General features: G+C 39.3%; 3 protein-coding genes and 1 pseudogene across 7 annotated transcripts; 2 read left to right on the top strand and 2 right to left on the bottom strand.

The window, feature by feature from the left end:
• The first annotated feature begins 21,296 nt into the window (after positions 1 to 21,296).
• Positions 21,297 to 166,437, top strand: SYNJ2 (synaptojanin 2). The gene is given in 28 exon segments (XM_020986684.2): positions 21,297 to 21,810; positions 55,137 to 55,223; positions 71,326 to 71,596; positions 81,372 to 81,597; positions 94,956 to 95,039; positions 110,741 to 110,802; positions 114,512 to 114,608; positions 117,888 to 118,060; positions 118,988 to 119,069; positions 121,101 to 121,250; positions 121,352 to 121,517; positions 128,949 to 129,140; positions 132,572 to 132,653; positions 133,975 to 134,015; positions 134,018 to 134,114; positions 136,124 to 136,316; positions 139,879 to 140,037; positions 142,921 to 143,077; positions 145,919 to 146,036; positions 149,139 to 149,357; positions 150,804 to 150,882; positions 155,606 to 155,774; positions 156,222 to 156,395; positions 158,417 to 158,551; positions 160,184 to 160,296; positions 161,599 to 161,707; positions 163,667 to 163,842; positions 165,528 to 166,437. Coding segments are annotated over 28 exon segments (4,494 nt in total). The 5' UTR covers positions 21,297 to 21,683; the 3' UTR covers positions 166,284 to 166,437.
• On the bottom strand, positions 40,771 to 54,615 carry LOC110208634 (heterogeneous nuclear ribonucleoprotein A1-like 2; annotated as a pseudogene).
• A 4,727-nt stretch (positions 166,438 to 171,164) lies between the features above and the next one.
• SERAC1 (serine active site containing 1) lies at positions 171,165 to 244,232 on the bottom strand. Of its 5 annotated transcripts, XR_002324564.2 has the most exons (18): positions 244,079 to 244,231; positions 238,477 to 238,568; positions 237,453 to 237,489; positions 236,339 to 236,475; positions 228,502 to 228,591; positions 223,937 to 224,068; positions 222,395 to 222,516; positions 215,300 to 215,428; positions 207,376 to 207,489; positions 206,921 to 207,083; positions 198,231 to 198,381; positions 195,194 to 195,332; positions 189,520 to 189,614; positions 187,224 to 187,321; positions 181,306 to 181,488; positions 174,966 to 175,109; positions 173,328 to 173,615; positions 171,165 to 171,550 (listed from the first exon to the last, which is right to left on the bottom strand). XR_002324564.2 is itself a non-coding variant. In XM_020986685.2 (17 exons), the coding sequence occupies exons 2-17, from the start codon at positions 238,565 to 238,567 to the stop codon at positions 173,479 to 173,481; spliced, it is 1,962 nt and encodes a 653-aa protein (XP_020842344.1). In that variant the 5' UTR covers position 238,568; positions 244,079 to 244,231; the 3' UTR covers positions 171,165 to 173,478. The 5 variants fall into 5 exon arrangements, 4 of the variants coding, with proteins under 4 accessions (XP_020842344.1, XP_020842346.1, XP_020842345.1 ...); XM_020986685.2 differs by having other exon boundaries at positions 171,165 to 173,615; XM_020986687.2 differs by having other exon boundaries at positions 171,165 to 173,615; positions 238,477 to 238,532; positions 244,079 to 244,230.
• Positions 244,233 to 244,237: 5 nt separating this feature from the next.
• Positions 244,238 to 252,092, top strand: GTF2H5 (general transcription factor IIH subunit 5). Its single transcript, XM_020986689.2, has 3 exons — positions 244,238 to 244,363; positions 245,297 to 245,392; positions 251,680 to 252,092. Exons 2-3 carry the CDS (start codon positions 245,358 to 245,360, stop codon positions 251,858 to 251,860), a joined length of 216 nt encoding a protein of 71 aa, XP_020842348.1. The 5' UTR covers positions 244,238 to 244,363; positions 245,297 to 245,357; the 3' UTR covers positions 251,861 to 252,092.
• The last annotated feature ends 4,214 nt before the right edge of the window (positions 252,093 to 256,306 follow it).

Genomic DNA, 256,306 nt, shown 5'->3' with positions numbered 1-256,306 from the left:
ACCTCGCCCCCACACAGCGCAGTGGAACAGAACCTGTGGTTTTTCTGGTTATTACTTTGGCAGGTAACTCAACTTTTTCTAATTTGGGCTAGATATGTGTTCCCATGACATACATTTGCATTCAGTGCAGAATACTATAAATTTTATGCAAATTAGCATTTTTTGGTAATTGAGTGTCTGTCACAATAGTCTGTAAAATGAGAGCCATGGCTTGCCTCTAAGAGATGTGGTGGTGTTGTTGTTATTGTTGTTGTTGTTGTTCTTGTGTAGCCAACTCTTTGTGACCCCTTTTGGAGGTTTTCTTGGCAAAGATACTAGAATGGTTTGCCATTTCCTTCTCCAGCTTATTTTACAGGTGAGGAAACTGAGGCAAACAGGATTAAGTGACTCTCCCAGGGTCACACAACTAGTAAGTGTCTGGGGCCAGATTTAAACTCAGGGAGTTACCATGCCAGTGCATATCAGTCCATAAACATTTATTAAGCACCTGCTATGTTCGAGGCACTCTGCTAAGCACTGGGAATACAAAAGGAGGCAAGAAACAGTCTCTGCCCTCTAGGAGTTCACAATCTAGTTGGAGAGACAGCAAGCAAACATTTAAATAAGCACAGACAAGCTATATACAGGGAGGAGAATAGGAAGTAATTGAAAGAGGGAAGGCACTAGAATTAAAAGGGGTTGGAAAAAGCTTCATGTAGAAGATGGGATTTTAGTTGGGACTTGAACGAAACCAAGAAAGCCAGCAGACAGAGATGAGGAGGGAGACCATTCCAGGTGGGGGGGACAGCCAGAGAGGGAAGGTCTTCTTCTAGGACCAGCAAGAAGGCTGATCCAGCATCACTGGAACAAAGAGAACTTGGTGGAGAGAAAGCTATAAGAAAACTGGAAAGGTGAGGATGGGAGGAGCTAGGTTATAAAGAGCCTTAAATGCCGAACGGCATTTTGTATTTGATCCTGGTGGTGATGGGGAGGCAATGGGATTGATTGGGAGGGGAGAGGGAATGGTGAGACCCACACTTCAGGAAAATCACTCTGACGGCTAAATGGAAGACAAACTGGAGTGGGAGAGACTTGAGGCAGGCAGACCTACCAGCAGGCTATTGTAATTGCCCAATCATGAAATGATGAGAGAAGGGAGCAATATTAGAGATTATAAAGGTAGAATCAACAGACATATTGGATATGATGGAGGAGAGATGGTGAGGAACTGAGGATGAAATCTAGGCTGCTACCCTAAAGGACTGAAAGGATGGTGTTGCCCTCTACTGTTATAGGAAATTGGGAGAGGGTTTGAGGGGGGAAAGATATGGCCCTGCCCTCCTGTTTTTTGTTGTGGCAGAATGAATTGCACTTGGTTGGGTTGTGCTCTGCAAATCGGATCTTCCCCTCAAATCCACCTCCTTTTCAAAATTCCCAGTTACTGTCAAGGACACCACCATTCTTCCAATCACCCAACTTCATAATCTCTGAATCTTACTCAGTTCCTCATTCTCTCTAATCTCACTTATTCAATCTACTGTCAGATCTTGACATTTGACAAGAAACATTTGTTTCTGTATTTCTCTTATCTTTTCCTTCTGCTCACACAACTGCCCCCCATGCCCCAACTAGTTCAGGCCCTCATCACTTCTTGCCTGGACCATGGAAATAAATGGCCTAATTGCTCTCCCTGATTCAATTCTCTCCTCTCCGTAGTCTATTCTCCACATAGAAGCCAAAGTGATTTTCCTAAAGCACAAGGCTAAACGTATCAGAATGCTGAGTAAACTCTAGTGACTCCCTGTGGGCTCTAGAATCAAATATTATTGCATCTTTGTCATCCTTTTAAAATGCCTTTTTAATGATACTGGTTAGCATTTATATAGCAATTTAAGGTTTGTAAAGCACTTTACAAATATTATCCCATTTTATTCTCATAACAATCCTAGGGGGTAAGTGCTATTATATCCATTTTATAGATGAGGAAACCAAGTAGCTTGCCCATCTGGTAAGTGTCCAAGGCAGAATTTGAACTCGGGTCTTCCCGACTCTGAGACCAGCACTCTATCCACCACAACGTCTAGCTGCCTTACTTTTATGTCAGTTTTATAACGTACATAAACATTAGCATATTACATAAATTATTAATAATTAAATATACATGATGGGGAGGCATGCTTAAAAATGTTTACTTGATAAGGATGTGTAATTAAATAAGTTGGGGAAGCCAGTGGTCTGTACTCTTTGGTAATTAAAATTTTCCTGTAAGAAAGGTGCTAGAATCTCTTTATTTATTTGTTTGTTTGTTTTTAATATAAATTTATTTATTTTTAGTTTTCAGTATTCACTTCCACAAGTTTTTGAGTTCCAAATTTCTCACCCCTCCCCCCACCCCAAGATGGCATGCATTCTGAATACCCCTTCCCCTGGTCTGCCTTCTCTTCTATCTCTCCCCCCTCCCTTCTCTTATCCCCTTCCCCTTCTGTACCCCATTTCCTGTATTTCTTATTTCCCAGTTGCATGTGAAAACATTTTTTTTAAACATGTGTTTTTAAAACTTTGAGTTCCAAATTTCTCCCTTCCTCCCTCCCCACCCACCCTCATTGAAAAGGCAAGCAACTCAATATAGGTTATACATGTGTAGTTATGCGAAACACTTCCATAGTAGACAATGTTGTGAAAAACTAACTCTATTTCCCTTAATCCTATCCTGCCCTCCCATTTATTCTATTCTCTCTTTTCACCCTGTCCCTCCTCTTTCCCAATCTGCCCTCCTCTCTATCACCCCCCTGGCTCTCTTGTCCCCTTCTCCCCCTATTTTCCTGTAGGGTAAGACAGATTTCCATACACAATTGAGTGTGTGTGTTCTAGAATCTCTTTCTTTTCTGGATACTGACTCTGATTTTTTTGCTCATGTAGGTGATTTCTCTTGTCACTGAGATGCTCAGATCAATTTGGAGGTATGTTTGGTAACTATGTTTTTAATGGGCTTTATGGAGAAAATCATCATGACCACGCAGTACATAATATGACATCACAGGCATTGTGTCAGCTTAGGTCCCGGGATCAAGGAATCTCAGAGGCCAACTAATCCAACCCTCTCATTTTACAGATGAGGAAACTGAGGCCAAGGAAGTGAAGTCACTTGCCACCAAAATCACACATCTATTAAGTAGCAGAGCTAGGATTTGAACCCAGATCTTTCTGACTCCATGGCCAGTGCTCTATTCACTACACCTGTCTTCCTTATTCTTCTTGTAATGTGTAAAACGTTCACTGAGAAGCACTCCAAGAAGAGGAAGTGATAAAAATGGCTTCTCCAATCAGTGGGCTGTATCTGTTTTACACAGAGTAGTAGAGAGAGCATTTGACTTGGAGTCAGGAAATTGTTGTTGTTATTGTTCAATCATGTCTGACTCTTCATGACCCCATTGGGGGTTTTCTTGGCAAAGATACTGCAGTGGTTTGCCGTTCCCTTCTCTAGCTTATTTTATGGATGAGGAAATTGGAGTCAGGAAGACCTGAATTCACATCTTGCCTCAGACATTTACTAGCTGGGTGACCTTGGGCAAGTCATTTAACCAGTTGGCCTCAGTTTCCTCATCTGTAAAATGGAAGGATTGGACTAGATCCTCTTTAAGGCCTTTTCTACCTCTAAATTCTAACTTTAAGTCTTTGATCCTATAATCCACATGTTTATTTCACAAGGGATCATTATGACCCCAGGCCCCATTTTAGTTCTCAACAATTGCCAGACTGATATCATTCATTCATCTTAGTGTACACGGCAGCTTAATTGACCACATAACTCCAAAGGGAATCTCATGCTTCCTCTGGATCCCAGAACAGCTATGAGCAGATGATAGCAGCTCACGAAACAAGATCTTCTCCCTTCAGCCAAAGGAGGGGGGAAATGAAAGAGAGCCAAGCCCCAAGTCAAAGGAATATGGATGATGGAAAGTCCCTACCCAGAAGGGAGTGTAGCTCATTCCAAAAACGGCCTTGCTATTTTACTTGGAGCTGGGTTTTTGATTTTTGCATGAAAGTCTATGGAAAATATGGCAGTCGAGAGAGAAAAAAATGTGTCCTTACTTCTGGTTGAGAGATCTTGGCTAGTTGAATCTTGAGATAGTATAAGCTTCTTGTGGTAATTTTATGGGCAAACCAGTCTGGACAGTGATGGGGGAGAAAAGAATTCAGTTATCTGGTCAATATTACTGTCCAAATAAATATATTTGGCTAAGGGTAATCTGCTTGCACATAGTTTGAGAATGAAGACAATCAACTTTTAAAACAGCTGGTGTTACTGAAAATACTTTGCTAGCAGCAGAATGTTTTAAAGCTAGGCACAGTGTGGGGCTGCTGAAGCATCTCATATTTAATTTACAACTTCAACTTCAAAAGAGGTGTGATTTCATGAGCATGGTACTCCTGCTACCAGGCCAGATTCCAACTCTTCCACCTCAGGAGATGGTTTCATGAATTGCTGTGGCCAAAAAAATTTTTTTAATTAATTGAAAATTTTAAGAGAAAATATGTGTTATATACATATACATGTCTATGTCTATATGTATAAAATACATATATATGAATACACACATGGGGAGGCAGTCTTCTGGTGAATAAGACTTTCTGAACTTAGAATGAATTTACAAATATGGCTAAAAGTGCAAACATGTGGAGAAATTATTGATTTTTTAAAAAATGTACAAATTGTCTCTTCCTTAAGCATAGACTAAATTTTTTAAAAGTATTCTTTTGGCAAAATTTTAAAAGCTAATATTCAGAAAAGGCAATGATTTTATAAGGTATTCAGATGTAAAATTGTGAACTGATTTGGGACATCAGCTAAGTTCTATTTATGTCAAGTGAAAGACTATAGAATCTCAGAATTGGAAACAGACCTGAGAGTCCATCTTTTCCAAACTGCCTCTTGGGATGATTTTGAGCATTAAATGAGATAATATTTAGCACATAGTAGGCGCTTAATAAATGCTTGTTTCCTTCCTTTTCTTTTACTCTGTAAACTCTCTATCAATTGGTTATCCTGCCACTACCTGTAGAGACCTCCAACAATAAGGAACCTGCAGCTTCTTGAGGCAGTCTATTCTACTCTTAGACAATCAGAATTTTTAGGATTTTTCCTTCTGTTAAGCTCAAATCTGTCTTTCTGCAACTTCTGTCCATTATTTCCACGTCTGTCCTCTAGGGCCACATAAAACAAGTCTTGCACTTCAAATATTTAAAAACAGCTACCTTGTCCCTCTTAAGTCTTTTCTAGGATAAATGACTCAGTTCCTATAACTGATTATTGCTGGCATGGTTTCTTGGGGCCTCATCACCCTGGTAGCCATGTTCTGGGCTCATTCCAAATTGTCAATGTATTTTCAAAAATACAGTTCAAAAGATGACACAATACTGGTCTTGCTTGGGGAAGGTGGCATGGTACACTAGAAAGAACACTGACATAGGAATCAGAGGATCTAGGTTCAAGTCCTACCTGGAATGCTTACCTGTATGATCATGGACGAGTCACTAGATCTAGACCTCATCTGTAAAAGGAGAGGGTTGGGCTATATGGCCTTTGAAATCACTTTCAGCATCAGATCTATAACTCTAAATAAAATGGAACTATAACCTTTCTTACTGTGGACACTATGCTCATTAATACAGTCTGTATTTTGTAGTTGCAGAGTCATACTGTTGACTCATAGTGAGTTTCCAGGCCACTAAATCCCTGGGTCTGTTTCATCTGACTAGTTGTCTAATCAAACTTCTAATATATTGTACTATTATCATTGAGCTTTTGAACCCAAACATAGGGCTTTATATATGCTCCTATTAAGTTTAACTTTTATTTGATTCAGTGTATCTTTTACATGTCTATTATGTTATTCAACATGTTACCTATTTCTGTCTCTGTCTGTCTCTGTCTCTCTCTCTCTGTCTCTTTGTCTCTCCTGCCCCCCCAAAAAAAAGTATGCTTCAATATACATGTAGAGTTCATCAGTTCTCTCTCCAGAGGTAGATAGCATTTTTCATCATGGAATTGTCTTAGATCATTGTATTGATCAGAATACCTAAGTTTTTCACAGTCGATCATTGTATAGTATTGCTGTTTCTGTGTACAATGTTCTTCTGATTCTGTTCACTTCACTTTGCATCTGTTCATATAAATCTTCCAAGGTTTTTTGAAATTATTCTGCTCATCATTTCTTATCAGCCTATTTCTCCCAACCAGACATCAACCAAAAAATTGACAGGCATGCCTTATGCAAGTGTTCCTTCATCCAGGTAATTGATAAAAATGTTAAAGCAAACAGACCAAAGACAGAGACCTGAGATACTCCACTAGAGAACCCCTCGAGGTTGACATCAATCCATCAGTCACCATTCTTTGGCTTCTACTCTTCAGCTAATTCTGAACCCACCTTCATATTTTCCCATCTTGTGAGAAAATATGTTGTGAAATACTGTCAAATACCTTGATGAAATCCAAGGAAAAGAAAGATTTTAATTTTTGGAAATGAACAGAAGTACATTTCATGTGTATGGGATATGTTGGACCCTGTGCAAATGCTTGGAGGTGGGAGAGGGCAGAGGACAATCAGGAACACAAAGAAATCCAATTTGGCTGGAGAGTGGAGTAGTTGAAGATGAGTCATATGAAATAAAGCTGGAAAAGGAGATTGGAAGCAAATTGTAGAGGGCCTTCAAGGCCTAGCTAAGGAGTTTGTATTTTATTTTAGAGGCAGTAAGAAATCACTGAAAGTTTTTGAGAAGGAAAAGTAAAATGATGAGAGTTGTACTTCAGCTCCTAGTTCAAGGATATAATCATTCCCTATTGAATAGTTTGAGAAACTTAATGACCATTGATGTGTTATTAAAGAGCATGACCTACATGTGATTTTCTTTCTTTCTTCAAGTATCATTTTGTTTTGGTTGTGGTTGCCTTAGTTTTTTCTTTTTTTTAATTAAAAGATTACTTAATTGTCTTAGTTTTTAAAGAGGCAGTTAGAGCACCGGCCCTGAAGTCAGGAGGACCTGAGTTCAAATCCAGCCTCAGACCAAACACTTGACACTTACTAGCTGCGTGACCCTAGGCAAGTCACTTAAACCCCAATTGCCTGAAAAAAAAAATTAAATTAAAAAAAAAAGAAGCAGCTAGGTGGTACAGTGGCTACAGTGCTGGACCTGGAGTCAGAAAGATTCATCTTCCTGAGTTCAAAACTGGCCTCAGACACTTACTAGCTGTATGACCCTGGGCAAGTCACTTAACCCTATCTGCCTCAGTTTCCTCATCTGTCAAATGAACTGGAGAAAGAAATGGCAAACCACTCCAGTATCTTTGCCAAGACAATCCCAAATGGAGTCACAAAGAGTTGAACATGACTGAAAATGACTGAACAACAACAAAAGTTCTTAAAAATTAATTCAAATTTAAGATGTTTTGTCAAATTTTCCCTGATTTTGTTGTTGCTATTTTATGTAGTTTTCAGCATGCCTATTCCTTTTCTGACTACTTTTTCATGCTGCATAATCTTATACTTCTAATATTCTTTTCTTATGTTCATATTCAGTATTTCTTACGATATGACATTCCATCATCTTAATGAGTCATACTTAGTTGTATCATTACCAACCATTGAACATGTGGATTAATTACAATTTTTTTATTTTTTTCTATTATAAACACATCTGCTATGAATGCTTTTATACAGGTCTTTTTTAATGGTGCCCTTAGAATATAGTGTGAGTAGAGGGACCATTGGTTTAAGAGTTTGGGAACTCTCATTGCACACTGCAGTGTAGCTTAGTGGTCATGGCTTCAAGTCAGGAGGAGGTGGGTTCAAGTCTTGTCTCTAGTTCATACTAAGTAGCTGTGGGTAAGTCATGTAACCTCTCAGTGTTGTATCTAACTCTCTAAGATTAAAAGATACATATTAGATACATAAAAGATGCATACATACATACATATTAGATACATAAAAGATACATACATACATACATATTAGATACATATTCAAAATCAAAGCCAAATAACTTGACTTTGATTCCTGGGAAAATTTTTAAATGGATCATTAAAGAGATGATCTATTAAGAGAACCAATGATTACAAAGAGTTGGTGGGGTTTCAAGAATGATCATGCCAGCCTTCACCTCACTTCCTTTTGACAGGATTACTAAACTAATAGATGAGAAGAAATGCTACGGATATAATTTACCTAGACTTTTAGTGATTCCTTTTGATAAAGTATCTAACACTAGTCTTGCGGAGAGTAGAGAGAGATATAGATTAGATGACAATACAATCAGATATCTAGATTCAGAGTTGAATGGATGGCTGGATTCAATGAATAGTTGTTAATAGTTCAATGTCTTCTCCAGAGGCCTCGGGATGGAAAATGCTGTCCACATCCAAAGAAAGAACTATGGAAGTCGAATCGCTACCACTTATTTTTACCTTCTGTTGAGTTTTGTTTCATCTTTCTGATGGTTCCTCCTATTGGTTTTAATTTTTACTTACAGCTTCACTAATGTGAAAATATGTTTAATGGGTATGTAAATATAAAGCCTATATCAGATTGTTGCCGTCTTGGGGAGGGTGGGGGGGAGGAAGGGGGAGAAACATTTTCAACTCAAAAGCATATGGAAGTGATTGTTGATAAATCAAAATAAATTAATAAAATTTTTTTAAAAATAGTTCAATGTCTACACTGCAGAAAGTCTCCAGGGGAATAGCCTAGGGATCTGTGCTTGAACCTGTGCTGTATAACATATTTATTAATGACGTGGATAAAGACACAGATAGGATAATTAATTTGCAAATGACACACAGCTGGAAGACAGCTAACAGAGTGGATGGATGACAGATGGTCTTGATAGGCAAGAGTATTGGGCTAAAACTAATAAGTAGAGATACACTATAGATGAATGTGAAATCTTGCTTTTGGATACAAGAAAATCCACTTCACATTTATAAGATGAGGCAAATATGGCTAGATGGCAATTGTTTTGAAAAAAAGATTGTAGGCTTAGTGGACTACAAGCTCTGTATGATGTAGCAGGCCAAAAAATAGGTGATGTGATCTTGAACTTCATTAAGAGAGGCATGCTTTTGAGAACCAGAGAGTCCCACTGTTCTTCATCGTTATGAAACCTCATCTGTAGCATCATGCTTAGTTCTGGGTACCACAGCTGTAAGAAGGTTATTGATGAACTGGAAAGAGTCTAGAAGATGACAATCAGGATGCTGAAGAGCCTTCAGTCCATACCATAACAATTCAAGGAACTGGTCAGGTTTAGTTTGAGTGAATGAAGACTTGGAGAAGGATAGCTGACTTCAAGTATTTGAAGAGCCATCATGAAGAAAAGGAATTAGACATTTTATTTGGCCCCAGGGGACAAAACCAGGAAAATGGGTGGAAGTTACAAAGAGGCCAGTTTGGGCTTGATATCAGGGGGAAAAAATCCTGAAGAGAGTTTTTCAAACAGCCTACTTTGGAAGGTGATGGGTTAGCCTTCTTTGGAGTTCTTCAAGCACAGGCTAGACAATCACTTCTCAGGGATGTTATGGCAGAGATTCCTTTTGTGTATGGTTGGACAAGGGGGTGCTGAGATTTTTCTGATTTTTAAATCCCATGATTCTGATCTGCACCTGTGTAGTGAATTATCTCCCTACCAGGAGTTCACTACACCAAAGAAATCACAGATCTAGAACAAAACAAAATTATATGTTCCGATATGGCTTTAGGAAAATTGTTTTTGGCAACTATAGGAAAGATGGACTGGAGATGGGAGAATCTAAAGGCAAAGAGACTGGTCAGAAAGTCAAGGGAAGGGGCAGCTAGGTGGTTCAGCAGATGGAACACTGGCCTGGAGTCAGGAGGACCTAAGTTCAAATCCAGCCTCAGACACTTACTAGCTGTGTGATCCTGGGCAAGTTATTTAATCCTGATTGCCTCAAAAAAAAAAAAAAAGGTTAACCTAAGAAGTGAAGAGGGCTTGAACTAGGGTCCATAGCATGTGAGGGAAGAAGTGGGGACATTTGCATGAGATATTATGGAAGTAGAAACAATGAGACTTGACAGTTGGTTGAATGAGAGAAAATGAAAGTGGGTGTAGGAAAAATCAAAGATGATTCTAAGGTTTTAGGTCTGAGTGCCTGGTGGTACCATCAATAGAAATAGAGGAGTTGGGGGATAGTGAAGGCTTAGACGAAAGATGATGAGTTTTGGACATGTTAAGATAACCTTCTAAATGGAGGTGTCTAGCAAGCAACTGGAAATCTGAGACTAAAGTTCAGGGTGAAAGTGGAAGCGCATAGATTTGGGAGTCAGCTGTATCTCTCTGTAGGACCTCACATCTCCAACAGGAAGCATTGCCAAAAAAAAAAAAGGAATATTAGTTTCCCTTGACTTGTTCTTGATGAACCTATGCTGCCTAATAATGATCAACACTTCTCTATGTCTTCTGGAAATCTGAAGTAAGAAGGCATGCTATGACTTGAAAAATACCTCTTTTTTTGTGAAAATTGAATATTTACCCACTTGTAGTCATAGGGGTATTGAAAGAGATCCCACAGGTCATCTTGTCTAGTTTAATACCCCCTCCCTTTTTTTTTTTTACAGATGAGGAAACTGAGTTCTGTGAAAATGAAGTGACCTATCCAAGCTCATATAGATAGTGACATAGCTTGGACATTGTAGCTGGTAGTACACCATAGGAAATAATAGGCAGATACATTGAGCTTGACAGGCACAAATATGTCTATAGCCAATGCTACCCTAAAGGAATTGGATTGCTTTTAGGTACCCTGCAGAAGAGGGCTTTAGGAGACTACTCCTCCATCCTCTTCTCCATCAGCTCTACAATGAGGAGAAAAGAGATCCAAATAAATTGAGCACGTGAGAGATTTGGAAACAGATTTCTACCCTGCTGCTACTTCAGCTTTTCTTCATTTTTCTTTTAAAGATCACCAAAAGTGACTCAGAAATCACATCCCCAAGGTATTTCAGGACACTGAGATGTAGTTTTTTAGACCTGGTCTTTTTTCAGTTTTAATTTTTCTCAATCTATCTGCTGCATTTGACATGACCTATATTTATTAATATTTTCCCCTTCTTCTCCCTTCCCAGAGAACCATCTCTTAACAAAGAATAAAAAGGTGAGGGGAGTTAATCAATACATAAAAAAAATCTGACATAATATGTGAATGTTCCACACCCATAGTCCCCCTCCTCTGCAAATAAGGTGGGGACTTCTACTATCTTCTCCTGTCTCTTCTTTGGAGCCAAGTTTGGCCATTATAATCTGGTAGCATTCAGATCTAATAATTTTGTTGTTGTTCTTTTCATTTACATTTGTAAGGGCGGGGTTGACTGAATCAATCAATCAAATCACCCCACCCCAGGTAAAGTGTCAAGATGCTACACCCTGATGCCATGGTTCAATTCATCATAGGTTTTAGATTAAGTGCAAAAAATAAGTACTTGATGAATATAGATATCATTGAAAGCCATTGAAAGAATTGGAATTACTGTGCATTGGAAATGTGTCCAGCTTGGTTGAGGAAACTTGGTCATGCTCTATGAGTTACCCTAAAAAAGAGCAGACCAGTTCAGAACCCAGAGATTTGAGCATCTAGAAGCTTAGTGGTGGAAGGCTCTAGCCAGACTCCTGAAAATAAATAGTTTGGAGAAGAGAGAAGATTACCTTGGTCTTTGACTATGACCTTGGTCCTGGTATTCTCCCACCTTCCTTGACTAGAGGAGAAACTTATGAACTTTAGACGTTTGGAGAATTTGGACTTTCTATTGCCATCCTAGCAGCATCCCTGGGAGATCAGGGGCTGGTGGCAGTATCTGCAGTAGAAGCCAAAAATAGACTAAATAGACTGAGAAAAGGCAGAATTAAGGCTCTACATAGAGCCCAGCAGAGAGGCCAGACCATACCTAAAGGGATCTAGAGGATTCCAGCAAAAAGACTTCCAGAAGTTGTGAGTTACCCCTTTGTCACTTCTTCTCTAAGTGTGAGCTCACTTTCCCTTTTTTCTATATGAACTCATGGCAGTGTATCATAGACTTGGAGGGGGATGACCAAGGGAATGTTTTTGTTTTTGTTTTTTTGCTTTTTGCTAGGCAATTGGGGTTAAGTGACTTGCCCAGGGTCACACAGCTAGGACGTGTTGTATGTCTGAGACTGGATTTGAACCTCAGGTCCTCCTGACTTCAAGGCTGGAGCTCTATCCACTGTACCACCTAGCTGCCCCAAAGGGAATGTTTTGTACCAACTATATCACCATACTAAATACCCATTTATAGAAGTGAATTAAGTCTGACTGACTGATTAATAGTTTATAATCATAGGAGGAATCACATGTATAGGAGCTTGTAGATGACAGTATTAGAAAAGATACCTTCTACCCTCTTTGGGTTATCCTTATAATACTGGAGATAAAATAGCAATTTCAGAGCCTGTGTTACACATTTTTCTTTGGAGATTTTTTTTTTGGCTAGGCAATGGGGTTAAGTGACTTCAGGGTCACCCAACTACTAAGTGGCAAGTGTCTGAGGGCAGATTTGAACTCGGGTGCTCCTGACTCCAAGACCAGTGCCACCTAGCTGCCCCTGTGCTACACATTTTTGTACTCGCTGTGGGTATCATTTCCTAGGTCTGCTAACTTCACTTTGTATCATGTAATATGTCTTCCCAGCAACCTTTGTATTCTTTGTATTTTTTTTAGTATAGGACAGTAATATTACTAACTGTGTGAACCTGGGCAAGTCACTGTTTACCTCAGTTTCCTCATCTGTAAAATAAGCCAGAGATGGAAATGGCTACTCCGGTATCTGTGCCAAGAAAATCCCGATTTGGGGTCATGAAGAATCAGTCACAAAGAGTCAGACGTGACTGAAACAACTGTACAACAACAAAATATTCCATTACATTCGTATTCTAAATGTAAACATTCTCCAATACTTTGATGTCTACTTTGTTTTCAGTTCAGATACCTTTTTAAAGTGAACCTTCATGTTAGGCTCCATACAGATAGGTCATCAGTTTGGTGGGTTTCAGTCTCTCCTAGCTGGTCTTCATTCGATAACCTCCATTTAAAAAAAAATTATTTTAATTAATTTATTTTGAATTATCAACAATCACTTCCATAAGCTTTTGAGTCTTAAATTTTTCTCTCCCTCCTTTCCCCTCTCCCTTCCTAAGATGGTGTGCAATCTGATATAGGCCATACATATACATTCCTATTAAACATATTTTCTAATTAGTGATGTTGTATGTAAGAATTAGAAATAATAAGAGGAACTGCCAGAAAGAGGAAACAAAACACAACAGAAGAAAAAAGTAGCAAATAGTATGCTTTGATCTGCATTCAAACTCCATAGTTCTTTCTTTGCACGTGGATAGCATTTTCCACCATGAGGCTTTTGGAGGTGTCTCAGATCCTTGTATTGCTGGGAAGGGTTAAGTGTATCAATGTTAGTCACTGCACTGGTTCTGTTCACTTCACTCAGCAAGAAACCATACAAGTCTTTCCAGGGATAACCTCTATTTTTTAAAACTGTGTGTTTTATTTTACCTCATGGAAATTCTCTCATGCATAAGGTGAGAGGTTGACCTATTATTTTTAAGGTGCAAAACACGAAGAAAGGTGGATACAAATCAGCAAATAAGGAAAACCAGCTTTAGCTAATAATTTATTACCACCACCGAAGAGGAAAAAAAGGTCTATATGGAAAAGAATAACAGGCTATGTAATCCAGTGCGAGGATCTCAAACTTATGGGACTTCCTCTAATACTGAGTTATTTGCAGCTCCTCAAGTTACATGATGCAGTCATGGGGTAGCTGAAGCAGTCTCCAACAGGCTTGGTAAATTTTCAGTATGACTATTTTGTTATCGTTCAGTCTTTTTCAGTCATGTCCAACTCTTGGTGACCTCTTTTGGGGGTTTTCTTGGCAAAAATACTGGAGTAGCCGGCTTACTGTTTCCTTCTCCAGCTCATTTTACAGATGAAGAAACTGAGGCAAATAGGGTTAAGTGACTTGCCCAGGATCACACAGCTAGTAAGTGTCTGAAGCCAGATTTGAACTGAGGAAGATAAGTCTTCCTGACTCCCCATCTGGCACTCTATCCACTGTATCACTTAGCTGGGTGAGCATTTAAACCTCAGAAATCAGCAAATGTTACAAATCAGAGCTTAATTTATTGTTTTGCTGATTGTCTAGACTTAAGAAAGTGGTGGAGAAAACGCTACATGAAAAAAAAAGTGTGATGGGTTCATTTTCCCACAAAAAGACAGTTGTTAAACATTTACCATTTACCATAAACCATTTACCCCTGACGCAGTCTTGTGTCTCTTTGCTCAACAAGTGGTCAAAGAAAAACAAGTAGTTGTTAGTAATACAAATAGATGAGTGCCATAAACTTAAAACAAATAGGAGCTTTAATTTAGAAACCATTGGTTTAATGGAAAATATACTGAGCTAGCCCTGGTTCTGCTCCTAACTAGCTGGATAATCTTGAACAATAATTCGTATTTCTATATACAGTGAGTGATCTTGTCAGTACTCTTGTGAAGAAGGTAGTGAAAATGTCAGTATATCCGTATTATAGAAGAGAAAATTGAAAATCAGAGATTTTGTAACTAACTGACTTGCCTAATGTCACACAACTATTAAGTGTTTATCCAGGATTCAAGCCCAGTCTTTTACCTCCAAGTTCAGTGCTTTTTCCATCGGACTTTTTTGTCTCTCCAATAATATTGGCTGGCATTTACATGAGATTTTATAACTTTAAAAGGGCTTTCACATCTATTGGTGCATTTGTCTTTACAAATAGTTCATGAGGTATGGGTATACAGATATCACCAACCCTATTTTACAGAAGAGGAAACTGATGCCAAAAAGTAAAAACGGTTTGCACACAGTGGCAGAATCAGAATTGGAGCCCATGCTATCTGACTCTAAATCCATTGTTCTTCCAATATACCACAATCTTTCTGTGCTTTTGCATGTGGCTCTGCCACTTACTATTTGTGTTTTGTTTTAAACTTAGTTAACTAAGTTTCTAAGGAAATTGGCAAGCCAGAGAGGACTGAAAGAGACAATAATATTGGGCAGAGCTGCTGACTATTTACAGAAATGACCCAAAGTTGCTGAGTTGGTTTTGCTGTATAGCAAATTATTATGTAGCAATTTCACTTTCATTTTAATTTTCAGACGCTAATTATAGGGTGAGGCAAAATTGAGAAAGAAGGTTCCCCTCCACTTCCCATTGTGGTCACATAGGAAACTTGCTCACTCTTTTTCCTCCAGTTGCCATGTAATACTGTCTCTTCATGTGTAATTTTAATCATACACATAAAAAGAAATCCTTAAAGAGAATATGGCCTAGGCATGGCTAACTTTTGTTTTGCAGGTTATTGCTAGCGTTTATTTGATGAATATTTCCAGCAGTAAATGTGGCCACTGAAACCCAGTTAACAAGAGTTAAGTTTATCTGGATTTTAAAAAAATAGATAAAGAAAAACCAAGGACAATAACATACACACTCAATTGGGTATGGAAATCTATCTAACCCTACAGGAAAGTAGGGGGGAAGGGGATAAAAGGGTGAGTAATAGAAGGGAGGGCAGATTGGGGGAAGGAGTAATTAGAAGCAAATACTTTTGAGGAGGAACAGAGTCAAAGGAGAGAATACAATAAATGGGAGTGTGGGGGGGAAAGGTTGGAGGGAAATATAGTCAGTCTTTCACAACATTATGGAGGTGTTTTGCATGACTACACAGGTATAACCTATATCATATTGCTTGCCCTCTCAATGAGGGTGGGGAGGGAGGGAGGAAGGGAGAGAATTTGAAACTCAAAGTTTTAAAAACAAATGTTAAAAATTGTTTTTACATGAAACTGGGAAATAAGATACACAGGCAATAGGGTATAGAAATCTATCTTACCCTACAGGAAAATAGAAAGGGAAGGGGTTGGGGGGGGCGGTGATAGAAGGGAGGGCAGATTGAGTGAATGGGTAATCAGAATGCATGCCATCCTGGGGTGGGGGGATGAGGAGAAAAATCTGGAACTCAAAATCTTGTGAAAGTGAATGTTGAAAACTAAAAATAAATAAATAAGTTGAAAAAGAAAAACCAAAGAATCAACTTAAGTAACTCCTATATAGGCTGGATTGCTCTCTAGAACCATAGCAATATTAATAGTAATATTAACAGTACCTAAACCAAACCAGGTTATTATTATGTTAATATTAGAATTATTAGAGTAATCAAGCTAAAAGGTTTATGATCTTCCATCTGCCCCACTCTTTTCCCTACAGCTTTTTTTGGTCTTGGTTTTGAACCTTTGCATATGACATTTTCCCCACCAAAATGCATTTGTTCCTATCTTCCTCATTTTCTTCTCTTTTTTCTTTCCCCCCCCTCCTTCTCCCTCCCTCTCCCCCCATTATCAGGCCACCTCCTTTAAATTCAACTTTTAAACACAGTTTTTAAATTGCTTCCTTCTAGGATAAAATTTGCATAAAGCTTTACATGTGTCATCAACAATCCTGTGAAGTAGGGGCTATTATTATTCCCATTTTACAGATGAAGAAACCGAGGCAGAGAGGCCAGGCAACTTGCCTAAGGGTCACAGCTAGTAAGTAAGTGGCTGAGACAAGATTAAAATGCAGGTCTTTTTGATTCTAAATCCTCTGTTTCTAAAAGACTAAAGACACTCCCAAGGACTCTGCTAGAAATAAAGAAGATCCTTGCAATCATATTCCACATCTGTTCTCCCTAAAGACCACATTAGACTGTTATACTGAATGGGTGAATACGTGCAGGGGTCGCTCTAAGTCTGAAGTGGTATTTTGGTACCTATTTTTCACAAGATGAGCACTCCCTCATCCTCCACATCCAATCAGTTGCTTAGTCTTGTTACTTCCACTTCCACACCATCTCTAATCTCTTCTTACACAACTACCCCTGCATTCATCACCCTCCCAGCTGGACCATTGTAATAGCCTCCTAATTGGTTCTCACGACTCCATTCTCTCTCCCCTCTTCTAACCAGCCTCCATATTCCTAAAGTCCAGGTCTAATCATGTGACTTCCTAGCTCAGGAAGCTCCCATTGCTTCTCTTGTCTTAGGAATAAATACAGTCGTGCAGTGCAAAGAGCACCAGCCCTGGAGGACCTGAGTTCAAATCTGGCCTCAGACACATAACTCTCGGTGACCTTGGGCAAGTCACTTAAGCCTGGTGCCTAAACAAAAATAAATAAATACGTACAATCTCCTCCTCTGTCATTGAAATGTCTTCACGGTTTCTCTCCAGCCTCTTTCCAGACTTACTTCATTTTACACTCTCTCCTAGCCTCTACCTTCCCTCCAAACTGTTCTGCTTATTGTTCCCCATCTACAAACATTCTACCTCTTGTCCTGGGTCTTTGCATAGGTTCAGCCTCAGGCTTTTCCTCCTCATCTTTGCCCCTTAGAATCATTTCAGGGGTCAGCTCTAGTCTCAAGGCCATCGCCTACAGAATGGCCTTTTATGATCCCTCCAGCTATTAATGCTCCCACCCAAATTACTTTCTTCCACCCTACAGTGGACTTAGTGATGACTTCCCAAAGAAAGAAAGAACCTTAAGGCCTTGCTGTTCTGGAATTATAAGTTGTCCTGGGCACCTGTGTTCTCTCCGTGTGCCTCACTATCATTGCATGCTAACTATTTACTCTTCTCCCTGTTCCCAACCACCTGTGTGTATTTGTGGGCATGCACCTCAGTGTTTTGGGGGGAAATGCTTTGTAACTACTATTCTTGTTATGCCATTTACATACATGCCTTTTATTTATTTATTTATTTGAGGCAATGGGGTTAAGTGACTTGTCCAGGGTCACACAGCTAGTAAGTGTCTGAGGCCATATTTGAACTCTAGTCCTCTTGACTCAAGGGCTAGTGCTCTACCTACTTTTCTGCCTAGCTGTCCCTTATAAATGCCTTTCTAAAAGCTAACAGTCTTCTAGCTGACTGTTATGGGTAAGATCTGTCTGAGATGAAGAGCTAAAGTGTTAGAAGGGATAGCCACCCGTAGGGTTACCATCTAGAATTTGGGTTAGCACTGTTTCTCTGAGGCTGCAACTTATTAGTGCAAGTTGGAGGAGTGAGCTCAGAAGGGATGCTACATTTGCATTTACTTATCTTTATATCTACTTATTTCTCTTTTCCGGAAGAATGTAAGCTCACTGTGGGAAGGGACAATTTTTTTTAAATGAAATTGAACATATTTTGTGCGGGATACTGATATATTGACCATGTACTTGGTAAGGGACAGGACTGAATTTCTTCTTTATTATTTTTATTATTATTATTAATGTAACAAGGTCTGGCCAATGAGCCTAGTCCCTACAAGCATGTGCAGTGCTGTTGATGCAAATACAACAAGATTTGGGAGCCTGCTTCTAAGAGTCATGATGATGGTAATGGAGAGACTTTGGAGCATTCATAGACATTCTGTGACTGGGTCTGGTCTACTAACTGTGTGTTATTGATCAGCAGCCTCTCTGATTGGCTTCAGCTGCAGAGCTGGAACAGAAGGGGGAGGCATTCAAAAAGGCCCTCTTTCTCTCTAGGCTCACTTCTTCCTTACCCAATGACATCTGGTAAGAGACAATGCTGATGGGGCAGCTAGGTGGCACAGTGGATAGAACACCGGGCCTGGAGTCAGGAGGACCTGAGTTCAAATCCTGCCTCAGACCAGACATTTGACACTTACTAGTGGTGTGACCCTGGGCAAGTCACTTAACCTCAATTGCCTCACCAAAAACAAACAAACACAAAAAGAGACAATGCTGAAAGGACAGAGGCTTCAGGCCTTCTCCTTTCTCAAGCCAACATGTGGCTCTAGGAAAGATAGATAAAGCATTTTTTAAGTGCTTACTATGTACCAGGCACTGTGCTAAGAACAGGAAATGCAAATACTAGCAAAAAATAATAATAAGAGAATCCCTGCCTTCATGGAGCTTACATCCTGATGGGGGAAGACAGCACATAAAAGGATAGTTGAAAAGGGGGGTGGGTAGAAGAGGAGAGGATCCAGAAGAAAGCCAAAGAATCATGAGCTGAACTAGGTTTGGAGTAAACACATCTGATATGGGTGCTTCTCAAATATAGGTTCAGGAAGGAACTCACCACCAGAGGAAAAGACTGTAGAGATGGAGATGTTGCCAGCATGAAGATAGCCACTAGAGGTCCAGAAACAGTGTGGAGAGTGATGGCCTTGTGAAGGGAATTCCGATTTTTATAATAATCAATATGATATATGTAATGAATATACTAATAAATTAGATTTTTTAGAATTGCCTCTCTTGTGGGAGAACTCACAAGGCAGCTTAAAATGATAAATCAAACTTTGACAAGGCTCACAATCTCTGGCATCCTTGTGCCTGCGTACTTGAAGTGAAGCGAATCAAAGATTGTAGATCCTGTTCCCATTACAGAACTCTAGTCCTGTGACCCACCAAGTAATGACCCCCAAGGGCTTGAGCAATATTGCTCCTACAAGACTCCAGAATTGTTGCATTGTCTTCCATTTGTGGGTTTGTTGTTGGAAACCGCTGAAACCTAGGAAAACCACTGTTTGTAATCCACCTTTCTACTTGTGATTTGTGTGTATAATCTCTGTTTTCATTTCAGCAAAGTGGAATTCTTTTTTTTTTAAGGCAATTGGGGTTAAGTGACTTGCCCAGGGTCACATAGCTAGTAAGTGTGAAGTGTTTGGTCTGAGGCTGGATTTGAACTCAGGTCCTCCTGACTTCAGGGCCGGTGCTCTATCCACTGTGCCACCTAGCTGCCCTGGCAAAGTGGAATTCTGATCAGTATAATTCCCGGTTTGCAAATCTGTTCCTCATAATGAAACTAATTAATTAAACAGCTTCCTGATTACAGGCTCTTTGTCTCTGGCCTGCCCTTTCTTCATTCTCAGGTTAGAGACTGGCTCAGTAAAACCTTGTTAACAGCCTAAATCAGGTTTTGGAGTAATCAAAACAGGAGTTTGAGAGTAAGTGGAAACAGGGTTGGATTTGTCACCTGCATTAGTTTGTCCTTTCATTTTTGGTGAAGGAAGTTGGAGACTACGGCCTTATCAATATCAAAAGGTCAGGAGACCCTCTGGAGTGCAGGAATCTGGGGCTCTAGGAGTCTTTGATGAGTCCGTTTGGGGTTTTATAACCAGCCTATTGATGACCTGAAGATGAGAAGAACTCATCCAGAATCACTGCCATATTTGGACCTGAATTTGGTGGGACCAATACTATGTAGAACTGGTGTGAAACTTAAGTCTACCCTCTCCAGAGACTGAGACATTATCGGGTAGGATATGCCTCCAAGGTGTTGGAAGGAAATGTTTGTACTTCTGTTCTTGCTATATCTTCCATGTAAATATCCTTTTGTAAAAGCTAATTGATATTAATTGGTTAAATAGGACTGGAGCTCTAGTCAGAGGTGATAGAGGCACTTAGCACAGAGCCCGGTACAGAAATGTTTAATAAAGATGCTGATTGGCTGACTGGGGGGGGACCCATTGAGAATGGGGGCTGAGCAGATAGCAGTAGAGAAGATACCTCCAAACCCTCAGGGGTACCCCTAGAACCTTGAGGGAGAGATGCAGCCTGCCTTGCTCTGGGAGAGTGGGGCCCAGAGCACAGTTACTATAGGAATAATACTCAACGATTGTAGAGTGTTTTTCAGTGTGCTTTATCTGACTTTATCCTCAACAATCCCATGAGGTAGAGAAGGCAGAGATTATTACCCCCATTTACACAGGAGGAAACTGAGGCTTATCAAGGTTTAATGAGGTGAGGCAAAACAAGTTGTCCTGACGTCTAATCCCCAGTTCTTTCCACTATGTAACCTCTACCTTCTATGGACTTTCCTTCAGTGTTCTCTGTCTGTCTCTCTGTCCGTCTCTCTGTCTCTTTTTGTAATTGTAGAACTGCTGGATTTCATCCCCTCAGAGCTATGTGGAATGTGTGGAATGCCCCTCCTTATCTACCACAACCTGGAGGAGACCCTGGCACTGACTGGGCTTCTGAGGATCTTTGACCAAAGTAGGTTCCACCATCTGCGAACTCTCGGAGAAGCTCGTTTTGACTTTTTTACTCTGCCAGCTAGCCCCCAAGGCTAGCTGGGGAGGAAAGCGCTGCTCCCTAGACCTCTGGGGGGAGCACTAAGCCTTTTGAACCCGAGGAAAGGAAGAAAGAACAGAGAGTGCTAGGGAGGCTGCCCACAGCTCTCACCTGCCCCGGGGCAAGAGGGCGGCGAGGGGAAAGGAGAGAGGGAGCAGAAGGAGGAGCCAGCAGTGGGCAGGGCTGGGGGTAGAGAGACAAAGTGAAACTCCTGAAAGTCGCTCAAAGCGTGGAGGGCCTGGCCCAGGGAGGGGAATTTGGCGGTCTTCCCCTACAGCTCCCTGCCTTCTGAGTCCCGGGCCAGCTGGGCTGCAGCCAGCGGCTTCCTCCTAGGGGGAGTAAGCGGGGGCAGATCCCGAGACTGGACAGCGCGGGGGCTCCGATCCTGGCGCTCGGGCCGGCTGGCTGGAAGCACCCGGTGAGGCTGGAGGAGTTTGGGAGGTTGGGGCGCTTCACTCCTGCCTCCTACCCGGTGTCTCGCGGCCCCCTCCTCGCCTATGAGTAGAGCTCCCCATGGCTCTGAGCAAAGGACTGCGGCTGCTGCGGAGGCTGGAGCCCCCGGGGGAGAGCAGCACCCTGCTGGAGGCCCGCAGCCGCCCCGACTGTCTACTCTTCGAGGCCGGCACGGTGGCCACGCTCAGTAAGTGCTCTTCTTCCTTCCCTGGACTCTCGGGCTGTGGAGCGCCGGGCGGCTCACGGGACCTTCCCTATCCGGGATGCCTCATGTCCTGGGAGACCCGGGGGTACGCACAGTCAGCACCTCTGGTGGAGGGAGGAGCTGGGGGAATGAGAGGCACAGCAGCGGAGCCCCGAAAGCTCTTTCCGCGGCTGAAAGCGCCCGCTTCGGGGCTGCGTCCTGGGTCTGGTTGGCCAGTGTCTAGGGTCCGGGGCAGTGTGGCCCTCCTCCCCTTTTCCCTCCCGCGGCTTTCTCTGAGATGACTGTGCTCAGTGCCAAGCGTAGCCTAATGTGGAATTGACACTCTAGGAATAGACTTCTCTTTAAAAATCTCAGAATGGAGAGGCTTTGAACGGCTTATGGTGGGTGAGTGGGAGGGGGTTTGGGATGCTAATGTGGGTTGAAGTGCCCTTCCAAGTCGGCTTTAGAGTCCCTCAGGTTAGACCTCCCTAAAGTGACTATACTCCATGCATCTGGGTTTGGTTTGCCTGCCGGGCTAGAGGGAGCCCCTAAGGATTACAGGATAGGAAGGCGGGAGTAGGAGGTGTGGGGGGGGGCACCGAGAGCGCCCCAGAAAGCAGTTCTTAGCCGGGCGCGAGCTTTTTGTGTCTTACTTTGGTGCCGGAAACCAAGAAATATTAATTATGATCTGAAAGATTTGGCCTCTATAGAGTTTGAACAGCTATGCCAACTGCATGTGTGTGTCTATCTTTCTTCCCTACACCTGTTTTTGGAATAAATGATTACAGTAGGTTGTGAGCTGCTTGAGTAATAGGTACATTGGTACATGAGTAATAGGTACCTTATGGAAGCCTTGCTACTCCAGGTCAACAAAATCCATGGTGAAGAAAACTCAACACACCTGAGTACAGAATTTGACTGGACTAGCACGAGATCCTTGCCAGTGCAATCGGGTACACTTCTGGGTTCCTGATGGCCTCGAACTTCACCTTGATCCCCAAATACTGAGATAAGTGTAATGTCATTCAGGTAACACCACCAGGTTGCATGTGCCACTAGCATCTGTGTGAAGGATTCAGGCAGTACTTCCAAGTGTTCTAAATCAGTCAGGATTGTGGAAGTTTTTGAAAACTTTTATTTTTTTTCCCAAGTGTAGACAAAAATCAGAGATTGGACTTTAAAAGTCTGCTGAATTTGTGAACCTGTGTGTATATGACTGGCTAAATAGTGAGTGCAGAGAGGGTGTCATTTTTCCTATATTCTCTTGGAATTTATGTGGCATGCTAATTTCATTTGCATGCATTGGTAGCTGGTTGTGTAAACATTCTTAGTTTATAAACACTTTTCATACGTTTTTGAACTATTTGTCCAACTAAATTGTAAACTTTGTAAAGGTACCATTTCTTTAGTTACTCTTCCTCCCCAAAAATGTCATTAAAAATGCAGTACTGTCTTTTTTTTGTTTTGAGGTTTTTGCCCAAGTTTTTATTTCCTTTATTTTCTGAATTTAACATATGCAGTTGGTTCTCCTCTATGAAAAATACAAGCTCCTTGAGGGCAGGGACTGTTTTCTGTTAATCTTCCTGTTGCCTACGACAGTGCTTTTCTCACAGTAGGTGCTTAATAAATATTTGTCAAATTGGGAAATAAATGTGAAGATCTCAAGTCAGGTCCTCCATATCTCAGTTCTATTCTGATACCTCCATGTTCCTCTATGGAAGCCCAAATTTGGCTATTAAGATTGAGAGGTAAACATTATCTTAAACATTAAACTTAAGATTTCATTACCTCAAACGTGAAGAGCTCAGGGATGAATTGAAGCAGTAGAAGGCATATTTTTCATTAGGAAATTAATTTTGCAATTATGCCTTCCAAAGTGTTTTTGTATTGGTAAGGCAGATACCAAAATATTTCTTATGATAAAGGAATTGTCATACCAGTCTAACCATATCATATGCTTTTCTTTTCTTTCTTTGTCTTCCAAATTTGCCACTTAACTTAGCATTGTTTGGCCTTGTTTTTCTCTGGAAATCTTGGGCTGAAAACTTAAGGTGAATTTTAATCTTTTTTCTCCCCTAAACTAAATTGAGTTAAGCTGTTTTAAGAAACTCAGTAGTAATTGGTAATACTGGCTCCAAAAAGGTCATTTCTTCATACTTCCCTGCTAAGGGTAGGAACATTCTTTTCCTAGGGAAATTGTCTGTTTAATCCTTTAAAAAAAATAAAGTACAGATTGATTAGACACAACAACGTTTGAAAAAATGATTTCTTCTCACTTAAAGTGTCTATTCATATAGCTTATGGGTTGAGAGTTTTCTTTGAGTTTTCCTCTCTGAGCAAAGCTAGAATGGCCCCATTTTTATTTTTTAATTTTCTTAAATGACTGAAACTCTTTTTCTCTCTCTCACCTCCCCATAGGGGGAGAAATAAAGAACAAAACCCTTGAGTATATGCATACTCAAGCAAAATTAAGTCTCACAGAATGCCCTCATTTTAAAAAAAAACAACCAAACATTGAAGTAGAAGATTGTGCTGGAAGAATCTACTTGCCACCGCCTTTGGGTACATTTCAGGTTTCAGAGCAATGTCTTTTTCAGATTCAACTGGCAGAGCTTTGGGGCATCTCTGTTTTGTTTTTCTGTGCTTGTTGTCCCTGGTGGTTTGTAGCTGGTTAGTTCAGTTTTAGTACAGAACTAATGAAGCCACTGGCATTGATTAGACTCCCCCAAGTGAGCTCATTTCTCTCTTCTGTGGCCACAGTGTACTCCTAATCCTGACTAGCTATCTGGCAAATACAGACTGTTGGTTATATGGGAGATCAGGTGAGAGTTGAATGAATCATATTAAATCCATCTAATGTCATTTAAGGACTGGTTTCAATCACTGCCCCCCCCCCACAGCAAATTAGTAAGTAGCATCATCTTTGGCTTTATGAGGGACCAGGCAGCACAATGAAAAGACAGTATTGTTTAGTGCAGAGAGCTGTGAATTTGGAATCAAAAGATCTGAGTTTGAATATTTGCTTTTGTCACTTACCATGGGATGATGAACAAGTCATTGCACTTTTTTGCCTGTTTTCTTATCTGTATGAGGGGGGTTGGACTAAATAATTTTTCTTCCTGCTTTAACATTATAAGATTCTATCATCTCAAGGGCATTTTCCAAAGGTTTTTCTGCCAGAGGTCAGACATGATCAGGGGCTTGACCTGACTTGTGGTTTTAAGAAGATATTCTGATAAGATGGTCAGTCCCTCCTGTTAGTACTTGAGAAATCTGTAAAGAGATATTTGCCATGGGTCACTTAGCCAACTAGCAGAGCTTGATTGTTAAATGGAAGGTTCTAAATTCCTTCTTCTAAAAGATAGGGCCAAAAGTGAAGCGTAGAAAGAAGCAGCAGATGCCCCAAATATAGAAGTGGCAGATAGAATGTAGAGAGAGGCAGCGGTGCATTTAAAATCAGAGACCTGCTTCTAAGGTCTAGCTCTGTCATAGTACTTGTGTGAACTTGGGGTAAGTCACAGTTTCTCTGGGACTCGGTTTCTTCATCTGTAAATGAAGAGATTGGATTAGATGACCTTCAAGATATATTCCAGCACTAATTCTGGGAACCTATGCTAAATGTGAAGATCTGGGTTTAAATCCTGACTCTGATAATTATAGTTGTGTGATCATGGACAATCACTTAACATCTGTGAGCATCTGTTTTCTGTACAACTGAAATTAATAGTAACTGTGGGACCCACTGCAGAGGGGTAGACAAAAGTCTTACAGCCATTTGCTTAAAATGGCAGTAAGACTTTTGGCTCTCTCCTCCTTCTCTTCCCTCTCTCCCCCTCCCCCTCTTTTTCTGTGTGTGTATGTATATATGCACACACATATACATACACATACACATATACATAAATAGTTGTTGGCTACACAAATAGCTGTTGAATTCAGGAGTTCTTTAAGACATTTTTTTCTTAGTAAATTGGCAATATAAGTGAGTTGAAAAACCACATTTGGTGACTCACTTTCCCCTAAAAGGTGATCTATGAATAACATGTAGATTCTTTTGGTTCTATGTGGTAGAGTTGGGGCAGGGAATACCCACACACTTTTTTTTTTAATCACAGTGTGAACTAGAGGAGAAAAGAGGAGAAAGGTCCATCTATTTCTCTGCAGCCCATTGAATTGGTTAGGTTAGGGTAGTGCCTAACTGGCCTTGGGCAGCAAAGCTCAGGGGGGCAGACTGCAGGACTGATTTGTTTAGGACTGTCACCTCCAGAAGAGCTAGCTCAGGCTTTATCATCCTGGTAGCAACTTTCCCTGAAACTCATTCCCTCCCTCCTCTTTTCTCCAACTCTGTGTGGGAGTATTTGTGCCTCCTGGATTTGGTATTAAATCTGTCCAGGGGGACTGGCCTTGGGCTGTTTAGTTAGGTTAATGAGAGAATGTCCCCAAATCACTTTTGAGCTTCTGGGAAGAAAGGTTCTGTGTAAACATTCAGGGTGCCTTTTTTAAAAAAAAAATTGTTCTGCTCTGTTTGGACTGAGGCCACAAAGGCGGGCTTCATTTGAATTAACAAAATGGTTATAAAGTGGGGAGGGTAAAGGCTTTGTCTGGTGTGTGACTATTGCCACCTTCCCAGAGTTTATGACCTAGCATTATTTGGTCAGGTCGGTGCCTTGAAGTTTGTCCTGCTCAGAGTTCCCTGGAGCTTCCCAGTGTATCATTCTGGTCGAGTTCCTGTTACAAAGATTGGAAAATAAGGTGAACAGGGCAGGACAGACCTATTTCAGTCCCAGGAGAAACTGGATTGTAGCTAAGGGAAATCTGCCTCTTTTCTTTGAGCATTTGCTTTACAACCTCTGTGACTTACTCTTTCCCTAGTATCAAAATCACCCCCTGCACCCCCTCAAGGCAATCAGCTCCTTGGGCTCCCTATTTCCCCAGATTGAAATATAAAATCTCGTGATGGTTAAAGCCCTTGGTAACCTGGTTCCTTCCTATCTTTCCAATCTTCTTACATCTTATAACCCTCCCTCCCCTCTCCAGTGACACTGGCCTCCTTGTTTGTTCTCTGCTCCATCTCCCAGCTGTGTACATTTATTTTCACTGGCCTTTTCTCTTTGCCTCTAACTCTTTCCATCCTCATTTCTATCTCTTGGGTTCCTGGGCTTCATTCAATCTTAGTTAAAGTCCCGCCTTCTACAAAAAGTCTTGCCTAGACCTCCTTAAACTAGCAGCCAGGTGCTGGGCTTATAGTCAGGAAGACCCATCTTCCTGGGTTCAACTCTGGCCTCAGACACTTACTAGCTGTGCGACCGGAGGCAAGTCACTTCACTCGGCCTCAGTTTCCTCATTTGTAAAATGAGCTAGAGGAAGGAAAGGGCCAACCACTTCAGTATCTTTGCCAAGAAAACTCCAAATGGGGTCACAAAGAGTTGGACTTGACTGAACGCACATACACACACATTTTGTATACAGTTGTTTGCCTGTTGTCTCCCCTATTAGACTGTGAGCTCCTTGAGGGCAACGATGGTTTTTCTGCCTTTCCTTACATCACCAGCCCTTAGCACAGTGCCTGGTACACAGAAGGTGCTTAATAAATGCTTGTTGAGTTGACCAATATACCAAAATGGGTAAACAGTTTTTCCAGTTCTCTTTTGTGTAAAACTCACCTGTAAGAGAATGATGACAAGCCTCCTCAATAGGCCCTTATTTTAGCTCAAGGTTATTCAGAAATAATTTCCTTGGATTGGTTTGTTTGGCATTAAGTAAGATTTGGTCTTCATTGGTCACGCGTGTGAGTTCAGAGTTTGCTCAACAAATTGAAGCGTGTCCCAAAGCAGAAACAATGGTGTAAATTTGTGCTAAGCGCCTAGATGTGTTATCCTTTCCAAAACAAAGCACTTAAAAATTTTTTAAATTTATTTTTAGTTTTCAACATTCACTTCTATAAGATTTTGAGTTTTAAATTTTCTCTCCCTTCTTTCTCCTCCCTCCTCTCCAAAAGGGCATGTAACATGATATAGGCTCTACTTACACATTCATATTAAGTACATTTTCACATTAGTCATGACTTAAAGCAGAATTAGAACTAATGGGAAGAAGCATGAGAAAGAAGAAACAAAACCACAAAAGAAAAGGAGAGCAAATAGCATGCTTCCATCTGCATTCAGACTCCATAGTTCTTTCTCTGGATGTGGATCTATCATGAGTCTTTTGGAATTGTCTTAGATCTTTCCTTGCTGAGAAGAGCTAAGTCTATCAAAGTCAGCAAAGCAGCCACTTTTGAAGGAATTGATCATGGCAGGGAAGACTTTATATAGGCTTCCTATAGCCTTTTGAAGAACATTTCTTAGACTGGGGTGGGGAACCTGAAGCCTTGATGCCACATGGGGTTTCCTAGATCCTTAAGTTTGGCCTTTTGGCTGAATCCAAATTTTACAAAACATCTGCAGATTCCCACCCCTGGCTTAGAGGTTCTGCTTTCCTGGGTTTTCTCTGAGTTTGCGCTCTACCTCCAAAATAACTCCCTAACGTCCCTGAGGTCTTAGCTGCCATTTTTGGCTGTCTTGATTCCCCCCTGAAGAGGGCTGCTGTTGGAATAGTTGTATCCTTTCCACCTAGCACAGGAAGGGAAAGAGTTTACTGTACTCCTCCACACCCTGCTAATTCCACCCAGTCTTGGACCTGGAAACCATCAGCCCCAAGCCTTTAGCATGGTGTCTCTAAGGTTTTCTTGGCAAGGTCCTAGGAGTGCAGCCACTAATGTGCACGAGAGGAATTAGCCTTGTTTTCTCAATCTCCGTTTGTTACCTGGGCCAAGAAATAATAAGGCTGTGCTGGTGATGGTATCTGCAACTAATGAAGATGAACAGCAAAAATAAACCTCCAAAGAGATCTCCTCAGCATTCTTAGTGTAGCTGTGGGTGAGCTGAGGAGAAAGGGTGGAGCAAAGAAGGGTCAGAGTAAAGGTCAGCAAAACAGTGCTCACCATCTTTCCTGAGTCAGCTGGGTAGACAAGCCATAGGTTGGGAAGCTTGAGGAGAGAGCAGCCCACCTTCATCTGCCTGTATCGATGCCTAACTTTTGTCAAACCTGCTGTATGAAGTTTCAGAACAGAGAAGCACCAGGATTCATTTTCATGTTTTAAAAGGCACAACTGGGGGCAGCTAGGTGGTATGGGGGATAGTTCAACAGCCCTGCAGTCAGGAGGTCCTGAGTTCAAATCTGGCCTCAGACACATAACACTTAACTAGCTGTGTGACTCTGGGCAAGTCACTTAACCCCATTGCCTAGGCAAAAAAAAAAAGGCACAGCAGCAACAGCTCATATTTGCACAGAACTTGATAAACTATTGTCTAATATGTTCTCCTCCCAGCAACCCCTCTGAGGTGGGGCCTGTAGGCGATCACTGCAGAATTCCTTTAAATAGCGTCATGGCCTTAAAATATGGTTGGGTTTAGATGCAACTTTTCAAAACTGGCTTTTCTGTCTAAAGGGAGGCACACCTGCATGCTCAACACAATAAACGAAACCACTATGCCCGCTGGATTCTGTAATTTTCACTTCTGCCCTTGCCTCTAGGTTCACCTAGGTTATTTTTTTTACTAGCTTATTCACATGGGTGTTCCACTGTTTACAAAGAGGTTTCTGTACAACAACCTTGTGAATATGAATCTGATTTTACAGACAAGGAAAGTAAGACTCAGAGGAGTTAATTCCCTTGCTAATAAGTGGCAGAATTGGAATTTTAAGCCAGGCCTAGTATTTGTTGCATGATGTATGTTTCTTGAAGTAATTTTTTTTGGGGGGGTGCAATTGGGGTTAAGTGACTTGCCTAGGGTCACACAACTAGTAAGTGTCAAGTGTTTGGTCTGAGGCTGGATTTGTACTCGGGTCCTCCTGACTTCAGGGCCAGTGCTCTATCCACTGGGCCACCTAGAAGTCATTTGTTTTTGCTAGAAGGTTATTAATAGGTAGTATGAGTAAAAGCTCACCTATGCAACACATAACAAATAAGGAATTTCAGAGAACAGGAATAGAAGATGTCACCCAGGATAGGAAGAGAACCTAGGCAAGCAGCAAGGGCGAAGGATGACTGTTGAATACTCCATTAGTATCTTCTTGATGTCAAGAAAAAACTGAGGATGGCTTCTAGCACATTGGGTTGGACCTCTGTGATGAACTTAGGGTAAGACATGGACAAAAGTCACAGAGAATATGGGCAGGTGTAAGTGGGTTACAATCTATATCATTGGACAGAATATCCAAATCAATGGAAAGAGTATTAATAAAAGTAATTCAAGTGTATATGGATTTTAGTCAGTCTGCTATCTCTCCAGAAGATATAAGTTAGGTTGAGTGAGCAAAGACTAACTTTGCTCATAGTAAGCACTTAATAAATGCTTTCTGGAAATATACCATTTGAAAGAAACAGCTTTGTTTTTCCAGCAAAGATGGGAATACTTCAATCTTTCAAGATACATAACCAGATAATCTGACACCAAGCTGCCCAAGGAATTGCTTTTGAATGTGTGGGCCACCAGTAGCCTGCTTCTGAAAAATGTTGACCTGGAAATGTTGACCCCCACCATTTGCCTTTTGAAAATCTGCTGGATTATACTCTTCCAAAGAAAGAAGAAATGTATTCTGAGGAGAAGCAGGAGGTGAAATATGACCCACCACCCCCTCAGATCTTGATGAAGATAGCCCAGGATTCTAAAGCCAAGAGACATGAAAATAAGCTCCCTTCCTCCCCTACAACATACACCACTGACCCTGCTTCCAGTCCAGGCTCCTCGGCCATCCTTGAGGGGAAGTAATAACTGTGGAGAAGAGGCTTGCTTTCCTCACTGTCACCACCATCACCAACTGATGACCAGCTTGCCACGACTGACAAACAGGTAAGCCCAAGAACCCCAGGAAGGACTGTACCCCCTCCCAACTCTTCTGCTTCCATCCCAGACCCCATAGCCATCCTCCCAGGAAGCGACCCCTGTGGAAATGTGACCTGGCAACTGCTGAACAGCTCCCACTTCAGCAACCACAGCCACTCAAGACTCAGAAAATTTCTCAACGCTACGTTCTTGGCACTGTCAAATGGTTCAACATTGGAAATGGATACATTTTTATCAGTGGAAATGTAATTGAAGATGAATGACAACCTGCTTTGTACCCTGATGTATCTTAAGAACCATGGGACCTTTCTCTCTGATTTGCTGCTGAAACCTATGTTATTATCTCCCCCATTGGAATGTATGACCTCCCTGAGAGTAGGGACTGTCTCCTCTATTTCTATCCATAGTGCTTTGTTCATAGAAAGCACTTAATAAATGCTTTTTCATTTATTCATTTTCCATTCAAGAAGAATTCAGAGAATTCAACCATTTGTTCATAAGAAAGTGACTTTTTATGCTGACTTTTCACTCACCAATTACATGTGTGTTGTCTGGACACTCAAAGGAAACGTTAACAAGTATGTCTTCCCTTGCCATGAGAAAGCATCCAAATCATTAAAAACCACAGGGGTGCCACAAACAATTTTTCCAGAAGGCTGAAAACTCAGTGGGACAAACTAGCGGTCAAATTACTTGGATAGAGATAAGCAATAAGGAGCACAGAACGATCAGTCCTAGTATTTAATGGATTTACACTCTTCTAGTGAATAGTGAGAGAGCTGAATGAATCCAGCTGAAAGAAGATGACTTTCAATTTATTTAGTGTTTCAATGACTTTCAATTTATATCGTGTTTTAGGGTTCTCGAGGTGCTTCTTTAACAACCCTGTGGGGCTTGGTAGTACAGGTATTATCATTATTATTTCACAGATGCTTCTCATCTTTAAAGCAGATGGAAAGGCAATGTGATGTAGTGGTTAGGGAGTGTTACTGGACCAGAACCTGTGAGTGGCCGGAGCTGACCAAAGCAGGCTAGAGACAGGACAGTCAGGAATCAAACAAGTTTAATTTAAAAGTGAGAAAGATGGCTTGCAAGGAAGGACACATGTGCAGGAGCCCCACCCCTAGTGGGGGGACCCAAGGCAGTGTGAGGAGATCTCAGTACTTATACCAGTAGCTATGCAGTAAGCTGTAGCCCTGACAATGAGGGGTAACAGCAATATTGAGACAAGTTTGATTCGTAGCAGGACTTCATGACCAGAAGATGGGTACTGCAGGTGCTTGTCTAAGCTCAGAAACCACCTGGTACAGGTATGAAACAATTCTGGGATTTTGCCGGGTCTGAGATCATCCAGAGGGTGAGTGCAAAAGATTGTTGTTATGTCAAGCTCAGGGCACAGCTTTCTTGCTGGGCCTTAGCTCTGGAAAACAGGGTGTCTCCTAATATCTCGACAAGAGCCAAGCAATGACCAAGTGAGGCTTGGACTGGGACCCATTATTGGCCAATCAAAGAAAGCTATCATCTCCCTGTGACTTTTTTAATGAAGCCTGTGATTGTATTACCTCTCTTAAAATCATAGGAGAATGACAAATTTAGAGTTGCTAGGGACCGTTGTCCAAACTCCTCATTTTAAAGATGAGAAAGCAGGCCAGAAGAGGTTGTGACTTTATATCAATCCTTGTCTTTTGCTAGAGTTCCCTTTATTATAAAATATTAGCTGTCATTTTAAGGATTTTGACTATATGTACCTAACAGTACTTCATAAAGTAAATAGCAATGATTTTTGTTTTGGCCAGAAACCCTGAGGGTCTTCCCCTCCCAGATTGATTTTATTTATTTTTTTGATTAGGTGAAAGAGGCCACTCTTTGCCTCATTTTTATAGCCTTAATCACTGAATGGGTGTTGCCTCAGACAAACTGAGACCTGTTAAAGACCTTAGCTGAAAAAAAGCCAAGGCCTTCCATTGCATCCAGGGCCATCTCCAGTGATCTTGATCTACATCTTGCCACCGGACCCAGATGGCTCTGGAGGAGAGAGTGAGGCTGGTGACTTTGCATTGTCCTGCCTCACTTAAATCCAGTTCACTTGCAAGTCATGACATCTCCTTCCTCTTTGAGAACAAAAGATGAACAATAATAACAAGAGCCAACTTCAGAATCAGGTTCAAGCCCTGCTATAAGACCTCGATCAAGTCATTTAAATTCAATGCTCCTCACACCTAAGGCTGTAAGTTGCAAAATTGTGTAGAGTTTGCATTGGGGAAGGCCTCTGTTCCTCAGGAGTTCTCCAGGCCAATGAAATCCTAGGTCCAGCTGAAAAGGAAAAAAAATCTGTAAGTGAGGAAAGTGACTCGCTCACAGTGAAAGATAGTAAGTTTAGAACGAGGATAAAGATACCACACGTGAACGTACGGAATGGCTTTTCTTGTTTAGTTGGGGAATAGAATGGAAGTGAACATCTCTACCAGATCAAAGCTTTCTAAAGTCTATCTGCCCTTCTTTGGGTAGGTTCCATAGTCGTCTTTCTGCTGAATGCAGCATCTAATTATGTCCTCTCTACTAGAGGTAGATGCTTAGACCTCTGTTGATAATGATATAAAGAGAAGATAGAATGTGTATACCTTTGGGGTTGATCTAGAAAAGACCTTATTGTGAGTTAACAGAATGCTGACCTGGATGAACTAAACTGAGTTTAACTTGTGTTAATCTTTTTGATATGGCATAGGTAATTGTCCCTCCATATAGAAGAGATAAAAAACTAGACTTCTTATCAATAGAGCTCTGATTTGGTGTCTTGCTAAGTGATGGCAATCACAAAGGGAAGTGTTTGCTGTCAGAGTCTCTCTGCTGGGTAATTTACAGTAGACAGGTACATATCTAGGTCTCTCGTTCTAGCCAAAAGATTCTTTTGGTCCTTTGTGCCTGTAGTAGTTCTGTAGGTTTTAGAGCTAGCCTGTGGCTAACTAACCTCAGCCTCAGGAGAGCCGCAGCCTTTATTGCTGCTCTGGGAGATAAGCTAGAAAGGAGATCCCGGGAGGCTCTTACCTTCATGGTAGTTGGGTTCAAAGAGAGAGCTTTCTGGTTTTTTTTTTCTTTTTTTAAATTTAATAATATTTTATTTTTTCCAATTACATGTAAAGACAATTTTCAACATTCATTTTTTGAAAGATTTTGAGAGAGAGGATTCTGGGAAGATGGCAGAGTAGGTCGGAAAATTCCAAGCTCTCTAGGTTTCCCCTACAAACAAGACAAAATAGCACCTCGCAGAGAACATAGAGTGGTAAAAATAAACAAGAGTTGGGGCAATACAGTGGTTCTCCTGGGACAATCACAGAAGATCAAAGAAAAATCCCAGGAACAAGATTCGGTCCCTGTGAAGAGTAAACACCTTCAGGTTAGTTCCCTTGAAACAACAACTGGCTGGGTTGGGAGGTAGCCTTGGCCGTAGCCACAGGAACTTTCACTTCCTGGACAAGACAGTGTTGGGAGTCCAGTGTCTGAGCCCAGGAAGATTAAGGGAACTTCTGCTGATAAGGGACGCCAGGGCCAGGTGTGATGCTGAGACAACGGCACACACCCAGTGATTGAAGAAGCAGCGGGGTGGGGAGTTGGCTGGCTGTGGGCACTTACAGGAGGGCAGAGTCCTTGGTTTCAGTTCCAGGCCAGAAGGGAAAACTGAAGGAGGATCTGAGGCCAGAGGCACCACCCCCATACCCCAGGACTAGAAGTGATTGCAAAAAATAAGCTGCTGCAAATAAAAAAAAAAGAGAGAGAGAAGGCAAAGGAGAAAGAATCCAACCATAGAAAGTTACTATGGGAATAGAAAAGACTGGGGTTCATCTTCAGAGGAGGGTATCGAAGCAAAAGAAAGCCTCTCCTACCCCAAAAAGTGACGTCAAATGGTCGCCTGCCCAAAAAGAATTCATAGGGCTTAAAAAAGACTTTAAAAATAAAATGAGAGAAATTGAGGAAAAATTTTTAAAAAAAAGCAATCCAAGAAAAACAAGTAGATTATGAAAAGAAAGTCAATCAATTAGAAAAGGAGATCCAGAATCTTAAGGAAGAAAATGACTCCTTGAAAATTAGAATTGGGCAAGGGGAACCAGCAAAGTTATAAGACCAAGAAATAATAAAATATAAAAAAATGAAAAATAGAAGAGAAACATCTTATAAGAAAAACAAATTATCTGAAGAACAGATCATAAAGAGAAAACATAAGAATAACTGTACTACCTGAAAGTTATAATCAAAAAGAGAATCTTGATGCAATGACACAAGAAATAAATTAAAGAAAATTATCCTACAGTGTTAGAACATAGGAAAAATAGAAATAGAAAAAATTCACCGATCACCACCTGAAAGATTTTACAAGGAAAACCTATAAGAATAATATCATAGTCAAATTCTGAAACCCCCAGCTCTAGGATAAAATATTATAAGCAACAAGAAAAAAAGCAATTTAAATATGGCAGTGCCACAATTAGAATCACACAGGACCTAGCAGCAATGACACTAAAAGGCCCCAGGTCTTGGAACACTATATCAAAGGGCAAAAGAACTAGCGTTGTGTCTGAAAATATCATATCCAGTAAAGTTAAGCATAAACTTGAATGAAAAGAAATGGATATTTAATGAATTGTCAGACTTTCAGGATTTTGTTAAAAAAAAACACAAAAATAGAAGATTTGACATATAAGATCCAAGAGAAATATAAAGTACATATCAAAGACTAATTACAAGGGCTTTCAATAAGGACAGACTGTTTACCCTTTAAGTGAGTAATGTAAAATGTATATCTAAGATTGTTATTAGTAATTGGGTAGTTCATAAGAAAGATTGGGGTAGACCTGAACATGATATGATTTTTAAAAGTAAAACTATTTAGGAACAGGTAAAAAGAGTAATTATACACATGAGGTACAAGAGAAAGAACTGACAGAAGAATTAGATGGGGGAGGAGGGCTGGTAGTTCTGGAACCTATTTTTACTGGGAATGGGTTTAAGAGGGAACAATACGTTTATATCTAACATGGTATAAAAGTCTTCTAAATTCAGAAAAATTAAAGGCTAAAGGGATAGGGAGGAGGGAGAAGATAAGGAAGGAATTTTTTTAGTGGGAAGGGTGAGGGAATAGGATAAGAGTGGGATAATAGAAGTGTATTTAGAGGAATGGGAGGATAAGGGAGAGATTCTTGAAGGTGGGGTAGGTTAAGAAAATATATTTAATCATAAGAGAAAAATAGGGAAACTATACTATATGTCAATCATATTAATCAATATTGTTTTAGACTAAAATAATTAGACAGTATAAGGTTGGAATATTGCTATGATGTAGGAAATGATGAGTTAGTAGACTTGAAAAAAATATGGAAAGACTCAGATTTATGAAGGAAGAAGTCAAAGAGAAAGAGACAGAGGACAACTAAGTATGGTACGGTCTTACATAAATGTATATGAATCTAATGTCCGTATATGAGTATGATTATAGATATCTAAGTATATGTGTGTAAGTGTATATGCGCATGTATATTTTTATTTAGATGTATGTTTGTGTGTGTATATACATATATGTGTACGTGTGTATATATGTATGTATATGTGTGTATATACACACACACAAATACATCCACGCTTAATTGCACCTTCTTGGGGGAAAAGAGGGAAAAGAGGGCAGAAATACAAAGTAAAAAGTGTACAGCTGTGAACAAAAGAAAACTTACAAGGAAGCAAAGAAAAGATGGACAGCTCTGAACACAATACATAGTATTTATTATATAGGCTTTCTTGAAACAAATTTGTTGCTGTGTATTTTGAATCCTTTCTTACATTCTGCTGTGTACTGGCAATGCTATTTTTTCTTTTCTCATTTTGTATTTAAGTTTATAATATGTTTCTTTTCTTATTGTGTATTTAAGTTTTTGTATTTAAGCTTAAAATAAATTAATTAAAAAAAGGAAAAGATTTTGAGTTCCAAATTTTTCTTCCTCCTTCCTTCCCATCTCTTCTTCTCAAGATGGCAAGCAATCTGATATAGGTTATACATATGTAATCATGTAAAACATATTTCCACATTAGTCTTCTTGTAAAATAAGAAACAGAACAAAGGAAAAAAAGTGAAAATGGTATGCATTCAAACTCCATTAGTTCTGTCTCTGAATGTGGATAGTATCTTCCATCATGAGTCTTTTGGAATTGTCTTGGATCATTGTATAGAGCTTTCTTTCCATTCTGTTGCTGCCCATCCCAGGCTCTAAGAGTGTGAGGGGTTGATCTCAGTTAAAATCCTGTCTCCTGCATGAAGCATTTCTCCATCCTTCTTAGTGTTACTTCCTTCCCTCTGAGTTATTTCCAATTTATCCTGCATACTTCTCATCTGTCTCCTCCATTAGATTGTTAGCTCCCTCAGGAAAGGGCCTTTATCAGGACTCCTAGCACTGTGTATGGCATATAGTAGGCACTTAATAAATGCTTCTTGACTTGATCTCCATCTCCTCTGAGCTCCTATAACAACTGAACTGTCATAGCCACAATTACTAGCTAGTTATATGCTGTTTCTTATTGTTCAGCCAATGTTTTAGGTACATCAGTCTTATTTCCTCAACAAGTGCTGATATATAATGTTCTGCTTACTGTAGGCACTTAAAAATGGTTATTAATTTAGTAGTAGAGAAATTATAAGGTCCCTAAAAGAGTTTGGCTTATTTTTTTCCCTGTCCATCTGAAGTACCAGGCACAGCATTAGGCACATAGTAGGTGTTCCAAAAGTGCTTTCAAAATGTTTTATTTATTTTATTTTTAATTTATGGAATAAAAACCAGCATTTCCATAAAGTAGTATAATTTTAAAAAAAAAGATGATTGCACATGAAACTGTAAATCTATTGTGTACAACTTGTTATTCTTTTAAAATATATGATACAATTATCATGTAAATTTCTTTTTTTTTCTCCTTTTTTACTCCCCCCTCCAGAGATGGCTACCATTAGACACAAATATACACATATATATTCTGTACATACTTCTATTTATCAGTTCTTTATCTTGATGCAGATAGCGTCTTCCTTCATGTGTCCTTTATAGTTAATTGGGGGTATTTATAATAGTCAAAATGATTTTGTTGCTCAAAATTGTTCCTAAAACAATATTGCTGTTACTGTATCCAACGTTGTCTTGGTTCTGCTCATTTTGCTCTTCATTATTTCATGCATGTCTATCCATGTTTGCCTAAGATCACCAAGCTCACAATTTTTTCTTTTTTGTAGTATTTTATTTTTTTCTAATTATACGTAAAGACAATTTTTAGCATTCATTTTTTTTTAATATTTTGAATTCCAAATTTTTCTCCCTCCCCAACTGCTTTTGAATCACCCTGAGAATAGTGCAAGAGTTCTCTGAGGACATTCAGGATAGGAGCTCCACCAGATGATTTCATTTCATTTAGTTTTCATATAAGGGATTTAATTTTTAGTGAGTTGGGTTCTATTAAGGATTTTTCCACAATTGAAGAATGTCCATGCCCAGAGCAACACTGAGTACTTGCCATATAAATAATAAAAGGTCAGTCTATTAATGATGATCCTTACAAAAACATTAGTTATTAGAAATGAGTATTGTGCATGTTGTATTTCCCTAACTTCCTTTTTCCTTTCATGTGTTTGAATGTCTGTTTATCCAGAGACAAGGACTGCTTGATTAGGGGTTTTCAAATTGCTTGATTCTTGGTGCTGCCTTTATATTCCAGTTGCCCATCCCTGGATTTATTTATTTATTTATTTAGGCTAGGGAATTGGGTTAAGTGACTTGCCCATAGCTAGTAAGTATCAAGTGTCTGAGGCCAGATTTGGACTCGGGTCCTCCTGACTCCAGGGCCGGTGCTCTATACACTGCCCCACCTAACTTTCCCTCATCACTGGATTTCTTTCCCTTTTCGATAGAAGCCTGACAGTACCATACTTTCCTGCCATTAAGACATTTCTCCTTCCCTTGACTGCTTATGTCCTGGACTTTAGAAGCAGTAAAAAGTTGAGGGTAAGTTGTGGAAGCTGCTTCTCAGGGCCTGAGATGCCTTTCCCATGCCAGACACTATTACTGCAGGATGGGCTATCTCAGGCAGAGCTTCACTGGGGATGGGATGCAGCAGCGACTGGCTGCTACCATTGGTCCAGCAACAAAACCCTCTCCCTGCCCTTAGTGGTCTTTAAAAAAAAAATTGGCCATGAAGTCACTTGTCCAAAGTCGTATGGCCCGTATGTGTCAGAGGTGAAATTTGAATCCAAGTCATCCTGCATCCAAGACCAGCTCTCTACCCACAACACAATGCTGCCTCTTATTTCCATTTCTCCATACTTTGGGTAAAATAATGTGGCAAAGAAAAAAAAATAATTTGCCCTCGAGTCTCCTGGAGGTGAATCTAGAAACCTGATTTTGAAAAATTATTGTACATTGTGGATTTCTAAAATATGATGGGTTGCCTTCCTCATGCCACCACTTTAATACCAGTTGCTTAGTAAATGCAATAGCAGGTTAAGCTAAAAATTAGAAACTGAGAAGAAGGTATTTATTAAAATGTCATGAGCCATGCCAATTCAAGAAATGCCTCAGCGTTTTTTAAAGCTGCTCCAAGTACCTGTTAATACCCTTTTAAGTTCTTAAACTCTTGGACTCAAATTACCTTTCGTTGCACTGATGCCCTCCCTACCCACCCAGCCCCGAGTTTTTAAAAAAGTTATTTGGGATGCTATTGGTGCAGATGCTACTCGTGTGGTGTTGTTGCTTCCTTTTCCTGTGATTTAACTAGACCTAGACTGTGAAGGCTGCCATAATATATAATCCCTAATGAGGTCAGTTAAATATTTATTACTGGGAAAATGTGTATTTTTCCTTAAAGAAAAGAGGTGCCTCTCATTATTATCTACAGTATCCCTATTGAGGTGAAAAACTACGTCAAGTTGAACAGCTAGAATCCCTTCTATGGTATAAAAGATCAGAATAGTATCAGATAAGCAGCAGTCACTGCTCCTGGGTCTGGCAGAGGAGTTTATTTGAGCCAGCTCGGCTTTCAGTTCCATTTACTAAATTGGGGTCTATTCAAGTAATAAGACTTATCTTATCTTAACCTTTTTATTTAAAGGGTAAAGGTAAGGACCCCTGATAAGTACAGATCAAGAGTCACTACCCCCTCCCCTGGTGTGGCTGCCTGTAGTGTACCTGTGGTGGCTGGGGGCTTTCTTTCAGCCATAGGAGAGAGAGTAGCCAAAGGGTCAGCAGCACCCATTAGATAGCATTTGCCTTGGTAACATGGGAACATTTTCAGCAGAGCTCTTTGGAGGGTAACCATTGTGTGCCTTCAAAGTAGGTGAAGATGCAAACAACCAGGAGTCTCCTATTTCAAAGAGACACCTGCTTGTACCCATATTTATGCAGAGTGACTAACCATTTATTATGACTGAAGAAGGCTTATTTCGCTGCAATGTGCTACTTTTATAGTTTATATAGAGAGGAATAACTGACTAAAACCTTTGTGGGCTGGTAACTTGTTTTAATGTAATGCAGGGTGAAATGCACATGCAGTTTATCCTTAAGATTTATTGGAAGCACATATGATCAATTGTATAAATTTATAAAAATACAGAGGGAGGAGAGATAGAGACAGAGAGATCCCCTATCCCACCTCACCGAAGACTGGATCTCTTTGGCTAGGTTCAAATTTTACTATAGAGTAAAGGGGTCTGCTTAGTTTTGGTGGGTCAATTCAGCAGACATTTCTGCTTTTAAAAAAAAGATATTTAGTCTCATGATGAGATTATTGCATTTAGCCATCAAAAACGTAAGTGCAAAAAAAAACCCCTTTGTTGGAATGTTTTGCACTTTCCACAGAACAGAAACTAAAATAACCTGTTTTACAATTAGTCATAAATACCATCTTGAAGTTTCCCCCCCATACATAAAAAGTCTTGCCTAAAACTTGTGTTCTCATAGTAGCAACTAGACCCTCCTGCTACTGTACTTGGCTAAGTTCACAAATCTGTTGTAACCTGTAGCTTCCTTTTCCACCAAACTTTCTTTCCTAACAGTAATTAAAATCTTTGGCCTCTGTCGTAACTACTGCTAACACTGGAATCACCATAACCACTTCCGTTATGTGGTTTGGCCAAATTGGTCCCTATAAGGGCCAGAGCTCTTGCTTCCAAATTTTTCTCCAATTATGGGACCAAAGTTTGAAGACTGATTGTAAGTTTCCAAAGGCATCGTGGCTTCTACCATTTTCCAGGCTGCTTCCATCATTGCTCAGTCCACTGTAGCCATCTCCACTTCTTCCATGTCCTCTACCATTACACCTGCCATCAAAACCACTATTACCACATCATGACCTAAGTTATTTTTTCCAAAGCTTCCTCTATGGCCATTACCAAAGCTCCCAAAGCTATTTCAGCCTCTTTGACCAGATGAACCATCGGCCATTTCTTGCTAACACAAGGCTTTCCTCACTTCACAGTTGTGGCCATTTGCAGTGTGGTATTTTTGAATGACAACCTTAGAGTCATGGTCATCAAAAGTCATAAAAACTAAACTCTTCTTCTTGTTCTTGTCTCCATGATTTCAGTTGCTTTAACCTTTCCATCCTGTTCAAAGTAGTCTTTGAAGTGATATTCCTCAATGTCTTCCTTAACACCACCCACAAAGGTCTTTCTCACAGTTAAATGTGCATCTGTTCTTTGGGAATCGTCTCAGGAAACAGCATTCTTTGAGTTCAACAACTCTGCCATCAACTTTGTGAGGCCTTGTGTTCCTGGCTGCGTTTCCTCTTCTGCTGCAGTATAGTTAACAAAACCTAAGCTTGAGCAATGCTTGCTGTTTGGATCCCTCATTACCACACAGCCATCGCTCGAAGTTGATCCTTAGACCCGATCTGTTGACTTGGAATTCAAGCCTCCTTGCCCTCATTGGACTTGTGGCATATACATTTCAGTGATCCTTTTTGGATGGCATGAAGGACAAAGAGGCAAACATTTCTCCTCTGAAGTGCTGAGGGAAGAAGATTAAGAAAGGCTAGGGCATGGCAGGAGATATAAGGGATTAGTAGACTGGAGAATGGTTTGGGGAAGGGAAAACATATGCCTTTACTCTACTTGGGCCATGAAACTTTTTGTGTTTGCTCTCTAATTAGCACAAGTACCCTTTGGAGAATCAGGTAAGATTCCTTGATGTATCTTTTTCTTTCCTTTTTTCTCTTTCCCCAATCTTCAAAGCCTTTTGGCTTCTGAGAGACTAGGGGAGGAAATAAAGCCAATTATTTTCATCTAGAAACAAAATACTTCTGTAAAAAGGCTTAGTCTGAATTGACAAGGATAGAAGGAAATAATCAATGGGAAGTAGCTCTATAATAGTGGATAGAGCATTATTAGAGCCAAGCTCTGCCAGTTATTAGCTCTGTGACTTTGGCCCAGTGAGCTCTGGTTTTATTGTCTGTAAAATGGGTATAGATACTGGCATCCCTGCCTAACCATTATTGTGGAGATCAAATGAGGTAATATAATGTATTTAAAGTATAAAAGACAGTATAAACATCAGCTGCAGTCATCCTTTCTCACCTCTCTTCTGCGTATGTGTTGAGGGTACCACTAATCATTTCAGTCACCTAGATCTGCAATTTTGGAGTCACCCTTGACTCCTCATATCTTCACATATCAAATCAGTTCTGTTTTCACAACATCTCTCATATTTGTCCTTTTCTCTGCCTTCACACATTCACTGTCAGCCATCACTTCTTGCCTGGACTATTGCGATAGCCTCCTCTCTCTAATCCAATCTAGCCTCCCAATAGCTGCCAAAGTGAGTGTTCTTCCTAAAGCATACGTGTGACCGTTTCACTTTGTCACTTCCCATGCAACAGAGTCCAATGACTCCCTATTGCTTATAGCATCAAATACAAACTTTTCCATTTGGTATTTAAATCCTATCCTAACCTAGCTTCACTCTGCAGGTCCAAGTTTCTTATATCTTCATATACTGTACAGTACAGCCAGACTGGCCCTGGCTCTTTATTCACACAATATATTCAATTTCCTATCTCTTTGCTTTAGCACAAGCTAGCTCCCCATGTCTGGAATGCACTCTTTCTTCATCTCCAGCTCTTAAAATCTCTAATTTTCTTCAAAGCCTATATAAGCAGCCTTTTCTGATACATTCCTCCTGTTGCTGCTTTCAACTTGATTATTTATTGTTATTATCTTGTAATTTTTATCATTTATTGTGTATATACTGTGTATTTTGCCTATACCATGTTTGTTATTTATTTCATATACACTAAAATAGGTACATATTATCTTCCTTGATGTTTAAGAATAAACTATTTTATGTTTTTCTTTATATCCCCAGTACCTGGCACACTTAATAGTTAAAACTTAGTTAAAACTAAGAGTGAACTCAGGACATGGCCTTTAAAATAATCATTATTTAGTGAGCTGAGGTTAATGTTCATATTGTCTTTAAAGTAGCCTTAATTTCCACTGCGTTATGGTGATGCAAGCATTTAGTTGAATTGTCAAAGGAGGACTTCGGTTAGAGCTCTTTTTCCCTGTTGATTTCCATGAGTGTCAGTAGGCATGGCAAATGCCATAATCAGCCGTGGTCTTATTGTGGTAGAGGCTGATGAGTCAAGACTCTTTGGCCTGACAGATTTTTTTGGTTAGCATTAAATCTTATTTTTTTCATACAGGAAACAAAACCTTCCACCCTGTGGTAGAAGTATGTGCAAGCTCTGTCCACTTCACACACCCTTCCTATCTTGAAATTCTACTTAACCCTGACTAGTTTTTAGTTAATGTATATTTCAAAGGCCCAACTGAAAATTAGCACACCTTAGAAGGGAGCCGGCCAGGTGGAATGAACCCAGGCTTTTGAAGCCAGTTTACCAAAGTGAGCATTCCGATCCCCATCTTCTTTCCTTTGCTGACCCCTCAATAAAGAGGAGCTACAACACCAATTTTTCAATAAAAGTCTGAAGATTTGAAAAAATAACCTCCCCCACACTCTAACACAGGTAATTAGGCTCCCAGAAGCTCCAGTGTTTCCCTGTTGTCTCTAGAAAAAAAGTACAAATAATGTTGTTTGGCATTTAAAGCCAGCATAATCTACTTCTAGTCTACTTTTTCCCAGACTCATTCCACATTATTCCACTCTGTGTAGTCCGGTCACCCTAGCTTATTTGCTGTTCCCCACTGGCAAAATTCTATTACTTGCTGTTCCCTATTTATGGGATTCTTTCCTCATCTCCATATCCTTGCATAGATAGCTCCTTGGGTCTGGAATGCACTCCCCCTCACATCAGTCTCTCAGAATCCGTAGCTCCCTTTAAGGCCTTCTACATTAATCTTTTCTTGATGTTCCAGTTACAAATGTCTCCCTCCCAGAAATTACTTTGTATTTAATTGGTATACATTTTGTATTTACTTTTCTGTCTATGTATCATTTCCCTTCAATAGAATATAAACTCCTTGAGGTCAGTGACTTCTAAATTCTTATCTTTAAATCCCAGGAGCCTAGCATTTTGTGCCTAGCCCACAGTGGGCTTTTAATAAGTATTTGTTGTTGTTTATCCTTTATTTTCAAAGAGGACCATGACATCTGGGAGGTGATGCCAAGATATGCAAGTGAATTTAATTTGAATGAGGGAAGGCTGTGCAAAATCACCAGCCTCACTTTCTCCTCCAAGCCATCTGGGTCCAGCGGCAAGCTATATATAGATCAGGACAACTGGTGATGGCCCAGGATACAGTGGGAGACCTTGGCCTTTTCAAGCTAAGGTCTTTTCCAGGTCTCAGTTTGACCGAGGCAGCAGCCATTCAGTGATTAAGGCCAAGTAAGAAATGAGGCAGAGAATGGCCTCTTTACCTAGTTAAAAAAAAAAATCCCAGAAGCCTAGCATTGTGCCCGGCACATAGTAGGTACTTACTTAATAAGTGCTTACTGAGCACCCTTCTCCTTCCTTTTTTAAAGGCATTTTGACATAGATGCAGTAAAATTGATGATCTGTGTAAAACTGCTGATTGAGCAGTGGGCAGTTTACAAGCATGCATCACCAGGTAGTGTGACCAGGAGGACTCGGTCATAGTAAGGGTACGTGTGGTACCCAGAGGTTGCAGCAAGGCAGTTAGTTGCTGGGAGTTGAGGTTAGCAATGTGGCTTAAGCAGCACAAAGCTGGAACAGGCAGCAGGTCAGGAAACTAGGACAGACAGAATGGAAAAGTAATCTAGGGCACCAGCAGTCAGACTGAATTGAACCTGATACTGCCACACACCTATGGGCTCAGCCAGAAGCTTCTTATGTACAGGACTTACATGGCTAGAGCAGAACCTAGTCCCAGGGAACACGTTGCCTGAACAAGAAAGCGTGTAGGAGATGAGGTTGGATATCTCTGTTTCAGAAACTGACATAGAAACAGTGGGAATTATGTTGCATTTGAACAAGCCTCTTTTGTCTATGTGCTAATAGGTGATCAAAAGTGGATATGTTTTCCCCTGGTTTTTCGACAGCACCAGATGCATGGTAATAGAACACACAATACTTTACAGTTTATGAAAGGCATTGTGCACTAAGAACCCCATGAAGTATTAAGATTTATTGTTCCCACTTTACAGACGATAAAAGTAAGGCTCACTGAAGCTAAAGGACTTGTTTTTTAATCTAGTAATTGGCAGAACTGAAGCTTGAATCTCAACCTTCTGACCTTAAATCTAGCATTCTTTTTTTTTTTTGGTGAGGAAATTGGGGTTAAGTGACTTGCCCAGGGTCACAAAGCTAGTAAGTGTCTAGTGTCTGAGGCAGGATTTGAACATAAATCCAGCATTCTTTGTGACACTTTGCTATCTTCCTGCAAACAGACCATCACACTAATTACACTAGTTTGCTGAGAGATTTAGAGGTAGATGCTAAGAGAGATACAACAAATTTAGTACACAATTATTTACTATTCTTTTATCTCTTCAGTCATTCCACAAGTATTTGTTAAATATCTTTGTGTGCCAAGGGGCAGCTAGGTAGAGTGTCCAGCCTGAAGCCAGGAAGACTTATCTTCCTGAGTTTGATGCTAGCCTCAGATACTTACTAGCTGTGTGACCCTGGACAAGTCACTTAACCCCATTTGCTTCAGTTCTGTAAAATGAGCTTGAGAAGAAAATGGCAAACCACTCCAGTATCTTTGCCAAGAAACCCAAATGGGGTCACGAAGAGTTGGACACCACTGAACAACCATGATGTGCCAGGCACTATGCTAGATGCTAGGGAGAAAAAGTACAAATAGTGAAACCATCCCACTTGGAAAGAGTTTGCATTCAAATAGGGGAAATCATGAGTATATGCATGCATGGCACATATATAAGTTAATAAATACAAATATATACAAACTATTTACAAAATACAAGGTAGTTTGGGAGGAAGGGCAGTGGAAGATAAGAGATCAGGAAGGGCATCATGCAAAAGTTGATGCTTGAGCTGCATCTTAAAGGAAGACAGGGCAGAGGTAAGGAAAGAGTGAATTCCAAGCAAGTGAGATGGTCAACGAAAAGGTACAGAGATGAGAAATGGAGTATCAGTGTGTGAGGAATAGAGAGGGAGGCCAGTTTTTGCCTGGATCGAAGAGGGTGGGAGGAACAGTAATGTCCAATGGGGCTGAGAGGATAGATTGGTCAGGTTGTACAGGGCTTTCAAAGCTAAACACAAGAGTTTGTATTTTATGCTAGAGGTAAGTAGGAGGCCAGTGGAATTGGTTGACTTAGGGGAGTCACATGGTCAGATTTGAATTTAAGTAAAATGACTTTGACAGCAGTATGCAGGTGGACTGTTTAGTGTTTTTATTCCATTAGGGGTCCTATGTCTCTTTGAACTCTCGTAGAGCATGGACTCCATTTTCTGTAATTTTATCTGTGTGTCCTTTCACACAGTTGCAGAAGCAATTAGATGTTTGATTTCTGAAGCTGAAGCTAATCTGGGGTGAGCCAGAGAAAATACTCTGTAGCCTATTTCCTCGTTGAAATGTGGGGCATTAATAGCTTTTTGGCAGGTTGCTTCAGCAGTTGTGTCAGTAAAACATTCTTTCCATTTGCTCGGAGTCAACCATTTAGCTGTTTTGTGATTGATGCATCTGAGGGGCCGTGTGGTATGATGGAAGGAGCACTGGGTTGGGCGTTTAGCAAATCTAGATTCAGGTTCCTACTGGTTTTGTGACCTTGGTCACAAACTTGACCATTCAGTGCCTCATTTACTTCCTCAATAAAATGAGAAGGTTGTACTGCATGTTCTTCAAAATCCTCTTTAGTTCTGACATTCTGTTTTTTTGTTTTGTTTTTGCTAGGCAGTGGGGTTAAGTGACTTGTCCAGGGTCACACAGCTAGCTGGTGTCAAGTGTCTGAGGTCACATTTGAACTCAGGTCCTTCTGACTCCAGGGCCAATGCTCTATCCACTGCATCACCTGGCTGCCCCAAGTTCTGACATTCTGCAACTACAAGACAGCTAGGGGTGCTATGGACTGAAGCCAGGAAGATCTGAGTTCAAATTCAGCCTCAGACACTTACTAGTTGTGTGACCCTAAGCAAGTCACTTACTCTATTTGCCTCAGTTTCCTTTACTGTAAAATGAGCGTAATAATATTTATTTAAAAAAATGCTTAATAGTGCCTGACACAAAGTAGACACTACATAAATGTTTATTCCCTTCCCTTTCCTATGAATGTTATATGGGCAAATCTAGTGTTTTGAATTGAATAAGTAGTTAATTGAATAAGTGGTTTTTCCCCAGTTTTCTGGTTCCTCAGTTGAAGATAGAACACAACACAGGCTTTCTTTCAACACACTATTAAAACACATTAAACTCTTTAGCAATGAAAAAAAAAATTTGGAGGATAATTCCTATGCCTGTTTACTTCCCAAAAAGGTATGTTGGCACAGTCTTAAGATACAGGTCCAACGGATTTCTTTTAAAAATCTATAAGGCAATTTGATCTGACTTATTATTATTATTTTTTAATTTTTGGCCTACTTGTTCTGTTGCTGCCTCATGTTGATTTTTAATGTATTGCTGCTAGAGCTTTGAATTTCTTTGCCATCATCTTTTGCCACTAGCAGCAAGCCTGTTTATTTCAAGAGTCCCCTTCTTGGGGGCAGCTAGGTGGCCCAGTGGATAGAGCACTAGCCCTGAATTCAGGAGTACCTGAGTTCAAATACAGCCTCAGACACATAACACTAGCTGTGTGACCCTGGGCAAGTCACTTAACCCCGTTGCCTAGCAAAAAAAAAAAAATATATATATATATATATATACACACACACATATCTTAGGGGCAGCTAGGTGGCGCAGTGGATAGAGCACCGGCCCTGAAGTCAGGAGGACCTGAGTTCAAATGTGGCCTCAGAACAAACACTTGACACTTACTAGCTGTGTGACCCTGGGGAAGTCACCTAACCCTGTTTGCCTCAGTTTCTTCACCTGTCAAATGATTTGGAGAAGGAAGTGGCAAACCACTCCAGTAGCTTTGCCAAGAAAACCCCAAATAGGGGTAGGGCATGGCTGAAATGACTGAATAACAACACTACTTAGCCCAGGACTGTCATGTGTCCTATAGCCTTCCTAGGGGTCTAAAGTACATCTGTGTACAGCCAGATGTGCTGAATTCTACTCAGGTCAGAGGTTTGAGGACTGGAAGAAAGGGATGTAAGGGATGTAAAGCTGACCCCTCCCTTTTTCTGTCATCCAGCCATCATTTTTTAAGCACTTATTATCACCCAGGTACTGTGTTTAGCACTGGGAATACAAAGAAAGGCAAAAACAAGGTCCCGGAGACAGTTTCGTGGAATTCATATTTTATGGGGGGAGGCAATATGCAAAAAAAAATTGTACATCCGTGATATATCCAGTGCAAATAGAAGGCAATTGGGGTTAAGTGACTTGCGCAGGGTGACATAGCTAGTAAGTGTCAAGTGTTTGGTCTGAGGACAGATTTGAACTCAGTCCTCTGGACTTCAGGGCTGGTACTCTATCCACTGTGACACTTAGCTGCCCCTAGGCTGACTCTTGAGGGAAGGAAGCCAAGAGCTAGAATTGAGGAGGGAGAGAATTCTAGGCATGGAAAGATTGGGAATTGGGAGGGAGTATTATGTGTAAAGTACAGCAAGAAGGCCAAGCTGATGAATTGTAGAGCATGCGGAGGGAAGGAAAGCATGAGAAGAGTGCAAAGGTAAGAAAGGGGCCAGGTTGTGAAGGCCTTTAAATGCCAAAGAGAATTTTATATTTGACCCTGGAAATAGGGAGCCACTGGGATTTATTGTGTAGTGGGGTGACATCACAGACAGACCTGTATTTTAGGAAGGTCGCTTTGACAGCTGAATGGAATGGGGAGAGAGCTGTGGCTGGGAGACCAACCAGAAGGCATTGCAATGATCTAGGCATGAGGTGATGAGGACTTGTAGCTGGGGGTAGTGTGAGTGGAGAAAAGGGGATTTATACGGGAGACGTTGTAAAGGTGGGAACATCAAAACTCAGCAACAGATTGGATATGGTAGAGGGGGACAACAGCTAATTAATGATACAACCAGGGCTTCATGGCCAATACTTTCTTCATTATATTGCTTAAATCATACACCAAAAACAAAGATCTTCTTTTTGGGAATATGAGCCTAACTTTTTTTTCCTTTTAAATAGTTTTTTTTTCTAATTGCATGTAAAGACAATTTTTAACATTCATTTTTTTAAATAAAATTGAGCTCCAAAATAAAGTACTATTAAAAAAAATAATCATGGGATGATGCAGTGGATAGAGCATTGGCCCTGGAATCAGGACAACCTGAGTTTAAATCTGGCCTCAGACACATAAAGCTCACTAGCTGTGGGACGCTGGGCAAGTCACTTAACCCCAATTGCCTCACACACATACACACACAGACACACACACACACACAAAAGATTTTTAAAAATAATTAAAAAAGGGAAAAAAGAAATAAAATTTTGAGTTCAAATTTTCTCCCTTTCTGCCTTCCTTCCCTCCTCCCTAAGATGGTAAACAATTTGACGTAGATTATATATGTGCAATCAGATGAAAAACAGATCAAAAGGAAGAAACTATGAAAAAAATAAAGGAAGTGAAAATAGTATGCTTCAATCTACATTCAGACTCCATCAGTTCTTTCTATGAGCCTAACTTGTGCAGAGAGGTGTCGTTCTAAGGTGGTTGCCATTTATTGGCTCCGATTGTACGAAGAGTGTAAATTTCCTTTTGCTCTTGGTACTCCACCAGTTTCTGGGCTGTGCTCATTACTGCTGCTGCCTTGCATCATTTATCCGGCATAGTGGTTTTTGCCTTGCTATTTCCCACAGGGTAATTTTTGTGGTTGGTGGTTTTTGCACAGCTAGGAGTATGGGAAGGCACACCTTTACATAAGGCTTCACGGGAGCTGTTTGTTGGTTTTGGGTTAATTGCCCAGGCCTCTTTTCCACAAAGAAGTTTTGTTTTGTATTTTGCTTAGCAACCTTTGCTAAGAGTTGCCTTTTTGAAGAGCTGTGTTTGCTCCCAACTAATAGAGGTTCATTGAGTATCCCTCCACCTGCTACTCTGATTTACTCAAAGGTAGCACTTGTGGAGGCTGTTATCTTAATCTTTTGGAGCCTTCTGTCCTCCAGGGACAGTGAAATGCAAGAAGATAGTTTAATGTTCTGGGTGAGAACTTGCTTGCAAATCATTTCCCACAGTCTCTTCTCTTTTGTTTTTTTTGCAGACTCCTCCTATTTTATTATGTGTTGCTACCTTTGGGCCGAGCATAGCTAGCATTTGTCTGCTTTAGAAAGGAGAAGCCATCAGAGCATCTCATTGCAGAAAACCTTATTAAAGGCAAAATCACATTTGTTTTGTCTTTGTATTGATCTGGGCTGGGTGCCTGCTGAATAGGAGACTTGGTCCAACTCTGCTTTACACATATTAGGATATTATTAGCGTTTAGAAATTAGGGCATAGTGGAAAGGGTCAGAAGAGAACTTGGTTCAAATCTGGCTTTCAGCACTTGCTAGCTGGGTCATTCTTGGAAAAGCATTTAGTCTCTGATCATGGAGATACAGTAATAATACCTGTAGTACCTACATTGAATTGTTGCAGAGATGAAATGAGGTAATACAATTCATTTTTAATAAGTATTCACTAAGTGCCTGTGATGTGCAAGGCCGAAGATTCAAAGACAAAATAAAACATTTTCTGCCCTTAAAAAGCTTATACTTTACTGGGGGGGAAATGTGTCATGTACATAGATAAACAAATGCAGAAGAGATACAAAGTATTTCAGAAGGGGAAAGAGAGTACCATTGGGAGAAGGGGGAAATCAGGAATGGACTCCTGTAGGAGGTGGCACCCAAGTTGAATTTTAAAGGGAAGGGAGTATTCCAGAGGCTACAGTGAAGAGGGAAAACGCTGAGGCATGTGGAGTGTGGGGGACAGTCTAAGCAAAGTCTCAGAGGTAGGAAGTGGAATGGGATCTTTGGGAAAAAGCATGTAGGTCAGTTTGGCTTTGCCATAGAGTTGGTGAGGGGGAGGAATGTGAAATAATCCTAGAAAGATCTGTTGGGAGCTAGATCTGAAGGGCTTTAAATGCCAAGCTGAGGACTTCATATTGTATCTTAGAAGAGGGAGTTTCTTTTTTTCTTGTTTTAATTTTTTTAAAATTAATAAACATTTATTTTCTCCCTCTATTGGAAAAAAAAAGAAAATTAAAATCCTAAGAAACATTAATAGTGAAGCAAAACAGATCACTACATCTCCAGTAGAGTTAACCTACTGTCACTTGGTCCCCATGGACTAGGGGGCCTGACCAAAGCCCCCCAGTTAGTCACTTTCCCCTTGTCTGAGGGGTCTTCCAGGAATGGGCCACCATTACCAGCTTGTGTAATGCAGATGAACCTTGGCTAAGCCTTTAATTATGTAAACTTTCTTATGCTTCAGCTATCTTCTCTAAGGAATTGTAGTATGACTCAGTTGATGAATAGGGAAAGAGAAAATCAAAAATGTAAAAGAGAATGGGTTTAGTTCTGCCAGAGAATGGGGAAAACCAATAACATTTTATTTCATGTCCTATCAGTTCCCTGAAACTCCTAGCAGTAAAATAATCCTCAGCAAAATTGCAAAGACTTAGTACTAGTTTAAAGGAAGACCAGGAAAGGCTTAGCAACCATGTTGCTTGTGAATTGAGGTATTGAGAGATATTTTTTTTTCAGCTTAAAATATGTGGAGGTAATAGCAAGCAAATAAATGAACAGTCTGTACCTGGAGTCTCTTCTCTGATTCCTAAAGTGAGTTTCCATAGCTATCCTGTCTGTGGGTCCATTTGACCCAGTGCTCCCCAAGCAAACGTTGTCAGCTTTACTAGACAAGAAGATGAATATGTGGAATTTCCCTCTCCTCTAAAGGTATTTTGCCTAATGAATATGTGGAATTTCCCTTTCTTCCATAAAGATATTTAGCCTAGAGTTCCCTAACTTCAGAAATTGACTTGACTCTTATCAGGCTTCTGGGAGGTGGAAAGGGAGTAGCTAGTGTGATATCTTAGAAAAATTTCCAAACAGGCATTTTTTGACTTGAGCGTCTTCCCACTTCCTTTCTTTGTCTAGAGATATCTGGATGGTACAGTGGATAGCGCACTGGACCTGGAGTTAGGAAGACCTGGGTTCAAATATCTAGCTGTGTGACCATGGGTGAATCACTTAGCCTCTGTTTACCTCAGTTTCCTCATTTGCAAAATGAGGAACGAACCACCTACTAACCTGGGTAGTTGTGAGGAGAAAATGATTTAATATTTCCAAACATTAATTTACCATATAAATGCTCACAATTATTATTTTCTATTTCCTTCTGACATCTGCTTAAGCTCCCTATGATAAGCCCTCTGGGCCTCCAAGTCAGTCTATCTTCTCCTTTGTCTCTTTTCCAATTCCCATAGCTTAGAGTTGGGTTCAAAGTTAATTCATTAAACTAATTTATATAACTATGTGAATGAAAGAGCTTCTTCATCTTTCAAGGCCTTAACTCAAGATAAATTAATAGTGAAGAATGGCCTGTCTTAGGGACCCCAACTCCCAGTGGCTGGAGGAGGATGTACCATCAGCCAAAAGAGACGGAGTTCCAAGGAGTGGGAGCTAGCCATGGTTCCCTAGGTCCTCCTAGATTTTTTAGATAACTAATGGCACAAGATTGGTTGTGCCATTGGGGTGGGAAGGACTTTGAGGGAATGAAAATGCCTTCAACTCTCCAATCAAAAACTGTCTCCTTTGCAATTCTATTTTTGGCTTTTATCTGCCTCTGTCTTACGGTGTTCTCTTCCCATGCCTTTGCTGAGGTAACATAGGATGTAAGGTGCTCTAACTTGGGGTTATGAGCCTGATTTCTTGCTAGTCAAATCAATAAATTATGCATTAAGCACCTACTGTATGCCAGGTACTGGGGCTACAAAGACAATAACTAAAAAAACCTACTCTCTAGGAGCTTAGATTGTATTGGGGAAGGGTGAGAGAACTACCCCTAATGTACATAAGAAAGTAAATACAAAGTGGATACAAGGTAATTTTAAGGTTGGGGAGGACACTAGCAGCTGAGAAGATTAGGAAAGTTCTCATGTACCAACTGGTCCCTGAGCTGAGTTTTGAAAGAATCTAGGAATTCTAAGAACAGGGAGTACATTCCAGGCATAAGGGACAGTGACAAACAGTGCTAACGCATGAAGATGGAAGATGAAAAGTCATGGGTGATGAATTGCAAGAAAGACAGTTTCACTGGACCATGGAATAAAAGTAGGGGAATAGAGATACATGTTATAAGACTGGGAAGGTAAGTTGAAGCAGGGTGCTGAAGGGCTTTATATGCCATGCAAAGGAGTTTGTATTTGAGCCTACAGGTGATTAATAGTGAGTTATTTAAGTTTATTGAGATTCAGAGGGACTTGTCAGATTGTGCTTTGTTTCTGATCTCAAGATTAGGAATATCACTGTGGCAGCTTTGGGGAAGGTGGATTGGAGACGGAAGAGGGTTGATATAGGAAGCCAGTTAGGAAACCATTGCAGTAATCTAGGTGAGAAGCATGGAGTGTGTGTGTGTGTGTGTGTGTGTGTGTGTGTGTGTGTGTGTGTGAGATTTAGTGGAATAGGGTTTGTTTTTTTGGGAGGGGCAATTGGGGTTAAGTGACTTGCCCAGGGTCACACACAGCTAGGAAGTGTCAAGTGTTTGGTCTGAGACTGGATTTGAACTGAGATCCTCCTGACTTCAGGGACAGTGCTTTATCCACTGCGCCACCTAGCTGCCCGTGTGTGTGTGTGTGTGTGTGTGTGTGTGTGTGTGTGTGTGTGTGTGTGTGATTTAAAGAAGACCTGTGGGAGAGATGTTGGAGATACCCTACGATCAAAAAGACTTGACATTTGAATATGGTGTTGGGGTGGGGGAAGGGCATAGTGAGGGAGAGAATAAAAGTTAGTGATTCTATTGGTTGCCATTCTGGATGACCTCTCACTAAGGCTGTGCATTTCAAAAAGCTTTTTTTTTTCTCCTTTACTCTTTATCTGTCCTTTGGTTCTTAGCTTTTAGTGGAAAGTCTGAGTTCTCTCTTTGGCATTTAGTATTTTTTGAGGTTATCTTCCTTGTACGTAACAGAACTTGATGTGATGTTTTCCATTTGCCCCACTGACAGCAAAGTTGGCCTTTCTGTTCTTTTGTTGTTTCTTGTTTCTGTTTTTAAGCCAGGTAATCTCTTTGGGTTTTGGGGGCAGCAATTGTTAATGGTCCCGACAGGGGCCTGCTCACAGAGAGTCAGTGGGTATAGGATTTGAGTAACTGAGCCTAGGATTACCGTCTGCCCCAGAATTGGCAGAGCGTGGGGGAGGCAGGAGGGAGAAGTATGCCATTCTTCTTCTTATCTGCAGACTACCTATTTTCTCCCCTGATACATTGTAGGTGAATTAAAACTGAATTGAAGGATTAAATCACCAGCCCTTATTTCTTTCTGAAGGAGGGCCCAAAATGGTTAATAATGAATCAATCCCCTTCTTTATGAACATATGGCATGTGCTTGTGTTACAGTGTGAGCCCACAGTATGAGGCCCAGGAGGAGTCTGCTCCCGCGGTCTGAAGAAAAGAGTCAGGGTGGAGCAGGCAGTATTGGGATTTACCTCTCCCTTTCCTTAGAAGCAGGTCTGGGTTTCTAAACATCCAGCCGCTCAGGAGAATTTCCTGTCACTTTGCCGCACTCTAATTTACCATCATAAAAAACCCTCCACCCGTTTTGTGCTATTGTCTGGTTTCTCTTTTTTTCCTTTTCCTTTTTTCCCCCTTTCAGAGTGGGAGGGAAGCCAGATGGAACACACTGCAGTCTGAATGAACCCTGAGCGACAGACTAACGTGGATGCTTATTCTGTTTCTTCCTCAGCTCCAGAAGAAAAGGAGGTAATTAAAGGACAGTATGGGAAACTCATAGATGCTTACGGCTGCCTGGGCGAGCTCAGGTTAATATCTGGTAAGTGCCCATTCAGGTTAAAAATGACGGGAATCAGGATGTGCATTGCCATACTCCGCAAATAGCTGGGCAAACAGCACCTATTGCGTTAGGTCTGAAAGACTCATGGGGTCCAGCTGTTTTATTTCGCAGCTGTAGTTGAACCTCTTTGGCATTTCTTTAGAAAACTAAACTCGAATCTTAGTGCAGATGAAGGGGGTAGGGGGAGAATGGTTGAATCTGGATCATCGTTATTTATTCTGTAGACCATAGGCAGCTAATAGCTTTAGGCTGGTGTAAGATGAGACTGGCGTGGTGGAGAACAGAACTTCCTTCCATCCTCCACCCAAATAAAAGCCTGATCTGTGCAGCCCTGTCGATTTGGGGGCTTTATGAGTGGCATCTGTGGGATTAGAAGATGCCACCAAGGGGATGCAGATGGAGGACAGGGTTGATGGGCAGGACTGCTAACTTGGAGGGCAGAGGAGCTGAGATGGAGGTGGTGTAGGGATTATATATATGGTAGGAGGTGAAGAGCAGAAATACAGATTTACAAAACGAAGGTAGAGAAACACTGGTTTAGATCCGGGGATGGGGGGATGGGAATTGAGGTTTATAATTTTATCTGATCCAAGAGGGTATAAAAATGTTGAGAAATGGCACCAGAGAGGCTGGAAATCCTGGGTTCAAACCCTACCTTTGACATCTGTGTGGCTAGGAGAAAGGTACTTAACATTTTTGAACCTCAGTTTCTTCATCTATAAAATGGGGATAATACTATTGAGACCTATGTTATAGGGCTGATTTGAAGCTCAAATGTAATAATATATGTAAATAGTTATACAAACGTCATTATTGTTGTTCTTGTTATAAACTAGTGTTTCAAGCATACCGCCTTTTGGGAATAAACTGGTCATAGGGTGTGTAGTTCAACATGTCAGTAACTTCTAGTATAGACCAAGCAGTTTGTACCTGCACCATAGATTACTGACTCTTCAGGGTCCGTTGTACCACAGGTTCACTCCCTGCTTACTGGATCAGCTCAAGAAATAGGTCTTATCTTATTTATCTGGAATCCGCCCACCATCTTTTTTTTTTTTTTAGGCAGTCAGGGTTAAGTGACTTGCTAGAGGTTACACAGCTAGTAAGTATCTGAGGATTTGAACTCAGGTCCTTCTGATTCCAGGGCTGATGCTCTATCCACTGTGTCACCTATCCGCCCCCACCATTATCTTTTCCTGGTCTGTTGGCAAAGAACAGGGAGCTATAGATTCCTTTCACGTGACCAAGATCAGTGTCTAGGCTATTAATTTATCTCAATTCCATTTCAAGAATTATGATTAAATAAAAATGGGAAATGTTGTGAACTGTTCCCCCCTAGATTTAAGGATTTCCCCATTTCTCCCTCCCTCCATATCCCAGAAGTTTCAGGACACACAGGTCAGGTAGTAGATGTTTTAAAATGAATGGCTTTTAAAAAAACACGTGCAAAGAAAACCAAAACCCAACTCAGCTACTTTTCTTTGTCATGTGTTTTTCACTACATTTCTGGAGGTTTTGCTGATATGGGATAACTACTCTTCAACAGTAACCCATACCTCAGAGGCTATTCCAAGTTTTCTCTTTTTTCAAGCCTCCAGTTCCAGCCCATTCCGTTTTCCCTTAGTAGATGACCTTGTCTCCTACTTTAGAAGGGAGTTGAGGTCAGCAGACATCAGCTCCCTCAATCCTCCACTCTTGGACCTCAAAACCTCTTTGTTCTTACATCTCTCCTCCTCCACTGTACTGTCTCACGAGATTAGGTGGTGATCCTTCTTGCCAAGAATGCTAATCTCTTTTAGAACCTTGTTCTATTGGTCATTCTCTTATTTTTGATTTTTCCCTTCTCATTTGGCTCCTTCCCTGCTACCTACAAATACATTCAGTTCTCCCTTATCCTTAAAAAAAAAACCCAAAACAAAAAAACAAACTATGTCTCTACCTTGCTATTCCCCAGAAGCTTTTATCATACATCTCTCTGTCTCTGTCTCTGTCTCTCTCTCTCTGTCTCTCTGTCTCTCTCTCTCTCTCTCTCTCTCTCTCTCATGCACACACCAGTAAACTCCCCAAAGGAGCAGTCTACATTCACTGTGGATACTTACTCTAAATCTCCTTGAAATTTATATTCCAATCATACTTTATTGAAACATCTCTCTGAGATCATAAATGACCTCTAAATTGACTTTTCTCACTTTTCATCCTCAGCCTATTGAATCTGACACCGTTGACCTTTCTGGTTTTCTTTATATTCTTTTCCTTTGGCTACCATGACATTGTTGTTCCCTGGTTCACTTTCTATCTGACTGACATCTCCTCTTGTCTGATTAATTGTTATCTTCTCTTTCCCTGATGAGAAATATGGATAGCTTGGTGGCACAGTGGATAGAATGCCAGTCCTGGAGTCAGGAAGACTTCAGTTCAAATCCAGCCTCAGACACTTAATAGCTGTGTGACCTTGGGCAAGTCACTTAACTCTGCTTTCAGTTCCTCATCTGTAAAATGAGCTAGAGAAGGAAATGGCAAACTAGTCCAGTATTTCTGCCAAGAAAACCCCAAAAGGGGGTCACAAAGAGTTGGACACAACTGAAAAATGACTGAACAACAGCTTTCCCTGAATGCACTGGTCCACCTCTTCTCTCTCTCTCTCTCCATTGACTCATTTGGTGAACTCCCTTCCCATGGCTTTGGTTATCTTCTCTGCACAGAAGACCCCCAGAAGTAGTATTAGTGTTGCATCCCCACCTGCCTTCTAGGCATTGCTACCTGGTTGTTCCACTGTCATTTTAGACTCAACGTTTCTCAAACTGAGCTCCTCCTTTATTTCTCTCAACTTTCCCATTTTTACCATCATACCAGTTACTCAAGCTCAAAATCTCCATCTTCTTTGACTCTTCCCTTCCCCTCATTCCTCATATCCAATTAATTGCCAAATCCTGGTTTTTATCTTTGATATCCTCTGACTTAACCTATCCTACTCTTCTTTTCTACCACGACTCCCACCATCTGAACTGTGATCTCTTTTCTTTCTTTTTTTTTTTTTAGGCAGTGGGGTTAAGTGACTTGCCCAGAGTCACACAGCTAGTAAGTGTTATGTGTCTGAGGCCGCATTTGAACTCAGGTCCTCCTGAATCTAGGGCCGGTGCTCTATCCGCTGTGCCACCTAGCTGCCCTTTGTGATCTCTTTTCACCTGAAATATGATAACAGGTTCTCAACCAGTGTTCCTGCCCCATGTTCCCCTCTTCTGATCCACCTTTTACACTGCTGCTTACTTAATATTCTTCTCTGATCGTACGAAACTTTTCAATGCCAGACAAATAAAAGACGAACTTCTTATTCTGTCCCCTGGCTCAGCATTCCATCTTCAATGCTATGCCTTTGCTTAGGCTATCTCCCTAATCTGGAATACATTCCTTCCTCCCTTGGACCTGTTAGGATCTCTAACTTCCTTTAAAATTCAGCTCATGTGCTACTTCCTTTGGGAAGCCATCTCAGATCCCCCTAGTTGTTAGTGCTTTCTCCCTCCTGAAATAATCACATATATATTTATGCATTGAATCCACCACTAGAATGTCCCTGAGGTCAGGGACTATGTTCTGTTTTTGTCTTTTTTACCTCCTGCCCTTCCTGGGGCAGCTAGGTGGCATAGTGGATAGAGTACTAGCCCTGGAGTCAGGAGGACCTGGGTTCAGATTTGGCTTCAGACACCAGCTGTGTGACTGGATAAGTCACTTAACCCTGTTTGCCTCAGTTTCTTCCTCATGAACTGGAGAAGGAAATGGCAATACCCCTGCTAAGAACGAAGAATTAGACACGATTAATTGACTAAACAACAACCTAGTGTAGGTATACATAGTAGGTGCTTTATAAATACTTTTTGGATTGGATTCAAGGCCCTCTTCAGTCTGGCTCCAGTTAACCTTTGCATCCTTATTTTGCCTCACTCCCCTTTTAGTACTTTATATTTTATATTTTAGCACTTTATACTGTATTTTAGCACTCCCCTTTTAGCACTTTATATTTTATATTTTAGCACTTTATATTATATTTTAGCACTCTCCTTTTAGCACTTTATATTTTATATTTTAGCACTTTATATTATATTTTAGCACTCTCCTTTTAGCACTTTATATTTTAAGTCAAGCTAGCTAAATAATTCCTGCTCTCCTCTTGCCCTGCCTTTCCTCTATGTAGGGCATCTCTCAGGCATGGAATGTATCCTCACCTCAGGCTCTTGAAATCCTTCTTTTCTTTCTGCTCCTAGTTCTGATATCTCCATACTAGAATATACAAATGGGCAAACACAAGGTAATTTGAGGAAAGAGATAGTAGGAAACAACCCAGAGAATCAGGAAAAGCTAGAAGGTGAATTGAGTTTTAAAGAAAGCTAGTGTTTTTAACAGGAGGGAGGTAAGATGGATGTGGATTGCATGCATGGGACAGCCTGTGCAGAGGGGTAGAGAAGCATCATATGTGGTAGATCGTAGGTCAGTATGGAGGGAATGTAAAATGATGAAGAGCAGTATGAAATAAACATGGGAAGGAAGTTCTTTAAGTGCCAAGCGGAGGACTCTTTATGTTATCCCGGAGGCAGTCTGGAATCACAGAAGGTTTGGCAGCTTTAGGGAGAATGGATTGGAAGGGGAAGCATCCAGAAGCCGGGCACCTAAGGCTGCTGCACAAGCGTAAGGGCCTGAGCTGGGAGACTGGCTGTCGGTGGAAGGAAGGCTGTGAATGTGAGACATGCTGGTAGGATCACTAAAACTTGGCAGCCAACTGTGTATGGGGAGTGAAGGACAGTGAGGAGTTAAGGAGGCAGGGCAGCTAGGTGGTAAAGTGAATAGAGCACCTGCTGTGGAGTCAGTAGGACCCGAGTTCAAATCTGGCCTCAGACTCTTGACACTAGCTGTGTGACCTTGGGCAAGTCACTTAACCTTGATTACCTCAACCCCCCTCCCCCCCAAAAAAAAAGGTTAAGGGTGACTCTTGGTGTCTATTGGTGTCCTCAACAGAGATAAGGAAATTTGGAGGAGAATAGGGTGATGGGTTCTAATTTGGACATTTTAAGTTTGAGATGTAAAATGTGCTACTGGAGTTCAGGAGAGAGGTGAGGGCTGGAAATACAGATTTAGGAGTCATCTGCATAGTTGTATCCCATCACCTGAAGACTTCTGTCTCTTCCTTTTCCAGTTTCTTGTAGCATTTGGCCTATACCCTTTCTCATTCACACTTATCACATCCTCTTTTCTAGCAAAATTAGTTGTGCACATACGCCACCCCCCCTTCATTGGTTACTAAGCTCCTTCACAGCAGGCTGTGTGTAGCTTTGTCTCCCAGGTCTGACTGCAGCATGCCCCCTGCATTAAAGCTCCTTCCTACTGTTCTGGTCTTCTTACATTTGTTTGTTTGTTTATTTTTGTTTGTTGTTTTTTTTAGGCAGTTGGGGTTAAGTGACTTGCCCAGGGTCACACAGCTAGTAAGTGTCAAGTGTTTGGTCTGAGGCTGAATTTGAACTCAGGTCCTCCTGACTTCAGGGTCGGTGCTCTATCCACTGAGCCACCTAGCTTCCCCCATATTTAACTTTTCTAAGATTCCATTGATCTACTTAACTTCTTTCAGATTTGTTTTGTGGTTAGATTTATCTAGTTCAGAATGGGGGAGGTTGAGGTCCCCCACTAGTATAGTTTTGCTGTCTATTTCTTACTGTATCTCCCTTAACTTCTTCCTTAGGAATTTGGCTGCTATACCACTTGGTGCATATATTTTTAGCAATGATATTACTTCATTATCCAGCCTCAGACCAGACACTTAACACTTGCTAGCTGTGTGACCCTGGACAAGTCACTTAACCCCATTTGCCTTGCCAGGTCCTCCTGACTTCAGGGGCACTGCTCTATCCACGGCACCACTTAGCTGCCCCTTCTTACATTTGTAACACTGGCCTTCTCACTGTTCCTTGCACAGGACATTCGTCTCCAGGCTCTGTGCTTTTCACTCCTTGTTCCCATTACTGGGAAGCTTTCCCTCCTCAGCTCTGCCTCCTGCCTACCTTCAAGGTTTAGCTCAAGTCCTGCCCTATACAGGAGGCCTCTCCCAATCCCTGTGCTAGTGCATCCCCTCCAAGATTACCTTGAGTGTGTATGTGTGTACGTACGTATTTATATAATCATAACAGTAACACTAACTGGCATTTATGTAGTACCTACTATGTGTCAGGCACTGTGCTCAATGCTTTAGAATATTGACATACACCCAGTATATGTGTGTATGTGTATGTATATATGTATGCATATGTATACACAAATATATAATATGTATATGTATACATTGTAGCTGGGAGGCAATCTTTTTTTTGCTTTTTTTTTTTGGTGAGGCAGCTGGGGTTAAGTGACTTGCTCAGCTTCACACAGCTAGCAAGTGTCATGTGTCTGAGACTGGATTTGAACTCAGGTCCTCCTGACCCCAAGGCCAGAGCTCTATTCGCTGCGCTACCTAGCTGCCCCATGGGAGACAATCTTCCACATATACGTGTGTATACCTGTGTGTGTGCACACACACACTTTACAAATGGGAGGTAATCTATATACATAATATACATACATATAGTCATATACATGTATATGCACACACACTGTAAATAGATATATTTATATATGGACTTGGGATGCAGGGGGTGTTCTTCCTCTTCCTTGCACACATATGTATATATACATATATGGTTGTGTGTGTGTGTGTGTGTGTGTGTGTGTGTGTGTGTTTTGTACATAGTTATTTGCATATTGTCTCCCACATTGATATGTGAACTCCGGGAAGGCAGGGACTGTATTTTGGCCTTTCTTTGTGGCTTAGGACAGTGCCTGGCACATAAATGCTTACATGCTCATTGACTGGCTGTTTTTCTTGAATTGACATTTATTATGAATTTGTTGAATTTAAATGACTGCCAATTGTTTCTGTGTAAGGGAGTGTCTTTCCTATTCATTTTTTTAAGACCTAAATTTTTCAGACTAACAGAAATGGAGAAGGGGTTTTCTCCTGGAGGGGCTGCCATTCTTGTCCCCTTCACTCAAGAATAAAATTGCACTTTGGTCCTGAAGTAAGCAGTTATTGAGAAGAGAAACTGAAAGATAAGACAAGAGGTCTGGAAGAGGAAATCTTTGCATTGCGCATCAGAGGCCCCACTTCTTTGGTGATGAGTTACTCTGATAGGGTTTCCAGGATGAAGGGATTGTTGTTAGCTCAAGAATAATGGTTAGAGAGGCTTGGAAGGCCACGATCTAAAGGTGTGCTAGGCTGAGTATCTCGACTTGAAGGCGGCCTGGAGCACATGTTCCTTTACCTGGCTGATCACTCAAAGCTTCAAAGAAACCAACCAGGCTGGGCTTTGTGAGCTGTGAACTATGACCTACATGTAAAGGGCAAACATTGGAAATGAGAGTGAGACTAGGCCTGTAACACCCAAAGAAATAAGAGAAAAAAGGTCCAAAAGACACAAAAATATTTATAGCAGCTCTTATTTTGTAGTGACAAAGAGCTGAAACTAAAGGGGTGCCTACCCATCAATTAGGAAAAGATTGGACAAATTATGTTATATGAATGTAATATAATAATTATGCTGTAAGAAATGAGGAAAAGATGGTTTCAGAGAAACTTGAGAATAATTGTGAACTGAGGCTGAGATAAGTGATTATAGAACCCAAAGAATGATTTGTGCCGTGACATTAATATGGCAAAAATGAACAAGTTAGGAGGAGGTGGGGACTCTGATCAGTACAATGACCTACTGGGATTTAAGGGGGCCAGTGATGAAGAATTCTGGCTGTATAGGAATTCTCCTGATAGAGAGCTGATAGAATGATTTGCAGAAATGAAACATAACATTTTTGGACATTTTGGACAATATTGGAATTTGTATTGTTTTACTCTGTTTATTTGTTACAGAATTTTGGGGGTTTTTTCTCTTTTTTTGTCCAGTGGCAGGGGGAATGTAAGGGAAAAAATGAATGCTTTGAAATTAAAACCAAGTGGCTAAAGCTTTACCACTCGTTTGCACAAGTCATTTCACCTTACTGCGTGTTTTCCCATTTATAAAATGGGAACAATATTTATCTTACTGATCTGAAAGTTTGCTCTCGGGTGAAAACACTGAAAAATACAAACAGCCGTCCAAATGCCAGGTGGTATTATTGATAGAATAGATCTATATAACTACTCTGTTAGCAAATCACAGATCTCCATTGTGTGTGCTCATGGCAGGGTAGAGCAGTGGATGGTTTGGATCTTTATGACCCACCTTGAGTGTGGATGGTCAAAACAAGGGTGTTTCCCAGAATGCTTGAAGGTTACAAGGGAAGGGGATGGGCCAGAGACCAACTGGTTAGCAGGGAAATCTTCCTGAAAATATGTTAGCTGGAGGAGAGTGGTGGGAAGGCAAAAAAAAGCCATCTCAGGAGAACTCCAAGTAAGGTAGAGGAGCTCAGGTGATACATGGGTAATTTAAAGTTCAAAGATTTTAGGGCAGACCCTAGTGGGAAAGTCACCTTAAAATGAAAATCCTTGTCTCTGATATATTCACTTTTAGAATTAAGTAGAAGTAAGGCTATCTACAGTATCTTGAAATGAATGACCTCTATAAATGTTGGGTGTTAAGAGGGTGATTACATAATGATTCTGCAAAAGGAAAGGAAGAAAGCTGTGTTGTTGGGGTTTTTTAGGGAACTAGTTCAATGCATAGAGTGCCAGACCTGAAGTTAGGAAGACCAGAGTTCAAGTCAGGCCTCAGACATGTGCTAGCTTTGTGACCCCAGGCAAGTCACTTAACTTGCCTCAGTTTCCTCATCTCTAAAATGAGCTGAGAAGGAAATGGTAAACCTCTCCAGTGTCTCTGCCAAGAAAACCCCAAATGGGGTCACAAGAAGAAAACAACTGAAGAACAGCAGTTAGAGTACCCTGTGAGAATCTTTTGTTTAAATCTTGTAGCTGAACTGTCAGCCAAGGGAATGATGTGGTCCTTGGACACACTGAAGGGATTTGGAAAAAAGCCTGAATGGTCATCACCACCAATATAAAGGCTGTGTGACCACTGGCAGAAGGTAGGAGGGTATAGCTATGCAAAACACTTACAGCATTGTGCTTGAATAAACAAAGCCTGCATTGTGCCTGCTGGTATGACCAACCCCTATCCCAGTAGTGGAAATGACAAATGGTCTTTGAGAGGTCAGTTTAGCTCCCAGAGGGACCATTCCTCTATGTTTAATAATAAATTTTACTTATGTCTTTTGTTGTCACTTTACCTACATATGTAGTCATTCCCTACAAAGAAAAGAATAGAGGGGGAAAAAACAGTTAAGCAAAGCTAACTTACACTTTGAAAACATCTGACTTTGTATGCCATGCTCTGCATCCAAGTCCCCCCATCTCTGTAAAGAGGATAGGGAGGTGCCTTGTCATTTCTCTTCTTTGAGGCCAAGTTTGATCATTAATTTCATAGAATTTGGTTCTAGTTGTTTTCTTATCATTCTTTCCACAAACATTGCTATGATCATTGTGTGTATTGGTTTTTTAGTTCTACTTCTCTTTGTTTCTCTGTATTAATCACATTCATCATTTCTTATGGGAGAGTAACGTTCCACTCTATTCATGTACCACAGTTTGTTTAGCATTCCCCTACCTTTGCAGACAGACCATTTTCTAAGGAGCTCTGGGGAAATATGGTAGAGGCAATTAGGTGAAGCAGTGGATAGAGTCGTGGGTCCGGAGTTAGGAATTCAATTTTGGCTTCAGATACTTTCCCGCTAAGCAATCCTGGACAAGGCAACCTCTGTTTGCCTTAGTTTCTCTTGGGAATATTATTAGGACTGCTTTTCCTGGGTTGTGGTGGAGACTAAATGAGGCCCTTAATAAATGCTTTTACCCTTTTATCCCTCCCTGCTTTTGACTGAAGACCTTAAATAAAAGAATCTAGGGAGCAAGTTTACATCCCTTTGAACAAAGAGAATTTTGCCTGTGGATGTGAGGTTATCATTCACATATAGGACCTGAGGGGATGGAGGTGGCCGATTGGAAATGGCCAATAGCTATGTAAATAGATCTTTTTAGGCTCTACTTGTCTAGATGTGGTCCTCCTCACTCTATCTGGATGCTTAGATTTTGACCTCTACTTGCAGGCCTCACCTGACAAGTTTGGGAACTGGGGCCTTCCCTAAGCAGAAAGTCAATTAAAACTGAGACAAAGGGTTGACTCTTGTTTCAAAGTCTGTTTTTCTTCTCCCTTTGCCCTGCCCTTTCAGTTTGCATAGATATCCTAGTTACTATTTTCCAAGATTTTGGCACCTCCTCCGCTTTGGCTGTGCCCTCTATTTGGGTCATTCTGGTTCTTGTCTGGCTTTCCTGGCTTCTGACCCATTACCATCTCTGATCCTTTCAGGGGCTAATGGTTAGAAGCCTGGACTTGTTACTACTTCACCACTGACCTGAGGGTACCAGGTTTTTTTTTTGTTTTTGTTTTTGTTTTTTTAACCAACTCTGGGTTATTCACATTATTTTTCAAACCTCTGGCTCTGCAGCATCCTTCAGGTTCTGGATGCTTCTCCAGTCTGGCCAGCTGCCAGGAAATGTGTTTAAAATACACAAGTGGGAACTTGGGGGCGGGGCTGAGGTTTCTCCCGCACTAAAGCTATTTAGGGAGCAGCTCTAGTCATTCAGTTTATGACTCGAATAGATTTTAACTTGTAAACACCCACCTTTGGTGGTTACATTTGAAAGCAGCAATATGGAAAAAGAGAAGTGTGTAGCTGGTCGAATCGAAATACCTGATTTAGGATCTTGACTTTGCTGCTTATTAAACTTGATGGCTTTGGGTACATTACTTCTCTCTAAGCCTCAGTCTCCCCACCTGCCAAAGGAGGAGGTTGAACAGATGATCACTAAAGTTTCTTCCAGCTCTAAGAATAATGACCCTAATGCATAATGAGCTCCTCTCTGGGGCTATTGTTGGGGAACTCAATCCAGGTTTCTCAAGAGTCCTAGAAGATTTGGAATAGACCTTGGCAGTTACTAGCTGAATGCTCTTATTTTCCAGATGAGGAAACCAGGCCCTAGTGACTTGGTTAAGGCCACGCACAGTTAGTTTTCTTTCCCCTGTTGCCTTTCTCTTAGGAAGGAGAACTGTTCTTAGTAACTAATCTTGTCTCCAGCATTCTAGGACAGCTAGGATTGTCTTCCTGCTGCTTGATTATCTAGAACAATCCCCCCCTTTTTTTTCTAAAAACTCTCCTCTTTACCTATGCTAAGATAGCCTCCTGAATCAATCAAAATAAACAGGAATTTTTCGACACTATTAAAACATTTGCTTCCTAATAGTCATTCAGATTTTAATTTGGAAACCAGCTTCCAAGGAAACCCCTACCTGTTTTCTAGAATGAAGTCTGTTCCACTTTTTCTGTAATAGTCCTAAGCTCTTAATTTAGGGCTCATTGAAAATTCATATTTCCATCAGCCTCCTGGCCTGAGTTTTCCTTCACTCCCTAACTGCTGCCGCCCCATACCCCCACCATTGTTTGTAGGATTGAAGAAAGTTACGCATCTCTGAGATTCTTTGTTTGGAGGAGGGATTTCTGAATCCTGAAGAAGTGGATGGGACTCTTAACAGAAAATAAAATGAAGGCCCTAGCCAAACCAGGTGATCCTGCCCTTTTCCTCATCTTATCCCCTGCTGTGCTGCAGTCTCCCTAGCTGTCCCCCCATACCTGGAATGCTCTCCCTCTACTTGGTCTACCGAACTGCCTGGCTTTCTTTAAGTCTCAACTAAAAAATCTCACTTTTTATAGGAAGCCTTTCCTAATCCCTTTTAATCTGAGTTCCTTCTTTATTAATTATTTCTTATTTCACCTCTGTATGGCTTGCTTTGTATATATTTGTTTGCATTTTATGTTTCCCCATTAGATTGTCTTTTGCCTCTTTGCAACCGTGGCACTTAGTACAGTGCCTGGTACTTAGTAGGTGCTCAATAAATGTTTACTGATCAGTTGATAATTTTGAAATTCGTTTCTGCTTGTGCTGCGTGGGAATTCTGAGATATTCTGTCTGCTTCATGTAGATGTGGAAGAAGGGGTTTGGATTGAGTTAGGAGTTCAGGAAAGAATAATCAGTCAAAGATGTAGAGGAACAACGGGGCAAAAATCTAAATTCTGGTCTAGTCTCCCAGGGTTTTCTCAACTCTTGGCCCTTAGAATATAATCCGCAGAAGAACTGCCAGGTGATTGCTTGGGCCATTTAGAGGCCATCAGAAACAACTCTCATGTTAACCTCTCTGATGCTCAGGGAAGTTAATGAATTGCCCAAGGTCACAGGTAGGCATTTGAACCTGGGTTCTTTGACTCTAGAACGTCCTTCAGTCTTTTAATGTCTTATAGATATGATAGGAGCAACAGCGAGATGAAATGAAAATAATTTAAGTTTTGGAATCAATAAACATTAAGTGCCTACCGTGTGCCAGGCACTGTGCCAAGCGCACTCTAGCTTTATTATGACTCAACAAGAGTTACATTATCCTGCCACAATTACTTGTTGTTAGCCTGATCTTGTGACTTTTCCACTATTTGTTCTATTTGTTAGGTATGTTATATTAGTTCTATGGCTTGGACAAGTCCCTTATACTCCCAGCCGCTCCACCTCTGCCTTTGTAAAGTATGAAGCAAATGTAAATGCAAGCTATTGTTATAACTTATTTCTGGCATACATTTAAATGTTGACCTCTTTTGTCCTGGAATCCTATCCTACCCCTCCAACTTTATTTCCCATTATTTTCCAGCATGCATCTTCTGCTTTAGCCAAGTCAGTCTTATTATCTTAGTTTACGAAATATGCTGTTCTTATTTTCTGTTCTATACTTTGGCTTATAATGTTACCCCCTCTGGAAGATCCTTCTTCCCTGCTTATCCTGGTTCAACTTGGGCATTACCCTCTCCATGGAGCCGTTTTAAATGACGTTAGCCCACAGAGCGATCGGTTCCTTTTCTGACCCCTTCTTGTCCATATTGCTCCCTTTGACTTTTAATCATACTGCCTTATATCGATAATTAACTTTTATGTAGATAAAAATTCTCTCTTTTTTTTTAACATGGCCAATGCAAGAATTTGTTTTGCTTAATTATGAATATTACAAAGATTTTTTGTTTTTTGAGTTTTTTTTAATGGTGGGAGTAGGAAGGTAGAGAAAATAGATGTTTGTTAATTGAAAAAAATTCACTTAAATATCAAAATATATCTATGTATCAATATATATCAAAAGATACATTGTCTCATTGATTACATGCAGTCTAAGCTGTTGGAGGGTAGACATTGTCTTGTTTCTCTGGTATCTCCTGCCAGTATTTATAGTGTACATGGTAGGCACTGTTCATAAATCTATTGAATGAATAAAAGCTGGATATTACCTCGCCAGTATCTCACAAAAAGTAGCATATTTTTTTCCTAGTAATTCCATTGCATGGTTGTGTATGGGACAATTGGTCCATAGATTCTTTTGTCCTGACAAAGGATTCTATTGATTCTAAAAAACAAAAACAAAACAACCACAGGAGAACTGATTGAACTATTCTGGAAAGTAATTTGGAATTATGCCCAAAAGACTATAAAATTGCATACTCTTTGATACAATGATAACCTCTAGTAGGTCTGTATCCCAAAGAGATTTTTTTTTAAAATAAAGGGGAAAGGACCTATTTGTACAAAATATTTATAGAAGCTCTTTTTGTAATTGCAAAGAATTGGAAATTGAGGGCATGCCCATCAATTCTGGAATGGCTGAATGTGTTATGTGATTGTAATGGAATATTACTGTGCTATAAGAAATGGTGAGCAAGCTAATTTCAGAAAAACCTGGAAAGACTTAGATGAACTGATGCAAAGTAAAGCGAGTGGAACCAGAACATTGTACAGATAGTGACAGTATTGTATGATGATCACCTGTGAGAATGAGGTGTATTCTCAGCAATACAATGATCCGAGACAAGTACCCATGATGAAGAATGCTGTCTACCTCCAGAGAAAGAACTGATGGCATCTGAATGTAGATTGAAGCATACTGTTTTTCACTTTCTGTATTTTTGGGGGGTTTTCTCCCCTGTGGACCTGTGTCTTCTTTCATACCATGACTAATATGGTTAAAAAAAAAAACAAAAACAAAACCAACCACATGAGATGAGTATGCTATAATAAGTGGACTAATAATCATAGGGTATTTCTTACCAGGGATGGTCTTTTGAATATAGATTGGGTTGAAGATAAACCCTTAAGGATAGACCAGACATATATCAACTTTTTGGGGGTAGATGAAGGATAAATGGGATCATATATTTGAGTTGTTAGGGGACCTTCAAGGTCATCTGGTCCAACTCCCTTGTTTTACAATGAGGACACTAAGATCCAGTGAGGCTGTGATTTGCCCAAGATCACAAAGGGATTAAGTGGCAGAATCAGGATGTAAAACCCATGTCCTCTAGTTTCAATTCCAGACTGCTTGGGTTAAGGCCCATTTGTCTTCCCTTTCTTATTTATATGTCCAATCATCATGCAAGAGTTGAAAGTCATTTATGAAAGATGTTTTCCTTCATGGTCTCAGAGTCTCAACTCAGAATCCTGGGAGAATCTCTCTACTGGGCAACCACGCTGTGCCTGTGCACATATGTTAAATGCAAATAAAATGTAACTTTGTTATACAAACATGCAAAAAGAGCGCAAAAAAGAGAACCAAGGCAATTCTGTAAATTGCTTAATATGACAGAGAGTCTGTTCAGTCATTAAAAGAGTATATCCTAGATGCCTCTGGCACTAGCTGAGGACTTCTCAGAATACAGTTCTTCCAAGGCCATTGGGGTCCCCAAGGTTTTCAAAGGTACCCTCCCAGCCTGGGTGCTAGTCTATAGCCACACAGTTGAGCTATCTCCACTTTCTTCTCTGGCTTCAGGATCTCTCAGAATCCTTTCTGTTTTTTTTTTCTTATCTCTGAAGACTTCTTCCATTGGGGGAACCTCTCTTCTAGCTCGGCTTTCTCTTTTTTTCCTTTCAATTATGGAGGGTGCTTCTGTTCTCTGGGTTCTCTTTTCTTATATGCTGTCTCTGCATTTGGATTTCACCTGGCTACTTGCCCTATTATGACCTCTGCTATGTTAGCAGCAGTCTGTTGTTCCATTCAGTGTTTATCTATTTAAAATATTTTATTGATACTTTTTGCTTTATAGTTAATTCCCAATTAATTCCCACCCCTCAAAAAAAACCCCTTTCTTCCTTATAAACAAAAAATTAATTACAAACAAGTGACATTGGAAGCATGTCTGTGAGCATATGCAACATTTATCATCTGTAATCTCTCCCCTTTCCCTTCCCATCCATGAGAGGAAGGAGATGTGTTTCATCGCCTATCCTAGGAACAGATATTAGTCATTGAATTTAATTTGATTTTAGCTGTCTTTTGGTGTTTTCATTTCCAATTTGTAACTGTTGTATATATTATCTGTATAATATTATTTTGCTTTCATCTCTCTTAGTTCAAACAACCATCTTACATGTGTCTCTGAGTTTCTCATATTTGCCATTCTTATGGTGAAGCAAGATTCTGTTACATTCCTATGCCATATTTTTTCAGCTGTTTCCCAGTCAATGGACATCCAGGGTTTTGTTTTGTTTTAGTATTTTTAAATGTTTTATCAATGTTTCTCTCTTTTTTTTTTACTTCTTTATCACAAAAATATCTTCATCACCAGCTACTAAATAGACGTCCTCCCATGTAACAAATAAGGCACACCCACTTTTCAACACACATTTATTAAGAACCCACTCTACTGGGGATGCAAAGATAAAATGAAACTATCCGTTCTCTCAAGTTTATGCTCTACTGGGGGCATATAACATGCTCTATCTACTCCTAAAGGGATGGGGAGCAGGGCGAGGTGAAAATGGTATCACAGTAGCCATGGTAACAGTGTGACCATATTTTTATGGCTATTATGTCCGTGTTTATCAGGTCTCCTCTGCTTCCATGGGAGCAGTCACAGATAATCCTTCCTTTTCTGATTAACTTTCTAGGTGGCAAACAACTGAGCTTCCTGGTCTTGGTGACAGGCTGTACATCCGTGGGAAGAATTCTTGATGCTGAGATCTATAAAATCACTGCAATAGATTTCTGTCCACTCCAGGAAGATGTCAAGGAAGAAGACCGTCTCACTGCACTGAAAAAAATTCTTAACTCTGGGATGTTCTATTTCTCCTGGCCAAACGCTGGCTCCAACTTTGACCTGACTGTCCGAGCCCAAAAGCAGGGTGATGACAATTATGAGTTGGGAAATTCCTTCTTCTGGTTAGTACCTTGTATTATACTTCAGCTTTAGTCTTTTGCAAATAGCAATGGTGGTCATTATTTTGGAAGCCAAATCTTAGTTTTTTGCTTTGGAAATACCTATTTTATGGAATATTCATGGAGGAATGTTACACAGGTCTGTATTCCTCCCACTACTCGGCAAACTCAGTACATCCAAAAAAAGATTTATTTAAATGATGATGATGATGCACAAAATGCTGTTTTAGGCTCTGAGATACAAAGATAAATCAAATGTGCCCCCTGTCCTCAAGGGACACGCCTTTCATCCATTAGCTCAATTAATTGGCAATTGATAATTTTCATTTTTATTTACATTTGGCTTTTCTGAAAGAAATTGACTTTGGATACATAGCCTTTTGAAAAATGCCCTGTGCCAGCAGCACAGTAGGTTTTGTTTTGTTTTGTTTTTTTAAATTTGATTAGGCAATGGGGTTAAGTGACTTGCCCAGGGTAACACAGTAAGTAAATGTTATGTGTGTGAGGCCAGATTTGAACTCCGGTCTTCCTGAATCCAGGGCCGATGCTCTATCCACTGCACCACCTAGCTGCCCCAAGCAATAGGTTTTAACTGATGATGGTACCTTTTCCTCTGGTTCTTTAGTAAAGTGGTCACATACTTTAAGTAAAGATGATGAAAGATCAGCCTAGAATTCCTCTTATTGGGAAATGCTCCCATTTACCTCATGCCCCAAGTCTCCCTTGAGATTCCAGTTCTTCTCAGACATTTCCTTGGTAGTTGGCTTTGTCCATTGGGCCCCATTAAAACTGCTCTGTGGTGGATGTGCTGAAACAGGCTCTTTGGGGGCAGGGACTCATTTTGGTCTTTCTGTCCCCAGCTTTTAGCACAGTGCCTGGCCCACAGTAAGCACTCAAGACATGACTGTTGATTGACTCTTTGACATCTATAAGGTGCTTTAATGTCTGTAAAGTGCGTTAAATAAATTATATATTCCTGTGGAGGACTAGCTTTCTGTTTAGACTCTCAGAGAGACATTACTTGTCTTGGGACACCCATTCTTGCTTTTGTGGATTATTTCATCTTATAGGAGTATTTCAAACATCAAGATATAGTCCATGTAATGTAGGATGATGCAGTTCAGTAATAGTACTTGTTTCTTGTTTTCCTAGGGTTCACATAAAAAATACAGGAAAAGGAATTAGAGTTGCTATCCTTAGTAAGTGAACAACTTTGTATTGGGCCTCTATATATCCCTGCTCTTTGTTAGGCATGGTGTAGTGAAGCTTTGTGTGATAATCCAGTATATCCATAGCTATTTTCTAATAATGATCAGGGAATGTTTCTTTGGTTTGGAAAGCATTTGTGGAGATGGTACACCTTTGAACAACCAGCTCTCAAGTCCCAGGAGGCAGCCCTTAGGGTATGTTGGGAAGACAGAGCATTAGATCTTGGGCCTGAGGGCTAAAGGCAGTGGCCTCTAAATTGTTGCCATTTCAAGCAGATGGGGCCAAGGGATTGTGAGAGATAGAACAATTTTCCTTCATAGCCCCTTTGGGAATAAGAAGGGCTATGAAATGTCCTCGGAACTTTTACAATTCAATGTCACTTTTTTTGTTTGTTTTTGTCAGTTACTGGATTGCATAACTCCCATGTGCCAGCATTGTGGTTGGTAGAAAAGAATTTGTTACTGTCGTTCAGTCGTGACCCTCTGGACCATACTGTTCATGGGATTTTCTTGGCAAAGATACTGGAGTGCTTTGCTATTTCCTTCTCCAGTGGATGGAGGCAAACAAAGGTTAAGTGACTTGCCCAGGGTTACACAGGTAATAAGAGTTTGAGGCTGAATTTAAACTCGGATCTTCCTGATTCTAGGCCCAGCACTCTATCCACCAAGTCATCCAGCTGCCTAGAAAAGTATACAGACATATGAATAACAATACGAAATAATATGATTTCTCATCAAAATGAGATATTAATTACTGCATAGGAGATCAGAGAATGGGACTCCACGGGTTAGGATTCACTTATCAGATATCTACTGGGAAGCTTGCTTGTTTTGTTTTTTTTTAAACCAGACCTATGATTTAATTGGGATAGTGAACTCCTGGTGAGAAAACCCTCCCTACAGATGTAGATCAACACCTGTCCAGCAGCTTATCGTCATTCACAATAGCAATAAGCAGGTAGTGATCCATTTACTACATGCACACAGAAAAATGTCTAGGGTAGTGGTTCTCAAATTTTTTGGTCTCAGGACTCCTTTATTCTCTTTCTGATTAATCATCTAGGTTGTCTTGGGCTGGAAATTTTTTCTCTCTGTCTTTTTGTGGGTTCTGCTGCTTTAGAATTTGTTGCCATTTTTATAGGTATTTGGAGGGGTTTGGGGGAGAGCTTAAGCAAGTCACCACTTTTACTCTGCCATCTTGGCTCCCTCCTTTATTCTCTTAAAAATCATTGAGGATCCCAAAGAGCTTTTATTGATGTTATATCTCTGGATATTTACTGTCTTGAAAATTAAAATGTCTTAGTGTATTATGAAAATACTTTTGACTTCACAGACTTCCCTGAAAGGTTTTTGAAGATCCATAGGAGTCCCAGGCCCACACTTTGAGAGTCACTGAGGGAGGGCAAGAAGTGAAGTGATTGAGAGCCACTGGGCTAGGGGACTGAGAAATGGTGCCTAGGGATGCACAACAGGTACATGGGAGAGACAGAATTTGAACCCAGGTCTTCTTGACTTTAAGGCTAGCTCTCCATTAGACCACCCTACTTCTTTGTGCTTTATACTATAGAAGGAAAGTAAGATGGAGGGTTGCCACTGCCAAAACTACCAGTATATTGGTTGGTAGAGGTGCCACAGAAGTGGAAACCATTGCTGAGCCTCTCCAGTGAAATGACCTTGTCCTTCATTCCGTGCCCAGCCATTGAATCACTGGTAGGCAGATGTCCATCCTCAGAGGATCACCACCAGGCAAAGTGAACAAGGGAAAACAATTCCCTTGGTTAATATAATCTTTTTAGTCTGGATACCATGTGTGTTTAGTCATTTTCAGTCATGTCTGACTCTTTGTGACTCCTATTTGGGGTTTTCTTGGCAAAGATGCTGGAGTGGTTTGCCATTTCCTTCTCTAGTTCATTTGACAGAAGAACAAATTGAGGTAAACAGGGGTGGTTTGCCTAGGGTCTCACAGCTAAGCTAGAAAGTGTCTGGAGACAGATTTGAGCTCTTCTGACTCTAGACCTGGTGCTTTATCCACTGTAACACCTAGCTGCCCCTGGGTACCATAGTACCTAAAAATTATCACCTGATATGACACAGATAGATGGAGCAGTGGAGAGCGCTCTGGACCTGGAGTCAGTAAGAACTTAGTTCAAATCTGGCCTCAGATTCATTAACTATATGACCCTGGGTGAGTCACTTCACTTGTCTACCTCAGTTTCTTCATCTGTAAAGTGGGGTTAAAAATAGCACCTATTATTATGAAGGTAAAATATGATGATATTTGTAAGGCGCTTTGCAAACCTTGAAGAGTTATGTAAGTACTAGCTATTGTTGTTAATTTTAATTATATTAATTACTTTTACAGTCAAGTCCTAGAGGGAAATTCAAAACTTTGTTTCCCTAAATAAATCTGCATTTCTTCTCCCTAAAGAAAATGGCCTGTGTTCCTACAGAGTGCCAGCAGATGTGACTAAGAAATTATACTATGAGGATCCTGCATTTGGCAAAAGGTTACTCTTTTTCCTGCCCCATTTGCAAATGAGACGTTGTGAAATAAGACCAAGTAATAACAGCTGTCATCAGTCACTGCTGGCCTGATGGTACTCAGAGTTTTCTGGAGGCCTTGCTCTCTTACCGGTAATTGTCTTTGCCAAGAAATGGTGAATCAGGGCAGATAATTAAGGTACACACCCAGCACATTGTTGCTTACTCACTGTTGGTAGTAACCTGCACTTCTGTGCTCTTGCTAAAAAAAAAAATCCTTTAGTTGATCGACCAGATTATAAGAATTTAGTGTAGACATCTTTAGAACTGGCTACAAAGTTAACCAACCCAAGCCTGTTACATGCATTATCTCTCTCTCTCTTTTTTTTTTTTTTTTGCATTTTTTGGTGAGGCAGTCGGGGTTAAGTGACTTGCCCAGGGTCACACAGCTAGTAAGTGTCAAGTGTCTGAGGTCGGATTTGAACTCAGTTCCTCCTGACTCCAAGGCCAGAGCTCTCTCCACTGAGCCACCTAGCTGCCCCTTGTGCATTATCTCAGTATACTGTTTGACACAAATTCCATTGCTACTTGTGAGATAAAGTGTCCTGGGAGGCAGCCTTTTGTAGTGCAAAGATCCTGTTTTTTTGAACCAGATTTCTAAAATTTTCTCTCTGCAGTTTTTCTGGTTGTGTGACACTTCTCCCTCTCTGGACCCCAGTTTCCACATTGGTAAAAGGAAAAGGTTGGACTGGGTAATAACTAAGCTGCCAGCTTTAAATCTTATAGGTAGAGTATTAGTCTATACATAATCCTATTAGTCAACGAGCACCTGGATGGCTCAGTGGATATAGTGCTGGGCCTGGAGTCCGGAAGACCTGAGTTCAAATCCAGCCCTCAGACACTTGCTATCTGCGTGACCCTAAGAAAGTCATATCACTCTGTTTGCCTCAGTTTCCTCATCTGTAAAGTGAGCTGGAGAAGTAAATGGCAAACCCTCTAGTGTCTTTGCCAAGAAAACCCCAAATGGGGTCAGGAAGAGTCATATGTGACTGAAACATGACTCAACACCAACAGTCTTGTTGGATCAGTTTGTGAAAAGAAATGAAGTGTAAGAAAACTAGAAAGTTAGGAAGGGGCCAGATTGTGAAGGTCTTTAAATGTCAAACAACATTGGTACTGGGTTTGCTCTTGGAGGTAAATAAAGAGCCATTGAAGCCTTTGAAATAATTCGTTAACATTGTCATACCTATACTTCAGGAAGATTATTTTGGCAGCTGACTGTAGGTGGGATTGGACTAGGGAAAGACTTGAGGCCGGGAGAGCAACTATAAGGCTGTGGAAATAATCAAGGCAAAAAGTGATGAGGGCCTGAACTAGCATGGTGACCAAGTAGAGAGAAAGAGACAGATAGGAGAGATGTGAAGGTAGAAACCATAAGACTGGCAGCAGATTAGATCCACGGGTGAGCAATTTTTGAAATTTGAGGATATGATTTTTGAATTTTGATTTTTGAGATTTGAGGGTGACACTGAGGTTGCCTTCTAGGGTGACTTTGAAGATGGTTCTCTGCTTAATGGTAATAGGGAAGTTGGGAAGAGGGGATGATTTTGGAGGGAAAGATAATTAGTTTTGTTTTGGAAATGTTGAATTTGAGATGTCTACGTGACATTTAGTTTGAAGTATCCAAAAGGCAGTAGTTGATACAATATTGGAGTTCCCTACTCTAATGAAATCACAGGTTTACTCAAAAAAAAAATTTACTGAAGGATGGAAGAATGTTGCCAGAATTCTAGCTGAACCCCTGACCATTAGGAGGAGACTGAGTTTAGAGGAAAAAGGAAATATTTCTACACTGCTCTCCAAAACAAATATTCTTTGGGAGGAGCCATCTGGGCTGTCAAGATCTCCTGGTTTTGTAAGGTATCCCTAGAGTGTGGGTGGAATGCCATCACAAAGTAGTTTCTTTGCCCATCCTGTTAGGAAACACTTACCTAATTTTAGGACTAGGGGTTGAGTACTTTTTCTCACCAGTAGGAGAGAGAGAGTGTTGTTCTTGAGGAAAGCCAAGGATCAATGATGTCATTCGTTGCTGTTTTAAAACAAGTAGGCCATTGTGATCTGGGTCATTCTCTGTGCAGCAATTTCCCAGGGAGAGCCTTACTCCTCGTGAATGAGTTAGGTTTTAGGAGAGTGACAGCTCAGTCCTTTTGGCTCCTACCTGGTAGGCTGAGGAAGTGATTGAATAATTGTTACCTAGAGGCAGAGTGTGTCAATCCCCACTTCCCCCCTTAAGGCAGCAGTTTCTTTGAGGTCAGGATGAGTAACACTCACTATTCCCTGGGGAGTAGTATATTTACTAGGAATTTTGATTTGTCCAATTCAGTCAAGCAAATGAGCATTTATTAAGACATAGATGAAATAGATCCTGATCTTAGGGAGCTTAGGGCATCTAGGTTGGGCAGTAGATAGAATGCTGGGCCTATTGTCAAGAAGACCCATCGTTCCAAGTTCAAATCTGGCCTCAGACACTTACTATCGGTGTGACCCTGGACAAGTCACTTTACCCTGTTTACCTCAGTTTCCTCATCTGTAAAATGAGCTGGAGAAGGAAATGGCAAACTACTCCAGTATCTTTGCCAAGAAAACCCCAAATGGAGTCACGAAGAGTCAGACACAACTGATAATGACTGAACATTAGGGAGCATACATTTTATAGATGGGAAACAGCACATACACACACACAAGCATATGTAAAATAAATATGGGTAATTGATTGCATGGGGGGAGGGGAAGATACTGCAGCTAGGGAGATCAGAGGGTGTAGCATTTAAGCTTAGCTTGGAAAGGAACTGAGAAGTAAGGAACAAATGCATTCCAGGCATGTGTGACATCTATCTAAGGGTAATGGGAGATTGTGTGTGAAAAACAGCAAGGTCAGCTTGGCTGGACCATGGAGAGCATGAAGGGGAGCCATCCTTTGAAAGACTTGAAAGTTTGGTTGGAGCCAAAGGGCTCTAAATTAGCCAGGACCATTTGTATTGGATCCTAGGAGGTCACAGGGAGCTCCAAGAATCTGTTGAGGAGAAGACTGACGTGATCAGACTTGTGTTGCAGGAATATCACTTTGGCTACTACTTGGAGATTAGATTGGGTGGGGAGGGGAGAGTGGAGGCAGGAGGACTAATTAATTAGGAGGCTATTGCATAGTCCAGGTTAAAGCTAATGAAAGGCCCAAATAGGATAGTGGCTATGTGAGTAAAGAGAAGGGGTCAAAAATAAGAGATAACATGGAGGCAGAATCAGCAATAATTAGCAATTGGTTGGATCTGCTGGGTGAGTCAAGAATGATTTCAAGGTTGTAAACCTGGGTGACTGGAGGATAGTGGCATTCCTTGAGAGAAATGAAAGATTTTGTTTTCTGGGGAAAGATGAATTCTGTTTTAGACATTTTTAGTGTGAGATGCCTCCAGGTCATCTAGTTTGAAGTCTGGTAGATAGCTGATGTTTTGATAATGGAGCTTAGGAGAGAAACATATAAAGATGGGAAAGGTATCTGCATAGAAATGATCATTGAGCTGGTGGGAGCTTATGAGGTCACTAAGAAGAGCGGAGGACTCAGGATGGAGCCTTGGAGGACACCAACAGACAGGGGAATGAATGATCATGCAGCTAAGGAGACTGAAGAGTCAGAGAAGTAGGAGGAGAACCAAGAGAGACCATTAAAAACCCAAAGAGGAAAAAGTAATCAGGAGGAGTGAGTCGTCAGCAGTGTCAGATGTTTCAGAAAGGTCAAGAAAGAATGAGAATTGAGAAGAGACTATTGGATTTGACCATTGGGATCATTGCCAGAAGCCAGATTTTGAGGGGCTGAGAAGTCATTGAGAGGGGAAGAAGTGAAAGCAGTGAGTGTAGACAGCTTTTTCTTGGCTATAAAAGGGAAGATAGTTATAGGATGGTTTGGTTTTTGGTTTTGATTTTGATTTTGGCCTTTGGTTGCTTTTTTTTTTTTTTAAGGATGAGAGAGACCTGGGCATCAGATAGTGAGTCAGTAGATAGGGAGAGACTAAAGATTAGAATGAGAGAGGGAGAGAGTGTTGGGGCAATCCCTGGATGAAAAGGAAGAGATTAAGTAAAGAAGTTGGCCTTGGGAAGGAGGAATAAAGGAGGAGGAAATAGGAAATCATATAGATTAGGGAAGAAAAGGGAGCTCGTGGCAAATGGCCTTGATTTTTCTTAGTAAGAAATGAGCTGGGAGCAGCTAGGTGGTGCAGTGGATAGAGCATTGGCCCTGGAGTCAGGAGGACCTGAGTTCAAATCCCACCTCAGACCAGACACTTGACTCTTAACTAGCTGTGTGACCCTGGGCAAGTCACTTGCCCCAATTGCCTAAAAAAAAAAAAGAAAAGAAAGAAATGAGGCAAAGTCTTCTACTGAATAGGTACAAGAGGCTTATGGAAGAACAAGAAGTTATGGAACAGCAGCTATGGGGAAGAAAATGTGACAGTGAATCGATTAAGAATAAAAGATTTGCTTGCTTCAGTAAGGGCTCAGTTGAGATTAGATAATATAAATTTATACTGGATCCTGTTAGTCTTGATTTCATGAGTTCTTGAGGAAAGAGATAGTAGGAGTAATGCAAGGTTGTTGTTGTTTTTAGTGTTTTTTTTTCAGTTGTGTCCCCATTTGGGGTTTTCTTGGCAAAGATACTGGGAAGTGGTTTGCCGTTTCCTTCTCCAGCCCATTTGACAGATGAGGAAACTGAGACAAACAAGGTAAAGTGACTTAGCCAGGGTCATAAAGTTAGCAAGTATCTGAGGCTAGCTTTGAACTCAGAAAGATGAATCTTCTTGACTTCAGACCTGTACTCTATCTACTGAGCCACCTAGCTGCCCCAGGGCTAGGGTTTGGCAAGACAGGAGCCTTGCCGAGAAGGCAAAGGTTCAAGAGGAGAGTCTGGGTCATGTTTGGGAAACAAAGAAAGTAAATTCCGTGAGTGACAGGTAGACTGTCTAGGTGAGTACTTGCAAAATAAGCAAAATCATACCAAAAAATCACAAATACTCTTACACAGTTTTGTTTTTTAAAAGGACATATTACATTTAATGAAATAATAACAAAAAAGGCCCTATTTCCTTGTGTTCACTTTCAATCTCCTTTCTGCTTGGTTGTGTATATATTTTGTTGTTTTTTAAAAGTATATCTTTTGGTTTTTTTCTTTGGTATGCATCCCACATATAAGTATGTATTCTTTTGTATTCTTCATATTTATCATTTTTATGGCATATTCAGTTACATTGATCTACCATAATTTATTTAGCTACTCTAATCCCTAATTTCCCCAGTGGGGAATTTTCAGTTTCCATTTTTATTTTGATGGTATATAAGAAGCCTTTATCAACATTTTCATATTGAGCAATCCATTTTTATTTTTTAATAACATCCTTAGGGTTGTAGCCCTAATAATGGTACTCCAGGGTTTTAAGATAGGATAACACTTTTAACTCATAATCGTATGTTGCCAGATTGCTTGGGACTTTTTTCTCTCGTCTTTCTTAAAACTTGATTTGCCTGCCTTTTGATTGTGGTACCCTTTTGCACCTTTTTTTCCTTGTGACCTGTTATATTATTGCCTGTCTCTCCAAAATAAAATAAATAGTTAATATTAATGACTAGAAATTATATAAAGTTTTAAGGTTTCCTTCAAGGGTTCTTATAGCAATTCTATGAGGTACGTCCTATTATTATCCCCATTTTTTAGATGAAGAAACAAAGGACTCATCATGCTACGTGATAAGGAATGGGTTGACTGGTTGAGGAAGGAGAGTGGTATAAACTTATCATTTCCCAGTAGAATGGAAAATTTGAGGTCCAGGATTGTTTTGCTTTTGTTATTGTGATCCTCCATACTCAGCCCAGCCTGACCCTGGGGAGATGCTTAAAAGATGCTTATTGGAATGAATCGATTTGAATCTCATTGTAGGTTAATGTTGGGCCCTTGACTAGCATTCTTCTTGGTCTGGATGCTAATCTGCTTTCTTCTTCCTGTGTCTTTGTTGTCCGATTAATCCACCCTTGGTAAAATTTTGCAGGAACCAGCTCTTGCATGTTCCCTTGAAGCACTTCCAAGTGAACTGCTCTGACTGGCTGCTGAAGGTGATCTGTGGAGTGGTGGCCATCCGCACCGTCTATGCCTCACATAAACAGGCCAAAGCTTGCCTCATCTCCCGGATCAGCTGTGAACGAGCTGGTGCCCGGTTTCACATCAGGGGGGTGAATGATGATGGACATGTGTCCAACTTTGTCGAGACAGAGCAGGTAAGTGACTGAACCTGACTTGAGGTGCTCAATGATTCAGTGCATCTTGAGTAAGAATGGGCGTGACTCACCCAAAGGCTTTCCCCGTATCTTGTTACCTGCATGAAGAGTATCTTTTTTATTATTTTTTTTATTAATTTATTTTGATTTGTCAACCATCACTTCCATAAGCTTTTGAGTTTTAAATTTTTCTCCCCTTCCCCTCCTCCCTCCCCAAGACAGTGTGCAATCTGATATAGGCTCTATATATACATTCCTATTAAACATATTTTCACATTAGTCATGTTGCAAGGAAGAATTAGAACCTATAGGAGGAACCACCAGAAAGAGGAAATAAAACAAAACAGAAGAAAAAATAGCAAATAGTATGCTTCAAGAAAAAAAAATAGCAAATAGTATGCTTCGATATGCATTCAAACTCCATAGTTCTTTCTCTGGATGTGAATAGCATTTTCCATCATGAGACTTTTGGAGATGTCTTGCATTGCTGAGAAGGACTAAAATTTCAAAGTTAGTCATCGAACAATGTGGCCATTACTGTGTACAGCATTCTCTTGGTTCTGCTCACCTAAGGAGTTCTATATCTTAATGCTCCCCCCACTCTGCTTTATCCTTCTGTAGCTGACATTCCTTGTGAAGGTCTGATGCCTGTTTTGTGTATTGCTTTTTGCTTAGCTTTCTGGTTCTGCTCTCAAGGTGGAGAATGCATCCCTTAGGTGCCAAATATTGTTCCCTCTTTTTTTTCTTTTCAAATGTACTTCATATAGAACTTCCACTTTTGATTCTTAGCAAAGAGTAGTTATGACTCCTGATGGAAGGAGACAAATGATCCAATTTGGCTTGGTGTTGTTTGAGCAACAATGGGTAGATCAATACACTGCAGGGGGGAAAATTCTCTCATTTTTATTCTAGATTGATTTTATTTTTTTAGCTCCATCTTAGAAGCAAATTATGGCAGTTGGGAGTTGTGGAATCTGGGAGTAAGGGAGCAGTTGGTTTCAGTGCCCATGGAATGGAACCATCTGTTTAATCTTCCATTGATCTTTCTTTTTTTAATTCTGTTCTCATTCCCAGGGATGCTGTTTACAACTCCTGCCTTTAGCTTGAAGTCTGCAGGGTAAATCTTTAGAAGAGAATATAAGGCAGTGGTAAATTTAATACAGAGGAAAGCACTGATGAAATTCACAGGTGGAATATTGCCATGGGTGACAATATCCAAATACCCTATATTTATTTTGTGCCTGTAGGTGTTTTTGTCAGCTTCTCCCTCTTATATCTGTGATTGAGCTGCTTCTCTTGAGGACTTTGGACAGTGTGAGAACAGGGTCTGTAAAAGGGAAAATGATTTGATTAGTATACAAGAAGCCTTGACTTCCTGTCAAGCCCTGACTGTTGGTCTATAGGGCTTTTCTGACCAAGGGATCCTGAACAGATTTTTGTGGGCAGTGAACCCCAGCAGGGAAGTAGCAGGCTTCTTGGAAAATGATATGATCTCAAGAGGAGATATGTGCTCTCAATTTTAAAATTTACTTCAGAAGCAAAAGAGAGGCAATGTGGCACTGTGGATAGACAGCTGCTCTTGGAGCCAGGAAGATCTGGATTTATCTTACCTTATTAAATTTGACTTTTATTATATTTGATCTTTGGTTCTAAACAGCAGGATTTAGTTCCTTTCAGGTTGACATCTATCCCTTAATTCTTTCGGTCCAATTGTTCTACCGATTCTGAATGTATCTTATTGGTTGTCTCATTCCCCCATATCTCTCCATCATTTCTACAGGGATACGATGAGGGATTTTGTCAAATACATCGCTGAAACCCAGATTTGCTGTGCTTTAGCCCATCTTACCTGGAGAAGTCACACAACTGTATTTACTGGGATCTATTGCCAATTTATGTTAAGCAGTCTTCCCCGGGCCCTTCTGCTATATGACAATCCTTTTCTTTTTCTCTGACTGATTTCTCACTACACTTCCCACAGATGCTGTTCCAAATCTCTCCCTTTTTTTCTCAAACTTCCTACACCACCACTAGCCTCCCTCTCAGCAGAAGACCTTAGCTCCTACTTTACTAAGAAAATATAGACCATCTGTCATAAGCTCTCATCCCCTATGCTGTACCTCACAACTCCTCTAGATCACCCCCTATTCTCTCTTCCTTTGCTCCAATCTTTTAGCAATAGTTGGCTATACTTGGCTGGGACCTCATGTCATTTGGGAACCTGCCCCCTTTTTCTCCCTGCTTTCCTCTGTTATCTGATTCTATCCCTGCTGCCCATGAATGAGCCCATTTTTCCCCCATCCTTCCTTTCCTTGTCAGACTCCTAGGCAATGTCATTTCCGTGTGTTTGCTCCCCAGCTTTTAACCTGCTTGCAGTCCGGCTTCTGATCCCCCCACTGCACTGAAACAGCTGTCTCCATGGTTACCAGTGGTCTGTTAATCGCTCAATCCTATGGCCTTTCAGTCCTCAACCTTTTCGACTTTTCTGCACTTTTGGATGCTACTGGCCACTCCTCCCAGGCAAGCTGTTCTCCCTCAGCTTTTGTGAGGTAGCTCCTTCCTTGTTATCTTTCTGTCTGTCTGACTGCCTACTCCTTCCATTTTTCAGCCTCTGACCATGGGTCCCTCAAGGCTTTGTCCTGGGCCCTCTTCTCTTTTTTCTCTATTTTTAATTTATTTCATCAACTCCTGTTTGGGTATCTGTACAGAGAGAGGTATGTATTTTGAACCAGACTTGGGATTTCATTGGTATAGAGATCTTCTGATAAGAAAACTCCCGATGCAGGTCCGCACCTAAGCTGCAGTCTGGTCTTAGTGAATTGCCCAAGGCAAGGCACTGGGAGGTTTTGTAATGAATAATTTTTTTTTTAAATAACTAACATTTATATGGGGCAGCTAAGTGGTACAGTAGATGGAATGCTAGACCTGAAGTCAGGAAGACTCATCTTCCTGAGTTCAAATCTGACCTCAGACACTTTCTAGTTGTGGGACTGTGGGCAAGTCACTTAACTCTGTTTGCCTTGGTTTCCTCATCCTTCAAATGAGCTGGAGAAGGAAATGGCAAACCACTCCAGTATCTTTGCCAAGAAAACCCCAAATTGGGGGAGGTCACAGAGAGTCAGACAACAACATTTATGTAGTGCCTAAAGTATATAGTAGTTTACAAACATTTTCTCATTTGATCCTCACAACAACCCTGGGAGGTAGGTACTGTCATTATCCCCATTTTACTGATGAGGAAGCTGAGATCCAGAAATGACTTGCCCAGGATCATACAGCCAATAAGTGTCTGAGGTGGAACTCAAGCTAGGCCTTCCTGCCTCTGAGGCTGGCTTCTCCATCCATGGTGCCATGCTGCTTCTTGAATATCTATTTATCTAATTCTATTATCTCTCCTGAGATTCAGGCTGAACTGCCTACTAGACATTTTGAACTGGTCATCATACTGGTTAAAGTCCAAAATACATTATCATCCCTGCATAACTCATCCTTCCTCTAAACTTCCCTATTTCTGTTGAGGATACTATCCTTTATGAGTCAGGTTTGGAACCCTGTTAAGTCATTCTTGACTCTTTCCTGTTCCTTCCCCCATATTTAAGATGTTGCAAGGTTTTGTCAATTCTCCCTCCAAAATTTGTCAGTTCTCCCTCTCCATCTGTCTCTTCCTTCACACACTCTATAATTCAGCCAAATAGTTCTACTTTTATTTCCCCAAAGTTCACATTCTGTCCTCTAGTCCTTCATTCAGGTTACCCCCAAGTTTGAAATGCACTTTGTGACTCTTAGAATACTTAGCTTCCTTCAACATTCAGCTCATTTCCCTAGGTGTTAGTGCTTTGTGCCATTTCAAATTATGTATGTTTATCCATGTAAGTGCTTTATCCCCCCTCCACCCCACTCCACCCCCTCATAAATAGAATGTTAGTTCTTTGAGAGTGAGGACTGGTTTCATTTTGCATTTTTACATCCACTGCCTGACACATAATTGGCACTCAATATGTGCTTATTGAATCAAATTAAATTCTCCTGATCTATCTACCAGTCCAAACCTGTCAAAAAAGGAAGTGAAGTTAGTGTGGTATGATCTGTTTTGGATGCAGTTATGCTGGCTAATACTACTGGTGCTTCCCATTCCAGATGCTTACAAACTATTAATAGTATCTTTTAGGATTTTTGCCAGGAATTGAAGCCATGCTTACAGGACTATAATCTGAAGACTCCATCATTTTCCCTTTTAGAAAAAAAATTAGGATTTGTGACAAGCAAACTATGTTTGCCCATTCTCAGTCCTGTAGCATCTGTCCCATTCTTCATACTTTTTCAGTATCTTGGAACAGAGGTGTCAAATGCATATAGCTCACAACACTCAGGAGTAAGGTCCAAACTAGATTAAAATGTAATTGGGAAATATTTAACAAAATTAATGCAATACAATATAATAAAATATAGATAATGTTAATAAGTGGTTTTCTAAGTCAATATGTAACCCACAGGGAAACTTATGTGCAGTTCAGTAGCTCTTATTTCAATTTGAGTTTGACTCCCCTGTCTTGGAATGTCAGTTGGTCCAGGCCAAATGACATGAACTCACTGGGGACCAGCTAGGTGTGATTTCAATATCTCTCTTCTCTTGCGTCTCAATTTTTTTGACCACTTTTGTCTTATGACTAACTTCCCAGTCTAAAGATCATTCTTTTTGGTAGAGAAAAGAGAAATGAAATGAGAGTTGAATAGTTCTACCTTCTTTGGGTTACTTTTGTATCTACCCTGAGAAGCATTTGTAGCCCTTTTTCCATCTTCAGTTTACTCTCTACATAGTGCTTTAAAAAAGGGGGGGGCAGCTAGATGGCACAATGAATAGAACACCAGCCCTGTATTCAGGAAGACCTGAGTTCAAATCCAGCCTCAGACACATAACACTTACTACCTGTGTGACCCTGGGCAAGTCACTTAACCCGATTGCCCTAACACTCCCCCCACAAAAAAAAAACAAAAGTCCTTTAAAAAAATCCCTTTTGTTGCCGTTAGTATACTTTGGCTGAATGCTAAGCTAGACAGCATTCCTGACACCATTGTCATGGGATACTTGTATTCATCCTCTTTTATCTGCCTTCCTTCCATCTTTTGCATGTGGCTTTTAAAAATCACACTTGATTGGTGAGTTGACATTTCTCTCTTTTCTCTCTCTCTGGAATTATTTCTGTTTGTATCATCTGAAGTTTGTTCTTGAGAATATGTTATCTCACTCGTGCCAGTATCCTTTGTCAAATATTAGGTTCCAGGATCCTATATATTCTCTAAGATCTTATGAGCTCTTGGAAATCTGCTCTCCCTAACATTAGGGTTACATGAGACTTGTGTTTTCAAACAGTTGAGGGGAAAAAAAAACTCTCTTCCCTTTCCTCTTGCTTTCCAAACCAGTGAGATGAGATGATCTTTTCCAATGTCTGGTCAAGTCTTTACCTTTGGACATCTTTATTCCTGGGGACTCTTGATAAATAATTGTGTGGGTACCCATTCTAAATATTTACCAGAGGAACCTCCAATTTTCTTGGGTCACGTCATATTAAAGAAATTTTTTTTGTTGTTTCCTTGGAATGTAAATAGGTACATGGGTCATCATTTTCTAAAATATAGAGGGAGAAGGCAAGATGAAGAGAGAAGATTCTCCTAGGAATAGCCAAAAATTCCTGTTGCTGATTTTGGAGAGTACTTGTTCAGCATATTAGGAGTAACAGTTCTTGCTTACATTGCACTTCATGTTTATCAATACTTTCTACATATTACTTATTTACATGAGTAAATTTAGCCCTCCCATCAATCCCTAGGGGTAAGTAGTATGAGCATTTTTATCCAGTCAATGTCATTATAATATTACACCCTAAATGTCCAGCCCAAGTGCCATAATATGTTGTGCCTTACACAGGAAGCATGATATAGTACAAAAAGCACAGGATTTAGAGCCAGAGGACCTGGGTTCAAATTTCAGCTCTGCCTTGTGACCTTGGGCAAGTCACTTCATCTTTATAGGCTCCCTTTTTCTGAACTCCAAATCTCTTCTATTAGTAAGGGCTTACTAAGGGCTTGTTGATTGACTGATTAAAAAAAAAAGAATGAAATTGAGGCCACACATATCAATACTTACGTTAAGGCTATGTAGTTAGTGAGTGGTAGAATTGGGACTCAAGCCCCGAGGTCTTCTGACCTCCCAGTTCAAGGTACTCTCCTTGATAGCACGTCATATCACCTGTGTATTTCAGGTATTCATTTGGCCTTTTATGTTGAGAGAGAGAGAGAGATTGATTGAGAAGAGAAGAGAAAGACCTTTGCAAAAGTTAGAGCATGTACCCATTGGAGCTGTACCCATCAGACTATTGAGTTTCTCCCATCCTACTAAGAGGCTCTTTTGATAATTAATTGGGAGCTTCATTTGGCCCATTAGCAGCTGCTTGAGCAGCAAGGTGGGAGTTTTGTTTCCATTCCTTGTCTGGGCTGCACCTAGTGAGAAGAATGGGAGATGAGGCCAGATTTATATAGTTGGCATAGGACAAAACCTGTATTGTTATATTGGCTACATTTTTTTCTTTAGAACCATTCTTTCCAAATGGATATTTGGAGAGTTCTCCAACAAGTGATTGGCGTTCTCTACCTTCTATGTTATGAATAGGAGTCCTCCTGGGCATGGAGGCAAATACATGGGTCTGGTTTTGCCTTGAGTAGAATAACAAACTGCATTCTGATTCCTAGCATCCCTCCTTTTTTTTCAGAAATTGCTTGAAAATACACATACACAACTGAGGTTGGCTTTTCCAGGTAATTAATCACTACCACCTCAATGATTCTTGACATTTTTAAGTGGGAGAAATGTCAGGCTTTGAAGCTCGCTCTGATTGTGGGGGCAGCCAGCCAAGCCAGCAGGTTGAAAGCAGCTGCTCGATTGGGAGGACCGATGCTGAGCCTGTGGTGGGAGGGAGGATTGCAGTCTGAGCTTCCTCTGCAGTAGCTAGTGCTTCCCAGTCACCCAAGCTGGAAATCTGGAGTCATCTCTGTTTCCCCCACCTCCATTCCTGGATTGTGATTGTAAAGTTGATTTTTTAAACCCAACTGTGAGACTTTCTAGATGGTTGGCTTGTCTGATAAGGATTCCTTTATGGGAATCTTCTGAAATACTTTTGGGTCATAATCTTCTAGATGCTGCCCAAACTGTCATGAGCCACAGTGAGTTCACGTGAAGAGTCTGGCATCAGATGACCCTCACCTGAAACTGCTCCAATCTCACCATTAGGACTAATGGGTGGCAATTCATTCCCATTCAAGAGTCATTTATAACAGTTACAGGGATGTATATTTCACTCACCATAGTCATTTTCCATTCTTTCCTCTTTAACCCTCTGCATTTAAGCAGTTATCAAGTCTTGTCAATTCTTCCTCCTTCATCTGTCCTCTTCTCCCCACTTGAAAAGCCACCACCCTAGTCCAAGCCCTTACTACCTCTTACTTGTGTTATTACTGTAATAACTTACCCAACTTGTCTCTGCTTCCAGTCTCTCCTTTCCAAACCATTCCTGCAATAACTTCCTAACTTTTCTCTCTGCTTCCAGTCTCTCCTTTCCACTCCTTTCTTCACAGAGCTGTCAAAATAATATTCCTAGAGCATAGGTCACTCCCTTGTTCAAACATCTCTAGTGGCTCCCTCTTTTCTCTAGGATAAAATAAAAACTCCTAAACCATGGTTCATGAAGCCTTTTACAGCCTAACTCCAGCCTTCCCTTCCAGATTTGCATCATTCTTTATTTCCCTTTACATTCCAGCCCAATAATAACTGAATTTATGTAGCACTCAATCTCATTCTGCCATCTCTTGCCTCAGTTCGGTCTACCTGCCTATACCTGGCTTACTCTCTCTCCTCATCTCTGCCTGGTGAGATTCTCCTCCTTCAAGGCCTAGCTCAGGAACCACCTCCTCCGTGAAGGATCTCCTGATTCAACCCCATGCCCACCCCCAGGTGAAAGTCATCCTTCAATGCTTACATTTTCCTTCTAGTATTTTTCATCCATCTCTTCTGCTCCTCTCCTACATTCTACCTGTACATGTTTGTGTATGCATCGTCCTCTTTTCTCTGCCTTCTCCCCGGCACTTACCAGTCTCTGATGCATAGATGCTGCATAATAATTATTGAACAGAGATGATAGAGAGGAAATGCTGCTGGCCTAGAGGAATTTGAGGAAAGAAGCATTTTTGCCTCTCCCCTCTTGGGGCTCTTCAGAGGAACGAAGTGAAAGCTTTGAACTGGAAGACCTTTGCAATCCCTATTCAGACTGACATTCATTAATCATTTGGAAGCATAATTCCTGTAGTAAACTCATAGTAGATGGCTGACTAATTGCCTGTGAGGTAATGTTTGGACCCAGTGACTGAATAAAGGGGGATATATTTGCTTTTTTTGTTTGTTTTTTTAAAGGAGGATGGGACATTTAATAAGTGAATATGTTCACTTGACTGTTTTCCTGAATTAAATGCCGAGACTTTCCAGAAAAAGGGAGGAATCTTTCCCCTGTTCATTTTTCTTAAGAGAAATAAACAGTCCCAGGCTGACAGCTTGCGTGCGCCTTTGTGTGTGTGTGTGTGTGTGTGTGTGTGTGTGTGTGTGTGTGTGTGTGTGTGCGCGCGCGCGCGAATATGGCCTTCCTTCGCTTCCTTCAGACTTGTACCTTTTCAGCTCTGAAGTGAATCATATCTGGTAGGCTGGTTTGCAGCTATGACTCACCCTGTAGACACAAAATGGAAAAAAAAAACAGCCTACAAAAAAAAAAGACCAGAGCTAAACATTTAGGCTTGTTTGGGTTTTTAAGATAAAGCTCTTGATTAATCTTAGGTGCTCAAGGGTCATTGTGATATCTTAAGAATTGCCAACCAGGAAAGAAAGATTTCAAAGACCTCACTCACTGGGATGTCAAAATCATGTAAAAATCGTTCTTTAAAATGCACCTTAATTTGTGAGCCAACTCCTTTTATTCCTGTTGTTCTGTTCTGTTTTCTATAATTCTGGGCATGAAACTAATGGAGGAAAAAAAAGCATTTTTTTTCTTGGAGGAAGTCAAACTCTCCTGATTCTACTTTTTTAGCAAGTGGCATTTCCATAGACCATGCCACCTGTAAGGGAGTTAACTGACATTCAATTAATTTATTTTTGTTCCCTTTACTCCTCCACCCCACCCCACCCTACTACCACCCCCTAGTAGAGTAAAAAGCTTTTAAAATAACAGTAAAAATGTGATTCTTTTTTGAGCTATAATATTTGGCCTTCAATTTATTCCTTTCTTTTGGCTTCTGAAACTTTTATGGATATGTTTTTTTAAAAACCTTGTGTCCAGATATTCATGTCTGCAACAATAAATATAAATTAAAAGTAATTGCAGATCAATTATAAAAGCTATGAGAGCATTTTGAAACTCTGTCAAATTTTCATCTAAGTAAAAATCTTTTTGTTCTTATATAGAATTTAAGGGAATGTTTTTGTGCGCGTTGCCCAGAAGAGGCTTTCCCAAGGATCTACTTGGGGAAGACTGATTTTTTTTTTTAATCTGTACTGCTTGCTTTTTGTTTAGTGTTCATCAGTCGATATCACCCTAAAATAGCTCAAAGTTTGCATACACATATATGATAGAAGTCACTCCCACAAATCCACCAACACTATGGTATGAATTGAAGGCTTTTGGAAGGTCCATGTACCTATAATTCTCTTTTTCCCTTTAGTACTCACTTATGACATTGTCTCCCCCTGGAGCACCCTATTAAATTACAAATGAATTAGAAATTAAAAGTCTCCCAGTAAGCAGTGACTATCAGTTGATTAGGTCACGATAGTCCTCTTGGAAGTTAATGTGGAAGATTTTGCTGGTATGGGACATGCTATGAAAATGAACCCACCTTATTCTGGGTGGGCCCTATGGATGTTGGAGGCAGAGAGTGACTGTTTGCAAATTTTATTACAGCCTGGATTGTTTTCCCCTTGAAGGGTGATAGTTGATTAGCACAAGATCCTGTGCTGCAGTGAGGCCTGTCCGTGTGTAAAAATGTTGCCCAGAAGAGGCTTTCCCAAGAAATACAGGGCCTATAATTCATACACTCTTGAGAAGGTTAAGCAGTTAATGACTAATGACATAAATAAGGAGAGGCAGCGGTGGCCTCAGAGTAAGAAGTCTTGGATTCAAGTTCAACTTCAGATGCCAAATGAATGTGTGACTCAGATCTGCATTGGTAGGAATTTCCTTACTGAGAAGTTATTTCATCTGGGCCTGACTCTTCACAACCTCATCTGAGGTTTTCTTGGTAAAGGACACTCGAGTGGCTTACTATTTCCTTCTCCAGCTCATTTAACAGATGAATAAACTGGGGCAAATAGGGAAGTGACTTGCCCAGGGTCACATAGCTAGTAAGTGTCTTAGGCCAGTTTTGAACTCTTTTTGACTCCAGGCCCGGCACTGTATTCAGTGCACCACTTAGCTGTCTGAGAGTTCTCTGCTTCAAAATATATGTGATGTACTCATAAATCTAGAAGTGGAAGAGACCTTAGAGGATGCTAACTAATAAAGTTGCTGAGAGTTCTTCCAGTTCCAAATACTAGCAAATTTGCTTTAACCAAAGTGCTTCCTCCCTGAGGTAAAAAGCTAAGAGTGTCAGTAGGAGGGCCCAGGTACCAGGTGCATATAATTCCCATAGTCCAGGGAAACTCTACCATCTAATTTTCAAGTCTTCCACTGAAAACAATTACTAATGCATGGGTGATCTGAGTATAGCCTAGCTCTCCATGGAAAGCTACAGTGTAAGGTAGCCTGGGGGGTAAGAAATGGAAAGACTCGTGGCGTTAGTGGGACCAGTGCCCTGCCAAGGCAGGCTCTGGTTACCTAGATAAAAGGCAGAGCATCCGATGGGGCTCTGCAACCTTTCCCCTTGTGCTTTTCAGAGTTGTACTTTCTGTTCTTGATCTTCTTGCTCTACTCCACATAAACTGGGAGTTGATGTGCCGTGCAATGGTCATGTGGGGGAAAAGTATTTCATTTCCAGCTATTAGCCTGGTAGTACCTCTGGGAATCTCACTGTGACGGGCACATTAACTGATATGTCTAGATAAGTATAGATCTAGCTGCAGATATGTGTGTGTACACACACACGTATACACATACATACACACTTATATACCTATACACATACATGTATGTGTGTATGCATATACACACATATATATATATATACATTTTTTGTGTGTGTAAACACACACATTTGTTGTTGTTCAGATGCAACCAACACTTCATGATCCCACTTGGAGTTTTCTTGGCAAAGAAAATGGAGTGGTTTGCCATTTCCTTCTCCGGCTCATTTGATAGATTGAGGAAACTGAGGCAAACAGGGTCAAGTGACTTGCCCAGGGTCACATAGTAGTTAGTGCTTGGGGCCAGATTTGAACTCAGGTCTTCCTGACTCTAGGCCTGGCACTCTATCCACTGTCCCACCTAGATGCCGATACGCGCGCGTGCGCACACACACACACATACACACTCTTCCATCATATACATATACACACATACATATATATCCATATACACGCATATATCATATACATACATATATACATATATAGTGTATAGTATGGGACTACTTGTCATGGCCCTTTTCCATACATATACACACACACACACACAGAGGGATACGTATAATACATATATATTTCCCATATTTGTATGGCCCTTTTTCATCTATAATTATATTTTAATATACACATGTATATTTATATACATATGATGTGCGTATATATATGTAAAATGTAGATAACACTATGTATAACATACCTACAATATATACATCATGTATTACGTGTGATATACATTATATATGTGATATCTATGATATATATTTAAGGATAGGGCTATATAAGGTGGTGGGAATAAGGCTACAGTAAGTATGTGGGGCTGTTTGTGATGGCCCTTTTCCATCTGTAATATTATATATGATATGTGCATATAAAATACATATTATATATGTATATTGTAAATATATAAATATGTCTATATTGTAATATATAAAGACAGAATATAAACAACATATTTAGATAAGTAATATATTTCTAAAAATTGTAAATAAATATAATAAATATATGTACACATCTGAAATGCATATTGTATGTAATATTATAGACGGAAAAAGGCCACATACCATAGCTTTCCTGTAGTCATCTAGGGCTTTCTTAGCCCTCTGTGTTGTGGACCCTTATTGGCAGTGTGATGAAACCTATGGATCCCTTCTCAGAGTAATGTTTTTAAATGGATCAAATAAAATACTAGAATTATAAAGGAAACGAATATTTGAAATAGAGTTACCAAAATATTTTTTAAAAACAAGTTCACAGAAACTAGGTTAAAAACCCCTGATCTAGACCTCTGCTCTTTGGATATGGCTTGTTTTAAAAATATCTTATTTTTTCCCTTTTTAAAATATCCCTTTGTTAAGGGCAGAGGGGATAAAGGCTCTAAGAGCTGGAAAGGTTCTCAAAAGACATCTTAATTTTACACACACGCACACACACACACACACACACGCACCTATTTGTGCCTAATGGTAGCCATGGGGAGGGAGGGAGGAAAAAAAAGAAATTTACACGATAATTTTGTTGTATATTTGAAAGGAAAAACAAGTTGTCCATAGATTTGCAGTTTCATATGCAATTATCTTTTTTTATTATACTATGTATGGAAATGCTTGTTTCATTCCATAAATTAAAAATTGAAAAATTTTTTTGAAAAGACATCTAAGTTAATCCCCTTTTTTACAGATGAGGAAATAGCTGTTTGCCCATAGTATCATGAAGATCTTGCCAAGGTAAAAATAAAGTCTTGAAAAGGAATTTATTTGAATGTAAAATGAACAAATATTGCTTCCATTTCTAAAACAACGAGGGATATTACTGGAATTTCATGAAGAGTATTCGGGATATATAATCAATGGAGCCAGTGGAACTGAGAAGTGGGGAACGATGGTGTTCAGACCCCAGACACAAACAAGAGCCTTCCTCTGAAGTCATAACCTAAGGGAGGCTGTTTGTTAGAGTTAGGAGTCCTGCTCTTGAGAGAGGTTCCGCTAGGAGGCAAATTGAAAGCAAGCATGCTCCCTTTTGCCCCTGTCTGCGCAGGGCATCAGGGTGAGGAACCGGCCGAACTCCATCAGACTAGACCGGGTTGAAATCAGCTGCCTGTTCATCTCTCAGGTTTCACGTCCCAAGCTGAAGTATCTGGTTGCGGAGCCCTGGGACGTTCAGTTTCATTGAAGAATATCTTTCCCTCTCTGTTTTCTTGTGGCTGCAGACGATTTACATGGATGATGGTGTGTCGTCTTTTGTCCAGATCAGAGGCTCAGTTCCACTGTTTTGGGAGCAGCCAGGGCTTCAGGTGAGTAATGAGGAAATTTCTTGACACTTCATTTTATTTATCCTTTCACCTAACCTGCCTGCTTTTCACACAAACAAAAAAATCTTTTAGTAGCATCATTTCTGACTTTTCTCTTGACCTCAAATGTCTCTGGATCAATGTATTGAACTAAATTTTTCTTGGATCTTTAAAAGATTGCATAGATAAAAATGTATATAGTCTATGCATATAAATAATATCTGTGTGAAAGAATTGTTCTATAATTCCCTATTAGAAAACTCGATTTATTAAAGAATGTGCTTTCTTCTTCACCGATGGCCAGGATAACATTGAAATGTTATACTCTCTATGTAAGTGAACAGTTACACATTCTGTCTTGGATGTTATGGGATAGTGTATAATGTAAGAGCAGTCCTAAATTTCAATTTTTCCAAAACAGTCAGGCTTTTGCTTTACTTAATGGTTATAACTTAGTATCCAGAGCAAGAGTGAGCGGTATCTTTTACCTACTTCTTGTGGAGCTTATGCTGACATACAGTAAGTCTGAGGTTAGGGGGCTTTCAGAAACGTATGAGAATTTCATACTGATCTTTCCTGTGATTACTAAAAATATACACTGTCATTTGAAACCTTGGCCACTGACCGATGCTAGAGATATTTCAGTTATGTCTGTCTTCCTGGAAGAGATCTGTATGTGTGGTGGTAGGCTCCAAGAACACTTTGGTCATCGAGGACATGACACAGTGACTTGTTCATTGAGCTCTCCATTGAGGTGGGTGCTGAGCTAGACTAATCTGGGATCTCAGCAGGAAGGGAAATGATCAATGGAAAGACTGAATTCCCTGTGGAAATTAGGTTGAAAAATTTGGGAAGGTGATTATGAAATCTTCTAGGTAGAAGATTTCTTCTTAAAGTCTTTTCTAATCTAGTCTCCTACATAATACAGGACTCTTCATAGCAGCAGAGTCCCTAACTCATGGCCATCCAGGCTCTGCTTAAAGACTTCTAGTCTTGAAGACTGTCCAGTGACAGGAAACTCACTACTTTGTAAGGCAATCCATTTCACTGTTAGCTATAATCATTATACAATTTTCCTTATAATTAAAGGGAAATTTGCTTCCGTGTAACTTACATGTATTGAGCCAATTTTGTTCTCTGGAGGTACACAGAACATTCAGTCTTTTGCATTAAAACTTTAAAATCTTTAAGGATTCCTTTAATGACCCTATTTATTTGTTTGTTTGTTTGCTTTTTTGCCTTATCCAAGCTAAACATCCTTAGCTACTTTAGCTTTATTAGTGTGCTATTTTCAGACCCTTTGCCTTCCTGGTCCCTCACTTGTTTGTCAGTGTTACTTTGAAAATGTGGTATACAGACTTGAACACCAATAATTCAAATGCAGGTTGACCAGTGCAGAGTAAAATAGACTATGTTCTTCCTTGATGTAAACATTGTAAGCAGACAATTTATGGCTTTGATTCATTGAGCTTGTGTGTTGATTAACCTCCCTCCTCCCCATGAGTCTTCAAAATTGAAGGTTTCACCGAATCCTAGAATTGGAAGAGAATTTAAAAGGCTTCTCAGGTCTAACCCTAACCTGAATCTTGGTATAAAGTCCCTGACAATTGACTATCTAGCCTGCCCTTAAACACTTCCAGTAGAACTCATTAGCTTTGTCTTTGAAACAAAACAAAGACAAAAATATTTTGTTGATGCATTTTAGCTTTATCTCAACTGTTTCTCACCCCCACCCCTCCAAATGTTCAATATAAATACTGACAGCATAGAAAAAATGCTATCCTAGAATTCAGCCACCTCTGTGTTTCGTTATCTCTCTTCCAGGACCTTCATTGGTTTTTCCATTCCTCAGAATTCAGTTCCTTTTAGTGATCTATTTACTTGCATAATTATAGTTGTTATCTATAGTGTTCTGTCTTGCTTCTACTCATTTGTTCTACACCAATTTACACAAATCTTTCCATATTTCTCTGAATTCCTCATATTTGTTGTTTCTTTCAGTGCAGTAATAATACATAATTTTCATACACCATAAGTTTTTCTACCATTCCCCAATTGTTGGGTATGTATTCTTTGTTTCTGGTTCTTTGCTACTTACTATAATACGATCCATTAAGAGGATTGTTTTTGGTATGTACTGGACCTTTATGTCTGTCTTTAGCTTCCATGTCTGGTAGTGGGATTTCTGGGTCAAAGGATGTGGTACTTTTTTGTCCCTTTTCTTGAATAATTCCAAATTGAAATTCAGAATGGATTCAACCGCTTAGTAGTTTCACTAATCACGCATGAATGTCCTTGTACAGCCCCTCCAACACTATCTCCATTCTTTTTTTCATCATTGTCAACATGCAAGGAGTAAAACTTCAAAGTTGTTTTAAATAATTTGGAACTTGATTTTAGGCAAACGTTTGTAGTTAGCAAATCATCTTTTGAAAACTTTATATCCTTTGATCACTTATTCATTGAATAATAGCTCTTAGTGCTATATTCCCTATATATTTAATATTTATATGTATTTATATATTTAACTCTTACTGTTATATCCCCTATATAGTGTCAATTCCTTATATATTTTGGATATTGGAGTTTTATCAGTTATTTTTTGTGCAAATGTTTTTCCACTTCACCACTTCTCTAATAATTCAGGTGTCTTCACCGATTTTTATTTATGCAAAAGCATTTTAATTTTATGTAGTCAAAAGTGTCTGTCATCTTTTATAGCCTATCCCTTGTTTGATTAAGAATTCTTCCCTGATGGGAAGTCACTATCTTTTTATTTTTAAAAATTCATTCTATCTGTCTTTATAGCAAAATCATTTCCACCCCATCCACCCCCATGTTTAATCCTCCCTTGTGACAAAGAAAAACATCTGATTCAAAAAGCTTGTCTAACAAAGTCATTCTCTCTTGAGAGAATTCATTCCATTTCTAGACAACTCTAATTACTAAGTTCTTCCTTATGTTGAATAAAAATCTACCTATTCTTACATGAAAGCTCTTTACATACTTGAAGACAATTAGTACATTCCACTGCCACCTTTTCTTACCCTTCGGCCCACAAGACTTTTCTTCTCCAAAGTGGATGTTGGTTGTTCAGTAAATAATCATTAATTAAGCACCTGATGTGTGCTAGGCACTATTTGAAGCATAGAAGATACAAAGAAAGGCAAAAAAAATAGTCTTTGCTCTCAAGAAGCTCACAGTCCAATATCCCCAATATTTTTTACCTATTTTTTTTAAAAGCATGGTCTTGAAAATGGACATCACTCTGGCTGTCCTCTTTTGGATTCGTTCTAATTTGTCAATAGCCTTCCTAAAATGTGGCACTCCAATCACAATACTGCAGTGGTTAGGACAGAGAACACTGGGTAGCATGAGTTATGAATGCCTCACAGTGTTGGCATTAGGCAACACCCTGCTCTGGGAATGTGATACAATAGACAATACGAGGCTAGATCTAATATCTCTTTATTCCTTCTCGTTACCGGAACTTGTACATGCTCTGTGTATTGGATCTATAGTAATTCAAAGGACATCCCACCACCCATCCCACTTCATTCCCAGAACCCTCCCAGACCTCAGTGCTTGTGGACATCCCTTGTGTGTTCCCACTGAAGATACAAGGTGTAAGGGAAGAGCCAGTGGAAAGAATTGCTAAAGTTGGAGTCAGTACACATTCAAATCACACCCTTTCTTCTTAATAATCACGTGACCATAACCTGACCATGAGAGACAATCTCTCTAAGTCTCAGCTTCCTCATTTTAATACCCATTAGTACCAACCCTCACAGGGCTGTTGTCAAGTTCAAACGAGATCATGCATTTAAAAGACTTTCCAACCCTTAAAGTGCTACATAAATGTCAGATAACACCATCACTAATCATCATGAGAGGACGATGGTGATCCCTAAGAGCATACCCTACAGGTGATGACTGTACCTTATATATTCCCAGTCTCTTCCCCAGCAATCACGTTTGTAACACTCTTTGTTCATATGCTCTGCTCAGTAAATAATGGTTGGTCTTTGCATTCCACCAGCATTCATACACAAGTCCTGCTCCTAATTCCTGATACCCCTGTCACCTCTACAGAAATGCAGTTTCTCAACTGTTTCCCCAGTAACAAGAACTGCAAAAGGAATCCATATGCCTCTCTCTCTTCTAGTGCCCCAGTGCTTCTGTCTCTTAACATATTTCCGCCTTCATTCCATTAGTCAGTCAATTAGGATTTTTTAAGCACTGAGTATGTGTCAAGCGTTATGCGAGGTGCTGGGGATATGACTTTAAAAATTCAGTCCTTGGCTTCAAGGAGCCTGTGTTCTCATGGTGAACTTTTAATTCCACAAGGCACTGTGTTGGAGACTTCTGTTAATGTTTCTTGAGACCACATCAGTTTGTATGACAGCCATGCCACGTGATTGGTAAGTGAGCTTACAGTTACACTTAGGGGTCAATCAGCAAGCATTTGTTAAGAGCTTACCTTGGAACAGGCCCCGAAGCGCATGGGGACACTTCCCCCCATTTTGTCTTTGTGGAGTTGGATTTCTGAACAAAAGTGTAATACTTAACAGGGACTGGATATATGATTTCATTTGTATCAGAAACTTCTAGTCAGGAAACTCCTTTTACCAATAAAGGTGAGCATGGCAACTTGCTGTCTTGGAGAGTTGTCTGGGGCGTCGAGATGCTAAGTAACTTGCCCAGAGACACACTTGGACCCAGGTCTTCTGATGCCTATCACTTCAGATTTTAATAGGGATAAGCATAATATTTATCCCTATTGGGTTTCACCTTCCTCTGCTAAAATGCCATCCTGTGTCATGGCCTGAAGGTGCCCGTTGGTTCTTGGCAGCCATACCAGTGGAGTATAAGCTCCAGCAGTTGAAAGGGCTTTGAGAACAGGCTCAGTCATCCAAGGACCCTCTTAGCTAAATTCAGGGAGGCTCATTGCTGGAAGATTGGTTGACAGGTGATACATTTTTTTTTTGGTTAGCCATAGCAGCTTATCTTTTATGGTGCAGAAATGTTGTCATCTGCATAAGTAAAGGGAATATACCCATCTCAGATCTTTGAAATAATGAGATCACTAGCCTACGCCTGGGGAGGCTGAGGCTGGTAAGTCTCTTGAGCTCTAGAGTTCTGAATTGCAGTAGGGCTAGAGCTGATTGGGTAGTTAATACAAAGTCAGACACTGATATGATGAGCCTCCAAGATCTAGGGACCACCAGGCTGCCTAAGGAGGGCCAAATTAGCTCAGGTCAGAAATGGAGCATGTCAGAGATCCCATGCCAGTCAGCAATAGGTTTGGGCTTATGAATGGCCACTGCATTTCAGTGGTGAGGATGGAGTGACCCATTCTCCTTTTAAAAAAAAGTGAAATCAGTAAAGATTTCATTGTATCTGATTTAGCTCATCATTCTAATCTGTTGATATCTTTTTGGATCCTGATTCTATAATGTAATTTATTAACTATCTTTCCCATCTTAGTGTCATCAGTTTGTTTGATTAAAAATACCATCTGTCTTCAAATAATTGATAAAAAATGTTAGGCAAATTCTTCTGCATGTCCCTGGAGGCCTCCCTTCAGGTCACTATCAAACCATCCTTGGCCTGGTTAGTTCCAGTGCAGATATGCCCATGTCTCTCCATCTTGGGCATAGGGACATTATACCATGAAAGACCTGTTTGGATCTGCCTCATTGAAATTCAAGTGTATGTGATGCTTGTGGCATTTATCTGACTATACTTTGGTAATGCAATCAAAATAGAAGGGACCACCAGGAAGAACTTACTTGTCAAGATTAAGTTTCTTGGGGGGTTGGTCCTAAAGTGACTAGAACGTAATAGTCATTTAGCTTACTATGTGCCAAGCACCACGCTAAGTGCTGGGGGTACAAAGAAAGGTAAAAGACAATCCCTGCCTTTGGGGAGCTCACTATCTAATGGAGACATCCTGTAAACAGCTATGTATAAATAAGGCACATAGAGGATAAATAGGAAATAGTCTATAAGAGAAGGCACTAGAATTAAGGGAGATCAGAAAAGGCTTTGCTGTAGGTTCGGGTAATAGGAACCCAATGAATAAGTTTTACATTAGAGGTAATGAAAAGTTCTTTTTTTCATATGGTATTTGGCCTTGGAGAAAAGAGAGGAGGAAATGAGTTATCTTCCTTTTCTTGAAGAGGTTATGGAACATGGTTTGCCCGTGCTGTCTGTGGTAGCTATATGGCTTGGTTTTGCTCAACTGTTCTTCCTTGTTATAGTAGGATACTTCCTTGGGGGAGAGGTTCTCGGAGGGAGGAGGTCTATCTGTGATGCAAAAACCAAAGGCATCAGTAAAACTTAAAAGAAAGAAGAAACCCTACCTAGTGCTAATTCCTAAATATGATACATACTCATAGGAAGATGAGGCCTTCTTTGACCAGGGCCACCTGAAATGTAGACCTGAAAGTCAGTTTTAGCTTTTTCATTCTTTAATGGGCAAACCTTTCCCTTCAAATAGGTAATGAGAAACCAAGTGTTGGATCTCTACTTTGGAATTTAGCTCGTAGTCTCTGAGTCTGTGAGGAGACATATCTTGGAGAAACATCCTTAGTCCTGCCATTGTATGTAGGTGCATTTCTATATATATTCTGCCTTAGAAGTTGTACTTTTAAAATATCATTTTAAAACTATGCTTATTCTGTCCTTGTTTAGTAGTCATGAGCTTTTAATAACTGCATCTGAACCATGAAAGCTAGAGGGAAAAGTAACTATGTACATGTTAATGGATTTTTCAGGTTATAAATAGCCTCAGAAGAGTTTTGCTTTCAAAAATCCATCTCTAGCTTGGTTTGGGTTACTTGCTTGTATATTTTATGTTGCTGTTTATAGGCTAGTCAAAGAAATCATTACATTTCTTGTCAGTAGAAACCTATTGGTGACTAAGTATATGTGTCACAAGTTCAAGTGAAAACAGGGCTTGGAGCAAATTAAATATGGATTAAACATGGTGGGTGTGGCTGATTATATCATCATTGCTGCCTCCTTTTGTTGCCTACATTTTATTCCTTCATATTAGCATACATTTTTTTTTATTCCCCTGACTGTATAGCATTAGCCTAGAGCAGCTGTTTTCAAACTTTTTGGTTCCAGGACCCCTTCACATTCTTAAAAATTATTCAGGACCTAGAAGAGCTCTTGTTCACGTGGGTTATATCTACCATATTAGAAATTAAAACATCTTAGTGTTATTATGAAAATAGTTTCAATCACAGATGCCCTGAAAGTGTCTTGATGATCTCCAGGGGTCCCTAGACTGTACTTTGAGAACCACTGGCAGCGGATAGAGCATCTGCCCTGGAGTTAGGAGGACCTGAGTTCAAATCCGGCCTCAGACATATAACCCTCCCTAGCTGTGTGAACCTAGGCAAGTCACTTAACCCTAATTGCCTCACCAAAAAAAAAAAGAGAGAGAGAGAGAGAGAGAGAGAGAACCATTGGGCTGAAGTAATCTGAAATTAAAAAGATTTGGCAAAAGATGTTTCACTTAAAGTGGCAAGCAAGAATAGGAATGACACTTATATACAGTGACATCTTTGTCAAACACAACCTCAAAAGTTGGGGCGTATTTGACCTTAAATGTCTTTCCATATCCCTTTCTCCCAAAGTTACCCGTTTATGATGGCAAAGCAGGGAGGTAGAGTGGAAAGAGCCAAGGAGGTTTAGGAGTACCAAAACAGAAACAAGGCTAGTAAGGGAAAACAATTCAGAAATGGAACTAGAGGTAGTGAAGTGCCATGAGAAAAAAGGAGTGGATATGGAACCAAGGGATCTGAGTTCAAATGCCAGCCTTGCCATTTATTCTCTCTGTGGCTTTGGGCAGTGTGGTAAGAGTGCAAGGGTCGCCAATCTACTGTTGCATGGGCTGTGTTGTATTTATCCAGGTAAAAACCATTCTTAGCTCGAGGGGCTGCACAAAAATGGGCAGTGGGCCAGATTTGGCCCACAGGCGCCTGTTGGCTCACCGCAATAGAGTGGATTGGATTAGAAGACCTGAATTCAAATCCTGCCTCCGAAATTGACTCATCGTGTTACCTTGGGAAGTCATTAAACTTCTCTGTAAAATGAGAGGGGCTAGACTAAATGACCTCTAAAATCTCTTCCTGCTGTAAATTTATGATCCTATGATAAGTCATGCCAACAGTACCCAAAGATCTTTTGCTGTGCCTGGGAGTGTGTTTGTGTGTGTGTGTGTGTGTATAAGATCCACTTTGTGTAGCACACCAATGTGTTTGTTGGGAGCTTTAGAGACTCTGAACATCTTGCTGAAGTAATTTCTTCAGGGCCTGAGAAGTGAGTAATAAGCCAAGTACAAAATTGGCTCAATAGAAAGCAGAGTAGGGGGTGGGAGGGAAGGGAATGGAGAGAAAGAAGGAAACTAAAAAAGAAGCAACAGGCACTATTCCCTGAGATGTGTGCCAGCAGTAACTTGATTCCAGGACGTATGTTGAAACCCCAAGCTTAAGGTCAGATGATATGGAGTGAGGAGACAGCAGGGACCTTAAGGAAAGGTGACTTGGGAGCACGGAGAGTTCATTCTCTGTGTTGAAATGGGGCAGACTGGGACTGGGGCTGGGGCTGGACTCACGGGTGCATAGGAAAAGACAGGCTGTGGGAGTCGGAGAGACGGGACTGACTACCAAAGGAGAGCTGAGTATAGGTGTCAAAACACCTTTTATAAACTAAAATGTGTTACACAAGTCTGAGTTGTCTTTTATTTGGTCGGAGGTCTCGAGGTTTCCTGTTTCCACCTTCCAGAGTTCAGATCTAACCCCTGTGCTTTCTTAGGGTTCCGCCTTCCTTTTGGCCTGATAATGCCTTGACTCCAGTCCCTCGCGCCTCAGGGGCATAGGTGGAAGTAATCCGATGCCATCTGGTTCAGGGATATAGGGGGTCTCTTTCTCCTGCCAGGATTCAAACTTTTCTCAGCTTCCTGGATACTGCAGTGTTCCGTCATTCTGCCTTCCCTAAGCTTTGCCTTGTCCGAGGCATCTGAGAGAGTATTGGTTTCACCTCAGGATTAATGTTTCTGCTGCTTTCTCAGCAGTGAGGCAGTATGGTGGAACAGAAAAACTCTACTGTGGCTGTGGAGTCAGAGAATCTGGGTTCAAATTCTGTCTCTGGTCTTACTATCTCTTTTGCCTTGCGCAAATCACTTAATCTCAGTTTCCTCATCTGTAAAATGAGCCGGTTGGCCTCTGAAGTACCATCCAGCTTTAGATGTATGATCTTCTGATCCTTTGTTTGGGATGCAGGGGAGGAAAATGCATTTAGATCAGGCCACTTTTTTTTTTTGCTTGTTTGTTTGTTTTCTCCCACTTCTGCTCCCTGGTGGTGTTCATCTTTCTCCTTTGAGCCCTGAGTGATAACTTGTGTCTCCGTGGATGGAGACCTTCCTTCCTGAGTTCACTCTTAGGGTGGGGGTGGGGAAAGCGTGTAAAGGCAGACAAACATCATCGCAAGTCTCTCCCCACTCCAGTTCATCTGTTAAATTGATCTTCTTGAGGTGCAGTTCTGACCATGTGTCACCCACTTATTCAAAACAAACTCCAGTGGTCTCCAAGATCAAACGTGAAATTCTTTTTCGGGGTTCAGAGCCCCTCTCAGCCTGGCCCCTTCCTCCCTTTCCAGGCTTGTTACACCTTATTCATCTCCATATTCTCCTTGATCCAGTGATGCTGGCTTCTGCTGTTCCTCATGCATAACATTCCATCTCCTGACTCCAGGCATTTTTATTGACAGTCCCCCATTCTTGGAACTCTTTCCCTTCTCCTCGCCACCTCTTAGCTACCCTGGCTTCCTTCAAATCTCAGCTCATCTTACCTTCTGAAAGGAGGCTTTTTTGTTCCTTAATGGTGCCTTCCCTTTGAAGTTATCTCCGATTTACCCTGTGTGTGCTTGGTACATGGCTGTTCACATGGTCTATCATCATTAGACTGGGCTGCTTGTTTGTTTCCCTTTCTTTGTATCCCTGACACTTAGCATAGCATCTGGCACTTAATAAATACTTGTTTATTTGTTTGTTTGTGTGTTTAGCAGCTTCCCACAATATTTGGTACAGTGCTTGGCACTGTATGTGATTGAAATAACAGGACTCCAGACACAGTTGTTGCCTGCAGATTGGATGAAGATAATGAGAAGTTTACATCTATGGTGCTCATTACTGAGAGTTTAAAAGATGTCATGATTCAGGTTCAGGAAAAAAGAAATCTAACAGTGAAATTCACAGTTCTAGATCTATCTCTATATATGTATGTGTGTGTGTGTATGTGTGTGTGTGTGTACACACACACACACATATATGTGAGTGTGTGTAGTGTATATATAGTGAAAGCAATCTATTTGTCTCTATGTGTAATTTTACACACATACACACACACACACGCACATAGACAGAGAGACAGAGAGAGAAAGCTTGTCATATATACATATTTTTTAAACAGGAACAATTTAATTATTTGACTTTGACATGCAGAATCTATAAGAAACTTCTACAGACTTCTAAGAGCAACCAATATCCAGAATTGCAAAAATAAAAAGGCATATTTTACCAAAAAAAAGTAAATTTTAAATGTGAAATATTCAACATCATTATTGATCAGAATATCACTGAACACCCATTTTGGGCCTCTTCCCAAATCCTTCCTTGTTGTTGATTTTTTTCTACCTTTGTCAAATACTTAAGATTTTTCTTGAATGAAAAAAGAGGTATTTGTTTCATAAAGTAAAAATGTATGACCTGTCATATTAATACTTAGACACCCATCCTAGTCGTTGAAACCCTGATTCGTTTTTAAAGACTTGTTTCTTACCATGCCCCCATGAGAAAGACTCTTAAAAATGTTAAACAACCTAAGCCTCCATCCTAGGAGAGAACTAGAGATCTGACAGACCAACGTGAAACTACAGTTCTTTTCTTTGAATCTCTGTGAATGATCTCTTGTAGTGTCCCTCGAAGGTGGGGGAAAGGGGAAAGGAAGGAGTGAGAATGCTTTGGCCCAAGGTACTGATAGGATTTCTTACTCTAAGCTCTAGAGACATGAAGCAACTCTTGGATTGCGTAATGGAATAGGATTTCTCTTTTCTACGTTAACCATAAAAGACTTTGAAATTAAAGACTTGAATTTGGGGATAACTATTAATTCATTTCCTCAGCCAGGTATTGTTGGTATTCAGAAAACAAAAACATGATAGTTATAGGCAATTAGATAATTTTGGCCTTGCCTTCTTCAAGTTCTCACCTTTGGCCCAGAAATATTTCTGTTCACAGCCCAGTTACCATAGCCACCATCTGTCTTTGTACTCAGTGGCATTCTGGGAATGGTGACTTATGGCACCTTTATGAACAGGGAACATGTAGAACTTCCCTTAATAATTTCTAAATCTATTGATCTGAAAATAATTTTCTAGCTTGCTTTTTCCAAAAACATGGAGGAGACAGCTCTATTATGTGGTGTGGTTTTTTTTTCGGTAAGGATTCCTTTAGGCAAAGTCAGGAATAAAAGAGTATCATTTCTGTTCCATCTCTGTTCACAAAAAGGCTTAAAATCCTTAATGTCCTCCTTGACTTCTTCCTTTCCTTCACTCTCCTCATCCAGTTTGTTACTAAGACTTATAAAATCCCATCTCTACAATATCTTTTGAAATCAATTATTTTTGAGGGAACTGGGGTTAAGTGACTCCCCCAGGGTCACACAGATGGTAAGTTTCTGAGGCTGTATTTGAACTCAAGTCCTCCTGACTCTAAGGTCAGTGCTTTATTCACTGTTGTCATTATTGTATAAATTGTTCTGGTTTTGCTCACTTCAGTCTGTATCAGTTCACACAAGTCTTCTCAGGCTTGTCTGAAATGACCCCCTTTAGATTGTAAGGTCCTTGAGGGCAGGGACTGGTTTTTTTTTGCCTCATTTTATATCCCCAGTGCTTAGCATGATCACTGGCATCTAATAAATACTTAATAAATGTTTGTTGATTGATTTATTATTTCCTGTGGCATAATAGTATTCCATCACATTCATATACCATAATTTTGTTTAGCCGTTTCCTGATTGATAGGCACACAATTTTTTCTTTCATCTGTCCCTTCTGCTTGTTTCTTGCTGCCATCACTGCCAAGTGCCTTTCTCCTGGACTATTGCAGTAAAAATGGTCTTCCCTACCTCTAATCTCTCCTTCCTCCCATTTATGCTTAAGCTTTCAGATTACTTCTTCTAAAGTGCTACCTTGATCATATCACCCCCTTCTGTTCAAAACCTTTAGTTCTTAGCCACAAAAGATTAAATAATGTTTAAATAACTTAGCCTGTCACTGAAACCCTCCATGATTTGGTCCCCTAATCTGCCTTTCCAGTCTTCCTGATGGTCTGTTAGGACTGTTCTTTGCTCTAGACAAACCCAATTACTTTCTGGTCCTCTTCCCCTCTCTCTCCCCCTCCCCCAAACCACTGCCTTGAGTTTTCCTTATTCCATTCTTTTGCTTATGCTGTCCCCTCTACTTGGGGTCTCCCTTGAATCGCCACTCTTCTACCCACACCAGAGGTAATCTTTCTCCCCTCTAGATTTTCTTTTTTTTTTTTTAAATTTTATTAATTTATTTTGATTTATCAACAATCACTTCCATATGCTTTTGAGTTTAAAATTTTTCTCCCCCTTCCTCCCCACCACCCTCCCTCCCCAAGACGGTGCACAATCTCATATGGGCTATACATTTACATTCCTATTAAACATATCTTCACATTAGTGAAGTTGTAAGTAAAAATTAAAACCAATAGGAGGAACCATCAGAAAGAGAAACAAAACTCAACAGAAGAGAAAAAAATGATAGTGATTCAATTCTAGTTCTTTCTTTGGATGTGGATAGCATTTTCCATCACAAGGCCTCTGGGGATGTCTTAGATCCTTGTATTGCTGAGAAGGGTTAAGTTTATCAATATTAGTCATCGCACAACATGGCTGTTATTGTGTACAAAGTTCTCTTGGTTCTGCTCACTTCACTCAGCATCAGACCATACAAGTCTTTCCAGGTTTTTCTGAAGTCAGCCTGTTCATCATTTCTTATAGCACAATAGTATTCCATTACATTCATATACCACAACTTGCTCAGCCATTCCCCAATTGATGGGCATCCTCTCAATTTCCAATTCTTTGCCACCACAAAAAGAGCTGCTATGAATATTTTTGTACATGTGGGTCCTTTTCCCATTTGTCTGATCTCTTTGGGATATAGCCCTAGAAGTGCTATTGCTGGATCAAAGGGTATGCACATTTTTATAGCCCTTTGGGCATAGTTCCAAATTGTTCTCCAAAATGGTTGGATCATTTCACAACTCCACCAACAATGCATTAGTGTTCCAATTTTCCCACATCTTCTCCAACATTTATCATTTTCCTGTTTTGTCATGTTGGCCAATCTGATAGGTGTGATGTGGTACCTCAGAGTTGTTTTGATTTGCATTTCTCTAATCAATAATGATTTAGAGCATTTTTTCATATGACTATAGATGGCTTTAATTTCTTCATCTGAGAACTGTCTGTTCATATCCTTTGACCATTTATCAATTGGGGAATGGCTTGTGTTCTTATAAATTTGTTTTAATTCTCTATATATTTTAGAAATGAGGCCTTTATCAGAGAGACTGGTTGTAAAAATTCTTTCCCAATTTTCTACCTTCCTTCTAATCTTAGTTGCATTGGCTTTGTTTGTGCAAAAACTTTTCAATTTAATGTAATCAAAATTATCCATTTTGCTTTTCATAATGTTCTCTATCTCCTGTTTGGTCATGAATTCTTCTGTTCTCCATAGATCTGATAGGTAAACTATTCCTTGTTCTCCCAGTTTACTTATGGTGTCAGCCTTTATATCTAAGTCATGAACCCATTTTGACTTTATTTTGGTATATGGTGTGAGATTTGGGTCTATGCCTAGTTTCTGCCATACTCTTTTCCAGTTTTCCCAGCAGTTTTTTTCAAAGAGTGGGTTCTTATCCCAGAAGCTGGGGTCTTTGGGTTTATCAAATAATAGATTACTATAGTCATTGACTACTGTGTCTTGCATATTTAACCTATTCCACTGATCCACCTCTATTTCTTAGCCAGTACCAAGCAGTTTTGATGATTGCTGCTTTATAATACAATTTAAGATCTGGAATTGCTAGGCCACCTTCCCCTGCATTTCTTTTCATTAGTTCCTTTGATATTCTGGACCTTTTGTTTTCCAAATGAATCTTGTTATTATTTTTTCTAACTCTATAAAATAATTTTTGGTAGTTTGATTGGTATGGCACTGAATAAGTAAATTAGCTTAGGTAGGATTGTCATTTTTATTATATTAGCTCGCCTACCCATGAGCAACTGATGTTTTTCCAATTATTTAGATCTGATTTTATTTGTGTGAAAAGTGTTTTGTAATTGTGTTCATAGAGTTCCTGGGTTTGTTTCGGGAGGTAGACTCCTAAATATTTTATAATGTCTACAGTAAGTTTAAATGGAATTTCTCTTTCTATGTCTTGCCATTGGGCTTTGTTGGTAATGTATAGAAATGCCGATGATTTATGTGGGTTTATTTTATAGCCTGCAACTTTGCTAAAGTTGTTTATTATTTCAAGTAGTTTTTTACTTGATTCTCTAGGATTCTCTAAGTATATCATCATGTCATCTGCAAAGAGTGATAGCTTTGTTTCTTCTTTGCCTGTTCCCCTCTGGATTTTCATAGTATTTTTTCAAGCAGTCAGTCAGTCAGGTCATTTAGTGAACACTCTCTCTGTGCCAGCACCAGGGATACAAAGAAAAATAAAAAGAGGCTCTCCCTCAAGGAATTAACATCCTTATTGAACCTTTACATTCTATTGTAATAGAATATTTATTATTCTATTTATTATATTGTATTATATATAATAAATATTTTATTATATTTTTATTATAGTTATCGATGCATTTCTGCGTTATAAACTTTTATAAATTCCTTCATGGTAAGGAATAGCTTTGCGTCCTCCACAGCACCCAACTCTATGCCTTTCATACTGTGGGTGCTCAGTAATTGGTTGAACACATTATGCTAATTAGAATTTCCAGGGAAGTTTGGCCATCCTTATTAGAACAAAAATGGGCAACTAACCTGCATAAGCAATTTCTCTTCCTTAAGCAGGATTTCTTAGCTTGATTTCAAGTGAATACCTTGACCACAGTTTCTCCTTATCTAATAATGGGTTGGAAATTCCCACATTTGGAGACCTGGCTTTAAGATTATTGTCTAGGCATTTTTGTTCTGCCCTAAGGAAGAGATAATACAGTTGGAAATTATAAATTTTGCAAATGCAGCTTTTCTCATTTCATTTACATCATACATCTCATGTAAGTGGGCTCTTTGTGTGTGATGATAAAGCTACAGCAAATGGGACATCAGGACTTGAGTTTCAAGCACCTTTGACACTTAGGGTACTATGTATACAGAATGAGTCAAATATTCTCCACGACCTCCACTCCTCTTGCCCTACCAGGGACATCTAGGGGAGCTGCTAAATTCATCTTTGGCAGATGGACATGAGGAGAAGTGCTGTGGTCTCCCAGACTTGAATTTTATGGGATATTTAATTGAAACACCCAGAAGCAAGGCTTACAAAGGAATTATTGTCTTTGGGACTCATATTTGCTTTTTTTCTCCACTAGGTTGGCTCTCATCATCTGAAACTTAACCGAGGTCTAGAAGCAAATGCCCCTGCTTTTGACAGGTAGGACTTTTTTTTTTTAATCGCGTTATCTTTTAGCAAAATCAGCAAAATCCTTTTCATTCAGAAAGACAGTGACTCAGTGAACACAGCACTGGACTATGTGCCTTGAATCAGGATTTATCACTGAGTCAGAGGGACACTTTGAGTAGTTCGTTATTTTGTGACTCAGTTTTCATTTTTTTTCAAAATGACTGTTTTATTTGCCAAAGGATTGCCCAGACCAGAGATGATAATGATAAAGTAATACTTTGCAAATATTAGTATGTGCTTTCTAATGGGTAAAGTCTCACCCATATGGGCTAATTAAAGAAAAAGACAATCTAAATTATAGGAATTATGTCTTAAGGAAATGGAGTTTTATAGTTAGCTGGGGAAATAGCTAACAAAAAACACACATTTAGAGCCTCCTCTGTCTAAGACATTGTGGCAGGTACTGAGTATCTCAAGAGAAAGAGGCCTATTTCACAAAGCCTGCTTAAGGATCAGCATTTTATATTTTCGTTACCTTTTTGTGACCTTTAAAATTCTCTAGTTCGTGGTACTGCTCTGATAAATGTGTGTGGGGTCTTCAGCAAGAATGAACAGTCTTTCTTCTGCCCCAGACATTCATGGGTATACGTGTTAATGGTAATCAAACCTCCCTCATTCATGGCTTTATTTATTTATTTGTTAGCAGTTGCTATTGAAAGTGTAGCTCATATGAAGAGTTTTCTAAATGTCCTATTTTCCCTTTAGGGTATGAAATGTGAGATTGTCATTTTCTTTATGCAATCAGTTTTATAGCACTATTCATTTAAATCCTTGCTATATTGAGGTGTTCCTCATTTTGAATTAACATTTTTTAAGTGGAGGAATGAGGAATTTGCCTTAATTAATCCCATTGGTAACAAATCAGTGCCAATTTCATGTAAACTGTTAAACAAAAGCCCTACAATTTTTTGAAGAGAGCTAAGCAAATATCAGCATTCTCACAGGGAAGCTTGGATTTTTAATAAGAGACATTTCATCCTATCAGCATTGCACTTGGAGTTATGAAGACCTGGGTAGGCTCAAATCCTCACTGCAGACACTTGTTACCTTTATGACTTTAGGAAAGTCTCATAACCTCCCTGGATCTCAGTTTCCTTATCAGTAAAATGAGGAGGTTTGACCCAGTACCCTCCATGGTCCCTTCCAACTCTAAATCTGTGATATTCTCAAATTTCTGGAGGAGTTGTGTTGTTCCTTATGCCATCATCTTTCATTTGGAATGTTACAGACCTTACTAAGCATATTGTTACAAGATGTCCCCAGATTTACTCTTTGCTGTGGCGTGACCAGGATCTGTTAATTTTTCAGTCTTTTGATGTTTTTAGAGCTGAGAACAGAATTTTTAAAAATCTGTGCTGATTTAGAGAGTGTTTTTTTTTTAATCTCTTTTGAAGTTCACATGACCAAACTCTTGGTTTTTTTGTGTGTGTTCCATGTATGTTGATATTTGATTCATGCCAAACATATTAAGGCTATGAGAATAGGCCTACGCTGCCCAAAAAAAATTTAAAAGTTGTGGGGGCTGGGGAATGTTTTGCTAAGGCAAGGCCATCAGTGTTACTGAACTCTGTTGAGTTTTGGTGTTTTTTTTTGGTGGAAAGGGAAAGGTTGTTACTAGGGTTTGGTATGAGTTAAGAAGGGGCTAAACCTGGTTACATTCACATAGTTAACCTTTATTCTGTTTAGCTCATTTTATTCCTTTAATTGCAATTCCTCAGTTGGAAGGCAGCAAGCATTGCCTAATAGAAAGAATAATACATTAGGAGTCAGTGTCTATGCCTTCGGGTTCCTAGTCTGTACCTTATTAGCTGTATGACCATAGGCAAATCCCTTAATCTCTCAGAGCCTGGGTTTTTCCATCTGTAAAATGAGGATAAGATCATCTGCCTTGGCTGCTACAAATGGTTGCCATGAAGATCAGAAGAGGTGTTTGTATGTGGAAATGCTTTGAAAGTCATTGCCTCAATGTCTTTTAGGTCTGGATACTAGAATATGTATTTAGCTATTGATCATGGTAATTATGCCCTAGTGCATAGAATAGAAATATGACTGATAAGCATTTCCTAAAATCTCCAGGTCCACTAAACAACTTTATGTAATCAAGGTACACACACAGTGCTGTCCCTCATCCTCCCAAAGAAAAAAATCTGAACACCAGTGCTGTTTGCAAGGGAGGAAGGAAGGAAGGAAAGAAAGAAAGGAATAAGGGAGGAAAGAAAGGAGGAAGGGAAGAAGGCATGAAGGAAAGGAAGAAGGAAGGAAAGAAGAAAGGGAGGAAGGTCTGTTTAACTATGACTTGCTTTGCAGTCATTTGTATTCTTTGAAGTGCTCTAGAATAAAGGAAGCATTTATTTTTTTTCCTATTGGTATAAAAACGTTCCTGACAATGTTATTAAAATTTCAGTTGTTATTTTTTTTTATAAAAGAAAGCCAATAGTAAAGGACAAAGGACATATTTGTGTTTAATACCTTAGTAGCTGATTGTTTTCACTGTCTGGTTGAAAGTTTCACTGGTACCTTTTTTGGGCTAAATTCAGTACTTTTCTAGATTATAGGGATAGGGTCCTAAACTGATGAATTCATTGAAATAGGGAACTCCTATTTGTATAAGGAACTCCCAGGTAAGGAGATTGCCTCAAGCAATGTAGCTTGTCCTTCTCCAGAGCACCGAAAGGAGAGCTTAGGTCCTGGTCCTGGGATTGTACAGGTAGGATGGATCAGAGGCAGAATTTGAATTCAACTCTGTCTGGCTTCAAGATCAGCTCTCTATCCACTTTATCAGGGCTTCTTCACCTCTTTCGTGTCATGGATCTCTTAAGCAGTCTGCTGAAGCCTGTGGACCCCTTCTCAAAATAATGGTTTTTGGCAACATTCATCATAAAAGGAAGTGCAAAATTTTAGTTAGATGTTAGTGAAAATAGAGCTGTAATTTTTTTTTTCTAATTTAAATTCACTGACTCTCAAAAATCTATCCATGGGCTCTGTGGACCCTGGGTTAAAAACCCATTCTATAGTCCATGCTGCCTCTCTTCCTTGGAGATGATGAACCTAAAGCATAATCAGACTCATTAAACTTATGGATTATAGTCTTTTTTTCTCTCTCCATTTTCTAAATTGAGAAGAATGCATACATCAGGCAGGATAAGTGATGGGACTTCAATTTGAAAAGATTTCAATGCTGATCTAATTTTGTGTTCATAACACCAGTAATGGGGGATGGAATATGAGCTTGGCATTTATGGCATTTATGTCATTACTAGTCATTAAGAGTCAAGGCAACTACTTCTACTTCACTTGCAAAAGATTAGTAAATTAGTAGTACCAATTTAAAAAAAAAGCACCACCTCACTAATATCAAGTCTAATCACCCACCAATTACTGCCGTGTGGTGATTTAGTTAAGGTAGTATTTTTAAAAAATTAGATTTAGTACACTTTTTTACAAATATGGCATACATGTTCTAGAGTGAAATGGAACCCCAGTAACACTGAGGGTTGCTTTGAGGAGCTTGTTTGCCCTCATTGGACCCTCTCTTCCCATCTTGAGCCTTGGGGGATGTCCTCTGTCCGGGAGCATTCTTGCTCTGCAACCACAGGAAAGCAGTGCCCCACCAGGGCAGTCAGTCTCGTTTCATTGGTGAAATGGCATCATCATGCTGCTGCTGCTGCTGCTCTTACAGGCATATGATGCTTCTGAAAGAGCAGTATGGAAAACAAGTGATCGTTAACCTGTTGGGAAGCAGAGGAGGAGAGGAGGTGCTGAACAGAGCCTTCAAGGTAAAACTTTTGTTTAGCTGCTGGCTTCTCAAGGCTTCCCCTTCTGCTCCTCCAAACTTTGGGGCTCGAGTGGGTGGGTGGACCAGGGAAAGGGATTTGGCAGACAGCCCTCCAGTTGATGGCGGGAACAATACTTCCAGCAAGGTAGATGGTTTTATCCCTTGGATTTTACCTCTCTCCCATGAGCCTGGAAAGAGGTAACTCTTATCTAACTATCCATTTATCAAGCATTTATTAAGCTGCCAAGACTGCCATGCAAAGATGGGCTAAACTAAGAATGCAGAGACAAAAATGAAACCATCCCTAACTCGGGGTGGGAATGATTTTGTTTTGTGAGTTTTTCCACAATGTGTATTTTTCTAGAATACCATAAATGGCTCTGTAATCTCAAACTTTCATTTTTTTTTCCAGAGGCTTGGTAAAACCTGAGCTGATTTTATGTTTCTGTAGATGGGACCCAAAGCTGCTTGTAATATACATTGCTATGTATTCCCTTAATAGTTCTCTCTCCAGTCAACTAGTGTATTTAAACTAAATTTTCTGAACTGATATCACAAGAGAGCCTTTCCCTATCTCCAGTTTCACCCTGAGCCAGGTCACCCAGCTAGAGGTGACAGTGTCCTTCCCACTGCTTTCTCACAGAGTCATTTTCCAAAATAAAAATCCCGAGACAGAGTGGGGAGGGGGAAGAAGATGTCACTCTGCACATTGGCCTCTCTTCCAGTGTGTTGGGGAATGCCTAACTGTTCTCTCCTTCTGTTAGGTGGCTTATGTCCTGCCTTCAACAGTGTGGCTGCTTTCCTTCTTTCATCTCCTGGGCCAGTCCAGGATAGTCCCCTCACTTGACAGTTACTAAGTGTGTATTTGTGTATTTGAGATAGTCCATCTTGGCTTGGCTCAGCAATAAAGTTAAATGACTTACTTGCCTATTGCTTTCTGCAGCTCTAAAACCTTCACACTTATCCCGTGCCTAACAAACATCTTTTTGTCACTAGTCCCTTGACTAGTGGTACTTCTCTCGTATAAAGCTATCTTGGGTTGCTCACGCTTCATTTTCAGGACAGACAATAGGAGGCAGCCTTGGATAAGCCACATTATGTGACCATGACAGATGAGTTCCCTCCTCCTAACCCCCTGCTTTCTATTGGCATAAGATGAAGATCAAGACCTTTTGGCTCTTATATCCTCACGGGGCTGTTGTGGTCCTTGGAGGAAAAGGAATGCTTAAAGATTGTTAGTTACTCTCTGACCGTCTATTACTGCCTTACAACCTTCCCATCCAGTTATAGGATCATGGGATTTAAAAGTTGGAAGGGACTCTTATGTTCGTCTAGTTCCACCACCTCATTTTACAGGTGAAGAAACCTAGGCCCTTACAGGTAGCAAGAAGCCAGATCCTTTGACTTCAATATGCTCTTTTCAGTCCACCACACAGCTTCCTCTTCTGTTACTTGTAGATATTTCTTCCCTAGAGAAGAAAAATCCAGAGCTTATTTTAAACCAAAGACAAATCGCTGTTGACCCGAGCAGAAAGCTTTTCACAGTGAAAAGATAGACAATAAATCTCTATTAGGGAGCAGAAGAAAGATAGAGCTCTAAGGAAACCACAGGCATCATAACATCTGGGGAGCAGGAGCAGACTCCAGGCTGAATGCTCGCCCTGGTTTGTTTGCAAACTCCACGCCTGAGGGCTGGCTGTGTTATTAGCACTAGCCTGGGAGTGGGGTAACTCAAGTTCAAGTTTACTAGCTGTATGACCGAGGCAAATTCCTTAATCTGTTTGAGCCTCAGTTTCTTCACCTGTAAAATGAAGGGGGTGGATTAAGTGATTTCTAAGATCTCCTCCAGCTCCAATGTTCTGTGAATTCTATGGCGAAAAGACTTTCTGGTAGCCAATTGTCTTTGGCCAGACCTGCTTTTCCTGTCTGGTTTGTTGCTAATGGTTTTTTTTTCTCTTCCTTTTTTTTTTTATTGGCAACACTACTTTTATAGAAAAAGGAAAAAAACAGCCCATCTCTTTTTTTTTTCCTCCCACATGGAAAGTGGTGGTATTTTTGACCCATGGCATTTATCAGCTGGTATAAGTATTCCTTAGATCCAAGGATGTCCAGACACCAGTCCTTTTCAGATATCAACCCTCCTTTTAGTAAACGTTGAGTGAGAGAGAGGTAGAAATGTTGTAGAGGCCTACTATTGGACAGTGAAGGTGCTGACGCAATGCTGCACCAAGAACACTGGTCTAGGGGTCAGGAGGACCTGGGTTCTTGTCTCCACTTTGCTAATAATTAGGTGTGGCTGCCTTAGCTCAGGCAGTTTGCCTCTCTTCAACTTCATTTTCTTCATCTGTAAAATGAAGGATTGAATCAGTGATTCTCCAAGGTGCCTTTCAGCTCTGACTTTCTATAATTCCTTGACTAGCCATATGCTAAATATCAGCCTGTCATGGAGACATACAAGGTCTAGAGGAAGGCCCCAGTGGCCTAGGGATCATACATGAGCTTCTTGTCATCCTGGATCTGTGGCTACCTAGCACAGCCTATCCATTTGCTATGAGTCAGTGTGTCTGGAGTCAGGAGCTGGGCTAGGGAAGGGAGATGGTGTATGAGGAACGTTAGGGCTCGTGGTCCTTGACTAGGACCTGAGCCTTTGTTATCACCACCTGTACTGCTGTCCCCCCTGTCCAACCTCTTCCTGTTGGACCACCTTCCTGGGTTGTCATTGTGTGACCACCTCCCGGAGATACCCAGAGAGTAACTAGGACTTGCAGCTCCACAATGTACAGAGACGCTTGTCACACTTCCTCCTTAAGTCAAGATGTGAATGGTTCCCAAGGAAACAGCTGTTATGAATAGAGCTGCAACTCATCTTTACTTGGTGGACCTGCAGCCCTTGTGCTATTTGAAGACTAGAGCAATAGCTCCCTTTCTCGCTTACTTTATGTATTGCCGTAGAGATGTGGGGGAGAACATGATGTTCATTACTGCCCATGGGCTGCAGATGGTGGCCGAGGGAGGGGTGAGTGTCGCATCTGGCTTTGCCTCTTTCTTGCTTTAAATGATCCCTTTGCCCTCTTTCAGGAAGTGTGCTTTTCCTGTGCTGTTGTCTTTTTCTTTGATATTTTCCTTCTGTACTTCTCAAGATCTGGACTGATAAACTACTTTATCTGTGGTGAGCTTTAAGCCCAGCCTAATCTAACCAATGAAAACCCTGAGTAAATGGAAATACGCAGTCATCTCTCTTTTTTTCTTTTCCCCTCTCCCCTCCACTTCCCTTCCTCAGAAGTTGCTTTGGGCCTCTTTCCATGTTGGAGACACACCTATGATAAATTTTGACTTCCATCAATTTGCCAAAGGAGGGAAGATAGAAAAATTAGAGAATCTGCTGAGGCCCCAGCTAAAGTTGCACTGGGATGAATTTGATGTTTTCACCAAGGGCGAGAATGTGAGTCCACGGTAAGTGTTCCGATGTTTGCTTCGTTTTTATAGGTTGGGGAGTAGATTTATAGCTAGAGATTATTGACATCCTGTTTACCTTGTAGCAAGGCCCTTTTGGTTTTCTGGGCCATTTGCTTTCAAAATGGTTTCCTTCTCCATACCAATTGTATTGCCTAGAATTTGGTATGGGAACACAAGCGCATTTTGGGTTCCAGTTTTCTCTTTTAGCTTCTGCATGACTTAAAAAAAAAAGACATAGTATATGTGAAAATGCATATTTGTATATGTACATATGCAGTATGCAAAATATATTATGTTTATAAGCATATAAGATACATATAATATATAAAATACATATCTTTTTTAAAATTATGACTTTTGACATATAATGAACAGGAACATATCCATATACAAAGAAGAACAGAAAAAGAGGATTACATATGAAATCATGAATTTCTATCGCATGCAGCTTTGTGGGTTTTTTAGAAAAGTCTAGAACACATTTAATACAATAGCATATGGCCAGCTTTTTGATAGATGTGTACTTTTGATTTGCAAGTGTTGAATCATAGATTGTCTGACCCCAATTCTAACATATGGCAGAACAGGTTTAGCAATTAGAGTTCATTAGATTAAAGCACAGGGCTGAATCCAGCACTGTTCTCCTCAGTAAGGAATGGAAATCCTCCTTTCTAGAAACCCCAAGTTTTGACTGGTTCTGTAGAATCAGTTGTTAATTCATATGCTTTAGCTATTACTCAAGCATATCAGTAGGCCTTACTGGAATGCTTTCCAAGGGTCTGGTTTGGGATGATGAGGCTGCAGGGGATTGTCTTTTTTTTTTTTCCATTCAAATTTAGGACACTTTGCTAAGTGTGCTGCTGCTATAAACTGAACTTGGTAACCATTGTGGTTTGGTTTTTTTTTTTCGTCATTTGTTCAAAGTTTCCAAAAAGGTACCTTGCGAATGAACTGTCTGGACTGCTTGGATCGGACAAACACCGTACAGTGCTTTATAGGCCTTGAGGTCAGTCTCCTCTTGTTACAAGATGTTGTGCCCTGTGTGTGTTTTTTGCTTCTAGCCAAAAGGCAGCCTTTCTTGGGCTCCTTGGAACCAGAGTAAAGATAAGCCAATTTAGAGGGTTCTTTGGCTAATTGTAAGGAGTGGCTAACTGCAAGGGGTGGGGTGAGCTAAGTGGTGGGGGAAGGGACCGATGATACTTAAAGAGAGGACCTTCTGTGTCATCTGTGAACTGGAGGATAGTCCTGTGTCCGGCTGTGGTTTTATTGCTGTCTCTTATCTATCGATCCATCTTTCTTTCTTCATTCTTTTTCTTTCTTCTGAACAAACCACATAACATGGGAATTTCTATCTAGTAGAACAGAAAAAAGAGATTTGTAACTTAATCTCTATTATGTACAACTTGTTTTTGTCTTAAAATATATGCTGAATTCAACATGTAACTTTCAAAGATATCCTGCTCATCCGTGATTATTTTTGGCCTTTTGTTTTTAGTTCTTTTCTGTACATTTGAAAAACAAAACAAAACATGTTTCGCTAATCCTTTTTTCTTTCTTTTCTGTTTTTTTTGGCTACCCTATTTCTGTCCCACTTGCCCTTTGTCTGTCCCCTTCCTCCCAGTTGAGGAAAAAGAAAAAAGAAAAACCAAAAGATGCATTGTAAACGCATGCGTAGTCAAATGCAAATTCCCACATGGGCTGTGTCTGAAAAGGTGTGTCTTACTCTCCACTTTGAGCCCAGCACCTCCCAATTGCAGTCACTTTCAGATGGACTTGAGAATGAGTAACTGGCTAAGCTTTTATTTTGCTGAGTTGTGTAAAGTACAGGAAATGTGTCTGCCTAAGCTGACCAAATATCCTGGAACCAGAAAACTGGAATCTTCTTCCTGTTTCATTCCACCCACATAAATGTGACCTTGGTCAAATTGTCAAGACCAGAGTTTGTTATTTTCCCTCTAAACCCATTCTCCTTTCTGACTAAACTTTCTGTTTATGGCTCTGCCATTTTCTAGGCTTCCATGTTTGAAATTGTATTATTGCCTTTCTTTTCCCCCCACCTGCCTTATTTACCAAGTCCTGTCAATTCCGCTTCCTGAGTCTCTTTCACGTCTACTGCCCTCCTCAATTTCTGGCAGTTCCACCCAGCCAGACTGTTTCAGCAGCCTTGTAACTGCTCTTTCCTGTTTCCCCTCCTTCATATCATTGCCAGTCTCATCTTCTCCGAGGATAGTTTGGGGTCATGTCAAACTTTTGCTCAGGAATCATCAGTGGTTTGCTATTACCTACCAAATAAATTTCAAAATCATCTGATATTCAAGGATCTCCCCAGTTTGGCAACACCCTACCTTTCCAGCCTTGTCTCATGCTACTTCCTTCCATGTACTTTGTACTCTAACCAGACCCAACCATTCCCACACCTTATGCTTGCCTGCCTCCATTCCTTTGGTGCCCAACCCTAACCTTTCTTACCTATTGAATTCCTTGTTGTTGTCGTTGTTGAGTTGTTTCAGTCTTGTTAACTGTCTGTGACTCCGTTTGGGGTTTTCTTGGCAGAGATACTGGAGTGGTGTGTCACTTCCTTCTACAGCTCATTTTACCGATAAGGAACTCAGGCAAACAGAGTTAGGTGACTTAGCCAGGGTCATGCAGCTAAGCTAGTAATTGTCTGAACTTGGATTTGAACCCAGGTCTTTCTGATTCAGGGTCGGGCATTCTGTCCACTATACCACCTAGCTCCCTATCCTTTAAAGTTCAACCCAGGCTACCATCTCTATGAAGCTTCCCTGATCCCTCCTGTAAGTAATGACTTCTCTGCTCAGACCTTATATTACAAAAAAGTTCTATGAATCCCACTTCCTGAATCCCTTTTGTTCTTCCTTCCTGTGTTAGAGTTATCTCTGTACATGCATTATGAGTGAAATGTGTGTATCTCCTAACCCCTCAATTGATGCTCTGCCTGTAATAGGCACTTAATAAATATTTGCTGAATTGCATTGAAGCCACCCTCTCACTCGCCTTTGATTCATCTCTCATTAAGGTTCTTCACTTACAACTGGAGAGCCTGGGACTGAATTCAAAGCCAGTCACTGAACGCTTTGTGGAGTCATACAAAGCCATGTGGTCTCTTAACGGGCACAACCTGAGCAAAGTCTTTACAGGCAGCCGGGTGCTGGAAGGAAAGGCCAAGGTGAGAAGTGATCTCAGAGCTCAGCAGGACCTTGCTTGTAATGAGTGCAAAGCCTGCAGGGAATGCGTGACATGTCTCCTCAGGGCCCTTGTTTGTTGCAGGTCGGGAAACTCAAGGATGGGGCCCGGTCTGTGTCTAGAACCATCCAGTCCAATTTCTTTGATGGAGTGAAGCAAGAAGCCATCAGACTGCTACTGGTTGGTGACGTCTACAAGGACGAGTATGCCGACAAAGGGAGGATGCTTATGGACAGCACCGCGCTCTTAGGTAACCGGTCACTTGCCTTCCTACATATACACGCAGATGGCAAGGAAAGTATTTGCCTTTGAATTCTTTCCCCAGCATTGCTAATGATTCGTACTGCTCTGTTCCCTCTCACTCTTCTCCTTGTGACTAAATGAAATGGAGGATGGTAAGCAAAACCAGCAGGCTTCTTGAGGGAAAAAAAACCCCCCTGGATCCAGGCCTCATGAGCAATCTGGTTTAAGGGGTTCAGTTACTCAGTGTTAGTAACTGGGCCCAGCACTGAGCAGCAAGAGATTAGGCTGAGTTGCAACAATGACTTCAGATAATGTACTGTAGTTTGGGGGTTGTTTTTGGTCCAGATCTGTGATCTCCATAGGAAATTCCTGTAGGAAAAATTCTTACAACAATGAATGATTAAGGGACAGTTAGGTGGCTCAGTGAATAGAGCACTAGCCCTGGAGTCAGGAGGACCTGAGTTCAAATGTGGCCTCAGACACTTGACACTTACTAGCTGTGTGACCCTGGGCAAGTCACTTAACCCCTATTACCAAAAAAATAAATAAATAAAAATAAAAATATATATGTATGTGTGTGTATATATATATATGTATGTATATAGCAAAGCTGGCCTTGAAGTCAGAGAGACTTGGGTTCAAAACCTGCCTCTGAAACAAGATGGCAATATTTACAATTGGGCAAGTCAATAAAACTCTCCTTACCCCCCGGACGATCTTGTAAGACAGTAAAGCTGCAAAGAACTGATGGAGCCTGAACACAGATCAAAGTATAATTTTTACTTTATTTTTCTTAGGTTTTCATTTTGATCTATGTTTTCTTTTACAACATGACTAATATGGAAATGTTTTGCATGACTACACATGTATAATCTATATCCAACTGCTTGCCTTCTCAGTGAGGGGGGGTGGGGAGGGAAAAAATTTGAAACTAGAAATTTTTAAAATGAATGTTGAAAATTGTTTTTACATGTAATTGGGGAAAAATGAAATACTAAATTTAAAAAAAGGCAATAAGCTGCAGAGAGTTTGCTGAGCTGCCTAAATAATAGTTGATGGTTGGTGTTTTTATTTTCCCCCATTTAATCATTCTTTTTTTTTCTTTTGGCTAGGCAATGTGGTTAAGTGACTTGCCCAGGGTCACACAGCTAGTAAGTGTCAAGTGTTTGGTCTGAGGCCGGATTTGAGCTCAGCTCCTCCTGACATCAGGGCCGGTACTCTGTCCACTGCACCACCTAGCTGCCTCTTCCAAGGTCAGCTTTGGCATCTGTTATGCCACACTGCTTCCCCCAAAATAAATAAAAGGGTGTAAGCATGCCTCTAAAATCCTGGATTCTTCTAACTAGGATAATTGATAGCTTCCTGAAGCACTCTTTATTGCTACTCTCTTGGCTTGGATTCCTTTGTTATATTGTAGAGACTAGAACATCTAATAGGACCTGTCGCTGTTCATGTGTTTTCTTGGGTTTGGTTTTTGTTTGTTTTTTCAGTTGAATTCTATAAATGTGATTAATTAGGCATGTTTCACTGAATCTATTTTTTTTTAATTTTTTTTCTTTTTTTTCCCTTTTTTTTTTGGCAAAGCAATTGCGGTTAAGTGACTTGCCCAGGGTCACACAGCTAGTGTGTATCATGTGTCTGAGGTCAAATTTGGACTCAGGTCCTCCTGACTCCAGGGCCAGTGCTCTATCCACTGCGCCACCTAGCTGCCCCCCCCAATCCATTATTTCATGTGTTAAGATACGGCAGCCCTTTTCAACTCCTGTCCACACATTAACTGTCAGTCTTCACAGAGGATTTACTCAGAGATTTGCCAGAGGGCTTTGTCTTGTCTTTTTCCACATTCTAGAAGTACCAGAGCGCCAGGAGGATCCTCTCTCAGTTGTCTTTAATGCTCCCTACAGGACTAGGCTGCTTCTGGTCCCTACAAGTCTTTGAGGATGCCTTTTCTTATGCAACATTAATCAAAAGTATTTGTGAAGTACCTGCTATGGGCCAGGCACCTGCCAGGCCCTAGGGATACCAGGACAAAAGCAGGGAGGAGGCAGTGCTTAAAAGGACAGCACCAGCGGTGACCTGGGAGGCTAGCTTGCTTGGGAAGCTGTGGGGATGGGGGGTAGAGCCAGAGTGGATCTGCACGACTTTTTCAGTAGCAGTGGCAATATTGATTTGACTTCTGTTGCGGAGCTGAAAAGCAGATTTAGAGGGTGGGATCTGGGTGGAGAGGGAAGAGATGGTGACCTAGGGTGGAAGATGAAGTATAACTGGAGGTGGAAAGAGACTGAATGAATGAATGAGCATTTATTTAGCATTTACTGTGTACAAAGTACTGTGCTAAGAGCTAGGGCTACAATAGTGACAATGCTTGCTCTAAAGATGTAATACGTGATGTATACAGGGTGTACGTGACACATTCACCTATCAGGACAGGCCAGTCGCCAGGATGGGAGTTCCAGAGCTGAGAGGGTTAAGTCCCCCAGGGCCTGAACTTTGGCGTGGGGAGTGTTACATCAGGATGGATGGCAAGGTCTTGTGGCCTGTAAGATGGCAGCCATAGGGTTGGAATAGGTCATAAAAGCCCTATAGTTTATGTCATTTTATAGATGAAGAAACATGTTGGAACTGCACGTCCTTGACTCCAGATCTATTGCTCATTCTATTGTGACACGTTCCCTTTCTTCCCTGGCACTTGCAAACGCCCTTGCTAAACAGAGTTCATCCATTTAGTGACTGTTTGAGTACATGTAAATGGTTAGGCTTTTAATATCCTAAGATCATAAGATTTAGAGTTGCAAGGGAGCTTGAAAATCTTTGATCTCACATGAGGAAATTGAGGTAGACAGAGGCTGAATAATTTATTCCATGTCACATGGAATGTTGGCAGCAGGGCCAGGCCTTAAACTTTTAAGCTTATGCCCTGTTCGGGGCGTCCATCTGGTCTGACGACTCTCTGTGACCCCATTTGGGCTTTTCTTGGCAGAGATCCTGGAGAGGTTTGCCATTTCCTCCTCCAGCTCATTGCACAGATGAGGAAACTGAAGCAGACAGGGTGAAGTGACAGCTAGTAAGTGTCTGTGGCTGGATTTGAACTCAGTCTTCCTGACTCTGTGCACTATGGCACCACCTAGCTGCCTCTCACAGACTTGGACCTAGAACCAGGATATGTGGGTTCTGGTCCCCACTCTACCACTAACTGATCTGAGCTCAAAGCTGGTCTCCAAAATATACTATATGTCCCTGGACAGATAATTTCACCTCTCAGTGCCGTATAGGGACTCTCTGTAAGTTGGAGTCGGGGATGTGTGGAAAGGCTGCTAACCTGCTTTGGTAGAAGGAATTCCCTCTACAAATGAAATCACAGGCCCATTCCCTCTCCCCTAATTTGTCTATACCTGAAAAAAAATGTGATTTATTCATCCTTCCTCTTCTTCCTTCCCCCATCTAACCTCGTTTCCTAGTGTATTCTAACTTTGCTTTCAGAAGCCAACACAATATTTGATTTCTACTCTGGGCACAATCCCAGTGCAGTGAAGGAAGTTTTGAAAGCATCTCTAAGTAATTGCACGTCTGTTGAGGTTTGTTTACTAACAAAGTAGAGATGATTTAGTTTCTAGACTAACTCAGTCATAGGAGAAAGGAAGTATTGTTGTCTAAAGAAGTTGACCTTTTAAGACTATTTTAAAGCTGGGGTCAAAGGCATGTAGGATATGGGGCAGAGAAAAATATTTTTAAAGGGGGATATTCTCTTGGTGAGACTTTCAGATTTACATTCCTTCCAAAATGTGACTTGTTACTTGTATTTTTGTGCTCTTCCTCCTGGTTGACTAAAGATTTCTCACATTAGCTCTCCTCCATTGCCCTCATCATCTTTTAGATCTGGTGGTGAAGGCCAAGACCTAGGCCTTTCCTGCTATCTTGCATTCATAATTCCTTAGTATCTAGTGTTATAATTTTACCACGTGCTTAATTTATAATGTCCCAACAGGATCATGATTTCCTATAACAGACCACCTTGGAAAGGGAGGAACTCGGTTTTATTTCTCACAAATGGGATGAATGGAAGGGCTCCAAGTGCATTCTGGCTCTTTTCATCTGACTGAAGGAAATCTGAGAATAAAGAAGTTTTTGAAAGCTGGAAGGGGTCTTAAAAATCATCCAGTGACTAGCTAACTCCTTAATTAATCATCTAGTGACTAGCTAGCTCCTTTATTTTTATAGATCTGTCAGTCAGGAATGGCAGCTAGGTGGCATAGTAGAGTGTGGGCCTGGAGTCAGGAAGACTCATCTTCCTGAGTTCAAATATGGCCTCAGATACTTACTAGCTGTGTGAGCCTGGGCAGGTCACTTAACCCTGTTTGCCTTAGTTTCCTCCTCTGTCAAATGAACTGGAGAAGGAAATGGTAAAGCACTCCAGTATCTTTGCGGAGAAAACCCCACAAGGGGTCATGAAGAGTTCAACACCACGAGCCACAACAGTAAACAAACCTTTATTAATTAAGCACCTGCTAATAAGCCCTGTGTTAAGTGCTGGGGATACAAAGAGCCCATATTCCAATAAGGAAGTCAGCAGTCAATAAACATTTATTAAGCTCCTACTGTGTGGCAGGCACTGTGCTCACTAAGTGCTGGGGATACAAAGAAAGGCAAAAGTTCAGTCCCTGCCCTCATGGAGCTCACAATATAATAGGGGAAACAACATGCAAAAACTATATAGAAACACAATGTATACGGGATAATTGTTGAACAATGCAAAAAGATAGGCCAAATTTTAAAATCAGACATAGGACTGACTCTGGATTTCTTTAATTTTGGCTTAGATGATCATGAAAATCATTTAGGTTTTTTAAGGAAGTTCAATCACTAAACCCTAAAGGAAAGAAGGGAAAAGAAAAGTGAAAGAAAACAAGGGTGGAGAGTATTTTCAGCCTAGAAATGGTGCCTGCCTCTTCTTCATCCCTTCTCACTGTCTCTTGCCCATTTCCAGTAGCTACCATTAGGATGGTAAACTGCAGCCACCTAACGACTCAGTTGTTAGTTATATGAATATTCTGTCAGATCATATTCAGATATCGAATCTGTCACATACTATTCAATCTATTAGATTTTTTTTAAAAAAACTTTTGAATTTATTATTTTTTCAGTTAACAAGCATTTATTTTTCTCCTTCCCCTTTCACACTGGGGGAAAAAAAAGAGAAAAGAAAATGAAAACCCTGGTAACAAATCTGCATAGTTAAACAAAACAAATTTCCACATTGGCCCGGCCTCATTCTGCATCTGGAATCCATCTCCACTGTATCAGGAGGCTGTGAGCGTGCTCCATCATTGGTCCTCTGGTGAAACATGTGCTCTCACAGTTAAAACAGAGCTTCAAGTTGGATCACTCTCAAGTGCTGAGGTCATAAATGTAAATGACTTCCTCCTTAACATATTCTATATCCCTTAAATATTTGGCACAATTGAGAAAAAAGAAAATAAAACTCCTGAAGAAGGCTCCTTTACTGAATTCTCTCCAGCCAATTAAGAATGTGTTCTCTGCATATACAATATAAGAATTTTGGTATTTGAGGCCCATAAACGCAAGGTGAAGACTCTATCTGCCAACACTCTCTTGGTCTCAGGGGCAGTGTGTAACAGGCCAATGAGGGCTGACTTTGCAGACAAAGACCTGGGTTCAAGTCCTTTCACTGATAATTGGCTGTGTTACTCGGGGTAAATCAATGAACCTCTCCGTGACCTAGGTGACTGTTTAAGAGTTTAAGTTGCAGAGAATGTGCTGACCTGTATGGGTATAGGGAGTTTTTTCAATGGGGGAGCTCCCCTACACCCATGAAATCCCCAGTCTGGTTAAAAAAAATTGCTATATGGCTATACCATTTATATAACACTTTAAGATTAGTAAAGCTCTTTGCACATATTATCACCTTTAATTCTTATAACAACTCTGTAAGGCATTTGCTATTATCCCTTTCTTACAGATGAGGAAACTGAGGCACAAAGTGGGTCAGTGACTTGCCTAGCCTCACACAGATAGTAAGTATCTGAGGCAGGATTTGTATTCAAGTTTTCCTGACTCCAGTCCAGTACAGTGAATGTTAATAAAAGTGGATCATTAATATCTGACCATACTAAGAAAATCCTTCTTAAAAATATACCACAGTTTTGTGAACTAGGTGATCTCTTGGGAGATTTCCAGGAAAGGCATGTGCATATACATATTCCGCTTTCATTGAGCCCTGGTGATTTTGCTGGGTGGGGTCATTTTCTAGTCCTGAGTTTCTATGACATTAGTTGTAGAAAATTCTTAATGGTACCACTGAAGTGGAAAAAATATAATAGTAACTTCCCCATAATTTTTTATAAAATTCTTTTGTGTAAGCAAACATCAACAAATATGAACATTTCACCATGCAAAGAATCAAAAAGAGGATTGTCCATGGAACTGAGCACTTTTGTTACATACAGGCTTTTTAATGTAAATTCAGTTGAATACAGTAGTAACGAACAGCCCTGTCTGTGGCCCCTTCTGAATATCCCCTGCTCTCTTCCCTATATTTTAAAAATCTTTATTGATGACTCTTTTTTCTCTTTCCTGATTTTTTTTTATATCAATATAACTACCCACTATATCCCCCTCCCTCCTCACGGGAAGACCTCCCAGTAACAGATATGGTCAAGCAAAGCATATCAACCTACTGGCCACATCTGAAAATGTATGTCTCACTCAGGACCACTAGTCTATTATCTGTCTTTAAGAGATGGAAGCATGGAAAGTTTCATTAACAGTCTGTGAAGTCCTCGTGACCGGTCATTGCATTGATCAGAGTTCTGAAGTCTTTTTTTTTTTTAGGCAATTGGGGTTAAATGACTTGCCCAGGGTCACTAGTAAGTGTTAAGTATTTGGTCTGAGGCCAGATTTGAACTCAGGTCCTCCTGACTTCAGTGCTCTATCTACTTCGCCTCCTAGCTGTCCCTCAGAGTTCTGAAGTCTTTCAAAGCTGTTTGTTCTACTCAGCTCATACAAGTCCTTCCAGGATTCTCTTAATTCTGTCCCTTTCATCATTTCTTATAGCCCAGTAATTTTCCATTATGTTCACATACATAATTTGTTCATCTCTTCCCTATTTGATCTATGCCCATTTTGGTTGCAGTTCTTTGCTACAGTAAAAAATGCTGCCATAAATATTTTGGCATATATGGGTCCTTTCTTGTCTTTACTCCCTTTGTGGTAGAAGCTTAGTAGTTATATCATGGGGTCAAAGAATATGCAAAGTTTAGGGATTTTTTTAAATTATGGTTTCAGGTTGTTTTCCTTTCCCATCGTTTTCATAAGAATCTAATTTGGTTGAGGGTAATAACTATGATGACTTGATTTGCCTTTCATGTTTTGTGGGTTTGGGATCGCACAAGAACGTTCTTTCCTTGCGTATTGTTCACAGTGACTCCAAGGATCTTGAAAGCCATGTCAGAGCGTCAGTTGGAATTCACCAATTTCAAACGGATTCGGATTGCCATGGGAACCTGGAACGTAAATGGAGGAAAACAATTCAGAACCAACCTTCTCGGCACTGGAGAATTAACTGACTGGCTGCTGGATTCTCCCAAGCTTTCAGGGGCTACTGAATTTCAAGGTAAAAACGGAGTGCTGACCTTCCAGTTCCCTTACTCTTCTGACTAATCCCCAGATCTGAGCTTTCTTGAGAAGTTACTGCTGCCACAGAGTTTGGTATTTGGCATTTGGACTCTTCAGAATGTTTTAAAAACCTTGTTGTCATCTTAAGTTTCTCTCCTGCTTCCCTTTCTGTTCTGCTACACTGGACAAACAGTAAATGTTGCTGTCTCTGGAAATTAGCTTATGGTGATGGTTGGGATTTCTCTGGCAAATCAAATTAACCAGGTTTTTGCTAAAACAAGCAATAAACATTTGCATTTCTCCAAAATTAAAATAATTCTAAATTGATACACAATTTGCCTTTTTAGTTGTTCCAACTTGTGGAAAGATTGAATTTGGAGTCAGGGAACCCATGCTCAGATCCTAGTCTTGCTACTTTCTGATCTTGGACAAATCATGTGACCTCTCTGGGCCTCAGTTTCCTCATCTGTAAAGTGAAGGAGTTTGACTATCCAGGGTTTTGGCCTCATTGGTGTTATGGACCTGCCTTTGGCAGTCTGTCAAAGCCTGGTGAAGGAACTCTTCTCAAAATAATGTTTTTAAATGCATAAAATAAAGTGCATAAAGGAAACCAATTTCATTGAAATAGTTATCAAAATAACAAAAAAGTTCACAAACCCCAGATTAAAAATCCCTCAGACTGACAGCATTTTGCAGCTCTAAACCTTTGACTCATTGCCTTGACATGCCAGTCCATAACCTAGACTCCATTTAGGAGTGGAAAAATGCATTTCTCCTTTCTCCCCCAACCCCCTCTTACACCTCCCTCGTGAGTGGGTCCATTTTCAATTGCCTTTATAATTCTAGAAGGGGTTAGCAATATTACATTGCTATATTTTTGTGGATCCCATGAGCATACTTGCCCTGTGATTATTTACATTACAGACAGCTGCTTCCTTGGCAGCCTTTCAGGGCTGCATTACCAGGCCCATTCTTGAAATTTTGCACATACACAGTATAGACCTGTTTCTTTTTTGCATGCAAACGGGGACAGTTTGATCTGGAAAGTTATAGGAAGTTGAAGTTACTTGAGTACTATATGTAAGTGGGAGTTTGTGTGGGAGTAAATAATGCACCAATAAATAATTTTGAATGTGTTGGAAAACAGAGCCCTACCTATGAGACTTTAGAACATCAAGTCAATGAAACCAGTTAGATTTTCACTGACAAACTTCCAATGAAGTGAAATAGACCCTCTTTATTCTCCTCTAAGGTTTAGTAAAATTGTTGCCTTTTATGGAATTGAAATCATTTTGAAGTGAGTAAAAGCTTTCCAGTTTTCCTTCTGAAGCCTTGGTTTAAGAAAATGAAGAAATGTTGGTTAGTACTGCCAAGTCACTCTCTAAAGACATGGAAACTTTAAGCCAGTTAACTCCGTGACTGACCTGTTGGATGAATAAGCAGTTTTTTAAAAAAAAGTACATTTGGAGATGGTTGAGATCACTCTAGCAGAGGTCTTCCCTAAGCACTTAAGAGTGATGTGGGAAGGACTAGAGTAGGGGGAGGTGTGTTTTCTGCCCACAGACCAGGAGCCAACTGCCTGATGCTGGAATGACATGAGCAAGCTGGATAAAGTTCAGTGAATTGCTGAAGGGCTTGTAATTGCCTCTTAATTGTTTTTGGCTCTGGAGAACAAGGATAGGATGGATCCTATAGGACACTCCTAGGACCCCCAGGTCTCACCATCCTCCCCTCCTTTCCCCCTCCCTTCTGTTTCTTCTCTCCTTTCTCCTCTCTCCTGCAAACCTGAGGTTTGTGAACTTATTAGCTTGATAACTATGGCTTCCTTTTTGTGCTTTTTCTTCTTTAAAAAAATTTTTATTAATGCTTTTGGTATTTTTTTTTCTGTTTTGCCTTTTTTTTTTTAAAAGCCTCTTTAGATTCATGAGTGTAGGGAACATTCTTTCCTAATGAAGGGCTGCACTTGGTCTGGCACCTCTTTCTTGTCTTTTTTTTTTTTAGGCAATTGGGGTTAAGTGACTTGCCCAGGGTCACATAGCTAGTAAGTGTCAAGTGTTTCATCTGAGGCTGGATTTGAACTCAGGTCCTCCTGACTTCAGGGCCAGTCCTTTATACACTGTGCCACATAGGTGCCCCCCCACCTCTTTCTTGTCTTAAGAGAGTTGTCTGGGGCAGAAAAAGTTAAGTGACTTACCTAGGGTCACACAGCCATGTTCAGAGGCAAAACATGAACTCAGGTTTTTCTGACACTGAGGCCAACAGTATTTATTACACCATCCTGCCTCTCAGTAGAGAAGCATTGTTGTTCAATTGTGTCCAATTCTTTGCAATCCCATTTGGGGTTTTCTTGGCACAGATACTAGAATGGTTTGCCATTTCCCTCTCTAGCTCATTTTAAAGATGAGGAAACTGAGGCAAGCAGGGTTAAGTGACTTGTTCAGGGTCACATAGCCAAGTAAGTGTCTGAGGCCAGATTTGAACTCTGGAAGATGAGTCTTCTTGACTTCAGGCCTGGCACTCTATCTACTTTGCCACCTATCTGCCCCTTGATCGAGAAGTACAGTAAAGAAAGACAAAACCAGCGCTTTGACTGTGTCTGACAATACATGCATCATTCTACCTCTGTCAACCACTACCTCATTGCTGTGAGGCATACAAACAATAATTCCAGTAGAGTTCCTTTTGCCCAAGCTTTTCAGAAGTAGCAGAATTGACTGATTTTTAGTTGCAGCACCTGTCTTTCCCTGGTAGTGTTTATACCGGACTGATGCTTTAGTAGAGAGGAAAAGGAGAAAAAGTCTTCCAAATTAATCAAATATGTATTAAACGCACTTTGTACCTATATAGGGCTAAGCACTCAAGTAGCCTGAGGGCCATGAAAAATCAGAGCCTTTGACACGAAGAGCTAATCTAGTTAGGGAGAGAAGATGAATATTAGAAATAATTAAGGGAAAAAAACCCTATAAAATAGTAGTTGTGTGATCTTGTTTACTCATCCATAAAAAAAGAGGGGTTTGGATGAGGTGGTCTCTAAAGGGGTCAGCTAAGTGGAATACCAGACCTATGGTCAGGAAATCCTGAGTTCAAATCCAGTCCAAGATTCTTACCAGAGTTTTACTAACAGGGGTGGAATGATGTATGTACTGTCACACATGGCCGGTCACTCAACCTGTGTTTCTCAGTTTCCTCATCTATAAAATGGGGACAATAATAGTACCCACCTGCCAGGGTTGTTGTGAGAATCGAATGAAATAAAAATTGTAAGGTACTTGGCACAGTGGTTGGAATACATTAATCACTTTTAAAATGTTAACTATTATTATTATCCTTTCCAGTTCTGACACCCTGCAATTCTAAGTAATTTGGGGTTCACAGACCCTGAACTTATTATTTCTTTCATGTCTTTCTCCCGCAACTTCCACTCCCCAGATGACAGCAGCCCAGCTGACATATTTGCAGTGGGATTTGAAGAGATGGTGGAATTGAGTGCAGGAAATATTGTCAATGCTAGGTAGGTAAGAAATTTCTGTGGTGGGGTGAGTGGGACTGTGTTGTGAGTCACATGAAATGAATCACATTTCTGAAGACATAGACATTAAACATTATCATGACCAACTGAAATGTATTATTAACTTCACATTTAAATTAATTAATTTTAGTGCATAAGGTATAATGTTTTAGTCATTCCCTCTTAAATTGCTCATCAGAATTTTTTAGGAACCTACTTAACATATATTGAAGTAATCCTGACTCTGAACTGATAGGATATACTTGGTTAAGCTTCCCCCAAACCAAAGTAATTGTCCCCAAAGGGCTGAGGAGGAGAAAATGATGAGAAATGCTGTATGTGTTTATATAGGTCATATTGCACATGACACGTATTGAGGAGAAATTCACTTTAACATCCAGACACCCAGACAAAGTGGGAAGCTGGCCCCATCTAAATTTACTTTAAGGAAAAATTGGCTGATTGATTTTTCCCCTGGGAGAAAAGAAGAGTTCTGGAAAACATCAGAGAGTCATAGAATTGGAATCCTTACTTTACTTTAGTGGTCATATTTGATATCAGAGTATTTATTGACTAAGTTTCTTCATTCAGCAAACGTTTATTGAAACCCCCATCCCCATCTGCCTTCTACAAGTTAGCATGCCCAGCATGATGGTGAGGCTAGGATGGGATGGAGGAAGATATTGAGATGAATAAATATGACAGCTTTCTGGATAGAAGAGGGGTATATTCAGGGAGGGGGAAATATGATATAAAAACTAAAGTCAACAGCCAGACAACAAGAATTAATTGATTAAGCATTTACTAAGTTTATCCAAGGTAGATTCAAGAGAGTAGCTGGAAGGGAATCTTGGTAGGAAAGCCAGTGACTGGAGAGGTCACCAAGGAAGGCCTCCTGCAGAAGGGGGGATGTGATGGAAGCCGGGGAAGGCAAGTGGCTGAGGAGAGCTGGAGAAGGTAAGCGGAGCCTTGTGGGTCAAGGAGCAGCAAGTTGGCCTGGATATCTGGATAATAGAATGCATGGCAAGGAGCAAAGTGTAAGGCTAAAGGTAGGAAGGGGCCTGGTTACCAAGAGCTTTAAATGCTCAATAAAACATTGTGGTGGGCTTTGGGGTTGTTTTTTTTTTAATTACCATACTCTGCCCTGAAAAGACTTGACTAATTGGGGAGATAAGCCTTTTGCTTATATAGTTTAATATAAATCAGCATGAGTTTAGGAGGGAAAGAGAAAATAGTGTTTTAGGACCTGGAGGAACAAGAGCTCTCGTACAGCTAATTAACTATGACGTGATCGCTCTTTTTTTTGTATTTTCTTTTCTTCTAGTACTACCAATAGAAAAATGTGGGGAGAGCAGCTTCAGAAGGCTATTCAAGGTCTCATAGATACATTCTGTTGACTTCTGCCCAGCTTGTAGGCGTCTGCCTTTATATCTTTGTACGCCCTTACCATGTTCCATTTATCAGGTAAGAAAGTGGATTTACCTACAGAATGGCTTTTTTGTAGTTAGGAGCCAGGAGTTGGTTGCAAATATTTGTACTCTATTTGATGATGGCTTTCCCCATCTTATAACCTTCACCAGGATTGACTGTTTTTTGATATGAAGTTATATAAACCTGCTAACTAAAAGATTAGATGGTGTGGTGCTAGATGGGAGAATGAGACTTCACTTCCTCGGGCAGCTGACTTTGGATTTGGAATGAAACTTAATAAATTTCCATTGATACTTAAAATCATAACATTAATTTTGGAAAACAAAAGGGATCTCTTTTTTTTTTTTTACGTAGACTCTGTGACCAGGAGAGTTGAGTATCCAAGCTGGAGACATCAGTTCTTTCATCTCTCTTTAATAGAGTTCAAAGTATGTTTTGTAGCTGGAAAGCTTCTGCAACTGTCATCCATTATTATTTCCTGAAAGTGAAAAATCTTCTAAATTTCTGAAAATAGAAGTTTTAGGAAGTTCCTCTTCCTAGCAGACAATACCACCTCCCCACCCCCATAGACTATAATCTCCTTCAGAACAGGGATTATTACCTTTTTATTTTGGCAACCCAAGTACTAATGCATAGTAGGCACACTTAAAGAATCCTTGCTGAATTATTCTAAACAGAAGCATGCATTGTTCTCTTACGTCAGATGAACCCACCCTTGATTTCATTCAAGGCATCTACCTAATTTTTGATTGAGTCTTAGCCCCAAGCACATCATTTGCGTCTTCTCCAGTCTCTCCTGGTTAATGTGGTTTATGGCCCCAAAGGGTTGGAACTAAGGATTTTCTTCCCTAATATGTTTGTACCTTGTTGAACGCCTCAGTCAGCATCCCTAGGGGACCCTAAGGACACAAACCATAGCAGCATTAAATAGCACACTTATTTCTGAACATCCATAGCCTGTTCCTCAAGCTTTCTAATCCTTTTCCGTGGTAAAGGATTTCAAGAGACTAAACTTTTAATATTTCCCTCTACCTGGATATCTTATGTGATGGCAATAATTTTTAACGTGACCAAGTTGGCAGGTTTAGTGTTCTTATCTGAAAGCAAAGGGTCTTGGTGACAAAGCACAAAGCATAGATGATTAGTGGCTGTGCATTTTAGAAACATGGCATAAGATCATAGATACTGGTGCCCTCAGTGAATAAAATAGTCCCTTTGGCCTTTGGCTTGTTGAGTAAGCACACCTGTTCTCCCAGATATCATTGTCAAGTTATCATCTGAGTAATAACTATGGAGGGACTGACAGTTGAGTTTTTGTTATACCAGGGGCTCTCTCAGTCAATGGCTTTTTCCATTGAAATGTTAAGAGTTAACATACTTGAAGTAGCATAGATTTGCCCACTCTCTCTCATGCTCAGGTTACTGAAAACAAGAATCCTCACTCAACAAAGGCTGGTCTGGAGACCTTTGCAAGTAGCCGTCATTTTTCTAATTCTCCAAATATGCCATGTTTTTAGATAGACACTCTTCAGTATTTTATAGTCATGGCCGCCTCTGGGTCACAATAATGCTATTCAGATTGAGTGTTCCCAGCACTATGAATTCATATTTTGCTGGGGGCAGAATAGAGTGGGATCAGACAATAAAAAGCAGGTACAAAGTAAGGATGAATGAATTCTTAGCTTCCTCATTTTTATGATATACCTTTTGTGACATAGGGCTTGGTTCAAAGTGAGCCTCATATGAAGATATCTGAAATCCTACTGTCCCAAAGGTTACTTTATCATTTCCACATGGAAACCAATCATCAGGTGAAAGAAAAGACATTTCTTTATAATAGGATAATACAAATGGAAAGTCTTCACAAGGGTATAGTAAAGTATTGCTTGGTTACTGAGGATATAATTGGGAAAGTGGTACAAAGGAATTTTTGCATTCTTTCTTTATAATAAATTGCCTATGCCAAGTAGGTGGTTTGGGTTTTCCTTCCTGGATATAGAAAAATCAAACTAACTTTTTTCCTTGCTGTTCTTGGGTCCCAGGGATGTAGCAATTGACACGGTGAAGACCGGCATGGGAGGAAAAGCTGGGAACAAAGGCGCTGTTGGCATCCGATTCCAGTTCCACAGCACTAGCTTCTGTTTTATTTGTAGTCATTTGACTGCTGGACAGTCACAGGTGAAAGAGAGGAATGAAGACTATAAGGAGATTACACAGAAGCTCAGTTTCCCCATGGTGAGAAATTCCATGTCTAAGAAATTGGAATTTGGTGAGCAAACCGTTGAAATTAGCATGGAGTGTCTGGTGTCTGGTGGAGTGTGGTAATGGTGGTAGTGGTAGGGGAGGGAGTGGCATCCATTTTATGTGACTTTCCTATCATTTCTGTCCACTCAGCTCCTTCTATCTTTGTACGTGTCCATCCTTTTTATGTCTCTCCTTTTGTAAGTTTTTTCATGCATCATTCACTTACAGGAGATAAAATTCTGGGAAGGGAAGAAATACTGCCAAAATACATCAGTGGTTTGTGCTGATATTTTGGGCAACTTAGCAAAGAACCCTTGAGTCTAATTAGAATAAAGTACAATTTTCCCCAAACTTCAAAATTTTTATGTGTTATGATGCATCTCAGCATCTGTTAGTATGGCTGCTATTCCTGTGGAGCTCAGATAGGAACACCTACTATAAAAGTTGATTGAATTCATGTTTAAGAATCCTCTCACCCCAAAGAAGTCCCTAATGAGGAGACAGCTGTGAGAAGCTGCACATAACATGCACAGTGTTGCCCTCTAGTGATGGTACGGAGGTCCATGGTGTTTTCCTAAGGAAGCAGATACTTTGCTATTTGACTTGGGATTGTACTTTTTCTTTCTTTTATAAGAATCCTGGATGGTTCCCAGTAGGGTTGGGTTTTGCACTTATCCATCCACATATTTCCCTGATGGTTCTTATGACCAAATAACATGGATGAAATTGAATCATGTTCATATTGAGCCTGACAGTGACTTTACTGACTCCATCTGTACTCTAACGGGGTTGTATGTTGCATATAAAATATCAGTGCTGAAATTTCTCTTCATTATTTTGTGCCATGACTTTTGTTGTATTGGCTGCATTAAAAAAGGAAAAATACAAGTTAATTTACGTTATAGTTTGGCATGTGCTTTGTGCTTTTATCGCAGTGGTTTTTTAAAAATGCATGATTTTATTTCTTGCTGAGCTTTAAAAAAAACAAACAAACAACAAACCAACATCTTTAATGGTCCATCTTATATCCGAAGGTGTCAGATTTTTAAAAATCCTTTTAAAAAAAAGCTTTTGGTTTATTTATAGTTGTGTAGTTAACATTTAATATATACATATAATATAGTTATTTATCATTGTATATATATACATATACTATATATATAATATAGTGTGTATGTGTATATATAGATGGATAGCAGTTGTTATTAATGGCACACACACACACATATAATTTTCTCCCATAACTAGCGTTTATGTAGTGCTTTAAATGTTTGTGAATTTCTTCATTTATTTTGTCTCATTTGCTCCTCACAACAGCCCTGTGAAGTAGGTGCTATTATTATCCTTGTTTTATAGATGAGGAAACTGAGGCTGAAGAGGTTAAGTGACTTGCTCAGAACCACATAGCTACTAAATGATTGAGGTAGAATTTAAACTCAAGTCTTCCCTACTTTCAAATTCTGCACTCTATCCACTGAACAACCTAGCCTTCCCCCAGGGGAGCTATGGCATAATATCCCTCTTAACAGAATAAATGTGTGTATGTATATATGTAGATATACTATATGTAACTATATATAGTGACTTATAGCTATATATAGTTATATAACAGATACAGTTTTATGTACATACAAAACTTATTTTTATCATGTAACTATATATAGTTACAAGTAACTAGTTTATACACACACATACATATGCATATGCATCTCATATGGTTTATATTTGTACTGCCTAACTTGACTATATTTTTTAAAAACTAAGGTTGGGATTCCCCTGGGGAGAAGGTGCAGAGGATCGCAGAGAATAGACCTACAGAGCCTTAAATCACTGTTTTTAGGTGATGTGGATGTACACTCAAGAATAACTATTAGCTTATTTTTATTTGGGGGTGAGGACTGGATGGGGCTTGGTAGTGGGATGCGACAGCAATACTGTTAGTTCAGCTAATACACTGTTTGGATTGAGAAAATTTATAGTGGCAAAAGTAAAGAGCCACATGACCTTTCTTGGTGCCCGTATGAACTTAGGAACCCCTTAAAATAACTCTACAGCCTGCAGTTTAGAAGCCACTATTCCAGAGGGTCAAGGGATTTGATCCAACAAACACCTGTGACATAGTTTGTGCAGACCACTGTGCAAAATGGCGCATGAGAGAGAAACTTTAGATGAAGATTGGTCTTAGCCCATTGCTGTCCAAGCTCCATCAGGTTGTCTACCTGTCTGCTGGGGGGAGCTGTGTCTATAGAGGAATATGCCATACAGGTAATGATGAGACCAGTGCTTAAGAACCAAGTGGCATCACATGGAAGTTTGTAACAATTTCCTTAAACTTAATTTTACTAAGTAATGCTAAGTGCTTGGGTTAACCTGCACGTTAGAATGTGATGCATATTACTAAAGTAGAGGACAACACAGGACAACAGCAGAATTCAAACTCGGATTGCCCTCATTCCGTGTTCACTGCTGCATCCACTAAGACAGCTGCCTCCTCTAAAGAAGCATTGTTCAGTCGTTTGAGTCCTGTCTGATTCTTTGTGACCCCATTTGGGGTTTTCTTGGCAAAGATGTTGGAATGGTTTGCCATTTCCTTCTCCAGTTTATTTTATAGATGAAGAAACTGAGGCAAACAGGGTTCAGTGTCTTGCCTAGGGTCACACAGCTAGTAGGTGTCCAAGGCTGGATTTGAACTTACATCCTCCTGACTCCAGGCCTGGTGCTCTATCCACTATACTACCTAGCTGCCCTTCCTTTGCCATTTATTTAGCCATCCTCCTATTGTTGATCATGTAAGTTGCTTCCAGTTTTTGCACTTACAGATAGGGGCTGCTTTGAAAATCTTTGAGCTGATACTGCGTGTTGATCACTCTCCTAAAAAACTCAGCAAGTTTGCAGTTCTCCCACCAGTGAATGAGTGTACCTGTTTCTCCACAACTCTACGTGCATGTAACTTCATTGTTTCTTTATATGTTTGCTAATTTGATGGCTATGAAATAATACCTCAAAGTTTAATTTGTTTCTTTTTTAATTTTGGTGAAGTTGAACTTCTTAAAAAGTGGTTACCAATCACTTGTCTTTCTTTTAAAAATTACTGTAGATATACTTTCCATTTGCAATTAAAATCCATTTCTAAACCACTTAATAATAAATAGTACAAAATAGAGCATTTAGTTGAAAATGTCCAGGAAGGAAGTTTAGGTTTTGAAGTAATAACATTTTTATTTTTGTTTGTTTTTAAAGAGACTCATTCTATGTGCCATTTCAGTTAAGCAATTTTATAATGTGATCCTGCATCTGTCTTCCTTTCAGTATCAACCTATATTAAAATAAGCTTTTCTTTGTTTTTTTGTTTTGTTTTGTTTTTGGTTTAGGCAACAGGGTTAAATGACTTGCCCAGGGTCACACAGCTAGTAAGGGTTATATGTGTGAGGCCGGATTTGAACTCAGGTCCTCTTGAATCCAGGGCCGGTGCTCTTTCCAATGTGCCACCTAGCTGCCCTAAAATAAGCTTTTCTTAATCGTTTGTTTTTCTTGTTTGTTTTCACACAACCAGGGAAGAAGTGTCTTTTCTCATGACTATGTATTCTGGTGTGGGGATTTCAATTACCGAATTGATCTTACTTATGAAGAAGTCTTCTATTTTGTTAAGCGACAAGACTGGAAGAAACTTCTAGAATTTGATCAACTACAACTACAGAAATCCAGTGGAAAAGTAAGTCACTTTTGGGGTAGCTGCTTTATTTTGGAACACTTATTCCTGAAAGCTGGCTTGGACTGGCTCATTGCAATGAGTAATCAGATAGGAAATTGCATAATGCTGGCTTTGGAATCTGAGAAACTAAGGTCAGATCCTGCATTCGTCTCCTATTATCTCTGTGATATCAAGCCAACAAGCATTTAAGCTCTGGTAATACAAATAGGATGGTTCCTGGCCTCAAGGAGCTTACATTCTAATGGTGGAAGACTACTTATAAAAGAGAATTGAAAGGGGGTAAGGGTGGAAAGAGACAAAGGTATTTGTTCCTGAACTTTGTAGAATAAGTCTGTAAGAGGGACCAGCCAATCTGAGGGAGAGACCTCAAGCCAGGAGGTTGCTTCCAGGGTGCAGGTTCAGGTGTAGAGTGAGCCTCCAGAGTGAAGAGGATTCTGGGGCGTTACAGAGAAAGACCAGGAGAGTGAAGAATGTAGCCAAGGGAGGAATGAAGGAATGTGATGTTAATCTATTTGAATTTCAGCTTCCTCATTTTTGAAATGATGATAATTCTTCTATCCCTAAACCCTATGATCCTAAGTATTTCTAATCATGTAGAGAGTATATATGGGCAGCTGGGTGGCATGATGGATAGAGCTCCAGGCTTGGAGTCAGGAAGACTCATTTTCCTGAGTTCAAATCCAGCTTAGACACTTACTATCTGTGGGACCCTGGGCAAGTCACTTAATCCTGCTTGCCTCAGCTTCTTATCTGTAAAAAATGAGCTGGAGAAGGAAATGGTAAAGCCCTTCAGTATCTTTGCTAAGAAAACCCCAAATAGGGTGAGGAAGAGTCAGACACGACTAAAAATGACTGAACTACAAAAAAGAGTGTATGTAGTGTGTGTGTTTATGTGTACACACATATACTCACAAATACATATTCTTCTCCTACCCTGCCCCTTCTCGCCGAAGTATAATATGACTCATAGGCAAAAAAAAAATGTGTTTATTTCCAGATCAAAAAGAGTAGTCTCATATGATGGGATACATTTTGGAGAACTTTGAAAAAGGGTTGACAATTACACTAATATAAAGTTACCTCTGACTCCAGCTAAGCAGGGAAATTCTTGCCCAAGTGGAAACTAGCTTTGGCTGCCAGTAAAATAAAGTTCATAATGCTTACAAGTCTCAATAACAGGCACAGCACAGCATGGAATTTTGTTCTACTTTATTAAAGTCAGTTGTAACTATCAGAATGACCTTAAATGATTTTCCATACTTGGGCTAGGAATGCGTCTGCACAAGGGTCATAAAATAGACAGTGTGGTTTGGAGAGCCTTGATTAAGATTGTCATCTGTATGTATGTGTAGAGGCTGAATACATTCATAAATAAGACTTCATGTACATTTACAATGCATTAAACACAGGGGATATTTTATTGATGGGCCGGTCTGTTTCCACTCGTAGGACGTAAAATGCTGCATTATATTTCTAACAGTTTTCAAAATACATTTGCCTGGAGATTTGACTCAGAGGAATCAGTGTAGCATGATGGAAAGAATGCTACATTGGGAGTCAGAAGACCAAAGTTTGAATCATGGCTCTACCATTTTACTGCCAAGTCAGTTAATGTCTCTGGACCTCACTTTTTGCATCTGCAAAATGAAGGGGTTATAGTAAGAGACCTCAGGGTTCCCTTCTATCTCTCAATCTACAATCCTATGATAATTTGAATCTTTTCCTGTTTCCTGACTTATCAGACTGTATACATTTCCCTTCAAGGGATCCTTAAATCATGAATATCAGTAAGAAATTCTGTAACTATTCTGAATTATGTAGGGGCTGTTAATTCTGTATCATGCAGTACCTTTCTTCTTTTCACCCTTTCAGTATATAGTAGTTTTCATTGAAGCAGCTAAGTTGCACAGTGGATAGAGTGCTAGACTTGGAGTTTGAATCTGGCCTCAGTTATTTGCCATCTATATGACCTTCAGTCTCTGTTTCCTTATCTGTAAAGTAGGGATGTGGAGAGGATCAAAAGAGATAGTATATGTAAAATGTTCTGCAAATCTTACAGTGCTGTGTGTTAGCCTTTATTATTACTGTTGTTCTAGAAGGATAGGCTAAAGCAGGAAGCATCTGATAATGGCCCCCAATAACTATTTTTCAAAAGGAAGACTGACTTTCTTGACTCTAATGAGATAGTGGTTTCTCTGAAATTTTCTCCTATGTTGTGTTTGTCCTGACCAGCAGCACTAATAGGAAAAGCTGTATGTGTAAAGAAATCTACCTAGAATGAGTACATAGTACCCTATGATACTTTTTACTTTCCCATTTCCATGTCTGGTAAACTCTGAAAGTCAGAATGTCACCTGGGCATCTCTCGCCACATCCCAAGCATTGATGTTGTTGCTAGAAACTTTGTGTTGAAGAGAGGCAGAGAGATAGAGAATAGGATCGTAGGACCATGAATTTAGAGCTGGAAGGGATCTTAGAGATCTGTCTGATATCTTCATTTTGCAGATGACGAAACTGAGGTACAGAAACGTTTAGTGACTTGTCCAAGGTTACCTAGGTAGAAAATGGCATGGTTGGGATTCAAACCCACATCTCCTGATTTCAAAAGCAGCACTCCTTCTACTGTGTCATATTGCCTACTTACTTTAATTATGGATTTCTGTTTATGAAGATGGTTGACCCAGTGGCCAATACCCTTTGCTCTTTTATTTTTTCTAAAGCCCTCAGTACCAATTTCAAAATTGTTTTTAAGCATTTATAAATATAGGATTAAGATTATGTTAAGATGTATTCACATGGTATTTTGGTAATGTGCGTATTTTTGAATTTGACACAGTAAATCTGGAAGAATTGAGATGGTAATTTGATTTTTTTTCTTGGTAGATTTTTAAGGATTTCCATGAAGGTGCCATTAATTTTGGACCCACATACAAATATGATGTTGGCTCAGAAGCTTATGATACAAGTGATAAGTGTCGAACCCCAGCCTGGACTGACAGGATACTATGGTGGAGGAAGAAACATCCTCTTGACAAAACAGGTCAGTGAAAATGAAAGACTTAGCAAATTGGGCAAATTAGAATGAGTACAGTTTAAAAAAAAACACAACCCAACAGCAACAAACTTTTCATATGTACTGACACAGTGCTCTTATTAAGGTTCTTGATTCCTCACAGGTTGTATCCTAAAATCATACCAGATTCTTGTTATGAAAGATACATAAGCATGCCTAGAATACCCAAAGCCTCTAAGTTGGGCAGCAAGTTTTGGGAGATCATGTTCTTCAGACCATCTCTACTTGGGCTATGTTAAAGGCATAAGATTTGCTGCCACCCTCTACCTCTCACTGTTCTACCATCACCTTTTAGTTCTGGCCAAGGGAAGAGGATGCTAATTTCAAAAGATGCGACTTGTCATCTTTCTCCCTCCCTGGCACTATAATTTTATCCCTTCACATGCATATACACATGTGTCCTTTGTCTAGCTTATTCAAATCACTTGCCTTCTACTATCATCTTACTCTGTTTGGCCAAATTATGCTAATTTAGAAGTGAAAAAATGAGCATAAGTCAAGACTTAGCTGGGTAGATAGAGTTTACCATTTTAGCACCCAACAAATATTTCTTGTCTGCCCTGCCGGGCAGTCAGGATGACTAAAAATTGTGAAAACTGGACATGCTTTTCAACAAGCAGGATACTCAAACTAAGCTTCTCCCATGGGAAATATGCTAGAATTCAAGGCTAGGAAATGAGTACACTCAGGCAGATTAAAAAAAAAAACCATTTTCTTTCAGTTAATATTTACTCAGCAGTTGTGTGTTATATGTCACCATGCCAGGCTCTTTGAAGTGGGGCCTGTCAGAATAAGTATTCTCAGACCCACAGGGCAATTTCATTCCCAAGTTTATTCCCTAAGCAAAATGCTTCATCTCTTGATCCAGTGAAGAGTGCCATCAAACTTGAATGATAAGCTTGATGGGCCTAGAAAGGATTTTATTCCACTTATACTACAAAGAAATGCAGGCATTACTGAAATTCATAGTGCCCTGTAAGCCAGCACCTCCCAAATTTGAACTTGTATTCCAGGGTGAATGGTTTGAGGTGATGTTAGCTTAGTTTTTACCATGTGCAATTAAACAAATATGTATTAAACAAGATGCTGTGCCGGGCACATGAAAAGTGACAGCCCCTACCTTATAGGAGGCTACACTTTAATAAGGAAGAGGATAGATACAGAAATAATTATCCCACAAGGAAGAATGTCATTTTTGCGAAGGGCAAGGGTCTAGCCAAAATGCAGTTAATGACATTAGAAGGGAGGGAGAGATTGCTTTCTGCTAAGGGTGTCAGACAAGGTGTCTTGGAGAAGGCAACTTCTTAGGGGGGCCTTAAAGGAAGAGAAAGATTTCCATAGGCAGAGGTGTGGAGAGAATGCTTACCTGGTATGAGGGCAGCCTGCACAAATGCAGACATAGACAGGAGCAGATGAGGGGATAATTGTAGTCCAGTGTGAGTGAGTGCATAAAAGGAAGGAGTGAAGTAATGTCAGTAAAAAGAGCTTGGAGCCAGACTATGAGAGGTCTTAAATGTCAGTAGTCAGTGCTTTAATAATTTGTATTTTATCCCATAGACAATCAAGAGCCACTGAAGATTTTTAACCAGGGAAGTCATGTTAAACCCATGTGTTAGTTATTTTGGCAGCTGTTTTTGGGATAGATTTGGGAAGCAGGGCACAGGAAGAAGGGAGACCATTTTGTAGGCTGTTATAGTAGTCCAGGCAAGAGAAGAGGTGTAAGGGCTTGAATCAGGGTGGTCACAAGGTGGGTATCAAGAAGTAGAATCAAAGGGCAGCTAGGTGGCACAGTGGATAGAGTACGGCCCTGAAGTCAGGAGGACCTGAGTTCAAATGCAGCCTCAGACCAAACACTTGACACTTACTAGCTGTGTGACCCTGGGCAAGTCACTTAACCCCAATTGCCTAAAAAAAAAAAGTTAAAAGAGAAGTAGAATCAAAAGGTTTTGATGACTAATCAGATTTAGGGAATGTAGGAGAAAGAATGATGAAGATGATGCTAAGCCTTCTTGCCTTTGTGTCTGAATGGATGGAGACATCATCACTAAAACTGGAAAGTTAAAAGGAGGGGTGGGTTTTATGGGGCAGATTAATTCCATTTTGGACATGTTGAGCACAATATATGTGGGAGCTTGTATTCTAGTGATTTAGAAATTTACTTATTGGAGGCTTTGAAGGAAGACACTCATAGGGTTCTGAGCCACACCTAAGATGTTAGATAAGAAAGTGAAGATGGTAGCAGTGAAAGGAAGAAAGAGAACTAGAGCTTGAGAGGGTAGGGTTACATATAGCTTTACAAGGGAAGCGGAGGATACTAAGAGAACTAATGTTTTCGGAAGTGCCCTCCTAAAATAAGGGAAATAATTGGGATTTTAAATAATAAATAACATATAATATAAATGTAATATATAATAATATATAATATAATATAATAATATATAATATAATATATATAATGTATACTATAAATAATAAATAAATAAATAATAAATACTTTAAAATAAGGGAAATAATCATGAGTGTAAAGGCATATAAGAGTCAGAAGACTGAAGTGCAAGTCCCATCTTCTGCCATAGTCATACACATATCCTAAGCTTGTTTCTGCCCCATAAAATGGGAACGATAATAGTTTCATTTCCTGAGTGAAGATTAAATGAGAAACTCATCTAGTACTTTGGAAACAGTAAAAGGATTCATAAATACAATTTACTTGTCTTCTTCATTTTGAACTTTTATTTTTAAATGTTACATTTTAATGTGTGTATTTTTTTTTAAATTGTGCATCCCACAAATGGAATCTCCTTTTAGCGGGAGAGCTCAACCTTCTAGACAACGATTTAAACGTTGACACCAAAATCAAGCACACCTGGTCTCCTGGTGCTCTTATGTACTACGGCCGAGCAGAACTTCAGGCTTCTGATCACAGGTAATGTCCTTCTTGGGACTCAGGTGCCTCAAAATATTTTACCCTCAGAGTTTTTTGTATGATTTGAAAATGCCGGTTCTGATCTCCTACCTCTTTGCCAGCTGTCGCAGACCTGGAGGCCTTATGCGTAGAGAATAGAACATTGTTCTGTGTTGGACATGTGAGGATATTGATGAGACACACTGAAAAGTGTCTTTTGTGCACTCTTTTGTCTTTTGTTTTTGGTACAATGGAGATAGCTGGTGAAGGCAAATGAGAAGGGAAGAGTAGAAATTCTTAGAAATGTAACAGAAACAGTATTCTGCTGGAGCAGCATCACCCTCTGTGCTAAGGGTTCTTAACCATTTTTGTGTCTTAGGCACCTCTGGCAGTCCAGGTGAAGGCTGTTAACCCTTTCTCAAAATAATGGTCTACATTCATAATTGAAGGAAATTATAAATATCATGTAGAGGTCAATGAAAATATAAAGATGTTAATAATTTTTCACCCATTCAAGTTCAAGATCCTCAATTAAGAACCCCTGCTTTACAAGGATTGGAGTCAAAAAAGAAAGGAGTTGGGGATTTAAAAAAAAAGTGTTGTCCATCAGTGGGGTTAAAGTATTCTGAGGCCACCCTTGTCAGACACTTATTATTTCAACTGCCTTGAAATAGAATGTAAGCCTTTTGATATATATACTTTGGGCGGCTTTTGTTAGTAGTAATTTCCTTTGCATGCAGTGATCTCTTCCCCATCTCCAGTTGCCTGCTCAGTCGACCTTCTTTATATTTTCCTTTGATTCCTTTGTCTGTCAATGATAGTATAATTTAGAGGTAATGCTAATTGTCTGAAGGAGCAAAGAAGCTGGAGCCTAAAATTTATGATAAGGAACTTGTCGTGTTTCCTAGAACAGATGATTTTTTCTTTCAGTTGGAAGATATTTTAAAGCCTCAGCAATTCAGACTAACATGGGACAAGGACAATCTGAATTATTTAATGTAGCATATCCTATTTACACCTACCTTTTTTGAACTTATTCCCTCCCCTCCCTTTTTAAAAATTTTGTTTTCTTGCTTTCACATACTTAAAACTAATGCCAAAGAGGTTTGTACCTGCTCTGATAAAAAGATAAAATTACTAAATTATTTGGGTGCTGCTAAAGTGGTTTTAGAATAATATAGTGGAAAGAAATCAGATGTAGGGTTAGAAGACATGAGTTTAAATCCTGTCTCTGATGCTTAGTTACTGGATGAACATGGGCAAGTCTCTTCTACTCCCTGGGCTTCAGTTTCCTCATCTATAAAACGGCAATGTTGGGCTAGATGGCCTTTGAGTTAGCTTCCGACTCTGATCTATGGCCCTATGTTTGGGAACATTCTGATTTTTGTTGTAAGCTCATCCTTACCCTTTAAAATCTTATTGAAACCAAACATATAACATGTTCTGAATTAGTGGCATCCAAATTATTTACAAGCTTCATTAAACTTACTAATTTCAAAGCTACAAGTAAAAATAAAGGATGGTTGTGCTGTTTCCTGAATGTGATATCATAAATATTATTTTAAATAGCCTTTTCTGAATTTTTCATCATTATAAAATTTAAGTGCAAAAGTTCCTTGAGTTTATTGAATTGGAATGCAACATGAGAAATATACCACACATGCAGTATATTCATATTCCTGGAAATGCTTTTCTGAAAATGGAGAATGGCTATAACATCTTGGGAAGATCCTCTATGGAGGCTTTTTGAGAGATGCCTAAGGATCCCACAAGATGAGAAGTCCTGTGGGGGAAAAGGTTTAGAGGGTACAGGGGTTGCCGATTGTGTGGGGAGAGTAGTATCCAATATAGTCTTGGATCAATTAAAATAATAATATAATAGTAATTAGTTGACTTTAGACATTCAGTCCAATCAACACTAAATAACAGTTCTTTGACATTTAGCATAATTCAAGAAGGTGCTTTCTAGTGAGAATTGGGTAGGTTTTGGGGGTGGGGGGAGTAGGTCTGGGTATGAGGAATCCTGAGTATAGTAGAGTTAACAAGTCAGCAAGTATTTATGAAGCTCCTACTATGTGCCAGGCACTGTGCTAAGTGATGAAAAGGAGTCCTGGATTTAGAGTCAGAGAGCCAGGTTCAAACCCCAGGCCTATCCCTATAAAACTATACCAACATGTTCAAGTTATTTAACCTCTCCAGGTCTTAGCTTCTCCTATATGTAAAACAAGACTATTGGACTAGATCAGGGGATTATAGGTTTAGGGCTAGACGGGACCTCAGAGGCCATAGAATCCAAAACACACACACACACACACACACACACACACACACACACACACACACACACCCATCCATCATTTTTACAGATGAGGAAGCTAGAGTCTAAAGGGATGAATGACTTCTCCAAGGTCACATAGGCTGTAAATGATAGATGATCTCTGTCCCTCAGATGTTATTCTTGTTCAGTCGTTTCAGTCATGTCCAACTCTTTGTGACACCATTTGGGGTTTTCTTGGCAAAAATACTGGAGTGGTTTGCCCTTTCCTTCTCCAGCTCATTTGACAGGTGAGGAAACTGAGGCAAACAGAGTTAAGTGACTTACCCAGGGTCACACAGCTAGTAAGTATCTGAGGCGTCTTGAACTCAGGAAGATGAGTCTTCCTGACTCCAGGCCTACCTGCCATCTCTCAGTTAAGCATCACCAATTTATTTCCTAATTGAGAATGAGTGGGTATATCTTTCCTTCACTATCCAAATGTAATCCCCTCACCTTATCCATAAGCTGCTAAACACTAGGTTGACTTATAACTCTTTAGTTTTAGTCCTCAATAATTAAGCAGTCATTAAGATCCAGCTGAGATGATTATTTTCTAAGTGCTGACTAAGATAATTAAAGAGCAGCAATATTCCTCTCCCAGGACTTCTTCCACCAAAAAATGAAAACAAAAAAACCTCAGTTGTGTGTGAAATAGATAGGGCAAGTGGTACCCCTATCTCCTGGACTAATTGTTGGGATAAAAATTAGCCAGGAAAGCAGTGGGAGGATGCAAATGATAGGATTCTGTTCAGCGAGCTTCTTGCCTTGAAGTTACCTTTGTATTGTCTTGTCTGCGTGTTTAACAGGCCTGTGTTGGCAGTTGTAGAAGTGGAGGTCCAGGAAGTGGATGTAGATGCCCGGGAGAAAGTCTTCCAGGAAGTGTCGTCTTTCCAAGGACCCTTAGATGCTACAGTGGTGGTAAACCTACAGTCACCAACCCTAGAAGAAAAAAATGAGTTCCCTGAGGATCTGCGGACTGAGCTTATGCAAACCTTAGGGAATTATGGGACCATAATTCTTGTCAGGTAAATACTGATGGAGGCTTATCTATGTGTGTTGCCAGGACATCCTAGGCCTCAGTAGAGGACCACTCATTTTTTTTCTTGGCAAAGGCAGGACTTGACATGCTGGTACCTCTTATTGATTTTTTTCTTCTCTTTCCATTGTTGTCTTGTTTTCTGCCTTCTCCTTTGCCATTCAACCTAGGATTAAGGGAGAAAACAGGGTCATTATCTTTTTTCCCATTTCTCCTCCCAAAAGTAGCATATGACCCTTCTTGAGGCTTAAAAAAAGGTTTATAAGAAATAAGGTTAATAAGTTCTACAACAATGTAAACAGGGTGTTTACAAGCTTGCTGTGGTCTTAAGAAATTGTGGCCATACATGCTGCCTGTAGAGAAGAATATAGACCTTCTGTTCTTTAGCTTCTTTTTCCTGATTTAACTCATATGCCAGCTGTTACTTATCCTTAAATGTTAGGTGGTTTTTTAAATTTGCTTTAGTTTCTACCTGGAAGATTTTGTCTGATATTTGGTATATTTGCCTTCTGTAATCTTCATTTCCCCCCCAGTCCTTTCTGGGCATAGGAGAACCTATGATGTAGGAATGAGTACCTTTTTTTTATTGTGGGCCTCAGGCTGTGTGCCTCCCTTATGCCAGACTGAAATACCATGGACCTATGGCATAGATCTTCCTCCCCATTCCTGTACTCCTTCCTGGCCTTGGTGACCATATTAAAGAGACTTTTTCCTTGCTAACCTTTTAAAGTTATCTCTTCCATAGGCTTTGGGTCTTTGTGCATCCCACATTTTTGTTCTAAAAATTTCAATATCCCTGGAAATTCTCCTTTCCTATCTCCTGTATGCTTCCTCTTCTTCCTTCTCTTTCCTCCAGCCCTCTCCTCCTTGTTCTCTGCCTTTTCCCCTCCTTTTTCTGCCCCCCCACTTTCCTTTTCCCCTCATTCCTAGTTTCCTTCTCTCCCTCCCCTCTCTACTGCTCTTTCCCTTTCTGCCTCATTCTCTCCCATGTATCATCTCTTCCCTGAGAAATGATCCTCTGGAATCCAGGCTTGGGCCAGATATGTGATTTCATTGTTGTAGGACAATTTCTAGATGAAGAGATTTCCTTTACCAGTACAGGTTGGTACCTACTCTGTAAACCTAACAAAATCTAGAGAATTATCTGGAGCACTGAATGGTTAAGTGATTTGATCAAGGTCATGCAGACAGAGGCAAGACTGCAAACCCAGGTCATCTCTACTCTGAGGCTGTTTCTCTATCCCCTACACCATCTTGCTGTAACAATCAAGGCTTGTCCTAGAGAAAGAAACTCTTGAACTGATAGTACAAATTGATAGAAAATTTTCCCCACTCATGAGGGCAGAGATCAACCTACCTCCTGATTCAGGAGAGCTCTGCTGTCTTTTCTTTTTCCATCCTCGAAGCTACTGCTCTTTGTCTCTCTTCTTTTTAGGATCAATCGAGGGCAAATGTTGGTGACTTTTGCAGATAGCCGGTCAGCCCTTAATGTCTTGGATGTAGATGGTATGAAGGTAAGTCTCCCTGGATAGGGTCTGTAGCCATGTTGGGTTTCTGTGTGTGCTATTTCCTCCCATTTTCCTTTCTACCTTTTGGGCTTATGTGTAAGTGGTAGATGTTTCCTTGTTTCCTTATGAACAATGGCCCTGACTTCTTTCTATTTGAGAACTAATACTTAACCAAGGTTTATTTGCTGAGATTAAATGACTTACCCCAGGTCAGATTACTAAGACATATATTTTCCACTGAGCCACCTATGTGACCCTCACCTACATTTCTCCACATGGGATTCTTCTGAGGTTACTTTTGATGAATGTGGTATATATGGAATGGTAGGAATTTGTTGGGTAAGAACAGGGGACAGCAATCCAGACATAAGGAACCATGTGAAGGCCTCACTTACATGCCTTTGTTCACACAGTTCCTTAAGCGGGGCACGCCATGCAGTATATGGAGAGATGTAAAGTTCCAGTTTGGCCAGCCTAGAGCACAGTGACAGAGGAGCTGTGTGAGAGAATATTGGAAAAATTGGGTGGTGCCTACATTTTGGAGAGCTTTGCACTTCTCGAGTAGAAACTTAAACTTTACTCAATCAATTGAGATCTGTTGAGCAGTCAACTTGATAAGCATTTATTAACCACTTAGCCTGTGCCAGGCACCATATGAGAGGCAGGGGATACAAAGAGAAATGAAACGATCTCTATTCAAGGACTTCACATTCTATCAGAGAATGTACTCAGATGAAGTGATAACAGGGTAATTTCAGGGAGGGTGCACTATTATTAGCTGACCCTCTTTTGAATCTCACATGGGTTCAAAGTCCTCATGTAGGAGTTAGCTGAGCTGAGAATTGAAGGAATCTGGGGATGCCAAGAGGCCAACAGGAGAAGAGAGGAATGGAGAAGGAAGATGCAATGTGAGGGATACCTCTGGCCCATTTTGACTGGACCTTAGACTAAGTGACATGGAGGAATAGGTCATAAATCTTTAAAGATAGTATGGAGGCAGATTGTGAAGGGCTTTAAATGTCCAACAGAGGAATTTGCATTTTTTTTTTATCTTAAAGGCAACAGGAAGCCATTGAAGCTTTTTTGAGCAGGGTTAGGCCTGTGATTTAGGAAGATCATTTTGGCAGCTGTATGTAGGAGGGATTAAAGAAGTTGAGACTAAATAGAAGGCTATTTCAATGGTCCAAGTAGGTGGTCATGAGGATCTGGACAGAGCGGGGAGGCAGGGGAGGGGGGATGGAGGGTATAGAGAAAGGTGCTAGAAAAATTGGCAAAGTAAAGATGATAAAATTCAACAACAGACCGGGTATGCTAAGTGAGAGAAAAATCAAAGATAACACCAAATATCAACCATGGGAAACTAAATGGTGGTGCCATGGACACAGATAGGAAAGTCATTGAAGAAGAAGGCTTTTGTGGAAAGAGAGTTTCCATTTTGAGACACGCTGACCCACTGGTTAATAGAATATCCAAGGGAAACTGTCCAGTATACAGTCTGAGGCGCAGGTCTGAAGCTCGGGGATGAGGCCAGGACTGGAGATAAATATTTGGCAATCACTTCCACAGACATACTGCTCCCAGATACGGTAATAAACGAGATTATGAAAGGAGAGAGTGTAGTGGGAAGAAGAAAACAGGACAGAGATCGAAATCTTGTGTACTCATTTAAGTCCACATGTGTGGAGGGGAAGAGAGGCAGGTGGTGGAGACAGAGGAGTGGTTAGATAGAGATATTGGGGAGGATCCAGGAGTTTGGTTTCTCTGAAATGAAAAAAGAAGCCAGAAGAAGGAAGTGGTCAGTGATGTCATGGGTTGAAGAAGACAAAGATGGCTGAGATGGAGAAACAGGCATTTGGCTATGAGAAAGACACTGCTGACCTTTGAGATAAGAGTTCTGAATTATCCTGTGAGCTGGTGAGGTTGTGTAGGGGTGAAGTAAAGAACTCCCCTTTCATGTGCTTGACAACTAGTGGATCAGGAGTGACAGGCAACAGCAGCAGTAACATGCATTCATATTGTACCGCAAGGTCTGCCACGCACTGTACGTACATTATCTCATTTGGTTGTCACAAAAAATTCTTTGAGGTCGGGGGATCGTAGATGCAGGGATGGGAGAGAAAGCATCTAGTCTAGTCTCCTCATTTGTTGCTGCCATCTTAACAGGAGAGCAAACTGAGGCTTGAGGTGGTTAATTCTTGACCCAAGAGGGAAAACAAGAGGTGATGCTGATTCAGGGCAGGATTCATAAACTAACCAAATCTGACATGGGGAATGCGAGTTCCTAATAGCAGTCTCTTGTTCAGTCGTTCTCAATCGTGTCTTACTCTTCATGACCCCATTTGGGGTTTTCTTGGCAAAGATACTAGAGTGGTTTGCCATTTCCTTCTCTAGCTCATTTGACAGATGAGGAAACTGAGGCAAACAGGGTGTAGTGACTTGCCTAGGGTCATGCAGCTGGTAAATGTCTGAGGATAGATTTGAACTCGGGAAGAAAAGTCTTTCTGACTCTAGGCCTGCCTGGCACTTTAGCCATTGTGCCCCCTAGTGGCCCAGAGCAGTAGTCATGCAAAACATACTTCCATATTAGTCATATGAAGGAAAACATAGACCCCCTCCCCCCAAAAAAAATCCCAAGAAAAATAGGGAAAGTAAAAAAAAAAAGTATGCTAAGATCTATATGCAGATTCCATCAGTTCTTTCTCTGGGGATGGAAAACATTTTTCATCATAAGTCCTTCAGAGTTATCTTGTATCATTATGTTTCTGAGAATTGCTACGTCATTCATAGTTGATTATCCTACAGTATTGCTGTTACTGTGTACAGTGTTCTGGTTCTGCTCATTTCACTTTGTATCAGTTGGTATTAAGTTGTTCCAGATTTTTCTGAGAGCATCTTACTCATCATTTCTTATAGCACAATAGTATTGCATTATAGTCATATACCACAACTTGTTTAGCCATTCCCCAAATGATGGGAATTCCCTCAATTTTCAACTCTTTGCCACCAGAAAAGAGCTGCTATAAATATTTTTGTATGTGTAGGTCCTTTTCGTTTTTGTTTTGATCTCTTTGGGATACAGACCTGATAGTGGTATTGCTAGGTCAAAGAGTATGCATGGTTTTATATCCCTTTGTGCATAGTTCCAGAGTGGTCTACAGAATGGTTGAATCAGTTCACAACTCCACTAACAGTGCATTACTGTTCCAATTTTCCCATATCCCCTCCAACATTTGTTATTTTTCTTTTCTGCCTTGTTAGTCAATCTGATAGGTGTGAAGTGGTACCTCAGAAATTGTTTTAATCTGCATTTCTCCAAACAATAGTGTAAATCAGGGTTCCTAACCCTGGGATCTGTAAACTTGGTTTTTATTTCTATTTATTTATTTGTTTATTTTTTTGGCAATTGGGGTTAAGTGACTTGCCCCAGGGTCACATAGCTAGTAAGTATCAAGTGTTTGGTCTGAGGCTGGATTTGAACTCAGGTCCTCCTGACTTCAGGGCCGGTGCTCTATCCGCTGCGCCACCTAGCTGCCCCTTGGTGTTTTCTTAAATGACAGTTTTTTAACATTATCTACGCGCTTTATGCAGTTAAGAAATTGTTCTGAAAAGGAGTATATAGGTTTCACCAGATGACCAAAAGAGTCCACGACACAAGAAAGGTTAAGAATCCTTGCTCTGACCTTGTACACGGTAACCCTTCTCAGCAATACAAGGATCTAAGACATCTCCAAAGGCCTCATGATGGAAAATGCTATCCACAAATAAGAAAGAACTATGGAGTTTGAATGCAGATCGAAACATACTATTTACTATTTTTTTCTTCTGTTTTTTTTTGTTTCCTCTTTCTGGTGGTTCCTGCTATTGGTTCTAATTCTTACTTACAACATCACTAATGTGAAAATAGGTTTAATAGGAATGTATATACATAGCCTATATCACATTGCGTGCCTTCTTGGGGAGGGAGGGGGAGAAAAATTTAAAACTCAAAAGCTTATGGAAGTGATTGTTGATAATTCAAAATAAATTAATTTTAGAAAAAAAGAATCCTTGCTCTACAGGATGATTTTAGAAAAACCTGGAAAGACTTGCATGAACTGATGCAGAGTGAAGTGAGTCGAACAAGGAAAACATTGTACATAGTAACTGCAAAATTGTACAGTGATCAATTGTGAATGACTTAGCTGTTCACAATGCCAAAGGACTCATGATGAAAAATGCTATCTGCCTCCAAAGAAAGAACTGATGGAGTCTGAATACAGACTGATTCATACTATTTTTCACTTTCTTTCTTTTGGCTCAGGTTTTCTTCCACAAAATAACAAATATGGAAATGTTTAACATGATTGCACATGTATAACATATCAGATTGCTTACTATCTCAGGAGGAATGGAAAGAGAGAATTTGGAACTCAAAATTTTTTTAAAAAGTTAAAAATTGTTTCTATGTGTAATTGGGGAAAAATAAAATACTACATAAATAATCAAAAAGAACCCTGATTTAGTATGATACATTTGTGATAAAATTACTTAACCTCTATCTGTCCCAGTTTCCTCAGCTAGAAAATGGGCTAATTTAAACAGTTTTCATTTAGGGTTGTTGTAAGGATAAAAAGGAGATATTTGCAAAGCACTTAGCACAGTGCCTGACACAGAGTAGGCACTTAATAAATTGTTATTCTCTTCCTGCTTTCTGTGAAAGGAACATGTTTAAAATCTCCCGATTTTTCAGGTTAAAGGCAGAGCAGTGAAGATCAGACCGAAAACAAAGGATTGGCTAAAAGGTCTTCAAGAAGAAATCGTACGAAAACGGGATAGCATTGTATCCATGTCCCCCACTGCCAATTCCTGTCTGTTAGAAGAAAACTTTGACTTCTCCAGTTTGGACTATGAATCAGAAGGTTAGCAGCTATCCTGTGAGCCTCCTCTTAGGTAGGGGTGGAAAAGGAAAAGTAAACAATCCCAACTTTAGAATTCGAAGTTAGAATAGAGTCGAGAAGTAAAGAGTTTTTTTGAAAAGTTCTCTCTTGGGGGTGTCATTCTTAATTCCTTAGTGATAGACACGGTCACTGTCCATGTGTAGGAACTGGGTCACATGCATGGACCCGCGTTGGAGGATTCCAAAAGCCATGTTGAGATCCTCTTGTTTGGAGCTGTAGGAAGGATGTCTGAGAATTCGATGGTCACAGCAGTCAATATTGTACCCGTTTCAAATGCGGTGTGTGTTCTGGAGGTTTCCTCAAACTGCACGCACCTAGAAAACCTGCCTTAATGTTGAAATGAGCTCTAGAGCAAAGAGGGTAATGAGCTTCTTTCATCTTAGAGACTGCTTTGTTTTCTCTTTGCAGGAGACATTCTTGATGAGGACGAGGACTATTTGATTGATGAACAACACCCCACCTTCCTCACTGACACAGAACTGTCGGCGGGTGACGATTTGGAAGCCCCAGGCTCTGCCCCGGCAGGCGCACCTCCCAGCAAGTCTCCAGCACTGACTAAAAAGAAATCTTGCCCGTACAAAGGTAGCTTGCACCTTTGGTCTGGTCTTGGGTTATAGTTTCCCTATCTCGGGCAGGCATCTCCTAATTTCAGAGAGTACCTATGCCAAAATAACTCTTCCCAAACCGTTTCCCACTTAATACATAATGTCGAAATCATAGTAGATAAATGCTGTTATGCTGTCCTCATATGTATATATTGTTTATGTATAATCTTGAGTGTGCATGTCCACATTTGGAGTAGAGAGGAATCAGATAATTTCATAAAGTTCAGGTTTTAGCGTTCAGACTATTTGAAATAATTTCATGAACAGCATTAGCTGTCACAGTAATAAGAGCATTGACAGTGGTGAGCCCTAAAGGATGAGTATATATGTTTAGTTATTGTAATGGTCATTGTGTATCAGAATTCCTTTGTGGGAGGTGCTGAAAACTGTCCACAGAGGCATAGTCAAGGTGATGTTACTTCTTTTTTTTTTTTTTTGGCTAGGCAATGGGGCTAAGTGGGCACACAGCTAATAAGTGTCATGTGTCTGAGACTGGATTTGAGCTCAGGTCCTCCTGAGTCCAGGGCTGGTGCTCTATCCACTGCACCACCTAGCTGCCCCATTCTATTACTTCTTAAGGGAAGTTTCTGCAGTAGGTGTAAAGAGATGTTCGCACCTCCCCAGAGGAGCAGCAGGGGGTCCTTGTGGACTCTTTCAGATTTCATAAACTTGTAGGGAATTCTGCCCATTTTCCATTCAGCAGGACTTTTGCACCCTTAACTGGAGATACAGACATTACTGGAAACATGTAATTACATTTTTTCTCAATGTAACATTATTTATCCAAGAGCACATCGGTTTTTGGGGTTTTTTTTGGAATGTTTCTCTGTCAGATGCAGAACAGTATTCAGGTGGAGGGGGCTGTTGAGATCTTGATCCTGTTAGGTAGGCTGCCATCTGGTGAAACTGTCTATACTATTACCTTGATGCTGCTGAGTGTTTACTGTTTAATGGGAAAATAGGGACTTTTGTGTATCTAATTACAGCGCTCCTCTAGATAAAGAAATTGAGCTTCTTTCTCCAGCTTTGGTATGAGGTACATAGAGTTCAAAATTAAGCTGTCCTGTTCAAGAGCCTCGCAATATGAGAGGCAGTTAGGTTGCACAGTGGTTAGAGCATTGGTCCTGGAGTGAGGAAGCCCTGAGTTCAAATCCAGCCTCAGACTTAATAGCTCTGTGATCCTAGGCAAGTCACTTAACCTCTGCCTGCCTCAGTTTCCTCAGTTGTAAAATGGGAATAATAACAACTCCTTCCCAAAGTTGTTGTGAGGATTAAATGAGATATTGGTACAATGCCTGGCACATAGTAGTAGGTACCATGTAAGTTCTTGTTCCTTCCCTGTGTGGAGGAAAGGAGCTTAAATTTATTTTGGATTTTATGTCCTATGTAATGAGGCAGAAGGGGTATCTCTCCCATATTGTCTTAGCTCAGTCAAGTGTCTAAATTCCACATACCAAGCCCTGATGAAAACTGTAAGTTACTGGCTTAGACCCAACAGAGAGAGCAGGAGCATTCAACATTTCCACTGGCAAATGACTGAGAATTTCTTTAGCCTCTTGAAAATGACCATTCTGGGGGTGAGGCCTGGTTTTCAGCAGTTTTTGCAACACTCTTCTTTGTGGTGAACTACTGTTCCTTCCAAACTGCAACAGCTGCCTTTCTAAAACTCTTGACTCTCTGGTGTATGTGCCAAACTAACTTCATCCTTGGTTCACTGAATGTTCCAAGCAGGCATTGCTACTCATCTCCATGCCACCTTCCCTCCCTTCCTCCCTCCTTCCCTTCTCTGTCCCCTCTCGCCCCAAATGGGGAAAAGGATAGGTACAGTCACTAGCTGGCTTTCTCTATGTCAGATTAAGCCTTTTCTCCAAACGACCTCACTCTCCCTTTTCTCCAACCTCCATCACCCCGCTTGTAAAAGGAGCTGCCATTTTGACCCTTTTGACCTTCTTGCGTTTTTGAATACCCGTCTTCTTCGTATTCCGCCGTGTCCTCCAGATGATGCCGACCTGGCAGAGTTAAAGCAGGAGCTGGAAGCTGTTGGGGACTTCCGCCATCGTTCTCCAAGCAGGTCTCTGTCTGTTCCTAACAGGCCTCGGCCACCTCACCCACCACAGAGACCCCCCCCTCCAAGTAAGACTTCACTTGTTTTTAGTTTGCCACAATGCCTGCTGGGAATACTTGCCTCCATGCTATCACTGAAAAAAAACCCCACTGAATCCAGGTATCTTTCAAACTATGTGTTTTTGCACAATCAGTTGGCTTATTTTCCTTCTCCACCTCTATTCTGTTTTGTTTTTTGGTTTTGGGTTTTTTTGGGCAGTTGGGGTTAAGTGACTTGCCCAGGGTCACACAGCTAGTAAGTGTCAAGTGTTTGGTCTGAGACCAGATTTGAACTCAGGTCCTCCTGACTTCAGGGCCAGTGCTCTATCCACTGTGCCACCTTCTCCACCCCTATTCTGAAACTACTAAAGAGTATTGCTGTTGAAGCCAATGCCACTTTAGCTACCTCTGGGATAGCACAAGGCATTTCCAGGAGGAACTTGAAGGGATTGATTTTTCAGAACTGTTATTCATTCTAACCTTTTTCGCTTTTAAGCAGGAATCACAACCAGCAGAGAATTTCCTTCTGCTTAAAGTTCCAACTAATTCATTATCTTTCCCCACCCATCTCATCAAAGAAGGTCAGACTTGCTCGCTGCACACCTAGTCCTCTCTTCACTTTGTTAAAACTGTGTAGTCCTGGTAAAGAAGGAAATCACTCGGAGAGTTCCATATTTAGTAGTGTCACATTGTAAAATAGGTCAGGTAATCCGGGCCCTGGTACTATTTGTGTCACATGGGCAGTCTCCAAGCTTCAGTTTCCTCATCTGTTAAAGGAAGGGAGTGGATTAGACAACCTCTAACACACCGCCCAATTCATCATGTATGGTCCTATGTCATTTACACAAGTAGTACTGTACGCTCACACTTGTGACAAGACAGCCTATAATTCAGCTATTGTCATTGTCCTCCAACAATAGTATTCTAGTAGAGAAGTGGCTGCTAATATCCTCTAGTTAAGACTAGAAAAACATGTCACTTGATATGGTTCTAGTGTTCTTCTTTGGCTTTCTAAAATGACTCCTTTGCCCATAATACTACTTTTTGCTTTCTGAAAATACAATTTTGCCTTGCCTTTTTCTGTCTTATGTTTCTCCTCTTCTGATTTTTTTGAGGGAGACAGTGTCACTTTGGTCTGTGTCCTTTTTAAAAAATAAGACATAGACTTTCATATCCTCTGACTTCATTATTGGGTTCCCACTGGCCTTAGTTTACCCCAAAGCAATCTCAGTTGCAAAAAGAAACTGAGCACAAGACTTTAAAAAAAATGAAGTTCTCAATTTAAATTCAAAATCAATTCAACAAATTCAAAATGATAATATAAAAGTCACCCAAACCAACATACTTCTGTTTTAAAAAAATTCAAACCATACATTAAGAAGTTAAACTTTCCAGTAGGTAGTTAGTACCCATTCTAGCTGAATTATAGTAATCTATGACTGAATGAAAAGGGGGACATCACTGTCAAGTGACTGGGATACATTCGATATCTCTGAATGCTTTTTAAGTGCCAAATAAGTAGTATTACCCCAAAATATCTTGTTTCTAGTTTTCTAGGCATCACCCTTGTTAGGAACTTCTCTTGATGGCTCATTGGATCTTTCATCAGCCACTGGGACATTGACCGAGGTTTGAGGTTGTGCCTTTTTTTTTTTCTTGCAGCTGGTTTAATGGTGAAAAAGTCTGCTTCCGATGCATCTATTTCCTGTGGCACTCATGGGCAATATTCCATCTTACAGACAGCTAAGCTTCTTCCAGGAGCTCCTCAGCAGCCAGTGAGTTCTTCCTTTTTCTCGGTCCAATATGGTAAAATTCCAGTTCCCAAGGTTCTTTATACCTTGTTTCCCACTCCTGGGCTGAGATGAGATTATCTTTAGTTAATGAAAGTTTAAAATTCTTATCTTTTCAATTCGATAAACATGTTAGATACCTCCTTGATGCAAGGTACTATGTCAGATTTTAAAAGCAAAGACGTATTTTCTCCCCTACCTCTTCCAAAAAAAAAAAAAAACCAAAACCCCAAACCCAACCCATTCCAGAGTTTAAAAAGTTGTTTCTTGTTTGCTTCTAAAGAGAAAAATATACCCTAGAATGCTAAGTTAATTCAAGGCTGCCATGTGTATAATCACTTTGTAGTTTTTGCAAACCCATTGCTGCTTCTCTTCTACTAATTGACATAAAAATGGAGGGCTGATTGCTTCAAAACCCCACATTCACTCAATTTTGGAGTGATTTGGCATCAGCTCTAGCTGTTACCCCTTCATTTGTCTTATTCATGGATGCCTAGCATTTTAGAGCAGAGCCCAACAACAGCAAAATCTAGAAATCTGGCAAATGTTTTCTTTTATATTCATTCAACAAACATTAAATGCCCACTGTGTGTAGAGCACCATCCTATCTAGGGGCTGGAGAAGACATAAAGATCAGATAACACATACCTATGTCCATATAGAATTTATAAAGTCAAGTGGGGGGGGTGAGAGAGATAGCATACATATACAGATGACTAATAATATGTGCTAAATGCAAAAAAAACAGTTACAAGGTAGAGAAAGGCAATTATTGGTAGTGCTATGTTGGAATGCTTCATGGAGGTTGCATTTGAATTTGGTTTTCAGCTGAGTAGGATTTCAGTAGGCGGGAAGAAGTGGGCAGGGGCAATCCTGGCAACAATCTCAGCGTTGCAAAGCGTGGGGTGTGCATGGAGGATGATGAGTAGGCCAGTTTGGATGCTGTATAATGTACATGGAGAATAGTGTGAGACAAGGAAAGGGGGCACCAACTTGTGGAAGGGCCTGAGTGTCAGGCTAAGACATTCCAGCTTTATTCTACAGGCAGTCGAGGAGCTACTGAAGGGGAAAGATTTTAAGCAGAGGTATAACATGTTCAGATTTATGTATAAGGAAATCTTTTTTTTTCTTGAAAGAATCATCAATAAGGACTTGGGATAACCTTTTATGCTGTATATGGTAACTGAATCTGTTCAGGTTTAATAGGCAGCACTCATTGTGTTCTGCTGTGGAGATTTTATATGCAAGGATTACTTATCTCCTTTTTCTTTTCTGTTTATCCGGAAGCCTAAAGCCAGGACTGGGATAAGTAAACCATATAATGTCAAACAGATCAAAACCACCAATGCTCAGGAAGCCGAGGAAGCCATTCGGTGCCTCATGGAAGCAAAAGGAGGTGAGTTGAGTAGCCCACTAAGTTTTTAAATCTTCAGCCAGCCACAAGGCTTCAGTTTCCTTTTTCTCCCTCCAACCAAAAACTGTATGGTCTGAGAAAATTGCATTTCCCTTTCGGATATGAAATTAAGTATTCCCTAATGTCCTTGGTCTTCTCTAAAATTCCACTCAAGAGATTCCACTTTTGGTGCTACTGAGTTTGTGATTTGACCATTTTCTGGTCTCTTTCTCTCTTGAAAAGAATATACAGCACTCAAAAATCCTAGTATATAGCATGAAGCCTTCATAATAGCAGTATGGGAGGGAGAGCTTCAAATAAACAAAAATGAATTTAAGAATAGTTGGTGATGCAAGGCAGTTAATTCATTCTGCTAGTTCTGTAGTCATCAGGTACTGGTGGTTCCATTTGACGTTTAAGACATAAAGCTGCTCTTTTGGGTCACCCCGAGAATAACTGGACAACACAGACTCTCATCAGTCTTTTCCTAGGTCTATAATCCCACCTGGAGTTTCACCATCACTTTTTCCCATTAATTGTATTTTGTTATTCTCAGACTGAAATGGTTACATTTTACACTGGTGTCTCTGATTTCATTCTTCCTTGTGCGTTCAGTTTACTTTTACCATCTAGATGTACAAAATCCACAAAGAAATGTTTTGTTGTAAAACAACAAGAAAAACCCTTTTAAAAGTTGATGTTGTGTGGAAGTAATTCCATTCACAGGAGATAGAAATCTTTCCTAGTACCTTCATATCTGCCTCTGTTCTAGGAGATTGGTGTAAACAGCTGAGGCCAAGCTTTAGGCCAAGAGCAAATGCTTAGAATCCTTTCTAGCAGTGAGGGTTATGCTACTGGATCTCCAAAGTACTGAGTTGTACTCTGAGGTACCACATCACACCTATCAGATTGGCCAACATGACAAAACAGGAAAATGATAAGTGTTGGAGAGGATGTGGGAAAATTGGAACGCTAATACATTGTTGGTGGAGTTGTGAAATGATCCAACCATTTTGGAGAACAATTTGGAACTATGCCCAAAGGGCTACAAAAATGTGCATACCCTTTGATCCAGCAACAGCACTTCTAGGGCTATATCCCAAAGAGATCAAACAAATGGGAAAAGGACCCACATGTACAAAAATATTCATCGCAGCTCTTTTTGTGGTGGCAAAGAATTGGAAATTGAGAGGATGCCCATCAATTGGGGAATGGCTGAGCAAGCTGTGGTATATGAATGTAATGGAATACTATTGTGCTATAAGAAATGATGAACAGGCTGACTTCAGAAAAACCTGGAAAGACTTATATGGTCTGATGCTGAGTGAAGTGAGCAGAACCAAGAGGACTTTGTACACAATAACAGCCACATTATACAATGACTAAGATTGTTAAACTGAACCCTTCTCAGCATTACGAGGATCTAAGACATCTCCAGAGGCCTCAGGATGGAAAATGCTGTCCACATCCAAAGAAAACTATGGAAGTCAAATTGCTATCACTTATTTTTACCTTCTGTTGAGTTTTGTTTCCTCTTTCTGATAGTTCCTCCTATTGGTTTTAATTTTTACTTACAGCTTCACTAATGTGAAAATATGTTTAATGGGTATGTAAATGTAAAGCCTATATCAGATTGTGAGCTGTCTTGGGGAGGGTGGCGGGGAGGAAAAGGGAGAAAAATTTTCAACTCAAAAGCATATGGAAAAAATAAAAAAATAAAAAATAATTTTTAAAAAAAAAAATAAAAAACCCAAAGTACTGAGTTGTAGTGGGCCGAGCTGATCACGTGTCTATACTAAATCTTCGACTAGGATGGTGAGCCTCAGGGAGTTGGGAACCACCATGCTGCTTGAGGAGGGGCCACATGGCCCAGGTTGGAAATGGATCTGGCTGAATCTCCTGTCCCTGACTGCTCAGGAGAGAGACCTTCATTTGTTCAAACATGCTGTTGTTTTGTTTCAGGAGCACAAGAAGAGGCACTGAATGGAGTTTTCTTAAGGAACCAAGTGTCCACCAAACCAGAGCCCTTATCTAATGTATCCAAGCCAGAGTCTTCTCAGACAACTCAGCTCCTCCCCCACCGACCCGCACCCAGAGTTCCGGTGATTAAGAAGCCAGCTCTTCGAAGGACAGGAAAAGTAAGATGCTGACAAAAGAAACTTGTTATTCCTTCCCTTAGGTTGTTAGAGGGTAGAAATGGGGGAAGGTGGATTTATTTATTTGGTTAGGGATATATTTTTTCATCACAAACCAGTTGAATTTGAGTCTTCCTCCATTATCCAATTCAGGAATCCAAGACATAAGCAGACCTCCAGGGAAAAGTTTTCACAATATTGTCATTTCTATCCTGGGTGACTCCCTCCATGCCCCATCTTTCTCTAGATGAGTCAAAAAAAAAAACCAACTCAAAAAACATATAGTGTACTCTCTTCCAATAATCCACAGCTATAATGAGATGAGTTTTATAAGGGTCCTCAAGCGCCTCAAAACGAAGGAAGTTGTGGACAGTCCTGAGTTCCTCAGTTTCCTGTATTCTCAGCATGCACATGCCTGAGTGTTGACGTGCACAAATTTCATTTCTTGATTGCAAAATGATTTATCATGGATAGGAATGTTCCCGGGCAAGCTCTGGGCTGTGGTTTGGGGATACTGGTCAGACAGCTCTTACTGCCACTTCTCTTGCAGATTGTCTTTTGCTCTCACTCCCGAGCTTCTCCACCTTGCTTGCTGCTTCAGAGAAATGAATTTGTAAGGACAGTAGCAGCACAAAGACTTGCACCCATAGAGTCATCCGGATCCCCTGTTTGATCTCAGAATGTGCTAGTTAACCAGACATTTGGTAAACACCGGCCTAGCCATCATTGGAATCCATCCATCACCCTCTGCCATCTCTTCACCTTTGTAGAGAGTAGAAGTGATTTTGGTGCCATATACTTCAGCTTGCCACCTCCTTCCTTGGTCACTAGTTGTGCTGTGCTTTTGCTCATCATCTGTTCTTTTGTCCTTCTTTCTTGCTCATCCTCTTCCTGAGATGTCTGTATTCTCTTCTTTTTAAAAAAAAATTCAGCATTGTGTCCACATATCCAGGCTGCCACATGGGAGTTGCAATAAAATACTCTCAGAAAAGTTGTGAGTTTTTTTCTACTAAGGGTCCAAAGGAAATGCCAACTCGACTGTGTGACAGAGGCATTCACAGTGGAAAGAATGACTTGTTTAGCACAAATAGCCTGTATAATGTGTGTGTGATTATTTTGAAGCATAAGCCAGGAGGTAAAATTGACATGTAAAGTTTATATATTCATGATCTTTTTTAAAACACATGCATGACTCAAATAGCTGTGACATCAATGAGATGAGTAAAATCCTTCAACCTGCTTAGTGCCATCCTACTCAGCTGTAATATTAAACCAATAATAGAATCTTAATGTTGTGCAGAGTAAAGAGAAAATATCCACCAAAAAAGAGGAATGGTTGCAGAAATATTTATTTTTAGCAACAAGTCTGTGATTCCCTAGTGTGGCACACTGGAAAAGTTTGCCCCCGTCCATTCAGCATGACCTTTGGTTTCATCATTTCTATTCCTGCTGGATGAACTGAACCTGCCCTTCCTCCTAGGTAGCTGCCACTTTTGTTTCCCCGCCCAATTCTTTCTTGTTTGGCTCATTCCCATCCCCGTTTCCGGCATGCCAGTCATTCTCAACATTTTGATGTTAGAATGTTAGTTCCCACCTCTGTTCTTTTCTCCCTGCAAGTGTCCTGTGACTCTGAATTGCTAAGTTTGATTTACATATTTGCTTACTAATCTCCATTGTGTTTTTCTCAGTCTTTATCCCCAGAAGAACAGTTTGAGCAACAAGTCATCCAGTTTACAATTGGGTCCCCAGAGCCTAGCATTGAAAGCACCACTCTAGTGGCGCCCCCCCGAGTTGCTCCTGTCCCCAAACCAAGAACATTGCAGCCTGGGAGAGCTGTCGAGAGAAGACTGAGCGGGGAAGTGCCTGCCGAAGGAGATGCCCTGGTGCCCCCACCTTTGGAAACTGCTTCCCTTGTTCCCAAGGCTCCCCCCAGGAGAAAGAAGTCGGCCCCAGCAGCTTTTCACCTGCAGGTTCTGCAGGGTAACAATTTGCTCCTCCAGGATGTGACTTGCTGTAGCGGGAACAACCACCACCATTACTCTCACTCCCAGGCCGGCGACCAGCCTGACTCGAGCCCGCTTGCTTCACAAGCAGACCTTCTCAGCACTTCACCTGGGCCCAGCCTACTTGCCGACAATACAAAGGCAGTGAAGACAGAGGCAGCCACCCTTCTCGGTGAGCATCAGGACCCCTTCCTGAGCCTCCTCCACCACCCAAAGATATTGAACACTGGCTGGCTTACTAAGAGTGCTGAGCCTTTGGGTGCAGTCACCCCAAATCTGGAAAGGGAATCCCCCAGCCCAGCACAAGTGAGTGTTCCGGCTGCTAAGGTGGGACCTTCGCCAGCCCACGGACACAAAGACTTTGGACACTGGGTCATATTCAGTGATGAGGAAGACAAGAGGACAGCATTGCAGCTGTTTGATCCACTGGCAGAAACATGACAGAAAGACCTTTACAGATACTCACTGCCTTGTAAAGTTGTGTGTCCCTTCCCCCCTCAACATATCATTCATTGTAAATCCCATCAATAAGAAACTCCCTCTATGTCAAATGGGGACTTCTTCCTCTTCTGTTTAAACAGTACATTGGAGAAAATGTAAGTGTTTATTTGGTCTTATACAGTTTTCTGAAAATAGTTTATCTTTAATCAGTAGGATCAATTATCATTTCTCCACCTTAGCCACTGAGAAAATGCTTTGTTGCAGGTTTGGGCATGTTGGGTTCTGTTTCTTTTTGTGAATTTTCCTCTTTTCTCACTCTTGACTTCTCCACCCCCTAAAAAAAATGTTTCATTGCGTGTATTTTTTTAGGGAGAGGGAAAGTGCAAATCTAATGGGTATTTTGCCCCATCTTATGATTTCTCTCCTTGAATTTGAACTGCATGTTACAAGTCACAAGATACTTGTATGTTTTCTGTATAAATTAGCTGACATAATGGTACCAGATTGCTCACCAGTACCTTTAAACTGGCCTTGCCTAAACTGTCAGCCTTCAGTCAACTGATTTGTTGAAAAGCCATGAGATCAAAGTGGTTGAAAACATGTCAAAGGCAGTGTTGGAAGAGGTAAGCAAAAGTGAACCAAATGCCCAAATATGCATTCTGTTGATCCTGTGTTCCTAAGATTCTTGTCCACATGCATAAGAGTGTAGATTTATATTGAGCCTACAGCTAGTGTTTTAACACTAGCTCAAATTGACTTTAAAAAAAACCAAAACTTGTACCATGTCCTATGTGATGTATATTCGTCAAACTGCTGCAGATCCTTGGCATGTGTTTTTAAATTGTCTTTACACTACATATCTAGTATACCACATAAAACCTCACTAATCTTTTTCTCATATATTCCACACACGAATAAGCACAAAATGAATAGCTTTGTTTAGTGATTGCGCACAATTGAAAGTCCATGTTTTCCTGAGCTTTCTACCCAGACTTTTCTAGAGGGGCAGTACCACATGCCCCATCATCAAACAGTCTCTAAGACAAAAGTTCTTTGTTCTTTTAGGTGTCTTTTTGTGTGTGTGTGTGTGTGTGTGTGTGTGTGTGTGTGTGTGTGTGTGTGTGTGTGTGTGTGTTCGTTCTAGCTTTTTTCCCTCCAGCTCCAAGATTACATTGATTTCTGGCTCTCTAAACAATACTGAATGTGGTAGGAGTGTTTCTGTTTTTTAATTGTTAGGCCTGAGTTACTTGCTTTTCACTTGGAGCTGATCAGATTTTCCTCATGTGGAATCTATTGGCCACTCGGGATAAATAGCAGGAGAACCCTAAGCACATGTACAGAGATACAAATGAACACCACTTGTTTACTCAGGCTCAGCCTAGATGACTTACAAGTAAGGTTAAACCCTACTTTAGAGATGATACAGGAATAAGACACAGTTTAGAATGACAGCAGTTGCTAGTGACCTTCGTTCTCAAACATTACTGAGTTTCCCAAAATTCTTCATTTTAATTCATTTTAAGTTTTAAAGAATAAACATGGTGTTACACCACTTTAAGGAGTTATGGGAAGGTTAACTTCAAACCAAACAATGGCATCATGTTACAGTCCTCAAAAGTCTGAATGTTTTAGCTCCAGGACACCCAGAGCTGGTAAGTAGTATGTTAAGAGGATAAAACAATACAGTATTCTATTTATTTTCAAGCAGAAAATTTTGGCCTTTTGGTTCTTTGAGATGCCTTGAATATTTAATCATTCTTTTATGTTATCTACAGAGCCAGGATTCAAGGGATAGCCAAGAATGTCCTCTTTTACCTGTATTTTTCTTTTAGGGAGTTCCCCTTTCCTTTGCCCCCTTTCTCAAATACTTGGCTGTAGTGAAGGTGATTAGGACTAGGCTGATCATAACTATGTCATTTTACTTCTTACCACAGCCAGGTTCTGAGTTTTGAGAATGGCTCTCTTTAATACCCAGTAAATTAGCCCTTCCCTGAAAATGACAACCTCTCTTTTATCTTGAGTCAGTTTTTAGATGCAGTGGACATGTTAGGAGCCCCAGTTTATCAAATAATATCCATATGGAAGTTGAAAGCACTCTGATGTGTGTTTGCTACAACTTTGTGCTGTGGAGCAGACAGGCTACATATAAATTATCTCCATTTGTTACCAGCTAGGAGATTGAGGCTGAAAAGTTAAATCATCTCAGGACAAATGAGGGCTTGGCCAGCATCCAAGTCTTCTGAGTCTTGGCTCAGTGTTCTTTCCAAAAGGGTATATCATCTTTCAGCTCAGCAATCTGCTAAGGAAAAACTGGGAAGGAAAAAGCTGAGGGAGTTAAAGTTTGGAAGAAGTTGAATGGGATGTGTTTGGGGGTTTTTTTCTTAAGTTACTTGTAAACAGAGGGGAAAAAATTTTTTTTTAAGATAAAGAATAGCAGATGGAACTGACAGATGAAAGGAAAATAGAAATTGTGCAAGTGTTAGCAGAGAGTAGATTGTGAGTTGATAGAATATACAATGGTAAGTTATCCCACTCTACAGCTTCATTTTTAAAATTGGCGGTTCATATATAAATTGGTTGATATGTATGTGTGTGTATATACACACACACACACATATATATATATATGTTTATGTATATGTATATATAAATGGTGTCTTCCCTGCACTGGAAGCAGAAATTGAATGATAATCTAGGTTCTTGGTCTCTGGTATGTCATGGAGCCCTTCAGTAGTTTGGTGAAACCTTAGAATAATGTTACATAGGATTACAAAGGAAAACAATTACACTGAAATAAAGATGTAACAATTTTTTCTACCAAATTCATGGGCCTAGTTTAAAACCCCTGATTCTAGGCTGCACTATGGAGAATTTACTTCTACAACTTTGCTTTTTAGTTTTTCCACTAAAATAGTCCTACGAAACCTGATTACTGTTAGTCTGCTACTTGTGATACAGATAGTGTGAAAAGCTACAGGTTACTACAGAGTTATTTAGGTACCATGAAAATTTAGCTTTGCCTCTGTCTGTATTCTCTGATGCCTCTTGGTTTATGGTGCTGTCTTCTGAAATACATCATAGGATCAATTTAGAGCTAAAAGAGAGCTAGAGTCCACATAGTCAAACCTCCTTTATATGTGAAGAAATGGAAGTGCAGAGTGGTGAACTGACTTTCCCAAGGTAGGTCTCACTGCGGGGGCAAAGGACGAGCAGAGCCTTGATTCAAACCCAAGTCTACAGACTCAAAATTCAGTGTGTCTTTCCACAGTACAATGTTATTTTTTTTGTTCTGCTAAGACTCACATAAATATAGTTGAAATAAGGACCATTTATTCCTGTGAAGGTTTTGGAATAGTTGATGCTCCTGAAACATTGTTAATAAAAGCACTGCCAGACGTGCACATCCATCCAACCCAGGTAATTTATTAAAGTATTTCCTCCATAATAATGCATCGTGTGTTGAGAAAGGAATTAAGAAGATGATTTACTGAGTAAATTGTAACCACTTAGCAGTTGAAAATCTGTGATGTTTTGTTTGAAGTGGATTTTTTTTTGTATTCAAGTTGTAAATATTGTCTATTAAATGTTTCTTTTAAAAAAACCCACAAAACTAACAGGTGAATAATTCATATTTTCAGACAGAAAAAGAACCTTTGGAAATCTTCAGTTGTCAGCCTTGGCTGTCCCAGTCCAACCTGAACAAGCAGATAACATAGCCATTTGCAAACCATATGGCAAATAGTTTAATATAAAAGGAGACAAGAACCTATTCAGAAAAAGCTGAAAAGGAAGCAAGTACTTCTACTGCCTTGACAAGCTTACACAGACACTAGAGCAGGAGAACTTAAGTTAGCAATTACTGGTTAAGTAGAGCAAGAATGGAAATCCTTTCCAAATAAAGTTGTTGGCTAGACATGGTTTGAGTGTGCATTACAGCCTAGAGGAGGGGAATGGAAAGGCTCACTTTCCTGTCCTGTGTCTGTCTGTCTGGTAGTTAATGCTGTTCACCCAGGCTGAATGTGTGAATGCCCCTTGTATTTCAGTAACAGGAGCCCCCCAGCGTCTTCATGGCTGATTCTTCTTGAACAATACACAAGGGTAGCCTAGAATAAATACTTTTGTAAGTTGTTCCAGTCGTGTCCAACTCTTCACGACCCCGTGGAGCAAAGCACAGCACTACTGGGATTTTCTTGGCAAAGACACTGGAGTGCTTTGCCATTTCTTTCTCCGGTGGATTAAGGCAAACAGAGGCAAAGTGACTTGCCCAAGGTCACACAGCTAGTAAGTGTCTGAGGCTGGATTTGAACTCAGGTCTTTCTGACTCCTAGCCCAGTGCTCTATGCACCGAGCCACCTAGCTGCCACTTTAATCAACAGATTAAGTAACATTCTGATGCTACCATGTTTGCCTTTCACTTTGATTTATGACAAAAGTACTTTATGCTTGGAGCCAATAAGATTATTCAAATCAAATTGCCATATTTAAAAGGGGTGCATTCTATGACTCAGTGTTTCCGTTTAACTCACCTGCCTTATGAAGCAATTACAAAGTTCCTGAAGTGAAGTTTTGATTATACTGAATAAATAAATTTATGGTTATTGGTATTCCCCCCCCCAATTCAGAATCACCACTGACTGTGTTGTGGAAAGACAGTGCTTAAAATAGTTCATCATTTACATTTTTATGAAAGTGGCCCATTCTCATTTGGCAATCCTTGAGTCTGAAGATTCTGCCTGGTTTTTAATGCTTTTAGTCTTATTTTTATAATTTTTGTAGTAGTATACCACCCTTTTTAAAAAAGCAATTTTCTAGTACAGTTTTAGGCACTTTCAATTTAGCAGATCCTTGTTTTGCTTTAAGATCCAACAAGAGCTCAATCAGTTCTTTTGGTACTTTTAAATTTTTATTAAACATTTCCCACAGGCACAAAATGACAATAAAAGTATACACTGATGTACCAACAGTACAGAAAAATGAAACTTTAGGGTTTGTGCCTCAAATTCCAGTTATTACAAAAGGACTTCAGAGGCACTGTGAGGTATGAACACAGCACAAATGGGAAGACACTGTAAACATCGTTGCATTGTGCTCTAATTTCCAGTCGTGAAATGCTGGCACCTGTTATTCTGTCTAACTCCATGTGGCAGAAAGAAACACTTATCAACATTCCTTCTGGGTGTAACTGTAAAGTTGCAGATCTGCTCGGTGTCCAAGACAGAAGGGGACTCTTACATTCTACTTTCCAGTCTGATTCCCAGCTAGGATACCTGAGGATGAAGAAAAACTCAAGCTCTGCCTCTGCTCAAGATATATATGCAGTATAAAGCAGGTGCCTGGTGGTTTTTAAGGGAAGAGAGATGAATCAAGGTTTATAATAACAAATAGCAACTTTCTGTCTCATTAGAGCTTATTTTAAAAAAGCAGAACCTATAGTACCTAGCAACTGCCCAGCAGTCCATAAACATGATCATGATTATGGGTATCCTCAGAATCATTTAAACAATCATGTTTAAATGTGGTCAGGAACTCTGAGTGATTTATTTTGGAGGAGAAAAGGCAAAATTATCCTTTTCTAGAAGATGCATTGAAAACAAGCCATTAATGAAATCAACCTATTAATAAAATGGCTGTTTTCCAAAATGATTCAAATCTATATTATTTTTATTATTTTGCATCACCACTTATGTACCTCCTTTTTAAAAAGCCAATGGCAGCTAAACTCATTGTCATTTCATCTTCACAAGATAAAACTGATCTCACAAAGCTATTGTGATTCTCAAAATAAAACAGGGCATTAAAAATACAGTGCAGATTTTAAAGTGCTATATAGCATCTGATGAGATTATTAGTATTTTCATCAACATTCAGTGTGCCTACACACTACCCCATATAGGTAAGATAATTTGCCTGCAAACTTATGGTAAGTTCAAAGCAAAGTTGGGCATCTTTCCCAAACATTATTCTCAATAAGAGGAATAGCTACTGCATTAAGATTTCCAGAAACAGTTGCATACCATTCTTTCAAGTTAATGAAAAGTACTTTTAAAAACCATTTGTTTTTAATTGTGGGTTATTAGTTGACAAGATAAAAAGGAAATGTTCCATACTAAAAACATCCCATTGTCACAGAACTATGGGCCAGAAAAACCTACAGGTTTACTTTTGTGAGCTTTAGTCTTCATTCTTTCCCAAACAACTGGGTAACTTAAATATGTTGAACTTTCAACCATCTGTCACAGCTACATGATGCAACATATTCCTCTCAATCCACCTTCAGATAGCCCAATGTCTACAAAGAGTAGGCTAATAATCATTGTTTGTTTTCTTACATATATATTCATCCTCCACCACTCTAAAAAAAAATTCCTATTTTGTGAAAGGAAATGTCTGCCGAATCCAAACTAGGTATCATACAGTATCACTGAGTAGTTCTAAGTGTTACTTAAGTGCAGTTTTGGGGTTTTTTTAATACAGGTTTATGATACTTAAACACTGGATAAATCAACAACCCTCACTCCTTATCTGAGAATAAGTTAATAGCAGAATAGTACATTATTTAAAAGGTTAGCCTAAGGTGATGCACAACAAAATTATTTATCCTAGCAACAGAAGCATACAATGAATTTGTATCTGTGAAGCCAGTTCAGTCACTCAGATGTGAAAAAACCAGCTTTGAAATACAGACAGCCTGAGTGAAGTTTATTAATTTTTAAAAGTCTGCTGCACTTGTGAAACCTAGAATAAAATCAAAATCTAATCTATTTTGGTCCTTAGTGGTAATTGCTCCCCACTTCAAGTATTCACCAAGTGGAAGATTTTTCTGGTTAAGAAGTGCATGATGGCACTTAATCCCTTTGAGGTCCACTAATGCTTTTTCTGGTGGGAGTCAGAGGGCTGTCACATCAGAAATGAGGAACACTTCAGCTCTCTTTCAGATGCCACCATCTTAAAGTGTGGACTATAAACTGATACACAGAAAATGTCCTTAATGGAAGAAAAATCTAGCTACTTGTCTTTATTGCCACCTCTGCTTGTGTGCTTTACCTTTCATATATTTCTGAGTAGCTTCCTGCTGTCTTCAATGTAGTCTAGACTGCCCTGGTGTCTTATCTACTGGGTCTTCTCAGTTCCACAGATCTCCAAAAATACCCAGCATCATGTCCACACGACAGACAAGAACGAGAATCAAGACCTATTAATTTTCAAGGTCTTTAGCTAATGTTTCGCGAATGAACTGTAATGTACGTTGGTACAAGAAAGTGTCCTTCTTCTTTGGCTTGCAAATATTCAGATGATTCACTGCTACTGGAATTAGATCTCCAATGCCCAAATCTGAGGAAAAGCAAGACAGTGAAAATACTTTAGACTTTAAGGAAAGAGGCTAATTTAAGAATACTATACTGAAAGAGTCCTAGGCTTCCAAATGTCAGATCTGGATTGGTACTTGGAACTGGAGAGAAAATGACAGAACTGTACTTGGCCCTGCCCCATACCCAGGCTGTAGATACTGAATCTGAGACCCTTCTCATCCTTTTATTGGCACGCTCTAAAGGGTATATTCCTGTCCCCAGTGTTCACATACCTCTCTCTCCTTACATCAACCTGGACTTGCCAAATGACTCACTGTGACTTTTTTTCTAAGATTTCCCCATAAGAATTTGGTTTGGGGCAGCCAGGTGGCGCAGTGGAAAGAGCACAGGCCCTGAAATCAGAAGGACCTGAGTTCAAATCCAGCCTCAGACCAAACACTTGACACTTACTAGCTGTGTGACCCTGGGCAAGTCACTTAACCCCAATTGCCTAAAAAAAAAAAAAAAACCTTAAAAAAAAGAATTTGGTTTGGAAGATTTATTTGGGGTGGGGGAAGGAGATGGATGGAGCTCATTGTACTTCTTCATGTTACCATACCATCCTGGCTCCATGAATTAATTTTTTTTAAAAACTATTTTAGTTTTCAACATCCATTTCCATAAGCTTTTGAGTTTTAAATTTTCTCCCCCTCCCTCCCCAAGACAAATTAATTATTTTCCCTTAATATCCCTCATACTGCAATTCTGGCAACTTAATTAATTAGTGGTATCTTAAAGCCACTATCTTTGAGGTCTTCATCTGACCCCGATTAAATTAAATGCTTCTTTAAAATTTAACTAGGCTTTCTCAAACTTTTTCACTTGACTCACTCTTCATTCTCCCCTCCACCGCACACACAAAACCTTCCGCATGTTTCTTGGGTTAGGAGGGAGAGCTTCTTGATGGTTGTTTCAAGTCCTCGTTTGGGGAGGTCAGAAAATAAGAAAAGAATTAAACAAAGGGAAGGAGAAGTGCTACCTTGACAAGATGAAGAAGGAATGTGACAGAACTGAAAGAAATAAAAATACGGGAGCAGACAACCGGAAAAGATCATGTTGACATCCACCACTTTAGTCTCTATATTTCAAGTTCAAGAAAAATGGTGTTAACCCCTATTTTTTTTAACTTTGCACAGTTCTTTCTTGAATCTTCCTTATAACCCTTTTTAAAAAATAGACACCAAATGCAGGTTTGATAACTGTAGCCCCATCTTCTACATGAAGCCATCTCTTTTATATAGATGCATGTTGTCTTCCCAATAGAATAGAACCTCTTCAAAGGCTGGGACTTTGTATCCCTAGCACATAAACAGTAACTCAAAAGATCACACACCTGCTGATTCCACTGGCACCACATGTAACTTAATCATGCTGCCTATGTAGGTTGGCAGTGTTTCTACAAAATTCAACACCTGGAAATTCTTGTCCTTAGCAAATGTCAGGAAGTCATCATGAAGTTCTTTAAGTGCAGGACAATCTGCAGGAACATTCAAGATAAAAACAGACCATTATGCTTACTTAATCTCATATACAAAAAAGACCACTTACCTTTTAAAATTTAACCAGCAGTATATATTTGATGTATGCTTGGAAAATTAATAGCCAATTATATAAAGTAACACAAAACACAGAAAACAGGACATACACACAAACTACACCAATCTTTTAAAAAAGGTACCATTATCTAAAAAACACAGAAGACAAAAAAGATAAGAAAAGGGTATTGAAGCAAATAAAATATTATTCTAAAAGGTTTTATTCTCTTTAACAATCTGAAATTTATTATTATTTTAAATCAAAAAGTCACATTTCTATGTAAATTACCAACAAGACCCAGCAGGAAGAGATAGAGAAATAACATTTCAAATAACAACAGACAATATAAAATACTTGGGGGTCTATCTGCCAAAACAAAACCAGGAATGACATGTCCACAATTACAAGATGGAGGTTCATACAAATAAAGACAGATCTAAACAACTGGAGAAATATTAACTGCTCATAGTTAGGTCGAGCCAATATGATAAAAATGACAATTCAACCTACACTTATTTACTTATTCAGTGCCATGCGAATTAAACTAATAAAGAATTATTTCATAGATCAAGAATATCAAGTGAATCAATGAAAAAAAATGTGAAGGAAGGCAGCCTAAGGATAAGATCTCAAACTATATTACAAAGTAATAATCATCAAAACAATCTGGTACTGGCTAAGAAATAGATTGGTGGATCAGCAGAATAGATCAGGTACACAATACATAGTAAATGGCCACAGTAATTTAGTGTTTTACAAACCCCAAAATCCAAACTTTTAGGGTAGGAACTCACCGTTTGATAAAAACTGCTGGGAAAATTGGAAAATAGTTTGGAAGAAACTAAGTGTAGACCAACATCTCACACAGTATGACAAAACAAGGTCAAAATGAGTACATGATTTAAACATAAAAAATGATATAAGCAAATTAGGGTACCATGGAAAATTTTACCTGTCAGATCTATGGATAAGGGAAGAGTTTATGACCAAACAAGAGACAGAGAAGATTATGGGAAGTATAATGGGATAATTCTGATCACATGAAATTAAAAAATTTTTACACAAACAAAACCAATGTAGTCAAAATTAGAAGAAAAGTAGGAAAATGGGAATTTTTACATTAAGTTTCTCTGACAAAGGTATCATTTCTCAAATATATAGGGTACTGAGTCAAATTTATTAAAAAAAAGAGCTATTCCCCAATTGATAAATGGTCAAAGTATATGAACAGACAGTTTTCAGAAGAAGAAATCAAAGCTATCAATAGTTATAGGAAAAAATGCTCTAAATCACTATTGATTGGAGAAATGCAAATTAAAACAACTCTGAAGTATAATCTCACACCTATCTTATTGGCTAACATGACTGAAAAGTAAAATGACAAGCGCTGGGGAGATGTGAAAAAACAGGGAGTCCCAGATCAATGGGGAGACCACAGTTTTGTCAGTTAACCAGTCGAGCTTTCTAGTTGGTAGATAGTACATGAGTCCGTAGACCAAGGGGGTGAAGAGTGGGATGAAGGGAAGGAAGGTCCAGCAATCATACTTTGTCCTGGATCAGACTACTATGTGAACACTGAAAGCTTGCAGGTCCTCAGACTCAGCTGCCCCTGAGATCCTGAAATGACACAACCCTCAATAACCCAAGAAAGAAACAGCAGGAACCTAGAAGACACAATTTCAGCCCATTTCCTCCAAAAGGGTACATAGCCTAGTCCTAATATAAAGTAGAAAGTAAAAAAGCAGGCTGGAAGAGTGAGCAAACAAAAAAGGAATTCCAGTATAAACAGCTAGCTATGGGGACACGGAAGCTCTCAAGACACAAACCCAGAAAAGAATGACTGCAAAATATCTACAAGTCCCACTTCAGAAAAAGACACAGTTTGGGCACAGTTCAATGAGAGTTTTTTCTTTCCAAAAAAGCTTTAAAATGTTTTTATAGATGAAATGAGAGTGGCAGAGGAAAAACTGAAAAGAAACCAGATTTTAGAGAATTAATAACTTGGAATAAGAGGTACAAAATGTTACCCAAGTAACATACTACCTTAAAATTAGAATGAACCAAATAGAAGATAACCAAATAGAACTCTATTAGATAAGAAATATTAAAACAAAGTCAAAAGACTGATAGAAAAACCTAGAAAATAGTTCAAGGAAAGATAATTTAGGAATCATTGGACTACTTGAAATCCTCATAGTTCAAGAAATACAAAACTACCCGGATCTCTTTGAACCAGACCACAAAATAGAAAGAATCCACCAGTCATCTCCTGAAAGAAACCCCCAAATGAAACCTCCCAGGAACCATTTTCGTTCTAATATGGGGAGATGCCAAATGTGTCACCTCAACTCAAAGAGGGCCTGGGAATTGTTCTGTTATGTTTTGATGATCTTGAAGAACAGAAAGGGAGAAGAGGAGAAAAAGGAAGAGGGGCAATCAGGAAAATTACCTCACATAATTGAAGTGCACAGTAGAAGTCTTGAAAAAATTACCAGCTAATGTTGTAAACACTAAAATATTATAACAAATATTGCTGATATTATAATATTTTGGATATTATATTGATATTATAATGAATGTTTAAAGTGTCAAAGTCCAGTTTAGGGGGCGGAGCCAAGATGGCAGAGTGAAAGCAGTGACTTGCTTGAGCTCTTCCCCAAACCACTCCAAATACCTATAAAAAATGGCTCTAGACAAATTCTGAAGCAGCAGAACCCACAAAAGAAAGAGTGAAACAAATTTCCAGCCCAACACAACCTGGACAGTTGATCAGAAAGGTATATCGCGCCAGGCTGAAAGCCCAGCACGGTGTGAGTGTGGAGGCCCCAGCGAACCTGGAGCAGGCCTCAGAGGACTGAATCGTGGGCAGCTGTGGCGGTTTCCAAACTCCTCAATCCACGAATGCCAAAGACAACTTAAAAGGTCAGTGGGAAAAGTCTGTTTCTGCGGTGCTGAGACAGGAAGGCGGGATCTCAGCTCCATTCCCCAAGAGTGTAGCCATGAAGGGGGCAGCTGCTTCCCGAGCTTCCGGCCCACAGACTGAGGGGAAATCCAGTGGCTCATCAGGGGAGGGATTGCAAGGATCTCTTTGCCAGTGCTGAGGCAGGAATCTCTCGCTTTGCCCGTGCTTGGATCTGGGTCACAGTTCTGGGCGGTGGTGCTGGGGTGAGGAGGAGTACTGGCGTGATGGAGCTTGTAGTCACTGTGGAGAGGAACCCCTTCTCACAGTTACGGGACAGAAACAAATACTTGTGGTCACAGGCCAGGAAAGGAGGAAACCTCGCCCCTTATCATACCACCTTGGAAGAACTGAAAATTTACAGGTCCCTACAAGTATCTCTGAAAACAGTTGTACAAACCCCCGAAGCTTAGGACAGTACATTCTCCACATTGGAAGCAGACTCTTACCTTAACAAAGAGTTTAAAACTCAAGTAATTGGCCAGGATCATGAGCAAGCAGCGCAAAAAGAGTCAGACTATATTATCTTACTTTGGTGAAAAAGAAGATCAAAATATACAAGAAGAAGAAGACAACAAAGTCAAAGCTCCTACATCCAAAGCCTCAAAGAAAAATACTAATCAGTCCCAGGCCTTGGAAGAGCTCAAAAGGGATTTTGAGAAGCAAGTAAGGGAAGTAGAGGAAAAACTGGGAAGAGAAATGAGTGATGCAAGAAAACCACGAAAAACAAGTGAACAGCTTGCTAAAGGAGACCCAAAAAAATACTGAAGAAAATAACACCTTAAAAAATAGCCTAACCCAAATGGCAAAAAAGGTCCAAAAAGCCAATGAGGAGAAAAATGCCCTAAAAAGAAAAATTGGCCAAATGGAAAAGGAAGTCCAAAAGATTACTGAAGAAAATACTTCCTTAAAAATTAGAATAGAGCAATTGGAAGCTAGTGACTTTATGAGAAATCAAGACACTGTAAAACAAATCCAAAAGAATGAAAAATTAGAAAACAATGTGAAATATCTCATTGGAAAAACAACTGACCTGGAAAATAGATCCAGGAGAGAGAATTTAAAAATTATTGGACTATCTGAAAGCCATGATCAAAAAAAGAGCCTAGACATCATCTTTCAAGAAATTATCAAGGAAAACTGCCCTGATATATTAGAACCAGAGGGCAAAATAGAAATTGAAAGAATCCACAGATCTCCTCCTGAAAGAGATCCCCAAAGGAAAACTCCTAGGAATATTATAGCCAAATTCCAGAGTTCCCAGGTCAAGGAGAAAATCTTACAAGCTTCCAGAAGGAAACAATTCAAGTACTGTGGAAACACAATCAGGTAACACAAGATTTAGCAGCTTCTACATTAAAGGACCACAGGGCATGGAATATAATATTCCGGAGGGCAAAGGAGATAGGATTACAACCAAGAATCACCTACCCAGCAAAACTGAGTATAATCCTTCAGGGGAAAAAATGGTCATTCAGTGAAATAGAGGACTTTCAAGCATTCTTGATGAAAAGACCAGAGCTGAATAGAAAATTTGACTTTCAAATACAGGACTCAAGTGGAACATGAAGAGGTAAACAGGAAAGAGAAATCATAAGAGACTTATTAAGATTGAACTGTTTACATTCCTGCATGGAAAGATGATATTTATAACTCATGAGACCTTTGTCAGTATTAGGAGTTGAGGAAAAAATTGTATATATGTATATAGATAGATAGATGATAGAGGGCACAGGGTGAGTTGAAGATTAAGGGGTCATATCTGGAGAATAAAATTAAGGGATGAGAGAGGATTATACTAGGAGAAGAAAGGGAGAGGTAGAATGGGGTAAATTATCTCACAAAAAACAGAAAAGAAAAGTCTCTTACAGTGGAGGGGAAACAGGGAAGGTGAGAGGGAATGATGAATCTTATTCTCATAGGATTTGGCTTAAGGAGGGAATAACATACACATTCAATTGGGTATGGAAATCTGTCTTACCCTACAGGAAAATAGGGGGAGAAGGGGACAAGAGAGCAGGGGTGATAGAGAGGAGGGCAGATTGGGAAAGGGGTAATCAGAAGTAAATACTTCTGAGGAGGGACAGGGTCAAAAGAAAGAATAGAATAAATGGGAGGGCAGGATAGGATTAAGGGAAATAGAGTCAGTTTTTCACATGTCTACTATGGACGTGTTTTGCATAACTGCACATGTACAACCTATATTGAGTTGCTTGCCTTCTTAATGAGGGTGGGTGGGGAGGAAGGAAGAGAGAAAATTTGAAACCTAAAGTTTTAAAAACATATGTTTAAAAAAAATGTTTTCACATGCTACTGGGAAATAAGAAATACAGGAAATGGGGTACAGAAGTCTATCCTGCCCTACAGGAAAATAGAAGGGGAAGGGGACAAGAGAAGTGGGGAGAGATAGAAGAGAGAACAGACTAGGGGAGGGGATATTCAGAATGCATGCCATCTTGGGGTGGGGGGAGGGGTGAGATGGGGTGAAAATTTGGAACTCAAAAACTTGTGGAAGTGAATGTTGAAAACTGAAAATAAATAAATTTATATTAAAGGGAAAAAAAAGTCCAGTTTACAAATGTCTGAACTTGTGATTCTTCAAACTCTTAGAATTCTAACACACAGGTACTCTAAAAAAGTGGCTAAGACACATCACTTTCGTTTTTCCCTTCTAATTGTCTAATTGTGCTTAGGATATTATTGTTATTCCTTGAACAAACCCTAGCTGAGGACAAGAAAAACCTTACTAAAACTAAGATTTTGTCATGGATAAACCACTAAATCAATAATCCATATATAAGTAAACAGGAATTAAATAGACAGGCACAGATACATAGATAAGGAGCACTGTAACAAAAAAACAAACAAAAAACTACACTCTATAATTCTACAAAAGACCTTAACGTAGGTGAAGCTACATTATGATAATTTTCTAATAGCTATTTTCTTTGACTTGCAAAAGGTAACAAATAATAAACTACCAGAAAGTCACAGGAGGCTAGGAGCTATATAGTATATATAAAATGAGATAACCTGAAGGAGTTATTCTTTAAATTCAATTTTTGCTCATTTATTGAAAACAATATTTTCTCTGTTAACTTAACTTCTCTGATATAACTTGTTAATCTGACAAAGTAATCAAATCCTTATTGTCAAGAAGTAACAAAATAAGCATTACCCTTGCTGAGTTCTTTGACCTCCACAGAAGGAAACAGCAGATATCTGACATTAACAGAATATTCGGCCAGATGGGAACCATGGTGAGGTACACTATAAAAAATCATTCCCCGGGTGTTGTTTACTACAGAATTAAGTTCTGGTTTCTTAGATGCATCGACCAGCATCTTTTTGACAAGAAGGCCTAAGAAACACAAAAGAAAGAATGCATGTCAAGCAAGTAGACAAATAGGCTAGAAATTTTGTGTTCCTTTTGGGGCAGCAATCTAAATCTAGAAAAATAATCATAAAGTACAAGTAACTACTACTTGTACTTTAACATTTCCTCTGTCTCTGATATTTCTGCTTAAAGAAAAAGACTAGTTTTGCTTTTTGCTTTGCATCCTTGTCATTTAGCACAGTGCCTGTTGGCATATGGTAGGAGCTTAATAAATGGTTAATAAATGAATTGGACTATTGCAAGAGCCTCATTCTAAGTGCTCTTGTTTCTGCTCTCTCCTACTATTTAACCATCCTCATACCACTGCCAGATGAATCTTCCTTATGTATAAATATTACCAGGTCACATTTCTGCTCAAAAACCTTCATTGGTTACTTATTGATTAAAGTTCAAACAGTTTTCTTTGGGATTGTAGAGCTTCCACAAACTGGTACTATCCTACCCTTCCACCTTTCTCATACTCTTTCCCTCCACACATTCCATACTTCAACCTAAATGGATTGGCTCAGGAGAAGGGAATAAGCATTTATTAAGCACTTACTGTGTATTAAGCACTATGCTAAGCATTTCACAAATATTATCTCACTTTATCCCCACAACAATCCTGTGAGGAGATGCTATGATTATCCCCATTTTACAAATGAGAAAATGGACACTGAGAAGAAGAGACTCAACCAGGGTCACACAGCTAGTAAGTACCTGAGGCTACATTGGAACTCAAGTCTTCCTGATGTCAGACCAGTGCTCTATCCACTGCACCACCTAATAGTAGGATCATTTCCTGTTTTTGAGGCAGCTGGTGGCACAACTGATAGAGCACCATGCCTAGAGTCTCAAAACACTTGAGTTCAAATCCAGCCTCAGACACTTAGCAGCTGTGTGGCCCTAGGCAAATCACTTAACCTTTGTCTGCTTCAGTTTCCACAACTGTAAAATGAGGATCTACCTTCCAGGACTGTTGTGAGCATCAAATGATATATTTGTAAAGTGTACAGCACAGCACTGGGCACACAGCTGGCACTATGATATTCAAGGCCCTCCTATGTGATCTTTACTGTCTTTATTCCTCACTAAAGCTAGTCTCTTGATCCTATCCTCTCTTGCTTCTTCTACCATCTCCTTCTCTCATGCATTTTCAGTCTCTGGCTGTCCACTCATTCTTTCCCAAGTGCTTACAAATATGCCTGGATCTCACCAATGAAAAAAGAGGCTTCCCCGGGCTCTTAAACCTCATCCAGCTATGATCCCCTCTCTTTCCTTCCTTTATGATAAAATTTCTTGAAAAAGCCATCTATATCTGGTACTTGCTCACCATTCACTTCTTCCTCAAACCCTGGCAAACTGGTATGCCAGAAATCCAAAATCTTCCTTGAGAGGCAGCCTGGCAAGAGTAGGTAGAAGCTGGCATTGAAGACTGGAAGACCTAGGTTCAAGTCTCACCTCTGGCTTATGAACCTTAATAAAATCACTTAATCTTTCTGTGTTCTAAACGTGTCTATAAGTTACAAAGAAGGCATCAACCTACATTGGTAGAGAGAAACTTCCTTACTTGGGAATTCCCTAGACCAGTGAAGTCATACATCCTGTCCTGAGCCATCTTTCTTGACCCCATCCCTCTACAACAAACAAAATCAATATCATGTTTATATAATAACAAATCTCAAGAAGCAATAACAAGGAAATCCCATTCCAAATAACTACAAAATGCAAAAATTATCTGAGGATAGTTCTAGGAAAGCATACAAAAGATTTGTATAGATTTAATTACACAATGCTCCTTAAAGAAACAAAGAACAACTTAAATAAATAGAGGAATAATCAGTGCTCGTGGCTAGGCTGTGCTAATAAGAAAAACAATGAAAATACTACCAAAGTTAATTTATACTTTTAATGCAATACTGATCAAATTACCAAAAGGATGTTTTATGGAACAGAGATAGATCAACGGAACAGAGCAGACATGGGAGAATCAGAAACAATGGAACTTGATAACTCAGTGTTTAATAAAATGGAAAGCACAAATTACCTAGAGAAAAATTTCTTAATTTAACTAAAACTGAGTGCAAAACTGGAAAGCAGCTGGGGAGAAATTAGGTTTAGACTATCACCTTACACTATATTCCACAATACATTCTAAATGGACATGCAACCTTAATATTTAAGATCATACTATAACAATATTAGAAGATAAGTAGATCATACACCTCTCACAGCTATAGGTAAGATGAGAGTGAGGAAATTACAAAACAAGAAAGAGGAAATTACAAAAGATAAAATAGATTTTAATTACATGAAATGGAAAAGCTACTTCACAGACAAAATTAATGATTTAAGGGAAAAAAAGAAAGGTGAATGGGGAAAAAAATCTTTATATCAAGTTTCTCTCTTAAGGATTTGGTGTCTAAGATATATAAACAATTAATAAATACATACAAAACTAATAGCCCTTCCCTAGTAAATAAATAGTCAAAGGGTAAGAACAGATCCCAAAAGAGGAACTGCAAAGCATTCACAAATACCTCACCTGTAAATCACTAATAATAAGAGAAGTGCAAATCAAAATAACCCTGAGGTTTCACCTCACACCCTGCAAAATAGTAAAAAAAAAAAATGACAAAAAATGGCAAGAATCAAGGTTAGAGGGGTTGTGGAATGATAGGAACTCTAATAAATTACTGGTGGAACTGTGAAATGGTTATATCCATTTTGGAAAGCAATGTGGTATCACGCAAATAAAGTGACTAAAATATCTGTACCCTTTGAACCACAGACTTCATTACTGGGCCAAGAAAGTCATCAATACAAGAAAGTTCACAAATGCACCATAATATTTATAGCAGCACATTTTGTTATAGCAAAGAATTGGAAACAAATTAGATGCCCATTGATTGGGAATTGGCTAAACAAATTGTGGTACATCAATATAATGGAATATTACTTTGCTGTAAGAAATTATGAATGTGATGAATACAGAGAAATATGCCAAGATCTGCACGTACTGATACAGAATGAGATAAGCAGAGTCAAGAAAACAATATATACGATGGCCACAAAAATGTAGATGGAAAGAATCACCACACACACATAAAAATAAAAAGGGAGTGTGACAAAATTCTACATATTAAGCATAACTTGGATGAAGAGGTATGAAAAGACACCCCCAACCTATCCCTTCATGGAGGTGGGAGGTCCAGAGGCATTATACATTGCACATGTTTTCAGACTTTTTCAATGCATTAATTTTTCCTTTTTTTTTTTTGGCTTTTAAAAGATACTAGTCAGTCAATGAATGTTTGTTAAGCCTGCTATGTGCCAAGCACTTGGCTAAGTGTTGGGGCTACAAAAAAAAAAAGGCAAAAGACAGTCCCTGCTCTCAAAGAGTTCACAATCTAATGGAGGAGACAACAAGCAGAACAAGCTATATATAGGAAAAATAGGAAACAACAGGGAAAAGGTAACTAGAAATAAGGCTCCCTGTAAAAGATGAGATTTTAGTTGGGACTTAAAAGGAAGCCAGGGAACCCAGTAGTAGGCTGAGATGAGGAAGGAGAGTATTATAGACATGGTGAACTGCCAGAGAAAATGCCTGGAGCCAAGAGATAGAGTGTCTTGTTCATGGAACAGCTAGGAGGCCTGTGTCACTGAAATGTAGAATGTGAGTTGGGGAGTAAGGTATAAGAAGACTGGAAAGGTAGGAGGGGGCTTGGTTATGGACTTCAAATGGCAAACACGGCATTGTGTATTTGAACATGGAGGCAACAGAGTGCCTCTGGAGTTGAGTAGGGGGAGAGAGGGTGACATGACTGGTAGCAGCTGAATGGAAAATGGATTGGAGTGAGGAAAGACTTGAGGCAGGAAGACCCAGTATCAGGCTACTGCAATACTTCAGGCACGAGGTGATGAAGGCCTACACCAGAGTAGTGGCAGTGGCAGAAACGAGAAAGGGGTGTATTTGAGAAATCTAGAAAATGTGAAATCAACAGGCTCTGGCAATACATTGGATATGGGGGGAGGTGTGTGTGAAAGAGAGTGAGGATTCCAGGACAACTCCTGGATTGCAAGCCTGAGGGATGGGGAAGATGGCATTACCCTCTGTAGTAATAAAGAAAGGGGGAGGCAATTAGGGAAAAAGATAATGAGTTTAGTTTTGGACATGTTAAGTTTAAGATGTCTACCAGACATCCAGTTTGAGATTTCTGAAAGTCAGGTGATAATGCGAGATTGGTCAGCAGAAAGGTTAGGGCAGGATAAGTAGATTTGAGAATGGTAATTAAAGCCATGGCAGTTGATGTACAGTGGGAAGAGAAGAGGACCCAGGACAGAACCCTGTGGGACACCTATGGTTAGAGGGTGTCATCTTGATGAAGATCTAGCAAAGGAAACTGAGAAGGAGCAGTCAGATAGGTAGGAAGAGAACCAAGTGAGGGGGTGTCTCAAGACAGAAAGAAGAGAGTATCAAGAAGGAGAAGATCAACAGTATCAAAAGCTGCAAAGAAGTTGAGGAGAATGAGGACTGAGATAAGGCCATTGGACTTAGTCATTAAGAGAATACTGGTAATGCTTCTGGTGCAATGATGAAGACACTGGACTGCAGGGGGTAAAGAGAAGAGTGAGAAGAGAGAAAACGAAGGCACTTATTGTTCATGGCCTTTTCAAGGAGTTTAGTCACAAAGGGCAGAAGAGATGTAGGACAATAATTAGCAGGAATGGAAGGACCAAGTGAAGATATTTTGAAGAAGGGACAGACATGGGGATGCAGGGAAGAAGCCAGTAGACAGGGAGACACTGAAAATTAGTGACAGCATGGGGATGAGAGAGGGGGCAATCTGTTGGAGAAAGGATGGAATGGGATCACTTGAGCAGGTAGAGAAGTTGGCCTTGACAAGGTGTAAGGCCACCTTTCGTTATGTGAAACAGGGTGAAGGAGTTGAATGCAGAAGAAGGCATATGACTGATAAGAGATGAGGAAGAAGTAAGAAGAGGGAGCTCATGTTGAATGGTCTCAGTACTATTTGACACATGGGAGGACTCAATGGGAAGTGTGGAGGAAAGATTTGGGGGATAACTATGATGATGTAAAAAACAGAAGACATCAATAAAAACTTATTTAGAAAAAGAATTAGTATTGTATTGAAGGTTCAGTCTTTTGCTGTTATGACAATGTATGCTATTAAATGTATACTTCCCAATAGGAATGAAATTAAAAAGCTAAAAATTGGTGATATAGGGTAGGGAGGGTTCAATGTTGGTTTGATTCTGCTTAACTATTTTATATCTAACACAATGGAGATCTTTCTTTTTGGATGAGCAGCTTCTTCAATCTCCTCACCAAAGTTATGGAAAGGAATGCTATAAAATACTGTATATTCTGGGAATCTAAAAAAAATTGTATGTGTTTTGCAAAACATCATGATTCAGTCAACCGATGCCAGTAAAATAAGAACTCGATCAAGCCACTTAAAGACATTTATTATTGTTTTTATTTTTATTGTTAATTGTTGTTTCTGTTACATGATCTGACAGACTGGTTTTCACATGTAAATAAAGACAACCACAAATTTACATGTCTGATCAAGAAGAATGCCAGTAAGCACTTGGGTTCAAAGATCCAGGTTACTCATTTGTAATTTTAAGTAAAACAAACAAACAAAAAATGGCTCAAAAAAAAGAAAGGAAAAAAGAAATAGAAGTGTACATACCTCCCATACTATGTGACACCCAGATCATTGGCCTATCTCCCACACCAGCAGCTCTGAGTTTCCTAAGAAGTTCATGACTTCTGTAAGCAATGGACTTCCTGAACAAAAATAAAACAGTCATGAGAATGTGCAGAAAAGACCAGATTTTTCAAAGCAGACACTTCAACTATTAATTGGATGTGTGCTATAGACTTCCCACTAATTCCCTCTTCCCTTTTTTTTCCTCCTATTTCCTTATTGAGTGAATTGTACTTATTTTTTCTTAATTTATTTTTAGTTTTCATCATTTATTTCCATAAGCTATGTGCGTGTGTGTGTGTGTGTGTGGTAATTGGAGTTAAGTGACTTGCCTAGGGTCACACAGCTATTAAGTGTCAAGTGTCTGCTCTGAGACTGGATTTGAACTCAGGTCCTCCTGACTCCAGGGCTGGTACTCTAGCCACTGCGCCAACTAGCTGCCCCCATAAGCTTCTGAGTTTTAAATTTTTTCCCCTTCTCTCCCTGTCTTCCTCCCCACAACCGCATGCCATCTGATATAGGCTCTACATATATTCATATTAAACATATTTTCACATCAGTCATGTTGTAAAGCAGTATTAAGAGCAATTGGAGGAACCGCAAGAAAGAAGAAACAAAACAACAAAAGAAAAAAAGAGATCAAATAGTCTGCTTCGATCTGCATCCAGACTCCACAGTTCTTTCTCTGGATGTGGAGAGCATTTTCCATCATCGTCTTTTGGCGTTGTCTTAGACCCTTGAATTGCTGAGAAGAGCCAAGTCTATGAAAGTTAGTCATCACACAATGTGGCTGTTACTGTGCAAAATGTTCTGGTTCTGCTCACTTCACTCAGCACCAGACCGTACAAGTGTTTCCAGGTTTTTCTGAAGCCAGCGTGTTCATTATTTCTTATAGCACAATAGTATTCCATTACATTCATATACCACAACTTGTTCAGCCATTCCCCAACTAATAGGCATCCCCTCAATTTTCAATTCTTGGCCACCACTGCTATAAATATTTTTGTACATGTGGGTTCTTTTCCCATTTTTATGATCTCTTGGGGTACAGACCTAGAAGTGGTATTGCTGGGTGAAAGGGTATGTACAGTTTTATACCTCTTTGGACAAAGTCTCAAATTGCTCTCTAGAATAGCTGGATCAGTTCACAACTCCACCAACAATGCATTAGTGTTCTGAGTGAAAAATACTTCCATACCCAACTGTATGTGTATATTCTTCCTTCCTTTGGTCAGTTCAGATGAGTGAGGTTCAAGCATCACCCATTCCCTCCACTCTTTCATCTATATAGATGTCTACTTGGCACAGCCTGATTATGTAGAATACAGCTGCTACTTGCTTCTCAACTTTCTCCTTTCTCAGTACTTGGCCCAGGCCCTGGCTACCCAGGAATGCCACTCCTGTGTACAGGTCCCCTTCTCAGTCTACCTTGGATATGTGACTCAGAATTAAGTAATTAATGGATGGCAAAGCTGCCACTTGGCACTGGTCCCATCCAGGTTCCCAAGAACAGGTTTGGGACTTCCTCTTGCTCTGGTATACTGCCTCTCTTAGGATGCTAGGGTCCTCCTACATACTGCATGTTATGGGACCCAAAAGTCCCCAGTATCAGCAGACTTCTCTGTCTCTCTAAGCTTAGCTGGGCTGGACAATTGACTTGCTGTTCCTTTTTATGGATTTCCCTATGAGGATTTGGTCTGATGCATTTTCTAGATCTATTTGGAGTTTTGTGGAAGCTCAGAGGTCAGCTGTATTGCTTCATACTTAATACTCTGCCATCTTGGCTCCATTCTCAGGCCCTTCAAATATTTAAAGACATCTATATAATTTCTTTCCTACATCTTCTTTCTCCAAGTCTCACACCTCTAGTTTCTTCTACTATTATTTATGTGATGTGGTTTATTCTAGTCATTCTTCTCTGGAAGCATTATAGCTTGTCAATGTTACTCCCAAAATGGGGCACCCAGGACCTACCGTATATTATGCATCTAATAATATAACTTCTAACAGAAAAAGGAAATTGTATTATATCAAAATCCTAAAACATCAAACAAAAAAAAATCCATGTCAAAAGCTCCACATTAGAACATATTAAACTTTAAACAATTTTACTATTTTCTTATAGCTAATCATTAATAAAAGGAAGGTGAAGTCAAAACATTTCCTTCGAAGAAAAAATTCTCCTGTCTCAAACACTAAAACACCCAGTTAATGAAGTCAGTTATGTCTTGGTTTTCCTTACTCTTTCTCTTCAGTTTACATAATTTTCTTCTATTACCTTTCCACAGGGCACTTTGCTCTCCAATCACTAAGGTTGGTGTCATACTCCACAGAAATAATTCGAAGAGCGGGACAATCTCTTGCTAACCATGTCTACATAAAACAAGTAAAACAAAAAGAGCACATGTGAATTTTCACTACATTAATTCAGACATATAAAAATTCATTACCAGTGGCCTCTTGCTATATTTAACAGCTAATTAAAGAAACTATAAAGCATAGATAACAAATGAAAATTAATGTGACAAAAAGTCCATTTTCAATACAAATTGGAATCACCTTTCCTTAATGTTTCTCAAAACACACTCCATCTCTCAGCTCCAGGCATTTTCACTGGCTGTCCTTTATACCCGGAATGCTCTCCCTCCTCATCTCTACCTCCTGGCTTCCCAAGTTTCCTTCAGTTTCCAGCTAAAATCTTACCTTCTGCAAGAAGCCTTTCCAGGTTCCTCTTAATTCTAGTATCTTCCATCTATTGATTATTTCCTATTTATCCCCATTGTTTATCACAGTGCCTTGCACGTAGAAGGTGCTTAATAAATGTTTATTGACTTTTCAGTCAACAAACCAAAGAAAACCAAAGTTTTATTAATATTTTTACTTACAAAGCCCATTCATATTAAAGAAAGTAAGTTTGACACTTTTCTGAAAAAAAAATACCATTTTCTGATTCCAGATTAAATTTTTAGAAGATAATTATTTACTTTAGTTTTTTAAAAAGTTTTGTTATTTGGAATTTAACTCTGACAAACCTGATCATTTCCACAGACAAAAAACAAAGAATACAGTATGTGAAAGCCATGAATTTATTGCATGCAGATTGGGTTTAAACATATACATTAAACGTAACACATTATTTCCAAAACATATTCCACTTGTTTGTGTTTCCCTCAAAACTTCCTTATATTCTCTTTTGAGTACTTTTCAAAGTGCTTCATTAATGCTTTTTTTAAAAATTTTCTTTCTTTATCACCAGTGCCACAATTCTTTCCCCCAATTTAAAGAAAAACAAAAACAACTCCCTCTCATAACAAGTTTGTATAGATATGAAAAAATCTATATACTGGTCAAATTCAAATATATATGCTTAAATCTGTACCTATAATCCTTCACCTCTCTATCAAGAGGTAGGAACTGGGAAGCATTCTTTTTTCTTGGTCGTCTGGAGTGGCAGTTGATCATGGAATTGGTCAGTGTTCCAATGTCTTTTAAAGCTGTTTTTCTTTACATTGCTGTAGTTATTATACAAATTGCTGTCCTGGCTCTGTTCCCTTTATTCTTCATGTGTTCATAATGCACAAGTCATCCCAGGTTTCTTTGTATCTGGCACTTTCATCATTTATTACACGAAAATAATATTTATTGCATATACACACCATAATTTGTAGAAGCATCCCACAACTGATGAGCAGCCAGTTCAATTTCTAGCTCTTTGCTATAACAAAAAAATGCTGCTATGGATATTTTTATACATATAGGCTCTTTCCCTTTTTCTTTTGTATTTTGGGGAACATCTATTAACAATACTGTTGGATCATAGCATACGCACAGTTTAGTGAATTTGGGGGCAGAGTTCCAAATTGCTTTGTAGAATCACTATAGTAATTCACAGCTAGCTCTACAAGCAGTGTATTAGTGTGCCTGTACTACCATCCCTTCCATCTCTTGTCATTTTCCTTTTTTCCTCAACTTTGCCAATCTGGGTATGAGATGTAACATCAGAATTGTTTAAATTTTATTTTCTTTTAGTTATTATTGCTAACTTAGTTATTCTCTTATTGGTGAGTTGGAGCATTTTATGTGGTTTTTGATAGCTTGCTTTTCTTCTTTTGAGAACTGCCTGTTCATATTCTTTGATGATTTAATTTGCTGTGTATGGTTCTTGTTCTTGTATATTTGAATATATTCTACATATCTTAGATACAAGACCTTCATCAGAAAAAAACTGTTGCAAATATTTTCTCAGTTAACTGTTTCCCTTTTGATTTTGGTTGCATTGATTTTGTCTGTAAAAAAGCATTTCAATTTTAGGTCACCAAAACTGTCCATCCTCTTGTTTAGTCAAAAGGTCTTCCCTTCCCTTTATTTTGAAAACACTAGTGGCTCCTTATTACCTCAAGGATCGAATATAAAATTCTCTGTTTGGCTTTTAAAGCACCTCACAACCTGGGCCCTTCTTACCTTTCAAGTCTTTTTATACTTTATTCCCCTCCAAACACTCTACTACCCAGCAACACTGACCTTCTTGCGGTTCCTTGTACGTGATACTCCACATCCTTGACTCTGTGCCTTTTTGATGATTGTCCAGAATACCTGGAATGTTGTTGCTACTCCCCTCTGCCTCCTGGCTTTTTTCAAGACTCAGATCAAGTCTCAACTTCTACAAGAGGACTTTTCTGGCTCTCATTCTGTACTCACATCACCCACAGTGGCATTTCTTTTGCGATTACCTCCATTATACTGTATATATTTTGTAGGCACATAGTTGTTTGAATATCATCTCCCACTAGAACGTGAGATCTTTGAAGAGTCTTTCTTTGTATCCCTAGCACTAAGCACAATGCATGGTATATTATATTTAAAAAGTGCCCGTTGACTCTTAACTGACTTGTGAAAGATATTTCCTATTCTACTCAAATTATGATATGACTTTTTATATCTTAGTCCTCTACCTGGAGATTATTGTGGCATATAGGATGAGATCTTGGTCTAAATCTTAATTTCTGCCAAACTATTTTTCAGTTTTCTCAACAATTACTGCCAAACAGTGAGTCCTTACCCCATAACTTGAGTAAAAAGACTCTACAAAATATACTACTATATTTGTTTGCTACTGGATCTTATATACTCCTAATCTGTCCGACTTACCAATTTTTCTTTTTTTCTTTAAACCACAATCAAATAGTTAAAATTTTTCTCTCAGCTGTGTATGTGGCTCTCCAGACATTGCCACCATGATTTAGGCTGCCTCTCATCCTGGAGCACCATCATGTCATGTTCCTATATTGGTGAGTTTCTTCTGGGGCCTCCATTTTGGGGATAGGCCCAGGACAGTCATGTTTCATATCTCTACCTGGAAAAGCTGTTCTAATCTGTTTGTTTCCTTAAAATTTTTCCTAATTCATTTTTTAAAAACTGCTAGTTTTTTCTTCTTTTAGGTATTCATGTGGCCAAACCATTTATTTTTCCTGATACTTATGACTTATGCTTGTGGAATTACTCTCTTCTCCAGGGATTTCCTATTGGACAGCTCTTGATCCATAATATTTCTTCATGATATCGAGGATCTTCTTCCGTTTACTTCCATGTTCCGCTGAAGTTTGCGATTTGGGACTTTGTGCCAAGGTCAGGCCCTGTCCCCTCCCACAAGCCTAGATAAGTCTGTCAGGCCTCGTTTTGTTCTAACCTCAATTTCCTGAGCTCCTGCCACTGGTTTTCACCTACTCCAGTACCTATGGGCTCACAGTGCTGGCAGGCTTCAGTGTCCCTCTTGAGGACTCCCCTACAGGGATATTGCTATGGTCTTCTATCCTCTGTTAAGGGTCGCGACCATTACTTGTCAAATCTCTGCTGCAGTGGTCTGGCTTAATCACCTGAGTCTGCTCTGGCTTTCCTGGTGATTCAACTCTTCTATTGCTGTGGCTACTGGCTATCTTTTTATGTCATGCTAAGCTGAATGAATAAGCTTACTAATTTTTCCCTTTTGATTTCTTCATCATTTTGCAATGTGCCGCCCTTTTCAGAGCATTGCTAGAAGGTATTTCAGAGAGACAGGCTTCTCTGCGCCCTTCCGTGCTGTCTTTTTTCCCTTTTTTTGCTTTTTGGTGAGGAAATTGAGGTTAAGTGACTTGCCCAGGATTACACAGCTAGTAAATGTCAACTGCCTGAGGCCAGATTTGAACTCAGGTCCTCCTGACTCCAAGGCTGGAGCTCTATCTGCTGTACCACCTAGCTGCCCCCCAATGCTGCCATTTTAAACAGAATTCCAAATAACTACTTGCTGAATTTAAATGGATGAATGTGATTCTGTAGAAGGCCTGGTGATTAAAGTTTAGTACCAGGAGACCAGAAATAATATTTACATATTCAGTTCTGGAACAGTATGATCTTGGGCATGTTATAATATTTCTATGCCTCAGTGCCCCAGCAAACAAAGTATAAACAACACTACTGTTGTGTAAAAAGGATCTTTTAAGACAAATAAATATATTCATGTGACAATTCTCGTGATTATAGATACTATAGGAATTTCTATTTCAAGCTCTCATAAATTTAATATTGTGATAATGAATAGTTGCAATATCCAACCATTAAATGAATACTGATGATTACTATAGTCTAATTATATTACCAATGAAATAATTTTCATTTATATTAGTAATGTTCTATTTCTTTAAAAGGTCTAATTCTTCCCCCTTTTTACTTTCCACAGACTACAGTACTCTAACTCATGCAAGACATCAGACAACATGTATTACTAAGTAGGTAAGAGACTGATGTTAATGGCACAAATATGAAAATTATTAGGACGTACAGTTACTGATGAAAAACATTTATAGTGTCCTTTACTATTTCATTCCAATAAACATTTATTAAGTGTCTAACAAGCGGAAGGCAATGGGGATATAATCCCCTGCCTCCAAGGAACTTACATTCTATCGGGGGAAGGGAAATACACATCCACAGATAAGTAAACATAAAATATATACCAAACTATTTCAAGAAGGAGACAGCAATAACAACTTGGTGGGTTACAGGATGTCAGGAAAGGTTTCTTGTAGAAGGTGATACATGCGCTGTATTTTGAAGGAAGCTAGGGATTTTATAGGGCAGAGGTGAAAAGGGAATACATTACAAGCACGTAGAAGCACCTTTGGAAAGGCATGAAAAAGAATGTCGTACAAAGGAACAGCTAGCAAGTCTGCCTGACTGAAATGTAGCATACATAAAGGGAAAAAAGACTAAAAATAAAGGCAAGAATCAGATTATGAGGTGCCTTAAAAACGTCAGCTGAGGATTGCATTGTTTTCTCCAAAGCTGATGTGGAACTGAAGGTTTAGTTTGGTTTTGTAGGGGCATGATATAGTCTGATTTATACTTTGATAATATCAATTAGGCAACTGTTTAGGGACTACATTAGAAGAGAAAGGGACTAGAAGCAGGGAGACAAATTAAGGAGCAATTGCAATGATGAGAAACTGAAATAGGTCATGTGATTGGAGAGAAGGTGACACAGGTGAGACATTATGGAGGTACAATTGCCAACAGATTAGGTGTACAAGGGAAGGGACAAAAGGAAGAGTCAAGGGTGACTAAACATGCAAACCAAAGTTTGCAAAAGAGAAACAGTCTAGAGGAGAAAGTTCAGGTTTGGGAGAAAATATAAGTTCTGCTCTGGACATACTGAGAAGTTTTAGATATCAACAGGATAGCAAGAACTGGAGCTCAAGAGAGAGATTTGGGCTTAATATATAGATTTGGGAGCCATCTCCATAAATGTGATGATTCAATCCATGGATATTGATAAGAAAGTAAGAGAAAGTACAGAGAAAAGGGGATTCAGGACAAAAAAAGCATTCTTCTTACCATATCATAAGTTCACTAGCTATCATATTCTCTCTGAAGCGTTCCCTGAATAAATGATCTCCAAAGAACTATTCTGTTTTCCTTACCTTGGGCCAACACTGTGTATAACATTCTTCATCTGAGGCCTTTCCAATTTCAAGCTTATCACAGTCCTGCTGACGCCAAGTTTTGAAGGCTGCTCCCATAAGGCCATGAATAAAAAGGACATCTGCTTTAATGGGCTGACTAATAAGAGAAAGAGTTTTAAAAGAAGCAGAATATGTACATTATTGCACCAGTGAGAATCTCTAATGTCCTTCCTTTTCCTGTTGCTACCCCAATTCCATCTGAAACACAGTGAAATCTGATTATTACGTAGTTCATGGGTATATATATTCAGGGAAGGTTATATTCTTAAGTGAGTGATGGCTAGGATACAAATCTAACCTTTCAGGTCAGCCAAATCAAACATAGTAAAGAATGAGGTGACAGCTAATACAACTAGATTACCCTCATATCCTATCCCAAGAGTTATATATTCCAGAGAACCAATAACAGAATATGAAAAAATAATAAAAGAATATGTTGTCATTCCATAGTCTTTATATGTGAAGGGGAACAGATAAAGCCTTGCAAAGTGACATTTATCCAGGGTAAAAATGATCTATATCAGAAATAAAGGAGATTTAAAACGAATTTATTTCTACATACTTCCTGGGGGAAGGCAAACTAAGGAGGAAATATGGCTGGTATTTTAGTGGCGAAGTTTATACATATGAAACACTGTTAAATTAATTTCATTTACAAAGTGAAATTAAAATGATAGTTAAGATTTCATATTGAAAAGCAGTCTCCATTTCTCCCTGGGAACACATACATATTTACAAACCATTGATTTAAAAAAAACCAAAAACTTGCCCCAAATTTAACCAGTTCGTTAAATCTCAATGGCCCTTTCTATACTCACTGCCACAGCAATGATACATCTGATGGTGGTGATCATAAATTACTTAAAAAACTAGTACAAGTAATGCTTTCAAATTGTAGAAAAACTCTTGTCACTGTTGAATTTCTTTTACATTATCACAATTTTCTCCAGGTCCCAGTATCCTGGGTCCACTTTGAATGGCTGAATATGTAGCAATCTAGCAGTCAGATTTCTGTCAACCTCAGTAATCTCAAATAGTCATGAAGCCAAAAAACAGTGCCTGGCAGTGGTAAGAAGAGAATTGTCACAAAGCCCATTCTCTTGGGTTTGTAGGAGTACAACCATTAGAGCACAACCTAATATTCTTATCAAATAAAAAATAAAAAATAGGGGCAGCTAGGTGGCGCAGTGGATAGAGCACCAGCCCTGCAGTCAGGAGGACCTGACTTCAAACCTGGCCTCAGACACATAACACTTACTAGCTGTGTGACCCCAGGCAAGTCACTTAACCCCATTGCCTAGCCAAAAAAATATATATATGGGGCAGCTAGATGGTGCAGTGGATAGAGCACCGGCCCTGAAGTCAGGAGGACCTGAGTTCAAAGCTGGCCTCAGACCAAACACTTGACACTTACTAGCTGTGTGACCCTGGGCAAGTCACTTAACCCCAATTGCCTAATATATATATATAACAAAATGTAAAAAAAAATTAAAATTACTTATTTAGTAAGTTTTGACTATCTGTTCTTTCCTGGAAACTTTCTGTACTTCTTAGGTTATAACCAAAAATAAATCATAAGTAGTAAGGAATTAAGAGGTTGCCATATACTTTGAAACCACCAACAGTGAAAGAAAATACAGGAGAAACACCAATTTAACAAATATGGATCCACTTAGCATAGAGGCAAACTACCTGACATGCGCCTTGACTACTTGTAAGGTATCACTGTATTTCAGTGTAGAATGGTAACTGATGTTCGTGATGACACCTAATTATCAGAAAAAATTAAATTCTATTTTATCTACTCTTGTTCACCAAGTCAAGGATTTGTTGTTGTTCAGTTGTTTCAGTTGTATCTGACTCTTTGTAATCCCATTTGGGTTTTCTTGCAAAGATACTAGAGTGGTTTGCCATTTCTTTCTGCATCTCATTTGATAGATGAGGAAAGTGAGGTAAACAAGGTCAGTAAGTGTCTGAGGCAACATTTGAACTCTGGTCTTCCTAACTCCAGGCCTAGCATTCTATCCACTGTGCCACCTAGTTGCCCTGTTAAGAACTTATGTAATGTATTTTAGAATAAAAATGTTTTCATCAAAAATGGTTAGAAGGAAAACATTTCAGCAATGGGAGGGGGTACTTCAGCTACCTATAAAATTGCCTCGACAAATCATCTCATTCTCCAATGAAGTCAGATAAAGCATTATTTTATTTAAATAAATGCTGGCTTTCAATCACTATCTTCAAATCATGAAACCAACCACTGTCTCAATAGTGACTCAAAAGAATTTTTTTAATAAAATATTATCAATCAATCAAGTAATAAGTATTCATGTAACCAGTACTATAGGAGAAGCAATGAAATATAAAATCCTGCCCCCAAGGCTAGCATAATCTATATAAGGGGAAAGCTAATACACATGAGATTGTAAGAAGAAATTTGGAAAATTAAATACAAAACTATAAGGAATTGACAACAGAAACTCTAAGAATGGAGATTGACATAAGCTAAAGTAGATAGATAATGAATTCATGGGTACTGGAACTGAACTCAGTTTTGAAGAATAAGTCGAATGACTTGTATACACAAAAAGGAAGAGAAAGGAGCAATGGGCACAAAACGAGCACAGGCAATGGGGGAATGAATGTGGAATGCATGCATAACAGTGAAAGGACAGACATGACTGGAGGGAACTATGCATGCTGGGGAGAAAGGAGAAACACAGTTAGAACTGCAAGGTGGGCTAAGATTACAAAAGGTCTAGAAAAAGGCAGAGTATGGCCCTCGCATAGTAGGAAAGAGGGAACCTGCTGAAGGTTCTTGAGTAGGGAGGCAAAATTAGTATTTTAAGAAATTCCTACTGATTAAGGAATTGAAGAAATTCCTACTGATTGATTTTCCTATACTTAATAGTATTTAATTTATGAAAAGAAGATCAAAACACAATTTACATGCCCCAAGAAAAGGAAGTAATTCTATTCCACGCTGCTTTCTTACCTAGTGCGATACTGTGGATGTAGCACATACACTCCATCCTGGTACTTTTCTTGCACAGTTTCCCTGTCCAGGTTAGCCAGGGTTCTGGCAGCATGTGAAGCCTGAACGACATGGGGGGATTTCGCTGCTTCAGCCAGTATGGAAACCCAGCCTAGTACAAAAAAAAATCTCTTCAATTATTATAAAGCCAAGTCTCATATTGTTGAAAATTAAGCTGGGGAGAGATTTTAAATTGAAGGATAGTGAAAGCAAACCATAAATCTCTCTCTCTCCTGAGACAAGGCTTTTCCTGAACTGATGAGGCCAGTTAATTCTAACATAGTCATTTTCTAAGATTTCTAAGATCCAATGAGTCTAGAGGCACGTATGACAGTGGTTGGTTAATGCTAAATGTTTCCAAACAAGTTGCAAATCTATAAATTATTTTTCACTATTTGAGCCTCTACCTTTAACAAAGAATTCCTCTTCAAAATCAGCTTATGAATAGTTAACAGTATAAAAACCTAAAGCCCTTTAAAAAAATTCTAGTTAGCACAGTTAAAGCAGCATTCTGCAAGTTAATTACTAGCTAAGTAGAGAAGCATAGCATTTATTAATTCTAAACAGTATGGCTTTAATTTTATGAAGTGTTCTCTTACATTACTTTTTCTAGAAATGGAAAATAGGAGCAGAGAATTAGTCCTTTATTCTTTTACAGAGCTCTTTCAAAAGTACATATCTAATTCATCTTTTATAACAGAAACATCCTTAGTATGTTTTTACTTCTCATTGTGCAGAAACCACACTTTGAAAACTCTTGTTTATCCTTTAAAAATCAAGTGTAACCTTAATTTTTGGTCAGTGTCTACTGAGAAATTATATTATGCTAATCATATTATGGCCTTTCATTTTTCAATAAATCTTCATATTTCAAAGACATGTTAACTATTACTATGTTGACCTTGATGCCACCTGGATATTCTAAAAATGTTATACTTAATTTAGAAACTGATCATTAAAAGGCTTTTTTAAAGCCTTCAAATATGTATTTTTATCCAGTGTGGGTGTCAGTGTAAGACCCAGTTTAAAAAGTATAAAATTTTACCTTCGCCTTTGGTTTACTAACACTTGTATAAGTCTTAGTAAGAATAATCTTAGTAAGAATAATCTTCATCTGAGGGAAAATTTTAAACATCAAACTACACAGTGAAACTGTCATTTATCCTATTCCTGTTACCTTAAGAAATTCATTCAACAAACCGTTTTGGCTCCAAACATTACTCAGTATTTCTTAAAGACAAAATGATCAAAGGAATATTATCTCAAAAGAGATATACGCAGTTTCAACAGACGCACTCGCCAAAGCTAACTTTCCATTTCTATCCCTGGTTCCATGTCCTCTCTCAATTTCTCCTTTTCTGCTAGCTCTTTCTCTTCTTCAAAAACGCTTTAGTTTTACTGTATCTATCCTCAAAATAAATCCACTCACGATTCTACAACAATACTCAAGCTATTAGCGCTTTCCTCTTTTTCACTAGCAAAATTCTAAAAAGAGTAGTCTCTAATATGGCTTCTGTCCCCATCTACTGAAACTGCTCAGTCCAAGGTCAACAATCACCTCTTACCAAAAAAGCCTTTTTTCAGTCTTCATCCTTCTTAACCTCTCTGCAGCAATTTCCTCCCCACCCTCACGCCCACATAATCCCACCCCCTCACACACACACACCAATTTCTTATTTCCCTTGATTTCCATAACAGTGCATTCTCCTGGTCCTTCCACTTCTATGACTAGAATTGTTACTTCTATGCAGATGACTGTCAAATCTATCTCCACCCTACAACTCTAGTCCAGCATTCCATACTATATGCTGTACCTATCAACACTTCAAATTCAACATGCACAAAACTAAACTCAGCACCTTCCTCTCAAAACTACCACTCCTAATTTTTCTATTTATGATGATGGCATGACCAAGTTGTTGAGGCTTAAAAATTCACTCTTTAATTCTTTCCTCTCCAGCTACCCACACCTTGTTGGTTGTCCAGTGCTATACATTTTCTCTCTCTCTCTCTCTCTCTCTCTCTCTCTCTCAGCCAAGTAAATAACAACTGTTTCTATTTTGGCCAGAAACCCTGAGGGTCTTCCCCTCCTAGATCGATTTGTTTTTTGACTTAGGTAAAAGAGGTCATTATTTGCCTCATTTCATACCTAGCCTGAACCACTAAATGGATGTTGCCTCAGTCAAACTGAGACCTGTTAAAGACCTTAGCTTAAAAAGGTCAAGGTCTCTCACTGCATCCAGGGCCATCTCCAATTGTACTCATCTATAGCTCACCACTAGACCCAGATGGCTCCAGAGGAGAAAACGAGGCTGGTGACTTTAAATAGCTGTCCTTCACTTAAATCCAATTCACTCACAAGTCATGGCATCACCTTTCTGAAACCATGGTCCTCTTTGAGAATGAAGGACAAACAACAACAATTCTAGGACAAGTAGACTATTCACCATCCCCAATTTCTACACCTTTGGTCACACCCATCCCTCTCTCCCTCCTAAAATTTCTCGCAGAACTGGACCTAACCTTTACACCTAATACACTTGGCCTCCTATTATATATAGAAATATCTTATCTTGACTACTCCTCTGTCCCATTAAATTTTACGTGCCTTAAGGACAGGAACCATGCCTTATTTAACTTTGTAGTCTCAGAATCTAGAAATAGTGCCTCAAATATAATACATGCTTAATGTTTGTTAAGAAGCAGCAGATAGAGAACAGGGCTGAGTCAAGAAGACCTGGATTTAAGTTTCCCTCTAGGAAACTAAAAAGTTGTAGAGTTAGTGCCAAATGCATTGGTAGAGGGAGTTTCCTTACTGAGAATGTCCTATACCAACAAAATCACAGATGTGATAAAAAAAAATGATAAAATGTTGACAAATTAAAATGTATATAAAACATAATTACATAAACTAATATGTATTTTATAACATTACTATTGGCATTAGTCATGTACCATAAAATGACATAACTACATAAGAAATAACTAAAGGTGTTTTTTTTTAAAGTTTATCATTCCACACTTTCAACAAGTTAACCTAGACGTCATTCACAATGGAAGTATTACAAAAGTAGACTTTTAAATATTACTAAATAACAAAAAAAGTTTTTAAAAATTGGAATTTTAAAATGAACTATTGAAAAAGAAAGCTTGGCATAATGAATGGAGAACAGACTTGGAATCATTAAGACTTGGGTTCAAGTCCCACCTCTTACACACTGGCTGGCTGATTCAGGACAAGTCAACTCCCTATAACTTTATATTCCAGATGAGTTGATCTCCACTAGTATGTCTACATTTAGCTATTTTAAGCTTATATAAAGTTTGAGGAAAGGGTTTTATTGAGACTCGTTTACTAGAAATCGGCAGAAATACTGAAGAGGATCAAAACAAAATACCATAAAGGTATGAAGATAAGAATATTAACTATCAAAATCGGCTCTCGATCAAAGTGATGAAAATTTCATTGCGCTCCCTGGAATACAATGGCTTCCTACTTCCTGTTTATTTAAGTTTTACTCCTCTGCCTAGAACTCGTGGTCCTTCTCTACAATCTTATCTTTCCGGCCTTAACTAATATTACTTCTTTCCATGTACTGTATACTTCAACTAGGCTGGGTTACATTCTCTATCTTCCAAACATGCCCTAAAATGTCCACACTCTTGGGTAAGCCATTCCCTATACTGGAAAAGTCTTCCTCTACTACCAGCCTGCTGAATTCCTAGCCATACTTCTAAGCTCACCCAAAGTCTGCTTCCTCTAGGAAATCTTCCATGATTTGCTAATAGTGACAACCTTGTACCTCAGACTATATTTTGCACCTCTCTAGTTCACTCATCTATCATGGTGCATATATCATGCTTGTATCTTAGCCACTGCCCTCCCCTCCCCCATACTGTAAGCTTTATGATAGCAGGAAATTTGCTTTCACTAAGCTTTATATCTATCTTAACACAATGCTCTGCATATCATAAGAGCTTCCTGAATATTAGCTACTGTCAAAATGTTAGGTCCTTCTTAAGGAAATGGATTGAAGGTGATAACCAAGCAACTCTAGTTACCTACCCCAAAAGTGATCAGGCTACTGACCCATCTAAGAGATATCTCATCTTAGTTTATCCTGTGAGAAATGATTATTTCTCTCTTGCATTTAATAATTAATTATTGTATTAGGATCAAGATTTTTCCCCTTTTCTACTTCCTCATCAGAAATCAATCAGTGTGGGAAATCTTTCTAAAAGATATATCCACCCAAGATAGTGGAGATCTAATCAAAGACAGTAAAAGAAATTCTAAATTTGGGCTAACGAGTGCATTCCTTCTCATTGTGTTTGCTGGGAAAATGTGGATCCTCATTTTTGTCAAACAGGTGATATGGAAATAGATAAGTCTCTTTGACCAAGATTTGGATGATCCAAGTCAGTACAACACAGCCCATCTTCTCACTGTAATTTTCTCATTAATAGTTAACCAATCAGAGTTGATTGCTTACTCTTCCAAGTAAGAACACCTATTCTTCCAAGGGCCTATAAACTGTGAGCCCATTGCCATTAGGGGTCTTTGGTCTAAGAGAGACAGACAAATTTTTTATTAATAAATGTGTTGGCCTTATTAATAAAATGACTAAACTACCCAGAAATTATGTGTCTTAGAACTTTTTAAATAATCACAATCCCTTGAAGAGGTTGACCCATCCTCCTGCAAAGAGAAAAGATTAAGCTATTGATGAGAGGGAGAAGCAAGGGAGTACTTCAGGTACTTCAGTACCCTTTTGAGTACTTCAGGAGAACTTCAGGAGTAACTTCACAGTAACCCTTTCTCTTGTTATATTAACCCCAAAATGCATTTTAATACGCTATAGTCTTTTCCTTATTCAGGATTCCTCTAAATGTAGCCTAAATTCATCTTTGGGTGGTCATGGTGATGATGATGATGATGATGATATTAATAATAATAACTAGCTAGCATTTACATAGGGCTTTAAGATTTGTAAAGTACTTTACAAATATTATCTCATCTTATGCTAATGATAACCCTGGGAAGTAGGTGCTACTATTGTTCCATTTTATAGATGAGGAAACTGAGGCAGACCAAGGTTAAGTGACTTGCCCACTTGAGAAATACATCACAGGACATGGGAGAACTACGCTAGTTTGGACATCTCTCTAAGCCACAAATGGCTTAAATAACAGCTTAAATTTAATAAATTACATAAAATTATTTCTGGAAAATTTGTGTCCTAATGTGCAGAGGACAGTATTAATATTTTTTCTTTGATTGTAGGAAGGACACGGATAAGAAATGCATAAGATGAGAAAAAGTAAATGGGTAGCAATCTTCATCACTGGAGGTGTTAAACTATAAGATCATGAATCCAATAAATTATTAAAGTATAATTTAATTGGCTTGTCTTCAGCTCTACTATTTATAAGGGGTAATATCAAGGCTGGGATTTCTCCATCGTCTCAATAAGAAGCTAAACTAAATATCAGTGAAATTCATTCTTTTTTTTTTACTGTTGTTTTATGGTCTTAAACCTTTATATTTCCAGTCTTCCAATTTAAATAATTTATTCTTTTCTCTTTGGGTGCTATTAATCTTGCAAATGACTTAAAATGGATAGAAAATAAGGGAGAAATAAACATAGAAAAAGTATCTTTGGTTTAACTGAGGTCTCTTTTTAGCCTGAATATGCTTCCTACTTACATAAATTGTCTTTGATTTTTTTTTAACTTTATACAGAAAAGGACAACAACCTTGGCAAAAAAAAATTTATACTCATTTCCTGATTATCTACCTATCAACTATCTTCATTAAGGATGATAGCAATTTATCTCAAGCTGTTCCCTTTTCCCTGACGTCCCACCTTTCATACCCAGCTGAGTCAGGGTCATAAACTCATTTCCCATAGCCACAAACTAACTGCACCAAGGAGATCTGGGGCTTTGATTCCAATCCAGGTGGGAAATATAGTAGCTGCAGAAGATTAAAACCCTCTTTAAAAAACAAAACAAAACAAACAACAACAACAACAAAAACCAGGTCAGCTCCAAACGGCAACATCCATCTGAGTTGAAAAGCAATAAGTATTTATCTACTACATGGCCTTTCCCTGGATCTGTATCCAAGCCATACCCACTAACTGTGACTATCCCTCACAGGGCTTTGTCCTGAACCCTCTTCTCTTCTCTCTCTATACTATTTCACTTAGTGATCTTCTCAGTTCCCATGGATTTAATTATTGTCTCTATACTGATGCCTTTCAAATCTACTTACCCCTCTTATTTCCTTTTTTTTTTTTTTGGCTTTTAGGCAATTGGCGTTAAGTGACTTGCCCAAGGTCACACAGCTAGTAAGTGTCAAGTGTTGGGTCTGAGGCCGGATCTGAACTCAGGTCCTCCTGACTTCAGGGCCAGTGATCTATCCACTGCGCCACCTAGCTGCCCCTACTTACTCCTCTTAATCCCTCTACTGACTTCTAGTCTCAAATCTCCAGCTGCCTTTTAGACATCTGGACGTCCAGCAGACATCTTAAATTCAACATATCCAAAACTGAATTCATTATCTTTCCCCCTTCACTGACCCCACTTCCAAACTTCCTTATTACTCTCTAGGCACCACTGTCTTCCCATACCCCAGGCCTGAAATCTGAGTGTCATCCTGAACTCCTCACTATTTCTTGCCCCACCTCCCCCCATATCCAATCTGTTGCCAAGACCTGCTCCTTTCGCCTTTGCAATATCTCTTGAATACACCCTCTTCTCTCCTTTGATATTGCCACTACCCTGGTAAGCCCTCATCTCCACATGCCTAGCCTACTGGTTGGTCAGACAAGTCTCTCACTACTCCAGTACATCCTCCATTCAGTGCCAAAGTGATCTTCCTCAAACACAGGTTCCCCTTTCCAATCTTCTAACACCTTCCACCTTCCACGTATTCTTCAATCTGGTGACACTGGCTTCCTTGCTGTTCCCCAAACAAGGCACTCCATTTCTTGGTTCTGGGCATTTTCTCTGCTGTCCCTCATACCTGGGATGCTTTCCTTCCTGATTCTTCTAGGTTTCCTAGATTCCTTCAGGCCCCAGCTATAAAACTACCTTTTATAGTAGGCCTTTCCTAGTCCCTCTTAATTCTAGTGCCTTTTTCTTCTGTTGATTGTTTCCTATTTATCCTGTATTTAGCTTGTTTGTACACATTTGTTTATATGTTGTCTCTCCCACTAGACTGTGAGCTCCCCAAGGACAGAAACCATCTTTTGCTTTTCTTTTTATTCCCAGTGCCTGGCACAAAGGTGGTACTTAAAAAATACTCACTAATTATGGAAATATGTTTAATATGATTGTACACGTATGGCCTATATCAGATTACATGCCATCTTGGGGAGGGGGTCGGGAAGGAAAGAGGAGAAAATTTAGAACTCAAAATCTTATAAAAGTGAATGCTGAAAACTAAAAATAAATAAATAAAAATAAATGAAAAAACCCATTAATTCATTGTCTATAGGTAGTGGGTACAATGGTCTCAATATAGTTTGGCAGATGATTATTAGATTTAAGTTTTCTTATCTGTGCTCTCCTTACTGTTATAAATAATCACCTTACCACTATGGATAGTGTAAACTATATTATCTACCAGCATATTATCTACTATCTAACTATATTATGTACTAGAATTACCCAAAAAGTACTATCCCTACCTAGAAAAGCAAGATGGATAAAACAAATAAAAAATAAAGAAATTTAAAATCATAGTGTTTAAGCTCACCAGAAATCTAAGAAGGGGTAATCAACAGAAAAGACAGTGAAATACTAAAATTTTTATTTTGTTAAATAAGAAAAAAATGAAAGGACACCTTCCAATATCCCAAATGCTTAGCAAGTAAGAACTGATAAAGTAGCCATTAAATCAGAAATGTAAAGAAAAGGGACACAATTCAAAATGTATAGCTTTATAGAGAATCAAAACATAGCACCTCTATCAATCATATTTCAAGGATTTGTGATTTCATTTGTGTTTATGCTGAAACAATCATCATCTTCCTTTGCTTTAGTGTATGGTTTGACAAGCTACTATACCAAAAATCATAGACTGATAGTTAATCCTCTAACAGGTTCACTATTTTATTAATTTTGCTTTGTTCAAGGAAGAAATTACACTGGATAGTATTAATGGCTTATTTCAAAATGTGTTGACATTTCAGCTTTGAATTTTTCTATAAGGTTCTCCAACTCTGGCAGAGGGATATCTAGTTTTTTAGAGTTTTTCCTTATGAAAAGAGGCTCTACAACCTTAGCAAGGATGGTCCTCAGACAACAAACCAAAAGTCCATCAACTGGGTACATGCTCAAAAGAACTCGGGGTCACCTCCATACCCTCATGAGATATTAGAAAGCAGAATTTTAGCAGAAGGCACATAGCAATAAGTTGATGAAATTAAGAACATAAGCCTGAGACAGAATTATATCTCCAAGTCTACCTATGAAACTCAAATTACCAGTAGCTGTATTATTCTTGTCCTGAAAAGAACATGTCTTAGGCTTCAAGGTATATAATTAAACTCCCACCACCAATTTTAGTTATCTTTTAAAATCATAAGGCAATACAAAAAACCCCACCAAACCTAGAGTACTTCAACACATTAACTTATTACCTGAATGGACTATAGCTGAATGAAGATGCTCGTGCAATGCCATATTTCCAATGATACGAACTATACTTCTCTGAATTTTAGGACAGTCCTTGTGAAGTTGGTATATCCGCTGGAGTAGTTGCAGGCCTCCATTTGCTTCAATTTTATCACAATGTGTGGCAATCTAACATAATAAATGTATTAAAATTGGATGCTGTAAAAATATACAGACCTACACCACATTACATAGCCCTTTTTCAGTTGGCAAGTTTAACATGTGTCCCTCCATCTGATGACCTGCCAGCCCAGCCTTCTTTGAACAACTCATTAGTGTTCCTCAGTAGGTATGAGAAACAATGCTAAGAGTTCCCAGACTTGACAAGTTTAAAAATCATGGCTATAGGATATAATTTATGTAGAAATATGATCAATTTGAATTTTTTACATTTTAAATGAAATTTTAAACGTTAAATTACCTCAGAGTGCCTCACTAAAGCCTGCAAACAAAATAACTCTACTGTTGCCGAAGGAACTTCGCCAAAACTTTCAGCATAAGGAAGTCCATTTCCACCAAAACACCATAAGCCACCCTATAATCAGAAAAAATGAACAAAGTTTATTGGGGAAAAAAAGGTTACCCCATGGTTTCTGTTCAGCAACTAGATATAACCCATAGAAGTAGGCTACCAGATACTGTTAAAAAAAAAAAAGATTTATGTGAAAGTGAGATGGATCAGGAAAGTCCAGAGGGATTTGGGGCTTCAAAAGTCTACTTGTCCCGGGAGGAAAGGAGTTGGAACCCCTGGGAGTAAGTGAAACCTGGGCGAGTGGACGTGCATGGAACCAAGGAAGATATTTCCAGGTAAATGTAGGAAAAAGCTCAACAAGAGAGGGTATAGATCAGTGGTAGGGCAGGAGCCCTGCCATGGGGCAATTTTCTCTCTGACAACTGCAATTGGTATTGTTCTGGGAGTAAGACACAATGGAAAAGGGGAATTCAAGAAGTAAATCCACGAAGTAAATCTTATAAGGCAGTGGCATAAAACACCTAGAGAACGGGGAGAGCCTAGAATAAAAAGCTTGGAAGCTTTGCTTGCATGAAAAGTACTGAGAAAAGAGAGACTAGGTAATTATAGGGATTATGAATCAGAAAATGAGGTTCTTGAGCAAACAGAAAGAGAAGATGGACAACGAAGAGAGAGAGAAATCCCTTGTGGAAAGGGACCCCAAAAAATTAAATTTAAAAACTAAAGAACAGGACTAGCTGAAGGAGAGGAGAGGAAGATGGAACACCAAATGAAAAGAGTCAATCGGGGTGAAGGGAAGAAAGCCAGTGGGAACAGGGACGCCTTAAAAAAAGATTAAAGTAAAGTAACTGAAGGAACATAATATTGTGTTTACAACAGAAGAGGGAAATTGAAGCTGAAAAGCTTCTACATGGATAACATTAATGCATCTAGGATGCATCTAGGATAAGAAGGGAAGCAGTCAAATGGGGAAAAAAATCTTTGTACCAAATTCTCTCATAAGGGCTTGGTATCCAAGATATATAAACAATTAATAAATAAAGTAAGCAAAGCCAAGAAAAGAATATACATACTAATTACAATGGATAGAATGACACAAAAAAATCAAAAGTAAATGTTAACAAAATGATAAAGATCAAGTGGGACTCAAATGAAGAGATATTAGAAGACATCCCCAACCTACCCCTTCATGGAGGTGGGAGATCATAGGTGTTACACACTGACATATTTTTGGACTTTTTCAATGTTTAGTTTTAATGACTTTGTTTTCTGTTGTCCTCTCCAAAAAATACTAAGTGTCATATAGGATTGCTCTCTGGGAGGGGAAAAGGAAGGAATACCTGGAATACTATGGTGATGCAAGAGACAGAAAATATTAAAAAAAAAAACTTAGTTTAAAAAAAAAAGGATATCACTGTAACATAAAACTGGTAACCTAAAACAGATGAGGGTATATAAATGTACATATGTATATCATATAATGGCAGAAAGGAACAGTAAATGAAGTGTTAAAAGACTTACATAATTTGAACAATAGTATTTTCTAAAAGACTTTTAATCAATGTATTCCTGAGTTTTTAATTAATTCATCAGATTATTTATTTCTGAAACTTACCGGATAACCCCAAAAGGTATCTGATTATTTCTCTAAGCAACCTGGCTTCCTTTTATGAGGCAGGATTTTCCTCTATTTAAAGAAACCTGGATATCAAAGATCCATGTACCTTAAGCCTAGAATTTGGATGGATATTTCTCATTCAAACCCATAACTCTTGTTTTTTTGTGATCCAATTTATAGCTAGAAAATCAAACACATTTAAGAACATCTCAAATGTACTAGTACCATGAATAAAAACTATCAGAATAAAAGAATCTCAAAATTGGAAGGAATCTCCAAGGTCATCTATTCTAAAACATACCATATTCTATAATTCAACCACACACAGCTCCATGGTTCATCTCAGTGCCTTTGGCCTGGCTATCCTCACGCTTGGAACATTCTCCTTCCTCATCTCAGCCTCTTAGAATTGTTTCCTTCCAGACTCAGCTCAAGCACCGCTTTCTACAGGAAGCCTTTCCTGATCCGCACAGCTGCCAAGAGCTGTCACTCACAAAACTGCCTTGTATTCATTTTGTATATATTCTATATGCTTATAGATGTCCATGTTGTGCCCCTAGTTAGAATGTAAGCTCCTTGAGTTCAAGAGCTAGTTCACGTTTGCCTTTGTATTCATAGAGCCTGGCAAGCAGTAGGTGTTTAATATAACTTGCTGGTTGATTGCATAGCCATCTCTTCTCAAACATCATCAACAAGTTCTCCGCAGGCAGCTAGTAAGTACTTCCTGAAGTACGTTTAGCCTTCTCTTGAAAGCCTCTCCTAAGCAGAGACTTGCTGCCTACCTCTGGAGGCAGCATATCCTTCAGCCCGTTGGGGAGGTTTTCCCTGCACTGAAGCAAAATCTGCCGTTCTCCAACTTCCAACCATTGCTCCTGGTTCTACCTTGGGACCCAGCAGAACAAGACTAATCCTGGCAAATGACAGGTCTTCAAGTGCCTAAAAAGAGCTCGAGGCTAAGAAAAAGTGCTTCTTCACGTCTGCTTTTATGAAAGCATGTGTGGAAAGAGTAACAGTTTTGACGGACTCATATTCCAAGTCTCTTGCTAACCATGGATCCTCAGACACGTCACTTAACGTCCTCAGGCGAGTTTTCTCACGTATAAAACCTCAATAACAGTCAATCAAGACAATAAACAAATAGACGCTGATGACCACCTCAGTCATTCTCCACTCTCCACTCTTCCGCCCTCCCATATCCAACCAGTAAGCCAAGTTTTATTGATCCTGCTTTCTCAGTATCTCTTTCACGTGCATCTTTGTTTCCACTCACACCATAACCACCATAGTCTAAGCCTTTATTGCCACTCCCTGGGACTCCTGCAATAGTCTCTTAGCTACCTTCTCTATAACCAGTTAATCTTTTTCTCCAATCCTTTCTCCACACAAATGTTGAATTGATATTCCTAAAACAAACGTCTGACCACGTCACTGCTCAGTTGAAGAAGCATCAGTGGCTCCCCACTGAGTTTTGGCTAAAATACACACTCGTGTATTTGACGTTTAAAGTCTTTTACAATCTGGTTTCAATTTTTCTTTCTTTTTTTTTTAAACACAACTTAAAATATGGTTGATCATAGACAGGCAATGTTTAGTCATAATGTAGCATAAAAGCAAAGAACACAAGATTTGTTTTTTCCAGCTTTTCTTTCTAAAGGATTACAAATTACTCCCACTCCTACACTCTGTGTTCCAGTCATTCTGGCCTGCCTCCTGTTCCCTGTAAACGGCATTTTATCTCCCAGTTCCATGATTAGTACACTCTCCCTTCTCACTTCTACTTCTGGAAACTCTTAGTTCCCTTCATAGTTTAACTCAAGTACCACCTCCTTCAGAAGGCCTCTTCTTATCCCACCTAGTTGTTAGGCCCTCATCAATGTATTATTTATTTTACACATATCCTATATTTACTTATCTATGTACCTATTGTATCTCCCAGTAAAAAGTAAGCTCCATGAGTGTAGGGAATGTTTCCCTTTTGTCACTGTATTCCCAAGTGCCTAGCAAGGTGCCTAGAACACAGAAGGCACTTAAGAAATGATTACTGATTAACTGCTTGATAGTAATTGCTTCACAGGGTTATTTTAAAAAATCTGGGTTTTTTTCATAAGTGTGGAGAGTATCTTTTCCATCAATAAAGGCGCAATCATTCCATATTTAGTAGACAATCTTTATGAGCTGCTGTGTCCAAAAGAATTAATCACCTGGAAGCCAACTTTCTGGTGAATTGCTGCTCCAATCTTAGGTAGTCTGGACCCCAAAATAGAGACACAGTCTGTTTCCAAGTATGTATCTGACACCTCTCCAGCTTGGTAAAAACTGTCAGAATATCTGAGTAAATGCAGTACAACTCATTCATTTCAGCAAGTTTTACTTTGTAAAATATACACAACTTGTCTGAAAATTGGGTGCCAGAAATTAGAACCTGATATTTTTGTCTCACATTATCCTCTTAATAAAGATGTTGATGAAGATGATAACTAACATTTATATGGCACTTATTACGTGCCAGGCATTGTGCTAAGTGCTTTACAATTATTATCTCATTTGATTCTCACAACCTTGGGAGGTAGGTACTATTATTGTGCTCGTTTTACAGAGGAGGAAACTAAGGCTTAGACAAAGGATCACATAACTAGTAAGTGTTTCATGCCTGGCAATCTATCCACTGTGCCATTTAACTCTCTTAATAAGACTCACATTTATCATTTTCCTGTTTTGTCATGTTAGTATGACAAAACAGGAAAATGATAAATGTTGGAGAAGATGTGGGAAAATTGGAACATTAATGCATTGTTGGTGGAGTTGTGAACTGAGCCAACCATTCTGGAGAGCAATTTGGAACTATGCCCAAAGGGCTATAAAAATGTGCACACCCTTTGACCCAGTATTATCACTACTAGGGCTGTATGTATCCCAAAGAGATCATAAAAGTGAGAAAGGGACCACATGTACAAAAATACTTATAGCAGCTCTTTCGGTGGTGGCAAAGAATTGGAAATAGAGGGGATGCCCATCAATTGGGGAATGGCTGAACAAGTTGTGGTATATGAATATAATGAAATACTATTGTGCTATAAGAAATGATGAGCAGGCAGACTTCAGAAAAACCTGGAAAGACTTGTAAGGACTGATGCTGAGTGAAAGGAGCAGAACCAGTAGAACGCTGTGAACAGTAATAGTCATGTTGTACAATGACTGACTTCGATAGACTTAGCTCTTCTCAGCAATGCAAGGATCTAAGACATCTCCAAAAGTCTCATGCTGGAAAATGCTATCCATATCCAGAGAAACAACTATGGAGTTTGAATGCAGATCAAAGCATATTATTTGCTCTTTTTTTTTCTTCTGTTTCATTTGGTTTCTTCTTTCTTGTGGTTCCTCTTACGGGTTCTAATTCTTCTTTACAACATGACAAATGTGAAAATATGTTTAATAGGAATGTAGAGCTTATATCAGATTTCACACCGTCATGGGGAAAGAGGTGAGGAAAGAGAGGAGGAAATTTAAAACTCAAAAGCTTTTGGAAGAGATTGTGAAAACTAAAAATTAATTTTTAAAAAAAGACTCACATTTCTAAAAATCAAGTCACAAAGAAATATTAACATAGTTAACTTCAAGAAAATTCAAACATATACATACAATCTCTGAAACAAAAGATAAAAAGTGGAAAGTGACCGAATAAAAACCTTCTTGATAAAAACCTAGCTATATCCTTAGTTTAACTTCCATGAAAATATTGAAAAGGTAAAGTCATACTTTCAAATATTCCAAGTAAATTTTAAGATTGGTCCAAATTACCAATAATAAGAGAAATTCAGACCAAAACAACTCTGAAGTTTTACCTCACAACAAGAAAACAGAAAGACAGAAATAGGGCTGGAGGGATTATGGAAAGACAAATACTCTAAAGCACTATCTAATGCTAGCTATTGAAGTCCTATTAGTGGACGTGTGAACTGGTCCAACCATTCTGAACGACATCTTGGAATCATGCTCAAAAAATGACTAAGATGTGCATAATGTCCATATGCTTTGATCCAAAGATACCACAGGTAGGGATATACTCTACGGGAGTCAAAAATAGAAAGAAAAGTCTTAAATATACTAAAGTATTCATAGTAGAACTTTTTGTAGTAACAAAGAACTAGAAACAAAGTAGATTCCTATTTCCTGGGAATGGCTAAACAAATTAGAGTATATAAATTTATTGGAACATTACCTTAAGAAACAGAAAATTTAGAAAAGGATGAGAACACTAATACAAATTGATGCAGAGTTAGCAGAATGAGGAAAACAAAACATTGAATACAACAATGTAAATGAAAGAACAAGAAACTGAATACTGTAATTATAATAATCAAGCAGAAAATGTATCTCTTCACTCTTTGAAGCTGTGGGGAACGTTGCATATACTGTCAGACTCAACTGATGTCTTGGTTAGGTCTGCTGAATGGCTTTCTTTTTTTCTTCTTTTTTATTCTTTGCTACAAGGGATGATTCTGGGTAGGGGAAGGGAGAGGACTATATTCAGAAATAAAGGTAACGTAAAAACAAAGACATCAATAAAAAACTTAAAATTTAAAAAAAAGCAATATAGGAGATGTATTCCAGCCTTTGACTAATAAAGAAGCCATTAGGAAGATTAGAGAATAGAGAACTATGGTCAACATGCATAATAATACATTTTTTTGGCACTCTCAGAGACATATCAGGCAACTACTATTCTATAAGAAATGACAGCAATTGTTAGTAGAAAGTCAGAATATTAGCAACCCTAGGCTACCTTTCTTATTTTCCTAAGGATTACAAGCTGTCACAGAAAATTAATACTTGTTAACCAAATATATTTCAACCCTATTAGTATTCATCTGGATGCTAGTAATCATCTGACTCAAATATACACAAAAATATGATGATCCATATTCTTTGTGAAACAGAAACGTCCTTATGTATGAGAAATTGGGTTGGGTGAAATCTTTTTATTGAAACACCATTTTAGGAGATTCATAACTTTCATGTTTCAAAAGTTCACCTCTAAGTTATCTTTTGAAAATTTATGTATAGATTTTTCACACACAAACAGAAATAGAAATGATAGCTAGCCTTGCAAACTAGCCCCCCTTCCCCTAAAAACACTACATCACTCATAATGTAGCTGAAACAATACTATTGTAATACTAATAATCTTTTTTAAAAAAACCCACCAAAATTGAATAAAAAAATACTTTGAATGTTTGTGTTTCAGAAAAAGCAAGTTTAATTAAAGGATGTTGTTGTTCAGTCATTTTTCAGTCGTGTCTAACTCTTTGTGACCCCATGTGAGGTTTTCTTAGAAAAGAAACTGGAGTGGTTTGCCATTTCCTTCTCCAGCTCATTTTACAGATGAAGAAACTGAGGCAAACAGGATTAAGTCACTTGCTCAGGTCACAGAGCTATAGTTAAGTATCTGAGGCTAGATTTGAACTCAGGATGATGAGTCTTCCTTCAGACCCAGCACTCTATCCACTGTGCCACCTAGCTGCCCAATTAGAGGATGACACAGAGGTAAAAGACGTGTTAAAATTCTTAAGGTCATGTTGGAGTATTTCTAAGGTTGGTAATACTAATACTCTAATATTTCTAACTTAATTTTGAAACTTATGAATTCCTTATTCCTCACTCAAAAATATCACTTTTCTTATTCTTATCAATTAGGTTAATTAGGTTCATTTTGGAAAGGGGAAAGAGAAAGTGGGTTAACAATGTTTCTATCTGACTGTTAAAGAGGTTGCCTGAGGTAATTTTTTTTTAAATGTGAAAGATAACGGGAAAGGGCAAAATGATGCCCCCAAGAGAGAAGAAAGGAGATAATACAAGAGAAAGAGTCAAGTGACTAACACTTTGTGTTAGTCACAAAGTGCCATTAACCCAGGATAACTCAGTGCTACCTCATATAAAGCAAGGTGATGAACAGAGTATCCCTTCAAAGCAAAGCAGCTTTGGTGCTCACAGGTGAGCACTCACCACATAGGTGAGTAAAGGGAGGAGCAGTATTTAACTGAACCTTCCTATGTATCGGATCCTTCATGACTCAGGGACGCCAATACTGAACTCATCTGAAGTTGACGCCAGAGAACTCCTTTCTTCTATAAATGACTTTAAAATAATTTTGTACCTTTCCTACTACAGGCACTAAGCACCTAAATCACAATTTGTGCCTTAGCAACACTAAGTGCCAAATAAATATTTGTTGAATGAATGTGTAAATGCATTCACCTTCTGAGCAGCTAAAGACTGACTACTTTCCCTCAGAGCCAAAGATGTGAAATACTGGATACAATGGTCTATCTCAGTCTGAGGTAAAGATGCCAGCAGCTGTCGAAGCTCCTCTTCAATGGAGTAATCCTGAAATAAAAGGGAAAGGAGGGCGAAGAGATGAGGGTCTTGAAGCAGCCCAATCCCATGATACAGACCACCCAGTACAAAGCCTAATCGTATCTCTAAAAGTCTGATATCCAAGTTTTATGTAGAGGATGAACCAAGAGCTATTCCCTAATAGATAAGTAGTCAAATGATACAGTTTCCAAAAGAACTACAAACTATAAACACTCACATGAAAAAAGGCTTAATTCCTACTAAGAACAGAAATGCAAGTTAAAGCAAAACTGAGGTTTTATTTCTTACCAAGCAAATACCAAAGATGATAAGAAACAAAACAGTCAATGCCAGAACACCTGTAGGAAGACAAAGACACTAAAACTTTGTTCACTGTTGATACAGCTGTGACTTGGCCTAAGAGTTCTTAAAAAAACAACACGGAATCATGTGAGAAAAGATACTATACTGTTCTTAGCCTTTGACCTAGAAATTCTGCTACTGGGGAGATATATAGATGCAGATCTATATACCTATAGATAAAAACATAGAGATCAATATCTATACATCCTAAAGAAGTTTGATACAGGAGGGTATCATACATACCAAATAGCAACATTTTTAGTGATAGCAAAAAATTGGAAACAAACTGAATGCATATCAATTGAAGACTGGCTGATCAAACTGTGGCATATAAATGTAACAGAATTTTATAATGCAGTATAAAACCAAGAATATGAAGAATACAGAAAAAGATGGGAAGACTTATATGAACTGAGGCAAAGTGACAGAAGGAAGCAAAATCAGGATGACAGTATGCACAATGGCTACGATAACGTAAACAAAACACTGAAAACAAAGCTGACTAATTTTAACGAGCAATGAGCAATCTTGGTCCTGGGTTAGACGATAAAATGCACCAACCTCCTTTCTTTAGAGAGGCTGGAGATCATAGCCACAGAATGTTATATACAGTTAGCAGAGACGGTCATAATATCTCCATGGCTTTGCTTAATTGATTTATCTTGTCGTAGTGGGAAACTCCATGACAGAAAAGGGAGGTTGGGAAACGAATGATGCAAAAACAAAAGTGCATTAGAAAGCTGAAGAAAAGGTACTATGTTAGTTCTATGAGGGAAAGTTAATTGACACATAATGGCAACCAGGGAAGATTTCATGAAGAAAGTAGCATTTATGTTAGGCTTTAAAGAATGGTTAAGAATTCAACAAGTAAAAAAAAGTGGGAAGAAAGATCTTACAGGTACAAGGAACAACAAAGACATAGACACAACGGACAGCACAGGGCTTAGCTACATCTGCTATACACTGGTCTTTTATCTAATCCTTGCACCTTTGTTCCATGGTCTCTCATACCTTGCCAAACCTCAATGTGCCTTCTCCTCTCCTACTTCTATGCCAATTAGTTCCACCATAAATATACGTGATCTAAATTCAACTAGATCCTTATGGATGCATGGTGATCATTTTCTTTCCTAATTGATATTATAATACTCTGGGTATAAACTGTTCTAAACCTTCACCTACTATGTTCCCTCTCCATCTCAGCAAAGGATATTTTCTTGTACATTACTGAGAAAGTTGAAAGTCACTGCTCCACAATTCAAAACTCCCTGAAATTGTCAATATTCTCTCTTTTCTACAACCTCTGAGAAAGAAGTGTGCCTTATCCTTGCCACAGATAAACCCCTCTACCTGTGTTCTTGATCCTACTCCTCCACTCCTCTAGGAGCTTACCCCTTCAACCATCCCCTTCAACTCTTACTTTTAAACTTTTAATCTTTTAATAATTCCTAAGTCTGCCTCTTCCTTAAAGAAAAAAAAAATTCCTTGGCCCTGCTACTCCCCTATCCTCCCACCCCCACTGAAAGTGCTGTATGTCTTTTCCCTTCCACAGCCAATCCATCCTCATTTTAAAGCCATCCTGTCTCATTTCTTCTCTTCACTTCCCACTCACTTGCAATTCTTAGAAATCACTCTACTAAAATTGTTCTTTCAAAGGTCACCACTGTTAATCTGATGGCATTTTCTTAGTCATCATCCTCCTGGACCTTACCTGTAGTTTTTGATATTACCAACCATCCTGCTCCTTCTTGGCTTTCATGGCAGAGGAGAGATGGAGGAACGTACAAGAGATACAAATATAAAATGACAGCTGACTGAAGAATTAGCTGAACTGATAAAATTGGCAACTGATTGGATACATGTGATGGAAGAGGGTGGATCAGAAAGAAGTATTTATAGGTAGCATGGGAGGAACTCTATATAGGGTGAGATCGACTACTAGGGGGAAAAACACATGATAGTGAGGGAAATCCACTTAAGAAGACAGAAGAAGATGGGATCAATGGTACACATCATCAAGAAAGACCAGCTCTCCATCAGAAACTGGAGTGAAGGAAGAGATAAAGGAGGATGTAAGATGAGAAGAAAGGCAGAGGAGGAAACTTGCAATAAATGGATTCAAGTTTTTTGGGCAACTGTGAGGCAAAGTCCTGAGAAGACGCAAATGCTCTACAAGGCTTGAGGAGAAAAGATTTGGAATTGTGGTCAGTAGGACAGAGAATTGGTTAATCAACAAACATTTATTAAGAATATCCAGGCACTGTACCACTGTACTTAGTGCTGGGGATACAAAAAGAGGCAAAAGACAGTCCCTACCTCAAGGAGTTTACGATCTAAATGGGCGGGGGGGGGGGTGAGGAACAACAAGCAAACAAACATGTATAAAAAAGCTACATGCAGGATAAAAAGAAAATAATTGAAAGGGAAGGCTGCAGGATCAAGACGGGTTGCAAAAGGCTTCCTTCAGAAGACAAAATTTTAGGTGAGACCTAAAGGAAACCAGGAAAGGCAGTAGGCAGAGACTGAGAGTGTTCCAGGCATGGAGGACAGCAAGAGAAAATGACTGGAGTCAAGAGATGGAGTGTCTTGTTTGTGGAACAACAAGGAGGCCAGAGTCACTGGACAGAAGGCTATGTGGCAGGGATCAAGATGTAAGAATACTAGAAAGTTGGAGGCGGGAGTGGGGGGGAAACCTAGGTTATGAAGGGCTTTGAATGCCAAACAGAGTATTCTGTGTTTGCTCCTGGAGACAACAAGAAGGCACCGGAGTTTACTGAACGGGGGGCGGGGAGGGGGAGGAGAGTGTGTGTGACATGAATGAACCTGTATTTTAGGAAAATTACTTTTGGTGGTTGAATGGTGAATGGATTGGAGTAGGGAGTAGGGACAGCCCTGAGGCTGGCAGATCTACCAAGAAGCTGTTGTAACAATTCAAACATGAGGTGGTAAGGGCATGTACCAGCATGGTGGCAGCATCAGAGCAGAGAAAGAGGAATAACTGAGAAATGCTGCAAAGGCAAAGTCAACAGGTCCTGGCAACAGAGAGCCTAAAGGACTGGGAAGATAATGTCATCCTATATAGGAATAGAGAAGGCTGAAGGAGGGCAAAATTTAGAAAGAAATATAATGATTGCAGTTTGGAAAGGCTGAGTTTAAGACATCTACTGGCCATACTGTTCAAGATGTCTGAAAGGCCTCTGGAGATGAAAGACTGAGGTCAGCAGAGAGACTGAGGCAGGATACAGAGATTTCAAAATCATCATCATAGACAAAGTAAAGTGAGTAGAATCAGGAGAACATTGTTAAATAGTAAGAGCAATACTGTAAGGATGATCAACTGCGAAAGACTTAGTTACTCTGATCAAGACTAATGATTCAAGACAATTCCAAAGGACCCACGATGAAAAATGCTATCTAACCCCAGAGAGAGGACTGATGAACTCTGAATGCAGATTAAAGCATACTATTTTAAACATTTTTTCTTCTTTTCTTCTGCATTTTCTTTGGCAACATGGCTAATACGGAAATATGCTTTGCATGACTTCACATGACAATGTCAAATGGCTTACCTTCTCAAGGAGAGGGGAGGGGTGGGAAGGAAGAAGAGAATCTGGAACTCAAATTTTTTTAAAATGAATGTTAAAATTGTTTTACTTGTAACTGGGAAATATTTAACAAAATAAATGAAAAGATATTTTAAAAATCATCATCATAGAGATGGTGATTAAATCTATGGGAGCTGATGAGCGTAAAGCAGTATAGAGAGAGAAAAGTGCCCAAGACAGAACCCTTTGTGATATCTATGATTAGAGGGCATGATCTAGATGAAAATCTTGCTAAAGAGATTGAGAAGGAGTAGTCAAATAGGTAGGATGAGAATCAAGAGAGTGGTATCTGGGGGCAGCTAGGTGGTGCAGTGGGCAGCACCGGCCCTGAAGTCGAGAGGACCGGAGTCCAAATCCAGCCTCAGACCAAACATTTGACACTTACTAGCTATGTGACCCCAACTGACTTAAAAAAAAAAAAAGAGTGGTATCCTGAAAAACCTACAGGAAAAAAGACTATCAAGGAGGAGAGGGTGATGAAAAGTATCAAAGGCTGCACAGAGGCTGAGGAGAATGAGGACTGAAAAAGGCCAATGGACTTGGCCACTAAGAGATCACTAATTTTGGAGACAGTAGTTTTGGTGGAATGATGAGGTCAGAAGCTGGACTGTAAGAGGTTAAGAAAAGAGAAGAGAGACAGTGGAGGCACCTATTATAGATGCCCTTTTCAAAGAGTTTAGCCACAAAGGGCAGAAGAGACCTAGGATAATAGTGAATACAGAAAGATCTAATAATAAATTGTGGAAGATGGTCTGAGCAAAGGCCCCATCTAGCCCAAGGGCTTAATGTCAGAGTATCATTTTATAATGCTTTAACCTTTCAGAATCCCTCTTATTTTTTCAAGCCTCAAGCCCAGGTTCTTCCTCTTTGATTTTTTTCCTCTGATTTCCCTAGTTGTATCCTCTCACTCCCCAAATTCCCTTTACTTATAAATTTACTTATAAATCTATATGTTTTATTCTCACAGTAGAATATAAACCCCATGAAGGCAGGTATTGCTTTACTTCTGTCTTTGTGTCCCTAATGCCTAGAACTGTGGCTTGCAGCTAGTAAGTGCCTAACTTGGTATGAGTAACCAGAATCCATGCCCTCATGCTTCCAAAAATGGTGTTCTGGGTTACCACACTTTCTCCCCCATTTTACAAAAGTTGAATAAATGAAGCAATAGAGCTCTAAGAGAGTTCCATCCAAGGACTTGGAATTTTATAGACAGCATGGAATCACTGAAGATTTCTGAGCAGAGAAGAAACACAAGCAGATCTGTGAGCCAGAGACATCCAGCAGCAGGGTTAAGGATGAATTAGATGAGGGAGGAGGAGGGAGGGGCAGTGGAGGGGGGATGGGGGGATGGTATCTATTTCAATAATCCTGGATGGATAATAATGAGGGCTAATAATAGTGTGGTAGCAATGGGACTCAACTCAACTAAATAACACAAGCAATACTACGTATAAGATACTAGGCAGTGCTGAAGACACAATAATAAAAATAAAAGTCTCTATTCTCAAGGAATTTACATCTACTAGAACAGTGAGGGCAGATTAGTTTTCAAAGTGTTCATAATGAACAACCATTACTTCAGAGGACTGATGATGATACATATACTATCTACCTCCTGACAGGTGATGGTTCTAGAGTGCAGATTGAGATATACATTTTTTGGGAAATGGCCAATGCAGGAATTTGTTTTGCTTGACTTTGTATACTTGTTACAAGGGTTTTGGTTTTCAAGAGGGGACAGTAGGTGGGAGGAAGAGGAAAAAAATGTTTGGTAATTTTAAAAAGTAAACTAAAAACCATAAATGTTGTGGTTTAAATTTTTGGCATTTATTTTTAATACTCTGCTTCATACTGGTGTATATCTCTTCCATGTTTAAGATACTGCTATGGAGAATAAAGACACCGTTACTTTTGTGTAGGTGTAATTAATAATGAGACATAGCTACAATTCATTCCATATATTATTAACTAAATTTTGAATCGTGGCTACATCCAGTTTCTAAGACCTGCTGTTAACTGAAGTTCTAGATTTGTACTTCATTTCACCTTGGAATAAAGTGAGTTAGCCCACTTCTAAATGAGTTGGCTTGTCTATTGCTGTTGTTTTCCAGCACTCATTAGTATGCCATATCTTCTAAATTAATTCCCATATATTCTATTCATCTTCATATATTTCATATACCAACTAGCTAATGTGGAATTTAAAGATTTCTAGAAGTCTTCTAGTTTTTCAAGTATGTCCTGGAAAAAAACAGGAAATCAGGAAATAGGTCTTAAAATGCTACTTTTTTTCCCTCCAAAACAAAGGCAGAGATACTGGCATTTCAGACAGACCTTGAAGAAGCCACAGAAGAAAAGCAATTTACTTGTTTGTTAATTCGTCTCCTTCTACCTCACTAAATGCTAAGAATTTTATATAAGATTTCATTCCTCAATTAGCATGTTTATCTGAAATGTTTTGTTGACAAGTTAATATAACTATAATAAAACTTGTTTAAAATATTGCTTCGCTGTTCACAGTAATCCAAAGAAGTTAGATAATTTTCAAAGGAGTCTGATTCTCTTTGAAATTTACCTCAAAAGACTATAGTAGTGGCACATAGTCACAAAGGGGGAATAAAATAATATGAAAAGAAAATCCCTACCAAATGGATTAGGAGTCTTTTTGTAGGAGGGAGTGTCATCTCCCTGATGTCATGTTCCTCTTTGAAAACAAAGGACAAACCACCACAACAACAATTACTTTTATGCCTACTCTTTATATGTTGCATCTCTACCCTCAAAAAAATATAAGCTATTTTAAGTTCTGCCTTTGTATACCTAGTGTCTTGTATGAATAGTAAGCACTAATAAATAGTGGATGTACTGGGTTGTACCCTATCATCATATTCCTGCTGGAAGTGTAAAATTTTGAATGTAGTCAATAGTGGCTTTCTAAAATCTTTTCAGTTTCGATTTACTGTATTCAAAGTAAAAATTATACATATTAAGCTAATTTTCCATGTTCTAGATTTCTTTTTAAACTTACTTCTTTTACTGAGGGTAAATGAGGTGGTGGTAGGAAAAAACGAAGGTCTGTTTCTTTGCTTCGGGCCAAGCCAATAACAGTCCTCACATCACAGGCTTGAGCAACTGTCCTATACTGGTAATCTATGGTAAAAGCACATCAAATATCCTAAAATTAGTCTATGGTAATCGTACAGATTAACAAAATAATGTATGTGAAAACATTTAGGAAATTATAAGATGATACACAAATTCATTTAAAACTATTTAAATACATCTATATCTATAATACTAAGACCTCAAAAATTACATGATTTTATTTCATAGTTATCACCAAATAAATCTACCTACCAGGCACATAGCTAAATATGTTTTAAACTTAGAATAAACATAAAATTTGGCAGGTAAGAAATGGTGACGTTCTGACTTCATCACCTTCACTTGACCGCTTTAAGTTTTACCTCTGAAAAATAAACTCAACCAGCAACTGAAAACCACGTCAAACAGTAAGAAAGAAATAGCTTTTAGAGCAGCTTTCTAAAAGAAATAAATACGCAGGATATAGTGCAGTACTTCTCATAATAATTCTCAATTTTTAAAAATCAACCAACTTTCAATCTTAGCATGAAGTCAAATGCAGGTTTTGGAGTCAGAGGCCTTGGGTTCAAATCCCTGGGCCTGCTGTTGGCTGCCAGTATGATTAAGTCACATAGCCTGTCTGTCATTCACTTGTAAAATGTTGGGGTTGGAGAAAATGATCTCTAATATCTCTTCTAGGTCAAAAGCCTATGATCCTATGGATAATTCTTGGTACCCCATCATCAACCTTCAAGACTGCTCAGGGTCAAAGTACTTTAGGTCAGTATCTCAATTATAGAGGTTGGCTATAACTTATCTCAGGCTTGTCTCAAAGGTGATTCTAATCACCTTGACTAGAATATTCAAGGAATAGTAGCCTTGAATTCAAACTCTGTCAAACAGAGCTCAAAAAAAGAAAACAAAACACATCCTTTACACCATGAAGAAGGTTTTAAATAGTTTTCAATACATACACTGAGCCACAAAATCTAGATCTTATTATATTGAAACGAGTTAATCACCTTCCACACAAGGAAATGGCAGCACCAAGTTTTCCTATGGTTTTTTTTGGGGGGGGGCAAGGCAATGGAGTTAAGCGACTTGCCCAGGGTCACACAGCTAGTAAGTGTCAAGCGTCTAAGGCCGGATTTGAACTCAGGTCCTCCTGACTACAGGGCCGGTGTTCTATCCAGTGCGACACCTAGCTGCCTGAGCAGCATCAAGTTTTAACAAGCAAGATCAAGAGTTTTCATCATGGAAGCAGCCAGTCTGAAAATGTTCCATTTATAATGAAGAGTGAATACTCACCTTTCCTAATATTTTTAACACTAACATTTAAGTGTATGTTTTTATGGAGAAAAAATGCCTATATTCTTTTTCTTCCTTAACCATTAGTCTCTGCTGTTGTTTTCACAATAGCTGTGTAAAAATCTAGATGACAACACTGCCATCTTTTCAGAGGTAGAGGTCTTCAAGGAAACATTACCATGCCAATAATGGTTTGCTGCCATCTCTTTCACTGCCTCCAGTCGAACCATTTTGTCCTCTGATTTGCTCTTCTTCAGCAACATCCACAAGCCATATTCGTGATCTTCTAAATTAACAGCACTGAAGTGGTCTTTGCAAAGCAAAAATAAGAAAGGGTCAAAGGATTGGAAAACATTTTTCTTCATACTCTCTTAGTGAAAAAAATTAATCTATAAATATCAAAAATGAAAGTTTTTGAAGGACTCTTTCTCAATGCAAGAACATACATGTGCTTTTTTCAGTTAAAAGCAGTCTTAATGAGTTGATGTTGGAACTCCTGAATCCACAGTAAAGAACATTATAAATCCATGCAGGTGAAATTTTTAAAAAGGCAAAATTGCATGAGCTTTTTGTGGCTTGTGGACAACTACCAAGAACAAAATGTTACGACGACAGAAATGGAGTCTCTTTTAGATGCCCAGCTTGAAGGCTGCAATCCTCTTAGCAGAGCAGTCATTAAGACAACAGTTTTTTGTTTAAGGAAATGAAAAAAAAAAAGAGAAACGAAGTCGACAGTGAAGAAACTTTTACTGCATGCGCTGGTGGGTCAAGTCACCAAAACACTAAGTTCTATTGCATAATGTTAAAATGACCAGAGAGGCAGTCAGTGCAGATGAGGACATGGTAGTTAAGTATCCTGAAGTTTAGAAGAAAATAATCAAAGAAAATTGATATACTGATCAACAAATTTTAAGGTGGGTGAAACAGGCTTATTCTAAAAATATGTATACCTGCAGCAGCTAGGTGGCACAGTGGATAGAGCACTGTCTCTGGAGTCAGGATGACCTGAGTTCAAATCTGGCCTCAGATACTCGACACTTACTAGCTGTGTGACTCTGAGCAAGTCACTTAACCCCAATTGCCTCGCCAAAAAAAAAAGAAAAAGATGCCTTCTAGAACTTTTATTATTAAGAAAGGAAAAACTCAATTGAGATTTAAAGCAATTAAGGATTGCCTAACATTTTTATTAGGAGATGATGCAGAAGGGAATTTTAAATTAAAACCCATGCTTGTTTAACATCTCAAAATCCTCATGCTCTGAGAGGTTACAACCATGGATTGTTTCCAGCCCTTTGATGGTCAATAAAGCAAGGGTGTCTAAAGGTGCTTTTAAAAATTGATTTTCAAGAAAAACAACTGATTTTCAATTTTAGCTCAGCTGTTATAAAATATTACAAAGATAACAATACTGTATTTAAAGCACTACTGATTTTAGATAATGCCTCAAGTTATCCAACTACACTTGGTCCAACGTGCAATAACGTGAACATGAAAGTTCAATAAGATGTGGATAAAGCTATTTGACGATCAATCTGACAATTCAGTAGAGAACTGACCATAAGAGGGAGAGACCTGAGGCAGGGAGAACAACAAGACTAATGAAATAGTCAGGAGGGATGCCATGAGGATGGTGGCAATGTCAGAAGAAAAGGAAGTATACAAGAGATGTTACAAAGGCAAAAGCAATAGGACTTGGCAACTGATTAGATATGTGGAGTGAAAAAAAGAAGTTGAGGGTGACATGCAGTTTGTGATCCTGGGTGAATAAAAGGATGATAATATTCTCAAAAATAAGAGGAAAATTAGGAAGACAGAAGGAGTTGGGGAGTAACTTCAGTTCTGAACATGTCTATAGGACATCCAGCTGGAGATATGAGTCTGGAGGTTAAGAGAGATGTTAAGGCTAGAAAGTAGATCTGGTAATCATCAGCATAAAACCCATAATTGAATCCACAGGAGCTGATGAGATCTTCTAGCAAAACAGTACATAAAGAGAAGAAGACTCCCAGGGCAGAGCCTTGGAGAAGACTCAAGGTTAGGTGGCCTGACATGCATAAAGATCCAGCAAAGGAGAGTAAGAAGAAGCAGTCAGACAACTAGGAGAAGAACTAGGAGTGAGCAATGTGATGAAGACCTAGAGAGAAGAGATTATCCAGAAGTAAAGGGGGATCAGCAGCATCCAAGACTGGAAGGAAGTCAAGAAGGATGAGCATTAAAAAAAAAGTCCATTAGATTTATAGATTATTGGTTAACTCTGGAGAGAATAGTTTTAGTTGAATGATGAAGTTGGAAGCCAAACTGCAGAATGTTAGGAAGAAAATGAGAAGAGAAAGTGGAGACACCAAATATAGAAAACTTGGATGAATAAAAAGAAAAGTTTTTTGAGAATGAGGGAGACATGGGTATGTTGTAGATACTAGGAAAGCAGCCACTATATAGGGAAAGATTGAAGATAAAGCGGAAATGATAGAGGGGGCAAATCGATGGGATGGAATGAGATCATTTGTGCATGTAGAGGAGTTAGTCCTGGCAAGAAAAGGGTTACCTCTTCACGTGAGACAGGATGAAAGAGAGTGGCAGAAGACATATAAATTATATAAGCTGAGGAAGAGGGGAGAAAAGAGAGCTCTCAGCAAATGTGAAATGGAGATAAGGTTCTCAGCTAAGAAGGTAGAGGAGGCAGACACAGGTGACCAAAGATGAAAAGGCAGGGAAAAGCTACAGGGGTGAGTGGGATAGTTAACTGATTAAGGAGGTGTAAAAATGCCTTGCAGCAGTGAAGACTCAGTTGAAATTATTAAACGAAAATTTGTAGTGGACTCAGTCAACACAGTTTCATGATTTTCTCCAGATCAGTTCAGCAGTATATGAATAAGAGTGAAGGCAGTGGCTGGTGGGAGCAATACAAGGCTAGAGTTTGGGAGGAGAAGATCAGCACAGGATAAAGAAGGTAAGGGGGGGGGGCCCAAGGAGATGGACAAGAAAGAATGAAAAACAATAAGCATTTATATAGCACCTACTATGTGACAGGCATTATGTTAAGCACTTTACAAATATTACATCATTTCATCCTCACACTGCTACCCTGGGAGATAGGTACTATTATTAGTCTCATTTCACAGTTAAGGAAACTAAGGCAAAAAGAAATCAAGTGACTTGCCCAGGGTCACACAACTAGTAAGTGTCTGAGGCCAAATTTGAACTCAGGTCTTCCTAACTCCAGTCCCAGCTCTCTATCCACTTCTCTACCTAGCTCCTCCACTATGTCTCAAGATGATAGTGTAAAGTTGAACTGTTTTACCAAGAGATCAAGATGAGAAAGACAATCGAGTATAGCCAGTGCAATGGGTAATGATTTGGGAAGGAACTGAGGGCTCAAGGGCTTAGAGGTCACAATGAGGAATAGAAAACAGTTTGGGGATTAAGGCAGAGAGAGAGATAAAATGAAAACAGGTTGTGATGACAGAATTTCAAAGTTAGTGACATGGAAATTCAGATGATAGGCATTAAGTACCTCTACTAAGGTGGTTAAAATAGGATTGGTAAGGGGAAAACATGGAATCAAGAGTCATGCTTTTCCACTGCTGCAGCAGAGGAGGCAAGTCGCAGGATGTGTTCAAGTGCTTAGAGGGAGATCAGTGATGGTACAGCATGGCAGTCAACTATTAAAGAAGATGATGGATGTGTTCCAAAATTGAGGACTTCAAACAGAAAAAGAGACAGGAAAGCTAGGAGAGAAAACAAGAGAAGGTGACACAGAACAAGCCATGAACACTATTAGACATTCAATTAGAGGTAAGTAGAACACAAAGAAACAGAATGATACAGGTACTGATAGAAAGTTACTTGCTCATAGGAATACTGGGATTCTTCTCCAATATGCATATGTAATCTAGGCCTGTCCAGGTATGGCTCCCAAAGACAAACTGGGGTACTGACATTTCCAAAGGGAGAATGGATTTGGTAAGTGGTTGTGGTGGGCCAAACAAAAAAAAGGACTCAAAGGTAACTCAACATAGGAGGCCAAGAGAAAGATAATGCAATTAAAAGATCCACTTGTATATATTTATTCTTATCCAATAATATATACAGTCAATTCTTGATATTCACAACCAGATAATCCATTTAGCTTAAAAGCCAAATCAGGAAGATATAAAGTATGGTCCTAAGTGGTCAAGTGTTCTGCAAGGTTAAAAAGGGATACTTTTGACCACCACCACTTTCAAAATTCAGGAAGTAGGACCAGAGCCCCCAACCTAGCCAGCATTAGAATCTTGCTGGAAAGGTATACTGTCATTCTCTTCAATAGTAGTGCTCATGCTCCGGCTTTTACTACAAACAAAGAAGACCATGATCCTTTTCCTTGGAGCAAGTCAATTATTGATATGGCTGTCCCAACAGCTAAGTTACGAAGGGCTTTGTCAGAGACATAGGAATGCTACTCATGGAGCTTCTCATCTCAGTTTGGCTTACGGCTATGAACACACTTTCCATAACAGAATATTACTAGCAATTTTCAATTACTTGTGTTAATAAATATGTTTTCCTTAAGAGTAGATAATTGTATGTTGATGATAATGCAACCCTGGAAATGGAAACTAGATATTCCAAAGCTTCAGACTTTAAAAATTAGATACTATCTCTCAAAAATGTTAAACAAGTAATTTTTTCAAATATTTCTTTCAAAAAAATTAGTAAAAATTAGCAAAGTTAATATTACAGAATTAAGTATTAAGCACATACCATCAAAAGGATTCCGGAATATTTTGGCTGATGTTGCCAATACTTTTCTTAATGCTTTGTGAAGTTCCTTCCTTGCCTGGTATGTGATACCTGAATGAAATCATAGATTTAATAAAAATTAAGCACTTTTGAAATTTTATGTCCAATAATAAGACATTATAATTAATAAGACACTAAAGAAAAATACACAAATTATACTCCAATAAACAACATTTAATGTAAAGGACTATAATTTTTCTATTTTATTCACTTCATTTTCTATTCAATAAATATGTATTACATGCCTATACATGCAAAGCACTATGCTAACCAACACAAAGAAGAAATAAAACAATCACTGTCTTCAAGGTGATCATTAATGCCAACTGAAATCACAGTTAGAGGACAGATGGCTACAGGCTCAAAAATAAGATAGATTCCCAAAATCTAGATAAAAGTTAATGAGAATTTCCACACCAAAGGCAGGATTGACTGTCTATACAAAGCTTTCCTAGAAGTAACCCATTCTACACTGTGATTTATAGATAGTTAACAGATGAAATTTAAGTATAATCAGTACAGGATGCTGTCAGTTCCAAATAAGGAACATCGCCAGAATTTGGAGTCAGGTAGAAGAATCAACATAAAAAAGATGAAATTAGCAACCTAAAAAATAATTTATAAATATGAGATGAGAATGTTTCACAAACTTACTAAGAAGATATCAATACACCAATGACCTGTGATTCTCTCAGTGTGGGAATTCCTTCCATCATTGCAGAATCCAGCCCATCTATAGCCTATGCTTTTTTTGTTTTTTTAAAGGACTAGATCTCCCCATCTTGACCACATTGGAAGTACAGGGGCTATTCACAAGTCCAATTCCACTACTGATTTTCAGGGGAACTTAGACTTGCTGACCTAGGCCAGTTTGTCCCTTCTTAGGCAATCTGGTGGCCTCATATTGGTGCTCACCATATTAATGCTGAGCTTAGTTCAGACACCTGATTGGCATAGCCCACTGTATCTCAGAACTCCCAAGCTCAAGAGATCCCCCAGTCTCCTCTTTCTAGGTAGCTGGTATTACAGGCATGTACCACCATGGTTGGCTATAATCTAAAATTTTAGAGATTTGCCTGAGGTGCCAAGACTTGCCTGTGATCATACTGCTATTAAGTGTGAAAGGCATAGGTCTTCCTGACTCTAAATCCAGCATTCCATCCACTATGTCATTGCCTATCTAAATGTCTAAGGAAATACCAAACAGAATTATACCTCATGTGAGATAACTGTAACCTAATGAATTTTAATATGTCACAACAAAAGGGTATTAGTCTATTTGGTAGCTACAAAAGGAAAAGACAGAAACTAAAAATGTGTCAGGTTTATTCAACATTGTTTGAGGGAGCACAGTACAGAGGAAGAAATGCTGTTTGAATCCCTGCCGTCACCCACTGCCTCTCTCACCTTTGGCAAGAGACTTGACCTTTCTGGAATCATCTTCCTCATTTGTAAAATTAAAGAATCAGACTAACTGGCCTCTATGGTCCTTTGCAGTTCTAAATCTATAATCCTAAGTATTTCAATTTACACTACGCTTAGGTCAATATATATCCCAGTTCTCATTTCAAAAATTGTCCGATTGTATATTTTTTCAATGAAAGCAACTAACTAAATGTATAATTACATATAATAATTTTATACTTTGGGGCTTTCTAAACAAGCTGAAGGAATCAAAGTTATTAAAAAGGAGCCAGTCTCCTCATACACTCCTCCAGAAAAAAAGCCCACAAATAGAAGAAAAATGGCTACCAAAAATAGACTAAAAAACCCCCAAATTTTAAAATTAAGAAAACAGTGCTAATTTAAAAAAAAATTACAAACCAACTGAAATCAGCTAAAATACCAGAAATGGAATAAGAAAACAACAAAAGGTGTCCCAAATGACATCCTCAAATGGGTAAATTACACATTTAAAAACCTAAGCAAGAATTAACGTTAGTACAGAAATCATGGAAAGGCAACGTGACATAGTAGAAAGCAAGACTCAATCAGGAAACCTTGAGTTCAAACCTATCTCTGAAACATGATGGTGCATGACCCTGGACAAGTCACTTAAACTTCTTGTCCTAGGCAACAATCAAGCCCTTAAAATGCAGAGGAGCAAGTAAGTGGATAATCAAACAGTAGTGAATATTGTGGTCTACTGCAGCAGACACAGTCCTATAGTTAACATAGGTACTTCACTAGGCTATTTAATTTTTTTTAAATCTCTTTAAAATATTTAAATTCTTTTATTCCAATGTTCTATATTCACTAAGAAACCTTCTGACTACCAAATTAAGATTACTAGTGCCTTGATATACCTAGATGGGAAGGCTACTACTCTTAAGCAGTTGACAACAGTACTCTAATCTTCATGACACAGATACGTTCCATTGTGCTTAATAAATTGGAGTTCTACTTTAGAAATCAGTGTCCTGTGAATTTGGTTGTTATAAACCAATTCCCAGAGCCTGATCATCACTGGGTAAACTGATACAAATCAAATTTCCACACTTTACCCTGGGATCCAGCCTCAAACAGATATCTTACTTGTCTTCATTTTATGTTAGGGAGTCACATATTTGAGGTAAACGTAAAAGACCTAAATTTTGACTGTTAGCCATTTTCCAGGAAGAAGGTCCTATGAGCGCTATTCCCTTAGAATAAGCAGCTCATCCAAAATACAGCACCCATTCCTATTAAAAACACTAGAGAGTAAAGGAATAAATGGAGCTTTCTTTAAAATGATAAATAATATCTATTTTTGGGGGGGAGAGGGGCAAGGCAATCAGGGTTAAGTGACTCGCTCAGCCAGGGTCACAGTGTCAAATGTCTGAGGCCGCATTTGAACTCAAGTTCTACTGACTTCAGGGCCTGTGCTCTATCCATTGAACCCTCAGCTGCCCCTAGGTAGTATCTATCTAAAACCATTAGCAAGCATTATCTATAATGGGGATAAGCCAGAAGCCTTCCCAATAAGATCAGAGGCAAAGTAAGGATGCCCATTATCACCACTATTATTCAATATTATACTAGAAATATTAGTTATAGCAATAAGAGAAGAAAAAGAAATTGAAGGAATTGGAAGAGGCAATGAGGAAACGAAACTATCACTCTCTACAGATATGATGGTATACTCAGAGAATCAAAAAAAAAACTACTTGAAATAATTAACAACTTGAGTGAAGATGAAGGATATAAAATAAACCCACATAAATCATCAACATTTCTATATATTGCCAATAAATTCCAGCAGTAAGAGACAGAAAGAGAAATTCCATTTAAAATAACTGCAGACACTATAAAGTACTTGGGAATCTACCTGTCAAGATAAACCCAGGAACTATATGAACACAATTACAAAACATTTTTCAAACAAATAAAGTCAGATCTAAACAACTGGAAAAATATTAATTGCGCCTGGGTAGGCTAAGCCAATATAATAAAAATGACAATTTTACTTAATCTATTTATTCAGTGCCATGCCAATCAAACTATCAAAAAATCACTTCATAGAGCGAGAAAAAAAACAACAAAATTCATCTGGAAGAACAAAAGGTCAAGAAAATCAAGAGAATTAATGAGAAAAAAATGCGAAGGAAGGTGGCCTAGACATACCAGACCTGAAATTATATTATAAAGTGTTAATCATCAAAACTATCTGTTAACTGGCTAAGAAATAGAGTGGTGGATCAGCGGAATAGATTAGGTACACAATACAAAGTAGTAAATAGTCATAGCAATCCAGTGTTTGATAAACCCAAAGACTCAAGCCTCTGAGACAAGAACTTACTCTTTGACAAAAACTGCTGAGAAAACTAGAAAGCAGTATAGCAAAAACTAGGTATTGACCAAGATCTTACACTGAGTAACAAGATAAGGTCAAAATGGGTACATGATTTTGACATAAAGGGTGATACCATAAGCAAATTAGGAGGGTAAAGAATAGTTTACCTGTCAGATCTATAGAGAAGGGAAAAATTTCTGACCAAACAAGAGATAGAGAGCATTACAAGATATAAAATGGAAAATTTTGAATATATTAAATTTAAAAGGTTTTGCACAAATGAAACCAATGCAACCGAGAGTAGAAGAAAAGCAGAAAGCTGCAAAACAATTTTTACAGCAAATGTTTCTTGATAAAGGCCTCATTTCTCAAATATATAGAGAACTGAGTCAAATTTGTAAGAATACAAGTCAATGGGTCAGCTAGGTGGCACAGTGGATACAGCACCGGCCCTGGATTTAGGAGGACCTGAGTTCAACTCCAGCTTCAGACACATAACACTTACTAGCTGTATGACCCTGGGTAAGTCACTTAACCCCACTGCCTAGCCAAAAAAAAAAAAAGAATACAAGTCATTCCCCAATTGATAAATGGTCCAGGGATATGAACAGACAGTTTTCAGACAAAGAAATCAAAGCTAACTATAGTCATATGAAAAAATTATCTAAATAACTATTGAGAAATGCAAATTAAAACAACTCTGAGGTACCACCTCACACCTATCAGATCGGCTAATATGACAGAAAAGGAAAATTACATAAGTTAGAGGGGATGTAGGAAAATTGGGACACTAATGCACTGTTGGTAGAGCTGTGAACTGATGCAACCATTCTGCAGAGTAATTTGGAACTATGCCCAAAGAGCAATCAAACTGCAATTGATCCAGCACTACCACTACTAGATCTGTATCCCAAAGAGATTAAACAAGTAAAGAAAAGGAAAAAGGACCTACTTGTACAAAAATACTTATAGCAGCTCTTTTGGTGGTGGTGGCAAAGAATTAGAAATGGAGGGGCGACTCATCTAATGGGGAATTGACGAAGAAGTTGTGGTATATGAATGTAATGGAATACTATTGTGCTATAAGAAATGACAAGCAGGTGGATTTCAGAAAAAACCTAGAAAGGCTTACATGAACTGATACAAAGTGAAAAGAGCAGAACCAGGAGAATACTACACACAGTAACAGCAACACTGTACAATAATCAACTATGAATGACTTAGCTATTCTCAACAATACAATGACCCAAGACAATTCCAAAGGACTCATGATGAAAAATGCTATTCACATCCAAAGCAAGAACTAATGGCATCTGATTACAGATTGAAGCATCCTATTTTTACTTTATTTTTTTTCCCTTTTGGTCTGTTCCTTCTTTCACAACATGACTAACATAGAAATATGTTTTCCATGATTGTACATACATAACCTATATTATATCACTTACTGTCTTAGGGAGGGTAGAGGTGAGGGAGGGAGAAAATTAGAACTCAAAAAATTTTTAAATGAATTTAAAAATTTTTCTTTACATATAATTGGAAAAAAATAAAATACTATTTAAAAAAAGAATGAGCAGCTCATCTGCTCATCTTTCACACTGAATTAACTCTTTAGACTACCATTTCATTTAAAGCCCTAGAAAGGCATTTTATAAAATGCCTCAGCAAAGCAATATATTTGGTATACTGGTAAATGTTTAAGAACTCTCCAAAGGGGAAGTGGAGGAGGGAGTGCATACAACATACTTTTAACATTAATCTTAATGGGGACAGATATGTGGTGCAGTGGATAGAGCATTGGCCTTGGAGTCGTCAGGAGGATCTAAGTTCAAATCAGGCCTCAGACACATAAGACTTATTAGTTCTGTGACTCCGGGCAAGTCACTTAACCCCCCAACTATCTCAACAAAAAAAAATATTAATCTTAATACTGCTTAATACTTAATACTATTATGCTATAAGAAATGGTGAGCTTGTTAGTTTTAGAAAAAACATGGACTTGCACAAAATAATGAGAAGCTAAATGAGCAGAATCATAAGAATATTGTACACAATAACAGCAATACTGCTTTAGGAATAACTTTGATGGGGGCAGCTAGGTGGCGCAGTGGATAGAGCACCGGCCCTGGATTCAGGAGGACCTGAGTTCAAATTCAGCCTCAGACACATATCACTTCCTAGCTGTGTGACCCTAGGCAAGTCACTCAACCCCACTGCCTAGCCAAAAAAATTTAAAAAATAAAAAAAAAAAGAATAACTTTGATGGCAAAGAACTGGAAATCAGGGGGATGCCTGTCAATTGGGGAATGGCTACATAAGTTGTGGTATATATTCGTGATTGGATTACTGCTCTGCTATAAGAAATGATGAGCTCAATGATTTTAGAAAAACATGGAAAGACTTGCATGAAATAATGAAGAGCAAAATGAGCAGAAGCAAGAGAAGGTGTTGTCTGCAGTAACAGCAATATTGTCTTAAGAACAACTCTGAGCGACCAGGTCATTCTATTATAAATACCCAAATTAACTACAAAGGTCCTATGAAAGAAGATGCTATCTGCATCCAGAGAAAGAACTGAGATAGATAGCTAGATATAGATTCATACACACATTTGCATACACACATACATACATACATGTGTATATATGTATATATGTGCATATATACATATATACACATACACATGTGTATATGTATATATGTATACATGTATACATATATGTGTGTATACATTTATACATATACACACATATATGTGTACATGTATAAACGTATACATATATGTGTACGTGTCTATATGTGTGTCTACTGATAGGGAGTAGGGAGAGAGAGAAAAAAGAAATGTATACGACAACTTAATTATACATTTAATAGGAATAGCAAGTTGTACAGAATAGATTTGCAATTTCATATGCAATCATCTTTTTTTTATTCTATCATGTTATGAAAATGCTTGTTTTATTTCATAAATTCAAAATTTTTAAAAAAGATTAATCTGCAATATTACATTTTCTCCATCATTTCCTTAAGTCTAGACAACCAGCAAAATAATAAATCAAGCCCTGATCTGTGGCATTTCCAAGGTGCCAAGGTTCACGATGAAAATTTAATAATTAGTTCTCTCCAGCCTCCTTGAGATGGCTCCACCACACCAGTGGGTATAGTGAATACATCAGCCTCAGCCAGGGAGGCCTAGGTTCACCACACCCTCAGAGACAATTGTTTGACCTTGGGCAAGTTACTTAAGTTCTCAGTGCCCCTGGGCAACTCTCTAAAACTATAACCTGCACAGGTATGTGCAGCTTTCTATTAGAGATTCCTACACCAAAAAAATCAATCCTAGGAGGTGTGAACAAAATAAAACTATGATATCAACAAAGAGTTAATTCACATCTAATTAACAGTCTTTCTAATATTTAGCAAATAACTTCACATCTAAGCAAACTAATCTTAACATGAATAACTGTAGCTGTGGAAGTTAATATATTTTCTAAAGTATCTAGTGGGTAAGGAATTAAGAATTTAGATGAATAAGTCCCAAAAGGTAGAGAGTGTAAAATTTACTTAAGATTTGCTTTGGAACATGTTTTGAACTTCCATTTAAATCTGGTGAACTCAAAAGCATCCACAAAAGGTGTTCAGTTTCCCTATCCTAAGCTGACACTATAAGTGGAACTCTCTTCCTTGTCCCCCAGTCCAGGATGAGAAGAAACAATTATTTCTCAGTCTGAAGCGCCATCCTAACTTAAGCTATTATATGTAGACTTTGCACCTTTTCCAGATTAGAAGTGGGTAAGAATTTTTGCTTGGTTCTAAACTGCACAGAACAAATATAATGAGCTCTTTCAATACAGATTCTGAAAGCAAAGATTAGATAACACTCATCCTAGTGGATTTATTAATAACATCATTCTTCAAATAGTCTCTAAATCTAATTCAATAGCTACCTTACATTTTCCAGAAAGGCTATCATAATACTGATTTAAAAGTACTTTAAATACACACATACTTTTCCCATAAACTTACCTTGATTTTCTCTTTTATCTAAAGAAACAGCATCTAAATATATATATGATTTCAATTTTTCCTTTTCAACAACTTGAGTATCTAGCGTCATAGACTTCTTCAAGGCCAGAACTTCATATGTAATAAATAAAGAACCTCTTAAAAAGAACAAAAAAAAAGTCTGATGTAAACTTGGTATCTAAGCATAAAAAAGCTATGCTTTTTGAGATGGCATTTAAATCAATGAACATTCAGAGCTAAGGGTATATCCACTGTTTAAAATGGTCTACGGTCATTCCAGGAATCACTTGAAAGCCCAACCAGCACAGGCTCAGAATTTAAATTACATCTTCCATTGCTTCAGTCTTGCTCCTCAATTTCTGTCTCTACCTTAAAGGTGAAGCAGACAGGTGTATTAATTGACTTCATGGGATCAAAGATCAAAAGGGAAAAGTGGTCATTCAGTCTAAGCACTACATAAGGAGATCAGAGAAACTGCCCCAGATGACATATGTAACATCTGTGGTGAGGTGTAAAGACAGGTTCAGACTCCAGACCCAGAGTTCTTTCTACTAGCCTATGCTGACATCCTATTTTCCAGGACCAAGACAGTCAGTGAAGACTCCATAAAAGAACTTTATGTTCTCTTGGAGTCCTTTGACTGGGCAACTAAAAATGTTAAATAGGTTGCCCTCTTATTTTTATTTCCTCCCAAGGAAAACAAGATGCTTACCAAATGATTCCATTTATTTTTGCTACACTCCTGAATATAACACCTTTCCATAAAGAGACATTATGCTATAGAATATGTAAAGGCCCTGTCCTTTGCCTCATAAGGCAAGGAAAAACAAATAGCAAGTCAACTTTTTGCCTTATATTTCCATGTCATATTCCTAACTATAAGAAAAGAAAGCATTTTAGTCAGATATAAAATTTTCATCTCCATTACTTTCAGCTTGTGAGAAAGATATTGCTACATCAGTTTTAAAAAGTAATATTAAAAAGATGCTAAATATAGCATGTAACTAAAACTTTAATGTATTAAAGCTCATTATTCCTATGAATTACTTCTACAGAAAATAATGATTTAAAATACTAGTACAGGCAAAATCAATGTGTAGTTGTTAATACTTACCCTAGAATAAGTGGTCCAGTAAATTTTATAATATTTCCTTTAAAAAGAAAAAGAAAAAAAGATTATTAACAATTATAAAAATTTACTGAATACAAACAGAAGTATGACTTGCAATCGATACTGGATCTAAATGGGTAAGGATTTCTGTCATCTTCCCCTAGTAGCATGAGCTGACATCATCAGCACATAGCCTCCTAATCTTTAACCCACAGAGTAGATACATATGTCTAAAATATCCACAGATTCTATTCTTACCCACATAGCAATTCCTCACCTCTTTATTTGTTTTTGGTTTTTTTTGCTTTTTGGTGAGGCAACTGGGGTTAAGTGACTTGCCCAGGGTCATGCAGCTAGTAAGTGTCAAGTGTCTGAGGCCAGATTTGAACTCAGGTCCTCCTGACCCCAAGGGTGGAGCTCTATCCACTGTGCTACCTAGCTGCCCCCTCATCTCTTTACCACCATTCCGCTAAACACCCTCGGATTCACAAACTCAAATGAGAATTATAAAGTCTTAGAATTAGAAGGAACTTTAGAGGTCATCTATTCCAATCTCCTACCCAACACAAGGAATCTCTTCAATAAGATTCCCGACAAAGGGGGAAGGAGCATGGCTTAGCAAATGTCCAAACAGCTTTGAACTGATGGATAGGCTGGTGGAAGACAATCTGAAATAGGCAGGAAAAACCTGGGACCCTCCTCCCTTCTCTCCAAACCCCAGACACCATGAAACCGGTTTCTTTGTGTGCCAGGGCTGCACTGGGAAGAGCTGTTTTCCTAGCATCCAAACCTGAACACAAAAGAATTTTTCCCATAGACAGAATATTAGAAATGGAGGTTAGAATATATAGTATTATTCAGATACATCAAAGTTAAATGAGCTTTTGAGAGAATCACATTGCACACTATTATTTCTACGTGGAATTGTACCATATTCCAAACTCTGAGCCACTGGCTTACAAAGCAAACACGCAGAAGTTGAGGACCAGGTGTAACCACACAGCTACATTTTTGTAACTGTACTCACGGATATCTTTCCAGCACAGATCCCTTTTTGGAGGGGTTGTAGAGGTTCCTATCCTTCTGCAACAAATTATACAACAAGTTGCCAGAGACATTCTGTGCAAACAGAATAAGTGACACAGATTATTCAATTTATACTTTGTTATCATTTCTCCTAAAACTAAAACCCAATATTATCATGATAAAGACAAATCCTTTTTGAATTAAGGGAATTTGATTTTTCTCCACCAGGGGAAAAAAAAAAACACCTTTTTCCTCAAGCATCCATTCCTCTGAAAAAAATTCCTTCTTTAATCAAGACAGACTTCATAGAATAATAGCTTATTTTCTAGCACAGTCTTCTTCAAATTGTGTTTACTTGTAAGATACCAAGCAAAGACAGGAGGCAGAGTCAAACTTGGGGAGTAGCAGGAAGCAGCCACAGCCAGCTCTCCCACAAAACTCCTCCAAACAGATGTAGAAAATGCATTGGACCAAAACTTGATGAAGAAATCCAAGAAAAAGTCACAGTGAGTTATTTTTCCACCCCAGCTGGCATATGAAGACAGACAGAGAGGTCTACAGACCTGCAGACCAGGTCTCGCCAGGAGCATACTGCATGGAGCACACTAGCACAAGGGAGAAGCTAAGCTCCAGGACAAGAATAGGGGCACCCAGAAACAGGTGTCATTCGGTAGCTTTGACACCTACTACTCAGGTCCAGGGCAGAATGTGCATTCTGGGGGTAAGGTGCAGCCACAGGGTCCTAGGTAATAGGAAAAGAGTTAGCAAGTTCAAGGAAGCAGTGTGGCTCAGACAAAAGGGGCAGAGCAGGGTCTCAGTTCTAGCTTCTAGCCCAACCTGCACGGTCATGGTAGAGAAATACCAGGTCAGGAATGGGAAGCCTATAATTCTTTAACTCTGAACCAGCAGAGGTTCCCAGTTGGCTGAGCGTGGCTAACCCCAACAGAAGTCTACCATTACTCAGACCCAAAGGGGATGGTAAGGGAAAAAGTAATTATATGGCACCTACTATATACTAGACACTGTGCTAAGCACTTTACAAATAACTCATTTGATCCTCATAACAGAGGGAAGGGGAGTTGCTATTATTATCCCCATTTCACAGACGAGGAAGTTGAGGCAGATAAAGGTTAAGTGATTTGAACAGGGTCATATAGCAAATGTCAGAGGCCAAATTTGAACTCAGGTCTTCCTCATGCTAGGCACTCTATCTACTGCATCACCTGGCAATCAACCCAAACCCAGGTTAGGAACCTGTAGAGCTGGGGAAGGGTTCCGGGGAAAAGGGGGTTTGCAGTAAACACCCTTTACCCTGGATCTAACTACTAAGGAAGCATTAAAAGTTGTAGGTCCCCAACCTGAGCTGTCCTGAGATCCTGGAATATCAAAATGCTCAATATTCCAAGAAAACAGCCCTAGAGTCAGCTTAGACCTTCCCTCCGGAAGTGTGCAGAGTCTAGTCCTAATATCAAGTCCAAAGTCAGAAAGGAGGCTGGAAGAATGAGCAAAAAAGTCTCCCCAAACAAAAGAGAATGACTCCAAAAACCCTACAAGACACTAAGGCAAATACAGCTTGGGCACAAATTCAACTATAATTCCTGAAACCGATGAAGCAGGAGGTTTTTTTTCAAGTTTAAAATATATTTGTAAATGAAACAAGAGTGTCACAGGGAAAAACTGTAAAAGAAAAAGATATCAGAGCTATGAAAGAAATGAAAAGGAAATTAATAGCTCGGCACAGGAAATACAAAACCTAGCCCAAAGAACAAACTCCCTGAAAATTAGAAGAGACCAAATAGAAGCCATGAGACAACAGGAAATATTAAAAGAAAATCAAAAGACATTAGAAAATATAAAGTATCTCATAGTAAAAATAACTGACCTGGAAAACAGATCAAAGAGGAAAAACTAGAATGCCATGACCAAAAAAAGAGCTGAGATATAATATTTCAAGAAATCATAAAACTGCACAGATATCTTAAAACCAGAGGGGAAGTCGGAAATAGGATCCACAAGTCATCTCCTGAAAGAAGACTTAAAATGAAAACTCCCAGAAACATTACAGTCAAAATTCAGACCCACCAGGTCAAAGAAAAAATACTGCAATCACAAAGAAAGAATTCAAATACTAAGAATTCAAATCAGGATCATATACCACTTGGAAACTAACAAAATAATGGAGCAGAAAGCTGAGAATACCATATTCCAGAAGGCAAAGAATATTGGCTTACTACCAAGAATAACTTTACCCACTAAAATGGAGTGTAATCCTACAGGGGGGAATAAAGGATTTTTAATTAGATTAAGGACTTCCTAGCATTGCTAATGAAAAGATCAGAACCATATAGAAACTTTGAAGTACAAACATAGGAGTTAAGAGAAACATAAAAAAAGTTAAAATGAGCAAACAATTATAATGAACCAAAGAGAAAAAATTTACATTCTAATATAGGGAGATGATATATATCCCCTCTAAACCTTATTATTGTCAGGGTTTGTAGAGGGAGTCTAATTAGACAGAAGGCTCAGGAATGGTTCTATTATATCTTCATGATCTTAAAAGAAGAATGGAAAGGTAGAGGAAGAGGAAAACAGAAAAAAGAAAAAGGGGAGAAAAAGGATGGCAAAAAAAAATCTGAGAAGGGATGAAAAGCTCTGGGAGAAACACAGTGGAGAGTGGGATAATGTAGAAAGACTGCCTACCAGCAACGAGCACCTAATTAAGGATACGCTGGAGGGAAAGCACAGTGCCCAGCACACAGTAGGCACTTAATAAATATTTGATTGATTGACTAACTGAACAATGGATAGTATTTGTCAATGGACTAAGTAACAGAATAGAGGGAGGAATCAAAGATGTGTGAGCTTTGAAGCTGACTGGGAAGAGGTAGGACTAATAATAAAAATAAAGAAATCAGAAGATAGAGTGGTTTTGTGGAAGAAGATACCCAAACACCACAATTACAGATAAAGCAGAAAACATAATAACCATAAGTCACCTACTTCTCGCTTAAATGACTCTGATAAAATTATTTACTTTGTGTTTCATAAATACCAGAAAATAAGAATAAATATAACTTTATGAATCATTATATGTATATACTGCATATTTATATGTTCATTTTTAATGATTATCTCTAAATTTCACATGTCCTACCAAACAAAACTTATCCTAAAAGCTTCCCTGGCATTGCTCCACTTGCTGACTACAATTCTGTAATAATCTGTAGTTAAAGAATAGAAGGCTACAGACATCAGACTCCCTTTGATATAAGTAAAGTCCTGAAAGGCATGCATTATATTCACTGTACTGTTGTTTTCATCTCCAGCCCTCCACACCACTTAGTACAGTACTCTACCTTGGTTATAACTAATAAATGCTGCCCAATGACCCTAAAGACTACTGGCAAAAAAACCTCACACTTCAGGGAAAATAGATGAAAACTCTGTTCCTTGGGTTAGTTTGTTTGTTTTTTTAAATGGTCAATAACTTATCTAGGTCAACAAATGATTTTTCAACTATTAGAAGTTTTGGATCATTTCAATTTTTAATGATCCCTCTCAGCTTCCTTTTCTAATTTATCATGCTCAGTGCAAAACCCTTTTCTCTTTTCTCTCCATACTCCTTCATCTGAAGACCTAAATCAGCTCCCATAGGTTCCATTACCACCTTTATGCAGGTGATGTCCAAAACTACGTTACTGGACATTTCAAATTGACTGCCCATAGGCATTTCAAATTCAACATACCCAGAACTGAATTCATTTTTTCTCCCTAAACCCACTTCTCTTACAAACTGCCCTATTATTGTTAAGGGTATGACCAGCCTTCTAGTCACCTAGGTTCAAGACCACAATGCCATCTTCAGCTCCTCACTTTCACTCATCCCATCTCTCCTGCCAGTTGACAAAATTTATCACTTCTATCTCCACAAGGCTGCTATACATCCCTCCTTCTCTCCCTTCACACAGCCATCTCCACCCTCATCCCCATTCAAGGCTCCTATCACTTCTCACTCAAACCTTTCCCTAACCCAATCTCTCCTCCATACAGACATCAAAATGATTTTCTAAAAGACAGCTATGACAATGTTACCCCACATCCTCTTACTCAATAAGTTCCAGTGATTCCCTATTAACTCCAGGATCAAATATCAATTCCTCTGTTTGGCATTCATATCTGGCACAATCTTCTGCCCTTCCATTCTTCTTACATATTTACTCCCCTGCATGCACTCTGATCCAGTCATACTGGCCTACTCCCTGTTCTGCACACCTGGTATTCCATCTTTCATGTTAATTTCCCATCTCTTTGTCTTTGCATACTAAGGTTAGTTGTCCTCTATGCCTTGTATGAACTCCCTCCTCACCTCCACTTCTTAGAATTCCCAGTCAACTCAAATGTTACCTTAACTATGAAGCCTTTTCCTGATCCTCCCAGCTGGTAGAAACTTCCTTTCCAAGTTATCTTCTATTCACTTTGTATATGTTATGTAAATAGTTATATACGGACATGTCTTCCCCATTAAAATGTACATTTAGGGCTGGGACTGTTTCAATGTTGTCTTTGCATCCTCATCATTTAGCACAATTCCTGGCACATAGTAGGGACTTAATGTTTAATGAATGACTGACAGGTTAAGTGACTTGCACAGGGTCACACAGTTAGTATATCTGCATTAGAGATTAACTGGTGACCTGGGAAAAAAAAGAGACTGAGAAAGAGAAAACAGGAGGAGATAGAAAAAGACAAGGAGAGAAAAAGAGACAGACAAGAGATAGAAAGAGACAGAAACAGAGGCAGAGAAGGAAGGAGAGACAAAGAGACAGAGAAAGACGGGGAAGGGGAGAGAGATAAGTGACAGAGACAGAGAACAGACAGACAAGAGACAAGAAAAAACAAAGAGACAGAGAGACGGGGCGGGAGTGGGAGGGAAGAGACAGAGAGAACCAGAAACAGAGACAGACGAGATAGGAGATAGAGCCAGAAAGGAGAAAGACAAACAAAGAGAAACAGGAGAAGTGAAAGCCAGAGAAACAGAGACAGCCATAGAGAAGGAGGGAGGGAGAGACAGACAAGCAATAGAAAAAGAGAGTCAGACCGAGAGAGCAAGAGAGAGAGGATTGCAGTAAAGGGTGAGTGAGGAAATCAGATTGCACGGGAATAAGAAGTGAAAGGGAGGCGAGAAAATGGTGCAACAAGTGTAGACAGCTTTCTTCTAGCAGCCTGGCTGTAAGAGGGAGTTCTATAGATGGAGGACGCAGGGAGGAAGCAAAGAAAGCAGGCAAAGGCGCACGCGCGCGCACACAAACACAATCCCACACACACACTCACGAGCCAGCTCACAGCTGAACACGCCACGCCCCCCAGCCTAAGCAGTCAGTCAGTGAAGGGCAAGGCAAGACGGGGCAAGGCAGGGCTGGGCAAGGCCAGAGCCAGCCTCAGAGAGGCAGTTGAGGGCCCGCGCAGCTCCTCAAACTGACGTGCTCCGGTTACCCCGCTCCAACCTGCCCCTACGTAACTGGCTCCGAGCCCCGGCCCCCTCGGCCCCCAGCGGAGGCACTGCGGACGCCCTCCTCGCCCCACCCCCCTTGCCTACCTACCTGGCCACGGCTCGCGGATCGTTACCGCCCCCAGCCTAACGGGACCTGGGGTTGGCGGGGGAAGGGAAAGGAGGAGGATAGGGGGAAAGACCCACTCCGATCTACTCCAGGGGCCCCGGCGCCCTCCGCCACCGGCGCGGGCACGTGACCCCGTCCCCGCTCCTCCCACGGGCGTGGCCACGCCCCCTTTCGCGTAACCGACCCGACCCGACGCAGGGGCCTGAGGCGCAGGCGCAGTCCGCTGGTAATTTGGCAGAGCTGAAGCTGGGGGCTGGCTGCCTGGAGGTGCGTCGCTAGGGTTAGGGGTGATGGGGGTAGAATTGGTGGGCGGTGCAGCTACCGGACCCAGAGGTGAAAAGAGTAGACCCTAAACTGGCCGAGGCCTTTCTCGAGGGCAGCAGAGCGAAGGGACAACCTGGTTCCTCCAGTGTAGGATCTTGGGTCCCCGGCGGGTTGGGTGCCCAGAGCAGGGCCCGGGAGTGTGAATAATAATAGTAGTAAGAGCTAATTTTTATGTAGCGCTTTAAGGTTTGCCAAGCGCTTTACATGTTAACGCCTTTCATTTGATGTCTCATACTTAAAGCAGCTTCCTCGTGCTGCGATGAACCCTCTTCCTCCCTCCTTCCTTTTTATTGTGACTTACTTTACCCCCTCCCTGTGTATGGATTCTTAAGTATTGATTGCATCTCGCCCTGGGTTATCTATTACCTTACCGGGTCCCTAGCTCAGAACCTGAAACACATGCATCATCCCTAGATTTGTGTAGGTGTCCAAGTGCCAACAAGTACTGAGTTGGATGTGGCCCTGCACTGTTTGGAAAAAAAAAAAACCCTAGAGTACCTGACTATTCCTAATAGTTAAAGGCTTTGTGTTTTTTCCTATTCAAAATGTCCCAGGTTTTACTAGAATGAGTATTTAGAATTTTGTTTTGAGTATTCCAGATGTTTAATGTGTGCAATTTAGCGAACAAAGTTATATTTGATGAGTATGTTAAATTTTAAGGGAAAGTTAATGGTGACAACTTAAGCCATATTTTCTTTGTAAATATGCTTTATCTAAAGTCTTTAAACCAGAACAGTTGAAAGTGACTTTTTGTGAATTTTAAGGATTAATACCATCACTTTCATTATCCTTATGTTTCTTGTGTGTTCTCTAATATCAAGATCTTTTGGTAAAATGTTAAAATTGATTATTGAAATTGATTTTTTTTTATTTTAGTTCACATCATCCCTTTTGTTTGCCATCATTGACAACATTTGACTCTTCTAACTTGGAGAAAATGGTGAATGTCTTGAAAGGCGTGCTTATAGAATGGTTAGTAGTTTGAGTACTTTTCACATCTGAGTGTTAATTTTCTCTCTTGCTTTTAGCAGTATTCCTACCCAGCCCACTAGACCAGTTAACTCATTTATAAATTAGCTGGTCTGACTCAGTGATATCTAAGGCCACTTCCTGCTCTTTGAGAGTTTATGATTCTAAGTCCCACTTCAGTGATGCTTTCCCTGACTATTCCACACCTTTTTTGTTTTCCATTTCCTTTGAATCACCATTGAACTTAGATGTTCTGCTCTCTGGTTTGGTACTTAGAATCATACCTTTTTAGAGGAAGTAGGACTACCAGTTGACACTTTTCCTTTTCCCTTGCTAAATGGCTGACTCTTTGAGGAACTATGCTTTATAGTTCTCTCCATTTAATAGCAACTACCAAGTGGAAGGCACCATGGGGACACTGGTATATAATAAGTCTCTGCCCTCAAAGAGTTTCCATTAAAGGCCAAAGCAAAATAGAAAAAGTAACCTTGTGATTTATTGTTAGTTCATATAGAAAAATGAAAGCTCTTTCAAAGTACAATTGTATGTCTTTTTTTAAACTGGGCTAATTATACCTTTTTTTAGAATGTCTTGAAAGTTTATGTTGATGCTTGGGTAATTGACCTGATTGTATATTCAATAAGTCATAATTCATATTATCTGTAGGGATATTAAATCAAGGGAGTTCCCTAATCAACTTGATGCATTTACAGGATGGAAGAGTCTTGGATTTGGATTGTATCTTTCTCTGAAGAGCATAGACACTTCCCTGTATATTCTTTAGGTCTCTTTTTAAAAACTAGCAATTGTTTAATGGGTTGAGGATGAAAACAGGCTTTGTCTTTTAAACAGCACTGGAGATTAATTGTTTGGCACTGGAATGTTTCTGGTGGTGTTGTCACCCTAGAATACCACCACTACAGCCATTCAATCTCTTCTCTATAAATGGGAGTAGTAGTTGTTTCAGTTGTGTATGACTCTTCGTGACCCCATTTGGGATTTTCTTGGCAAAGATACTGGAGTGATTTGCCATTTCCTTCTCCAACTCATTTTACAGATGAGGAAACTGCGTTAAGTGACTTGCTCAGATCACACAGCTAGTATCTGAGGCAGAATTTGAACTCAGAAAGATGAGTCTTCCTGACTTCAGGCCCAGCACTCTATCCACTGTGCCACCCAGCTACCCATAAATAGAAGTAGATATCTTAAAGATAATGAATATGCTAACCTGCCTTCTGGAAGATACAATAAAGTTCCAAACAAAAGCTTGTCATACCCTAAAATTCATCAAGTGAATTTAAACAGAGTTTTAAGTTTTAAAAAGTTCTCTTCTTACAACAACCCTTTAGGGCAAGTATTTCAGCTGTTACCCCATTTTACAAAAGAGGCAACTGACTTCCCAAGGTCACACAGCCAATAGATATTAGAGATAGGATTTGAACCCACATCTTCTTGATTACAAATTTAGTGCTCTTTCAGTTGTACCATCCTTGAATGGAAGCTTTAAAAAAAAAAAGATACAAGTTGTACAGACTTAACATATTGATGCAGATACCTTGATTATGCAAATATTTTACTCAACTTATTTCCCAGAAGCAAAGAACACTATTCAATTCGAAGTATTTGAGTAACTTTTTGAAGTGGGAAGTAGAAAATACTGGACAGTTAAAGGATCTCATTACTTTCTTAAAGGGTAAGAGATTAGCAACATATTGAGAAAATTATGAAAGGATCTTCCATGTGCCTAGACACACCACTTTCTAGTTTTAGCTTCCTGGGTGTATTTGGGCTAGATGATCATCTAGGAAAAAAGGCCTACGCTTCTGTATACACATCCTCACCAGCACCCACGACAATGTAGTTTCCATCATTCAACAAACACTTTAATCCCCACCACTATACTGAAACTACTCTCCCCAAAGCCACCAGTAAATTCCCAGTTGATAAATCCAGTAGTTCTTTCTCAATCCTCATCCTAGACTTTTCTACAGTATTTGACACTGTTCATCACCTCCATTCTTCTTGATATTATTATCCCTTTTGACTCCTGTGATGCTATTTTGTCCTATTTTTTCTCCTACCTTTTTAGGTATTGCTTTTGTCTCTTTCCCTGGGTGTTCTTCCTACCTAGCAAGTGTGAATTTCCCCTAATATGTCCTTTTTCCTCTTCTAACCATGTATTCTATCCCTATTGGTATTTATTTCTATGGCTTCATTTACTATCTCAGATGACTTTTCAGTTTCCAGTTCCAGATCTGCATTTCAGACTGCTCACGGGCTATATCCGCTCAACTCAACAACATGCTTCAACTGAAATAATTTTCATCCCCCAAAACCTACCTCTCTTCCTTTCTTAAGTTCCCTTTTTCTGTTGATCCTCCCATTGGTCATTTAAGCCCTCAACCTCTGAATCACCTTTGTTTCTATTCTCTCAGCCCCCATTATCCAGTCAGCTGCCAAGTCCTATTCTATTTGTAGAATATCTCACATCCATCAGACCCCTATTACTTCTCACCTGGAATATTGTAGCTCCTCCTAACTGATCTCCCTGTCTCCAGTTTCTCCCCTCCAATCCATCCTTTATACTACTGGGAAAGCAATCTTCCTAATGCATAAATCAGATCTTGGCTCAGGAAATCTTCACTGGTTACATATTACCCATGGAGTGAAATAGACATATCTTTATTTGACATTCCAGGCTCTTCAAAGCTAGATTTTAACCTAGCTTTCTAGTCTTTTTTGCCACACTACACGTCTTAACAAATTTTATATTCTGCCCATGTTGGAGTCCTTGTTTCTTGAGCTTTGCTTGCTCTTTCCAACTGCTGTTGGCTACTCAGTTCTACAACCTAGAATGAACTTTAGCTCTACAGATCAAAATCCTCCTTTTCAAAGCAAAGATCAGGTGCCACCTCCAGGCTTCATTCCTTGGTTTCTTCTCCCCTAATACTAGACGATTCCCTTTACCACAAATTTCTCATATCCCTGTCACTATCATATGTGTGTGTGTGTGTGTGTGTGTGTGTATTCTACATATCCTCTATACTTCTAAATATTTCTCTTCTAACATAGTATGGTTTTATGTATCTCTTCTCCATGTGCACATTTGAGAACAGGGAGTGTTATATTTTTTTCCAGCTATGTATCCCCCTATATTATCTAAGTGCCAAACTAGGCACATAATAAATGTTGAGTTGAATTTACTCAGATAAAAAATGTATAGATAAGGACCTATATGCTCAATTAATCCCAATATGTTTTGGTGAATCTTTTGTTATTGAGGCTAAGTTGAAATAATATCTGAGAAAGCACTTTTTAATAGTTAAAAAAATACAGTGTAATGTTACTGGAGCTACCAGCATGTTATACTAGTTTGCATTTCAATATTTTTTGTATTCTCATTTTGTCCTCAACCCTGTGCTGCCTAGTTTCTTAATCATAGATTTAGATTTAGTTTACCAATCCCTTAAGATGCTGACAAACATAGTGCCTCATTCTGTATTGCAAAGTTCACCTGAAGCTAAGTTCTAAGTGCCTTTTTAAAAAAAAATTTTCGGAAAATATTACTTTGAGAACTGAGAAAACAAAATATAGGAGTGGAAGAGTTCATGCCAAGGTTAACAATCCCAGAAGAATAAAACTAAGGCTTTTCAACATCCTTTGGGAGATAGGAATTGATAGGAAGAGACAAATACAGGAACCAACTAAGTTTTAAAGCCCTAAGCATAGACTTTTCTTCTTTGACTGTCCCTAGTTGAGAATCTCATTTGGATTCTTCCTATTTCCTACCATCACCCTGTTGCTCATAATTGTGCCCTTTTTTTTTCTTTATATCCCTTCTGTAAAGACAGAGGCAGGAAGAGTTTTTGAATCAGACTTTTCTCTAATGCAAATAAATGGAATGATACCAAATAAACTTGAAACATGTCTTCACTACTTATTTTTCTCCCTACAAAATCATCTAGGAACTACCTTGTTAAACCTTCACCTCAGTATTATTTCTACTTTAGGTATTAGAAAAACGAGTCTCAATCAATATTCAAGTCCCATTTTGTTGAGTGTGCTTTGTAAATGATATAGCTTCATTCACCTAGTTTTGTTTTTTACGAATAGTATTATGTGCTCAGTACCAGCACCTTTTGTTCAGACTTACTTGTTTTCAGCAATGGATTTTCTTTCATTCTACAGTCCTCATGTAAGAATTAAACAGTTTTGGAAACTGAAAAGTGAAATCTTCTAAGCAGCACAATGTTTCAAATAAAAACTATAGGTGGTTATATTTTTATAGTTCCCACTACTTGTAGCCTTGACAGTTTGGGTTTAATACAGTTAAAAGTATCATTTGCTTTAAATGAAATGTTTAGTGAATAGTGCTATCTAGTTAAATAGTACAATAGACTTTCTGGTGAGCTTCCCCTGTGCTGAGAGAGAATTGTAGAAAGACTACCTACAAGGGGTTGAACTTTAAGGTTGCCCTTCCAATGCTCAGTTTCTGTGTATCTTCCGAATAAAATTGGACCTACTTACAAACATATTAGCCCTAGCAATGCTGGAATAAAGAAAATGGGAATTCAGATTTACCACTCTGCTACTTAACTGTTCTGAACCTATGTGACCTTGGATCTGTCACTTAACCTCTCTTAGCTTTGTCTCCTCCTTAGTAAAATGCAGAGATTAGACTTGATGATATCAAATGGCCCTTTCAGCTAAAAATCTCTAATCCTAAATGTGTTTGTTTCTGAATGTGCACTTCCAAGTAGTTCATCAAAGTCATACAGTACAAGTAGAATGTGAGTTGTTGTCTAGATAGATATTTTTCTATACCTATATCTATATCTAATTCTATGACTATATACTTTTTTTTTTTGCTTTTTGGTGAGGCAGTCAGGGTTAAGTTACTTGCCCAGGGTCACACAGCTTATAAATGTCATGTGTCTGAGGTCAGATTTGAACTCAGGTCCTCCTGACCCCAAGGCCAGAGCTCAATCTACTGTGCCACCTAGCTGCCCCGAATGTGAGCTGTTGAAGGACTTTTTTGTCTTTGTGTCCTCAACATCTAGCATAGTGTCTGGCACTTCGGCACCTAAGTGCCTTATAAATGCTTGCTGAATGAATAAACCCCAATTGTTCATATTTATAAATCTGGAATTTTACCTCTGTATTTTAAAAACTACTTGAGGACTTTCCTGAGTAAATTGTGTGAAGGGGGAATGAATTAAGTATTTGAGGGTACTTGGAAAAATTAGCTTTCTTAAATGTTGTATACTTAGTTAGGTACCAGTTTATATTAGTTGATATTTTAATGACTGTTCATTTCTTTTAAAATGAGTTTTCTTAAGTACTTTTCCTGGAGAAAACCTTTATTAACCTAGTTTGGATTACTGGATATATGTGAAAGTAGTAGTTGTATTTCTTTAATTAGCATATGAGTAAAATGGATTCAGTAATTAGTCTGAATTTCCCTCAGATTTTATCCAGATTAGTGAGACTTTATTATATTTACCTTTTGTGACCATCCTACCACTTTTTTTTATCTTCCATATAACTTTTAATATTCTATTCATAAATCTCACTATTTCACAGTGAACTAAAAGAGCAGCAGTATGAATCTACCATTAAATGGCTTAAGAGCAAAAAAAAGCTACCTATTTAATACTTGTCATTATTCTACTGATTTTGCATGATTTGGGCTTTGCTCAGAAAATTGTCATTTGCTTGAAATCCTAACCAACAGTAAGGAAAGAGTCTGGTTCAATCATTTGGGGAAAGTTTCTGGAATTAAACTTCTACCACTTATAAGGGTTGATGACTCTCTTTTCCTTCATACCATCTATGGGAAATTTTTTAGTCTTCTTTGATGATTATAGTTTATAATATGTCAAGTTTCTAGATTTCCTTTAAGGATTATGAGTGAAGATTAAAAGTTATGAAGTTCTTAGGGTGCAGAATTAATTGTTCCGTAATCGATTTGAAAAATATGCAATTTAAGTTATTGACTAGCAATTTTTAAAAATTGTTTTGTCAACAAAAATGGAGATTATGATTTTGACCCCAGTAACTTCACAGCTTCTAATCTCTACTACTTGTTAGTAACCTGGCCATTTTTAAAATCTTGTCATGTTTACCTATAAAATGTAATCGAGTTAAATCTTAGTTATAAAGGTGTAAATGTTGAGGGGAGAATAAAAGTAAACATGGCTTGCCCTAAAACTTCCATATGTTAGAGCTCTTTTAATTTGTTCTATATAAAATGGCCATGGTATCTTTTGGTAATGTGTTTATCTCTACAGTGACCCTGCTATGAAGCAATTTCTGCTGTACTTGGATGAGTCAAATGCCCTAGGGAAGAAATTCATCATACAAGACATAGATGACACCCATGTCTTCGTACTGGCAGAGCTGGTTAACTTCCTCCAGGAGCGAGTGGGAGAGTTAATGGACCAGAATTCTTTTCCTATTACACAGAAATGAAAAAACTAGAAAATGGGAATTGACCTATCTCAGAAACTCTGAAATTGTAAACAAACAAAAGAACGAGATTTTTCCAGTTAGCATTTTATGAGACTGATTACATAGATAATTAAGCATTTCTGTAGCAGTGGTTATTGCACAAATGCATATCCTCAGACTAAATGTTCCGAAGTTGTTTGGTTTCTGTTCAATTCATAGACAACACGAATAAAAACTTTACCAGAGTTCCCTATGATTTGAATTTTGTTTTTGTATTACATTAGAAATTTAAACATATTCCTGTTTATACAGAATTTTAAAAATAAGGAAGGGAGGCTAACATAATATGCTTTTGAATTATTCATCTGACCTAAATGTTTATTTTGCCTACTTCTGTTATAAAACATTTCAGGAATTTACTGTGTGTTATGTAATTATGGTAGTGAGGTGGGAGACTTTAGGAATGTTGTCTTTTGATTTCTGTAATTGTATTTTTAAAAAAAATTTTTTTTGCCTATTTGAGAGCTATCAACTGAAAAGGATTTGGTAGGAGACCTTGGAGAAGGGAGATCATGTAGAAGTTTACTTGTCCCTCACTGCTTAACAAGTCCTATGGTAGCTAGGGGCAGCCAGATAAGGAAGGTCTGACCTGATTAGTGACACCTGCCAGGCAAGCGTCCTCCTGTCTGTATGGTGGGTCTAACCAATGGTGGGGAACCTTTGGCCTCGAGGCTGCAGGTTCCCCATTCCTGATCTAACCCATTATGGTTAATTTATGCAAATAGATTATTATAACTTGCCTTATCAGTTACCTATGCAATAATCTTTATATGACTTATGAAAATTCAATTAGGTTGAAATAGAGGGTGGAACCAGACTGAAAGTGAAATACTAATGGAGTAAAAAAAAAATATGGCATATGACTCTTCTTTAAAATAACTGCCTGAACATAGGAGCTTTGAAGCTGAAGGTAACAAATAGAGACCTCTCTGCAGGAACAAGAACATCATGGAGGAGCAGCTAGATGGCGTGGTGGATAGAGTACCAACTCTTTAGTCAGGAGGACCTGAGTTCAAATATGACCTCAGACACTTGACACTAGCTGTGTGACCCTGGGCAAGTCACTTAACCCCGTCTAATAAAAACAAACAAAAAAACCATCATGGAAACAGAATTACTTGATTTGGACTCTGTCCTTTGTGTAAAGATTAGCTATGTTGAGAATCTAAGTTCATTTAGCAGAAATAATGGCTTTGATAAAACTTGTATGAGACTACCTGCATGCTCCAAACAAACCCAGCTGCATGCAGTATATCTCTCCTAAGCAGAAGCATAATAAGCTTTATAAAAGAGGAAATGCCCGTTTTATTTCTTTATGAACTTGTCATATAGCCCTAAATATTATGAAGTTAGGAATGTCCCTGGTTCCCTAGGAATAAATCACCAAACTTAGCAGTAGTAACTCACATGCCTAGATAAGAATACACTGCTATGATGGTTTTTAAAATATAACTACCTTCCAGAATTTTGAGTTTCAAAATATTAAAATTATATAGTGGAAAATATCCTGAATGGTAATTGTAGTTTTCTTACATAGAGAAATACATATTGTAAGCAGATAAAATTTATATTATGAGCAAGGGATTTATGGTAAGGCAGACACCAAGAAGTATATTTTTCTCAGAAATGCATTTGTGGTTTATTTTAACTAACTGTGTTGATAAATAGTTTAGGAATCATTGGTGACCATGGACCAAGGAAATTGCATTAAATTCTTTTCAAAGGGATAGAAATGAGGTTCATTTGTTTGTTTGTTTTTATCTATTTGATTAAGTAAACCATAATCTAAAATTAAGCCCTTACCAGGTTTCAGTCAGAGAAAAGAATGCTGGTTTTGTATTAGAACTTTAGGAATCCTGAATATGAATCATATCTTATGTAACAATGTATTCTGAGAAATCAGCTTTAGGTTGCTTAATGAATGCTAATGGCAGCCAAGAAATGAGGAATGTCAGTTTGTGGCATGACAATGATCATATTTTGAATGGTAGTGTCATCTTTAATGCATTAAAATGCTGATTACAACTTTTCTATGAGGTGGGTAAATATATACTACTTACTTCCTGCTTGACTTTGGGGTAGTCACTTCATCTTATTGAGTCATGGCTTGGCCTTTGTTTCATCCTTTGTAAAATGAAGTGGTTGGATTTAGATAGATGATCTCTGAGAACACTTGACCAGCTCCAAATCTGTTACAAGTTAAATGCCTTGTCCATATCCTTGAGTGAAATGCAAACCAAACATCTAACTAATAAAATCATCATACTGAGGTTGTTCCCAGTACTTTAAAAGCATGACTTGATGCTGCATTAGTTTTAAACTTGTAAATTGATATAATCTTAATTCCTTAATCTTTCCAGTTCTAAATTTACAATATTAGTCTTGAATGTAATGAGTATTTGAAATCTCTAATCTCTTCAGAAACTTGCTAATATTTAAATAACATTTTTTACTATTACAAATACTTAAACACCACTTGATGTTTTATTTTATGACCACAGTGACCTTGTCAGGTGGGTTAAAGAGTGTATATATATAATTTACAATAAAGTATTCCATGACTTATAGCCATGTATTATCAGAAAAATACTGGTATTAAAAATATGAGTCTCTGTTAAGAACTATGCTTTTTCCCTATTCCCCAATCAACCTATTCTCCTTTTCAATTTTTGTCTTAATTCACTATCTGTCTGCTGTGTTTATCATATATTATGTGTGTATATATACATACATATAGATATCTATAGATACATATACATACCTATGTGTATGTATATGTAGATTGATGGATAGAATCTGTCTTGTCTATCCAGATACTTACCTAGACAATAAGCATTCTTCATTCACTTAGTTAAGCCAAATTTTCTTGAATGATTATGAGTCTCAGGAAGCTTTCTAAGTGTACCCAGACTTGATGCACTCAGCATAGTCTTCAGATGGTTACCTAGGATATCTCCATCACAGGAAATCCTTCCTCAACTAGCACTTGTTGGAAATAACCTCTGGTGCCCAAATAGACGCAGTAAGTTAGACAGACTCAGGATGAGTGAAGCAGTTGAAACTTTTAATATGCTTTCTGCAGGAAGGAGGTGTGGAACTAAAGTAGAGCACACAAACCCTACAGAAGCCAGAGCAAACTTTATATCCCTATTTCTGGATGCAAGCTCCTCCTACCTGACTTTCATTGGTAGAAGTCAACACAGAGGGGCAGCTAGGTGGTGCAGTGAATAGAGCTCTGGCCTTGGAGTCAGGAGGACCTAAGTTCAAATCCAGCCGCAGACACTTAACATTTACTAGCTGTGTGACCCTGGGCAAGTCACGTAATCCCAATTGTCTCACTAAAAAGAAAAACAAAAGAGGTCTACACAGGTCACTGACTTCCCAAAATGCCCACCACATGTTCCCCTAAGTATGTTTCTCCCCACTTCACGTATTGTATGTTTAGAAGACAGCAACTTAACCCTGCCGGAGGTGGAGAAGCTAGTATTCAAGAGTCTATTAAGCATGTGCAGTCTAAGTAAAACTTAACTTTTGCCCTACTTACAGCCTCCCCAACCACACTACCAGTTTCACCCGATTTTAGCTGGTTCTTGGAGCTCCTCACCCAGAGCTATTTTCTTAAATGGAAATATAATCATTCTTTTACTTCTCACAGACTCTGTTCTGGGATATCTCTATGGTGTTGGCAAAACCTTTGGTGATTAATTGTTTCCCTGTTTTATTCCTCTTTTGATATTAAAAATCAGAGGGTTGTAAAACAAATTTCTTATCTTTTTTGTTCATATATCTTAATTTCTTAATTTTTTTATTTTTTAAAATTAACTTTTTTTTTTTTGGTGAGGCAGTTGGGGTTAAGAGACTTGCCTGGAGTCACACAGCTAGTGTCATGTGTCTGAGGTCAGATTTGAACTCAGGTCCTCCTGACTCCAAGGCCAGAGCTTATCCATTGCGCCACCTAGCAGCCTCAAAAGTAATTTATTTTTAGTTTTTAACATTCACTTCTATAAGCTTTTTTAAAATTCTTTTTTTGTTGTTGGTGAGGCATTCAGGGTTAAGTGACTTGCCCAGGGTCACACAGCTAGTAAGTGTCAAGTGTCTCAGGCTGGATTTCTTTTTTTTCTTTAATTTAATTAAAATTTTTTTTAATTAAAAAAATTTTTTTAAAATATTTTTTTCATAGAAGGGGAAGGGGATAAGAGAAGGGAGGGGGAAGAGATAGAAGAGAAGGCAGACCAGGGGAAGGGGTATTCAGAATGCATGCCATCTTGGGGTGGGGGGAGGGGGGAGAAATTTGGAACTCAAAAACTTGTGGAAGTGAATATTGAAAACTAAAATAAATTTATATTAAAAAAAAATATTTTTTTTTCAGACTGGATTTCAACTCAGGTTCTCCTGACTCCAAGCCAG

Source organism: Phascolarctos cinereus, unplaced genomic scaffold (genome assembly GCF_003287225.1).
Source record: "Phascolarctos cinereus isolate Bilbo 61053 unplaced genomic scaffold, phaCin_HiC Scaffold_5;HRSCAF=322, whole genome shotgun sequence".
In the NCBI taxonomy this organism is placed as follows: domain Eukaryota; kingdom Metazoa; phylum Chordata; class Mammalia; order Diprotodontia; family Phascolarctidae; genus Phascolarctos; species Phascolarctos cinereus.
Note: the sequence above shows the minus strand (reverse complement) of the source record. Positions and strands in the feature narration are given on the sequence as shown.

Bases quoted from the DNA above. Each gene is read 5' to 3' on its own strand.
- SERAC1 (XM_020986685.2), bottom strand. From the start codon at position 238,567: ATGTCTCTGGCAACTTGTTGTATAATTTGTTGCAGAAGGATAGGAACC. The intron at 228,592-236,338 runs GTAAGTTTATGG...GATTTCATTCAG, and splicing joins AGATAAAAGAGAAAATCAAG to GTATCACATACCAGGCAAGG. The intron at 224,069-228,501 runs GTATGTGCTTAA...TGCTTTGCAAAG, and splicing joins ATTCCGGAATCCTTTTGATG to ACCACTTCAGTGCTGTTAAT.
- GTF2H5 (XM_020986689.2), top strand. From the start codon at position 245,358: ATGGTGAATGTCTTGAAAGGCGTGCTTATAGAATG. The intron at 245,393-251,679 runs GTTAGTAGTTTG...TTATCTCTACAG, and splicing joins AAAGGCGTGCTTATAGAATG to TGACCCTGCTATGAAGCAAT.